Below are 288,358 nucleotides of genomic sequence, written 5' to 3'. Positions count from 1 at the left end.
AACTGTTACGATTCAGGCAGCGAATTCTAGCGGCGGGTAGAGAAAGTACGTGTATGTGATTCGCGTCCAGAAATGTTGTTATGTACTTGAAAAGCGAAAATTTTATCGATAAGTATCCTATATTTATCACGCTCACCATTATTTTAAAGAATTCTATTCTACTTTATATTTCGTGTTATAAGTAGAGACCGGAAAAATTCGCGAATTCTTTTCGTGATGCGCTGGAATTCACATAATTATACCTGTAAGCTTCTTTTGCTATTAGCTCAGTGTTCGCCTCCACGGCTTTAGGCCAATGAGAAACCCTCAACCAAAGAAGTATCGAATCACAGGCAAACCAGTAGAGATGACTCGCAGGTCAGCAGCCAATGAACTGGCGTTATTTTCCTTGGTATATACAGGACTGTAAGGTCTATCCTAAAGGTCATGGAAACCGGGAATTTTTCCGGTCCCTATCATAAGTTTATTTAAAACATGAGAACGCATTAATTTGCTAGTTACCGAAGTCACGTGTTTACACATAGCTGGCGAGTACTGAAAGATCCGCTCACAATTTTATCTTCTAATATTCCGTGTTTCTGCACATGATTTTAAATAAATGTATAATACAACTATAACTGATTTATTATAAAAGTTTTTTTTCTATTAAACAAACAATTCCTTATTTAAATTTATTACTCATGATTCAAAGTCTAATATGTACGTCAGTATTAGCATGAACTGAAAGTATGAAATCATATGGCACACAGTTTTCCATTAACCGTTCGTATGTAGCCAACGCCTTAAAAATCTATAATTTTAGTATGTAGATCATTCGTAAATCAATAAACATTACGAGTTCACAAAGCCCTGAAAATCTCTGGTTCCTATATTTTTTGGGAAAACTTGATTTTTATTGATTTAACGCATGATGTACTAAAAATAAAAAGAATTTAAATGCGAAGGCTACGTATACGAAAGGTTAATCCAAAAATGTGTACCGCATGATTTCATGCTTTCAGCACATGTTAGGACTGACATTAAAAAAAATTGCCTTTACTTTCATTTAAAAAAAACATTAAAAAAAGGAATTGTTTATTAGGAAAAAAACTTTTATAAACAATATAAATACGGCTGTATTATGAATTTATTTTAAACCATGTGCAAAAACTCGAAACAATTAAGGATACTACGCCCTTAAACTACGTTCACAATAAACAAAAAAAATAATAGATTGCATAACAGGCTATGCACACAACTGTACATACATTACCCGTTATCTGTTATCTGTTACATGTTATCTGTTGGTATTTTTAGTAAAAAAAAAAAAAGGTATTTTAAGAATGTGTCTCCCGTGACAGTGACATTTCAACACTGTGTTTCAGATATTATTACAAACTCGGAAATTTTGTGGATTATTTTGATCACCAGTTAAAATGAAAACATCTATACCTTATCATTAGGGGCAGGAAATTTTCGCGAAAAAATCTGAACGCCTACTAGACTGCAACAAGGTATACCCACACCAGCGGTTTCTTCCTTGTGATTGGCGGCCGTCTGCGAGAGAAGTCGTTGCCTTGTTTGCACGAACCACTAAGGACGAGTTTGCTTCCACACTGAATTAGTGTGATTGGTTGTTGTAACAATCGACGTGCACCTCAAAGTAACTCACCCAATCACGAAACACAGACGATGCTACAGTGTTTTAACTTCCAGCTACTCTCGGGATCTTTTCGCGAAATTTTCATGGCCCTACTTATCATTGCTCCGATGCTTAGATCATAATTAATTGTTTGTACACTCCCTCCACGACTGTGGACCAGTCAGCTACCAGCTGGCAGTAGAGAGACCGAATCACATTGAACACCCCGGATAAAGGTTGAGGTTCTACATAATAAATCATCCAACACAGAAGCACATGGCAGTACATAGTACTGTGAATTTCAACCTGACACCAAATAAATCCGCTAAAATTCCGGGCCTGTATACTTATATTCTACAGGCAATGATTTTTCGCGAAACAATCTGTTCGTTAGACTACATTGCGGTATTTTTGTGACAGTAATTTCTGCTCTGTGATTGGCAGCCGTCTGCAAGAGAAACCATTGCATTATTTGGCCAGACTTCCGCGCTAATTCGCCGTGGTTCGTGCACCTGAAAGAAACTCAACCCATCACTAGAGACCTGTAAATTTCGCGAATTCATTTCGCGATAGGATAGAGTCCAAATACTTTTGACATTATTTTGCTTCAGTGATTGGGCCACAGTTTATCTGAAGGACTCTAGGCCAATGAATAATCTTTAACAGAAGAATTAGCGAATCACGATCATTCCAGTCAACAGGTGTTACCAGTCGGTAACAAATCAGCAGATGTAATTTGCACGAGTGCGTAGAGGATCACGGAGTCTATCCTTTAGGGATTTGAAATCGCGAATTTTACAGGTCTCTACCCATCACGAAACGCAGGCGATTATACAGTGTTGTAACACATAGCTTGTCTCGAAATCTTTTCGCAAAAAACCACTGGCCGTATTTATATTATACTAGCTGCAGTACCCGGCGTTGCCCGGGCTGAACACAGAGTCAAACATTGTCCGCGAGTCAAAGCAAAATGGATAGCGCTGTATGGCAGTGCGGCGGACATAGAGAAATGACACACAATTGCTGTTTGTATGTCTATGACCTATGATTTTCAGTTTACCCACGGCGATCGGTTGAACGGTTTAGAATCGGTTGAACGATTTAGAAGTAGATGCGTTGCAGCGACATCTAGCGGCGAGTTACAAAAAAAATTGATAGCATAAAAACATTCTCCATGAAAAAAAAAACACTAAGTTGTGCCAACCTCCATGGCGATCGTTCAAACGGTGTCGGAGTTTATCAACGTCATACATACCAACATCCTACTTTATATATACGTAGAGGGGGGGGGGGGTGAAATTCAGTACGGATAAACGAAAATCACGGATAATCGAATTCAAATGTATTTAAGTTATACAATGCAGCAAAATTTCGTAAGTAATTTATAGGTACCAAGCGCGGCTCCAGAAGGGGGGCGGTGGGGGCAAGCCCCTCCCGAGACCAATTTTATTGATTAGTGTATATTTATGTTTACTTAAATATTTAATTTCATATGTTAAACTTTTATCTCATCAAAAGTTGCATGGAGCTACCAAGGTTCTGTATTTGAAACCTGTATTTTGTAAATATAATTCAAAGGCCAATATCTGACCACTTTAATTTTTTTTTGCAACTACGACCTTTCTTTGTGCGATAGCCTCTCCCGGAAATTCATCCTGAAGCCGCCATTGATAGGTTACAAAACAAAATGTACAAGTATTACTGATACTAATTATTTATAAATAATGAAATTAAGAAGCATATAAGTGGGTTGTCGGTGCCTCGTCGCGCATGCGCGGTGGCCACGGGTCGGTCGCCGCGGCTGACAGCGGCGGGTCGTTACCACAACGCCGAAATACCACAACGCCGAATGTCAAAATTGACCACAACGCCGACAGCTAGAAAACTGCTGTGTACCACCACAACGCCGAAATAACAACTGAATGGATTTTTGTGTGTGTTTCTTAAATGTACCTTAACGCCGGAAATACCACAATCAAACCTAACCTAACCTAACCTAGCGTAATATAACCTAACCTAACTTAACCTAGCCTATCCTAGCCTAGTCTAACCTAACCTAACCTAACCTAGTCTAACCTAACCTAACCTTTGTGGAAGTCCTGCAATGACATTTTTCGGCGTTTATGTATTTTGGCGTTGTGGTAATTCGGCGTTGTGGTACACAGCAGTTTTCTAGCTGTCGGCGTTGTGGTCAATTCGGCATTTCGGCGTCGTGGTGCGTCCCCGACGGTCGGCAGGTGCCACGACGGGGCTGCCCCCTCCTCCTGGCTTCTCGGGAACAGCTCCGGCGGCTCGGCTGACCCACTTGCTGACCGGCTCCCATCTGGGTTACGGCGCCACGCGCAGGGGTCGTTGCGTCACGGCCGTCGGTTACCCCCCCCCCCCTCACCCCTACTCACCACCTCCCCGTCAACGCACATTCCGGGAAGCCTGAGTCCCCTTCGCACACACCCGAAGGGGAAATCACCGGGTCGCTCGTGCAACTTTGCGGTCGGAACATTAAAAAAAAAAAAAAAATTGCCCTTGTAACTCAGAACACACATGAAAGAAATGAAACTTCTTTGGCAATCCAAACCTCAGATTTGTAATCGTATCGAAAAAACGATAGAGAAATACGTAGATTAAAAGGTAATTTTTCTAATCATGATTAATTAACAATAACTTACATATATACATAGGGGCATGCATATTTCGCGAAAAGATTTCGAGACCAGATGAGAGTTAAAAAAAAAACTATAGCATCGTCTGTGTTTCGTGATTGGGGCGAGTTCCTCCCCAGGTACATATCGATTGTAACAACACCAATCACAGTGATTCAGTGCGGAAGTAAACGCGTCCTGAGTGGCTCTGCCAAATAAGGCAACGACTTCTCGCGCAGACGGCCCGCCAATCACAAGGAAGAAACCACAGGTGCGGGTATACCTTGTTGCAGTCTAATAAGTGTTATATATTTTTTCGCGAAAAATGCCTGCCCCTACATTTACACCATAAAGAAAAAACTGTGCTTGTTACTGTTTCTTCAAACAGTTCTGCCATTTGGAAAAAACGCCGGATATCACTGAACGAAATATGAAATTCCCGACAGGTAGCGCTATCTATACGCGGGAGATGCAGGGACTGTCTCTACGGCGCTCTCTACGCTGCTGGTTGAACAAGGAGGAACGGGAGCGCGCTGGTAGCAAATTATAAAGTTCAAGGCATTCAAAGCTGACTGTAAAGGATACTTACATATATTTTCTGAAACAAGCGCATGCACACACTCTCTTTCTTCTTCTTACGTTCATCTATCTCTCTGGGTTCTTTTTTTTTTTTTTGGGAGACGAATTATCGCCCAAAGAGGAGAACGAAAACGGGCCCAGCAACGTATATACGCGTAGCATAGTTCTCTCTTTATATATATTTGGCATAGTATTTTTTTCCCTGTCTTTTTCGCGACAGAAACGTTTCACAACAATGTTTCACGAAAAGGTTGCATTAAAATTTGGCCTTGAACTTTCACTCTCATCTCGCCCAAAGCAGTTTCACTTCAAAAAAAAAAAAGCAAGTCTTTCAGTACCTACTCGCCATTTATGTGTAAACATCTAACATCGGTAACGAGCAAATTCATTTTGTCTCATGTTGCAAATGTACTTATAACAATAAACTCGGACAGCAAATTTAACGCAGAATTCTTTAAAATAATGCCGAGCGTGATAAATTATAGTCAAATTGTGTTTTTAATTACATTTCTCGACGCGAATCATACGTAGTTTCCACACCCGCCTCTAGAATTCGCTGCCGGAGCATCTACGTCGACTATCGAATCATTTTAAACTATGTAACGAAACGGCGCCGATAAAAGCGAAAAAGGCTTGAAAAAATACTAAAACCTAACTTTGTACCTAATTTTATATAAGGAATTTGATTAAAATTCATTTGAAAAGTTAGTATTAAAATGTTTACCGTTGGCTTTGTGAACTTAGGTTCGCGCCACACGCCACAGATGGCAATGCCATGGGCACATATTTCCGTTCCATGGGACTTCCGTTTTTATTCACGCAATTACTCCTAACAAATGCCGCATACCTAAAGTTAAGATATTAGCTAGGGACCGGAAAAATTCGCGGGTTCAATGACCTCTAGGATGAACTTTATAGTTCTACGTACACTCGGTCAACTGTCACCCTCTCATTGGCTGCTGTCTTGTGAAGGTGTCCCAACGTAGCGGCCTGTGATTCGACACAGCTTTCGGTTGAGTGTTTCTTACCGGCCCAGAGTCGTCCAGGTGCGTTGCGAGCCAATAGCAGAGGCAGCACTGAGGTATAACCATATGAATTTCAGGCTGTCGTGAAATGAATCCGCGAATTTTTCCGGTCTCTAGATATTGCACATGAAAAAATTAAGAGCACAGACTTGCACAGTAGACTGATAACGACGAGGCAGTTGCTACAAGAGCAGTAAATACAGAAGGCACAACCCTGTACGACACAGCGACGCACTGACGAACCAGTGACGAAACTGAAACAGATAAACTGGACACCGCGACAACGGCAGCACGGACGATAGTACGCACGCTTCCTAAGACAAAACATGTTGCGTCGTTTCGGGAACTGACATCTGCTCGTGTTACCAAGCACGAACAGACTGATTGCGGACACCGTAAAATGACAAGCAGCATAAACCGGAATTGGTGTATATGTCCCAAATGTATTCTTATATAAATTCTTCCCTATTGCAAGAATCATTCAAAAGGTCATTCAAAATATATATTGTTATATGGACACACGGCATTGCTGATTTTTTTACTGTATGTCACAGAGAAACCACAAGAATGGACAAGATAGATGAATACACAATCGCTCAGAAAAAACAAGCCAATATCAGTCAGTGTCAAGTTTTGAATGGATGGACAGCAGAAAGAGTTCCGTTGAAGGAATTAGAAAATAAATAAACATCACGACACATAAGAACACAGTGGGCTGAAAACGACGAGAGAGTTGAAACAATAATAGAAAAAAAACTAACCACCTTAGACAACACTGTGACAGACGAACCGAACGATGGTAGAAAACAGGTAATCTGGACAAAACAACGACAATGGCACAGACGAACAAGACAGGCTTCCTAAGACGAAACCGTTGCGACGTTTTAAGAACTGACATGGGGTTGTTACCACAATGCCGAAATACCACAACGCCGAATGTCAAAATTGACCACAACGCCGACAGCTAGAAAACTGCTGTGTACCACAACGCCGAAATAACAACTGAATGAATTTTTGTGTGTTTCTTAAATGTACCTTAACGCCGAAATACCACAATCAAACCTAACCTTACCTAACCAAACCTAACCTAGCGTAATATAACCTAACCTAACTTAACCTAGCTTATCCTAGCCTAACCTAACCTAACCTAGTCTAACCTAACCTAACCTTTGTGGCAGTCGTGCAATGACATTTTTCGGCGTTGTGGTAATTCGGCGTTGTGGTACACAGCAGTTTTCTAGCTGTCGGCGTTGTGGTCAATTTGGCATTTCGGCGTTGTGGTGCGTTCCCACTGACATGTGTTGCCTTCCTCAGGCACAAACAGACAGTAGGCCTACATTCTTGTGGTTTCTCTATTACAAAACACTGTAAACTAGCACTGGCGCGTGTCCATAAAAAATGTTCTAATCAATTCTTCCCCGTTCTAAGAATCATTCAAAGGACATCTGGAATCTTCGGACATTCGGGGACTGATCGGGGCTCAGTGAATCGCAGGCTTCACTTCGCCCGCGAGCGCCTGTCGCGGTTTCGTAGTCGAGCGGGTGTTAACTACGAGAACTCGATTTAAAAAAAAAAAAAACAATCGATACGGTTGGTAGGTCTTGAGGCATTTTTGTAAGGTGATTCAAGGGTCTCGCCTTCGATTTCTGGCTTGTTCAAGATGTGTTTTGTCTCTTTGCCTGAAATGTTTCAGAAGGCAGTGGCCGATTTTTGCAGAAAACCTTTTTGCCAAATTAAGGCAGTCTCGAATGTCACGCGGTTTCCCACAACTAACCAATAAAACGCACTCGGTGACACTTTACACGAAGTGTCTTTACAATAATAGAAGGTATCCGTGCCGTGTGCTTTCAATCACAGTGAACTCTTAATGACAGGATTTATAGTAAGAGAATATGTATTATTATAATTTTAATATCAGATTTCGTAGGTACTTTAAAACTTGAGATTACGTTGTACTATGACCACTTTATTTCATCAAATATTTTCCTGGGTAGTTTCACTATCAAAATATTTCATTTGGCACACCAATAATCCCCTAATGTTTACGAAAGTGACTATTTACGGTTTTTATGTTACTACACGTTTGTCCGCCGTTTTTGTGACTCATTGACTTTCATTCCATTTTTTTTTCACGAAATTAGTCCCACCAAAGGCCATAAGCAGAAGGCTAAGATGTTTACACATCAAAAATACAGAGCTGAGATTAGGATGTTTTTCTTGAAGACGAAAGCTTGCCAAAGGGGAAGATAACGTTGTGTCCGTGTGGGTCGCACACTAAAAGCACCCAGCGACCCGGATCACTCAAGAAAAACACCCCTCGGATAAGATAGCCGCGAGTGGAGGGTTTTGAAATGGGCTGCTAGCTGGGAAGATGTATCGCCTAAGTTTATAGACGTGTGTCGCAATCGACTCACAATACCACGAAATTTCGAACCACAAGACGCAGAACTCATTGGGGGCCCTAAACTTTCACACGTGTAAAGAAAATCGCGAGTTTCTTTTATTTATCTATCCTTGAAGTCACCACGATTACCTGAAATACCTACGTAGAAAAAATAGCTGTATAAAAGTAAAGTCAGAGGTTGGAGTAAACCACGAATGTTACAGACATTATTGATGTATGACAACTTAGCTCTCGGTAAACGGCATTTCGTACAAGTAATTTCGTGAATGAAACGGAAGTCCAGGAACGGAAATGTGTAACAACCACGGTGCTGACATCTGTGGTGGATGGCGCGAACCAAAAGTTCACAAAGACAAAAATAAACATTATAGTATCAACTGTTTAGTGAAGTTTAACATAGATGGGCAGTTTTTCAATACAATTGTTCTTTGACGAAAATCAAGTCCAAAGTATTTTGTCAAGTCTTTTTTTTTGCTTTTATTGGAGACGTTTCATTATATAGTTTAAAATTCCTGTCTGTAGAGCGAATGATTCTTCAGTCGACGTAGCTGCTTCGGCAGCGAATTCTAGCGGCGGGTGCAGAAACAACTTGTGTGATTCGCGTCCAGAAATGTAATTTAAAACACAGTCTACGTTTATTATGTTTAAGGATTCTACTTAAAATTTCGTCTCTGAGTTTTGTATTATAAGTTTTATTTTAAACATGAACAACATGAGAACACATTAATTTGCTCGTTACCGTGGTGAGATGTTACAAACATATCACTGGCGAGTACTGAAAGGCTCAATCGCTTTTTTTTTTAAATTTATTAATATGAAAATGTTTCCAGAAATTACTTTTTAATTTATTTCAAAAAATGTTATTGGACTTAATTTATACCGTACAAATATATTGTAACTAACAGTGTCCTAGCTGATTTTCTGGTGGTCATTCCGAATTATTCGTAACAAGAAACTTCAGGTGAACAAAAAAACTAATAAATACGAACCAATATGAAACAACCTGTTACGAAACACAGAATTACAGAGCGTCCAACATAAGGGAAAAACCTTAAATTTTTAGGGAATATTTAAATGCTCCAAAAAAAAATCAGTTAAAAGCCAGGGAAACGTATGTAGCTATGAACACTGTATTTGGCTTCAGTGTTTGTTATGTTGCAACGCTGTTGCAACAAGAGGCTGGCTTACGTCCATAGTGCTTGCATACGTTCAAGGCCTTGTGTTGCTGCGTAGACAGTTTTGTCACGGCATTGAAGAATCCGTAAGTACGCCATAAATATATGTCAGTTTTTTTTAAGTATTGTAAAAAAAAAATAAGGTTGGATGTTTTCTGTGGTCAGTTAAATATTATAACAGACCTACATAAGTCAGGAAATTCTGTCAGTGATTATTTCTAGACGCCCAGAATTAAATGACCACAATTTTTTTTGACGTGATAACGTCTTATAAATCGATGAACGCCGGCTGCACGCACGAAAAACCAGAACTCATTGTCACGTTCCGCCCGAGCCGAGCGTGCAAGGAACCTGCCAACCACCGTGCGAGAAAATCTTCTATAATATCAAACAGGTTAAGGCGGGCTTTTTAACTAATTGTTCGTGATTATATTTAAACAAATTATTTAAATTAAAATTTGCAAAAAAAACTGTAAATAATATTTGAAAATTAAAAAATGTATGCAATTATTCATCAATGTTTTTTTTATGACGTTATCACGTAAAATTATCGTCCGTAAACCGACTTTACAGACAAACCCCCCCCCCCTTCCCCCCCCCCCCCCCCGGTGATTCCAATGGAATTATGACGTTGGGTATTTCAGGAAACCTCTAATTTAAGTAACACTGTTGTTGTGTTTTTTCGAACGGTAGGTACCAATGGAAAGCAGCGCAGTTCGATGGAAAATCCGCAGAAGCGAGGGCTTTTTCTCCCCCCGAGGCGACGTCCGCCGTTACGGGTCACGTGATCACAAGAAACTTTCGTCGCGGGTCGCGGACGTACAATCCTCGCGGCGACCTGCTTTCCTCCCTCGAGTGTGGGGAGGGGGGGGGGGGCTCCCAATCCACGCACCCATACACCCTCTTATTAGAGCCAACAAAAGCTGCAGGGATAACTAAATATCATCATAAACCCAAATACGCACACGGACCTTCAAAGTCGGTTCATCGTTTTTGATGTGCAACATCTTACTTAGCACTCGATATGAGGCATCTGGCGGGAGTATGTAATTTCGTGAACGCGGCGGAAGTCAGGGAACGGAAATGTGTAACAATCACGGTTTAAAAGAGAAACACGGAAAACAGAACTACCTGTCCGCCCTTTTTCTGAACAGTGCCCGCTCGGATATCTCGGGCAGTTTTCAAAAGGCGTGATTTATTCTGAAGCTCTGCACACAGAAAAAAAAAAAATCTTGTACTTGTACAAAAGAAACAAGTTGCCAAGAAATAGTTTGTAATAAAAACTACATGAAAGATATCGTAATTTGTACAACACAGGGCTATGGTTATTTTTGCATGTACGAAAAACGTTTTCCAAATTATACTGAGTATTTCTTACGAAAATTAACCCGTAATTTTATATTTTAATCGATTTTTGATTCAAGCATATTGTTTTTTTAAAACCATGGAAAAGATAATAGAATATCCAATAAGTTTATTTTATATTTGTTTTATTATGCTTATTAATGTGCGTAGTTAATACTGGTAAGCAATTGAAGGGACGGTTTACCAATAACTTTGACTATTGGAGGTACTGGGACGGCACAAAGCATAAAATGCCCGAATCCATAATTATTGCGCAAGCTTATTTTTTCTAGTGATACAGCTGTCTTCACGTAAATGAAAAAAAAAATATTACAAATATCTGTAATTTAGCATGGATACTTATGTTTCATTTAAAAATATTGGTTGTCTGTAAAGTCGGTTTACGGACGATAGTTTAACGTGACAACGTCATAACAAAACATTAATGAAATGATTGCATACTTTTATGAATAAAATTGAATCATTTTTATTTTAATAATAAAAGAATAAATACTTGAAATTATACTAGTAATCAGATTTTTAAAATGCAAGAATAATTAACCTTTATTGCCGAAATTGTTGTTGTAATAAGCAATCAAAACCACATTAACTTTTCACTTCACTTTATAAACAGTCGACGAAACAGTTCACGTGTAGATGACTTGTAATTAATTTTAAAAACTGGCGTTTAGCTATAAAGTTTAAATATAATTATGAACAAGTTTTCATATAAATAAACTGTAATCAAATATCTATCATCAATTACATGAATCACCATAATTTTTTAGTCAATTGTAACATAACCTATTATTACTGCACTCGCCGACAGCGTAACGGAACACAGCGTAACGGAACAATGAGCGTAACGGGACACAGCGTAACGGGACAATGTGCGTTACGGGACACTTTTTTTGTGCGTGCAGCCGGCGTTCATCGATTTATTAGACGTTGTCACGTCAAAAAGTTACACCGTGTAGTGTGCCCGAGGCATGTTACGACTGCCCGCCAAGCTGTGAGGCGGAGCGTCGAGTCAACAATGGCTGCGCGGGCGACCCAGACCTTGTGTAGTCTTGAGGATGCGGGGTGGCTGAGAGCGTTTAGAGCTGGAGAGGGGGGGGGGGGGCATAGCGTGCTCTCACTGGGTCAAGGCCCCAGTTCCCACGATCTGTAGAGAGCTTCGCCCCCCTTTCCTTCCGCCCACGTCTCCCCCTTCCCCCCCTTTCTTGTCCCACCCTTCCCCTCTTCTCGCGTGGCCCGGACGCAAATTATTTAAGGGGCGGTATTCCAAGACGATCGGATGAGGTAGCGAATAAGCAGGGGCGCAACAACTAAATTTCCAAAGGGGGGGGCAATATACCTTTTTATAAAGAATCATCGATCCCCCCCCCCCTATTGAAGCGGGGGGTCCGGGGGTACTCCCCCGGGAAAATTTGTATTTCAAGGTGGAAAATGGTGCTATTTAAGCAGTTTTATTATCTAAAAATTGATTACACAGAACTTTCTTTGCCCCCGTTTGCCCCCACTTCAAGGTTTTAGAGGGGGGGGGGGGCAAAATACCCTTGTCCTCCCCCTGTTGTTGCGCCCCTGCGAATAAGCACCGCATTGTTGGGATACAATGGTAACACAACTCACAAGGCAGCGCTCCATTACGTGTACAAACTGAATCCCGTTAAGGAAACAAATCGGCAAACAGTTTTAATAAACCGTGCCCTGCGCGAGGCTGGAAACCTGTTTCAGCGCATTCTAGCGGACGTTTGTGCAACCATCTATACGATTTTTTTTTTCACGGCAAACAATCTCAGAGATAGCAGCACAGTCGCACCGGTTAAATGATGTCATTCTAATCTTCTCAAGTGCTGTTTTAAGTTGCGATTATTTCTTTCAATGACCATTAAAGTGTACAAAATGAGTTTCAGGGTAGTTATGCTACTGTAAAGATTCATTTGGCACACAAACGCACTTGGTACGTCTGCCCGATGATCATAAAAATGACTACATACGAGTTAATGGCGCCAAACGTGAGTCCTCCATCTGGACGAAATCAACGAAAAAGTGAGCTCTGCGCATGCGAGGAATTTGGGCAACAGATAAGTCCATTTCCTTGGAAAAAAAACTGGTCGAGTCCTATTGTGCATTAGGAATACAGTTAGGGCACAGGTGTATTCTATTCAACACTTGAACCTTTTTTTTGTGTGTGTATCTTGGAATACCGGCCTTTATTTTTAAAGGGCTCGGATTCACACGCGAGTTCATTAATTCGTGTTTTTGTCATTATTATTTTCTATAAGGGTTACTTCCGAAAATTAATTTCGATACCTTCCTTGCATTGGCTGTTGTCACAGATATTTCCCACATGCGTTAAAAAAGGTCCGCAATCTCAGTAATTATCATCACTTGTGCAACGTTTTACACCTATCCCATTACATCAAGTGAACATTTGTTGAAAATAGTTGTGGCATAACAAAAAATTAAAGGGAGGTATTGATTATAATTTAAGAAATGGCCCTTAAAATAATGAAGGAAAAAAAAAACGAAAAATCAACATAGCGTGATGGACCGAGCCTTAACGCCTGCTTACGTCACGAATTATCTCACCAGATATTTACTAAAAGATATTTTTGAGTTGTAAAGTATCATAGAAGAAAGAATAATCTTCAACATTTGCGTCATTTATTTTACCGCTATAGAGAAAATTTGGGATGAAACTTATAAATCAAGAGCGTTGTCCGGACATATTTACAGGAAGGGCCCTTAATGACAAGGAAATAAAAAAAAAACTGCCACGGCGTGTGAAAACGGACCATAAATAAATTAAATAAAAAGTACAAATATTTGCATTCTGGACTGTTGACAAATGACAATGCGAATTTTTCCATTATCTATGGATAATCTAAAACATACTTTATCGTAACGTGACTCTTTTTGGTAATTCTCGCACCTGTTAGCGCCTTCTACCTAACATTAATAATTAGAAAAAAAAATTTCAAAGGATTCTGCTTTCACTCTTTTGCTCATTCGTTATTTTCACCGAAAGGGCGATGCCTTTACAGAAACACATAGCAAATGACGTGTTACCACCATGAAATTATCCTTGTCTTTAATACTAATTACCGAGGATGTAATTTGCTGTGTTACGACATGGCTGACTACTACTACGTAGCAAGACGTAAGTATACGGTGGACGTTGCAGCATGGTTTCGGACGCAATCACTAGGTTGGGGGGGGGGGATTAAATCCCGGGGAATAACTGTATCAAGGACCACAACATATTCGATCAACCTGTGCTCATTACGAAAGGCGCGGCATCGCACAAGGAAAACTACTGCCGTATGTCGGGCGGATTGTAACAGCCGTTCCATGCTGCAAGGAAAAATTTTATTTCTGTGCTTTTACGAAAAGACTAGCTTCAGTACCCGGCGTTGCCCGGGCTGAACACAGGGTGATGTATGTCCGCGAGTTAAAGCAAATTGGAAACCGTTATATAACAGTGTGGCGGACATAGAGAAATGACACACAATTGCTGTTTGTACGTCTTATGACCTATGATTTTCAATTTACCCATGGCGATCGGTTGGACGGTTTAGAAGTTAATGGGAAGGAGTGAAAGCCTACAAAATAAAATAATAGATCGGTATTGAAAGCTGTGGGTACTGCTATCTAACTCCATGCTGGGTTTTCAGTTTTAATGCCATCATTGTATATACCTACAAAAATTTCTACTATATAAGGATTATATTTTTTATATAGCAAATTTCGTCGCCAGATTTATAATGTTTGTAAAAATGCAATACAAATAATCATTTTTTTTGCATTACTTATTGCGACGTGGCCGCTAACTACAAGTCATTGTCCGGTATTCCATAGCTGGCGAAATGCCTACAAGTTTGCTTATAAGTACGTAGTGATTTTCTGTTAAAAAAAAAATTATGATAGCTTAACTAGACTGCAATAACGATAAGACTTGCACCAGAAATTTCTGTTCTGTCATCGGCGGCCGTCTGCGAGAAAAGACACAGCCTTTTTTTTTTTTCCCCACGCAGAATTTATATGATTCGTATGCTGACAGTGAGCATGTACCTTAAAGGAATTCAACCAATCACAAAACTCAGACGTTGCTACAGTGTTTTAATGCACAGCTAATTTCAAAACTTTTTTTTTTACCAAAAATCATTGGCCCTACTTATAGCGCCGAATTTAAAAAAAGAAAGTTTTTTTCATGTAATTTCTAAATCGGAAAAATACAACATGGCGCGAGAAGGCGAGTGTTAAGGCGGTGTTGGTTTCATTATTACCTCGTCATTACTATTGTTTAAAGCTATTTCTGTAAATTTAACACACACACACTCACACTTGCATTTGTTGCTTTGTCGCAAATATTTTAAATAGCGTTCATCGATTTATTAGACGTTGTCACGTCAAAAAAAAAAACAACGCGATTTGAAAAATACTCATGGAAATCCGAATCCGGGGGGGGGGGGGGGGGGTTGTGGTCTGTTCACGAAAATCATTTACGAATTCGCTGAGGGCCGATACGTGGATTGGTTTCCGGATACAGTTTTAAAATTGTATTTTTATAAAGATTTACAGTGGCTGAAAGGCGTGTTTTCAGAGTAATTTTTTAGACATGAAACAACCGGGTACAGACACTTGAAAGAACACCTTATTATTTATATAATGTTACAGCACCGCTCAGATTCCATAGTTGTCCTACGCAGGACGAGAAGACTTGCGCGCCAGTTCAGAGCCTTGCGCTTAGAGGCGACACCGCGCTGGAAGCACCAGCGAGCGTCGCGCTTATCGTCCCGCCTCACCAAGTGGCACGAGGTGTATACACACGGGCGGGCAGGCGGTGACCCAGAATGTCCCGACGTAGCGGGGAGTCGCCGACCTTGGCGGGTGGACGAGTAGAGGAGGAGGGGGTGGGTGGGGGGTGGTCGCGGAGGTGACTGGACTCGCACCTGCTGCTGGTTGGCTGGAGGGAGTGGTGAGGGGAAGGGGGGGGGGGCACAGACGTCACAGATCTCTGGTCCAGTTCTGCGAACCCTTCGACGGACATCAACTCGAGGCCGCCTCGTCCACCGCGGGACCTCTCGGTCTAGGCGAGACCACAGCTCGCTCGTCTGCGCGCTGCGAACGCAAACTGGGAACCACACATAACTTAGAAACAACACAACTTAGAACAGTCATAACTTAGAAATACGTAACTTAGAAACGTCGTAACGTAGAAAGTCATAACTTATAACTGTCAGAACTTAGAAACTCACAACTTTAGAAACACGCGACGCAGAACCATACAACTTAGAAACGTCGTAACTTAGAAAGTCACAACTTAGAAACACACAACTGACAACAGGCATAACTTAGAAGATTCTATCTATCTTGCGTGTTTCTAAGTTATGTGTTTCTAAGCTGTGACAGCACCCCGAACTGGAAACTCATCCTGCCCGTGTTGCACGCTAGCCTCTTCTACTTCCTTTCTTTTTCATGATGTGCCACCTGTTTCTTTCTCCATAACCACCTTATATTTATAAAATGAGTCCCTAATTATATATTACAAAAGTTATGAGTGATGGGGCCAATTCCTAATTTCCTCGAATCCGTAACTCGAATTCTAATCCCAAAGAGCATCTCAAGTGTACCCTTCGAATCCGAATCTAGGTATCAAGGATCAAAAATATCTAAAATAATCTACAAGAAATAAACATTTTAAACTATGGTGTTGAAACATTCAATTCATACCATTTTTTGTTTTACTAACAATTTTTTTAAAAACCAATACACATTGTAATCTTAATCGCATAATTACACGTTAAATTTCAATATCTTGAGGAATGGTAACATAGTAGGTAGGAAGAAAAAAAAAGACATAGTAAACTTCAGAGGTTATCGGTGTTGAATTTTTTTTATTTTACTTTATTTCCTCTAATATTTTTCTTAGAATATTTTTTCTCGATTATTGAATCCTTCGAATACTAATGTTTTTATTTTATTTGAGGATTTGATAATCCCATCCCTAAAAATTATGTTTTTATTATATATATTACGGAGTACTGAGGCTCGAATTCCGGTCTGTCCTTCCAGATTTTGTTTTTTCATATGGTTTTCCGAAAACATTCCTGAGTCCTGGAAAACGGTGAGATGGTTTCTTACCGTAGGCCATAAACAAATACGTACTTCACCATCATGATGTTTGATTTGTGTCGTGACTGATTTGTCTTTAATTACCTCGATGTTGAGAGCAATCAAATAAAATCTGTATTCTCCATTTATGTTTAATGTATGTATTATAAAAAAATATTTGAATATTTTTGATTTGGTTTGGTTAACTTACCCTTAGTTTGGACACCTCGACCTTTGTTTTGACACTTCGATCTTTGTTTGAACACTTCAACATTTTTTATGAACACTTTGACGTTTGATTTGGCACTTATACCTTTGATTCGGCAATCAGACCTTTTTTTGAACACTTTTGAACTTTTTTTGAATACTTAGAATGTAGATACTTATAAATAAGTTTTGACATTTCGATTTCATTTTGAACACTTCGATCTTGACTTGGAAACTTGGATGTTAGTTTTAACATTTCGATCTTTGTTTGGACAGTTCGGCGTTGTATTGAACACCTTGGTCTAAGTTTGCACCCTCGGATTATATTTTAGACACATTGTTTATAGTTTCAACACAATGCCTGAAATGAATACTGTACATTGGCTAATGTACATGTGACATGTGGATTACAGACTGACACTTCCTCCAGCACATATGTACGAGTGCATGACGAGAAGGGTGCGTTTGCGTGCCCACAATAGGGGAGGGAAGGTGTTGTTGTCCAAAAGAAACCAAATACAAAACTTAGAAACGCGTAAATTATAAGCACACAAGATATAATTTTCAAATTTATGTTGTTTTTTTTATGTGGTGATAGTTCTAAGTTGTGTGTTTCTATGTTTTGAAGGTTATGACTTACGATCGTCTAAGTTATTACAGTTGTAAGGTTTGTCGTTCAGCATTGTATTTGTTATTATAGTTCTTAGTTGTGTTTAAAAGATTATAGTTCTAAATTCAAATTTTCAAAGGTGTGTGTTTTTGTTTAGTGTATCTAAGTAACTTGTTTCTAAGTTAATAGTCTTTGAATTACTTGCTTCTAAATTAATAATATTTCAATTACTCGTTTCTAAGATATAAAAATTAATTTATAGACTATTAAGTTCCTAATCTATAAATTACTTCTTTCTAAATTGCTGGTTTCTGAGTTACTTGTTTCTAGTAACCTAGTTCTTGGTTCCTGGTTTGTGAGTTACGTGTGTCCAAGCTACTGGTTTCTAAGTAACTTGTTTCTAAGTTAATAGTCTTTGAATTACTTGCTTCTAAGTTAATAATATCTAGATTACTCGTTTCTAAGATATAAAAAGTAATTTAGAGACTATTAAGTTCCTAATCTAGAAATTACTTCTTTATTTGTTTCTAGTAACCTAGTTCTAGGTTTCTGAGTTACTTGTGGCCAAAGTTACTGGTTCCTAAGTGACTGGTTGTTGCTAAGTGACTGGTTGTTGCTAAGTGGGTAAGCGAGGGTTGTCGACGTGCCGCAGGTCGCAGCGGCGCGATGGGCGGCTGCAGCGGCCTCACGTGGGTGGACAGCCGCCTGAACCGCGCCTTCTACCAGCTGGGGCTGGTGGTGGGCCGCCACCCGGGCTACTTCCTCGTGGTGCCCGTGCTCGTGTCCTTGCTGTGCGTGACGGGCTACCAGCGCGTGCGCTACGAGATCGACCCCGAGTACCTGTTCAGCCCCGTGTGGGGCGAGGGCAAGTCGGAGCGCGCCGTGGTCGAGCAGTTCTTCAAGCCCAACTACACGAGCCGCTTCAACGTGGGCCGCATCACGCGCCCAGGTCAGCAGCCCCCCCGTCCTCCCTCTTCTCTTCCCCGCTTCCGATGAAGGCCGGTCCACACGCAGGGGCGCAACAACAGCCCCCCCCCCCTTCTGAAACCTTGAAGTGGGGGCAAACGGGGGGCAAAGAAAGTGCTGTGTAATCAATTTCTTAGATAATAAAACTGCTTAAATAGCACCATTTTCCACCTTGAAATACAAATTTTCCCGGGGGGGGGGGACCCCCGGACCACCCCCAGCTTCAATAGGGGGGATCGATGATTCTTTATAAAAAGGTATATTGCCTCCCCCCCCTTTTGGAAATTTAGTTGTTGCGCCCCTGTCCACACGCAACGTTGTCAGCCAACGATTTACCTGCGCAGGTCACGTCGTCGTAGAACAAGACGTAGCGCGTAGACAGGAAAAGTTGCGCAGTTTTTTGTGAACGGAACACGGAGAAGAAAAAAACTGTGGCCAAGAGCATTTATTTATGTCCGCGCAGTTTCAGTCGACCTGCACGGACTTGTCGTAGCGTGTGGACACTTCCTCCGTCTCCTCCGTACACGGGGCTCAGTTCTCCCTCGGTATTTGTGCCGGAACAGTGTGTAAGGTGTTCAGCGATGACCGATTTGCGACGGTGTTCACGTGAATTTCTAACAGAGTTCCTTTGGTCTGAACAAGTCCTTTCCGTGTTTTGTGGTGGATCAAATCAAAATAATATAGCGATAGGGACAAAAAAAAATTCAAGTGTATGAAAGCGCTTGTGCAAAAATACAAAAAGGTTGACATCGCGGCTAACAGAGATGAAATATTAAAAAAAAAGAAAAAAAAACTTTAATTCTTTGAGGTCGGTATACCGGAAAGAATTGGCCAAAGTAAGGAATTCTCGCAACTGATAGGATAAATCTTGGCTGCAGACTGTGTTGTGTTAACACGGCTAAACTGCAACCTTTTGTTTGCACAGTTTTGCCTCCGCAGTCAAAACTGTGTACAAAACGTTGCGTGTGGACCGGCATTAACCAATCATGCATCTGGTTATGCGGCACACATAAGAAAACTTGAATGTTTAACAAAATTACGATGATGAGGTAAAAATATCGATGTTAAGCGCCTCAAAGCCAGAAGTTTTACGTTCTTCCTTCACGTGTTACACATTTGTGGAATAACCGTTCGTTTGAAGTCTTCGTTTTAAAACATTTTTTTCAAAATTTTATTAAATTATTCATAAATCAGTAATAAACAGGTTTTACCAAAACCACAGACACCTAAGGTTTTTTTTTTCCTTCAGGATTTTGCGATAACCTTATTTTTATTGTTTCGATGAATGACGTACTAAAAATATGTCTTCAATCGAACGGTTAAACCATAACTGTATACAACATGATTTCATGATTTCAATACATGCAACGATTGACGTATAAAATTTGGCTTTGAAAATCATTTTTAAAAAAACTATCAATGTGGTTATATTCTGAATTTATTCAAGATAATGTGTAAAAACACGAAATATTATAAGCTAAATAAGAGGGACACTATACCCCCTTAACCTTGAGACCTTGGGAGGAAAATCTGTAGGAATCCCAAGTTTAATATTTACGAATTTTCAATCGTAAGCGGATAGGGGCTTTTTAATTTTGAAAAAAAAAAAAAAGGGGGGGGAGGTTGCTGAATACTACGCCCATGTCTCGAGGTATATGTGTATATGTCTGCACAACCAAGGCAAGTATAACGTTTTTTAGAACAATTTCCCACATAGTTCACGTGGCAGTGTTTATTTGTAACTGAAGAATAATCTAATGGGTACACGAATGTTAAACTTTTCGCAGGGCTTCCTATAATTGTGAAGGTATGTACACACACCAGGATATCTGAAAGCCTAGTTGTGGCTGAATTTATATTTTGAACAAGGACAACGAACATTGTTTCAGGTTTAGTATTTTCTGCATAACGGCCATGGAACTTCTAGGTGGTTTCATAGTTCGCCAAGATTTCCGATATACTGCACTGTAAGAATGGTAAAGACCTCTACCATGTTCGTACGGTCTCTTTTCCTAGTTCAAGATGTAACCTATAATATTTATAAATGTTTGTATAAATTTAATAAGTGATTATTTTATGTTTTTTTTCCAAACTAATATGGAAACACAGTTATTTAAACTCTAGAATGATCTAAGATAATGCAAACATGAGATAAACCGTTTTAAAATAAACTTGTTTAAGTTTTTTTAGTTTAAGTTTTTTTGTCATAAAACTTTATCGTTTACAAACGAATATAAATATTTGCTTCTCCCAATATCATGGACACCTGAGCTTTTCAGGGTTTTGTAAAAATATTTTTTTATTGATTAATGAATGATGAACTAAATATAAGGAAATTTATAGCTTCCGCACACCTTGAAACCAATATATTTTTTTTTGTACCAGAAACACGAGGTTGTATTTTCCAAGGTCACGCACGCACTCTCGGAGTGCAGCAAGGATACTAAACTACTGGAGGGGCCTTGGACGGAAAATGCGGTGAAGCGGACGCGACTAGAGCACGGAGGAAAGATCCGAATCACCGCGAATCATTTATCATTCAGGGTTGCCAATCCGCGAGAGATCGAGGTAACTCAATGCTTCGCTTCGAAGGATAATGTGTCCGGAAGTACCCATGTAGCGTTGTTACTTCCCCTGAAACAGGGTATCCCACATCAGGAGGGGGCAAAAAACAGTGTGTTTTTGTCTCGTTTCAACTGTTGTGCTGAATTTTTTTGGGTTCAAAATTTTTGTGCTGTCATTATTTGTGGGGATTTTTTCGTTCTATTAGTCCATTTTCTTTGTTTTTCGTTGTTTGTTGGCCATATTCCTGTTATGGAATATTATGTGGTGTTTATATCCTGTTGACAACAGCAATTTTTTGCTTAATTTGTGTTTTTGTCTTTTTTTTTTTTGTAGTTTTCTTCTACAGACATACATGTGCTTTAGCAATGGCGTATGTCCAAAAGCTTACATCAAGTCATGCACTCCCATTGCACAAATCTTTCAAAGATAATAGTGTAAAAACTGGTTTCACAATTTAAAAAAAAAAGAGTTCATAGTACAAGACTGCACACGATCTATGCGACATCGGTTCATAATTGAAATCTTACTTTCAATTTCAAACATTGAAATTTCGCGATGTATCCTACATATGTTGGTAGCGTTAGTAAATAACTGCATTAAGAGCCCTGTGCAGACTTGGAAGCAACTCCGAAAGCTGTTTCAACGCGTATACTTTCGCGGGGAGAGTTGGTGATTTGGAGACGTGGATTGGTTATCCGACCGTCTTTCGATGGGCATCCACTCACCGAAAGGCTTTTTTTTTAATAGAAACTGCTTGGCAGAGAGACGTCTTTCTATGGCTGGTTGACTGATGCACGAGGAAGGCCAACCAATTGAGAAAGTGAATGTGGTCATGCTTGTTCGGTGGAAAGTCGTCGAGAAAATTCCCGTTTTCAGTACATAAGGTTTCACTAAAAAAGTTTCCGTATGTGCAGATGAACTGTACAAAAAATAACACTTCAAGCATGGAAGGATCGTAATGTGAATTTCTGTAAATTTTGTTGTTTTGAAATCAAATTGGCAGGGATAAAAATCATTTCACCCCTAAGATTCGCATGGGCAACTTGTGTTGTGTAGCGATGGAAGTAGAATTTGTAAATTCACGATTTATATTTTTGGTACGTTGGCGACCACTGTTCGAAAAACGCACTGACTAGCTATTCCAGATATGAAAAAAAAAAAAAAAAGTCCTTTGAAAGTTTTAGCAAAATTTTTGTACTATTTTTAAGTTTCACTCTAGCCTATGGCGCAGTGTCCTAGATGGTATTGTACTTGCTTGCTGTCCATACACTCGGGTTTCGTTCTCGCTGATGGTCACGGTTTAACAATTTTTTTTTATTTTTAAATATATTAGTAAAGAGAAGTTTTATTGAAAAAAAGTGGCCGTCAGCAAGAACCGAAACCCGACCGTCTGGGTGGCAACTCGATTCAATTCAAGAGATTTATTTACGTATAAAGTACACTTGGTACTTTACATAATTGACACTCCAGAACACCGTGCTCTTTTGCCAAAAATTTACATTTGTTAATTTATAGTTTAATGAAATGGAGGGAAAACAGTAACAATTTTAATTCATAAAACTAAAATTTAAAAAAAAAATTGCAATGTTCTGGGAGCATGTTAGCTCATTGTCTTTTTCAGCGCTGTATTATATACAACATTAACACATTCACACTTACACGGTTTCATTTAATAGTGTCACACTTGCACTCGACTTTAAATTATTGACACTACAGACAAACTATTTATATTATGTTATTATTTTTGGTACAACAATGAACTATTTACAATATTAAATATTATTCAGTAGTAACATTAACGGCACTTATGGTCGGCATTGGCGTCGGTAACTGCCCGGGACAGCCCTCTACCTGAAGATTAAGGGCGCCATGGGACTGATCCCTTACTGGAAGAAATGTATTCCCTGCTGAGCAGGGGCGCAACAACTAAATTTCCAAGGAGGGGGGGGAGGGGCAATATACCTTTTTATAAAGAATCATCGATCCCCCCTATTGAAGCGGGGGGGGGGGTCTCCCCCGGGAAAATTTGTATTTCAAGGTGGAAAATGGGGCTATTTAAGCAGTTTTATTATCTAAAAATTGATTACACAACACTTTCTTTGCCCCCGTTTGCCCCCACTTCAAGATTTCAGAAGGGGGGGGCAACATAGCCTTGCCCCCCCCCCTGTTGCGCCCCTGCTGCTGAGGTCTCCTCTTACGGCCCTGGATGGGTGTTGGAGATGGACTCGTGGTGGCAGTGGTAGCTCCCAAGCTAGCACACTCTGAGGAGTCCCTGCTCTGATGACGAGTGAAGTGTTGAGCTACTAGCCTGCTGAGCCAGTAGAGGTGGATGTCCTCGGCTGGATCACGAGCAACTGGGTGACCGAGGGGGTACCAGGGATGTGATAGGCATGGGTCCGTGTCGGTACTGCCTGGTACCCCCGGTGGGGGCAAGACCGTCGATGACCTGGCGTTACACGACGGGCCAGCAGTTGGGATGGATCTCCTCGATCTCTCGACGTAGCTCTTCAGTTGTCAGAACCTCGTGCCGCGTTTGGAAACGGCGTGTCTATTTCCCGGTCATCGGATACCCATGCCCATTCTAAAATTTTCACCCTCGACGAGCATAAAGAAAATATACTTTGGAAAAAAAAAATGTGTGCGCTTGGGTGAAGTTCTTGTTTATTTAGGTACAAATAGAGATAAATTACGTAAATTTTCAATCAAACTATTCACATAAATGTATGTTACTTATAAGTTGGTTGTATAGATCAATAACTGTTTTCCCTAACGAATAAATAAATTGTAGATACTTCAAATAAAATTAAAAAAAAAAACTCGGTAGCCGTTACGAAAACTGAGGAGTAGACAAACAAAAGTAGCGTTACGATAATACCGTAGCATAACTTCTGCGTCATTTATACTTCTACCCTGCCGTCTCCCATATTCCGGCCGTTACAACTAGCATACAGCATGCTACGCTACGTTCCTCCCCTACCCCCTCCTTTTATTCCATCCCGTCTTCCCATTTGATAGTGGCGTCGCCGCTGGCGCATTCTCCTCTGCCGATTCCCCCACCATGTGCCTAACTATTCCCCACTTTCGAAACGCTCGAAAATTGTAGCCCCCTCAGCAAAGAAATCTCACTTAAAAAAAATTGGTTGTCTGTAAATTCGGTTTACGGACGATAGTTTAACGTGAAAACGTCATAGCAAAACATTGATGAAATGATTGCATACTTTAATGAATAACATTGAATCATCACTATTTCGTATGGATACAAAGAAGGAGTGAAATAAAATCTACAATTTAATTGATAAATTTACTTTTATTTGCACTCATTAATTCAAATATGTTTATTACTTTAACGAAGAGATTATTTTAACTATAAATTTTATACATGTTTGCTATTTAACTTCTTCCAATCTGTGTTATTCTGATAAGGATAGGACGATCATAGGAAAAGTAGGAAACGAATGGGAGTGTTTCAAGTTTAATGTGCCTCGAGAAAGTCAAATCGATGGTTGTTCCAATCGAGTGGAAGAGAGATAGATACGGCGCAAGCGTAAAATGAGCGTAACGGGACTATGTGCGTAACGGGACTATGTGCATTACGGGACACTTTTTCGTGCGTGTAGCCGGCGTTCATCGCTTTATTAGACGTTGTCATGTCAATAAATCCAAAGATTCACAGACGTGGATGATCGGAGGGCGTGACCCGGGGTCGGTGAATGCAAAGTGGGTTTCACTTCCTGGGAGGCGGGCCGCCGCGCCGCGGAGACGACTCACCGGGTGAGGAAGTGGAGTCGACTTTCGAGCTGTTCCGAACTTGCGTAACATCCTGTCGCTCAGCGGGCGCGAGCACACCGCAGACCATGGAGGTATTAGTCCAGGGGTGGGTGTCTGTACTACAGTTGAAGCCACCTGGTTAGCAACTGAACAGCGAAACAAATCGTAGCTGTATAAACAGTAGTGTGCTATATATATAATTTAAAAAAAAAAACCTGTTAAATAGCATGAAAAGAACTCTCTAGGGAAAAATCGTAAATATGCCATCATAAAGTTGAGGTTAATAAACAAACAAAATACCAAAAAAATCTACAAGAAATCAGCGTTTAACTTCATTTTAAGCAAACATTTCAGTTTTATGTTCTTATTTTGATTTCAAGAATTAACATGGCAAAGAATGTTGTACACACAAACCCTCTTTCTTCTTAGGTCCATGCTAAAAAAAAATAACTTTGTGGCACTAGTTGTGACTACAGTAATATATATTTTTTATATAAATTGTTAATTTACATATTTTTGACAACTATGATTATCTTCTTTTAGAAATTCTGGATCACTAAAGTTTTATTTCCCCCATATATTGGTATAATGATTTTAAAAAAATGTGAGCGAGTCGTGCAGCACTCGCCAGTGATGTGTAACATCTAACCTCGGTAACGAGCAAATTTATGTGTTCTCATGTAGCAAATACTCTTTAACACGAAATTTAACGTGGAATTATGTAAAATAATGCCGAGCGTGATAAATATGTACGCAAATTGCGTTTTCAACTATAATTTCTGGACGCGAAACACATGTAGTTTCCGCACCCGCCGCTAGGATTTGCTACTAGAGAAGCTACGTCGACTATTAAATAATTTGGTTAGCAGATAGAAATTTTAAACTTTATAATGAAACGGTTCCCATAAAAACTAAAAAAACCAAACCCCGGCTTTTGACCTGATTTATAAAAGGAAATTTTATTACTAACTTCCCATCTTGTTAAAAGTTACCAAACAGTTATTAATATATTTCTTTGACTTTGTAAGCTTTGGTGCTATATGACTGAAACATTTTTTTCAGCGGCGCTGTGTTTTGTTAACATGCTGTCAGCGGCTCTGTGTGTCAGGTAGTTAGTGTCAGCGGCGCTGTATTTCATTAACATGCTGTCAGTGGCGCTGTGTGTCTGAAACATGCTGTCAGCGGTGCAGTGTGTCTGGAACATGCCGTCAGCGGCGCTGTGTGTCTGGAACAAGCTGTCAACGGCGCTGTGTTTCGTTAACATGCTGTCAGCGGCGCTGCGTGTCTGGAACATGCCGTCAGCGGCTCTGTGTGTCTGGAACAAGCTGTCAACGACGCTGTGTTTCGTTACCATGCTGTCAGCGGCGCTGTGTGTCTGGAACAAGCTGTCAGCGGCGCTGCGTGTCTGTAACATGCTGTCAGCGGCGCTGTGTGTCTGGAACAAGCTGTCAGCGGCGCTGCGTGTCTGGAACAAGCTGTCAGCGGCGCTGTGTGTCTGAAACATGCCGTCAGCGGCGCTGCGTGTCTGGAACATGCCGTCAGCGGGCGCTGTGTGTGCTGCGCAGGTCGGTTCGGGCGGGTGATCGTGATCCCGAAGCACGGCAGCGACATGCTGCGCAAGGAGATCTGGGCCGAGCTGCGGATGCTGGACCAGCTGATACAGAACGCGACGGCGACCTGGGACGGCGGTCCCGGGGGAGACCCGGAGACCTTCACCTACCGGGACGTGTGCGCGCGCTGGGTGGACCAGTGCTTCCAGAACGACATCCTGAACCTGCACCACGTCATCGAGGAGGTGGGTCGATCACGTGCCGGCACGTGGTTGAAGTCACTTCCCACCCAGTCGTCGCCTTATCGCGACACCCGGCCACACGTTGTAATTACATTTTCTATAACCGCTAATTCAATGAAATACATTTCAATTGCAAACATACGCCGTGTGGAATTTTTTTTCCTAACAAATTCACGAAGTACGCTGATTACAATTTATCAATTTTTTCGTTGGCTTACTGAATTTATTTACTTCGTACGTGAATCCACATTAATGTATAAGAAAAACATTCTAAAACGTTAAGACTAATGTGGGGAAAAAACACGATTATTTTTTTCCAAGTGTGTTTACATACCTTGTTTATACCGAAAAAAAATACTTGGATGTAAAAATATTGTGTTATTTCTACGAGGACCCAGTCGTTTGAAGAACTCTCTGTTTATTTGCCGTGTATTCTTCTTTGAAACGTCCGAATATTTCGTTCAGAGATTAGGCGTGTTCTAATTGGCACGAATTTTTTGAATAAAAGTAACACGCACCTTTTTCTTTATGGTGTATTTCAACAGTAATATTTTTTTATTAATGATTATTGACTGATCAATAATTATTGATATCCTGAGCAGTTATTTTGAAGTGAGTATTAATTTTGTTAATTCATATTTATTGAGAAATTTGTCTTCTCTCTCTCTCTCTCTCTCTCGTGTCACATTTTCCTGTACTTTTACTAAAAGATTCCTCGAAAAAACCACTTGCCAAGAAATAGTTTCAACACTACAACAAAAAATATTGTAACTTCAAACAACACATGGTTATGGTTATTTTAAAATATATGAAATACTTTTTTTTCGAGATAATGAGTACTTTTTTTTAACAAAAATTGGCGCATAATTTTTGTATCATAATTTATGTTTCATTCAAGCATAATTTTTTTTAAATCATGGGGAAAACATTTTGTTTTATTATGCTCATTAATGTGCGCAGTTCATAATGGAAAGCTATTCAGAAAAACGGTTCACAAAAAATATATAAGTGGAGGTACCAGGATAACATTTCAGAATCCAGAATTAATGGAAATACTATTTTTTAGTGATACAGTTGTGTTCATTAAATGGAAAATTTAAAGATATTTTTAATTTCGCATGAATATTTCTAGTCCATTAAAAAAATTGTACAGCGTAGGGCAGTCCGGTGTTAACGTGCGGAGTGTTCCCTGACACCCTGTGCTTGGTCGGTGGGGCAGGTGGAGAGCAAGGAGCTGAACCTCACGTTCCCCATCATGTTCAACCCGGTGACGTGGGACGCGCACACCTTCCCCGTCTTCTTCGGCGGCACCGTCGTCAGCGACGACTTCATCATCCTGGAGGTGCCGTCCGTGCAGCTCGTCTACTTCGTCACCGCCGACACCAAGCGCCAGGACGCCAGGTGCGTCCCTGCGACGAGACACACCCCTGCTTCTCCCCCTGTCGACCCCGGCACTCATAGCCGCGAGACCCTCCCCTTCCCTCCGGCTCATGGGTAGAGGGGACACGCCCTTGGAGAGGTCACGACGAGACCCATCCCTGCTTCTCCCCCTGTCGACCCCGGCGCTCCTAGCCACGAGACCCTCCCCTTCCCTCCGGCTCATGGGTAGAGGGGACACGCCCTTGGAGAGGTCACGACGAGACCCATCCCTGCTTCTCCCCCTGTCGACCCCGGCGCTCCTAGCCACGAGACCCTCCCCTTCCCTCCGGCTCATGGGTAGAGGGGACACGCCCTTGGAGAGGTCACGACGAGACCCATCCCTGCTTCTCCCCCTGTCGACCCCGGCGCTCCTAGCCACGAGACCCTCCCCTTCCCTCCGGCTCATGGGTAGAGGGGACACGCCCTTGGAGAGGTCACGACGAGACCCATCCCTGCTTCTCCCCCTGTCGACCCCGGCGCTCCTAGCCACGAGACCCTCCCCTTCCCTCCGGCTCATGGGTAGAGGGGACACGCCCTTGGAGAGGTCACGACGAGACCCATCCCTGCTTCTCCCCCTGTCGACCCCGGCGCTCCTAGCCACGAGACCCTCCCCTTCCCTCCGGCTCATGGGTAGAGGGGACACGCCCTTGGAGAGGTCACGACGTGACCCATCCCTGCTTCTCCCCCTGTCGACCCCGGCGCTCCTAGCCACGAGACCCTCCCCTTCCCTCCGGCTCATGGGTAGAGGGGACACGCCCTTGGAGAGGTCACGACGAGACCCATCCCTGCTTCTCCCCCTGTCGACCCCGGCGCTCCTAGCCACGAGACCCTCCCCTTCCCTCCGGCTCATGGGTAGAGGGGACACGCCCTTGGAGAGGTCACGACGTGACCCATCCCTGCTTCTCCCCCTGTCGACCCCGGCGCTCCTAGCCACGAGACCCTCCCCTTCCCTCCGGCTCATGGGTAGAGGGGACACGCCCTTGGAGAGGTCACGACGTGACCCATCCCTGCTTCTCCCCCTGTCGACCCCGGCGCTCCTAGCCACGAGACCCTCCCCTTCCCTCCGGCTCATGGGTAGAGGGGACACGCCCTTGGAGAGGTCACGACGTGACCCATCCCTGCTTCTCCCCCTGTCGACCCCGGCGCTCCTAGCCACGAGACCCTCCCCTTCCCTCCGGCTCATGGGTAGAGGGGACACGCCCTTGGAGAGGTCACGACGTGACCCATCCCTGCTTCTCCCCCTGTCGACCCCGGCGCTCCTAGCCACGAGACCCTCCCCTTCCCTCCGGCTCATGGGTAGAGGGGACACGCCCTTGGAGAGGTCACGACGTGACCCATCCCTGCTTCTCCCCCTGTCGACCCCGGCGCTCCTAGCCACGAGACCCTCCCCTTCCCTCCGGCTCATGGGTAGAGGGGACACGCCCTTGGAGAGGTCACGACGAGACCCACCCCTGCTTCTCCCCCTGTCGACCCCGGCGCTCCTAGCCACGAGACCCTCCCCTTCCCTCCGGCTCATGGGTAGAGGGGACACGCCCTTGGAGAGGTCACGACGAGACCCATCCCTGCTTCTCCCCCTGTCGACCCCGGCGCTCCTAGCCACGAGACCCTCCCCTTCCCTCCGGCTCATGGGTAGAGGGGACACGCCCTTGGAGAGGTCACGACGAGACCCATCCCTGCTTCTCCCCCTGTCGACCCCGGCGCTCAGGTCGTTACCACAACGCCGAAATACCACAACGCCGAACATACAATAACACCGAAATGCCAAATTGACCGCAACGCCGACAGCTAGAATACTGCTGTGTACCACAACGCCGAAATACAGTAACGCCGAAAAAATGTTGCTGCGGGGAGAGGGTGCCACAGGAGCAAAATGAAAAACAACTGAATGAATTTGTGTGCTGACCTTACCTAACCTAACCTTTGTGGCAGTCCTGCAATGACATTTTTCGGGGTTAATGTATTTCGCCGTCGTGGTACACAGCAGTTTTCTAGCTGTCGGCGTTGTGTTCAATTTGGCATTTCGGCGTTATTGTACGTTCGGCGTTGTGGTGCGTCCCCCCGGCGCTCCTGGGCGTGAGACCCTCCCCTGCACCCCTCCGCCCCCACCCCTAGGACCTTATCAGTGCCGCTGGCGCCTACCTCACCCTGTGGCTCGTCAGCGGGTCAGGTGGAGGACTGGCCGGGCCAGCACTGGAGCCGTCGGACAGTCCGCATCGCGAAGAAGTCGCCCGATGCCGTCGCGACAGTTCTGTGACTCACGTGCCGTGTCTGATTCTTTAAGCGTTGCTAAAAAAAAAATAATAATAATAATAGTTTTTCCTGTGAAAAAGTAATTTGGCGTTTAGCATTGAATCATTAATTTTTTTGGACAGACACCATTATCTCAGAATGGTCAACAAAACAGTAAAATTAAAAAAAAACTTATCACGCAACAGTGGTCGCCACTTACCCTGCACTTCAGTCTAGGCGTGATACCGACTATGGTGCGCTCCGCGGTATGCAGAAGGTGTCGTCGCAGCAATATGGTCAGGGGGACGTGATGGGTTGGGGGAGTGGTTGTGTTGGTAAGGGGAGGGGGGGAAGCAGCCACGTCGCGTCGTTGGCCAATGCTCCAGAGATGTTGGCCGCCGAACAAACGCAGAAGTGGGTCGAGAGTTCATCGTCTCCTCGCAGGTATGTCGGCTGCCCGGCGCGCCGACCATCGCAAACAGGTTCGCCAACCGTCATGTTCTTGCACGTTTATTTTTATTAAATTCGTAATACAAACCACACTTTTTTTTCTACTAAAAATAATTTGGTGTTCATGAACATAATGGTAAATATTTTTTTTGTGTCGCTCGTAGCTTGTACTGAAAGCATGAAATCATGTGGTGTACAGTTATTGATTAAACGTTCGTATGTGACCTTCGTCTTCAAACACTTTATTTTTAATTTATCATTCATCAAATCAGTAAAGATTAATTTTTTTTCCAACATCCTGTGACACCTCTTTTTTAAATTGATTTGTGGATGATATTGCTTGAAATAAAGAGTATCGCAAAACATGTAAGATTTCCAATGAATTCTATTAGCAATAGACGTGTAACTTTCATCCTATTAGGGTAAACTCTGTGACCGTATGTAAGGTCACGAGATGTTTCACATGCTTTTGTTTTCACCACACCGATACTAATTATACTATTTATCATATCCTTAACTGTTGTGGTGTAGAACGTAAAAAACAAAAGTTGTCCCGTTACCTCCTTACACACAATCGCGTGAGCAGCGTTGAGCAGGACAGGACCCCGGTAATTCGGCCCCCTCCCCCCCCCCCCCTCCACCAGACGTCTTAGTTAGTGGCTTAGAAGTGATGAATGGGCTGAGCATGAGTGGGTCAAAACTGTATGCTTCTGGGCCAGGTTCGTCCTGACAGTTTTAAGAGAAACTATAAGCTAGGTTTATCCGACTACCAGGATGGACTTCAAGTCCCTAACCAGCAGATTTTGAATTGCATTTAATTTTTTTTATTAGTTTAATTCCTATTTGCTCCGCATTCACCTCATTAATTATCTCTCAATGTTGCTGTCTCAAAGGGGAGACAATTGTCCCGGAAGACACTAAAATGTGTCCAACAGGTTTTTCAGGGTGTGAAAAAAAATTTAAAAATTAAAAATTATAATTTTACCTTCGTTGGGCAGAATTTCACACATTAGCAGATTTTCAGAGACCGAAAAACAGTAACTGTTAAAGTTATAGTAATTCCGGGGAAAAAAAAAAATTCAATGACTTCAGAATTAACTTAAGGCACTCCGGTAAATTAAATGCTATGATTCAGTGAAGCTAGAGATTGAACTTTAATAGAAATAAAATTATTGTATTGCTCTGTAAAATTGTTGAAACCAAGATGGCGTCTTTTCGGTTTCCAAGAAGATCTTCAGGGGAAAAAAAGCTGCCATGAATCCTGCTGTCGACAGTGGTTATGAAGGCGGATGTTATGGGCTGCACGAGGCGGGCGATGCTAATTTCTCTTCGGATACGTAAACAAGAACGGAAGACCCCAAGAGGGGTCGGCGGGCGCGGACTTCCTAGAAGAGCTGGTTGACTTTCACACTCCCCGGGTACAGGCGCGGCGCGAAGGCGCTTTCTCCTCCACCGCGCCTGGGTCCTTGTTGCGAGGGGGGGGGGGGGGGTGTCGTGGAGGATTATGGAACGAGTCACATAACGCCCTCGACAGCACGGCTCGACACCACCAAGGGATGACTTCTCCTTGTTCCGAACTCCCGCGACAAACACGCCACGACATCGGGTCGGCCTACACATCAGGGTGTCCACAAGGAAAAAAATATTTCGTACCAAATTAGGAGAGAAAAAAGTACTAGATTTGAAAAAAAAGTACTATATTTAAAAAAAAGTACTAAATTATTATTTGTTATGTTTTTAACAATTTAGGAAGTTATTATGACATTGCAATGTTCGAACTAAAATATCACACACATACATCCCATAGTTTTTAAAAATAATTACGCTTAAAAATAAAACATATTGGAGTTACTGTAATATTATTATATTAAAGAAAAAAGTACTATATCTGAGCGTAAATGTACTAGACCACTAAAAAAATTATAAAAAGTATTAGATCTAGTACGAAAGTATGTACTAACTGTGTACACCCTGCCTACACTCTTAAAAACGTCCACCTTAAATTTACGAAGTACCCCGGTTCCGCGGTATTTTAATATTATCATTGTTTTTTTGAACATGGGCAATTTACAACTTGCCGAAAGAAAACAATGCAATTTGTCCATGAAAATACTATGAGCGTTGCAGCGCCTAGTGGAACTATAGAAACAAACGTACGCCACGTCAAGTTCTAGTACATCTAAATTTATCTCTCTATCCAGGGATCTTCATAAATTTATCGATATCACTTAATTTGAACATGAACCCACTAAATTTCTCAAAAAAAACCATTCAAATACTGGTTACTGTATGCGATTTATAAATATATATATATTTTTTTCATTTTGTGAAAGTTCAAAAAGTCGGTAAGTTTTAACCGCGTGGGGTGTAAACATAAAATAATGATCTTGAACCGGACGTACACCCATTATGCCTTTTTTTTTTTTTTTCGAATCCACTTCGTCCTTCTCGTTGCCCCAGCCTTGAAGGCGTCACCCGGGGCAGTTGCCGTTCCGCAGTGACAGTTGCTTGTGGGTACTTTTTGCCGCTTGTCGACGAGGCCGAGTATCGCGTGTGGCGGCAACCCCCCCCCCCTTTCCCCCACACACACACAGACAGAGGACAGAGCGCGGATGTGCGAGGTGTCGCAAGGCCCGCAGCCGTCGCCGCTACACAGAGAAAAATATCTTCTGTACTTTTACACGTGAATAATTAAATTGTGGATACTTTTAAGTAAAATATAAAAGAGATGTGGTAGTGTCAATCGTTAGCCGTTGATAAAAACTGAGGGGTAGGCAAAAAAAACAAGCAGCGTTACGATAATTCCGTAACGTTTCCACCTCTCCCCTGCCGTCCTTCCCAATTCGACCGCTGGCGCATGCGTTGGAGTGGCGTCGCCTCTGACGCACTCTCCTGCTCTACCGGTTCCTCCACCACGTGCCTAAACTATTTCTCTCATGCAATCGGTATTTTCGTAACGCTCGAAAAATTGTAGCCCCCCCCCCCTCCCCCCCTCCACCCCCCAAATCAACAAAGAAGTTTCACTTAAAAAAATAACCACAACCATGTGTTTTACAAATTTACAACACTTTTCTTGTAGTATCACAAACAGTCAGGGAAACCTGTAAAAGTACAAAAATATTGTTTTCTTTGAAAACAAAAACCCACTATGATCCAGGTTCTACCCGGACCCAACGACTCTCTGACGTTGCTCGCAATATTCTGGATTGTATGTTACGTCCGGCTCGCTGCCTGCCAAACGGGTTGGAACTCCACGCTTATTTGAAGTCCCTTGGTGGCTCTGGGACGTACCACCACATAGTTGTTCCCCAGCTTGCTACCGCAGGGCGTGCTCCGAAAGCGCTCTGCCTGAGGACACACCCTGACAGGGACGTAGGAACGTTTTCATGAGTTTAGGGGGGGGGGGGGGGGGCGAAAATATGTATCACACTCACCTCAGTCCTAGAGAGTGGAGGGTCCGGGGGCCCTCCCCCAGAAAAATTTGGAATTTTATATGCAAAATTGTGCTATTTAATGAGTTTCCGAACCAAAATATTAAATATACCATTCCAAGAATTTGATGGACGTAGTTATGTATTAAATACTACTCTGACAGTAGTAGATGTAGCTAGTACCAATTTATAATAAAATGCCATCTAGGAATTTGCAATCATTTTACAGTATATTGACAATCATAAATATGAATTTTCTAATCTAAGTGATCACCAATGCAACGTTTGTAACTACTGGTTGAGAAATATACTACTACTAGGACCAAACATTTATTCTGGGGAAAGGAAGGGGGCGAAATGCTACTCTCGCCCCCCCCCCCTCCCCCCAATGCACAACAGCACGGGGGCGACTCGCCCCTGCTGCCCCCCCCCCCCCTGTTCCGACGTTCCTGCACCCTGTAAAGGTGGGTTTACGATTGAAAATTAAGAATTAAGACTTAAGACTTAGTCGTGTACTTACCATACGACTCTATGTAAACTAGTGGAATGGTTTATGATTGTCGTGTGTGAATTTTGACGGGTCGTGTGCGAACCATATGATGACTTAAGACTTAACAGAAATGGTTATATTTTATATTTTTCGTTAAGACTTAACGGAAGCGACCAATCACAACAAACCGGAACCTTTCGACCGGAAGTGTATGTCTTATTATCGGACCGAGCGAGGCAGTATTTTGGGTTAGAATTCGTATATTTGTCATTTGTAATCATCATCCATTTCGAAAAATAGATAGGTATCCCATTTGTCAGTAACCTATTTCAAACCTGCTTCTCCGTTTCGAACAATGGCCGACCATGTGTTTTTTTTTTGCTGTGATTGGTTGGAATTAACGACTTCTATGTCAATCATAAACTGGAAAGTGTAGTTTCGACTTAATCGTGTGCTCGATGTTAAGTTATAATTCTTAAGGAAATCAATCGTAAACCCAGCTTTAAGTCTTAAGTCATCATATGGTTCGCACACGACCCGTCAAATTTCACACACGACAATCATAAACCATTCCACTAGTTTACATAGAGTCGTATGGTAAGTACACGACTAAGTCTTAATTGTTAATTCTTAATTTTCAATCGTGAACCCACCTATATCCCATTTGTCAATAACCTATTTCAAACCTGCTTCTCCGTTTCGAACAATGGCCGACCATGTGTTTTTGTGCTGTGATTGGTTGGAATTAACGACTTCTATGTCAATCATAAACTGGAAAGTGTAGTTTCGACTTAATCGTGTGCTCGATGTTAAGTTATGATTCTTAAGGAAATCAATGGTAAACCCAGCTCGAGACGTGTCAGCGGCACCTGAAGACGTGTCTTGTTCTGGTCCCCAGGGGCGCCGCGTGGGAGGAGACCTTCCTGCGCGTGGTCGGCGAAGCGGAGGACTCAGGGGTCTTCCAGCACATCTCGACGGCGCGCTTCGCGTCGCGCACCCTCGACATCGAGCTGGAGCGCAACACGCGCACCGTGGTGCCCTTCTTCAGCACCACGTTCCTCGTCATGGCCGCCTTCTCCGTCACGTCGTGCATGATGGCCGACTGGGTGCGCTCCAAGCCGTGGCTCGGCTTCCTGGGCAACGTGTCGGCGTGCATGGGCACCGCGGCGGCCTTCGGCGTCGCCATGTACCTGGGCATCGAGTTCATCGGCATCAACCTGGCGGCGCCCTTCCTCATGCTGGGTGAGTGGTCGCGCGCTCTTGCTCATGCTGGGTGAGTGGTCGCACTCGAAGCCCACGATTCACTCGTCCTTCCGGACATGCCCGAATACTCACGTTGGCAAGCCTTCTTTTCACAGGCGAGAGAGCCAAACCCGAAGTTCCCCGAAGTTCGTGCTCGCTTTTTTTCCCCCCGTACCACAACAGGTGTATTTATTTGGGGGATATTGTTTACATATGATTTCACAGTATCTTTAATGTAGCTATCCTACTAACCAAATCAACCGTCCACAATGTTTTAAAGTATTTATAATGCAGCTAACCTAACCTAATTGACCATTAGTTATCATTAGTTGTATATTTATTTACAACTAGCTGCCCGACCCGGCTTCGCACGGCTATACTAATGGAAAAAAATTAAGCCACATCTCCCATTTACAGTAATGGTACATAAAAAAAAATTCAGTGAAAATTTATTACAATGCTGTATATTGTACCGGAGAGAAAATGAATAGCACCGATGGTTTCCCGACTCGTGCACGCAACGTACAACTGATGTACCCGTGCTTCGCTACGGCAGTCTACAGGCAGATCACTCTTGCGCCGCTCATTATACATGCCCCTCCTTGTGGGTACGCCACTGCCGCGCGATGTCCGTTGCCATGGAGACGCAGAAGGCATGATCAATGCAAAATCCTGTTCTCATGCAGACGAATGAAGCATCAACAAAGCAACAGCCGTTGCCATGGTGATTTCCTACCAAAAACTGGACATTTTGATATATTACGCCCCCGAAACTCCCCTTGGGATCGGATTTCCGCAGAATCCGTTCTTAGTGAGCGTCCACATCACAAAATGAGTAACTATGCTAAATTTCAAGTCAATCGGGTGTACAGTTTTAGAGATCTCGTGATGAGTGAGTCAGTGAGTGGTATTATATCCCCTTGGGGGTAGAACTAATCACAATTCTTTCTTAGCGGATGCCTACGTCATAACATCTACCTGCATGCCAAATTTCATCCCGATCCGTCCAGTGGTTTGGGCTGTGCGTTGATAGATCACTATGTCAGTCAGTCACCTTTGAGTTATATATATATTTAGATGAACCAAAAAAAAAAAAAAAAACGAAGATGCACGATCGGTCGTATGGCTCTCTCGTCTGTTGAAAGAAGGCTTGCCAACGTGAGTATTCGGGTATGTCCAGAATGACGAGTGAATCGTAGGCTTCCCCCCCTGGCCGAGCGCTCTTCTTCCTCACCTCGTCCCATTCTACACGTTCACAACCTATGAGCTGTGTCAGTGGTCACCAACTGGTGGCCCGCGCGACGTGTATCGTCAGTTACACTGCCATACGTAAGGGGAACACACCATCAGCAGAAAGCGTTCCGAAACCACAGTATTCTCACAGAAATACTCAAAACATATAAATGTATTATTTGTTTCACTTGAGTTGTTTTTTTTTTGTAAAAACTACTTACAATTTTTTTTTTCTGATTTCTCATCAGCTGCTATATATTGTAAAAAAAAAAGTAATATTAATTCTTGTTTCAAACATTAGGCCTACGCTGGACCCACGCCATTTGCTATAGACCGTCTCACTCTCGGATTCCAGTACACGGCTTATTTCTCACGCTGTCGCCAAATCTCTTTTAACGTATTGCTCTAACTTGTAAAGTGTACTTGATAAAGAAATTAATAACGGTACATGCCTTTTAATCACTATCGGTACCGATGACCAAAGTTGATCAATGTTTCCTTTATTGCATTGTACACTCATGTTTTTTTTTTAATACATTCAACACAATCTTACGCTCACTTAGGCGTACTAGCTTAAAAATGTAGTTTCTTTTCGGTGTTCCATCTTCCATAGTTTACGTTTATGAAATCCACACAAAGGCAGAAAATAAAATCATATATCTGGCAGAATGGTTTTCAGAAATGCGTGTCGAAGGAAATAGCTGAGCTAAGGAAGCTTTTATGGGGACGCACCACAACGCCGAACGTACAATAACGCCGAACGTACAATAACGCCGAAAACCATAACGCCGAATGCCAAATTGACTACAACGCCGAATTACAACGCCGAAATACATTAACGCCGAAAAATGTCATTGCAGGACTGCCACAAAGGTTAGGTTAGGTTAGGTTAGCACACAAATTCATTCAGTTGTTTTTCATTTTGCTCCTGTGCCCCCCCCCCCCTCCCCGCAACAACATTTTTCGGTGTTACTGTATTTCGGCTTTGTGGTACACAGCAGTATTCTAGCTGTCGGCGTTGCGGTCAATTTGGCATGAGGCGTTATGGTATTCTGCGTTATTGTACGTTCGGCGTTGTGGTATTTCGGCGTTGTGCAAGACAAGACAAGACCCGTGCAAGATAAGTTGTCTGTGCCAGCTTGCCGTCTGTCTCAGTCTGTCGTTGACAAGGGGGGAGTGGTGGTTGCAGAAGGTAGACTTACATTTCGAAACTATTTGTTTTTTTACGACCAGGGGCTTGATTGATGCAACACTTCCTGCCGCGGAGGGGAAAGTTAGGGTTGCTAGGTTTACTGCGCTGGCGCAAGGCCGGCGCCGAAAGAAAAATGTGACGTTATGTTGGTACGTGATAAAAATAAAATTATCCCAGCATGCTATATGTATGCAACACATGACATAGTGGCTGGAAGTGATGCACAGTAAAATGTTTACAAATTAACAATTAAATAACGGATTGTATTTTCTGATGACAAACAAATTTTATTACTGTTATGAAATTAGAAGTACTGGAGGTTTATTTTCACAATAAATCTGTATAAAGGATTAAAAATATGTTTTGCTAAGAGATAATTTTTTTTGAAGTCATACTCCTTTAGGCACGTTATGAAAAAAATATGAGAGTGAATTTTTACGATGTGTGCGCACCATGCAGAGAAATTTTCATAGGATGAAAATAAGTCCTTTTAAATCATGTACTTTAGAGATTGATATTGACTACTTGTCCATATAATTAAAAACATTTATTTATTGTGAGGTTTTGATCCCGTATATATAATTTATTTTCATTGTTTAAGAAATAATTCGAATTAATAAAATAGAATAACTTTTGCATAGTTTTAATTTCATTATTAATTAAAATTAATCTTGATTATTTTACTAAATTTAATAAATAATTTTATATGTGTGTTTACATTAATATTGAATGCTTAGTAGGCTATTTTTTTTTTTAAATTTGATTGAATTTTTAATTTACCAAACATATTGATATCACTCCAGTCATTTTTTTTAAATTTTATTTCTATTAATTCTATTAATTATGTTGTTATCGTAAATTATAAATAAAAATGCGATGGATTGATATTTTTACAACTTAACTAATACCTTTGAATATATATACTGTATAGAAGTCGCGAGTGGATAGGATTTACTCTACGTTTTTCAGAAGCGTATAATGAGCAGCTTGGGAACTTCACCGCTGCAGTGCGCTGCCGTAACGCCCTGTATCGTCTTAGTTGTTATTTACACGTTAGAGCGCAGCACTATCGCCCGCTGTCATTCCCCGCACCCCCCCATCCATCATTCACTGCAGCTCAACGTCGTTCAACGGGAGGGGGAAGGGGTGTCTGAAGAGTTCGACACTTGCCCGCTAGGGACCACCACAAGTCGATGCCCTAGAGATGGTGGCGATTGCGGCGGTGAATTAACCAACTACCTCAAAACCGTATTAGAATTTTTAACCTGGGCTGGCGACTTCTATACAGTAAATATATTCAAAGCTAAAACTAAGGGCGGTATTCCAAGACATTCGGGTAAGGTGGCGAATAAGCAGTAGCTTGTTGGGATACAACTGTAACCAACTTGCAGGCCGTATTCCCGAACGTGTCCAGATCCAATCCCTGTTACATAACGAAAAAAGCAACGGTTTTAATAAAATCTGTGCACGAGGTTAAAAACTGATTTCAACGCATTCTAGCGGACGTTTGTGCAACCGTCGATGCATTTGCTAAGTCATATATCCTACAGAGAGCAGCACTATCGCGCGAATTAAAAAGTTTTATTATAATTTTCTAAAGTACTTTCAAGTTGCGAATATTATTCCAAAATATTTTCGCTATCGTAAAGTTTCATTTGGCACACGAACACGCTTTGTACGTCCCCCGATGTTCACAAAAATGACTATATACGAGTTTATGGCGCCAGATGCGATTCTACCATCTGGACGAAATCAACGAAAAAGTGAGCTCTGCGCAAGCGCGTAATTTTGGCAACGTAACGGCCAGGGGCGCAACAACATGGGGGACAAGGGTATTTTGCCCCCCACCCCTCCTGAAACCTTGAAGTGGGGGCAAACGGGGGCAAAGAAAGTGATGTGTAATCAATTTTTAGATAATAAAACTGCTTAAATAGCACCATTTTCCACCTTGAAATACACATTTTCCCGGTGGGAGGACCCCCGGACCCCCCGCTTCAATAGGGGGGGGGGGGGGATCCATGATTCTTTATAATAAGGTATATTGCCCCCCCCCCCCCCCTTTTGGAAATTTAGTTGTTGCGCCCCTGGTAACGGCAACCGGAAGCCTTCCTTTCACACACGAGAGAGCCAAAACCCGAAGTTCCCCGAAGCTCATGCTTTTTTTTCCGTATCTTTAATGTATAAGAAGGCTTCCCTAACCGCAACGGATAGGACACCAAAAGCTGTTGCCCTAAAATGCAGAAATGCATTAGGGCACTACATGCTCCTCGCAAGGTCGGCTCTATGTTGGTTATTCAAGAGCATCGGGTGCCCAGAACTTATAAATACTGACGGAAAATAATAAATCATTATAATGGTGTCTACAGAATAATATCTTGCATTAAATTAAGTGTGAGAAAAAATATAAATTAACGCGACTCTACCGTGTCAGTGAAGCGAAAAATTGCAGTACAAAACATACTGCTCTATATTTTTTTTTAAAATCCATTTCCCTCTTTATTCATTCCCTTTTGGATCCAATCCTGAAGTTCACGCAGGCGTAGTCTCAAGCAAAATCATGGTAATAAATCTACATTAAAAAAAAAGCTTACTCATTACATCCTTAGTAAATATCATTCTTAAACGGTTTTCTTATAAATTGAATCTTTTATGCGCTGACACTAAATTATGTTATTTAAAATTATGTGCCTTAAATAAGTCCTGTTTTCAATATTAAAAGATAAAAAAAATATTTGTGGTATAATTTAACTAAACCAATAAAATCGTCTAGTTCAGTTGATTTCTTCTGATGAAACCCATATTTTGTTTTCAAATTGCTTGTCCTACGTTTTCGTACGTATTTCTGCGACATAACAAATACCCCGGAACAGGGAATTAGTGGATGTCCGTCAGTGCTTCCAGGTCAACGTTGTTTTCAGTCTTCAGTGTCGCTCTACCTTCTTGGCTCTGGGGTAGAGCGTCTGACTTGTGACTTGTAGGACCCGGGTTCGCGCCCCGGCTCCTCCAAGGCGGATTGCCCAGACAAAATGGTGGAATTTTCTCTGGTAAGAATACAATCCCTTGTAACAAGTAAGGCTTACCTAAGATGCGGTTTGGGCGGAAACAAAAAAATCTTGTCATTTGGCTTCCATATGGGAGCACGTTTCTTTATGTGCTCCCATATGGAAGCCAACCGGGGAGGTTTCTCCGGGGTCGTGGAGTTTTGCAAAAAAAAACAATTACGTAAATATTCTATAAAATAATAATACATTGCACTTTAATTTTAATATTTTTCTAAAAAAAAAAAAAAAAAAAAACAACTTACGCTCTGAGTGGGTCCCCCCCCCCCCCCCCCCCCCCATCAGGCACTCGGAATATTTGCGCCAAACATTTTGTGAAAATGGTTTTGAAACCAGAAGTTTGAATTCAGGAATCAACAAAAATATTATAAAATGTTTTTCGTTGAAATTTATTTTTATCAATTCTAAATGAAGAAATGCTCCAGCTTTGAAGGTTTGAAAATTGTTTGATATATGTATCATTTCTTAAAAAAAAACATAGACTTACTAATAATTTAAAAAATACATGTTTTATAAAACTAACTGTGGTGCCCGTCGTTGACGGGAAAAATTACGTTCCGTCACACTGCGTTCTGATGCACTCAGCTCTATAAATAGCTTTATCGCAATTAAAATACTGGCACAAACTGTATAATTACCTTATGGTAGCACGGAAAAAATAATTTTTCATATTTTGCTTAAAATTTTAAATAAAAATTTTTGTCGTGTCCAATACAATGAAAACCTGAAAGGTTGGAAAACTATGTAAAATTATGTGCAAAATTTACAATTTTTTCGAAAGTATAGAAAAATATGTTAAAGTAAGTGAAAAAAAATGAAAAAAATAAATAATTGTTTAAAAAGACTAAAAAACACGCTGTTATAGAAAATCCAACTAAAAATATAGAAAATAAATTTTAATAAATTTTAATTAAGAATAGTGTAAATAAGAAAAATGTATTTTATTGTAAAAAAAAGCATGGGGTGCTTTTTAAGATGATATCAAAATGATAATCCTTCTACTCATATCTGTCAATAAAATATTTATAACTATTGATACCATGCACCCCACGCTTTTTTTTTACAATAAAATACATTTTTTTTCTTATTTACACTATTCTTAATTCAATTTTATTAAAAAAAAATTCTTATTTTTTAGTTGGTTTTTCTATAAAAGCGTGTTTTTTTTAGTCTTTTTAAACTATTATTTATTTTTATATTAATTTTCTATAAAAGCGTGTTTTTAGTTTTTTAAACTATTATTTATTTTTCATCTTTTAGTTGGGTTTTCTTTATTACATCAATTTACTTATCCGAGAAATGAGCAATTTGGGTGCCTAAAGCTAATTTATGGATTTTTCTGTGAATTCTTCGTGGTGTCAATTAAAATTTTTAGAAACTTAGAAACTTCAGAGATGAGAGTTGAAAGTTAAGAGCTTTGAATTGGGTGTTGAAAATGTAAAAGTATGTATATATATAAATAAGTGAGCAAAAAGTGCAAGAGAAAGCGAAAGGTGGCTAAATCAACAGCTAAACATGTTAAAGTATGCAAAATTTGCAACATTATGAAAATGTGAGAAATTGTAAATGTCTGCAGAAATGTAAAAATATGCCGAAGGTAAGCAAACGTAGGCAAATACATGCGAAATAAGTGTAAAGTATGAGCAATTATGAGAATGTATGGAAATGATGCTTAAGTAAGGGAATGTAAGCTTTGGAACACTAAAGAAAGCGGAAATGTGCGTAAAGAAAGAAAGTATATGCAAAATATGTGAAAGTAAATTTATGTATGCAAAAGTATGGGAGAGTATGCGAAAGTGAGCATTGGTGTGTAAAAGTATGAAAATTGTGTGAAAGTATTCTATAAAAAAAAACTATTGTATGGGGAAAAAAAATTAGTTTGATAGAGTATGTAAAAGCTCGTTAGAGTATGCAAAAGTTAAAGGAATTAAAAAAAAAAAAGGTGCAACTGTGCACAAGTATGAATGCGTATGGTAAATTATTGTGTAAAATAAGGAAAAGGGGTAATAATGCATGACAAAATTATGGAAATACACTTATTTTTAATTTAGGTTAGGAAAAAAATATTACTAAGGTAGTTATTAAATTTTTTGTCTTTTTTTACATTACGCTATATATCGTAAATAATAGTATAAAAAATTTTTGGGCCAAGGTTTAAGATAATATTTAGAAGGTTTGCAAAATTTTGAACTAATTGAATAGCGAAAATAAAAAGGAAGTTTTTACCATTTTTCATTTATAACCCTATTTTTAATCTCTTGACGTAATAATTTGTCCCATAAAAATGTTTTATAAATGTTTTTGGATTATTAAAATATATTGTAATTGGTTTGATAATATACCTACTAAAGGAGTTATGATTTTTTTTGTCCTTCAACTCTTGTTATTTCCACTCCTTGAAGTAATGGTTCATTTTGAACAGATTTGATGACGTGCCTACTAAGGGAGTTATTTTTTGTCCTCTAACCCCGTTTATTTATCCCGTGCATTTATGATTGGTTGTGTCAAAAATGTATTTTGACAAAATTCTTGGTTTTACTTTAATGAGACGTAATAACTTCACACGGATGCGGGGGTATAGCGATTGTTTATTTTTAAAAAAAAACCTTACCCATTTGCATCCTTTGGTCGGATTTTTGCCATTATGGAACTCACCCGAGATTTCTCAACACTGTATTTTATGTATCAGTTTGTAAATGATATACACAAAATTATGGGAGTTATTGTGTCCATAAAAAGTTTATATATATACACTTTTTTGAGATGGTGATGGTTTTGGGATCAATGAACCATGGAACGAAAAACACATAAAACTTTTCCGGAAGTCGCGCCATGGTAACGGCTGAATTGTTAGTCTTTATTCGAAATATACCTAACGCAGGGTGGCTACAGACGGAGAAAAGTCACGGAATTTTTTGAGAAAGCTTTTTTCTGCATCCTAATGGTTTATTCAGTGGCGATTTCTGTTATGTAACCACGCATTCAACTGTAGCATTTTCAAAATTACTTACTGCAAATTAACCGTATTCACCCGAATAAACTGCGCATAATGTTCGTAAAATGCGTTTTGAAAAAGCACGGTGCGCAGGAATTCAAAATATTTTGACAACGCTGCATAGCACAAGTTCTTTCATGTTCTAATGTTGGTTAACCTGTGGTTTCAAAATGAACAACTGACATCTTGTACTTTGGTTTGAACGTTTATTTTTTTGAGAGATGTAATTATTACCGAAGGTTTGCAGATGCTAAAATAAAAAAAAATAAAAAAACTGTATTGATTAATAATTATAAGGAAATGGGAAATCGTACCCATTTTACATTAATGCGTTTTTTTTCCTCGCGTCATGGTATGTAAACGTGTTATAATTTACAGTTACGCCATAAAATTTATAAAGACATGTATCTGCATAAAAAGTTTTAACGAAAATGTTAATTCATGCGAGGATTATTAGGGTAAATACGGACCTGATAAAGTGTTGAAATAAATAAAAGTCAAAATAAATTACGGGCACTTTTATGTCACGAGCAACAAATAAGTGAACGAGATATTTAAAAACGGTGTGTGAATACGACGTATCAACCATATGGCAAAGTGGCACTGTACTTGCTGTTTGGACTCTATAGTATTTTTAGGTGTTATAAAAAAAAATTACGTATTTGATGGCTGCAGGGGGATTCGATCTTGTGATCTGTCAATTTATCAGTGCGGTGATTTAGTGGAATTTCTTTTTGTTCACTGCTCCACTGAAGCTTGACGTGAAGAAGAGAATAATATTTGTACATTTACTATTTAATCCGTCTTTAATTTTTTTAAAATAAATCTAATGTGTATTATCTTTGTTATGTCGTAATATAAATGAGTTCATACGTTGCTTGAAAAAACTTTGATAAACGGTGACCTATTAAGTCGTAGGTTTCAATGGAAACAATGTTGCGCTTTTTACAGGACGTTTGTAGTGTATTGTTGAGTCGTTAGACAATTATGTAAACGTTTCTTCGATTTTTTTATGTCTTAGTCCTAAACGTATCGAAATATTTGTGTTGTGCATGCATGTTACCGTGTTTTAAGGTTGATTTCTTTCTTGTTTGTGTTTTAACTAGTCTATCTAAAACCCGTTCTACAATAGCATGCAGACGGAGACGTGCGGATTAGTTCGGCAATGCTGAGCTCTTACGTTTACGTTGCTCCGTGTGACAAATGGAAGCCGAGTATTTAACTGCGGTGGTAGCCATGTTTGATTGGGTTTAAAATACTTGAAAAACTGTTTCAAGGACAAGAATATATTGTTTTCTATCACTACATTTTGGTTTATTTTTTTATGAAATACGTAAGTCTTGGCCGTATTTTGCTCTCGGATCGATCTCAAAATTTTTTTATTAGCTTCAGTTTTCTTAACCGTAAGAGTCCATCGGTTTCCGCAGTTTGATATGCATGGTTCCGTGCATTATTACGTATAGTGGAACGTAAATATCTTGCGGGTCTGGATCCGTTTTCGCGTCTTTGTAATGCGGGCCTAATCGGCTTTCTTTCAGGACGTTTCCTTGCTCTCATTGTGTGTTTTTTTTAATATTAAAATTAACGTCTACACTATTATAAAACTGCAACATAAGTGTGTCTATGTGATAAAGCTTATGATTAGATTAAAAAACTTTCATATATTTTATCTCGCTACGATGACGGGAGCCGGAGATTCGCTACATGCACCAACGGACCCAAGACGCATTTGTCTACGTTTGAAAATCTGTAATAAGATGGCAATATTTAATTATTCAGAGCTCAGCTATAACCAAAATTAACGTATAATTTAAACGAAGTCATACCTTAATTAAAAATAAACAGGCGTGTGTTTCACAATGTTTTGGATTGTCTACCTCATGAAATGGAAAGGACGTGTGATTTCAGTAAGGTAAAATAAGTATCCTCGAACACACTAAAACGGGAGTTATCTATAATAAAAATAAATCAAACTTACGCATAACCACTATATAAAATATCATTCTTAAACGGATTTTGTTATAAATTGAATCTTATATGCACGTGACATTTTATATTGTGTCTTATTCTGTAGTATTTTTTTTAGAATCAATCACATACTTTATTTACAATGGTAAAATGTCAGCAATACCCTGAAACTGCACGAGAGTGGAGCCACCTCTACTTACTCTATGAAGATATGTCTAGACCTGTTGTGCTCTATGACGTATACCTGGCAACGGAGCACGCCGAAACAAGGAGAAGCCTAAGATGTACATCAAGTTCTGTCCCTGCCCGAACACGCCCGAATATTCACCTTCGGCCAACCTCGGGATTTGTTTTATTTTTGCGCAGGAAAAATGAATTCAAATATTAATAGTGGTCGGTTAGGTTAGCTACATTAAAACACTTTAGAACACTATGGACGGTTAGTTAGGTTAGTATAGCTACATTAAAATAAACAGAGAAATATAAATATACCTATATAAATAAACCCGAGGTTGGCCGAAGGTGAATATTCGGGCGTGTTCGGGCAGGGACAGAACTTGATGTAGCTACATCTTAGGCTTCCTCGAAACAAGGACTTAGCTAATGGCAGAATCATTGCGTGAGAGAGAGAGAGAGAGAGAGAGAGAGAGAGTATATATGTTATCACTGCAAACTAAAGACGAGACACGCTATAGAGGTCGGCTCGCTCGGGCGGGTCCGGGTTCGATTCCCGGCGAGGTCACGCCCTGATTCTTCGCAAGTGTGAAAACGTGGCGGTCTCGTCTCCGTGAGCCGTTCTCGTAGAGTCGCAACATTGTCGCGACCCGTAGCTACTGTTTCTGCTACCACCAGTCCTAGGATTGGATATGAAATTTTCACGTACTGGTAAAGTACGCATGAATTAAATTAACACTAACAAAAAAAAACTTGTTTTTTTTTCTGCTGCATATTAAATTTTTATTTCTGTCCCAAATAAATTTTTACTAGATTTTTTTTTGAAGTTACTAAACTATACATAGTCCAACACAGGATCAAATACGAGACCAATAACAATGACCTAAATACAGTGCAGATCCCTGACTTCGACTTGAAGGATACAGTCTAGACGATTTTTCTGTAGAACTCCCAAAATGCTAAGTTTTAAAGCCAGAGTGATACCCTCCAAGACTTTCTTCAACTTTTATTTATTTATTTATTTTTTTTAAATCTCTGCACATATTGTGTTAGTAATGTAGCTAACGAATATTCGCATTCGCAAAATTCATGCTAATATTTTACAAATATGAATATCATAAAAATTATATTTTTTAAATGTGAAAATAATATTAAAGAAGACAAAAATTTGAATTTCTTATCATTTTTGTTATCCTTTAAAAAAATAACTTAAAATTTTCAATATCTGTTATTAGCCGTTACTGTAGCTAATAAAGCTTTACACTTTGGTATCGGTATCATGAGTAATCAATTCCCGGAATAATATGAAAACTGGGATAAATGTGTGGTGGAATCCTCGGTAGTACCAGCGGGTGACGCTAGGGCAAGCTCAGTCGCGCCAACCCATGAATTGAAAACTGAACATTCGCACTCGCGAATTCCTGAAAAAATTGGTTGTCTGTAAAGTCGGTTTACGGACGATAGTTTAACGTGACGTCATAACAAAACATTGATGAAATGATTGCACACTTTTATGAATAAAATGGAATCATTAATATTTTAATAATAAAATAATAAATACTTCAAATTATACTAGTAAACAGATTTTTAAAATGCAAGAATAATTAACCTTTATTGCCGAAATTGTTGTTGCAATAAGCAATGAAAACCACATTAATTTTTCACTTCACTTTATAAATATAATTGTGAACAAGTTTTCATATAAATAGACTGTAATCAAATATCTATCATCAATTATATGAATAACCATAATTTTTTAGTCAATATTGTAACATAACCTATTATTACTGCACTCGCCGACAGCGTAACGGGACACAGCGTAACGGAACAATGTGCGTAACGGGACACTTTTTCGTGCGTGCAGCCGGCGTTCAACGATTTATTAGACGTCACGTCAAAAAATTGACATTTTGTTACATGACTACCGTGCGTGTGTGTCTGGGTGGAAGAGTTCCCCAACGTGCTGGGGGGAGACCTAAGATGCACATAAAGTTTGGACCCTGTCCGAACTTACCCGAACAATTCACCTTCGGCCAACCTCGGGTTTATTTTCATTGTAGCTATACTAGCCTAACTAACCGTCCATAATGTTTTAAAGTGTTTTAATGTAGCTAACCTAACCTACCACTCTTAATATTTGAATTCATTTTTCCCGCTATTTTTCTTTTCTTCATTTTTTTTCCTAACCTAACTAAAACTAAGTGTATTTTGGAGGGGTCCGCATAGGGAGGGACCTAGGTGCGTCTCAGGCCGAAGCCTATACGCCTAGTCATGCTGGGATTAGCCATGCAGGGAGAGGGTCGCATGCATCATGTGCTAGGAGGGAATCGGCTAGCCATGGCAGCGATTGGCGCCATGACTAACTCCCCTCACTATAACTAGAGATTGGTTGGGCCCAGGTAAAAGCTGCATAGACACAGGGAAAACCCTGGGCACATTCATAATATTAAATATTTCCCGCGCAAAAATAAAACAAATCCCGAAGTTGGTCGAAGGTGAATTGTTCGGGCGTGTTCGGACAGGGTCCAAACTTTATGTGCATCTTAGGTCTCCCCGTGCTGGGTGTGAACCCCGTGACGACGACACCCTGGGGAACGAGAGTGTTGAGTGTTGAGTGTTGAGTGTTGAGTGTTGAGTGTTGAGTGTTGAGTGTTGAGTGTTGAGTGTTGAGAGTTGAGGTTATGGTGCGTCGTCTGCCCGCAGGCATCGGCATCGACGACACGTTCGTGATGCTGGCGGCGTGGCGGCGCTCCTCCGTGAAGCTGGACGTGCCGGAGAGGATGGCGCAGATGCTGTCCGAGGCCGCCGTGTCCATCACCATCACCTCCTTCACGGACATGATCAGCTTCTTCATCGGCATCATCAGCCCCTTCCCGTCCGTCCGGATATTCTGCGCCTACTCGGGTACTGAGCGGTGTGTCGCGGATGCATGGGCCCAGGGGCGCAACAACTAAATTTCCAAAGGGGGGGGGGGGCAAAATACCTTTTTATAAAGAATGATCGATCCCCCCTATTGAAGGGGGGTCTGGGGGTCCTCCCCCGGGAAAATTTGTATTTCAAGGTGGAAAATGGTGCTATTTAAGCAGTTTTATCATCTAAAAAATTGATTACACAGCACTTTCTTTGCCCCCCGTTTGCCCCCACTTCAAGGTTTCAGAGGGGGGGCAAAATACCTTTGCCACCCCCCACCCTTCCCTCCTGTTCTTGTGCCCCTGAATGTTTCTATAGTTAAGATTTGTTAATGATGATTAAATTTTAGTATAGATAATAATGAGAATTTGACTATATGACTATATTAAAAATCTTGGAGCGATCAAATATAAGGTTTTATGTCTCATTCCAGGTCATTATTTAAATTATTTATTCCAGGTCATTAACCAGTCCACGGTTAAACTTTTGGACTTTCTGAGTGGCTGAACTTCAAAAAAGTATACACACCACACACACACACACAGAGAGAGAGAGAGCGAGCTATATATATATATATATATATATATATATATATATATATATATATATTTGTAATTGGGTATAGTGCATTAGTTGACAAAGTAGTTTTTTTATTAATTATAAATAATTGAAAATTTTTTGTTTAAAGCCAATGTTGGTGTCTACTGCATGGTATGGTTTAAAATATTCCTTCAGAAATTATTTTTAATTTTATTTAACCTTTTAAAATAGTAACCTTTATGATAATTTTAGGCCAGGTAAGGTTAAATCATTTTTTTCCTGAAAAAATTTTAAACCATATCACGTAGAAGCCAATAAAATTGACTATGGAACTAAAAACTTCCAGTTTTTTATTCCATTTCATTCTTCTTGTTCGTACTTCACAAAAACTTTAAAAATGCAGCTATGCCAGCTAATTATGCAAAAAAAAAATGTGACTTGTGTGTGTCTCTCTCTCTCTCTCTCTCTCTCTCTATATATATATATATATATATATATATATATATATATATATATATATATTAAATATATAAATTCTATTTGTGAAAATCCAGGCCCTCAAGAAGAAGTCTGCAAGTTTAACCATGTGGAATAAAATAGAGTAAAGTAAAATAGAGACACCTGTAAAGGGACATCCCACCATAAGACTCCAGAGCATTTGGTAATGACGGTTGGGGGAAACAGGCGGTGCTATATCTGTCGGCAGGATTTGCGGTTTTCTTCACCTTCCTGTGGCACATCACGTTCTTCGCGGCGTGCGTGGCGGTGGCCGGCCGCGCGGAGCAGAAGAACCTGCACTCGGTGGTGTGCGTGAAGGTGCAGCCAGTGTCGTGCTCCGGTGAGTAGCCGAGCCTTGCCGCCAGCCGTGCAGTAGGTACAGCACTGGTCGAAAACTAACCAAGAGATAAAGAGACGCGACTAAATGCTGTAACTAACGTTTTTTATTTCCTTTGGAAATCAGCAAAAATGTGTGGTATCCATCAACCTTAAAGTCATTAACTTTTTAAAAGAAAATGTCGGCTGCCTTGATTATTTTTTTTGTCGTTCGTTTCTGGAAATTTTCACAACAAATGTTCCAGATCGTCTATTTTCCAATACTGTGTTAAAATGCTTTATCTTTTGTTTCAAAACTTAAAAAACAGCACAGCCGCAAAGTACGAGTGTTGAAAACCATAACTTCAGTTTCAATATAAAAAAAAATACACGCTTGCACATGTGCTAATGGCAGCCAAGCTTATTTCATTGCTACCAACATAAATCAACATAGTCCAAAAAAATTCCAAGGTATAATAGTTTGCAATTATACTCAGTACGCCACTCTGTTCATACACCATTTCATAAATTCTGAACTATGAATATTTGTAAAATGTTTACAGAAATTTCTGTTTTTTACTTTATATCACCCCCCCCCCCCCCCCTGCCTCCTTCTAGTAGGTACTGAGTGATACAACATTGCTAACTTTACAAACATAAACGCTGTTTTGTAACACCTTTAATTTACAAAACAACTGGCTGCAAATGTATAAATGAAACGTGTTATCAATAATGCTATCCTTCAATGTAGCTATACAATAATTAGTCAAAATCTGTACGAGGAAATTAGGGATTGTTTCGTTAGCATGTGAAGTAGTAGCCCTGCAATTTTTTCTAACAATTTATTGCATTTTATTTAGCTGTTATAATGATTGTAAATTAAATAAAAGCATATCAATGTTGTTTAGTCTTCAGTCCTTGTAGCACAATACATATTAAATTCACGCGATTTCACAAAAATTCCTATCACTGAATGAGAATCATTGCAGCTAGCATGCCAGTCACTTTCACCACACCATGTTGTCTACTACGTTTTGCCAAATTACAACATGTGATAAATATTAATAGAAATTCTGTTTCTCGTATTAAAAAAATAGTAACTATTTGAAGGTTTTATAAATATAAATAGAATAAAATACTTGATGTCTTAAATATAAGTAAAATACAATATCTTGAAAACTTTTATATATTTTTCCAAGGTTCGATTCAGTGTTAAGGCATCACAAAAACTGGCTCACTGTATCCTATAGCGTGTCCACCCCTGTTGCCAGCGGTTGACAACTCAAATGACCCGTTATGTTTCCAGGTAGTGTTTAAAATCAGATTGATAGAAGGTACTACTATAGTGAACTAGCTTTTTTTTTGTAAATTTATAATAACCGTTTGTATGTATATCAACTAAAATATTTATTAGAACTAAATGTACATAGTTATGTTAACAAATAACAATTTTGTGATGATATTTTTACTGTTAAATAAGCTCTATAAGGTTAAGGTTTGTTTGTAGGAAATATTTACTAACTGATTTCTGTCGTTTACGCATAATACATAGTGTTATAATGTGTGTTTTAAAATGTTTCAGGTTAATTTTGTTTTTATGCATCTATCGGACTGCAACTTTTAGTTTGAAATATAGCGCCACATTTGTAATACTTTAGAGAAACAACAAAAGGTTAAATATCTTTGATACCATGTTTGTTCCAATACAATTTTCCTGGCTAATAAGTTATAGGAATTATTTTAAGAAATTTTACGTTAAATTTTGTCAGATTTTCTCATTATAAGTTTATTGGTAAATGAGAACACATGAATTTGCTTGTTCCTGAGGTGAGATGTTTACAAATCACTAGCGAGTACTGAAAGACTCACTCAAATTTTTATTTCTCTTGACACATTTGGTTTGTTCAGCATTCAAGTTTATGAGCTTTAAAGTTACCTCTGCAGTTGTTTTAGTTTTATTATAAGTTAAATAATTTCAAAGAAATGCCTTAACAATACCCTTAATTTTAGGTAGTTGTTTCAAACTATGTGTTGTGAGCGTTGCATACGTGCTAGGCGTCAATGTTTTTCGTTCTAAATTTTATACTAGATTTTCTCGAAAATTGTGGGTTAAAGGGTAGCAAAAGTCACATTTTTTGTTATTTTTGACATGTAGATTATTAGGCAGCCTCTAAAAACTACACAATTCTTCCAAGTCACACAAATGTATGGGAAGTAAGGGTGTCATCCTAAATTATTTCAGTTAAATTATTTTTTCTTCAGCGACAAGTTTGTTTGTTTAATTAGACATTACTTAGACACTTGGTATTACACCATAAATACTTTTTTATTGAAAATAATAAACTGGTTCATCTGCGACTTCAAAGGCAGGTATACCAACCAGTCTTTGGAAGCACTTTGTTTAGACCCTCAGTTGTATTATGTTATAAACATATTTTTATGTGATGAACCTGTAGCTGCAATTTGTCAGTCGAATTCAGGCTCACACTGTTTATATAAATCGTGACCGCATCATGTTCTCGTATTTCAGAATTAATCAATTTTCTGTAACAGTGAAATTCAATCTCATTGGTTGCCATTTGTTAATGTTTCTTAAAACACACATTTTAGCCATTTTTACTCATTACAGTCTGTCAACTAAAATCTGAATCAGAACTACTCATTAGCCTTTGGCATATACTTACATTATTTTCTATTGCATATGCAGTTACGTAATATCAAAGTTTTATAATTAATATTTTCAAAATTAAATATAATTTGGTTATGGAACAATTTTGTATCACAATACATTTAACTGCTTACTTTATTTTACGTTAAAATGGAACAATTACTCCTGAGGCAAATGTTTCTTATCACGTATCCGGTTTACATCAAAGCTTTAAAATACATATCTTCAAAATAAAATTTTAAATCACAAGCACATCCACGTGCTTACTTTATTTTTGTAATATTTTATGTTAAAATACGATTGTTCCCGGGGACAATGTTCCTCTAAGTTTTATGCATATTTTGAATATATAGAGCTTTGCTTTACAAACACAACCAATTCCTTTCTTTAGTTTAATGTTTTTATTTTAAAATACAACTGGATATGCAATAAGGAACAATCTCCTTTTCAAAAACATACTCCACTCGGATATGTTGAGTTCATCAAATTGCGTGATTTGTTCTGAATATGTGTGCCCTGTACGAATGGCTGTGAAGTGGTTGTGTCTGCTCCCCCCAGACAAGCGGTCGTGGCTGTACCGCATGTTCTGCAGCGGCGGCATCAACCCCGACGACCCCGACAACCCCCTGGACAACACGGAGCACGGCGTGATGGCCTTCTTCCGGGACACCATGGCCGCGCTCATCAACAGGTGGCCCGTCAAGGTGCTCGTCATCGCGGTGTTCGCTCTCTACCTGGCCGGCGCCGGCTACGGCGTCACCAGGTAAGGGCTGTAGCTACAGGCACCCGCAGTAGAGTGTCTGTTACCCGCGGCAACCTGCCGTGAGCAGGGCCGCAACTAGAGTCTCTGGCACCCGGGGCATGAATGCATTCATGCGCCGCCCCCCCCCCCCTTATTTTTTTACACATACCACACCGGCCCGGGGGGCCTCCCACGGTAAAATGGTGCTATTTAAGCATTTTCCATACCTACATGTAACAGTTTCTGTGCTACTGTACCTTCCATGCATGAACCCACTATGTCCATAAAGTAGTCCGTATGATCACCAGACGTGTTCATCTAATATGTTGGGATGTTATATTGTAAATCAGATTAGACATTCCTGGCATGCAAGTTAAAAAAAACTTTTTACCAGTTACCAGTTTTGTAGTAGGAATTACAATGCAAGCGATTTCGGCCCGGGGCGTATGCCCCGTTTGCCCCCTCCTCTAGTTGCGGCCCTGGCCATGAGCAATAACCTCGGACAGCACGCATAGAATTTTTGATGTGTAACATTTCGGCATACGGCATTTGTCAGGAGTGATTTCGTGAATGGAACGGAAATTTGTTAACCACAACGCTGCCGTCTGGCGGATGGCGCGAACTAAAGTTCACAAAGCCAAAGAAAAACTTTATAGTAATAAACTGTTTAATGGATTTTTAACAAGATGGGCAGTATTTTAATATAATACCTTAAGTTTTTTTTTTGTTCCCCCCCCCCCCCCCCCCCCCCCTATTGTTATAGGAGCCGTTTCATTTCATAGTTTAACCTTTTGCTCTGCAAATTGAATGATTCGATGGTGGAAGTAGCTGCTCCGGCAGCAAATTTTAGCAACGTGTGCGGAAACCACGTGTGATTTGCGTCTAGAAGTGTAGTTGAAAACGCAATTTGTGTACATTTATCATGCTTGGCGTTATTATTTTAAGAGTTCTACGTTAAATTTTGTGTCTTAGTTTTGTTTTATAATTTATTGTATTTTCAACATGAGAACACATCAAGGCCCAGCCTCGAACTGTTGGGAAGGGGGGAGGGGGGGAGGGGGGAGGGGGGATTTGGGTGGTATTGAATTGGAGTTAAAATGAAAGTCCAAAATAACAAAACAATTGCCACTTAAAATACTATTTTATTTCATTCAACACCTTGACAATTGGAACAAAAAAAATTGTTACTTATTAGTTATTACAGTACCATTAATAATGTAAACAACACACAAAAAAAAAATTCTAACTTACTTAAAAATCAAGTATGGACTGAAGTAGATTGTGTTAATTATCGCTTCAGTTTTTTTTTTTTTAGTAATAGGATTTCTTTGGGAAGGGGAGGAGGAATTATATCATGAAATGTTTTAACGTACCGTATGTGAGTAGATCTTGTTCAAGTGGCAATAAACCCAAGAAACATGTTCACTGTACAACTGGGATAAACTTCACATTCGAATCCATCACCATTTTCCAGTTACCTGGTGATACACCAACCATCAGTGCCATTGAGAGGGAGGGGTAGAGAAAGCAAAAATCCCAGAGCCCGGGCATCGGGGGGGCCTAGATGAACTTCAATTTTTTTTTAATATATATTAAGGAGTTGACCCTGAGAATATGATAAAATTACAAGTCTTTTGCAAATATAATTAATTGGAAACCTGCACGTTATGCAATATGCTCAGGTCACTGTTACGTGTACAATCATTAGTTTAATATTTTTTTATAAACTATTCAAAAAATTTTACACTAAATAAATAAGGAAGAAGCTTGATAAAATTTTTTGCCCCAGGGCCCTTGGTTTATCTCGATGAACTGTCTAAAGTCACCAATTTCGATGACCTTTCACATTATAATAATTTTAAATTTAAAAAAAAATACTAGTTTTGTGTTTACTTGCTGTTAACAATAAAATTTTATATGTCTGCATAAAAACTATTTCAACAACCTTTTCATACAAATTAAGAACTTAAAAAAAAATCATAGAACCTTCAAAATGTGATTGTATTTTTGAGACTAAGCAAAATGTGTGAAAATTTTACAATGGTCAACAGTATCATTTACTTGAATCTCTCTGTCTCTTTATGTGTATGCGTGTTTTTTTTTGTTTTTTTTTTTGCTTACACCTCATGAATGAACACTTATATTATAAAAAAACTACTACCTAAATTATAAATGTTTGTGATATTTTAAGTTTATTACAAATTTCAGCAAGGTCAACTTACATTTATTTGTTAAAATTATCCAATACTTATTTGTGTTTTTTTTTTTTTTTTCCCTCCAGAATCAAAGAGGGATTGGAAAGAAGAAAATTATCCAGAGCTGACTCGTACTCTGTGGAGTTCTACGACAGAGAGGACTTCTACTTCAGAGAGTTCCCATACAGAATACAGGTCAGATAAAATTGCCATGTATAAAGTCTGCGCTACATACAAGATTATATGGTTTTATTTTTAGTAAAATTTGTTTTTAAAACAATAAGATTTTGGTTTTTTTTTAATTTTAAAAATTCAATTTTGTAATAATTATTCTACCAAAATAGTATAGAGTTTTTTTGATTAAGTAATAATTACATTTTCATAAACAAATACAATTAGAGTAAAAATATTAATCAGCAAGCATTCATAGTTTTATAAGAGATGCACAATCAGTGTAAATTAATTTTTTATTATCCTTGTACTTTGGTACAAACTTCGTACAGAAATAATGGCATTCTTTGAATTTCAAACATTAATTTTTTTTCTGATTTGAATTAAGTTATCTTTAAAGGCTGCTTAATTTAATGATTAAACTTGTATTTTGATGTTATGTGTTGTATTGATGTATTTTTCGGTGTTACTTTAGTTTCACTACAATTCACCTTATCATCTTGTTCCTAGTCGACGCTCTTTAATCTACCATTTTTCGTTTCGTCACAGTCTGCAATCCGGGTAGGCTTGTCACAAAAAGAAGCATTGTTGTTTTTAGAATTCCCGTTAAAACTGTAATAATGGAGAAGTCGCTAATCCAGTATGACCATGTGCCGGGTTTAAGTCATTTTACTGTATTTTGCAATTTTTTTTTTTTGCTTTTTTTACCTTAAGATAAAAAACTAAATTCTTGCACAACAGTTACAGTCTTCAATTTCAGTATTTGTAATCCATGTTTGTCCAAAACGTCTCATTGGTGCTTACACATGCACCAACAACGATAACCAAATTTACATAACTTGGGGTTATATAAAAATATAAAAAAAGAATAATTACAACATTAAGGGTTTGGAAAAGGGGGGGGGGGGGGAGGTAGGGACGTTTGGCTCACTGGTGGTTGTCTGACTTTGCCAGTGTGCCACTCATCCTTACTAATCTTTATATATATATATTTCTTGTGTGCATGTGTATGTCACTGAGCTCCTCCTAGACGGCTGGACCGATTTTGATGAAATTTTTTGTGTGAGTTCACGGGGATTCGAGGATGGTTTAGATTCACAATTTGGTCCACTGGAAAATGTTTATTTAATTAATTTTTTATTTATAAATTGTTGTTGATCTTTGAATGGTTTAGGTTTACAGTATATATATGTGTGTGTTGTGTATTTATTTATGTGTTGTTAATCTTTGGATGGATTTTATGAATTGTTGTTATTACATTAAAATTAAAATAGAATTGGTTATTGAGATTATTATACTATTATTTATTGAAATAACATTTTAAAGTGTAAGGTGCAGTATTGAAGTGAGTATTTTACATGATTTTTCGTGATTTTAATTATGTATACACGTGAATTCAATACCAATCAACTTAACCTCCAAATTTAAATTGTCAGTTCTCATTTTATTCTACATATTAAAATTGTGCAAAATATGTAAGGTGCAGTATCAAAGTGAGTATTTAACACAATTTTTCATTACTTTTAATTATGTATAGACGTGCATTCAATAACAATCAACTTAACCTACAATGTTCTCATTTTATTCTATGCAACTTATGACGTATTGATGTCTCTTTGAAAATAAAAATATAAGCTTGTAAAATAAATTATAACATTTATATAATTTAAATTACTTATAGTAATTATAGTAATTTCAGTTCGACCCGGCAGATGACGCTGCGATTAGATTCAGGGAAATTTCCTGTAAATTTTTGAATTTAAAACGTTTGAACAGAACAACGTCGGTTGGGTCCGCTAGTAATATTATAAAGCTGAAGTGTGTTTATTGGTTTGTCCTTTCACGCAGCAATGGATTCACATGATTTTATGTATATCGTCAGTTCATGGGCCGTGGAGTGACATAGGCTACTTTTTATCTGGGAAAAATGCAACACAGTATTTGTGGAAGCTTTATTTCTATCCATGGCAATGGGCTTTTGCATTGTTGATACCTTCTGTCTCACCACTGCAACGGTCATTGCATCAGTTGCTTGGAGATCGAGTTGGATTTTTCGATTACCTAATAAATATTTCTGATCAATTTTTGTTACTGTTTTTGAATGCCTTGCAAACGTACATCAAGTCTTTTGAGTGTGTCATCCTAAGCATATATGCTTTTCTAACGGGAAACTGTATTTAGATCAGGGAGTGCAGAGAAGCAGTGGCTTACTTATGATGAGGGGCAAGCGTAATGAGTTGGGTGTGGACTGCTGTAGCAAAGCACAGGTACTTTAGCTAGTTGGCTAGCCTAAGAACGTGAGTTTAAATCCTGATATGGTCATCCTATTTTTAGTTTGCCATGTTTTCTTGATATCACTCCATGCAAATGTTTGGATGGTTCCATAGTGTGTAGTCCTTCCCCAGGTTCCTTGAACTGTGTCGTAGAGTTTATACATTTCTTATTTCCCGATTGTCGAGAAATTTAGCCCAAGTAAAAACAAAGTCATGAAAGGAAACTTATAAATACAACACCCACTTGATACTGCATAAAATTATTTACATAAATATAATTAGATCACTGCTTTTCTTTTAAAGGCTGTAACAACCAAGATTACAGCCTTCCTCGTGCAATCCAGCAATAATCATTTGTCATAATTTCTGGTCATATTTCAGGTTAGATTTAAAATTGTTTCCTTTCAATGTTATTGTGAATGTAATTCTCCGGGTTTATTGTTTTTATTTTTAAAATTCATAAGTTTATTTTTTTGAAGTAATTTTATTTTTTGCTGGCTTCTTTGTGTGGGAAGGCGTGCTGACGTGATTCTCCTTCGTTTTTTCCACGACCGAGGCTTTGTTTCACACGCTAGTCGAGTGAGTGAGAGAGAGAGAGAGAGAGAGAGAGAGAGAGAGAGAAAATCGCTGCGTTGTGGGAACAGAAGTAAGCATTTGCGTGGAAAGTTCTGTTGCCATGCGCCGTGATTGGCTGAAAATTACGTCAGCGAGCCCAGGACACTGCCCGCACAAAGGAAAGGAAGGCTGTAAAAATTCAGTCATTGTCCGAGCACCGCGCCGAATAGTCATTATCCGAAGAGCAGGCCGTGGCCAGACGATGGCTCAGTGTCATATATATTTTTGAGGTAAAGTTTAACTTTTTTTGTGCGCTCTGTTGTACGGCATATGGTGTGATTTTTACATAAATAAATACAACAGGTAATACGTCAAACTTTGTGTATAAATTTCTTCTTTCTTCATAACCTGTATGTTCCACTCATCACCAAATTTGAGCTAGCCGGAGGTGGTGGGTGGTGACAAGGCAAGTAGTGTATCCAATAAACATGAAATCTGTAAGTAGACAAAATAAAGGTTTATTCTGACCCATTTTCTTGCAATCACACTAACATCATACATTTAAATTAATAAAAAGTTATTTTATTTTTTGTTTCAGGTGGTGATCAGTGGGCAATATGACTACTCAGACCCGGAAATCCAACAACAGGTCGAGAATTTAACTCAGAGTTTCGAGAACACCTCTTTCATTTCTTCCCCTCTGTACACAGAGTCGTGGCTTCGTTCCTTCGTAGGCTACATACGAAGAAATCAAGATTACCTGAATGTCACGATAGACACCGAGAAAGACTTCATCAAGACCTTGAAAGAGGTACGCAAACACTGGAGTAACACGTTTGTCATTCCATTTACGAATTAACACTTACCTTAGGAATATTCACTAATTTTAATTTTTATCAACTATTTTTTTTTTTACCTTGAGAGAAAGAAGGTCCTTGGATTGTGGGTTTTAACTGCACCAAAAAGGGAAGAGTTCGCCCAAAGTTTTGATCAATATTGCAGTTGCTATCAGAGTAAAAGACTCCTGTCTCAGTCCTGAATGATGGCGACTGAAACTTTGGTGCATATATTTACTAAGAATAGTGATTTTTTTTGCTAGCACCACTTTTAACTTGAATAGAATATCCTTAAATATAATCATACTTAATTTTAAGTTAAAGCAACATGTAATCTCTAAAAAAAATTTCACTTTTCATCATATTTCACCCAAAAATCAGAAGCCTGTGATAGTGACAAAAAAATATTTTGCTAGCTCTAGGGTAGCAACACTAGGGTGGCAACACTCTACACAATATTTTATGCTGAACAATCCCTCGCCTTACCTTAAAACGATGCAGACAACCTTCGCAGCACGTAAACAAAAAATTTAGTTTGTAAATGATTCAAGATATGGAACTAATAAATATAACTACAGTAGAACCCTGTTATAATGTTCCTGCTTATAATGTTTTCCTGCTTATAATGTCATATTTTTAAAGTCCCAATATTTCCCCCATAAGGACAATGTATTTATTTCCTGCATATAACGTTCATAAATATTGTAATTTCCTGCTTATAATGTTTGCTTTCTAACATTCAATAAGTGGGGAAAAAATGTTTTAAAACCAAATTATTCCAACACTTACGATAAAAAGTTTCCTTTATGTATGTTTATGTTTACAATCACTGCCATACAATACATGAAGTTTGTTAAAATACAATTTTATGCAATATACTGAAGGTACACAATGTTCATAGTTACGTGTCAGTTGGCACCCTTAGTCAACTCTTCTCTTCCTTGCCATTCCAGTGGCTATTCAGATGCACGTACATAGTCCTACGATATTTAAGTTGCCAACCATTGAGCGAGGGCATAACTAAAAGTATTGCTTACAAATAATTTTTTTTTTCCATTCATATGTAGGAATCCCAAAATTGAACATTTTCAGGTGGCGAAGGAGTAGACGTTCTCACTCTTAATGTTGTCATCATGAATCGTGAGACAATTTTACAAAAAAATGTGGCAGTGTATCTTTAAAGACAAACAAAATTTAACCAGGGAACAAGACGAAGTTGAAAAATTGTTGGCTTGTTTCAGAAAATTCATGTATCAAGTATACTATCTTTGGTTTTAACATTAAAGTTGTTTACGAAGCTTGGTGAGTCCATTGGTACAAAGCTCGAACATTGTTAAGAGTTAAATTGAGATTTCCTGATTATAACGTTTTCCTGCTTATAATGTTTTTTTCTTGTGCTCCCTTGAAAAACATTATAACAGGGTTCTACTGTATTATTTTTCACTGTGCAATGTCTTTAAATTTGTGTTCCAGCTGTGGCTTTTCAAGCCGAATCCATTCTCCCTGGATGTGAAGTTCAACGAGAACGAAACAGAGATCATAGCCTCGAGGTTTCTGATCCAGGCAGTCAACATTAGTGACTCTAATGGCGAGAAGGAAATGGTTAGAGAGCTGAGGAAAATATGTCGAGAGTCACCACTGAACGCAACCGTGTTTCATCCTTATTTTGTTTTCTTCGATCAGGTAAACATAGTTTATAGGGAGCCAAGTATTCAAAAATTATAATAGAATAAATTTTTACATTACTCATCCATAAATACAGCAAGTGGATACGATTATTCAAAATTATTATTTGTATTCCGCAAAATAGTACTTTTTATATACTATTTGCATATTCCACTTTTATTTTTCTTTAATTTTACTGTATTTTCCACCATTTTTCCGGGACCCCTTAAATAGTGGAAACCATAGTTTCATTCTATGTATAAATAGACTTAAAAAAAAATTTTGTTTGTGAATAATTTCCAATTTCAATTCAAAATTTGATGAACTAGGTATTAGATGATAAATACACAAGTATGCTGCATATTCTTATAATATCAATATTTTATGGCTAATATTAAGATACCTGAAGGAAAAAAAAATTTGAATATCCTTTAGATACTTTTCATGAATTCCAAAAAAGTATCTATTCTTTCAAATGCTTCCTGACCATATGTGAATTGAATACATTTTTAAATCAAACATTTTCACCAAAGCTCTACAAACCCTCGCAAGTTTTACTGCTAAATAATATTACTACACAATTTATATATATATCATGCTGGTCCATTCATTTACACACTGATTCAGCGTATTCTACCAGTACCTGCCTTTGATTACAGTTTGAGCTGGTGCGGCCCACTGCCATCCAGAGCATGATCATCGGAGCGCTCATCATGATGCTGGTGTGCTTCGTGTTCATCCCGAACATCTCCTGCTGCCTGTGGGTGGCGTTCTCCATCATCTCCATCGAGACGGGCGTGGCCGGCTACATGGCCCTCTGGGACGTCAACCTGGACTCCATCTCCATGATCAACCTCATCATGTGCATCGGCTTCTCCGTGGACTTCACCGCGCACATCTGCTACGCCTACATGTCCTCCAAGGCCACCACGCCCGAGCAGAGGGTCAGGGAGAGCCTGTACGCCCTGGGGCTGCCCATCGTGCAGGGTGCCTTCAGCACGATCCTCGCCGTCGTGACGCTCATCTTCGCCGGCAGCTACATCTTCCTCGTCTTCTTCAAGATGGTGTTCCTGGTCGTGTTCTTCGGCGCCATGCACGGCCTGTTCCTCCTGCCCGTGCTGCTCTCGCTGTTCGGCCCCGGGTCCTGCACCCGGCGCCCCAAGGCCGAGGAAGAAGAAGACGAAAAGGAGCCTTCCGCCGTGGAGAAAACGTTCCCCCACCCTTTCTACATCCCTCACCCGTCCTTGCATCCCTCCGCCGCCTTCATGTACCCCGGGCCCAACGGCGAGTCCAAGTCCTCGCCGCCGTTCTTCGAAGCTCCCCGGGGATACCACGTGGCCACCCCGCCACGGTTCGGCATCCCCCTGCCGGGGCTGCCCTCCCAGGCCGCCTTCAACAAGGGGCTGAAGTACGCGGAAGGCAACGGCTGCTCCACCAGCCTGGAGAAGGACCTGGGCCTCGGCACGTCGGGCGAGGACTCGAGCGAGTCGAGCTCCAACAAGTCCCAGCGGCGGCTGCAGCGGGAGGCGGAGGAGGAGGAGGAGCAGAGGAAGAAGTACGAGGAGGGCTGGAGGAAGACCTCGGCGGCGGGGCCCGCCAAGCCGCGGGGCGACTTCCAGCCCCTGCACATCATGGAGGTGTACAACTCGGGGTACGTGAGCGAAGACGAGGGCAGAGGCCCCCGCCACGCCGGCAAGGTGTGGTACCGCGGCGACAAGAGGGCCAACTACCACGACGACCCCCCGAAGAGGCACTCGCCGCAGCGGAGACCGCACCCCAAGTCCCAGCACAGGCCCCACTCGAGGAGCGCGCCGGGCTACGTGGTGGAGATGAAGTTCCCCTGACGTCGCCCGGTGCACGAGCGCTCTTGACTGACGTGCGCCCCCCAGAGTCGAGGACTACAATCCATCCACGGAACACTTCCATGAAGTGAGTGCAGCGCGAGAAGAGACTACACGTCGTAACTCTACCTTCCCAACTTGATCATGAACAATTAATGATCATATTTATTTTTTACAAAGGCCAAACATATATTATGTATTAAAAGACTGCGCTGCATAATTGTGAAATTGTGTTACTGGCAAACTGTGACTTCAGGATATCCTACTAATGGTCTTCACTTCCACAGCAGCCTTGTCAATGCATTTTTCAATCAAAAATATATATTTTTGTATTTCACATTTACACTGTTTGATTAATGAGTTTAGGATATTTAGAGCAACTAATATTTAACAACATACACTTTTTAAAATTTTTTATTTACATTAAGTTTGTTTAGTTTCCTTTGCATTAATGTTATCATCAGTGTTGTTAAAAGTACTCGGAAAAAGTAATTGGGCTCAAGTACAATTACTGTGGTGATAATGTAACTAATTACAAGTAATAATTACTTTACATAGAAGTAATCAGTAAAATTACAATTACAATTACAATTACTTTCCGCTAGCGTTTTAAAAACCTACGATTAAATTGTTTTACACTTTGTTAAATTAATAAACATGCATATATGTTTTGTTAAAAAAATGATTTCATGTAATTATTAAATTTATTATCTTTAATTAAATTAATAATATTTGAGGACAAACTTGCTTGAATAACATCAAAAGACTTCATACAAGTAGTGGAATTGACCTTTCAAAACAATTGCATTTTATAGTTCTCATCAGAGAGATTCCCTCTCTTGATGGCAAAAACATCTTTACTAGAGGTGGGTCGAAAAGTATCAGCATGATACTTTGGTACTGATACGCGCCTGTATCAGGAACGACAAACGAGTACACTTGAAAAGTATGAAGTACTTTAGTATTAGTTCAGAATTCGACTGGAACAACACCACGGCCAATGTGCGCAGAACCCGATCGCAGATGACGGTCACTTGGGCGGAGCTTGTGAAAGGGGAGAGAGCAGGAACGACGAATAAGGGATAAAGAAGGGAAATAATGTAGGGGAGGAAGCGCAGGGGAAGGCGTAGAAGGAGAGACGCAAAGCGAAATTGTTACGAGTTGTTTGGTTATTGTCCCACATCCAATTACGCTCAGTGCGCAGTGCGTGCACAGTCTCGTTCAATAATAAAACTAATGAAATTTTAATATTAAAAAGTACATTAATACAAGATATAATATTTATATTTGTGCACCTAACAGCTATGAAAATGCAAATAAATTCTCAGTTGACACTAATAACAGATGTAATCAACATTAGGACTTTTTTTTTTCGAAAACAATTAGTAACTAGTGTTTTCATACATTAAAAGATTACGATTTTATCACAAATTAAAAATAATAAAAAAACAGATACTAACATTAGTGAGCATACTATATCAATGTTTACGTTTCAAATGTTTCTTCAGATTAGTCGATGATGATTTATAACTCAGTTTTTGTTTACACAAATTACAATTAGCAAACTCATTATTTCCGTAAAAAAATTCCACACAAATGAAGTCTTTTTCCTGCACTTATCCATTCCTTATTTCACTATAAAGATACTAACTACAAAGCATGACAGCCCGCAACAATGTACACGGTGGTAATTAATACACGGCCAGGAGGAACTGCAGTGAAAGTTGAACTGATTGATACTGGCTGTATCAGGAGGGCATGAGAGTAACAGAGGTAGAGAATTACCGGGCGTCAGTGGCGGATCCAGAGGTTCACCTCGGAGGGGGGAACTCTAGGATTTCAGAATAGCCAGAGAAAAAATGTCTTAAAATTACTACATTTGTATTTAATTTACTCACACTACACATAACATACAACCACCAGATGTTATGATTCTACAATAAATTCATTAATTATATTAAATTTTTAATTGGTTTCAGTAACAATAATTTTTGTCGACAATATTAATGTAGCAGACAACTGGTTTTTCGGGAGGGGGGGGGCACTTGCCCTTGGTGCCCCCCCTTGGATCCGCCACTGCCGGGCATGATAAATAATGTATCAGAGACACCGATACCTTTTTACGCTGGTGATGACCGCACGGAGGATGTGTACCCTGTAACGAGAATGCTGATACCTTGTCGCTTCCTGGGACCGCTAATTCTCTGATACAAAAGTATCAGATACTTGTAACTAGGTACATTACTGTATCAGTATCAGGTTGGAACAGATACCGAAAATTGCTGTAACAACCCACCTCTAATCTTTACCAACACTAAAAAGACGCTCAACGGCAGCGATGTGTTATATTTTTAAAATGCAGATTGTAGGATAGGGTAATGTTGGAGACACTGCAAGTCACTATGGCTCTTCATTTTTGATCATAGATGTTGTGCATACGATCTTAGCACTACAAGCGTAAAATTATAAACTTTACTAATACAAACGTGTATGATCTTCTTGTTCTTAATTGTATTCATTATACGTTCCGAGAATAAAAGTAACGGCAAGTAAATATAAAGTATTGATTACCTTAATGTATCGATTACAATTAATGTTATGTATTCCGATTACAAGTACGAATTACATTTTTAAATGTAATTCGTTACAAGTATAAATTACTTGAAAAGTAATCGTTACAAGTAATCCGATTACTTGTAATTCGTTACTTAACAACACTGGTTATCATATTTAAAGTATCATTGGAACTCATCCTGTTATTGTGCGTCAGCACTTCCATAAAATGGCAGAGAACTCGCATGGTTCGTCCTCATTGATTCTGCCTAAAACATTCCATTCTTTTATTATGACAGTTAATGTGTCTAATTGTAGCACTAATTTATTAAGAGTCAAACTGTTAAAAATAAAATAGATATATAGTAAAATTCTAATGCACTTGTTATCAAATCGTGAAAACGACTTTGTCTAGAGAACTTTTGTTTTTCATTGCCAGTTATGTGAGATATTGTAAATAAGTTTTAATACCAATTACAATAAAATTTAATGAATAATTTTGTGTCGATCATGCTGAATCCAATGTGTATAATAAAACATTAAGTAAGAACCTAATACCCAATCAAAATTAGTGTCCATCTCAATAAATATCACAGACGACATACAATATTGTGTTGTGTGAGCATTTTAAGCCAAACCTACATTTAGCAATAAAATTGTATTATATTCATGAAAACCAATTAGTAGTATTTTTAATGCATTTTCTTTTAACTACATTAATGAAGGAGAGTATTTGTCTGTCTGTAGTTTGCATAGTGCTGAGATGGTGAGGCATGTGTATATTCCAGGGAGGGATCCATTTGCAACTAAGTGTTTTTTTTAAGTAATTTTGGAGAGTTTTTTTTCCCAGATCTCCATGGCAACAGCTATTGAATTGTTGATGCTTCCTTCATCTCCATTACAACTGCTATTGATGCCTCATTCACTTTTGAATCATAATCCAGTCTTTCTGTAAACATCTTTCCCATCATAGTGACACGGAATTGTTCAATTAAAAGCAAATTTAAAGGCTTTTAAATTAGTTTTTTCTTCCTTTATGGTATGGCAGTACCAAACCTACAGGGGCATTTATAATGAGCAAAGCGAGTGTGTTCTGCCGTTAGACTACTGTAGCAAAACATCGGAGGAACAACTAGCATAAAGGAAACTTAAAAATTGATAAATCATCTAAATCAATATATACATTCTGGGGTGTGACGAATAAAACAGCCACTGAACTTCTAATTGAAGAGAAAAATGGATGGAAACAAATATGTGGTTTTGCAGGCATTACTGGGAGGACCACTTGAAGAGTAAAACAGTGACTCTCAGTGTGTATTATCGGTCACAATAGGTGAATGTAGAAACCAAGGCTGAAATTTTAGGATAGCAACTACAACTAATACTAGGGCGCAAGTGAAAGGAATTACAACAGCCCATATTTTCCTCTCTGGGATTTATATCGATGATGTTTGCTATTTATATCCTGTTCCTTTACGTATTGTATTAGCATATCCTCAACACACTGAATGTTTTTGGTATTGATTGCATAACTGAATATCCATAAGTACTATAGACAGGGATATATCTCTCCCCCCCCCCCCCACCACCACCCACCCAAGTCCCATTATGAAATTCTGCATACGCTCTTGCCTTTAGACCAACCAAAATTAAACAAAAAAATGATTAAGGGATAAATATAGTAGTCAGTAGTGTCCTGCTAATCCAAACAAATTGCGGCAGAGTTTCGTTCATATTAGCCAAATAACTGCAGTAATACAAGAGTGTAGTAAAAAGCACTTTTAAAAGCCAGAAATCACTAAAATGTGACAACTAAAATAATTTTTAAAATACAAAACAGTATTTTATTTTTCCACCCTAAACTCATCTGGTTTAGTGGGACACTAATGTATATAAAAGTATTTTAAATTTAAGAGTAGAGCCGGTAGAAGTTACAAGTTTGGACATGTAACAACTAATTGTAGAGTAAAAAAAAAACCATAATTCTTGTAAAAAAGTTAACAAACACAAAACATACCCACTCATTTATTATTTTACTATTACATACACTGTGACATAAGACTGTACAGTTCCATACAAAATCAAATAATAACTAAGTGGTCTAGGGAATAGTAGTACAACAATTTCCAATTTCAATATTAACACCAGTGATGGTAAACTGTGTTTAGAATGTGCATGCTAACAGCCCATAAATAGTAAAAACATGTACCAACATGTTGCACATTAACACTATTTTTACACTCTTCTGTTTTCTGGATTTTTTTTCTGGTACCCTGAAGGGTGTAAAATATAGGTGATTCTTAGACAGCATTTTCCTTTGGTCTGATAAATGAGATTCTAAATAAAAAATTTATCTATCCATGATGAAAAAGAAATAGCATGTGACCTCTAATATAAAAGATGTAATATATACACACACATATATAAAAGTACAAGTGTTACCTTTGTCTCAACTAGTCAAATACTTAAAAAAAAATGTATATTTCTTACACAGCCTAAAAGTACTAATAATAACATTTACGAATCGTTTCCAAAATGTTTCATAGCTTGTTAAAAACAAAATTGTAAACTAAAACTTCAAAACATGAAAATATTACAGTTGTATTTAAATGGCAGATAGATTTACTGTTCAAAATCACATCTTCCTGCATCTTCATAGTCAACTGAGATTAAAAACTGCATTCGACTATGCAACTGCAAAAACTTTCCAAACATCAACATCATTATTTACATGCTATGAACATTTATAAAAGCACTGGCTGTTCATCCTTTTGATATTAAAGCATGATATTTTGCTTACACAGTTTAAATTTATCATGGGGAAGCCATTCTAGGTTTTATTTTATTTATAATACAATATTATTTTAGCAAAGTACAATATGTACATATTGTACTTATGTATATTAAAGTGCAAAACTTCAAAATCTTAATTGGCAAGTATCCACTCAAGTTAAAAAAAAAAAAAAAACTGCAGTAACAGGGATAAGACCCCCAACTTTAGAATTTTTTTTTTTCATTATTTGTGCTAAGTTTAAATTTCTAATTTTATATCCACATTTTTGGCATTACAGCAGGGCATAAATGATATATCCCCAGACCAAGTTAGAGCCTGGGGAAAAATACAGATTATTTTACATTAACAAACAACAACTGTCCACATTATTACATTGGTACTTGCATGGCGACGTAAATCATTGTTCAAAACTACGGTCCTAACACTTGTCGAGTCGTTAAAAATGAAACGAAAGCTGTACTTAAAGCTGCTGAAATTGCACTTGGAAGAAGGGGAAAAAAATGTGGTTGGGAGGGGAGGGGGGGGGGGAACTCATTAACACAGAACCATGGTCTTTTAAACTGTTTGTGAGCCAGAATCATACGTGCACACACGCAAGAACTCGCACACACTAGAGTTGGATATTTCATTTTCTTGCCATTACTATTGATTGTGGGGATTTATTGCATTTGTTGTTAGGTTTAACAAAATCTCATTGTTTACCGTACGTTATTTTTGAGCTGTAAAAGGTTCGACAAGTGATCACAATTATGAACATTTGAGCGACTTTTCACAGCTGTTAGTATGTATATATTGAGGAACAGGACGTAAAATTCAAGAAATCTATCAAGATCAACTTACAGAATGGCCGTCAAATGACAGAGGTAACAAGAAGGTGAAACAACCGACATGGCTCGTGGGGGGGGGGGGGGAAGTCAGCGGAGATTCAGCTCCCGGCCCAGCGAGCTCAGCACCTCGCCCACTGCGACCAACACGTCCCCCGCCCGCCGACGTAGCAGCTCCCTGGGGACACTCCTCAGGGCCTCCAGAGCTCTCTCCAGCGGGCCCGGGGACTCCGGCCTCGCCCCTGAAACCATCGCACACCGACTTAAGCATTCAAACAAACAAACACAAAATTAGAGGTGGGCTGTTAAGTTCCGACTAGTGGCGATATGGATAAAAACCCGACACAGATACATTTCTTTAACATATTCAATACTTTTTGTAAATAGGTAATCACAGTAAAAATCTCCAGATGTTCAATATTTTTAAGAAATAAGTCAGTACCCTAAAAGAAAAATTTATTATAAGGATTTTGGCTAATATGGGGTCTATATGTTAATCCAGGTTATAAGCTAGCTGTAGGCCAAATTTCATTCAAATCCATTCAGTAGTTTTTACGCGAAAGAGTAACAAACATCCATACTTACAAACTTTCGCGTTTATAATATTAGTAGGATGTATTTTTTTTTATCATTACTTACATCTGCTTTTAGTTGATGCAGGTGATGTCTCTGGAGTGAGTGACAGGACAATTTCATTGTCACATGAAGAGTTAAGCTCAGCAGTTTCTGAAAAGGCGTCACTACTGTTCTTCTTTTCGTCAGTCGCCGATGGATTGAGATCATCGCAGGGTGACAAAACAGGGCTGGCACTTTCTGGCAACGCTGAAGCACTACGTGAGCACGCTGGCGAAACTTCGCCACCGCCTGGAGCAACGTCGAGGCTGTTCGATGCAGCGCAGTCGCGACTGTCTGGCGAAATGGCTCCATCGTGGTCAGACGAGGCCAGTCCAACAGTAACCAACGGGTCAGTATTGTCACTAACCGGCATGGCAGTTCCTACATCTGACGAGGTAGGGCCATCACGGTCCGACACGGCAGGTCCACCGTTGTTTGGCAAGGCAGTACCAACTATGGTGGATCCACCCGCATCTGAAACCGGATCACACAGGGACCCGCCAGCATCGGACGCTACCGTACCAGACGTCGTGTCCGGACGAGACACCACGGATGCACCACAATCTGGCAAGCCCAGATCACAAACCGAGGATCCGTCAGCATTCGACGTGGCTGAATCACACGAGAATCCACCAGTAGCTGACGAGGTCATATCACATTCCATGGCTCCCCCACCCGACTCGGCAGGATTACACGCAGATCCATCGGCACCTGTATCCATTGGCTCACAAACTTGCCCACCGGCTTCCGACAAGGCAGAGCGTCCACGAGAGTCAGAGGAGACGGGTCCACAATCGTCTGAAGTTTTAATCACACTGGCATCTTCGGAACTGTCCGGTAAGGCGGGAAGGCCACCGTCCACTGAAGAGCTGACACTGCCCGACAATGCCGCATCACTGCCGGATAATCTGGTTGCATCCAACACTTGTTTGGCTGATTCCATGCCTTCTGTCTGAGGTGAACAGTCTGCTAAGGGATGAGCAATCTTCTCCAAGCTGGTTGTACTTTTCCCCAGCTTCAGCTCATAGTCCTGAAAAAAAAAAAATAATCACAGTGAAAGGTCTTCACTCCAGCACGTCTAAACCACAGCCATGCTGGATTATTGAAGGTCAATGTATGGAATACAAGCAACACAAAACATTACTTTAAAATGAAAACAACATAAACAATAAACTCTGAGTAAACTAAAACTGCAGGCAACATAGTAATGCAGCCTGGCACCAAAAAAATGTGAGTGAGTCTGTGAGTACTTGCCAGAGATATATAACATCTAGCCTCGGTAACAAGCAAATTCACGTGATCTCATGTTGCAAGTACACTTATAACACGAAACTCTGACACAATAACTAACATGAAATTCTTTAAAATAATGCTGCACGTGATAAATATACTTGTGTTTTCAACTAAATTTCTGGATGCGAAACACACATAGTTTCCGCTCCCGTCGCTAGAATTCGCTGCCGGAGAAGCTATGTCGACTGTCGAATCATTCGATTTGCAGACAGAAATTTAAAACAATATAATAAAGCAAACCGATAAAAGCGAAGGGAAAATTAAAAAAAAAAAAAATTCTAAACCTGAATTTGGCCCTGATTTACTCGTAAAATTGCGTCATATTTTGTGCAAAAATTTGTGTTTCCAAAGAAATGTCGAAATTGCACAAAAAAAAATAGTTTCTAAAAGTTGCTTAATTTTTGTGCTTCTTTTCTGGAGTCCTTCGTAACCATTAATAAATTACTACTTAGTATAAAAAAACAATCTACAAGCTTTGAATTAATCTTTTAATTTTAACTGATGTACAACACCAGAACAGAGAACTCACAATTTCCCAAAGACTGCAACATTTAAAGCCGATGTTAGGGCGGTTTAGAAAACTACCCAAATAAGATCAAACAAGTTATTTTGGGGAAAAAAAATTAATTTTTTAAAAAAGCTTTAAAGAATTTAAGTGACCCTCAGATGTGGGTGTAACTCATAAACCACAATTTTTTTTCTTTTTTTTGCTGCACAAATCTGTATGCATGGTGAATATTAAATAATAGTGATCGGCTATTCAAATAAAAAATAGTACTGTTCAAATTTCCGAATCATTTATTTAACAGAGCTTCCAACCTATACAAAACCGATTTAATACTTTGTGTAAAGAATCACAGTGCAAGTATACAGAAATTCAATATTTGTTAGTAAGAAGTCAATCTTCAGTAAAATTTGGCCCTGTTACTCTCAATCACTCCCAAAGTAGTTCCACTTTAAAAATGTTTGGCAGATGAAAAATAGAACATTGAGTTACACCTGAATGGATGACAATACATATTTCACGTATATTGGTTGGAAACGATTACATCGGAAATCCAGAAAATAGGGAATATCAGCCGATGCCAAGAACAAAATACATGGGTACAACACTATTAAATACACTCGTCTCTTACCCTCAATGCCTTCCTCACAAACCCAGCATCCATGAAGCTACCATGCCCTTCCTCCACGACCCATGTGGGCAAAGATGCTAGGTCCCCCACCGTCTTGATGTTGCCGGTCTCAAAAAACTCATACAGTTTCCAAGCCCTAAGAAAAAAAATAATAAAACACTTTTCTTCATTTCTGTGGTTTAACTTTTATTCACACGGTAGGAGCATTAAACTCAATATTTGAAATAAATAAGATCCGCACACAAAAACAGGGGGAAAACACTAGAAGACTCACTCGCACATGAAGAAAAAAAAAAGTGATTTATACTTGACTACCCTTAATACAACGTTAATTTAAATTCTCACATCAACAAACAGGAAAAAACAAATATAAACACAATATGTGGTTGCAGGATTACCGATATATAGGGATGGTGATTTTTCATTTTCGCGAAATAGATGCGAAAATATGCTAAATTATATTTTTTCCGCTATAAAATGCGAAATCTAGACTATTCCGAGATAAATGCGAAATCAAGGTAAAAAAACGTAGATTCGTCTTCACTCTACACAATTTATTTACCGATTGTTTTCGTTTCAGTTCAGTATCAAAAGAAACCATCATTTTATGACATATTCAGCACAATTATCTTATTGTCACGTCATTCACAACACTATTGTTCGTAAATATTGAATGAAAAATGGCCATCCGTGCCTCGCAATTGTAAACAAAGCAAAGAACAACTAGCTGGAAGAGTGTCCGTCATCTTGCAGAGTACAAGTTTTTAGGCCACCATATTGCGACATCTCTGCTTCGCCGCGCTAACAATTGTAAGTCCCATTTTCTGGCTGTGTTTCACGTGAAAGCCACGTTCTTGTGTAGTCTGTGGAAGGTGGTGTGTTTACAAATGGGAAGCCTACAATTCACGTAGTTTTGGTTCCCTGCAAGAATTTCCGAAGATTTCTGAAGTTTTGCGTTTTGGTATTAACGCCACTTCAGCCGATAAATCAGAAATTTCCAATGAAAACAAGCATGTTGTGACTAACCTAACCTAACATAACCCTTCAATTTTTTTAGTTTAAATTTTTGAGAGAAATCCGAAGTTGCACGAACGTGGTAGGGAACCGAAACTACGTGAGTTGTAGGCTACCGGTTTACAAATACGTTATGCGCATACTCGTGAATGTGTTGTATACTGTTATTTCTCGTGGTAAAAATGGGACGAAACGTAATTTCCATTCGCGATCGCATAAATGAATACAAAAGTAAACAGTTCTACGAAAGTGATACAAATATTTTAATGTGCAATTTATGTAATCGCCGTCTGGAGTGAAAAAAAAAAGATGTACTTGAAAAGCACATTAAATCTGAGGGACATCAGGCTGCAAAAAAAAGATTCACCGAGAAATCGGATGAAGAAAAAAAGTTGGTAAAACGGCAAGCAACGGTTTCTCGCATGATCGAAAACCAAAAGAAGGCGAAAATTGGAAAAAAAACGAAGAAAAAAAATTGAAAAAACGAGTTTCAATAACATTATTTGTGCACTCTACATCAACTATGGCCATGAACACAGCTAAAAAAATATTTCTCGTAACTTTAAGTATTCAATTTATTGCACTCATAAGTGCTAAAAAGTTGTTTGGAAACCTGCCAATATAGGCTATCTTTGTAGTTGTGCTAGATCTTTATTTATGTGGCTGTTAATAATTGATATGTGTATTATTTAATGCTTTTTAAAAATATACTTTTCTTCAGTAATGTAAAATGAGAGAATTGGCTAAATCTTGTTTTTAAAAATGCTACAAAATGCTAAATTTCAAATTCAAAATGCTAAATGTTATAATTTTAAATGCTATAAATCACCATCTCTACCGATATACATAGAAAATTAATATGGAGAATGAATTAGGGTGTATTCCATTACTTCCAACAGACTACAATTCTGAAAGAAAATCAAGTTGATGCTAGATTTTTCATGATTCGACTACTAAATAGAAAGGATCCTATACATAGTTATTTCTAAAATCTGAATGCTTATCTGCACTTCAAAGTATTTTCCTTAATAAATGTAACGCTAAACTAAATTGAGTGGTAGATACCACGTTGAGCTAATGGGAATTTGACGTTGAAGCACATAAACATCTCATGTTCCAAAAACAAGAAAGAAACTCTTTTGACAGAAATTACAACCTTAAAGTAATAGACTATAATGAACAGAACACCTGTGTAGCAGGATGAAAATACAGTCAGCATGCGGTGAAGGATGTGGCAAAAAATGAGCTTCAAAAGTGTGGGAAATTAATTCTGATGTGGAGAAATAAGAATATGTATATGTTTTCAGTGGTGGGCTCGCTGTCTAGGCTCTATTCAGGTAAATACGGTATACGTTGGCGCAATTTTTTTTTTATATATATCTGCTTGAAATCCAACAACCAAGCAACTACTGACAAGTTCAAATTCAATCAGTACCGCTCCTGCTCAATTTGGTGATTCATCCAAAGGTATCATGCTGCTGGTGATAATTGGAGAAGGTCTGCTAAGTGGTCGCACATCTACAGAAAAAGTGTTGGGCACATGAGAGAGGGAGTTGGAAAGATAATGAGTAAAATTAAAATGACATTTTCCACACATGTACACCACAGGATAACAGGCCTGTGCAAAGCTTCCGTAAAAGCGAGAATCAATCAAAGCTCATCTTAATATTCAATTTTCCTTTGCCAGGAAATTTGCTATTTGTTTTATTTGAAGCTTCGGATGTGAAGCAAAGTTTCACGTCTGATGTGAAGTTTTTAAAACATTGGAAGCTTAAGATTCGCTTGTGAAACTATTTAATTTTTTTTTTTGTTGTATACATTTTGCTTAAATAAAGCTGGTTACTTAAAAAAAAAAAAGAAGAAAGAATGCAAATTCCTATTTATGAATGCTAAATTTTAATATAATGCATGGATATTTTATAATGTTGATCGAATGATGTTATATGTAGGGCCCAATTGGGTAAACACATAATCAATTAAATTATTACAAAAGTTAATTATATTTTTACTTCAATCCTGTATTTTGTAAAATAAGTCAATAGTTTGCCTAAAACAATTTTTGCAATTTGATTTGATTTTGTGAATATTTTAAACATTCCATTTGATTTTCGCTTCGAATCAAAAAATGAGTATTTGCACAGGCCTACATAATAACTTTCAAAGTTTTTGGTTTTCACGGACGATGAACAACTCATGCACGTACAGCGAAATACCACAAGGAACTCACCACAGTTTTGGCACCAAATGCACAGCAATTTGCTCAATCGGTTCGTTACAGTTCTTGAGAGGATCATAAAATGGGCTTTTGTTCGGTTCTGCTATCAATCTGTCCATTTCAATTTTAAGAGAACCCTGCGTATCCAGGGAACTGCTCTCTTCCGAATACTGTTGAGTTGGCAAGACTTCTCCATTTCCTAGACATGGTAGCATATCATCTAGAAGAAAAAAAAACCATTTCAAAGCTTCTACCTTCAAATATGGCGTAGATATTAAAAAAAAATACGAAAAAAAAAATTCAATTATAAAATACAAGAGATACAATAATCTGCATTACCAAGTGCAAAAATCTAAATTTCAATTATACCTTAATTAAAAAATACTGCTCTATAACTTTTTGTACCAAACATATTCTGATTTCTAATATTGAGCTACTGTTTGACTTGGAACAGTTCAGCTGTTGTACATTCCTTAGTCCAAATATAACGAACAAATCAGAGGGCAAATTCTCAACATCGGGGACGTAACAGACGATGAGGCGTAATGCTATGAGAATGAAGCTGCGAAGGAATAAACACGGGGGAGGAAATGGGAGTGCCCAGAGAAAATCTACCGGCTCGTGGTAATATCTGCCAAGTTTCCCAATCACGAAAACTTAGGGTTTGATCCTGCTAGAAATCAAACCATAACTGCCTCGATGGAAGACAGGCTACCTACCATACGGTGCCCTCTTAAAAAAATTAAAGAAAGTTACGACGTCAGGCCCAAACGTACTTTGCTATAAACACAAAGGACTCTAGAACTGGAAATTATATTAAAGGGTTTGTCTAATCTGGGGCATAATTATGTTAGTGAGGCAAGATAGTTAAGTGTGCCACACTCAGGAAACACACCTGTAACAGCCAACCCTCCCAGGCCACTGTACATAGACACTCGGTTTCTTGTTCGAAGGTTCTTTAACTCTTCCATTTCCACCTCTTCTTTCACTCTGCTGAACACCAGCGTCAAGGAGCGTGGCGGATCGCTGAAGCTGACAGACTTCTTCTGCAAAAAAAAAAAAAAAATGTGACACTTGTATACTTGAGCAGGAGAAGATATTTAGAAGTATGTATCAGTTTTATGAGACAACTTTGAATGACTGAACCAACAAATAAATTATATCTCATGGACATCAGAGACACAAGAAGGAGATGAGATTTAAGCAGTTATGTGGAGTAAACCCATCCATAATAAGAACAGTAAATAACGAAGAAGAAGAAAAAACTTCAGTTGTATGTGCTTTTTTTAATTAACTACATATTCTATGATATTTTTTTCCCCTATAATACCAGAGATTCATCAGTATTCGAGACTTCAAAGATTCAAACAAGCCATCCCTAGTTTAGTATGAAACCCTTCTGGATTTTAAAAAAAAATGTATTAGCTTGGATTAGAGCGGCAACATGAAGATTTCAAACAACACTTCCCACACCTTTGGAGGAGGCGAAGTACCGTCCGAGCCCTCTCTCATCCGCTTCAAACTGGAGCTCGCAGGGACTGCGACCGGGGAGTACGTGTGCCTCTTCCAGGTCCGCACACAGAGCTTGCCGTCAGGACTGTGCGCTATCACGCTGGAACCACCACAGCAACGTCTCACACTTCACACACGACCAACCACACTTGCTTCTAGTTGACATCCCAATGTACTACAGCCGTCTACCCCCAAGTTTTCCCTGTCCAATTTAACTTTTTTTTTTCCCCCTGCCTCATCGGCATAGTTTGCAAAATAACAGCTAGTATAATACAACACAAACAACTATCATAACAAATTTCGACGAACATGCAACATTATCTCTCTAATGTTTTCCTGCACAGTGCCGGTCTCAAAAAAAAAATTATCTTATCAAACTTTGAAATAATACATTTTACCTATTATCTATTGCGCATCAGGCTAAATAACTATAGGCAGGTTATTTTATTCCACTTCAAATTTACGTGACGTTGCTTGTTATCGGGAGTTGTACCCTATGTTTAATTAATGTCAGTAAAAAATCAGATGCTAGTTAATCTTGACAATCTCTATGCAAAGACGCCCCAATTATTGCAATCCCAAATCTGTGTCATTAGTTACACTTAAATAGGAGCACCAAATGTGACAGTTTTCAAAAGTAGTAAGTGTAGTACCAATTTCACAACTGTCACTTGTAAAGCATTGCCATGCTACTTTACACACCGCCAGTAACAGTTACTATTTACAAACACTGTTGACACAACAGTGACAGTTGGAAAATGGATACCAGTGGTACTACTGAGAACTGCCAAACATGACACACGTTACGTGACACAGACTAGCGTGCCATGAAGCAACCACAAGATTTTGGTGGACAAAAAAAATTATTATAAAAAAAAAATGTAATTTACTTATTTCACATTAATTTCTAGCCAAAAATTATTGAATACTATTGCAAATAAGAAATGGTTTGTTTTTACTAAAAAGGTTGTAAAAATTAAAAATTCAGAAGAAAAAATATATCAAAAAATAATGACATGTGGCATGCCCTAAATTTAAGCAATTAATGGTTAGGCTAGCACGATACAAAAAAAAAAGGTTGGGAAACACTGATCTAAATGATCTAATACCAATTTTAAATTCACATACAGTACACTGCTGCCAATCACCATTAACACCCATCAGTAACTACGTAATGTAATAAAGTTTAAGCAAAAACCTAAACTCAATCAAATAATACACAGTAATAAGCTAATCCATCCACTAAATAATTTAGAAGTTACAAAGGTTTTAAAACCACTTAATATGTCAAAAGTTAAATTAAGTTTTAAGATTTATCTGTGACTGGACATCCAAATCAGTAATAATCATGGCATCACTGATGTAGCTGTAAGGTGATCGGTGGCCAAATTCAGGTGATTATTGAGTATTTGTAAATAACGCTGTAGTGGGCGGGTTTGAATCTGCAATTCCCCTGGTCAGGATGAAGTGGAAACTGACCACTACTCACCCTTCCTCCAAATGGGCATGCGAAGCCGACGAGGAGCCATCGTCCGGAGACAGCGGCTTGCTCTGGTGGGCGGGCTCCTCTCCCGCGCTCCGCTCCGCCCTCGACATGTTGAGGATGTGCGCGGTGCGGCTCTTCAACAGGGGCAGCTGGGAGGGCAGTCGGCCGGACGGGGACCCCCTCGTCGGGAACGGAGTGCTCTTCGCGGGCGACCCCGACGACGCCTGCTCGCCGCCGGCGTCGTCCGTCGCGGCCACGTTCCTGGTCACGAAGATGCTGACGGAGTCGTTGAGCTTCCCGATCGGCAGCTTGACCTTGAGGTCGGGACCCGCGGGCGGCAGGCCCTCGCGACGCGCGGCGCCGCCTTGCGAGCCCAGGCTGACGCACGACCCGCGAAGCAGCGACTGGACGGAGTTGAGCATCCTGGTGCTCCGGCTCGCCGGCTTCGTCGGCGTGACAGTGCCCTCGTCGAGAATTCCACGTGCACCGTCCTTCGCACTGCCTTCCGGCGATTCATTTCCACCTTTCGATTCACTGCCGACACACTTCAAATCTTTCGTCTTGGACTTCATCACGGAATAAGATGTATTTTTAAGGGAAATTTTCTTTTTTTTTGAGTCTTTTAAAATCTTTTGTAATGGGCAACCATTTTGGAATTTAGTACTCAAGCTATTATCAGTTGCTTGAAATTTTGGAGAACAATTAACACCCTTAAAAGAAAAGAGATTGGAATTATTGACTGTCTTGTCAGGTGAGAGGTTCACTTCAACAGATGAGCAATTCACTTTCTCAGAAGATGAGCCCTTCTCTTCGTCAGACAGGCCATTCACTTCTTTGGCAGCTACGCTATTCACTTCGTCAGATAGACCATTCTCTTCTTTGTCAGATACACCATTCACTTCTTTGTCAGATATGCCATTCACTTCTTCGGCAGATATGCCATTCACTTCTTTGGCAGATGGGTCATTAAATTCTGCAGATAAGTCATTTTCTTCTTCACAAGGTGAGTGATTCACACCTTCAACTTCATCACATGAGCGATTCACTTTGTCGACAGATGAGCAAGTATCTATATCAAAATTTATTTTTTTGCACACAGGGGAAACTTTACCAATTTCTAATGTAACTGGAGATACATTTTGATTGTATGTAGGAGAGAGCTTGAAAGATGTGTTGGATGCTAGGGCTATCACAGCTTTGTTTTCCTGATCAATAATCTTGTTGTTTACAACAGCTAGGCCATTCAGTGATACAGAACACCTTTTCAAATTCAGGTACTTGGTGATATCCTGCAACCCAACATCCTGTGAACTCTCAACCAGATCCTGTGAAAAATTTTCATCTCTGGTCAAACCATTTTTATGGTTCAAATCCTTATCAATTTCACTTTGTCCCGTTTTGTTTGGTGTCCTTTCATGCAAACATTCAGTTGTAAATAACGTTTGAGATTTCACTGGTGAATTTGGCTTATTTTTATTTCCAAACAAATGAACCATTGTTTTACTTATATTAGTATGATTATCAATTCCTTTTTTTGTAGGAGACTGTATCTGAAGGATCTCAACCAGAGAACTTTTGTTATTCTTTAAGGATGACTTGCGTTGGATAGCCTCCATACCTGTTTCACCAATATTCTTTTTTAGTTTGCTACCTTCAATCACTTCAGCACTGCTGTCAACTCTCACTGGTAGTTCACTAGAGGCTTCTTTACGCCCCAAAATTAGATTTGATTTACCTTGACCATGAAGGGTAACTTTCAAAGAAGCTATGCTTTCGTCATCTGAACAAGAGTTACATTCCTTCTTTTCCTTGCGATTCGTAGATTGCTCTGTTCCTGAAGAAATTTCATTAGCTTCTTGCATAATAGCTACTCTCTCACTTTCTGTTTTTTTTGTAATCTTTCTACTCTTAGCCACAGTTGGTAACGACTTTGTTTTCTTTTTTGCAGAACCACACTTGGAGACAGCATCATCACTTGTAGAAGAAGCTACTTTACCTTTTTTACTGGCCAAACACTCACCTGTGTTGGTAGGTGTTTCATCACAATTCTTATTACCATAAAAATTATCCCCTTCCCTCAGAGAACAACTCTCAGGCAACGCAGCATTGGTTTTTCCACTGTATCTGCAAGATGACAACTTTTTCCGTTTTTTATCTTGGCTGCCAACAGGTAACTCGGGCGATACTGGCTTATCAGTACTTGCTCTCACCTGTGGCTCAATACCTGATAATGAAATACTTATTTTAAAAGTGGCAATATCCTCCACAGACTCATCACAGGGTAATTTTGAGGAGCAAAGCTTCACCAAATTTTCAGGAATTTCCTGTGATGCATCCAACAAAGTACTCAGTTTTCTTTTTCTACCAACTCTTTTGCCTTTTAAACTATTTCCAGAAATTACAGCAGGGTTCTTATTTGTGTTGACTGGTTCAGTGCAAAACTGATTATTGGTCCTTCCTTTATCAGATTTTGTTTCGTTTTTCGGTAAATCATCCTGTATGCCCTCAATGCTGACTGTATGGTGAGGTTTTTCTCCAACAACCTCATGACTGGGGTTTACTGCTTCTGAGAACGACACTCCAATGACATCTTCTTGCAATGGACGCGTACTACAAGTTTCCTTGCTATTACTGCTCTGTTTCTTTGAAGTTACTTTATATGTTGGCCCGGGCAATGCATCAGTGGGATTCAACTGAGTTTCACGACCTTCTGAACTGCTTTTAATTTCACTGTTATCAGTGACTCCAAGTTGTGATTCACTTAACTTGGTTAACTTGTTTTCAGAATTTGCTTTAGCTTTGGGTGATGATGGCAATTTACCCAACAGGAACAATTGACGACCTGAATGCTTTCCTTTAGAAATTCTGTTACTGCGTCTACTACCAACAGCATTCAGATCTACCTTCTTGCTGTCTTCACAGGACAAGGTGGACTGTACCGTCAATTCTTCATGGCTACCAGCACTAACCTTTGCAACAGAAGAATCAGTTTTAGGGTCGCCACTTCCCATCTCTGGGTCTGCCTTACTTTTATTTTTTTCGGCAGACATACTTAGCTCCAACACAAAAGCATTAGTCAATGCTGAGAAATCTTCCCCCAGATCTTTATCACATTCGTCATCGCATGTTTCACGTGCCTCATTTGAGATAGTATCATCCATCACCTTTTTACGGATATCACTTTTACAGAGGGCATCACGTTTGTGTGAATCATCTCCGCTGATGGTTTCAGCGCTTGTGGCACCTACAGAAACCGGCACCGGTACATGGGAGATACCATTAATAATTCCGTTGCATACACTTCTCTGATCAATGATTTCATTGCCAGAGCCAATACTTTCGACAAATTTCACGAACAGCTGGTTGGCGTTACGTTCATTTTCATTCTTTTTTGATGGTTTTTTTTCTTTCAGACCTTTAGGAGAAGTGACAGATATCTTCCTAGAACGAAGCTTCTTTCCCGGACTTAGAGGTTTAGAAACGTACATGCAGTTTTTGAAGTTAATCCCGTAAGGGTTGTTTCTCTTTGGGAGTGACGATTTACGCCGACCACGTGATTTGCCAGCGCAACGAACAGTTGAATTCAACACGGCATCAGGTACTTGCTCTGTAGGGAGGTGAGGACTCAAAGATAATAGACCATCAGGTAACTGTGATGGCTCCTTTTCCACAAACACATTTTCTTCTGAAACCACGATGGATGGTGCTGTGCTTTGACTGGAAGTCAGTAAGTCACCTGGTATCTGTTCAGTTGGCACTTTTTCCACAACCACTTTCTTTGTTGACACCTCTGCAGTGGGGGAACTGCTATGGCGAGAAATAACACTCAATAACTTGGTCAACTCTGTGGCTACAGCTTCATGGAGCTTCGTGTCATTATTGCCACCACGCACGCTATTGCTCAAGATACTCTTGATGTTTTCGGTGCTACTGCGACAAGAATGCAGCAAACTACCGTGTGTTGTAGAATCATCGCCCAATGGTTTCACATTGGTTGGTGTGGTCACATTTAAAGCGGCTGCATCATCTGCCGTACTTGGTTGCATAACTCTGGTCTCCAATGAAGATTTTGCTATCGCACATTCAGTTTCCATGGCAGGAGTCACAACAGGTTGCACTACTTCTGATTTTGTGCTATCTGGGGCAGTTTTTCCTTCATCAATTGATCCTTTCTTTACTTTACCTTTGCCTTTTTTCTTACTCTTTTCCTCTGCAATTACACTGTAGCCCTGGGTTACTTTCGATTCTGCACCAACTGATTCCATTATCGGCTCGGTATCGATGCCGTTGCATTCTGCCAAGTCTTTGTTCATCGGATCCTTGCACAAATTTGTGTCCGGTTTGAAGAAATGTAGAATATTCTCACGTGATTTACTGCTCTTTCTTTCTGCAATTCCCGAGTCTTGGCGTGTTCCCAACAGACTTGGGCTGGAAGTTTTCACGTTCCTGCCTTCATCACAACCGACTTTGACCGGAGACGTGTTTGGAGCACTTTTGTTTGGTGACACAACAGTTGCAAGGCTTTCATGTGATGGGGCATGGTTCGCTACTTGCGCAGGTACTGTGTCCAGTGACATAGAGCTGCAAAACAAAAAAAAAATACTGGTCAAGCCTAAATTACAAGAAAAAATTAAGTTACATAATAATATAAAAACACATAATTACCATTAAAACCCAGAATGTTTGTAGAAGATACAATGACAAAAATTATTCAGTAGATCATTGCAACTGACAATGGCACCACTTGCCCCCTTTCCCCCCCTCCTGCCAACGTCCCTGGCTCCTTCATCTATAGGCGAATTCTTATTTTTATGTTATCTAGGGCTTTTGAGTTGCTGCTCCTAAACTAATTTTTTTTCTAACTTCCATTTCTCGCCTTAGTATCACCACACTGAATCAAGTGGCACCAGAAAAGCAGTCGTAATTACTTTATATTAGTGCTGATTCTACAGACAAACTGAAGGTGCATTTCAAAACATTCATAACATTCATCCTTCGTAACAAAATGTACTTGTACCAGCAAGGTTCCACTGTATTATGTACTTGGATTCTTTAGATTAAAGCAAGGGTAGTAAGAAGAACCATTTAATTTGCAGCCATAAGAACTGAAGGAAACAAAAAGGGAAACAAGCCTGTCTACACTCTAAACAGTGAAAGGTCTTAAATCCAGTACGTTTGGGACCAAGGGCATAACCGATTACCGATTTTTCCGGACTACTGAACGTCAACACAGTTTTAACGAAATACAAAAGAAAGATTAATATATAGTACAATTGTATTTACAACAAGTTAAGATAATCTAAAGAAAGAATATAAATGAGACTTTTTAAAAAAAAATTACTAATATAACCAGGGGTCCGAGAGTATTCAAAACATATTTGATATTCGTGAATAATTTGCTATCCAATTCAACATATCAAACTGAATTTTTTTATTAAATTATTTGTAACTGATAGGTATCCATACACCATGTGACTCATTCACAACAAAAAATTTAATGGAAAAAAAAAAGTAACATGCATGAAGCTAAGATGATTTATTGAGAAATTTAAGATTTTTTTCTGTAGCATTATTAACACAATATTTATTATGTTTATCAAATCTGTGATTATGATTTGAAATTATTAATAATACTATATGTTACATATATTTTGTATAAACAGAACAATTTTCAAACTTAAAAAATTTACTGATTCAAGAAAAAGCATTGCAATTATAATTATAATATAAAAAAATTACTTCTGAAGTTAAAGAAATTAATTGTTTAATGTTCTAATTTATTGAAATATTATTTCTCTTTGCAAAAAATTAAAAAATTATATTGTGTGCATGTTCAAATGTATATACAGAGTTTTGACAACTATCATCAGGAATATCAGTCTATTCACAAACTTATAACAATTACATAAAGCATTTTCTTCTGACAAAATTAGTAGTCCTGTGTCCTTATTTGTGGTATTTTTGTACTAATAATTACTATTATTTTAAGAACACCATACAAATAAGCATTCATTGTTGATTCTCCTGGACATTTAAATATTTGTAGAAAACAAGTTTCGTAAAAACACCCGTCAATTAATGTTGGTATAGCCAACAATCTTAATAATTCAAATACTCTAAAAATGAAATTAACAATATGGCAAATTAAATACACAACTTGATAGTTAACAATAAGAAGGAAAAGAAAAAGCATGTTTACAATGAGGAAAATAATATCCATACATTATACCACTACAAAATAGTATGAGTCTACGTACTCTTGTGAGTCAAGAAACTGTCCCTCCTGAGTGTCTTGGGTCAGATCTTCATAGAGGGCAGGAATGTCGTCTCTGCGCTTCTTCATCATCTCTCTCTGGCGTGCCGTCAACGGTCGCTTCTTCAGCGACAGCGGATTTGACGGGCTACCCTGAGCAAGTGGAAAAACAAAATACAAAAGAAATAAGGACCTGCAGTTTATCAAAAAGTCAACTATGCCAAAAGTATGTGACCATAAATGTAAACTATCCAATGGGAAAATGTTGGCGAACTTACATAAAATGAATTACGAATTTATTACATTATTGAGTTCAAGCTACTATAAACTTTTATTATTTTAGCAATTGATATATTGTACAGTTAATGTTTAGTTGTCACATGTTTAAAGTTTTTTAGGTCCGACATTAGTTGTTCTAGCTCTGGAATTTACTTGTTAAGAAGGCCAACTGGAGCAGACTTGCATCCCTTTTTGACTTATCTGCTGTGCACCCGTTGTGAAGATGGATTTGCTAGGGGATGCCGAAACAACATGCTTCGCAGGCCATAAGTGAAGCATGTGAGCTCCTGGGAGCAGAAACATCTACGGAAAGATTGGAGCGGAATGGCAGCGCCGGAAGAAGCCACCTGGACCCCCAAACTGAGACCCACTGCAGAAAAATTGAGGAGTTTTTAAAAATTTATGGTGAGGTCAAATTCAGGTTGTAGTCTCGCACTTACCGCTTGATGGCGGGGAGCCCTGCCTCCAAACTACATCCTCGCAGAAATTACGAAAGTAAGATCCAAAAACAAAATAATAAGCATGGCAGGAGCAGTGGTCACTACGTTCTGTCATTACGAGAAAAAAAAAAGGGGGGGGGGGGGGCGGATGGCAACAAAATACATAGCGGGCAAGACTAGAGAGTGGGGAGAGGAGAGGGAAATCATGTTGACTTTGTGGCGAGAATAAATTAGGCAGGCGTAGGATGAGAACCATGCTTACGCAGGCAAGATACAAGGCGCCGTGCGTGTCTGGCGTGATGGGAACGGGAGCCCGGATGCAACGAAAGATGCAGCGCTCTAAGTCATACATGATGGCAGGCGGGAAAAATTCCAAAACGCTGCTAACGTGGCTTCACTGGCAGTGTAGCGCGGTAGCACTAGCAGCAGGCAGACCGACTGCCCAGTTCTTAAACATCAAAAGTATGAATGAATAAAAACATGAGATGGTGTCGAGAAAATCACTAATTTACGGCACAATACCTTCACAGCGAACAGCTGAATGGCGTAAGGGGCCCTCCTGGTCAGGGGTGTATTTGTGTAAGAGAGGCGGAATTATAAGTGTGATGCTCACTGGTGTTTCTAACATGGTTATCACCTCTAAGCGCATGGATCTGAACTGGTATCTGATATCTGCAGCAGTTTTCATATTGTATAGTTTTTTTCTGAAACTCTGCATACTGCATGGGTGCAGCCCTTAAGAAATGACAGCAGAAAAATCTGTTATCTAGAAAAATTTTTAAGTCTAAAAAACGTGATCAGTAAAAAGTTTGAGACCACAAAAAAAAAAGCATCTCCAGTAATTCTAAACCATACTATGTTATTACCATTGCACTAATCCACGCATTAAATTTTTTTTTTAATTTAAAATGTTACAAAAAATATTGAAAGAAATTTTTTTCCATAATCTTACTATTCAAATTCAATATCCTTTTCAAGAATATGGTTGTTTTTGTACTCAAAATCAATCTGAACTCTAAAACTGATATTCGCACAGGCCAGAAGTAAAGTTTGGTTTTTTTTTTTTGCAGCCTTTAGAATTTGCAATCCTTCATTAAGTATGCATGTGTAAGAACCATGAGGTTACAGGAATTCTCTTACCACCTGTATGTTTGACATTTAACACTCTTAAGCAACCAACTTTAGTCCTAAATAACCCATAACTGGCTCAAGAAGCTGCTCAAAACCTAACATTACATCACTTTTCCCATACTTTAAAAAATACATAAATACATTCCTCTTTGTACAGTGTTGTAAACAAAACAAAGAATGTTTCTACCAACCTTCAAAACAGTGACCTCTGCTACTTTCTTCACAGGTGTCTTATCTTTGTGAGTTTTCACAGGAGATTTCGGCAACTCTTGCACGTTCTGAGGTAGGTGGCCGTCACCGCCACCCATTCTCGCAAGGAAGCTACCCGCCAGCTTCACCGGCTTCACGTTTGTCTGGCTGTCTTCACCGACGTCTTCCGGGAGGAGGTCGTCGTCGTTGCTGCAGATCTCGATGGCCTTCACCAGCGGCACCGGGACGGCGGTCGACCGGGACCTGAAGATGTCCTGGACCGTCTGGAAGGAGAAACTCAGGGCGTCCTTCTTGATGTGGCGGTCATGGTTCTTGAGCGCCGCCGACATGAGCGCCACGAGGCTGTCCGAGACCCGGGGCAGCGCCAGGAACGTCTGGTTGGCGAGCACGAACTCCGCGCACGCGGCCCAGAGCCCGCGCGACTGCCGGGTCAGGTCCGGCGTGCCGGGGGGAAGCTCCAAAAGCGCAAACGCCAGGGGCGCCAACTGGAGGAACAGGGGCTCCGCGTTGCCGGGGCAGCCCAGCTTGAAGAGGGTTGCCACCGAGTGGGCGGCCAGCGCCGCCGCACGGCTGCACGGCTCCGCGCTCCTCAAGCACGACACCAGTTTCGAAACGGCCTGCAGCATCCCGCTGATGTTCGCCAGGGGCTTCTCTGCCTTGGTCTTCGCCAGCGGGGTCGACCGAACTGCAACAACCACAGTTCCAGACAAACTCAATCACTTACAACTGAATAAATCCAGTACTTACATAGTTTCTTACTAATAACCAGTGATGGACCAGATTCCACTTTTCTCTAACCCCAATTATGAACTTACAAAAATTTCCACCCCCTCCCCCCCTTTTTTTTCCCCCAAAACCCAATGTTCCCTGCAGCACTAAACATTCTGAGGGCACTGTAGTTGGTTGCAAACAACTACAGTTTCTTCAATAGTTTCTGCTATGTAAAATAATCTAGGCCTAGTAAACTACAGCAGTGTGAAGTGTTAGAATTTCTGTATTTTATCTTCTCCTTGAATACTTTATTTGACCGAATGTGACGATTTTTAGCCAAAACACATTGAAACTAAAAAAAGGAGGTTGCATCATAATCGTAAACTTGTCTCTTGCCACTGATATAATTTTAGTTAAAAAATAAATTATAAACTCTGTGCCGTAACTGCATCACTTATGCCACTTTAGAACCCTCCCCGGTTAATTACTGCCTACTTAACATCTGCTTAGTTGAAAAACAACACGCTCTACCTGTGAACTGCGTCACTTATGCGGAAACTCTCCACAGGCAGGACGGATGATAGAGGATAACACTTGGAATGAGGGGATCAAGGAGAGGGTGCAAATGGAGTTTGTCACAGGATTCCTTCCACTTCCTTCTATCTCTTCACTATGGCTACTGGCAAAGGCACCCTCATCCCCTGCTCTTTCACCCTTTCAGGCCACCACTGAATATCACAGCATTCTTTCCTTTCGTAACAACTTAAATTTATTTATCTAACTGCAGCTTGGTTTTACAAAACAGACCGTGTAAATTGATATGGAATAAATTAACTCACTTGAGTTGCGAAGTCCCCTCCATACAGTCTGTTTCATAAAAAAATAATAAAAAAATAACCAAAAATAATCAGTCACATTAATTTCAGGCGAATACATCTTCAAATTTTCTTCCTTAAATATCAAATCATTTTAATGTTCTGAGGACATCTGACAGACCCATCCCAACCGAGATCATTAGTTTCAAAGGGACTGTTTTGCACAAAATTCTGACCGGCACTAAGGTCTGGTTTGTAAACGATGCAGGAAAGCAAGATGCAAAAAATTTTCAGCGATCACAATTTACAGTACCGGTTTGTAAACTACACAAGGCGCAAATAGCACACAGCAAGTACAGTACAAATAAAAAATTTTATTGTGTTTTGGCCTGAGTTTTCGTTTTAAAGCTACAAGATGTTACAGGCATAGAAGTGCAAGATGTTAATTTTAATATATATACATATCATGTTAGCACTTGTTAAAATTCTACACAGTGAAAAAAAAATTTTTATATCAAATTATGACTATTTCTTTTGTTGCAAATGTAAACATGAATTATTATCAAAAAAAACCTGGGATAAGAATTTTTTTTTTTTTAACATTTTACAATTTTAAGTTCTTGAGTTGGTAACACCTTGCGACTGTGATTCTCTTGCGTGTTCGGTTGCACGTTGCGTGGTTCACGAACCCCAGCCCTGCAGCAGGCGGGGCAAACTCACCTCTGGAGAGCGCCTGCCCCAGGATGGAGTGCGGGAAGCCGTCCACCACGTCCCGGAGGGAGCAGGCCAGCACGACCAGCTGCAGCGCGGTCGGCGACGCCTTCCGGAGGATCCCGCAGATCCTGCCGCTCACGAACTCCCCCAGCTGGGCCCCCTCCGCGCTCGAGCGCTGGTACACCTGCCTCGCCAGCGCGCCGTACAGCCGGCCCCACACGTCCGTCAGCTCGTCCACCTGTGCCGAGGACCGAACACACGTTCGTTCCGCCGCGCCTGACGGGCATTCAGCCAAGTTCTACCGTAGGTAGGGGGCCAGGATTCTTGTTGGGTAGGACTCGTACTTGGGAGTGGTGCCCCAAGTGCTTTAGGGGCAGGTATCAGGGTTCCCCAGCCCTCTGACGTGCTGACGTCGTGAGCGACGAGGACAGCTCCGGTTCACCGGCCTGGACAGCTGGAAGAGGATGGGTAGGCCTCCACCGGACCGCGGGTTCGCTGGGTGAGACGGGAGACTGGGGCAGGCGCCAGAAGCGATGACAACTCCAGAGGGCTAAGGGAGCATCCAACTTGCTGGTGAGCTGAGTGGAGTAGGGGGCCGGAGTTGGTGCATAAGCTGAGATGGGTAGCCTTTCCATGATTAGTTTTTGTTCTTATGCATAACTTTACCGAACAAAAAATGCTTTTTTTCATATAAAAATCGCACCCCTACTTTTCATACTTGATTTTAGTATAAAATGTGCGACAATTATGCGATAAAACACGGTATTCAGTCCAGTGGCATAGCCAGGATTTGTGTATGGGGATTTTAAGGTGTAAAATAGTGCTATTTTAGCAGTTTTCATTACTTAAATTTAAATATTGTAATGGTAAAAATTTTATTAATTTTAATTATGAAATTTGTTTGAGTAATGAATAAAAAATTAACTAAAGATTTGGTGCTGGGGGGGGGGGGGGGTTGAACCCCTAAACCCCCCCCCCCCCCCTTGGCTACACCCCTGATTCAGTCAAGGTTCTACTGTGCCTGAAAGTACAGTCAAACCTCTCTGAAATTACCCCTCACGGTTCCCAGGAATAGGGTCGTAATAGAGGGGGGGTCGTAATAGATGTTTTCCAAAATTTTCAGTTCATTTCAAACACCCCCCCCCCCCCCCCCCCCCGCACTTTCCCAAACCGCTACTCGCTAAGAAACCAGCCGTACAATGGCAGGATGCTGTCACTCACAATGCTAAACGGCTTTGCTTTAAACCCACTTAAACCTTCATGACAAGTCCGTCGCCCTACAGGCCACCTCTAAAGAAAATATGTCAATAGACAGTTTATTTTTACTGGTTAGTTTACATGTACGTTTTCTGCTTGCCGTAGTTAAATACACTAGAACCCCGATGTCACGAACCGCGGATTTAACAAAGCAGTAATTTTACGAATACATTCTCGGGAACCATCAAAAAATTGGACATTTTGACCAAAATGTAAAAAAAAAAAAAAAAAAAAAAACGAAATGAAAGATCATTAAAATCTGTTAATTTTAACACACAGTGTATTTTTGTGTCGGCTTTAATACTTCCAATAATGTTCATGTAAGAATACAAAAAAATAATGGGACATTTCCATTAAAAATATGGCAGCTGTAGGTTCTGCAACGCGAGTGGGCGCACACGAAGCTCGCCCGGCTGGCTGGCGGCAGCGGCTTCATGACGCATAAGCAAACCCCTCCCTCCCTCCCTCCCTCCCTCCCCTCGTTAAAAAAATTCTTCAAGGCTAGCTCATCCGTCCCAGCCACACAAACCATCTAGTGTCCTCCCAACTTCGCATCCTTTGAAAAACCTTCAGTGATAAAATGCTCATTTCACTCTCCCTTCTCCCGTAAAATTGGGCTATTATGAATGGTGTACTAAAGCGGTGAGGAAGGGGTCAAAATATGTCACTTTTCACACCAAGTTCGAGTTCAGTCATCTCTGGCAAGGAATTTACAAGCTTTCGAACTTAAATAAAAATGTATTTTAATAGCAAGGGTCCTATGAAAAGGAACATACCAAATAAAATCAAGCTGCTGTCACCAAACAAAGCATAAAACGGCCCAACGCGTGGTCGCTTCGTTGTTGCTCGCGCAAGAGGCGAGACGTGGAATGTTAGAAGAAAGATAAATGCGGGGGAGACAGACGGCATGGGGAATAAGTGGCCGTAGCATTTTTTTTTATGCTGGGTGAAGCGACCTTTTTCTGTCAACCCACGGGAAAAGATAATTGCTTGAGCTGTCAAAATAAACATCGCTGCGGCAGTTAACACAAGTCGAGGCGGGCGCCCATCCAGTCGGTCGCTGTGTAAACACGTTGCCACAAAAACCTTTATCTGCACCCTGCCGGCAAAGGGACGTGGAATGGGGGTGTCAAGCGCTGACAGAGGTCGACAGGAAGTGGTATCTATTTTTAGATATGCGCTGCCTACGGCAGTACAGCACTTGGCAAGAGAAACGCAGTAACACGCTACTCACCACAAGAAACTTATTTTCTGTCCGATTTTTTTGCAATTTTTTCACGGTTCCTCTAAAACTGGTTGTAATAGAGAGGTGGTCGCAATAAATGGGGTCGCAACAAAAAGGTTTTACTGTGTTCAGTCAAAGTTATACTGTGCCTGAAAGCAGTAATGACGAAGGTTCCACAGCTCACCTGGTCCGCCGAAGTGACGTGGTGGTGATGGCTGAGCGGGAACAGCAGCACGGCGTGGAGGCAGGCCGGGTCGTCGCCGGCGTCTCCGCCCGCCGCCGCGAAGCCCGTGAGCCGCTCGGCCAGCGCCCGCCACAGCGCCAGGGCGTGCGTCCCGGCCAGGCCCCCGCCCAGCACGGCCGCGTCCAGCCGGCGCGCCACCGCCTGCGCGAACTGCGCGCTGCCCGGCAGGCCTTCGCCCACGCTCGTCCGCAGCACGCTCGTCATCAGCGCGCCGTGCCTGCACCTGCGGGGGGTGCCGACAATTGCCCACGTCCTTTAACACTTCGCCTCTCAGCTTTCACTCCACCTGATTCCCCAACGCACTACACAAAGATTCACTCTCTCAACACTATAAAACTAGGAAACTTTACGTAATTTGTTCAAACCAAACCACATTATGTCTTACGTCTTCAAATGTGAGAATACAATAATCATGCGTGAATGATGAAATTTACAGAACTAAATATTCTTTAATCCAGCTCTTTTGGAACCGCGGTCTTGCCGTGTAAGTGATTTTGTTGAATCATCAAATACCAAGATGGATATAATAACAACAAAAACAAAAATTAACATACAGTACAAGTTGTATATTAAAATTTATACGGATGTAGCCTATGCGTTCAATTAACGTACAAGTGTAACATGTAACCCGCTGGAAAAAACAATCCGCCCAAAAAAAAACCAGATGCAAGCAGCTCAATCGGTGCCGGATTACAGAATGTATAAAAAAATGCAAGATTAAAGAGTGTGGACCAGGGTGTCCACAAGGAAAAAAATATTTTGTACCAACTTAGGCGAGAAAAAAAGTACTATATTTGAAGAAAAAAAAAAGTACTAAATTATATATTTTTTTTATGGTTTTGAACAATTTAGGAAGTTTATTATGACATTGCAATGCTCGAACTTAAACATATCACACCACACACACAAATAAATTCCATAGTTTTTTAAAAATAATAACGCTTAATAATAAAAACATATTGGAGTTACTGTAATATTATTATATTAAAGCAAAATGTACTAGATCTGTACTAGTCCACTAAAAAAAAAGTTATAAAAGTACTAGATCTAGTACGAAAGTACCGACTGTGGACACCCTGGTGCGGACTGCACGTCAAGCTGACTCCGTGGACTTGCTTCAGTAATGATAGGAACACAGTAATGCGAAGAGGACCACTCACAGCAGGTCCGTGCCGAGCGCGGCGAGGAGGGACGGCGAGAGCAGCAGCTCGACCAGGAAGAGCGCGGGCGTGCCGCCCATGAGGTCGCTGGAGCCGGCGTCGAAGGCGTGGCCCGCCAGCACGCTTGCGGGCAGAGCCAGCGCACCCTCCAGCAGGGGTCCCAGGAGCAGCGCGGCCAGGCCGGGCACCGTGCCCGCCTGGTCCGCCAGCCCGCGCAGCACGCGCTGCACGTCTTTCACGGCCTCTGCCGCGGCGTCCTGCCCGTCGGGGGCCGTGGGGCAGGCGAGCGCCGCGCCCATGTGCCGCAGCAAGCCGTGCCACAGGGGCCCCACCGTCCGCCCCGGCTCCCGGGCCCTTGCCACCAGCAGCACGCACTCTCCCACAGAGAAAACCAGCAGCCGGGAGATCCGCAGGAAGTCCCTCGGGTCGTCCAAGACCGGCACCGACAAACGTGACAGATTATTCGGAGTATCCTCACAGTCGACCCGCGTCGAGGACGGATCCACCGCCAGGAGTTCCGAGAGTACGAAAACCAAAGTCGGGTGGTTAGCCTCGTCGAGCTTCCAGTGTGAGAGGTAGCCGTCTTTCTTCCCGGGGGTCTTCTCCGGGGTGAGCGCGGGGGCGCTCGAGTCGAGGAAGGGCCGGCCGCCGACGATCCCGAAGCAGAACTTGAGGAGCGGGGCGACGACCGTGTCCAGGCAGGACGGGACGTCTTTCCCCAATGACTGGATCACGCACCACCAGACCTCTATCTTCTTGCGGTAGATCGCCGAGGTCTTGTCGTTCCTCACCGCCAGCGGCTGGTTCAGGAGCTTCAGCTTCCTCTTCACGAAGTCGCTGCCCTTGGACGAGAACTTCCGCACCAGCCACTTCCAGGAGTCGAACGCCAGCAGGCGGTTCGCCGGGTCGGCGGACTTGAACGCCCTCTCGGGCACCGCGAGCAGGCTGTTGAACAGCTTGACTGAAGCCACGTCCTGGGTGCCGCGGCTGTCGAGCAGGTCGTTCCCGACCACGTCGATCACGAGGCACCACAGGTCGTACCACTCTCGAGGGCCTACCAGGTCCAACATCACAGGGACGTACCTGAAAAATACACATTTCCTAAGCGGTTGCACAACGTTACGTCGGCACACTTGAAAGGCAAGCAGCTTTGTAACATCAATTATTTTTTTTAAAGAACCATAGAAACATGCGTGGAGTAAGTCTTGTAAAAAATTCTTCACGCTTTGTATAAAGTTCTTTTCTTTCAGATACGATCATCTGAAAAGCAATATTAGTCTAATAGAAAATTATATTTACGGATAATTTCAGCGTAGAAATAAATTACTCTATGGGCTAAGCAAAACCTTCAAATTTATCACGCAAAAAGATACAAGGTTTACACCAAGTCTTACTGCTCTATAGTATTTGAAGAATTTCCATGCCTGTTCGAAGCCTAACAGAAATTTATTTCAATGGCACTACTTCATTATTTTTTTTTTTCAAAACCTATAAAAAGTCTTAATCAGACTATTAAAGATATTAACTTAATCTAGTTGTTCTCTTGAAACACCCTCATGTCAGCTCTTGTGACCAACCAATATCAAAACTGATGCTTCAGCAAGTGAACCGACAGTCACAGTATTCCCAAAAATGAGTGACCTTAAAAATTAAAAAGTAATACGTAATATGGTGAAATTATTTTCCACCCATACGACTGTTCCTTGAATTAATTTGGGTGCTATCACTCCACATCCTTGCACAAACTGCGCTCAGCAAGGGTAGGTGGTGTTAAACGCAACAAAAATTGTGGCTAAGGATATAATAGAGATTAACAACATTAAATATTTGGTAGTACGATAGAGCAAGTGAGAGATGCTACTAAACGTTTTCCAGGAAAGCAGTAAGATGCCTTCTACATGCACATACACCTCTTTTTTTCATATACAGTAAATTCTCTCTAGTACGTTCCTCTTGTTAACGTACAATCCAGTATAACGTATAAAGCCGCCGGTCCCTTGAAACGCCATGCAAATTAATAGGCATAATAAATATATAACGTATGTATTTCAAAGCCCTGGACTGTAATTTCTCGTTAATACGTATCGTTTAGCCGATATTAATACACTAAATATTAAACATTTTCTCATTTCATTCACAATTCTATAGCTTTGTGTAACGACAGGTCTTGTGGAAATTGTTTACAGACGTTTTCTTTATTTTGTTGAGTAAAATAGCAGTTGCAGTGCTGGTAACAGTGGGGATAGAAATTTCATTCGTATAAAAAAAATGTCAGTTTTTTGTGTGATTGGTGATTCATGCGGAATAATCAAGAGTTATAAATAAAAAACGCTTAACTTTTTCAATTAAGAAAAAAAAACGATTCAGTTATAATATTTATTAGTGTTGGGCCGATTCCTAAAATATACCGATTCCGATTCCATTTTCGATTCCTAAACTAGAGGTTCGATTCTTCGAATCGATTCCGATTCCTTACAATTTTTTAATGATGAAGTTCAACAGAATAATGTACTCAGAAAAAAGGATATTTGTGTTTTCCAAAATGTAATTGCCTTAATTTTTTTTCCTGTGCACAGATTAACATTATTTACAACTTACATAATTTTAAAAAGCATGTTCATTACTCTAAGTTACTGTACCCTAAATTTCTAGCACATATTTGGTAGATTCTAACACATCATTACTATTAAATAATAATGTAAAAGTTAAAAAGGAAACAATTTCAATTCTTTAATGTACTTTTGACATAGAAAAAAGACATGCATTTCTATGGATTTACATGTAGGCTAATTTCAAATAGTTTAATTATCAAACCGTTTGCAATTCACTCATCTCAATTGTTACAATGAAACACTTCTGAAAATGTATCACAATTGAGACTATATGTTTATAAAGTTCCATTGTTTGAATCCCAAGTACATTAAAACATTACCAACAGTTCTGATTGAAAAAAATTTATTCAAAGAGAAAACTGACTATTCAATAGTCAAAATTCACAGTCTTAAGATTTTTGTTAAGAAAAACTAGTTTCTGAACTTTCTCAGGATTCAACCTATTGCGTTTCTTGTCGCATATTAACCCTGCTGTACTGAATAAGCGTTCAGAATGAACAGTTGCAGGTGGAATGGCTAGATAGCATTTTGCCAACTTTTTTAGCCTAGGAAAACTTGCTTTTTCCCAATAAGCTGGCACATCACACACACTTGACAGAAGAGGTTCATTCAGATAAGTATTCAGTTCATCTTCTGCACTTAAACATTCTTGGCGAACACTGGTTGCATTTGCTAATAGTTTAGAATACATGTTCCACATTGCATGCTTCTGGCGGGTGTTGGTGGTGGTGCTGGTGGTGGTGGTGCTGGTGGTGGTGGTGCTGCTGGTGGTGCTGGTGCTGGTGCTGCTGGTGCTGGTTGAAACTGCTGTGTTTGAGTTTTTATTTTCTACTTGGAATGAAGTAAATTCTGTGGTTTCAATAGTTTCCATCTGTGATATCATGTATTCCTTCGCAGATGTGATAGCATCATTCGAAACAAAAACTTTAGTCTTGAAACGTGGGTCCAAAATTGTTGCAGTTGCATAGCAATGTTCAAATTCACTTTTACCTAACCTCCGTTCAAGAGATGTAAGTAAGTCAGCTTTCAGACTTTTAAAAGCATCATTATCTTTCAGTGCAGCCACAATACTGTTAATAATTGGAATGGTCTCTCCAATATTAACATTTTGGTAGCTGACTGCTAGTGTTGCATTCTCAAATAGGGAGAGCACTTCAGTGACTGCTTCAATGAGGGTCCACTGACTAGGGTTGAGATAAATTCCATTGGTTCGGTCCAAGCAAGGAGTGACGAGGGCCAGTGGTTTACGCTGCTCCAGCACTCTGTTTAACATGTGGAGGGTGCTATTCCACCTTGTCGGTTCATCTTGAATCATACGCTTTTGTGCCATGTTGAGTGTATCTTGAGCTGCTTTTAGTTGTTTGGTGGCTTTTACTGAGTGCTTAAAATGACCCACAAGTCTCCGGCAAATGGCTTCACATTATTCACTTCCTTCTGGTTAAACAGACTATCCTTTATAACCAGCTGCAATGTATGGGCAATGCATGGCACATCTTTGTAACCTGCCTTTATCATAGCTGCACAAAAATTGCGAGCATTGTCACGAACCACAAAACTCAACTTTTCTGAAAGACCCCATTTACTCAGTGTGTCTGTAAAAAATGCTGCTAAGTTTTCGGCTGTGTGGACCTCATATGAAAATGGGATTACTTCCAAACAAACATGCTGCATTTTGTAAGTGTCATCCAGAAAATGTGCAGTAATGCTCAGGTAGTCATCATTTGCAGTAGATGACCACATATCTGTAGTAATACTGACAGATTCTACAGGCTGCAAAATGTCCATTACTTTCAACTTTACCTTCTCATACATCTCAGGAATAACATCTTTAGAGAGACACTTTCTTGTGGGTAACTTATACCTAGGTTCGGCTACAGCCATCAAACGAACAAAACCTTGGTTTTCAACCACAGAAAATGGTTGGTTATCCAAACAAATCATCTCAGCAAGTGCTTTGTTTAATACTTCAGCTCTGGGATGATTTGGAGTAAATGGTCTTTTGTTTTCAATGAACTGGCGCAAAGTTACCTGACTTTTATCAGGTGCACTAACAAACTTACGTTTGAGCGATTCAGTTGACCCACCTGTAGACACTGATGATGATAGAGGATTAGGCTTTTCTTCAACAGTTTTGGTTTTGAAATCTTGCAATTCCTTACTGTGAAATGTTCTGGCATGTTTGTGCAAATTTGAAGTAGATTTGCTTGACCCTCCTCTCGAAATCAATTTCCCACAAAAATTACACCTAGCTTTAACATCATCACTATCATTTACACTAAAAAAGTTCCAAACATAACTTGTTTTTTCCATTATAGTCACACAAAATTAGTTGTGTATTATTTTGCAAGTCTAAACTAAGTTATATAGAAACTAAAAATTCTGGACCAATAACGTTACAAATACTGTTTGGTTTTTTCCATCGTCACTTTTAAGTTAGTCAAAACCTTGTACAGTTAGGTTAAGAACTGTATTTTAAAACTTAACTAAATAGTGATCCCAAATTACGTATGTTTAAAATTATGAATATACATCCACTCATTACAAACTCATATTACACATTTCCAGATACCGGGAAAAAAAAGTGCAAAACGCGGGAAAACGTAAAAACAAAGTAGTGTAAATATTTTTTCTATTATCTCAGTAAACAATACGAAGCACATATCCACCAGACTAAATAACATTTCAGAAATACGCTTTTATATATTAATTAGAATTTATTCATCTCACAAAGTGAAAACAATAAATATATCAAATAGTCACAAGTTGAAAATCAAACTCCCGGTTTTTGCGTAAGAGACGTGCACGTTTAGATCTCAAAATGTCCACTTTTTACGTAGGAATTTCTTACACAAATATTTTTTTAATCTGTGTATATTCGCGTGTTAATGTTTAATTAACTTCAAATTTGTACCGTAAATAATTCTATAAAACAACTCCACTGCTTTCAAAACGATTGTTTACGTTCAACAAGGTAAAAAGTTACATTTCTGTTGCAAGTTGCAATGTTTGAAAACTCAGTGCTACCAACGGACGAACCAAATTTTTCTAATGTGGTGAAACGAACGTCGCAAACATGGATACGTCATATTTACAAGAATTTGTAACGTTGCTTTACAACGTACTTCGTGCATAATACATCAAATATTAAAGGCGAAATATATAAAACTAAACTGAATTTCCGCATTCATAATCAAAGATTTTCTTCATGGCCGTATTGTTAAGGTGGCACGTAGCACAAAAATAAAGATTTTTTTTTTTTTTTACAATCTACAAAGGTAAACAAAGCTGCCGCGACGAATGAAAACTCAATAACTTTTTAATTGGTAAATATGTTTAAATTAACTTCATGAAAACTTACCTGATTAAATCATCAATAGATTTTACTATGTTGGGTTGAAAAAGTATTTTTAAAGCTTACAGAATCAATGAAAGAATCGGCCATGGTTGATTCCAAAACCATTGTATTCTGAATCCTTCGATCCTAGTGGAATCGATGGAACCAACCGATTCCGGAATCGGAATCGACCCATCACTAATATTTATCCTACATAATGCGTATTTTTGCGTTTGAATTTGTAGCAATAGATATTGGCAGATGGCGGCCATATCTGGCTAGGTACATAAAACGTGGATTATACGATGGCCAACAACTACTAATGCGTTTTTTGTTACCGTTTGTTTTCTGTTACGATGACCTAACCTATAATTTGTTTGTAAACATCATTTCAGATTGACATCTTTCGCAATCGTACAAAAATGTAATATGTATACAACATTTATTTAACAGATCTAGTGGCACACAGTTTCTGACGCTAGTGAACATTTTGTGACGTTTCGTGAAGTTTGTTTAATGGCGACGTGACGACGTGGACAACTAGTTTATATTTTTATATTTAGTGTATTACGGCAGCATATGTAGGTAGGCCTACCCGTATAAGTTAGTACCCAAAAGAGTGTGGGTATCAGCATTGCAAAAAGTTATGAAAGACATTTCTCAAAGTTCAAACAAACATGCTTGACTATATGAAAAAACTGTAGGTACTGTAGGTACTGTAGGTACTGTAGGTACTGTATGTTGTATACATAGTTCAACATTATTTTATAATTGGGTTTGAATATGTCCAGCTATTTGGGAAAAAGTACACACAAAATGCAAATTCTGCCAATTATTTCTCATGGACTGGTACTGTTCCATTGCATGTCAGTGCATTTGGCATGTCTAATTCAACTGTAACAAAAGGTCGTGCAGGATTTCAATTTTTTTTTTTTAATTGTGCTGTTTAGTTTTAAAATTTAACTTTTTTTTATTTTATGTCATTAGTTCACTACTAGAAATAATATTAATAATGTAGTAATTAGGCCTACAATAAAAAAGCCATCAGGTTGTTGAAATTGGCGCGAAGTAACAAATTGTTACATTTCTTCTGGATGAACCCAATATAAAGTACACCTCCATTAAGTAGTGAGTAATATTCTGGTCCCCTCAAGTACTTAATAAAGGGAATTTACTGTATTCTCTATTCAACCCATGGCCCCACACAAAGACAATACTACACTATAGAATCTCAGATGTACCTTTCTTTTAATCATAATTTTATTTTAAAATGCTTACTTATAAGCCTGCATTTCAATGCCAAAAGTGAATGTTAATATTGATGATTTAGTTTAATAACTCTGCAGCACTTCCAAGTACTTGAACCCACTTTTACTGATCAACCACGCATTTATTTGATAACTGAAAATAACAGAAGCTTAGCTTATACAAATATGCACCTTTGATTATCAGCATTTTATATTTAAGTAGCAGCTGACTTGCCATCAATCAATATCTCTTGTGATAAATCCTGAATTACCACCTGGCTAGACAACAAACTCCATTTACACTATTTCTGCAGATGATGATGACGAGCTTGCCTACAAACGTAGGACATCAAGATTTTACGTAATCCATACCCCCAATTTTTTCAGCTCATTTCACAACAAAGATACGTCTTAATATAAATTAATTTTGTCCAACTCAAGATGTCATCGAGTGTAAGACACACCATATATTTTCAGAGGTCAAATCCTTTCAAAAAAATGTAATATCTGTGTGTAACACTTTGTAAAGCTAAGGTCTATAGTTATAACACTTAAAATTATGTCCTAAAGATTTTAGTACATAGCAACAAAAAAAAAAATGCTTTCTTCTGATTCACTGCATATTTTAATTCTGCACTAAATAATTTTGTTTAAATTTAATTATTTTTCATACCTTGTAAAAATTTTAAAACGAAGTGCTGTTTTAAAGCAGCTAAGTCAACGGAGTCCACAAAAAAAAAAATAAAGACATTTTTCACTAAATTAAAGTAAACTTTCAATAACACAAATACTATGAAAACTCATCATCACGATCAATTTGGAAATATATATGAAAAAAAAAATATATTCTTAACTTCCTCACTTGTTTTTGATATCCTCCTTGAGGTTTTCCCAGCCGGCGGTCAGTTCGAAACGCACGTCGTGAGAGACCAGCACCCTGAAGATCTCGACGGCGACGGAGCGCACGCGCCAGCTCTTCAGGGAGAACAGCGAGGGGAACAGCAGCTGGGTCCAGAAGTCCGCGTCCCGCCGCAGCCGGTCGGCGAAGGCGGGGCCGCCCCTCAGCGCCGCGAGCACCAGCCGCAGGGCGGCCGCCTTCAGGGACGCCACCACGTCGTCGTCCCCGGCGAGACCCGCGCAGCCGGCCGCGAGGGCCCTGAGCCTGGGGTGGCCCTCGGCCGAGGCGAAGTACCCCGAGACCTGGCCCCCCTCCAGCCCCGCCAGGCCCTGCAGCAGGTCGTGGGCGGCATGGAGCCGGCCGGGCTCGCCGCGCCACGCCTCGACGATGCCCGCGACCCGCTCCGCGCAAGAGCCCAGGACCTCCGCCCGGGCGGGGGCCCCCCAGCCGGGGCAGGACGCCCGCAGCGCCTCCCCCAGCAGGAGCACCGCCTGTCCCGCCAGCCCCGGCGAGCTGTGGCCGTCGGAGCAGTCCAGCAGCGAGCGGCACAGGTACCGCGCCGTCGTGTCGTCCATCAGGGCGTCGCCGCGGCCCGACAGCAAGCTGCGGCACGCCACGGCACGGCGCGGTTCAAATTACGTCCCAAAGATTTTAGTACATGGCAAAAAAAAAAAAAAAAGCTTCGTTCCTGATTCACTGCATATTTTGATCCTCCGCTAAATTTTTGTTTAAAATTTAACTATATTTTCATACCTCGTTCAAATTTTTAGCACATAGTGCTGTTTTTTTAAAGCAGCTAAGTCAACAGAGTCCGCAAAAAAAAAAAGAAGACATTTTTCACTAAATTAAAGTAAATTTTCAATAACACAATATTACTATGAAAACTCGTTGTCACGATCGATTTCGAAATATATATGAAAAAAAAATTATTAGGGTTGATAGCGGTAATCAAGCAAAGTGGTTCATGTCGCATATATGCCATTTGAAGTTATTTTTTACCAGTTTTGTGTATTCGTGCGGTTCGTTTTTATATGCTGTCAGGTATTTTTAAAGTAGTATGTTGGTTGAATTTGTTTGATTCATAAATGCATTGGGTACAAGGAAGATCCTCGAACGAGGCTGATGCAATAGTTTTTTATCGGTCATAAGAAAGCTAGACAGACAGATGATGCTTGTACATGGGGGGGGGGGGGGGGGAAGAGAGAGAGAGAGAGAGAGAGAGAGAGAGAGTAAATGCACACTGCAATCTATGGCTGAGACATGCTACAGTTTGTGCACAACAGAATGATTTTCAACAACTTTCTTAGGAAAGATTTTTTTTTCTTCCAATTATTTAATATAGGTTACCCTCACACATATCGTAGATGAGTGTAGAATATGTTGAATAAAATTATATTTTTTTGATGTTTTCACGTGTAATAAGTACTAAGACTTAATGATTTTGATATTAGTGCATGTCTTTTAATTGTGAATTTTACGAATACTTGTTGACAGGTATTAAGTGAGGTAACAAAGATCTCTACTGCAATTTTCAAATATTGTTCTCGTTTTTAGGTTGTTTATCTGGCAAACTTGACACTTATGTCACGTTTTTAACCCGCACTTTATTGAACATGAAAAATTTCTGAAGTTACACAAAAGAAAGTATTTTGGCATGTTGAAAAGGCTTTGTAAATTGTAGGCTTCCCGAAACAATATCAGGGCTCTTTCAACAATAAGCTATTCACATTTTCTACAAAAGCTCCATTTTCTATTAGTTTTTTTTTTAATTCATAAAATAACATCTATATACATAAAAAGGAATTTCTGTTTGTTTGTAGATTTGTTTATTTTTATATTTGTTTCTTACACAAATAAAGTTTTAAACGAATCTTGATTCAATTTTGCACACTAGACATTCGAAATAAGAGGAAGGTCACTCACTATTTACATATATCTCAGGAAAACCTCCCCATCTTCCATTCCAGTACCCCTTAAATCATAATATTGGTAAATCTTATTATGGACTTTTGATAGTGGTTTGTTTATGTTTTCCTTATCTCCATGGCAACTGCTATTGCATCGCTGATGCTGCATCTCCGGGCAACAGCTATTGCACTGTTGATGTTTGCTTTATCTCCATGGCAACAGCTATTGCACTGTTGATGTTTACTTTATCTCTATGGCAACAGCTATTGCACTTTTTAAATCTTCTGCATCTCCTGGCAACAACTATTGCACTGTTGATATTTGCTTTATCTCCATGGCAACAGCTATTGCACTGTTGATGTTTGCTTTATCTCCATGGCAACAGCTATTACACTGTTGATGTTTGCTTTATCTCCATGGCAACAACTATTGCACTGTTGATGTTTACTTTATCTCTATGGCAACAGCTATTGCACTTTTTAAATCTTCTGCATCTCCTGGCAACAACTATTGCACTGTTGATATTTGCTTTATCTCCATGGCAACAGCTATTGCACTGTTGATGTTTGCTTTATCTCCATGGCAACAGCTATTACACTGTTGATGTTTGCTTTATCTCCATGGCAACAGCTATTGCACTGTTGATGTTTGCTTTATCTCTATGGCAACAGCTATTGCATTTTAAAAATTCTGCATCTCCATGGCAACTGCTATTGCACTGTTGATGTTTGCTTTATCTCCATGGCAACAGCTATTGCACTGCTGATGTTTGCTTTATCTCCATGGCAACAGCTATTGCATTTTTAATATGTTCTGCATCTCCTGGCAATAGATATTGCACTGTTTAAGTTTGCTTTATCTTAATGGCAACAGCTATTGCATTATTAATGTCTTCAACATCTCCTGGGAATGGCTATTGCATTGCTACCCTTCAATTTCAAGCGAGCACAGTTCCCCATCCAACATGCATTCGCTGAGAGTGTCAACAAGGCACAGGGACAATCACTTTGTGTGGTAGATACCAACTTGAAAACGGCAAGTTTTTCAAAGGTGACAACTTTACATGGTTTGCTCAATATTCTGCATGTCGGATAGTTTGTTTACGCTCTGGATGGACAAACAAACAAAAAGTTGTAAACCCTCAAACTTTGCAATAAATAGTTGGGAATATATAAAAAAAGAATGTTTGTTTGTTTTCTATTTGCATAATATATATTGGTTAAATGAGATTATGAATAAACTATCCCCATCCCACTAAAAGAAGCCTCTTCAAAATGCTATAAGCCCCAGCAAGGCCGGGTTTTTAGCTTGTGTACATAAAAAAAATAAATAATATATATATACATATATATGTACAATACATACATACATACATACACACACAAAGCAATTCACATACCACAACATGAATAATACATACACACACACATGCATGCATGCACAAAGTTATTTTAGGGTTCAGTGATTTAGGGCTTTGAACTTGTATTTTGTGGTGACTTTGGTTTAAAATACAGCCCAGTTTATGATAAATCTAATACGATACTAGTGAGTGCTACTGATTGGATATTTCGGGTGCATTGAAGAGTCGCAATTGGGAGCTGTCATTCTCTGACTAGAATGAACGAGGAAGAGAGCATATCAGAAGAACCTAATAAATAAATTTAATATTGTTTTAAAAAGAAATATTTATTATATTTTTATTAAAGTAGATGTCTCCAAAATTACACATATAGGTATTATTTCCAACAATGAGAACTCCCTTTCGAACGACGCAGATGCGGCAGAATAATATCCATTTAATCCCTGGCAGTAGATCTCTAATGATATTTATATGCCGATATGTACTAACATCACGTTACGACTAACCTTTTCAGCTCTTTCAACTGGGAAAATTTATCTTCCTCTGTCGCCTCACCATCTTGCAGAATGGACGCTATGCGTCCAATATCGAGGGACGTCATCTTAATTTTGTGGTGTCATCATTGCTTGGTTATACCTACAGGAAAACAAAACATGCCACAACACATACATGGAAAAAAAATTAATGTTTCACTAAGTCTTGATGTTTATTCACAAGTATTAAGTACCTACTCCAAATGTTAATGATACATCTCCACTTGACTGTAGCATTTGATTCTTTGTTCTGCCTCTTTTTAACTGATTTAATAGTAGAATGGGTTGTAATAAGAGAGATTATTAACATTTTTTTATACATAGTATTCAAATTTTTTTTTTCACCCCATGATTACAGTTTTTCGTAGCCCTCCCAACTACTGAGTTTCTTAGAATACAGATATGATAAACACCTTACATTAGAAGCACCTAATTTTTTTTTACACCAATATTAGTAAGGGTTATTCCATGTCAAAAATTAACCATCCTATTTCAAGATATAACCTGGCCATTTCAAATTTCATTTTACTTTCCAGTGGCTAGACTCCGCAATAATACAAACTAGTTTTTCGCCTCAAACTGTCAGCTCGCAATGTTCTATTTTTAATGTAGGTCAATACTGGTTAAGTGTAGTAGTACATACCTTAGTATATAATTGTGCAAAAATTTTCAATGTTAAAGTCATTTTGGTGTGCATTTCATCGCACAATTCAGCATTTCACATATTTATCAAGTGAATTCTATATATTTTGTACTATGATTATTATTTATTTTTATTATAATTTTTAAAATAAATTTATAAAAAAAATTTATACCACATAACCTACACATTTTTTAATGATACCCCATAACATGAATGTTAATTGACTTAGTAGATTTTAACCCCACTAATATATACATACAATGTAAGTAAAAAAACAACTCTGTATAATACAAGATGTAGATAGCTATGCAAATTTTTTTAAAATTTAATGTAATATATAAATTCTTAAAAAAGTAGCAGATATAATTCACTTATGTTTAATTGCTTGTTATTTTCATTAGTCCACTTTGAGGCATGCAGTATCATGATCTTCATGGGCATTTCCTCTAACCACTCAAGCATTTTTTCTCGAACACAATCTTAAAAATTTCCATTGGCCTCGCCTACCCACCTATCAAATTTTATGAACATCCAATCAAAGGTTAGAAAGTTATCATCAAAGACACACACAAACACACATTCAAACGCTGATCACTCTAGTTGTTACGGAGACCTCGCTTCTCTTGATCAATTAGAATATATTCACACTTACAATTTTATTATTTTATTCTGTTTTCATATAAATAATTGTATTAAGACTTGCATAAACTTTTTCAGTCTTGAATTTCTCAAGTTTTAAAAGGCCCCTCATTTTAAAAAGACTTTCATAAATTTTAATTTGATAATTAATTATGTTTGGTAAACGTGAACTTCTTTCTATACATTTTATAAATGATAGACGATACTCAATCGCATCTTGTGTTAGAGAGAGAGAGAGAGGTTTTAGGGGACTGTGGTAAAGCTCTCAGACCGGAAAATCACCGAATAGTAGCTTGTAAGACAAATTGTAGCATAGAGAAAAGCAACTTTTCTTGGGGATTCCCTAGTTTGTACATTTTTTTTTTACTGTGCTTTATTTAGTTAGTCGTTGCTTGAGGGCTGGGCAGAGAGGTTACGCCATTTCGGTGGCTCAGCAACGTATTTCACTTCAGGAAGAGAATAAATGTTACAGTTGAATTCTGACTCTCTTATTTCAATGCAAATAGTAACTGTTTTTGAGGAATATCATAATCACTAACAAAGTTTTACACCCAACTGCCTGCAATTTCGGTGGACAAATTTTCAAGTGTTTATGTATGTGCAAGGAACAAATTGTCATTTTAGCTGAGCAAAATTGTGATTAGTTACAAAGTTTATTACATACCTTGAAACAATTTTATATTATGCCATATTAAAGTTCATACATAACTTTTACAAGCATAATGTTATAACTATTGTCAAATATAGGTACTCTGATTAAAAATAAATTATAATGATATTAATAAAATATTATTTGTTATTCTTTTAATGTGTATATTAAACCTATTTTTTAAAGTGTAAAAATAATTTTTAAATAATTAAAATATACATAAAGTTGAACCATTGGAGCAAAGAAATGTCAAATGGATAAGATTGTAGAAATATAATTTTGTCTGTTGATGCTAGTAAGAATGGTAGTGATAATGTGGTGTACTTTATAGTGCTTTTTTTTGTAACTAGGTATTGTGAGTAGGAAAGATACAGAATGATTTAATATTTAAACAAATTTAACAATGAATGTTTATATCTGAGTGAGTCATGCTAAGAATTCATATTGACTATAACCACAATGTTTGATGTGTTTTTGTGATTTGTATGTTATTTTACATTGCAGTTGGTTGTGTGTATTTACCACAACTGTGTCTTATTATAGGATACTAAGTTTTTGCATGAATCAGTGATGATATTTAAAATGGAATGTTGGTTTGGTTAGGTACATTTATGATACAATACAATCTTTCAATGTTTAAATTCTTGTAATACAAAGTATGCTTTTAACTGAATCAACAAGCATGGGGTCAAGTTCACTATACAATACTGTACTTACTATTGGTTGGAAATAAAGTACTACGGGAAATGTATGACGTCACGAAAGTTGGCCAATGATAACAAATTGAATGATGTAATGAAGTAAAATTTAGCATGTAATATTGGCAACAACAATGAAAAAAAAATTCTCCTTTGTCCATTGTTCCAGTCTATCCAAGTCACCTTGCAGATGAACCCCTTACCCCACCACCTTGAAACACTACGCAATCATTCGCAATTACTCTCATCCTGGCCTCCATCCCCTCTCCGATATCGTTCATCATTATTGTGAACAACAGGGGCCCCAACACACTCCCCTGCGGAACTCCTGAAGTCACTTGTCCCTTTTCAGACCTTTCCTCACCCTCTGCCATCTATCCCTCTGGAAGTCTCCTACTGAGCTAACCATCCCCTCATACTCCACAAGCATCTCTACCTTCTCCATTAGCCTCTTGTGTGGTACTATATCAAATGTCTTTTCAAAGTCTATTAAAATTACATCAGTTTCTCCCCCGTCTTCCACTTCCACCAGATCTTCCAGCAACATCACCATCTATGTTTCACACGAGACCCCTCTCCTGAATACGTGCTGTCTATCGTTCACCCAAACTTGATCATTCATTACCCCAACCACATAACTGTCCACCAGCCTCTCCATTACTTTCCCTACACAGGACGTCAGCTGACTGTACTGTAGATAGCCGGGTTTGTCTTATCCCTAACTTCCTTTGCAAATTGGTACCACCACCGCTTATTTCCATTGAATTGGCAACCTCCCATCCTACAGGAATTTTTGGAACATCACCGTTAAGTATTTACATACCTCTTCACCCCCCAACTTAATGTGACTTGTTCCCTATCCAATCTGGCCCAGATGCCTTCCTCCCTTTCAAACTCCTGACCCCTTTCGCACCTCTTCCATTCTTATCTCTAAACCGCTCCATTCTACCGTGTTTGCCACTTCCCGACACTCACATACCTCGTCCCTTACAACTACAGATAACTGCTCCTGTAGCAAAATTTGCATTTTCCTTATACTCAGTACATTCCTGCCCTTCTCCACCCCTGAGCACAGCTATTCCTTTCTCTTCCTTCAACCTTCGCACATACCTGTAAAGATCCGCCCCATTTCCTCCTCCCCCCCCCCCCCCTTTTCAAAAAACAGCCTTTCCATATACTTGAACTCTGATAACAACTTCATTAAAGTTACAAATACTAAACAGAACATGCACCAACAGGATCTCTGCCACGACGACCAAACACAAAATTTCATAGGTATGCAGCAACAAAAGATCTGCCCGCCGTCTGTTTAGATTTAAGAATGTAATCAATACACTAACCAAAAACTTACTGTGTAACATTCGTCGTCACAATAAACATTAAAAAAATGAATGTAGACTCAGGAGAAATATTTCCAAGCTCAACACCTCACAGCTCACAAGAATTGACTTCACTTGCCGAACAACAAAAAACAAACAATTACATCATGTATGTTGAAAAAGGAGGGAAATTAACCCCATAGAATACGTCAAACCTCCTGTGGTAGAATAACCCGGTCCCCCACCCACCGCCATTAACAAAAAAAACATATTGTAAAAAAAATTTATATCTGGCGGAATGCACCCCTCGCCCAGACGACATATTCAATGACACAGCTAAAACAAGGGACGAACAGTCTACAACTTGGACCCTAATTTTAAAAGAAGTATATACGTTTAAAACAACCCAGGCATGTTAAGTCCTCAACAATAAAGTGCATTGTTCAATTCCTTATTCAAGAATAGTGTTATATGTCTAGTTCTTACATTTTCACATAAAAGGATAAATGTTTTGTTTTTTTGGTTTGGCACAGAGCGAAATCCAACACCCTTCATCATCGCACGGATGGTATCAAAATCCGGCAGTCTCTCGCAGGCCACGGCCCAGAGCGGACACATCCCACAGATAAGCTATAACTTTTCATTTAACTGAGTAAATATAGTAATTTGTATATTGCTGGTAAATAAAGTCACTAACCGGAAACATTTGCTTATGTCACCCTGCGTCGCTGAGTCGTCTTTGCAGAACCAGGCTAACCACGACCGCCTTCAACATAGACCCTCCAAGCAACATGTGTTAATATGTGTATGGAATGTGTCACTGGCCGACTCAAGCCACATAAATTGTAATGCAGCCTCGTACATGCCTGCCAGCAACAATGGGTCAAAGTTATAATAAACTTAAGGTCGATCCATGGCCAGCGCAAAGCCCATTGGATCACATGTTAATAAGAAAACTATGGTAACAATCGCCAAGCATTTGTCCCGAGACTACCAATAGCCAATAGAACAAACACTAGTTAGTAAAGAGCCACGTGTTTTGGTTTTATTATTGCCTTAGTGCGAGTTAAGTGTAATGTATTTTTTTAGTATATTCTGTCCTAATAACAAAATATGCAAGGCCACTTATTTGCGTAAAAAATTCCACATTGTATGTAAGTGCCGTGTTTAATGTGTAATGTAGTAGCATAAAGCAAAATACAGTGTGTTACTGTGACGCCGACCGCCAATGCTCCTCTACGTCGCATAGACCGCTATGCCTCATCAACGTTTCACGAGGGCGTGTGCACCGAACGCGCTCGTGCGCGCACCGGAGTGTAGAAAGTGCAACGGGGCGAATGCCAGGTAACAAGTGCTACGTCGGCGGAAGGATCCGGCCGGGTGTGGCATATCCCTCCGCCGACTTACAACAAATGTTTATGTATTTTTCCACAGGATATTATTAGACATTATTTTCATTATTCAACACTTCATTTTCTCCAAAATTATGATTCACCGTGCGCCTTGTCCCGAACCTGGCCGGTTCAGTTTCCCGCGAAATTCACACGTTTCCGTGGGAGGGCTGGCGGGGGAGGGGGGTCGCGCGTGGTGATAGCGGCAGTATCCTTCCAGAGCTCACCGAGGCCGGCAGCCTCCGCGCAACACGGGACCAGCAATTCTTATTTTCACTGATATGTAGTTTCAATAGTTGTAAATTTTAGCTAACCTTTTCTTTCAGTTCTGTGGTCGGCCTCGACTTACCGAGTGGTATTTAACTTAATTATTCAGTGCTCCAGGACGAGCGTTCGATGTGATACGTGTGTAATTTTGATCAGGATTCTAGTGTGTCATGTTAGGGTTTGTTTTTGTAATCACCGCATCGTGTCCAAATATATGACCTTACCGGGTAATAAAATCGTGAGCCGCCACTGAGTGAGTGGTCGCGCATTCAATTCGGGACAACCGTTATGGCCAGGACGGGCAGCACTATGCATAGGGCTGTGCCAGAATAAATTAATCAGACATCAGCTGGTATTTTCTTGTTCTTTTCCAGGCGTCCTGAGTGGCCTAAATAGCTCGGGAGGCCCTACTGTGTCGAACCACTATAGCCCGGCAAGATACTTGTGAACCTGCGCAGACCCCAATTCGTGGCCTGACGCACACTACCGTCACATGATAATCGCCAGGGGAAGTGGAGGGGGTCAGTTCCGCGCTTGACTCGGCTGCGTGAGGATTGCGTCAGCGCGTCATGCCGGGACCTGGGTTACACGGTACAACAAGCGAGCCTATCCCATCAACCTCGCCAGGACGACCCTTGCGAGGACAGGCGCGTGAAATTGTATACAACGTTGCGACGCATCTGAAAGAAAAGAAGTTGCTGTACGGTTTAAAATACAATGTTACTGAAGCGACAAGTGCTGCGACGGGTGTGTCTGAATCAACGGTTAACAGGATTTTTGCTGAGGGGAAAGTAAAAAGTAAAATTGGTCTGAACTTTTCAACACCTACTGGCAAAAAAAAAGGACGATTTTACGCAGGGCCGCAACTAGAGTCTCTGGCACCCGGGGCATGAATGGATTTATGCGCCCCCCCCCCCCCCTCTTTTTTTGCACATACCGAGCTAGTGTGGGGATATATTAAAGGAAAAGTGTGCGAAGAAATATCATCCTCACTCGAAGACAAGAAAACATTATGTGAACAGCTGTTTAGTAGTTACTCTAAAGAGCAATGGAAAGAATGCTGCCGGCATGTGGAAAAAATTGAGAATGAATACTGGAATAGTGATAGGTTATTAGATACTGAAATAGATAAGATTATTGTTAATCTTGAAGAATCTACAGACGAAGATTCTTCTAGTGAAACGGAAAATGCCAGCTTCACATCAGACTCAGATTAGGTAAATAACATGCTATAATAACTATCTAACTATTAAAATATTAGGTTGGCATCTTAAAATTATGTATCTATAATCAACACGCGGTTTTGCGTCGAACATTAGTGACGCAAAAAGTAGTGACTAAACGCAAATGTTCTGTATTTTACCTTTAAGAAAATGCTATTTTTACAGAACCCTTAACCAAATGATAATTTGATAACCAAGCCTTCAAAGAAAGAGTAATTTAACACATGCAGCATTTTTGTTTATGATAATATAGTTTTTTCACAGAGAGGTTTTTTATGACTGCAAACAAATAGCGTAACTGTTAGCATACTGATGTTCTGTTAACTTGATTTATTTTTGTAAATATGTATGTGTTTGAATGATTTGGACATGGGTTAACGATGTAGTGTATTTTCCAGTTGTGATTACATCATGCAGTTCATGTGTTATAACCCTTGTGTCGCGTTCGTGTAAGACGGGCTGAAACGCCATCGCCTTCATTTGGAGGGGTCGCCACGCCTTCCCCTCCAGACACTGTCGTTGCGCTAAGGGGCGGTAAAGGGAGAGGCATCCCATGCGCGAAGCGATAAGAGAGACGGTTCAGATTTAACTTTTCCCCCTATACCTCTAGCCTTAAGGCCGAACCTACCCTGAGATTCCGAACAATACTAAAATCACGTAAATTTTCATACAGGTAGTGGGGTTCGTGTGAACTGTCTCATGTCTTAAACAGAACCTTGTAAGTGTGAATCAGGGAACGAGCAGATGCCAAGTGTGATTTAAACCTACACTACCAAACACCGAGTTTTATTTCAGAGTTACGACCTAACCCAATCAAAATTTTCCAATGGTCTATAAACTGGTGAAGTATCCTGAGATTGACGACTCATATCAATGGTGCCGTCGTCCGGGGTCTCGGGCTTGAGTCCCGGTGTGGTTCCTAGCGGGAGTGGCTGCTGTGAATGTAATGTGTCCGGATGGGCGCCAGACTAGCTCTGGTTCTAGTCGATAGGTGGGTCGTGGGGTTGATTGCCCTGCGTGGCCCACTAGGACCGTTGGCGATGTTGCGTGGGTTTAAGGAATTCCCTACTCGGTGGTGGTTGGGAGTCGTAGGGTTAAGTAATCATACGCTGAAGTGAGGCAATAAATGACGTGCGTCATTTATTCAGGCGACTGTGGTTTAGGTGTAACGCCGTTGGTTACACGCCACGTCGTACAACAAGTGACGTCACAAAATACAAAAAAACTACACAATTACACAAAAATGAGTCTGAAAGTTACTTAATAAAACGTGGCACAAGTTTACAAAAAAAAATGTTACACGAGGGTGCGTGACACAAGTTTATAAATGTTGCGTGGAGATGCGTTGCACAAGTTTACAAAAGAAAAACGCTCAGTTCCAAGGCGTCGTACAAAGTCACTAAATATTCCGTATTAGCGTGGCACTAGGCGTTTCTGAGCCTGGTTACTCAAACGAGGGGTGAGGGTGATTGGAGGCGACCAATCCCATAAATCTACGTATCGAGGCAGTGCTCGCGTCCACGGTCGTGGAGTGCGGACCGCAGCTAAATTCGCTCAAAGTTCCCTCACGGGGTGGTGTCAGTGCCGGAGCGACCGATTTTAACTAAAGTTCTGTTCCTCGGAAGGCGGCCCGTTGCGGATGCTGAACCTACCCCGCAGACCAAGTGTGGTGCAGGGGGTTTTAAAGTTATGCGGCCAGATTAGTCCTGGACCGAAAATTGGACTGGGTACGCACGGAGAGATAATAAAAAAAAGGTTTCGAAGAAGTGACTATAATTACCAGAAGTGAGTTCGATGCAGACAAAGGATGATGTCTCTCCGTGGGACGTGCGTCCGCCCCGGTCCACGAGTCGCGCTGTACTGGCGTCATGTCATGGCGCCCGGCCGAGGCTCGGTGGCCCTCGCGCCAGGGTTGACCTCATTACGTTAGTTTCTGATGTGACGTAATAATAAGAGAATTTAAGGGCGTTAAATTCTTGCATTAATTATTAAGGCTGGATTAAGGTCACTCGTCCCTTCTACAATTTGAAGTTCGTATGTTTAAGAATTATTTCATTTAAATTTTACGTCACACCAGCGACTGTTCGTCTCTTGCCGGACTGCTCTGGTGGGGGTAATAACGCAACACAAGAGTTTAATAATTATGTCACATGGGTTAATTGACTAATTCAGGCAGAAGGCCGCCAGGGGGACACTCACACACGTATCGACGTAGTTACACACGTGAGTGCCCAGGCACTCCTACGTCGCACTTTCGTTAATCAACTTTGAATGTATGCATAATATTGTTTAATATTCTGTGTTTGTTTTTACACTGTGGTCGGCTGTAATGTCGGTCTGTTTTTTAGGGGGGCCGGGTTCTACCTTGGTTTCTGGTGGCTCGCTTGACTCGGGTGGGCCATGGCTAGGGGCGCGTTCCGTTAGCGGGGTTTAATACTGGCGGTTGCAGGTCGGGCTTTAGGATGGCCTTCGGTCGGACGACGTCAATGGTAAGTGACAAACTAGCCTGTTGCCCTCCTGGAGAAATACAGTCTTGAGCCCTAGAGTGCAGGCCACGTCAGAATAAAGAGAGATAAACCATTTCATGCCTTTTTGTTTGGTTCGTATGCAATAAATATACAAAGGCAAAGTTCAAAATTGTTTAATTTTTTTAATTTTTAATAAAATTTTAATATGTAATTTAAAAACATTTTATATTAAATTTGTAGTGGGAAAATGTTAAAGTTGTTGATGTAAAGAAAATTAGTAGTTATTTAATAAAATATTTTACAGAACTTATTGAAACATATTTTAATAGTACCTACATTTTTTAGTTTCCACAAAAAGGAATGCCGGGATGCCACTCCAGAGCGCACAGAGTGTACATGACATCACAAACACTGCTGCGAATGCTGCAGACTGGGCTGATACCTGGGCTTTAATTAAGAGGCAAGGATATACGTCAATGCCAACCCAAGAGACATGTTAATTGTACAACGATTTCTTATGTCAATGAGAAAATCGTGACTAAACCAGCACACACGACTTTAATAATACTTAAAATCAAAAAAGTCAGATAGCTTGACGCCGACCGCCAATGCTCCTCTGTCGCATAGACCGCTATGCCTCATCAACGTCTCGCAAAAGCGTGTGCACCGAACGCGCCCGTGCGCGCAGCAAAGTGCAGTTCGTGCGACGAGGCGAACGCCATACAACGAGTGCTACACCGGCGCAAGGATCCGGCCGGGTGTGGCATATCCTTCCGCCGCACTACAACAAATTGTTATAATTATGTTTTTCCACAGGATTTTATTAAACATTATTTTTTATTAATTAATAATTAAGTCTTTGCAAAATCATGTTTCAATGTGCGATTTGTCCCGAACCTGGCCGGTTCAGTTTCCCGCGAAATTCACACGTTTCCGCGGGAGGGCTGGCGGGGGAGGGGGGTCGCGCGCGGCGACACCGCTAGTGTCCTTCGAGAGCTCAACCAGGCCGGCAGCCTGCGCGCAACGCGGAACCTTCAACCTTTGCATTCACCGACATGTAGTTTTCCATAGTGTAATTTCTTTTCAACCTTTTGTACAGTTCCGCGGTCGGCCTAAATTTACCATGAGGTACTTAACTTAATTCAATCAGTGCTCCGAGATGAGTGTTTACGTCATACGTAAGTACTGTGGGGAGAGTATGTGTTTTTACGTCGGCGCTTCACGCCCAACCTAGCCTACAGGCTACTTAGTTTTGGCCCGCACGGGGCAGCCAGCAGGCGACACGTGCCATCCAACTTAATAACGATTCAGTCCCTGGGACACACCTAGACACCACGTAGAGTCGCCGGAGACACGGGCCTACGTGTTGCTAGCCCAGTTTATCAAGTGTAATGTGTTAGCGGAATAGTTGTTCGCCTAAGTGTAATTCGTCATGTCAGGGCTTATGTATCACCGTCGTACTGCAGTGCGCCACCAAACTTAATAACGATTCAGTCCCTGGGACACACCTAGTCACCACGTAGAGTCGCCGGAGACACGGGCCTACGTGTTGCTAGCCCAGTTTATCCAGAGCTAGGTATTAGTGTAGTGTATTGTGCTTCAAAATATCGTGTGCCATGTCAGAGTGTCTTTTGTAACTTTCGCGTCACGTATACGAGTCTGCCCCTCACGCGCATAAGAATCGTGAGCCGCCACTGAGGAAGTGAGCTGCGCGTGTGACTAGTCGCGTCGGGCAAACCGTTACGGCCAGAACGGGCAGCACCATGTATTGGGCTGTGCTGTATTAAATTCACCAACTATCTGAAGAGGTTTTGTGTTATTATTCAGGCGTCCCGAGTGGCCTCAACAGCTCGGGGGGCCCTACTGCGTTGACCCCTACCTCTAGCCACAAGGCCGAACCTTCCCTGAGATCACGAACTGAACAAAATCACGTCTAAATACTCAGAGGTAGCGGGGACGGCGTCAAGCTTATGTCATCAGATTTGACATTTTTATATCTTAGGTATCTTTCGAATGCATTTAGTTCTATTTAAGCATCACATCTTACTTTTTTATGGTGTTAAAAAAAATTTAAATTGCTCTCAGGTCACTCAAGTAAGGTGCATACTGCTCAACACAAGTGGAATACTTATGCTAGGAATCATTAATTTATGTGCTATGGCATTAATAATTATTTCTCATTTTTCACTTTCTTGTACAATGAACTGCAGTACCACATAACCTATGCACAAAACAAAGACATTTTGGAATTAATTAAGAAATATAAAAACGCTGTTTTATCGTGTTTGTCCCATAAGAATGCTGGAGTAGAAATGATGTTAACAACGCCATGTTGATGTCAATATCATTATGGCAATTTGATACTAACATCATCCCGAAAGTGCAATTTTGCATAAAATGTAACTAGTGATTTTTTTTTATTATTTCCACTTACCTGAATAATCAAGCTCTGTTGTGTTTGAATAAAAAATGTTTTGAATTGCTTAAAGAAAATTGCTACTACACATACAAAACGTTTCTAACGATCCTCTAAGCTGTAGTAACGTGCCCTTATATGAACTTTGTAACCTGGGTAAAACAAATTATGAACTTGAAATTAACAAACCTTATACAAGCCAGTACTGCTGAAACAACAGGCTTCCCGTGTTTAGTAGTATAATACTTATTTGAGCGATCTGAGTCATTTTCATTTTTTTAAACGAAAACTCATTATTTTTGTACATCGAACGCCAAAGAGGGAAAAATTAGACATGTTAGAATGAGCAGTCTACTGGAATACTGGAATGCAGCTGTTTATATTTTCTAATTCAAAACTGGGTTTTTTGTTTTGTGCGTACTGCGTAGGTTATATGAGATAATGTTGTGTGTGCTGGTTTAATCACGTCAAGGAATCATTATTATTATTTTTTCAGAAACAATGCTAGTGTATGAATTGTGTAGTGTAGAGATATAATTCTAAGATTGAAAAATATTTAATTAAACATGTTAGATATCAAAGTTACGCCGTTAGGAGCCGGTCAAGATGTGGGCCGAAGTTGTATTTTACTTTCCATGGGAGGTAAAAACATAATGTTGGATTGTGGAATGCATATGGGTTTTAATGATGAAAGAAGATTTCCCGACTTTTCGTACATTGCACCGGACGGTCCAGCTAATAGTTACATTGATTGTGTCATTATTTCACATTTTCATCTTGATCACTGTGGAGCACTCCCATATTTTACTGAAGTATTTGGTTATACCGGGCCAGTTTACATGACATATCCAACTAAGGCAATTGCACCAATTTTGCTTGAAGATATGCGTAAGGTGGCTGTGGAGAAAAAAGGCGACAGCAATTTTTTCACTTCGCAGAATATTAAAGACTGCATGAAAAAAGTAATTACTGTTACACTGCACCAATCTGTTATGGTTGACAGTAAATTGGAGATTAAAGCGTACTATGCGGGGCACGTTTTGGGTGCTGCGATGTTCTGGATCAGGGTTGGCTCGCAATCTGTAGTGTATACAGGCGACTACAATATGACACCGGACCGTCACTTAGGTGCAGCTTGGATTGACAAATGCCGTCCAGATATCCTGATAAGTGAATCTACTTACGCTACAACAATCCGTGACTCCAAGCGATGCAGAGAGCGTGATTTTCTGAAGAAAATTCACGAGTGTATTGACAGGGGTGGGAAAGTGTTGATTCCTGTTTTCGCACTTGGGAGAGCTCAAGAACTGTGCATATTGCTGGAGACTTACTGGGAGAGAATGAACCTCAAAGTGCCAGTGTACTTTGGAACAGGTCTAACAGAGAAAGCGAATAACTACTATAAAATGTTCATTACGTGGACAAACCAAAAAATAAGGAAAACCTTTGTCCAGAGGAACATGTTCGACTTCAAACACATAAAACCGTTTGATAAGTCGTACATAGATAATCCTGGTGCAATGGTCGTGTTTGCATCACCAGGTATGCTGCATGCCGGTTTGTCGCTTCACATCTTCAAAAAATGGGCACCAAACGAGAACAACATGGTTATAATGCCAGGATTTTGCGTAGTGGGCACCGTGGGACACAAAATACTGAACGGCGTCAAACGGATAGAGTTCGAGGGCCGCCAGATCGTGGAGGTGAAGATGTCGGTGCAGTACATGTCTTTCTCTGCGCATGCAGACGCAAAGGGAATCATGCAGCTCATCCAGTACTGCGAGCCAAAGAACGTGTTGTTGGTCCACGGGGAGGCGGCGAAGATGGAGTTCCTTAAGACGAAGATAGAGAAGGAGTTCGACCTGAAGTGCTACATGCCGGCCAACGGGGAGACGTGCGTCGTGAAGTCAGACGTGAAGGTGCCGGTGTCCGTGTCTCTGAGGCTGCTCAAGGAGGAGGCCAAGAAGAGCAGCGCGCTGCCCCCGGACCCCAAGCGGCAGCGCATCATCCACGGGGTCCTGGTGTCCAGGGACATGTCGACGTGCCTCATGGACGTCGACGAGGCGTGCGAGGAGGCGGGAATCAGCCGCCACGCGATCCGCTTCACGTCCACGCTGCGGCTGGACGACTCTGGGCCGGCGTCGCGCACGGCGGAGAGGCTGGCGCAGCTTGTGGGCGCGCGGCTGAAGGGCCTGCCTGTCGCCTTCACCGACTTCACCATCTCCGTCGAGTCGGTCATCGTCAAGGTGGAGGCGAGCGACGAGGACCAGAAAACTGTGTATGTGTCGTGGGACAATCAGGACGAGGAACTGGGCAGCCACATTTTGGAGCTCCTGAAGAGCATGGGGAACTGACTAGCATCCTTTGCATTGAGGAGTTACTGCGGAACTCATGATGTCAAGTGCATCTCTTGGGTACTTTTGACTGAGTCTGCTGTGCAGCAGTACCTAATGAAGCTGAGCTGTTTCTCCCACTTTCTAACAGAAGACCTGAGGGCTGTTGTGGGAGAGGAAAGTGGTGGTGTTTATGAACATTAAAAAAAATGGTTAATATGTAGTTTAGCGGTATTTGCGAGAGAAAAAAATGTTAAAAATCCGAAATTACTTTTATTATATGCTCTTTAACATCCTCTTTTCATTAAACCCGGCAGAGATAAGAAATTCCAAATACTTTAGGAGATATCGCCGTTCTTATTTTGCAATACAAGACCTGTGCAATTATTTGACCGCTACAATTTTTTTATTTTGCAGTGTGTTTGTGAATGCCTAATTAATTAAAATGATCGATTAGGCCAGGTTAGTTACATTATTAATACTTTCAAACTAAGTGGACATTAAAAATAATGTGAATTAATTTTAATGGTTGTTTAGTTTTAAAGTACTTATAATGTAACTGACCTGACCAAACAAACCGGGACAAATGATGAACAGTAGGAACTCTCGTAATTTTTTTTTTTTTTACTTATTATTTGCGCAACAATATTCAAATAACAAATAAAACATTAAAATTTGAAACGTTAAAAACCCACCTAAGTTAGAGGTGGGTACCATGCCATTAGTAGAAAATGATGTAATCGTTCACCTACGTCGCAAAAAAAAAAAATTCATACTCGTAAACAAGAAACCAGGGAGCATCTATGCAAGAAACTGGTGAAAACCACATGAATGCACAGGTATTGTTATGAAAATTAAAAAAATTTGATATCTCCTAAAGTATTTGGAATTTCTTATCTCTGCCAGGTTTAATGAAAAGAGGAAGTTAAAAAGCATAGAATAAAAGTATTTTCAAAATTTTTAATTTTTTTTAACAAATATCACCCAACTATGAAAATTAAAAAATTCGACATCTAAAGTATTTGGAATTTCTTATCTCCACCGGGTTTAATGAAAAGAGGGAGTTAAAGAGCATATATTTTTTGGATTTTTAACATTTTTTTTTTCTTCGCAAATACTGCTAAACTACATATTTACCAAAAAAAATATGTATACATCAGTGATTAACTTGCATGGGATTCATGAAGGTTCAAATCGACTTACAACCATCATACAAGTGGTTGTAAATAAACAAAATTGTACAAAATGTTTTTTGATTAAATGCCATATTTTTGTAGCCTAAACAATTTTGGTCCATGTTTTTCACCACAGGCTTTCGTGGCCTTGTTCTATTGACATTGTGTTCTTTTAGGTCCTGAGCACCTAGACATTCAACAGTATTGCTCTTAAAGAAAAACCACACTGTGCATTGCAAAGATAAAAACATTGCTATTTAACTAAAAGTACAAAAAAGTTATATAACATTTGTATTTCTAAGCTTTATGCACTTGTACTTCTGCTGTAGTACTGTGCCGCACAGTTTTTTGTTGCAAAGGAATATGAAAAGTGGCTGAACCCTACAGTAAAATATTTAACTTTTAAATAATTTTATCTTGGCACAAAACTGGGTCTTCAGATAGGCAGTACTGTTATAAGTAGTTACCTACTTTACATTGTAAACCATTCTGTAAAAAATTATGTACATATTTTTGTGTAGTTTGTGTCAACTTATGTTTGTCTCAGATTGTTATTCTATACTTGATTGTAATAGTGACTTGACATGTCATTTCTTTTCATAAACTTGTTAATTGCACCCTCAGTAGTTTTCTTCTTGTGTAGATTAGCAGAACATATTCAATGGTGGTCGAATAGGACAAGGGAATAAAGCCACTTCCCGATTCATATATATATATATATATATATATATATATATATATATATATATATATATATATATATATATATATATTTTTTTTTCAAAGACCAATCTGACATGCTAGTGTTGGTCACACTTCTTTCGTCATCTTTGTTTACTTGCATGCAAACCAATACATATCCACATTTTGGAAAAATCATAGAATGTGGTAGTTAGTTGGGGAAAGTAAGGGAATTTATTTGAAATCTTGGAAATTCCCGAGTGGTAGTAATTTGAAAGGAGTATGCAATCCCGTGGATTATGAAAGAAATTTTTTTTTCTTCATATGATGGTGTTATAAGTCATACTCTATAAAATGGCATAGGTAAGGTTCTGTTTGAAGGTGCGAGAAGGTATGGCATTAATATTGAGTTCCTTAAATGTTTGTTTTGAAAGGCTAACGAAAACATTGACATTAATACAGTTTATATTCTGTATTTTTTATCATTTTTGCATTTAGTGTTGATACGTTAAAAGTTAATTACAAAAACTTTCTCAGAAAGCCAATAGAGAATTAGTCTATCTATGAGGATTTTATTTTTTTTCTCAGAAAAATTGCTGGATAGGAAATATATATACAAAAAAAAGGTGTGTATACTTACTTACGTGCATTATAAGTTAATACTTTTGATTTAATACACTAAACCATTTTTTAAATTAATAGTTACAAAAAATGTCAAATTTAGTAATTTTACCTTTGGCACAGAAAAATAGTTTTGCAGTGCAATAATACATTTTTAAGTATCACCATGTGCACAAAGATTTACACTTTTGGACAAGATGGCTACCACAAATTTACACAGCAACGTTGAGCGGTTACTAGAGGAGAGAGTGTAACCTGATCAACCAGTCCCTCGATGTTTCTGCGCATGTGCAAAAGACAATGTTAAACATACATCCTTGAATCACGTGTACTTCATTGTTTGTTTCTGATGCTTACTAAAAACTCTCAATGCACCTAAAAGGAGTACAAGGGAAATTTTATTACAGATAAGTGTGGACAGCCTGAAACACATACTTAAGTGAATTTGAGCATGGCCTTAAAGGCAGATACATGCTTATTAATTACACGTTATAACCTAATACAGTCTGATTACATACTTTGTCATCTTGATGACTGAAAAAAATATTACTGTAAGTTCTCAATTAGGTAGGAGCCCGCTATATACAGCTGTCAAAGTCTGGAGTGTTTTAGCCAATCCCAGAGGTGTTCGCAAGGGGAAGATGAGGGGGATGTACATCCCATCTCCCCCTGACATCCTAAATTAATCTACCATTCCCACCAACAAAAAGAAAAAAAATTTGAAAGCAAACAGCAGACAAAGAGGTTCCATCCCCCAAACGGAAAAGCGCATACGCTCCTGAATCCCTCGTTCCGCATGTCTGGCCAGGCAAGGTTCTGGAATTAAGGAAGACTTGGTACATATTTTGTTTCAAAAAATAGTTGGCCAACACAAACATACTTTGTAATTTGCCTTTTCTTGAACATTTAGTGTTATTCAAGGGGAAAAAGGAGGGGGGGGGGGGGTTCACATAATAGATAATATGGGTTAGTCGCTACCTGCTTAAAATTTTCATTGCAGCATAGTCTTGTTGACTCTTTCAGTCACTTTTTGCCGATTCCTAAGATATGCTTAATTTTCATTTTTGAAGCGAAACTATTTTGGGTGCAATGGGAGTAAAATTTTAAGGCCAAACTTTAATTCATGGTTTTCGCATTGCGGAGCAGTAGACGTCATTGTTCATTCATTCGAAAGTAGAACATCAATGCCTACGAATGTATTGCAGTATGAGAATGTAGCCTATTGGCAGAATCTGTTGTACTATAAATCTATGATAAAAGGTGATGTTTGCAGAACAAGTGAACGACTAGACACAGCCAGACACAGCCTGACACAGCCTAACACAGCCAAGTTCCTTAGTGTTTCCGCACGAGTTTCAAATTCATACGACAGCAATAGGTGTCCAATTATGTGACTGAAATTTACATCACACTTTTGCAAATTAAAAAGAATAAAATATTTAAAAAAATTAAACTTATATTTTAACATCGAATACCAATAATGTTGTGTCTGTGTTCATGTAAAAATGGATTTATAAATAAAAACACCAACTGCAATTATAAAAAAGTGGATGAACTAGCCCCTAAATACCATGTAGATTAAGCATTTACATGTGATCAAATCCCAAGTTTTCTAAATTTCTTGTCAATATATGTGTGACATCTAACAATTACATACATGCTGAACAGTCCAGAGTTATTTTAAACAACATTAAATGCTTGGTAGCACCTATTTATATAGTGGTTTGTAACATGCCTGTCAACAGAATAAATACCTTTTAGGGTAGGCACTGTGTACAGGATACCCTCTACATCCCAGAAAGCACCACATACACAAATAATAGTAATTCGATAGTTTCATTCAGCATTCCTAGTTGTATGCAAAATTACAGGTAAAATTATGAAAGTTTTGTAATTCAATAGTAACATTAATATGTATTGTTGTATTCATTTGCATTCTTGTCAGCATTTAAAAAAAAAAATTATTAACGGTAAAAATATCTAGCCTGCAAAACTATGGATTGAGGACAATTTCCCAGTATTTGTGCGCACAGCATAAATTAAAACACAACAATGCCTAATGATTTTACAAACAAAATGCAGGGTCAACATTACTAATATTCACAGTATTGTAAGGGGAAATAAACATTGAATTTACTACAAGGTGGTCTGGACACACGTGTGCATTTGCATCGGCTGTGAGTTTTTCGCCCTTCTGGCAGAGTTCCTTTATATTGCTGGAAGAATCGCGTCGACTTGCAGTGGGTGTGGGCACCGAGTGGAGGTGACGAGAGGTCACTCATGCAGAAGTAGGACGACGGAAGAGAGCAGAGCTAGGTTTTCAGAAAGGGGGAAGGTAGAATAGCGACAGTTGCATCGGCACGCGTTCGAGACATCCTGTAATAGTAGCGTGTAAGATAGTAATGAGCACAGTAGGTTGCATTGCCGATAGGGAGCATGTACTGCACGTTGGGGAGAGAGAGAGAGAGAGGTAGAGAGAGAGCGAGAGAGGTAGGTAGAGAGAGCGAGAGAGGTAGGTAGAGAGAGAGAGAGGTAGGTAGGTAGAGAGAGAGAGAGAGAGAGAGAGGTAGGTAGAGAGAGAGAGAGGTAGGTAGAGAGAGAGAGGTAGGTAGGTAGAGAGAGAGAGGTAGGTAGGTAGAGAGAGAGAGAGAGAGAGGTAGGTAGAGAGAGCGAGAGAGGTAGGTAGGTAGGTAGAGAGAGGTAGGTAGGTAGAGAGAGCGAGAGAGGTAGGTAGGTAGGTAGAGAGAGGTAGGTAGGTAGAGAGAGAGAGGTAGGTAGAGAGAGAGAGAGGTAGGTAGAGAGAGAGAGAGGTAGGTAGAGAGAGAGAGAGGTAGGTAGAGAGAGAGAGAGGTAGGTAGAGAGAGAGATAGGTAGAGAGAGAGATAGAGGTAGGTAGAGAGAGAGAGAGAGAGAGAGAGGTAGGTAGAGAGAGAGAGAGGTAGGTAGGTAGAGAGAGAGAGGTAGGTAGAGAGAGAGAGAGGTAGGTAGAGAGAGAGGTAGGTAGAGAGAGAGGTAGGTAGAGAGAGAGAGAGGTAGGTAGGTAGAGAGAGAGAGAGAGGTAGGTAGGTAGAGAGAGAGAGGTAGGTAGAGAGAGAGAGAGGTAGGTAGAGAGAGAGGTAGGTAGAGAGAGAGGTAGGTAGAGAGAGAGAGAGGTAGGTAGAGAGAGAGAGAGGTAGGTAGAGAGAGAGAGAGGTAGGTAGAGAGAGAGAGAGGTAGGTAGAGAGAGAGAGAGGCAGAGAGAGAGAGGTAGGTAGAGAGAGAGAGAGGTAGGTAGAGAGAGAGATAGAGGTAGATAGGTAGAGAGAGAGATAGAGGTAGGTAGGTAGAGAGAGAGAGAGAGAGAGAGGTAGGTAGATAGAGAGGGAGAGGTAGAGGTAGATTGAGAGGGAGAGGGAGAGGGAGAGGGAGAGGTAGATTGAGAGGGAGAGGTAGAGGTAGAGGGAGAGAGAGAGGTACAGAGAGAGAGAGAGAGAGAGAGAGAGAGAGAGTGTGTGTGTGTGTGTGTGTGTAGGAGCACAACAATGAAGTAGTAATACTTCCATACACCTTATGATTTCTCTGACCAAGACAAATATACTAAATAAGTGCGAAGTTACTGAATACCACCTTACCTACCCTCTACCTAATCCCCTACCCTTATTCCTCCCAGAGTTTACTGTGAGGGATTCAGAACCTCTACCATTACAACCATTAAATTATTTTTTTTAGTGATCTCTTAATTAAAAGTAAAACAATACGCAGGCTAGATATACATTAAATATTGTTTAAAAATTTACTGGTGATGTTATGTTATAGGCATAGGAATATCATGAATGCAGATGTTTCAATTATCAGCACAGGGCTCCAATTTGCAATTAGTGCAATGTTTATGAATGCTTAACACAGTTTTCACCAAACTCATGAAGATGCTAACTTTTTGCTTAAAATTTGAGATTACTCATTTAGCAATAATTCACTTTGGTAAAGTAAAGTATCATGTCTGTACACGGTAGAAATAAAGTACTTAGTAAAACAAAGAATATTTTTTATAATCTTTAATTTTCTTACATTATACACTTAAAATTAATTGCAACAACATTATCTAACTTTAATACACCAGCTTTCAAACACTGAAATGAGAAAAAAAGCATTACAATTTACTAGCAAAATAATTACATGTAATTTTATCCCCCCTCCCCCCCCATCAAAATAAAAAAGTTTTCATGTTAAATAATGCTAAAGAATACCGCAAGTCAATCATCCCAAGATGACTGACTCGTATAATCTAAACCATACATTTCATATACTGGTATACCAGGATAATTAGCATCAAGCAAACTGAAAATAGAGCACTATCACATTTCTTTTATTGAAAATCGTTAGTGTATATGTAAACATTACGTACATTGCAGTTACATCACACTGGCTAACCATATAACAAACTGCACTGCATACCATAAAACATACTTAACAAAACCAATGTATTTATGTCTCACACAAACTAACACAAACCGATGCTTTAAGTTTCACAAAAACCCACATTGTTTTCAAATTTTGATATTCTCATACAAATGAATCCAAGAAGCTATGGTTGTGATAAACCTTTGAAATCATAAAATTTCAGACATTAAAAAAAAATGACATATGCACACTGCATTCATTTTCCTTTCACAAATGCTATATACAAAATTAAATGACTCAAAACTGTAAAATAACACACACACACTTAAAAAATATTCATCCTCTGTCTAAGTTCATCAAAGCTTGTATAACAAGCAATAGTCAAAATGAAAACGTTTGCTGCTAGCCACAGAGGCAATCACCCTCAGTTGCAAACTAATACATACTCGCCTAGATGTTTATGGTACACGCCCACCAACACAAGCCATAAACCTAACAATAATGAAAATACCCATCATTTTTTCATTATACATAGTGTGCATGAAAAAAAACAAAAAAGGGCTAAGATGTTTCACAGTCTTCTTGTAAAATAAAAATTAATAATTTTAGCTATCAACTTGGCCACACACTCCCGCATATAAATTTACTGTCAATTAAGTTACACTGAAATGTTTGTTAACTTCAAATTGCTGGCAGTTAAAGACCACTTCCAAAATCAATGGAAAAGATATTTATTTACTTTGATTTCCTGTCGACATCATAATTTAAGTAGCAGCGTGGAGGGAAAACCACAGTACAACATTAAATAGAAGTACAGAAAATGTAATGGTGACCTCCAAACATTGACAAATTTGCTTCCACCAACAGATTGTACGGTACTATAACATGTCTCATTCTTGGCAGTCTGCATTCTTATGGGTATTCCCTCTCTTTCCAATGCACAATTTATGAAATTAGCACTGTCCTTGTCTTGCTGAGCTCTGATGCCAGATGTAGCGCCACAGTATTTAGACGCACCTTTCTAATTTATGAAAAAAATTGGAATGACAGTTATGAAGTAAATTTTCTTGTTGAATTTTATCAAGTGTTTTGTCCGATAACGGCGATAACGTTCAATTATTACTTATAAGGAGACTTTTTTTACTATGTTATGTTTGAGCATAAAACATAATTTAAAGGAATGTCTTGTTATTTACAGTGAACAACTGCTACAAATAGTTTCTCCTGTAAAATAATAATTGGTGTTTAGCATTGAATTATTTTATGGCCTTTGAAAAACCAACAAATATGATTATTAATGTTAACAAGCGACAGTGGTATTTACTCTGTACTGCAATCCACGCATGAGACACACTATAAATATCACTATAAATATTTGCATTTTAATGCAAAATGCAGGGAACACTTGGCCAACTGCTGCGATAGAGATCGGAGTTACCCTGGAGATGTGCTTAAAGATTGGGGAAAATGTATTATGTAAATAACGAATTTTTGTGGAACTTACTTGAAGCACATAACAGTTATCTTCGCACAATGATAAAAGTAACAGCAAGATAAAATTCTCTACCACAAACTTTACAATAAATGTAATTACAGCAAGTGAGAGAAACTCCAAATGCAGCACTCACTACATCAAAAATATTTTTTCAGCACAATAATACAACTGACTGGTTCTGCAAAATAAAATAGTGACCAATATACAATTTTATGTCAGATCTTACAAGTACAAAAAAAAAATAGATTTATGCAAATTTGTTTTTGTCATCTTTTTTAAATATGGTATGACAGGCTTGTATAAATTTAAGATCATAGCAGTACTACTACTTGTAACTTCACACATAGAAACTTGTAGTAGACAACAAGTATATAGTGGTATCAGTGGACTATCATGCACGTAAAAGATACATGCTTGTGTTTCATGCATAAATTTATATTGATAGAACGTATAAAAACTAGGTCTTATTACTATGAGAACATTAGAGACTGTTTCTTATAAGTGTACACCCACCTTCAATTTCAAGTTTTAATTAATGTGAGTTCATCAAGTAATAATCTGCATAAGTTACACAGTTAAGCTGTTAAAATGCCAACAGTTCACACCAGGCCAAAAAAACTAACACTTTTTGACCTTTTGACTGACAACTGTCAGTTGCCTATTATGTTTACATTAAGTTACATTTGTTAAGATTCGGCACACTACAGTATTTTTCTTAAAAAAAAAAAAAAAGTAGTACTTCATTCTTTAGGATAGTTACATTATAATTTTATCACAAGTTTCAATTTCCCTGTGTTCTATTTCATTCATTTATTTCACCTTGATGTACATATTCTATATCCAAATTGATTTTGTCTTTACAAACTGTGCTTCATGTTGCCCTTGAAACTTTTCCCTATAGTATTTTTGTGTTAAAACAAATTATCATTTCTATTTTGTAGTACTATAATGTAGTTAACATACACAGCACATTAATCACTTATGGCTGTAAGCCATGATAAAATTTCTAATTGGTAATTTGCTCTACACAATGGTTTGGTACATTTACAAAATATAAATAGTCAGAACATGTTTCTACTAGAGAGATACTATTGCAAAATATTTAGAAAAGAAATATAGGGAAATAAGAATAAGTTCCATCTAAACTTTACATACATTCACTAATAATTTAGAAACTTAAATGTTAGCTTCCTAATATATAATAAATTGAAATAATAAATTAATGGCCACTAACACTTCATTTCATGTGCATACCACTTACTGGAAAGAATTAGCTATCAAACTAGCATGAGTTCAGTTCAAATATTAAAAGTTCATTTTTTGTAAGAATAATAATTAATCTACCCCTAGGAATTTTTTTCTCAACACAAACCTTCATTACAAATAACTTAAAATTTGATAAACGTTTTTAACGTTTATTACTTTACATTCTTTTCCATACAAATCTGTTACATACACACTTAATAGTACTATAGTCAAAAATAAGATTATTCTAATATAAAACAAAATGTTAAGTTTTCTAAGTGGGAAAATGCTAAAACATTTATTCATCATCATACTGATCACCATTTACAGAGAACATTCCTCTTCTTTCATTCTTGCTTCGCCCAACTAATCTAAGTGCAAAAAAAAAAGAAAGAAAGAAATTTCAATATTTAATTAATGGTCCACAAGGCAACGTTTTCTTGTCCGTTATTTCAGTATCTTGCATCCAGTGCAAAAAAATTAACAAAAATTTGTTATTTTTTTCACTAAAGAGTCACGACGCAACTGTGCGTCCAATATGTCGGAGCTCCGCCATGTTTAGCTGTACGCGATTGGCTGCGGAACTCCATTAACAGTCTTCGAGGTTAGGACATCGTTCTCATAGGTCATGGTTGTTTCTTTACCATTCTCTTGTACCCTGGAAGAAGAAGAAAAAAATGCAACCTAAATTTTTCCTATCACCACTGCATTATTTGATATGTATTATTCACGTTTAGAATGTTATAAAATGTATAATCACAAGGCAAACACATGTACACCCAAATTTGTTCAAACACTAATGTTTCTTGAAAGTTGTTAAATGCAATGATCTAAGCAAAAAAAATTAAACATTTAGCACTGGGACTTGCGAAAAGATATCACAAACTTTCGCTGAACACATGGGTCATATCATGCTCTTTAATACAGTGGCAATCAATCCACAGGCCATTTTTTGGTTGCACCAGTCTCTGGCGACAAGGTGACAAGATGGATACACGCTTCACATGTGGCAACAGGGGAAAGGATCTGCTATGGTTTAGTAAGCAACCATAGCAGCATTTGCATGGAGTGAAAAAATAATACTGCAATCAGGACAGTCACACCCTGGGATTCGAACCAGTCCACCTGAAGGTGAGGCTAACATTTTACCATCTTTCTAACAAATTTGAAATCATTAAAGATAACACAGTCTTGAAAAATTTCTCAACTGCTGTGGTTAAATTGTGATTTTTCGAATGTAATATTCAGTTGCTTCTTGTACACTACTGCAAACTAAAAAAGCAAAAATTATGATTGAAAAGAATAAATATTGGATGTCTGTACAAAAATAAAAATACAAGTCCAAAAAACAAATTAGCCAGCTAGATTTTAAATTCTCTGCAAATGGCCCTCAGGAAATTTAATTGTATTTAAAGTTCCTAATATTTATAAATGAAATATAAGAAATACACTAACAATTTAAAAACTTAATGAACCTTTCCCTCTCTTCTTTTCAATCTGAATTTTTTTTGTAATAGTGTATGAGAAGCAACTGAGAATTTATTATTAAGATCAAAATTTTCACCACAGCAATTTAAAAAGTAGAAGGTAAACATTCTAATTTTTCAAGAATGAGCATTTTAATCACGATCAAAATGTTTCGCTAACCAGCTCTGGATATTAAGCCACAAGCCTGGGTTACAGCTGGACTAGCTCATCTTTTCCCATCTCTATGCCTACTCAATTCCCCAGTCAACACGTGATCTACTGTGGGTCTATTCAACCTCTCCCAGCCCTGCAGGCTAGTAACGTGCCTTAAGGCCCCCCACCTACTTGCCACACACACAAGAGTACACAGCGAGATTTTGACAATTGCTAGTTTCCTTATACACAACGAGGATACTCATGCCAGTTCAGAGTAATAATATACCAGAAGTTACCATGGGTCAACAACTAAATTTCCAAAGGAGGGGGGCAATATACCTTTTCATAAAGAAACATCAATCCCCCCTATTGAAGCGCGGGGGGGGGGGGGGGTCCGGTGGTCCTCCCCCGGGAAATATTTGTATTTCAAGGTGGAAAATGGTGCTATTTAAGCAGTTTTATTATCTAAAAATTGATTACGCATCACTTTCTTTGCCCCCGTTTGCCCCCACTTCAAGGTTTGCCCCCCCCCCCCCCCTCTGTTGTTACGCCCCTGAGAAGTAACAGCGAGCACTAACACAAACACACCCCTCACTGCCAACCCTCCCGACGGAACCAAAGATCGGCAGGCGACACCCACCTCTTGGTGGTTATCTTCTTGCCATTGATGAAGCGCGTGGAGGTGGAGGTCCGCCGGACGCCCGGGGCCCCGCCCCCCCCGCCGCCCCCTCCCGACACGCTGCTGTTGAACGTCTGGAACGATGTGAAGCCCAGGGCGCCGGTGTTCGCGAACAGGTCGTCGAAGCACGACGTGCCCAGGCTCATGCCGAACGGGCCAAACAGCTGCGACGAGATGGTGTTCTGCGGGTGGGAGTGGCGGTTGCCGTGCCTCCGGTGAGCGTCTGCACAGACATCACGGCACGTCGTCACACACACGCACATACATCATGAAACATCAAATTAACGATTAGCATCAAAATTTACCCTACCAAGATTGAAAATTACAGTTCCGATAGTTCCCCAACATCCCTTAAGCTTATTTGTCCGTTTTAAAACTGTGAATGCACACTGCTGATATACGGTCTGTGCTCACTGTTCAGCTATGCCGCAATCCAAACAAAATACAGAAGCTTCCAAGGAGAGAGAGCTTTCTGTCACATAAAATTTGCCATTTAAAATTATTGATCTAAGCAATTTCCATGCTAAGCACAAATAAAATATTTATAATTTGTTTTAAGTTATAAAATTATAATATAAACAAACACGTTCTAGAAACCTGACTTCCGGGAGGAAATAGTTTTTGTATAGGTACTAAAAGAAATATATATGAATTGACAGTTACAAATTTTTCATGGGAAAGAATGAAAGAGGAGAGAGGCAAAGTTTATTTACAAGATCCCTGAGATTGTAATAGTTTCATTTGGATGGAAAAAAAATATGAAAACTGTATTTTGCAAATAACTAACACGCTGAACCTCTGAACTACCATGCACAACAATCCTACGAGCAGAATTGGACGTAGTTATGCAAAAAAGGAACCAACCCACATGAAACCTATTCTGAGTATTTTGAAGTTAGAGTTAATTATAAATTGTAATTCTCGTATTGATAACATAATGTGGGTATAATTTTAATGGTCTAGTATAAATACTGATATAATAATAGCAACGACGGTACGATCAACCTTGTACTATTTAAATTTATTTTCAAATAAAATATAACAAAAATTGTGGGTTGGGTTCGTTTTTGCACAACTACGTCCAATTGTTGGTCCCCGGCGGGCCACTCACCACCGAAGAGATCCTGGAACGGCGAGCCGCCGAAGAACTCGCGGAACACCTCCTCCGGGTCGCGGAACGTGAACGGGAAGCCGAAGCCCATGTCGAAGTCCTCGTCGTGGCGGGCGCGGCTGCGCGGGGTCTGCCCCAGGCCCTCCTTGCCGTACTGGTCGTAGATGCGGCGCTTCTTCTCTGCAACAAGGCCGCAAGCACGCCTCGCCCTCAGAACCGGCGAGACCTCGACAACACTGCTCACGCGCGCTCCAAAACAACTGCCACGCCGCGCTCCCAGCTTACTTTTACGTTTCAGGTCACAACTGCCAACACTTCACGGCTTAAGTGTCGCATGCAAAGTTAGTTTTGTATTTTATTTTTATTACTATTATTTAAGAGGAATTTCCTGTAATGGTTTCAGATGGCTTTCTTTCTATTGTTGGCCCTCAAATTCTCTAACCAGAAATTTTTCAAGCTGTAAAATGGTCATGCAAGTGATAATACGAGACTTTTTAACACACATTGTCTTGAACAAATATCTCTTACAAAAATACGAGACAGAACAAAATCGGCACACGAGTACTATTACGACATATTTATGGCAATGATGCCAACCTCCAGTAATCATATTTACGCAAGCAATAAAACATAGATTAATAACACATTTATAGTAATGAGTTAATCCATCTATGAAAAAATTTTGAAAGTACACAGAAACCAATATATTATATATTTAGAATTTAAATTTTTCTTAAGTTATTTTCAAAAATGCCTTATTTAAATTTTTTAATCTTTTTAACAATATTTATAGCACACATAGTAAGCTGAACCTGATATTACAAAATCATATTTTATTAAAATTGTGTCTTTCGTGCAGCCAACACACATCCAACTATATGCTAGAGATTTGTTGTACTAAACATTGATACACGCAATATTCTGACATATATTCAAGTTTCCCAGTTTCCGTAAGTAATGAACACCGCTTCCTAATCCGCAATCGGAGATATAACTCGGTAACAAAGACGGAAATTCCGCAATACTTGGCAGCATTGTTACAGGCCAAGAAAGTAATATTAGAAATAATACTAACGATAAGAAAATGAAATTACAAAAAAAAAAAAAAAAATGATGCACGTGACAGAACCTTAACACAGCCTGTTTTACACGTGTTCCACATCTTAGCACATTCTTTATGCAAAATTAAAACACTCAGCAAGAATTTGTAAGTGTTCAGGTCAGCTGCAATGCAACAAGCATTCACAATGACCTTGCTTCAAGCCGTGAGCCATCAACCAATTGGAGAACAATGTGCATCTACAAATAATGTAAACAGGCATGAAAATCACACGATCAAGGGTTAAGCTAGTCAGAAAATACTTAACATTTGAAGCTTTATCAATGCAAAAAAATATGTACAGAAATTTTTCCACACCACATTACAACACAAATTATAATTTAAATTCTTTTTTCTACTAAGCACATTCTTCACACTAACACTACAAAGCAGCAGTTGTTAAGGTTGGAATTGGCGAACCTGAAAGATTAAGAAATTAGTGATTATCACACCCTGTAAAGCTCAAATTCACACAACACCTGCAACAGCAAGAAACTCCCCAAAACCACTGCTACAACTATAACAAAACATGCATCTAGATTAATTGCTACCTGTACCATCTGTAGAATCCACTAACACACAACAATCTATAAACTGAAAACGAAAATTTCACTCAAAATCCTACTAAAACCTTCAACTTATCATAATTTTATATTTAAAAGTGTTACACTACAACTCTTACCTACACAAAACTTAAACTACTCGCAGTTAAGTGTAAACACGCACTGCAAAAGACGAAAACGGGGCCAACATTCGGCAGGAGAGTGGATTTGCAGCCACAGCAATTCAGGTAGTTATATTTCTGTGTTTGGATTTGTATCAACAATTATAGAAATAAGCTTTACATGAGTGTGGATACATTTTGACTTTAATATAAGCTGAAATTCATTTAACTCTTGTCTCGACAGAAAAAAAGAGTGAATAAGACTCAGATTGACGTTCAAATTGGATGTGTAAGTAATAGTGGTAATAAGGCACAGCAAAATGTAATTACTTATTACGAGACAGGAAAGGTCTCATCGTGCATGAATGACGAGAATATAAAAACAATAATATAATCTGAAATACCTGAAATAATTCTATAGGGTTGGTTTTTGTGGCTAAATATTTTCACTACGGACACACAAATGTGCAGAATTGTTGATATAGTGTATACTTACAAAACAAATTATGAAGAAAATTTTTTTATTGTAAATCTATTAGAATCACGTAAGAAAACCTTTTATAATAACTAAATCAAGTATGTAGTCACGCAGAAACCAAATCAGACACAAAGGGGTGTTCCACCGGTAAAGGTACACAGTCCCAAGGCAATGGGACTTGGGCTCTTAGATTTGAGTAATGTTTGTTGTTGAGATCGTACCTATACCCCTTGTTGTAATGAGTGCAACAACGTCATGGATCACAGCCACCAAATAACTGAACATTAAGTTTTTTTTTATATAAAGAATAAATTTACAATTTATGTTCATACAAAAGCACCAAGCCACAAGGGCACTTCAATATGAAAATGTTATGAAGAATATGATCATTGAACTGAACCTAATTGACAAGGAAGAGAAACAAAATATGATTCAAAAGCTGCAAATTTACTTAAAAATTCAAATAACATTACAAATTATGGCAATTCGTAGAATGTATTAAATTTAAAAAAAATTCAGCAATGACTAATTGAACACAAAGGACCAAGAGAATTTCAATTACTATGAGAGTTTTATTACTTTTAATGGATCAGAGATACTGATATTTCGTTACAAAGATATGTATATCAAACAATTGTAAAACAATGAATAGAATTTTGAAGATCATACATAATGAAGAAAAGCAATGTTTGTCACATCAAAGCCAAACATATTAAATTTTTAAGATCACTTAAGGAATAACAGGCAAGGAAGTAGGGAAAAAAACACAAGAACCAAGATTTTAAGAGAGAACTTTCATTTTTGAGAAAAAAGAGATTAAGGTTGACCACTGAAGAGATTGACTCAAGCTCAAGAGGCATACCTAAGCTTTGTTACAAGAAAGATTAAAAATATACACCAGCCTAAGTTCATTATAATTATTACTTAGCATCAACATGACAAATACAAAGAAGTGATACCCACCCACATTGTTCAATTACAAGGTTCTAGAGAGTATATATATATCCAATGGCATATCATAACGTGTTTACATTTTTCAATAACCTGGATTTTATTACAAGCCAACAAGGAAAAGGTTTGCTTAAACAGGTAGTATAAAAATCCTGAACCTTAATCACACACAGTGAACAACTGTGACCAAACTTCAGATGATATTTTCAGTAAACATCTATATGAGATAATGGATAAGTTAGATTTCAATTAAGCATCAACACAACATTCAATGTAACTGATTATAATAAGAATGCTGTAATTTCTAGCGTAATTTCCAGTACTAAAAATATTCACAAAAAAAAAACCAAGCCTCTCTCCAAAATAAATTTCTTTTTAAAAATATTTTCAAGCCACATCAAAGTGATCACCCATCAAATTTTACTATAGCTCAGTTGTGGATCTATTACTATTGCACAGGTACATTATTGGGTAAACCCAGACATTATAAAATAAATAATCTAGTACCAACATGGCTGTTGCGAGGGCAGGTCGACCAGAGCAATCCTCCTGAAGGAAAAAAAAATTCCTAACTTTAAATTAGGATTTTATAAAACTATATACAATGTTTGGTATTTATGTTCATATTTTTGATACCTTTTTACCCTGTTTTGAATGACATAAGTGACAATAAGCTGCATTATTAAAAATATTGTGATGCAAAATTTACTTAAGCTTTGACGTTTGACTGCAAGGGGAGACCAGCCTTTAATGATGGGGATAGGGATGGGAATGGGAATGTGGATATTGCTGCTACCCTGTATCAGCTTGCATACTATTTTTATACCAGTGACGAACAACTTGGTGGAAATACACAGCACACCTACCCCTTCCCCTCTCCCTCATGTCCTCCCCACACTAAAACACACAACAATCCAACACATCTACCTGTTTTGCCTTCAGTCACAGCCACCTTCCTCTCCGTCCACGCTATTATGTTCTTACTTGAAGATGTATAATCTTCAGCTTTGTTTACAATAAGCAAATAGTATATAGTGTGGTTTTAACAGTTTTATTGTTTGGTCATGAGCGAGTAGCTGTAACATAATAATTTTAATTTATTCTAAAAAAATGTCCAAAAATCTCTCAGGTGCACAAAGACGAAAACTGTTGAAAGGAGGCGATACTACACATGAAGTTTTACTGTAAAAAAAGCCTCAAGTTAAGTGAGTTTTTTTTTTTAAATGATCTACTTCATCTCAGGAGCCTGAAAACAACCGCTCAGTTGAAGAACAAAACACAAGTAAGCTTACACCTACTAATATTGCAGAACTCGCTCCTTTGTACATTACAACTTTCAATCCAACATAGAAACATAATTCATCACAGCAGATGAACAAAATGTAAAATTTTAACTATACAGTATTTGAACTGACATGCGATCCTCACACTATGTCTGAACATATTAGAAAAGAACAGCGGGATGAACTGGTACAGGATGCAACTGCCCCACTCTAAATCACGGGTACCCCAATCAACTCTCAAAAAATACATTTTCATAACTATTACCAATTCCGATGTACAGAAAATGGATAAAGGATTAAACGAAAATGGTTTTATTCAGTTAAAGGTGACTTGGCCTTTGTTTTTGTTGCCGCCTTTATGACCCGACTTCAAAATCAAATGGACTAAAAACTGGCTATAACGATTGGAAGCACATTGGTGACTGGCTGACAAAACGTGAAATCAGTCCTGAAAATTTATGTATATGGTAATGTGGGTTGAGGCCGAACTGAGTCTAAAGAGAAACGAATCTGTAAATTAAAATCTGATAGCTCAGATTCGTTCAGAAGCAGAACGCTCGCAAGCTGTTTACCAACATATTGTGGAAATAACTTTGTTTCTTGCAGAAAATAATATCACTTTTCGTGGTAGTGAAGCTAAGCTAAGCTTTTCACTAAAAATAATGGTAATTTCCTGTGGATAGTACAACATTTAGGGAGAAAAATATCGGAGGATGAAGGCTGTGTTCAAATGTTAAGTGTCTAAATACAAAATGAAATTATTTCCCGATTAGTAAAGGAGGTTAAACAATCCATCACTGTCAAAGTTAAGAATGCAAAGTATTTATCCGTAAGTATGGAATGCACACCTGACCTGGGCCATAAGGAACGTGTATCCTTGACAGTTTGTTATGTATATGAGAACATACAACTAATGAAGCATCAGTAGAAGAAAGTTTTATTGGCTACAGCATTGCTATTGACACCAGTGGCAAAGCTATCACCGATTTACTAATGAAGGAATTGAAATGGATAACTACAGAAACCTAGGGTACGATAATGGAGCAAGTATGGCAGAAGTAAACAAAGGTGTACAGAAATGAGTTTTAAAAGAATTTCCAAGAGCTATACTCACTCATTGTGCCTGCTATAGCCTAAACTTGGTCTTTAAAGATGGCACCTAGTCTTCAGTGAAATCACCATCACTTTACTAAACGATGGTGTATGATAAGATCACAGCATTTGCTCTACCGCATCTGACCAGCTTAAACAAATTTGTACTTCATAGTATGTATTTAACTAATAAATTCTAAGTAATTTATTATAATATATGTGATTTAAGTGAGACAATATAAAAAATATTGCAAAACATCCACAAATTTGGAATGCTAATGTTGTCAACTGTGTTTAATGTAATATCATATTTGGTGATTTTGGAGTATTGTAATTTTGTAAAGGGAATTTTCTATCCTCTTCAGTATCAAATCCATTTGTAAATTGTTGGATCAGTGTCAAAATTACACACATCATTTTTTAAAAGTTGATAACAGTTTTATTTAAATTTGTATGGTCACTTTAAAGATTGTCAGTAACGATTGTTTGGATTACAACTAGGCGCCCAATTAATGCATTATTTACCTGATTTTTTTTCTAATATTATGGTTGAAAGTAGCTGAGACTTTTCAGTTAAACTAAATCTGGCAGCTCAGGTGCATTCTATAGGTTCTCTTGATGATAAAGATTTAAATAGTTTGCATAAATAGTTCAATTTTACATAAAATTGGCATGCCAACGTGTGACAAGAAATTGTAAAATTACCACAATGGGCATATTCCATATTCTCAACAGAGTAACTATTAATAACAACCACCTCATTCACCTTATTTATTAGTCGGTCATTCACCTTTCTTTTCACCTCTCATTATTTGCACGGCTTTATCTCTGAAACGTAAACTCTAATAGCTTCATAAACCAGAAAAAATTTTTTTTACTAAGTTTCCTAGTTGTTACACACTTGCCTTTCTATCAGAGAGAATAGGGTTACAGTTTATAATAAATAACATAAAAATTTAAAAAATAATTGGTGGATAATTGCTTAATATTATGTATTTAAAATAAGTAGTAATATATTTATTTTTATTCACGTTGCAATGGGACCATCCCTTCACAAACCGATGCAAAGTCAATAGAGTAGCTGCAAAAGAATCAAGCTGTACCAACCTACAGTCGGGTTAAAAGTTCGGTGTTCAACTGTTCATACTGTCAAAGCACATCCAACAAGCCAAACTCTCGAGACTCGTAGCATGAAGTCAAGCAGACAAAATATATTTTGCTGTGCAATCTATTCTGAACAACGAAAGTGGGGACTGCTTGATCCAGCCAACAAAGACAGTTGAAAGTTCTTCTGTCGATGGAACAGGACCCCCAAGGAATCCTGGAAAACACGCTGAGCTAGTGAAGGTTAAAGCAAAGACTCAAGACTGCACAGAGTAAGCTGAAGTAGATTCCCGCACACACACACACCAATGGCAGCGCTACACATCGTCTATGCACCGGAAGTGTTTCTAAACTGCAAACACTCGTGGAAGAATCCCTTAATGTTAGACATCAGTTAGTAATTTCCAGCCTTTGGGTCATTTAGTATGCAGGATGAAACTTCCTAGTGATGACTTGTCAGTAAATAAAAAAAACTGCTATGAAAAAAAAACATGTTCAAATGTTAAATTGGTTAAAGGTTCCAGCAATTTTCAAATGTGTTATCTTACAGCTCCAATCCAAAATAAAAATTAAAACTGCTTTCAGGTAAGCGTGGGGAGAATTAGTCCATGGGAGAGGTACGCAGGCTGTTAAGGGGAGTTGGTGGATAATAAAAAAAATTGTTTTGTTCTTGAAAATACCGAAGAAACGATGGAACGGAGAGTCGAAAAAGTTGCGGAAATTGTAGCTTCGTGGCGGCCTAGACGCTGCCTTCTGCCTCTGGTCGTAGATGCGCCGCTTGCTTTCTGTGGGATCGCATTGGAACAGACATGAAAACTTTGACCGATGAAATGTCAAGACAACACACTGCCTCCCTCCCACAACCCCCCCCCCCCCCCCCCAAATCACGCCAACCCACCCTAAATACTGGTACTGATTGGCTCCGGAAGCAAACACTGAACGAATGTGTGCCATTTCTGAACAAAGCCAAATACTAACAATTTTATATTATACAAAAATAAGCTGGCAGATGCACCATTATTCAAAGGGGAGACATTACCAGGAATTAAATTCTAAAAATGTATTATTTATTATTTTATAAAAAGTATCTATTTAAATTCTGTGTTTGAAGTTTTAAACAGTACATGAATAATGGAATACTAGGATCATGGAAACTTGTTATATTTTTAGTAAAAATTAAACAAAAATAAGGAAAAAAATTCCACTGAGTAAGAATGGCATTGGTTATCTAATGCAACCTGTATCCAGAATATAGAAGCTTATTTAGAAGAACCAGGCACAAGGACAAAAGAAATTATCTGTAGCTAATTATCATAAAACATCAAATTAATGACTAGCATCAATATTTACTCTACCAAGATTGAAATTACAGTTCCAATAATTCCCCAACATCTCTTAAGCTTATTTGTTCGTTTTAAACAGTGAATGTACACTGCTAATATAACAGTCTGTGCTCACTGTTTAGCTATGCCGCAATTCAAACAAAATACAGAAGCTTCCAAGGGGAGAGAGAGCTTTTTGTCACATAAAAGCCAACTATTTAGTACTTTACAAAATATTAATGCTTTGGAAACTCAGAAAATAATTAAACACCAAGAGTGTTAACAATAAGATATTTGTTAAAACAAAGTACCATCCAAAATAATTATCAAGAAAAATAATTACACAGATTTTCATAAAGTGATATAATTTATTATCTTACAATATATCAGTAGCAATGTTAAGTAAAACTCACCATCAGAAAGCACTTCATAAGCCTCTGAAATCTCTTTGAATTTTTTGTTTGCCTCATCTGAATTATCTGGGTTTTTGTCTGGGTGCCATTTTAATGCCAGTTTTCGATACCTGTAAACGAAAACCACATAATACAGTAATGCACAATACACACATAGCTAATATTTGAATTACAGATTGAAAAAATTAATTCACTATAAAAGAACAAATATAACAAAAGCACAGGCATTTCCCCCCCACTTAAATAAACAAAATGACAAGTTGTAGGTATAAGACACAAACAAATATTTTTTTTAGTAAGTAATTAAGATTGTATTTAAGGTTGTTGCAGCAACTAACAAATGAAAAAACAAATACTAATGATTTTAGTGTAGGGTACATAATGTCAAAAACTGAACATAAATCAATTTTTTTTAAAAGACAGCAAATACATATTAAGCCTATTAGAATAATTTACAAAATAAGATAAAATGATGCATTTAAGTAAAATGCACGGGAAAACAAAGAGGTGTAGAAGGAAAAAGCAACTAGCATAGCTATAGATATATATGCATGCTTGCAAGATATTCTGGCTTACACACTCATTGGAAGAAGCAGAGATTAAACAGCTAATATGCAGAGCCAAGCTCTTGTACATGGGCGTATATGTCACTGTCTGTAGCAGGAAGATTATGTTGGCTGTCAGTCATGGGTGTCATGAAACAGGCAGTCTACACATAGATGGTGAATGACATTTTCAGCAACTATTAATAAAATTTCATAAATAACACTATTATTTTTATATACAAGCAAAATTAAAAATACTATTTGCAAGAATGTTAGCAATTCAAAACACTTGCACATAATTTCCACATGATTTAGATGGTCAGTCTTTTAAATTTTTTTTAAAATCTGAAACAATAATTGACTTGAAGTATCAAATAAAAATACACAAGTTGGCAAAATACTTTGGAAATTGAAGTTTTCTGACTTACAGAAACATTTAATACAATTTTTTTGGATGTAAGCCATTGCAGTTTGGCTCTGTTCACCATGGAAAAAATTCAATAATGCAAATATAAAAATAAAAATTGCAAACATAAACCCACAGAGAACAAAACTAAATCAGCTGATGTCGAACATATGGACCCGAAGATGAAACCAAACAGGTATTAGGACAACACAATGATGACAGCACAGACAAACACATTCAAACTTTAAATATCAGGCAGCACATAAAATTTTGTGGAAGGAATGTAGCCATGAAAGGTTTCCTATGACAAAACAGTTTGACATCAGCTGATTTAGGCTTGTATGTTTTAATTTTTTTTTATATTTTGCATTCTTAAATTTTTTTTCCATGACAAAACGGTGCAAAACTGCAATGGCGTATGTCCAAAACTTATTAAATCAAAATTACCTATTTCATGAATCATTTAAAGAACATTTCATTGTTTATTTCTGAACTTTAGTAACCGGCCGACACCTTGGGAGAGAAGGAAGATTATGTCAGTGAGCATCTGGGTCTTGTAAATTATATGTGAGAAAATGTGGCTCAATAGTGTGTGATGGAAACAGTGAAAGAATGATGAAAAGAAATGGACAAAACGCAGGACAATTCATGTTACTGTACTTACGCCTTTTTGATTTCTGTGTTGGAGGATGCACGGGAAATTTCCAGTACTTTGTAGTAGTCCACCATGTTGTTATTTACGGCCCTCTGAAGGGGCTACCCAATCTGCAACAAAGAATTTTTTAACTACTCACTAAATCTCTAATACAACCCAATTCCAAGAATTTGATGGGAAACAAAGCCTTTAATAATTCTTTTTACAGGTAAAAATACATTGCAAAAGTAAATCCTGTAACAAAGTCAGGTTATGATGCATTCCCTAAAACTGCATAATATTAAATTATTTTAAAAATATGGGAAATAAATAAAAGAAGATATAATAGATGGACCTAGACTTGCAAACACAACGTTGAATTCATAGAAAAAAGCTATTTGCACCACAAAAATTAATTTTTCTGGGAAAATAACACTGGTTCAATTTAAGCAATCACTTTTACTGTTAACTGCTACACAAATATTTACATGAAATGCTCAGCACAAGCCCAAGTCATTTAAGGCGACCTCTATGGCGGATGTTGTCAAGACGACGGAATAAAGGGCCTGCCACATTTGCGCATTCGCATCTGACTGGTGTGTAGGAGCTGATGGCACAGATGAGGATACTGCTTTGAAATTGAAATAAAAGATCCTCGTAAATGTAAATAAAAATTATGAAAGTAGGTGGCATGAAAGTAACAGGCTTGATCCAAATATATATTAAACTTTTAGATAAACTTTCAGAAGTGCTCCAAAATTCATTAATACACATTTACATTACATTAATCTTTATTGTGTTCAAATTTTGCAAGTTTTGATTTCAAACTTTGCAAGTACCTACACCATTACCCTAGTCTGCTCTATGAAGTGTCTTGTGAACAATAATTGCATGAATGTAAAGCTCAATTGTGTCTGTATAGATAGTTCATAGTATATAACATAATACAAGTGAGTGAATTTTAACTATGATGTGAACTACGGTGACTAATGTGAATAGCACTAGAAATAGACAGATTGATTTAATTGATCTAATGTTCAACAAACCCTGCTAATACTTATTTTAATTGTTTAATATAATATCCATTATTAGATATTTGTAATATAACTTTTATGCTAGCTAATGTATATATTGTACATATATTAGAAATAGTGAATGTAATAATATGCATGTATTTCATAAATTTAGTAACCATGTTGACAAGCCCTATATTCAGAGAGCCACTGCTCATCAACTGAGTCTATTGGGTGCTAAGAAAATAAATAAATAAAAAATATATATATACATAGCAATGTACCGCCCTGCCATCTATATATTATCATGTGAACAAGATCGGATTAGTGAATGTGGCACGCTGCAACAGAAAATGTATCGGACACTCGACAGAACATGGCGGGGCCCTAAATACGGGAACCAGATGACAGAGAACTCTGTAGCTGACAAGTCATCATGGCGGTGGCCAGTTCGCTGTCCAGTATACTGCGTCTGTTTGGTTTAGGTTTATTCCACTCGATTCCAAATATGCGCAAAACAAAATTTCCGGAACACAAGTCACCGCTATTGCAAACCGGGCCCCACATAAAACTTGCCACCTCGAACACAAGTGAGAGCACATGGCTGTTTACACGCCGTTGCAAAAACACTGATCGAAGATGCTTCCCCCCCCCCTCCCCAAACAGCTCGGGAGCAGTCTTCTTTTCACAGACGAGAGAGCCAAACGTACCGATAGTGCATCTTCGGTTTTTTTTTGGTTCATTGTAAATAAATATGGCGGTGTTGATAGAAGGATACTAGTGGTCAATTAGATTAGATTAGCTACATTATAAATACTTTAAAACATTGTGGACGGTTGATTTGGTTAGGATAGCTACATTAGATATACGGAAAAAAAACATGAACTTCGGGTTTTGGCTCTCTCGTATGTGAAAAGAAGGCTGCCCCCAGCGCGGACGGTAGCCTACAACTCACGTAGTTTCGGTTCCCTACCACGTTCGTGCAACTTCGGATTTCTCTCAAAAATTGAAATTAAAAAACAATGCGAATAGGTCTTGACTTAATTCACCTGTAACTTTATACACCGACAGTTCCTCTATATTTAACTAGTAGTATAGTAGTAGATATTAGAGATTTGTAAATTAGCAATAAGACCTAGATACTTAGTAATAGTCATCAAAAATATATATTACTAAAATAATAATAAAAATCTAAAAAAAAAATTTAAAAAAAAATATTTTTAGTTCTTATTTTAGTTTTATCTTAAGCACTGCACGTCCATCCCTGAGTTGGGTGTTTGCATATTTCGTAACGAAATGCCTAGTTTGTAAGTCATTTATCTTTTTTCTGTTTTAGTTTCTTAGTTTTTTAGGTGCTGACTGGCGGCGGAGTGAGTGGTCAGTGCAACCACTCACCACCAGGGGCGCTTGCGTCCCTGGTCACTAAATCCAGTACTGGACAACTGGAAAGGCGGACCACGAGTCCAAGTGCCCAACCCCCGCATGGTAGACTCTTTTCTACTCTGTCCAACACTTCATCCAGACCATCCTCTGTCTCCTGTAAATTCCTACACGTAATGCATGCCAATTTGCATCCCGCATGAATGTGCCCAGGGTTTTCCCTGTGTCTTTGCAGGTTTTACCTGGGGCCAACCTATCTCTAGTTATAGTCTAGATTTAAGAGTGAGGGGAGTTAGTCATGGCGCCAATCGCTGCCATGGCTGGCCAATCCCCTCCTAGCACATGATGCATGCGACCCTCTCCTTGCATGGCTAATCCCAGCATGACTAGGCGTATAGGCTTCGGCCTGAGACGCACCTAGGTCCCTCTCTAACCCGGACCCCTCCAAAATACACTTAGTTTTAGTTAGGTTAGGAAAAAAAAATCGAAATTAAAAAAAATCGAAGGGTTAGGTTGGGTTAGGTCAGTCACAACATGCTTGTTTTCATTGGAAACTTCTGATTTAGCGTCTGAAGCGGCGTTAATACCAAAACGCAAAACTTCGGAAATCTTCGGAAATTCTTGCAGGGAAGCGAAACTACGCGAGTTGTAGGCTTCCCCAGCGCGGAGGCGTGCTAGCCGCGCGCACTCCGCCATGCCTGCCCGCGGCCGTGACGTCAGCAGTGTAACCGCCAACAGCGAGCGGTCGCGCGCGAAGCAGCAGTCCGTGGCCCACGCAAGAGCGCAAGGACGCAGCAAGCAAAAAGCGGCGACAAGAAAACTACGGTGGTCTATCAAAACACGCCACGTCACAAGACGTCACCAATCCTTCAGCTTGAAACTGTAACACGGTAGTTAATCTGATGAAAATGCGTGAAAAGACTTGATTTGATATGAAAGCGTCATTCGCTTTCACCGCGCTACATTTTAATAAATGACATCGTGACGAGTGTCATTAAAATAAGTCTTAGGTATATACGGTCAGCAACTTTATAACTTTTAGAAACACCAATTCAAACATGGTAGGCAAAAGTGCAAGTTGAAACGCGACAGATGCTTACGTTGCGTTTTACGTTAGTTAAGTTCCATTTCCGTTCCGTGGCAGCAAAAAATCGAAAACGCGCGCCTTCCCTATGAGTATGGATGGATCACGTTATGCATTCACCCACAATATTAAATTATTCAAAAACCTTGTGAATTAATTTACTATATCCTAATTGTTTAAGGCCTTAACGTTTTAGCGACCATGAGGCCATCGGACGGGTAACTCACGACTTCATAGGCAAGGGATAATGCGACAGTAGTACTCGGCAATACACTGTGCTATGAGTATGTAAGAAGTCGGAGCGTGTTATTTGCCTGGGATAATTCCGTAAAATTGCGGAAAACAGAAATTTAGACCAGGCAGTGCGAGTTTCGAACCCGGTTCCTCTGGAATACGGTTGCCGTTTGATACCACTCAGCCACCTGAACTGAGTCTAAAAGTCTGATGCAAGGACCGAAATTGCCTGTGGTTGCAAACATCGAGTCTCTGACGCAGAAGCAAAGTATCAACATTGTCTCGAGAGTCGCCCTATAGGAACTCTCGTGTTTGCACAAAGCTACTTTTGACTGCGTAGAGCACGCCTTGCCTTCCACATCCGCGATCCGGGTTCGAATCCCGGCGGACGCCACATACAAGTAATAAATCGTTAAGGCGTATTAACTGGAACGCATATCCGCGAGAGCGCTGCACTGTACAGCCTGTGAATCTTAAACGTGTTTGCAAAATGCAAGCTTTTATCTTGGCCTTCTTCAGCACGTAATCTACGCATCAAAACTTCAAAACTGTTGACGATACACGTAATTAAGACGTTTAAAAATGCTGCGTGTTCAAGTTCTTATACAATTTTGATACGTAAATAATTTGAATTGAGTGTTGAAAGTTGTTAAAAGATCAACTTGAAAAAAAAAAAGTATTTGCATTGGAATATAACACTTAATATTTTTGCATTTTTAAAGCACTATTTAAAAAAAATTACCTCATAGCATTTCACATACTTTATTATTAATTAAAAACAAGGTTCTTGAAAAAATGCTGTACATGAGCCATGCTGGAGTTTCTGCATATCATGATTCAATTTAAATTTAAAAAGTAAAAAAAAAAATTACAGTATAATTTTATTTTTGGTAAATATGTATTGTAGCGGTATTTGCGGAAAAAAAAATGTTAAAAATCCGAAAATACTTTTATTATATGCTCTTCCACTTCCTCTTTTCATTAAACCCGGCGGAGATAAGAAATTCCAAATACTTTAGGAGATATCGCCGTTCTTATTTTGCAATACAAGACCTGTGCTATCAATCGAGCGCGCAATTTTTTTTTATTTTGCCGTGTGTTCGTGAATGCATAATTAATTAAAATGGTCGATTAGGTCAGGTAAGTTACATTATAAATACTTTCAAACTAAGCGGACATTAAAAATAATGTTAATTAATTTTAAGAGTTGTTTAGTTTTAAAGTATTTATAATGTAACTGACCTGACCAAACAAACCGGGACAAAGGATGAACAGTAGGAACTCACATAATTATATTTTTTTACTTATTACTTGCGCAACAATATCGAAATAACAAATAAAACAATAAAATTTGAAACGTTAAAAACTCACCTAAGTTAGAGGCGGGTACAATTCCTTTGCCATTAGTAGAAAATGATGTCGTTCACCTACGTCGCGGAAAAAAAATATCATACTCGTAAACAAGAAACAATTTTAAACGCCACATGAATGCACAGTTATTGTGATGAAAATTAAAAAAATTCGATATCTCCTAAAGTATTTGGAATTTCTTATCTCCGCCGGGTTTAATGAAAAGAGGAAGTGAAAGAGCATATAATAAAAGTATTTTCGGATTTTTAACATTTTTTTTTTTGCAAATACCGTTACTCTACATATTTACCTTATTTTTTCTTTGTTACGGGAACAATTTTATGAAACAAGAGCTTAATCTGAGAACTTTTAAGTTAGGTCTCAATACCCCTTAACGGACGTCGCCAATGGCGGTTACTCTATCTTTTTCCACGTCACTCTTTCAAGGACGGCCGACAGGCACAGCGAGTGTTGATTACACAAGCGCTAATACATCCTGCCTACTCACTACAGGTCCGATGGTAACTCTCCCATGCTTGAATCGCACTGTTCCCCATACAACTGGCATCTATTATTCATTTAAGTTAAACACATTTTACGTGTCTTAAAATTGAAATTTAAAAAAATTTAATGTAAACAAAAGTTTCTCGATTTTTTAAATGTAGTAATCATCATCCTCTGTGCAACAATGGTGCAACATACATGGAGGTATTAGTCTGGTTTATAGTCGTTCCCTAATATCAACCCAAATCCAGTACTTTTTTTACAACAATTAACATTTCTTTTTTTTATTTGTAACGTCTTAGCTCTCGGTATACGGCATTAGGTACGAGTAATTTCGTGAAAACGGAACGTCCATCGACGAACGGAAATGTGACGAAGATGGCGGGCGAACCCACGTGTAGCAACATAAACCCGTATATAGCCACTTTTGTAAATACTGGTGTACATACCAAACGTTTGAATGTACCGAATGAAACTTTATGATAGTGAAACTACCCTGGAATGCATTAGGTAAACTAAAATAATCACTCTTTGCAATCGGAACAGCGAATGACAAAACAGAAATTCATGCCCAATAACTGACAACATTAAAAATAAACCACAAAGTAATGATAAAACACTAGATGTTCTTCTACTTGATGCAATTTTTTCACGTATTTAAAACTTGAACAAACATGGCTGCCACCGAGACCATCTGTTGGTAGCACGGAGTAATACTCGCGGGCTAATTGGTAGAACGCCGTTTCGTGAGATCGGTCCGGGTGATTGTAAAAAAAAAAAAAGGGGGGGGGGGGGCGGCAAATTCCCCAGTTTCAGGGAGTCAGGTTTGATCCTGCGAGCGAACCACGCTTCCAGTAGCCGCGCGTCACAGGGGAACCGGTAAGGGGGGGGGGGGGGGGGGGAACATAGCGCAATCCAATCAAATCACCGGCAACTCGCAATCTCCGGCTATACCGATAACGCACGCATTTGCGGACAAGGGGGGGAGAGAGAGAGAGAGAGAGAGAGAGAGAGAGAGAGAGACACAGAGACGCACACACACACACACACAGAGAAACACACAGAGAGGGAAGGGGGGGGGGGGGGGGGTAAACGTATTCGAGGGAGCTTGAGCCAGCCAACCTCACTAACTCCTCACACCCGTCACAATATTTTTTCCACTTGGATGCTGCCACTGACTAGAGGGCTTTTAAGTTTTGGATCAAATTTTATCTCTTGTAAAAGGTAGATTAGTTTGACAATCATATAAGCTAAGCACTTTTAAATTATCAAGCTCTATGTTTTTTTTTTTCACTAATAAATTTATTCATGTACTTTCGAGGGAACCATACATTATTGATAACATTTCTGTCGATTTTTGTTTCAAATAACAAACTTCAAACGCAAGTAAAAAAAAATTGGTTGTCTGTAAAGTCGGTTTACGGACGATAGTTTAGCGTGACAACATCATAACAAAACATTGATGAAATGATTGCATACTTTTATGAATAAAACTGAATCATTTTTATTGAATTATCACTATTTTGTATGGATACAAATAAGGAATGAAATGAAATCTACAATTTAATTGATAAATTTACTTTTATTTGCACCCATTAATTCAAATATGTTTATTACTTTAACGAAGAGATTATTTTAACTATAACTTTTATACATGTTTGCTACTTAACTTATTACAATCTGTGTTATTCTGTTAAGGATAGGACGATGATAGGAAAAGCAGGAAACGAATGGGAGTGTTTCAAGTTTAATGTGCCTCGAGAAAAGTTAAATCGATGGTTGTTCCAATCGAGTGGAAGAGAGATAGATGCGGCGCAAGCGTACAATGAGCGTAACGGGACAATGAGTCATCCTTTTTCGTGCGTGCAGCCGGCGTTCATCGATTTATTAGACGTTGTCACGTCAAAAACATATTACGGAAGCAGCTAAACAAATGGTTGTATTTTCCATCCCGTCCGTCAGTCCGTCGGCACGTGTTTGACGGACGTGCCTCACTGGTGGGTCCAGCTTCGACCACTCACGGACGTGGAAAGTGTGAGGTGGGTTCCGCTCCGCCAGAGCGGGCGACCAAGCCGTTCGCCAACGCTTAACGTGAAGTAAGATACGGGCAAAAACTCTGCAGGTTAATCGAACGGAGTAAGCTCGTTTTCTTTTTTCCTTCCTCTTTGCTTGAGTCACGATTGCTCAAGCCAGCCTTGGGCATCGATTACATCAGGCGATTTTACTTTGTTCAAAAAAAGTCTTGTGGGGCTTAAAGTAACTAGCCAGCTGGTCCCTATTACAAGGGCGAGTGAATATCTAGCTCACTGACAAGAGGTTTGACCCCGAGGTTATTATTTTTAATGTTGAACACCTTTGCTTCTAGCCGTTATATTCCGGTTCCTCTATTTTATTTCAAACTAAACGAAACAAATAATACTAACATTGATTAATTATTAAAAAAAAAAAACTTAAACTTATTTCAGCAGCTTACAGAGAATTGAATGAGATGGTATAGGCATGTTCAGAGAATGAGAAAAAGCGACTGCCTAGGAAACTTATGGAGTTTAGGTACACAAGGAGAATGCCACAAGTAAGACCAAGGAGGAAATTGAAAAACAGAAGTGCAGGAGAGAGGAGAAGAATGGAATAGCGTGGAAGGAGAAGGAATTGTGGAAGCACAGAGGAATATCAATATGGACCCGGTGGCATGACCGAAGACTTCAACAGCCAATCAAAAAACAGCACTGCGAAAACTAGCGGCGAGTCAGTGTAATTACTCCCAGCGAATTCGCGGACGAATTGTTGGTAAATCTGCTCAATGTGCCATGGCGCTTTTCAACACGACCAACTAAAAAAGACAAAAGGAATGAGGTCAACTAGAAGTCACTTGAGACAAAGAATTCTTGCAGTCAAAACCAGGCACGAGGCGGGATTTTTTAATAACTATAACTGTGAGCTTTTTGCAAACATTTTATACTTTCGGATGACAAATTTTTTTTAAAAAATAACAATTTTTTTGTGTGAAATACACAAACATCTCTTAGGCCCTCCACTGACAATTTATTACTTCGAAGTATAAAAAAAACAAAAGAAAAAAGGGGGATTATTAGGCCTGGTAATACTTTTTTTTTCTACATCTGCTAGGCGCTAACCAGCAGAAAACAAGAGTTAACACAGCAATTCCTTCACATTTTACGTCAGAATTAATCAATGTTTCAGGCAAAACAGCTAGCATGAGTAAACGTCACTAGAAAGGTAAGGTACAGGAAAATGAAATTTCGGGAATACCTGGGCCTGTGACGTGCACGGGGAGTTCCGCTTTTCCTCTCGCCGTTGAAACCAGGATAACTGGCATCATCGCTACAGTTTTTACCCGTTCAAAGTATTACGTTCGAGTTCAAGCGCGATCTGCTCTATGGAATATGTTCTGTAGGAGACGTCAAACCGTGAAACAGTACTCAGGAACGGTTATAGACATTTGTAAAGAAAGGAGGGTAGAGGGGCACGTAGTTTTGGTATAAAATGGGCATAAACGCGCAGTCCCAATACATACATTGGTTAAATTTTTTATTAATTTAACAATATTAAGTACAGCAAAATTAACTCACTAAACATAAATTACTTCTCCGTCGAAGATTGGAAATGAGATCCACTACTGATAGTAAAATTTTCAGGCCAGGTAAAAAAAAAAAAAAACTTGTCTTCATGGGTAATAGGTTCGCCTAAAATTACTTATCTCTGCCAGCTGGCAAGACTTGAAAGTTGTCACTGCGCGTGACTGCGATAAGTTAACTATAAATCCACTTCTGACACTGCATCAGACAAGCTTATCTCGTGAGCACATTACGATAAGCAAGCAAGCACCAGCAGTCTCGCTTTGGCTCGCTCGCATAGTTCGTCGCAGGCTAGCGCTTCACTGAAAAACCCGTGAAAAAGCCAAAGTTCGTATATTGTTGCAGGTGGGGAAAACAAGTCAAAGTTCGTATATTGTTGCAGATGGGGGAAAAAAAAAAGTCCGAAAAGGGCAGCCCAAATAATTAACTGCAGATTTATTTAGTATTTAATATTTGCACTGTTGGTAAATGCTGTAAATGGCCCCAACATAAATTCCCGTGCCAGAAAATGTAGGAGTGACCTTGATATGCGATAAAAGTGAACGATAACAAGTTGCAAAGTGTGGTAAAGCTCAAAAAGAACGCGACCTGCCAAACGGTCGCGTCACACGTTAAGAAATGCTGCCAACGTTCACGCGATGAAATTTTTCGCCGTAGCTCGTAACGGAACGGCGCGTAAATTAGGGCCGCTGCGAGGTGTGGGGAGGGATCTCTGCCCACGGCGCCGGTAACCACCGCGGCGGGGTACAGACTATGTTTAGCCCCGCGGCGCGCTATTATTACGCCGGCCAATCAAACGGCGCGTTCGGCGCGCTCGACAGCTGGCCCGCGCCGCGCGTGCGCAAAGGGACGCGGGGAAGGTGCGGTCACTTCCGTGACGGACCGCAGGCCGCGCGGCGCCGACAGACGCGCTGACCGACGACGATACACCCTGTTCCGGGCGAGGCGAGACTTATTAAGACCCCCGCCCACCCGGTGCACACACACGGTGCGCGGAGCTTCAGTAAAAACAACGCGATTTCATAACTACTCAAAAGATATCCGACTGGGGTCTGCTTACGAAAAGCATTTAAGAGTTCTCGGAGGGCCGAAAAGTACTTTTGATTTCGGATTAAGTTTTGAAACAGTATTTTTGTAAGAGTTAAAATGGCTAAAACGCATGTTTTCAGATTAATTTTTAGGCGTAAAACAACCAGTACAGAATCTTGAAAGCACTTAAGGGACTTGCATCACACCTTTACCTTCATTTCTCGGCCATATAATGTTACGGTCACCGCTAAAATTTCACTGTTATCCTGTGACGACGAGAAGACTGCGCGCCAGTTCAGAGTCTTGCGCTTAGAGGCGACACCGCGCTAGAAGCACCAGCGAGTGTCACGCTTATCATCCCGCCTCACTAATAACATGCACCCTTAACGGGCGCTGCAAACACGTCATCCCACAAAAAAAAAAAAAAACACAGATCGGAGTGTCCGTTAATAAACACAAATATCTAATAAAATTTCCCTGCTTTTCCCTGGACATTTCAAAATCAACCTTATTTTTGATAATTCACTATTTTTCAGTCGTTAAAAAAAGTTTTCTAAGCGCATAACCTTAGAACACAAATGTAGTTTGTTGTATCATTATTTTTAACCAACTTTGCAGATTTTTTTCATACATACAGTTGCAGTCTCTTGAAAGTGATATAATCTTAATACAAGGAACATTAATAAACGGTAATAGTTATATTTGTAGTTACAAAGCACTTCCCGAGCCTTCGAACCAAACGAAACGTTGTATTCAAATATAACTTGTATCTATCTCAGGTCGAGTGTTGATCTCAAATCCGCACAACACAGTTGTGTTCGTCGATTCCAGCTCGCAAAACTAATTCCACCTCGGCTCGAGGATGGAACACCGATGGTGCAACTGGCCACAGCCAGCCCCCTCCCCCCCTTTTTTCCAAACTCCGATTCCGAAGTCGTGGGACGTCACCCGTGACGCAAACCTCAGCTCTCGTGCTGAGTGAGTCAGCCACTTCATTACTACCGTTTATAAATGTCGCCGGTTTTCCTCACGCTCAGATCTTGAGAATGAGTTTTCACCGTATAAAAAAACAGTCATGTGAAGTGACCTTCGAAATGTTTTGAGAAAAGGGTTACGTTCGCCCCTTTCACCGTGAGCACAAAACTAAAAAAAAAATAAACTATCTACGAATATAAACGTTTAAAAGAGAAGTATCTTAAAGCTAACACTTCGATAATTAGTTACGTATTTTTGAAATTCGAAATATATGATGTAGGTCAGCCAAGAAAGAACCTCATCACTGCATGATCGAAATGACAAATCGTGCTAACTATTATTGTTCGAACAGTTTGAAAAAAAAAATCAGTCATCCTTAGATCAGGAGTCTCCAAACTACGGCCCGCGAGCACCCCCGATCCGGTATCAGCCCCGCCATAGTTTTACAGTGTTGGATACCCCTGCTTTAGATCAATAATATCCAGCTATGGTGCCTGACGTTGACGGGTTCGCTTTGCATTTATTCAACGCTTTCTGAATGCAATATGCTCCGCATTTATGCACATAGAAATTAAAACAAGTGTTAGTATCATTACCATATAGCAAAAAGTAAAATTTGAATATTTTTTTTATTATTATTATTTAAACTTTTAAACACATTCGGTGTTTTCCACTGTTAAAGTAATTGCTTCCCGTGTCGCCACTATTGCCTTTGTAAACTGATTTTATTGGCCATTTCCCAAGATTTTTTTTTTTTTTTTTTTTTTTTTTACAGAATTAAGAATTCCCTACGTTTTAACTTATTACATAGACTAACTATTCCAAAAGTCATCAAAAACTGTTCAATAATTAAAACTTCGTTGAGTAACAAACATCCAGATATTCAAACCTATACCCAATATCGTTGCTTCATACAAAGTGGGCTGACGGTTGTATTCCACTAGCCTGGACGTCTGCCTATAACATTTGATCACAAGTTATACTGCATTTTATATGGGCATCAAACAAACACGACTTACCTACTGCAACCTGTTAGTTTCGTTACCGAAGTTATCCAGGACTGTAACAAACTGTGAAAACTGACACATATTTCTGTTGCAACGTTGCATTGATGCCTGTGACGCCCAGCCACCAAGAAGTTAACAACACGACTGCTAAAGACTGCTAGTCTCGATCGCTTCTGGAAAATATCGATAAATGTCGTCATTTTGGTAGAGATGGCTTACTTGCGTTACTCTCGCTTCCCACCTTCACAAGGACAGCCTCTATATATATATATATATATATATATATATATATATATATATATATATATATATAGTTTTAACTGTAGTTTGTGGTGTGCCAGGAATTTATATTTTAACCATATAAACATATTTTAGATTAGTGAATTAACAGTGACAGTTGAAAAAAAAATTATAACTATAATTAAAAAGAGGGATAAAGCATGTCAAAAAGCCCAGCAACGCCCATGAGGTAAAAAAAAGTTTTTACACTGTACTTGTACTTTTAATAGAAAAACTCTTGCATTGGAAACTCAAGAGCTTAGTACCCTTTGCAATTTTACAAAGCTCTGCCTTTAAGTTTTACAATGGATATCGTGTAACACCCCGCCTTTTTTCTTCTTCTCAAGACTAGACTACACACAGGGCCCTTTTGTTTCATAAATAAAACTGCCCAACATAATAACCACTCAGAAGAATAAAAATGGATATAAAAAAAATCCCTGGCAACGAAGTATGACGAAGCTTTCCTTTGCTACCTTAACGCCACAAACTTGACTCGAGCTTGATCATTAAAAAAAAGTGATTTACTGTTTCCCTTCATTGAATCCGCGGCGGCCGGCCGCCCCTCCTCGCTGTCGGCTGCCGGCAAACGCCACTGGAGGGAAGGTTGCAGGCCAGGGGAGGTGCACAGAAAGAAAATGCCCCTATAAAACCTGAGCGCGGCTAGTGTTTTTTTTTTAAACACTGCGCATCGCGCGCTCGCACGGCGGGACTGGATATTGTTACGATTTACTGCGGGTTCGTAAAGGATAACCCAATTAAAGATTTTACTACACACAGTTTTATTTATTGCCACTATTTACATTACTAGCTAATAATCTAAAAATGTCAATTAATCAATTGTACTTAAAAAAAATGTTGCTTCCTCTGTCACTTGTTTTTACAATCCACACACCTCGCTGGGCCGTACCTCTGGCGCAACTCTCGCCGCAGCACCCCTCGTGAAAATCTGCCGCGGGACTCCGCCGCCGCCGACGCACTTGCCTTCGCCGAGGTTTCGCTTGACGGGAGAGCCAGGGCGGTATGCCGTTCGCTCGTGATTCTATGGAGATCGACGCGCGAGTTTTTGTTTTCGAATCGAGGAGACGACTGCCTCGTGAAACTTGTCTCAAATTTGACACTTCCCAAAAGTAGCATGGAAAAAAAAAAAAGAAGCAAAATGACTATTTAAATGTTTTCCTGCACAATATGCAGTTTTGGAATGTTTCATAATTTTATTCGACACTACGTAACCGACACTGCCAGTCTGAAAATAAAACTAATATATTTGTTTCGTCAAACTTTCAAACGATAAATTATTCACTGTGATCGGGGAAAGAATATAAATATTTTTATTGTGCTTAAAATTGACTGCCCGTTCGGTTTTAAAAGAAATTAACATGTTAGATAGTGCGAAAAATCACAGATACGGTTTGTACTTAAGATATTCGTGTTTTACAAGGTTTTGAAGACATCTTTTTAATTTCCCAGTGTTTTTCCTGTTTTACAGATTTTCCCGCCCCCTCGTTTTAAAATATGTAATTATTTGTTCCAGTACTATTTTATCAAATAATTAAAACATGCTTTACGATTTTTATTCAAATAAAAATGAAGTACAGTTGTGGGCTACGGGTGATTGACGGAAGCAGGCTGGGATCACCGAACTGCGCCACACGTAGCCTTAGGTACGAGGGTCATGTTGGTGTTATTCGTCACGGTCTCCAGTCCTGACCTCAATGGTCCAGAGATAACATTCGAGTGACGGAGATGATTAACAGCTTGTAGAGGAACTTGGCAACAAATAAGGATTAAGAAGAGGGGAGGGAGGGAGGGATGGAGGGATGGAGGGAGGGAAAGAGAGAACGAGGAAGAGAGAGAACGAGGAAGAGAGAGAACGAGGAAGAAAGAAAGAGGAAGAGAGAAAGAGAGATAGGGGGTGACAAAACACGAAGACATATTACCACTGAAAGGAAGGTTTCATTATCATATCTTTATCTAAAGATATACAGACTCAATCGCTTTCCACAGACTGCGTTTCAAGGAAATTATCAGATAAGAACTGTCAGACTAAATAGCCGCTATCAGTCAGTATGTACACCAGTGCTGGTTTGTTAAAATCTAACACTTATCTTTTTGAACTTAGGAATAGGGTGGAACTGTTGAGGTTTATAAGTTTTTTTTTTAAATACAATTATGTAAAACATCCCTTTTAAATCTTAGAAGTAATTAAATTAAACGAAGTGAAAAAAACTTAACGCTCAGAATTGAAGCAACAAAGGCTTGCTCTGAAACATTTAGTATATCAATTTAGTAACTAACAACATTCCTTGAAATAGGTTCTACTAGTCTACCTTTATGAGGGGGGGGGGGGAAGCCTAATGATAAAGTCACTCGCCCCTACGACGATGAGATCGTAATTCTGCGATTAGATCGTATAGTACCGAGTTGAATTTTCGTCCAAAACTGCGTCCTTTTCGTTAAATGTGCTTCCAAATGTACTTCCTTTTTGACGAATGAGTATAGACTAGTCTGTACACAGGACAAGATTAGCCTCGTGATTCGGAGGTGCTTGGTCTATACGCCTGACATTGAACATAACCTGTTTAAAATGTTCGCCGAGTATCGACGGGGGGGGGGGGGGGGGGGGAAACACTTCTTGGCTACTGACTGGATGTTTCTGACCACCAACCTGACGCGGCGTCTGGCTACCAACTGTATGTGGTCTGGCCACCTTCTGGACACGCATTCCTGGCGACGTGCCTGGTTAATCAACTGTCATGTAGGTCCCCTGATCAAAATCTCACATTTCCCCGAATAATCTTAATATATATAAATCCAGTGTCCTGATGTTTGTTTCCCGTGACCTCTTCACCAAGTGAACCGATTTAGATGAAAATTGGCATTTATGTGTAATTTTTTCCAACTTGAGAGATAGGATAGTTTTTATTTCGATTAATGGTCTTAATAATTTATAATTAATAATAAACTGATTATCAATGTTGATTGGTGTTTAAGCCCGGGAAACAGTGGGTACTTCGTCTCCATGACAACGTTGCGTGCTCGAGAGTCGGGAAACCATCGGTGCTATTCGTTTTTTCTTCGGTACATTGCAAAGCATTGTATTAGGTTTTTGTCAAAATTAATTAATTTTCATTTTATTTCATTTATTATAACTGTAAATAAGAGATTTGATCTCACTTCCCCCCCCCCCCCCCAATTAATACAACCGTGCGAAGCCGGGTCGGGCAGCTAGTTTTTCATTAAATAATTGACCAATATCGCACTTTTCTGTAACAAGGAAAATCCAGCCTCAACCATCCCCATAGCTGACTTGGTTCTCTCACAGTTTTCTTTAAATATGGAAAATACAAACACCAGGTATAGTGTAAGTGACTAAACACCATCGGGAAAGAAAATTTTTTTTCACAGTCTGGATACTGGCATTACCTCATAAAATTTTTATTATAACTAGGGAATTTCTATGACTTTTCCTCTGATATCAGGTAGAATCCCTACCTTTCTTGACTCACCAGCATGTTATGTACCAAAACCACTGATAGCGCTACTCCTGACGGATGATCGCACGTGAAGTCCTCCAAAATAGCCGCGCGCTCTTTTCTCCCCCGGGCAGGAAGGCGTTGGTCCGTCCCACGGCGGGGGGCTAACTATACCCGCGCCGGCGTCGCGTCGCCCTGCAATACCCCGTCACGAGACCCGGCACGGGCTGCCGTTCCGTTTCCCTACACCAAACGCATCAGGCTGGGAATCAAAAAACAGCGCGACGGACGGCGATGCGAACAGAAGCTCCTTAGCCGATCATCAAGTTCGACACATCCGTGACGTCAGTGCGTCAACATTCCGCAGGCAGGACGTTTATGTAACGCGTATCATCAATTTTTTTTTCCCTGATGAAGTTAAGACGGGTGCATTGACAAAGGTTTTGTTTACTAAAGTTTATATGTGAAATACTTTTAAAAAAAATTTTCCTAGCACAGCGATTTCTCCGAAATGTTAAATTTGGATTAAACGTCTCTCTAAAATATCAAGAATATTAACCATAATGGCTGCCGAACGTGTGGTGTGTGTGTGTAATGGCCAGTGACATTTTATATGCAATGGTTTATTTTTGTTTGTCTCGATGACGCGATGTTTTGCTGTTGCATCACTTCCTTGGCGCGCTACTGTCTGCACGTGAACTCAGACTTTGTGGTGGTCGCTCGAGTTGGCGATATATTTTGCACGTGGCGTGTTCAAGGCAACGTGACCTGCCTTGTTACAGCAAAACTCGTCACAGGTACGATGCACTGGAGGGTGTCACCAAAAAAACTGTAGTAAAATTTCCATGACCAAAGTTACCAATTTTCCCAACAGATTTTTTAAATACAGTTTCCCTTTCTGAAACACAGAGAAAATCCAGCCTCCATCATCACTATGGATGGTTTAGTTCAAACAAACTTCCCATACGCAGTTTCATCTTGTGCAAGACTATGCAATAAAACACAATCTCGAAAAAAATTCTGAGTAGGCTCTGTTTTGCAGCCAGGGGTTTGTTTAATGAATTTCCATCGCGCTTAACGGGAATGTTGTGTGTGAAATAAATAAAACAATTTAACAAAAATTATGTTTATTTCTTTGACGTTCATTCGCTGAACGTCTTGCTTGACGATCGGGCGGCCACACCAGAAAAATTGCGACAGCAAACCGCTAAAAACTCGGCCCATCGTTCACAACCACTGGCTCAACCGACTCCAACATCAGAATCAGAGCATATCCACATCCATTCACCGTCGCTTCTCGCGAGGTAGACGGCCGAGGCTCGCACAGGTGCAAATTTCGCCCCTCGTTCGGGGGGCTCATTCTTGCCCCACTGGCTCATTTCTCTCTGCTACGTTTTGCCTCATTCGATACTTATCACATTTCTCGCATTTTTTAAAATCTCTTCTGCTCGTGCGATTTCGCTCGTTTCTTTCTTTTCTCCAACATGGACCGTTTTCGCTTAATCATTTTGTAATTATTAATGGCTCCAAATCCAAAGTTAGCAACTTTATAGTTATTCCACTCAACTAGCACCACTCACGAGCAACTTAAAAGTTGAAATCACGGAAATCGGTCTATTAATCTCGGAGTTCCAGCTCTCGCCGACTTCAATTCGACGCTCCCCACCGACGCTCATTACGTCATCACTGCAAATGTTAACCGGGTTGAGTCATACGTTAACGACCACGATCAAAGTCTGCTCTACAAAGATATTTACTTCCACTGTGTAGCTTTCATAGTTTACAGAGTTTTAAGCGGTGTCGAATCCTCAGCCAATGTGACGCCCAACCCGAGATTAAAGACATTCATATTCCCGTAGTAAATTCATGTCAAAAAAAAATTTTCACTGTCTGGGTGATGGCAGACTGGAGCATTACTATCACTGGGTAATCCATGACTACTTTTATCGGGTTTTAAAATCAATTCCCGGACTTTCCCTGACAAATTCCAACCTCCCCGACTTGTCGTCCCCGACCTTCCCGAATGTGGTCAACCCGCGCTTGCCAACAGCCTGAACCTCGCCGCATTAACCCCTTGAACTCCTATTTTGAACCAGGTTTTGCCATATTTTAAAATTCCTGTTACAATACTTTTTTCAAGTGTAGCTCTCCCATTTCTTGAATCACGTGACATTGTTCTACACGATATGGTTCAGAACGACAGGAAGGCCAAATTCACAGGGGATTGGAACAGGAAATTAAGGATGGTGAACCTGGCTCAACACAGGAGTTCAAATGGTTAAGGAACGAGCCGGCGCTTCGGCGATACTAAACTTCCATCCCACAAGGGAAACGGATTCGTAATCCCGTGGTCCGACCATCATTACTAACGTTTTCTAACTCGCTGAAATCACTGAGAAATCACTGAGACCAAAGACAATGCTTGGTGGCTACGATTCAACTTGCGGCGGACACACTTGAAACTCAAAAAGGAAAGAAAAAAAATCCTCGAAAACTTTCAATAGCAACTCACGACCATCGACGATCGAGCTAAGAGTTATGGGACCTTTATTTCTTTCTTTCTTTTGCGAGCTCGGTCAGCGGGTGGAGAGTAGGCGAAGGACGCGAGGCGACCGTCCAAAAAAGGAGATGAAGGAAGTAACGCTTAGTCCTTCTTCCTTTCTAATTACAGCACCCATTCACGCTGTCCGTGACTGCCCAGCCAATAATGCTTTTTGCGGGAAAATGAATACGCAAACAAGAGAACTATAATAACATGGCAATGTACGTTCATAAAAAAAAATACTGCTTCGTATTTTCGCAGAGTGTCTTTCTTCTACACTACCTAAAAATCACACAACTTTGGACGCTAACACGTGAAACTACGATACGAAAAAAAATTAACTGAGGATTTAATAAATCTGCGTGCTTTGCCTCATTGCGTTACTAAAAATTAAATAGAAGTGATTATATGCACTGGATAGGACAACTCTAACCCTTGTAAAGAAAAAAAATGGATGCATGTATTTATGGGGTACACATCGTTTGCCCTACAGGCGTTTGCCCTAAACGTAGGGCAAATGCCTGTAGGGCAAACGACTTTAGGGCAAATGCCGTTTAGTGCAAACGACTGTAGGAAAAACGCCGGCAAGCATTTATGTTTTGGATTAACGAAACCACGCCAACTTTTAGGGCAGACGCCTTTAGGGCAAATGCCTGTAGGGCAAACGACTGTCGAAAAACTTCTTTTAGGGCAAACGCCTTTAGGGCAAATGCCGGAGCTTGGTCCGAATGGGATTATCAAACATTTTGTGCAAACGCCTTTAGGGCAAATGCCTGTAGGGCAAACGCCTGTAGGGCAAATGCCTTTAGGGCAAACGCCTGTAGGGCAAATGCCTTTATGGTAAACGAAGTTTAGGTTATTTTGGGTAATGTAGGTTTTTTCAATTATGTATCGATTCAAACAGTGTTCTTGTAGTTTATATTTCCTCCGCAGGTGGCAGTACCTAAATAAATGTTTTCCTCTAAATGCAAAGTTTACAAAACCGTCGCTAGATGGCACTTATGTAAGCCTATATCGAGGTTTGGTGGGAATTCATGTGGTATGAACTTCCTAGATTCACCAGCAGATGGTTCCCTGCGCTAAGTTCAATGTTATCAAATATTTTTTTCTGTAAAATATTTCGGAACATTAGGTGATGTAAGGTCTTCGACCAAAAAAAAAAGTCGTATAATAAAAAAACAGTATTGGCGATTTAACAAAAATATCGCTGGAAAAAGGTTCAACTTTTTTTCCCGGGGATTTGCTAATTTCAATTTCAGCTGTCAGACGCGCATTACGCTATGATTACTTAAAATATTACGAGCATATAGGTAAATAATGCGAATACTAGCCTTTAAACATTTTCTTAATTAGCATAATAGTACTAATGCGGTTAAACTCCTACATATTGTTCATACTTTTTTTATTCTGGAATGTATACACAACATACAGCTGAAGTACACAATGAAGAAGTATTCCAGTTCGTTTTGTTCTGAGTTTTCCATAATTTGCATTTAGTTTGTAATGTTTGTGTTAGATCATTTTGACTTTCAGTTATAAGAGTTGGCCGATAATAGTCATTAGTTGGCATGATTCTTAAAATAGGCTATATCCGTAATATAATATATATTTAAATATATCCATATTATTACCCATATTTCCATAGTGGATTCCACTTATATTCCCAAAGTAAAATAATGAAGATACGTAATGGTATTTCTCAATAATAATAATGTGATTTTAGCCCACCGCACACAGAACGACTTTCCTTGCGGGATTGTATGCATATTTGTTTGTTCCACAATATTCCTTCCTTTTTCCAAAGTGACTTGTAGTGACGCGATGTAATGTTCAAACTTACTTAATAGTTCATTTTCAGGAAGATCACACCCTTGTACATCAGTAACCTTCCCTGATGAGGATCCATAGTCAACATTTGGTTTAGTCGATTGAAGTTCACGCCGTTTTAGTTTCAACCGACTACCTATCTTCTTGGTAAGCCAGTTTACGCTGAGTTGTGCCATGTCGAATCTTTTTACGAATGACTTTCTTGTTTATTGAACCAGGGCTCCTACCTGACATTTTTTTGAAATGACTCTTCTCACAAGCTAAACCTTTCTTGAATCTTGTCCTGCCATGTAACATTTACGCTGAAAAGAGCCTCGCTGTGTCTGTGTGTAGGTAATTTATTATTTTGCGTCCATTAAATTTGGCAACGAGGCTCGTATAGAATTCTGCAGAATTACTGGTTTTGTTTTCTTTGAGATATCTGTCACAAAAAAAATGTCTTATTAAAAAATTAAAAACCTTTCGTTTGAACAAGATTGTTTTAGATATGGAGCGTCTGTGTGCATAATAGTGTGAAATCATATATCCCATAATTATAAATGAAAAATCCCCGATGGCAGCCAGTCGGAAAGGTAGATTTCGTCGTGCGGCTTAGCCTACCAATATAAAAATAAACTTTCTGAAAAATTCCAGAAGTTTCAATGACTATGTAAAATCTTATGAATATTTCTAGAATATCCAATGTAACAATAAATTGCAAATTAATTGTTGGCTCAACAATATGTATGGGATATAAATCCAATTCAACAATACATTAGACATTCATATTTACCTGAATTAGAAATTCTGAAATTCATAGGACCTAGATCGGAGAAAAAATCGTGTAATTTTATGTAAGTCGCTCTGCGAAATCTACCTAAAAACGATCTCAGGAGAAAAAAAATTATAGTCACGTACAAACTTAATTTGTGGAGATGAACTGCACGTGCACAACTGATACTATTTTTGATACATGATTATTATGCTAACAGTTTTTGTTATGGTTTGCTGTCCTGTAAGCCCGCCCCACACGACGCCCAATTTCTGCTTTATATTCTATTATAACCATGGGTATAAAAGTGGGTATATAAATTTAATTAGCAGAAGTGAAGAAAGAATTCATTACTCCATACACACGATACCCAGAGTTCTAACAAAGAAAACAGCCAACATATTTGCCGACCAAGGCAAGCAAGTCGGGTTGGATAAACCTATTGCGTACATTTAACCAAATACTGAATATATATAGGTATATATGTGTGTATATATATATCGTGCCCACTGTTAAAGTTGTAAGACTGTTTGTGGGCATGTGACAAATATGTAATTAACTAAATAAAATTGCAACGGTTTATTTTGAAAATTATGCAATTCGGTGAATTATTTTTTTAAATATTTATTTTCTAAGCTTCACTTGCAAAAAATATAGAGAAGTTGATTCAGTGTTTAAAAACAAGATCATAGCAATTTTGAAACTAAATTGTTTTGAAAATATATTAACTAAAATTGCACTTTTTTTTTGCTGATTCATTAGCATTTGAAACAGAGTTATATTTAATGATATTTCTTTGTGTATTATACTTTTACGTAATTCATTATTGTACATACCACGACATATCCAAATCGTTCCTAGTTTACACTCATACCTATGACATTCGTTCAAATCTTGTGGCAATATGGATGATATGATTAAATGCATTTTGAAAAGTTGTACATTTCATTGGCTGTCACACATAAAATCAGTCTTTTATTATAGTTCACTTGTTCCCATAAAACTTATTAGGGGTTAAGCTATAGATGGTCTGGGCGAATTAGCAAAATATGCACACTCTCGATGAAAGTATTTTCACCGCATTCTACAAACATATTAATAAATCGACAGATTCAGTTGGGCACATGTTATATAAAAATTGAAAATAGGCATGAAGGTCTCGGAGGCTATTTTAACAGTAACTTTTAAACGCTGAAAATGTGTTTATAAATGCATATGTATAATCTTCTGTCTTAAATTATTTTAGGGTCATCATTTTTAGGACGACTTTAAGTGAAAATTCCAGCAGGCAAGGATAATAAAATTTTGTAAGCTCCTTTTGTTAACGCTTGTTTTTATATATAGCAGCAATATTAAATTAAGTTAATTCGTTCGCTATTTAACCCCCCTCCGCCTTGGAAAATATTACATCATCAACCTCTCTGTTAAAAAATGATTTAAAAAATACAATCCAGTCACTGATATTGGTGCACCATCTGTTGTATGGTTCAATTACCAGTTCCATTCTTAGACTTCAACGTTGGAAAAGCAAACCGTATGTGCTGCCATCTAATTTGTGAATTTTGTACTTTGTACTCATTTGGAGAATGGTTCCAACATTTGTCAACAGGGGCGACACACGTAAAAACATCTATCTTCGAAAAGGTTCGTAGGGCAAACGCCTGTAGGGCAAACGACTTTAGGGCAAATGCCTTTAGGGCAAACGACTGTAGGGCAAACGCCGGCAAGCATTCATTTTCGGATTATTGAAAATTCGTAAACTTTTAGGGCAAACGACTGTCGAAAAACTTCTTTTAGGGCAAACGCCTTTAGGGCAAATGCCGGAGCTTGGTCCGAATGGGATTATCAAACATTTTGTGCAAACGCCTTTAGGGCAAACGCCTGTAGGGCAAACGCCTGTAGGGCAAACGCCTGTAGGGCAAACGACTTTAGGACAAATGCTTTTAGGGCAAACGCTTTTAGGGCAAACGCCTGTTTGGAATGAGGAATGCGAGAATATGCTTCGAAAATGCGTTTAGGGCAAACGCCTGTAGGGCAAACGACGCACTCCCTATTTATGTACGCGTGTTAGACGTTATACTTACTTGGCGTAATAAAGAACTTCAATTTTGCATGCAAATAATTAATATATTTAATATAAAAGGACTGGAGTGATATTAATATGGTTAAAAACTATAATTTCAATCAAATTTTTTTTTAAAAGTACTCAGTATTCAATATTAATATAAACTTGTATATATATAAATATAAACATAAAATATTATGAAAGTTTACTTTAATTTATTAATTTTAAATGTATATTATATAATAATGTAATAATTTATAGTTTAGAATGCAAATACGTTATACACATTGGAACATAACATCACTTATATAAATACGCTTGGAAAAGTTTGTAAACAAGTTTTCTATCACTAGTGTTAACAATAAATGTTTTTTTTTTTAAATTATGAACCAGTATTCTATATCAATCACTAAATTATAAGATTTAAAAGCACGCATATAATTTTTATTTGTGTGTAGCCTTTTTTCATACTGTCAATTTTTGTTGCATACTGCACACGCAACGTAAAAATTCAGTCTCATAATTTTTTTTTTCATAACTCATCTAAAGAAATATAACTTCAAAAATTAAATGCAAAAATCAGTCATGAGTAAATTAATAACATCTACTACATACTTGTTTGAAAACGTAATCGAAACGTCTTTACAGTGTAGTGTTCTGCTAGCGCTGGCCAAATTCGTCTCCAGATCCTAATTGGCTAGTGACCTTGGACAGCCAGTGCAAGCATTTGCATCACATGTTCGCACTGCAGTGTCTTCAACAGCTAATTAAGGTGGACTAACACCAGCTATCGTTGATGAATTACTTTTCAGCAGCTCGCATGGAATAGAGCAAAGCTGACTACATTAATTTAAGTCGGTACTTCGGTACTTTTTTAATTAAGAGATATCTTTAGAGGAGATAAATCATGGGGAAAAAATTTTTGCAGAAAATTTTAATAACAGAGCAGCTAACGTGTTGTTCTGTAAACAAAGTGATTTTACGTTAGTGTTTTAAAATGCTACGCGGTGTTTATATTAAAGTTCACATTCACTACGGTCTTCAGGACGTCAACAAACACTTGGTGAACCAAATATAGAATTACTTTTTGTTATCAGAGAGTGGTTGTTACCTGTTTTCGTATCCCAACTAGACATGAGCCACTATTCGCAGAAATGTTAAGTTAAAACTCTTTTCAGAGATGATTTTCAAATGATTAAGGTAGACGGTATTCAGCTATTAATATTTAATGTGTTACTATAAACTGAAGTGGGGTGTTAAAATAACGAAACGTAAGTTAGCAAAAAAGGCTGCTTGAAACTGCAGTTTTCGTAACTTCACTGTGCCATTATCGTTTATTTCGTGATTTTTGTGACCAGTTCTCCAGTGTCTCAAAAACATAGTCTCCATAAAAATCTGTAGAAAAATTTCCCTGACTTACATGAAAGATTACCAAAATCACATATTTCCATGACGAATTTTTTTAAAACTAATTTACAAATTTTGCAATTTTTTGAACGAAATAAAACAATCCAGCCTCGTCCATCTCTACACCTAGACTGGTCAAAACAGAAACTTGCATAAGCTATTATACAATGTATGACTATGCACTAAACACCATCTGAAAAAAAAGTTCAAAGTCTGGATAATGGCATACCGGAGAATGACAAGTTCCCCTCAAGTTATTCTCACTGAGGAATTCCCGTGGTTTTTTATCAGGTTTCTCTGACTTTCCCCGGCCAATCACAACTTCCCTGCCTTTCCTAAAAAGTGGACGCCTTGGCAGATCTTCGGAAAGAGCAAATTGCCTTCCCGTTGGCAGTGATACGCACCCGTGCTAATTCTCACGATCTGCCAACCTAACAACCGATACCTTCCCGCCGACAGCTCACGCCGCATGTCATACGCCTATGCTGAAGACCGCCGAGTGGTCGACGGGAATGAATTGTGGCAGAGCGGAAGTCTACTGTCCAGGTGACGTCTACTGTCCAGGTGACAGGAGTAAAGCTACTCTTTGCTGACTAATATTCGCTACGCGAGTAAGCTAAAGCCAGTTGCATCTCAGGTGTCACTGGCCACACAAAGCCGTGTTCCTATGTTGTCGACGTCGCCAGGTGTTTGGTTCTCGGCTTTTTTTCTTCTTCTTCTAAAAACGTCGCTCACTTCGCGCAAGCGCAGATAAAACAAAACAAAATATCAGTTTTAGCGCGGAATTGTGCTGTACTTCTGAGTTTTCTTTTTTATGAAGTTTAATTTCTCTCAGTATTGTGCTTTAAACTGTCAAACCGACAGAAAAATTGGATAAAAGATGACGGAAATATCCATGTTTATGGAATAAATCGATGGAAGAATATAGAAGGCAAGATATGCAGGGCAATGCCCGGGATTTGATTCCAAGGATTCATTTGATTCAAACTTGAGTTGAATTTATCCTGAAATGATCCATAAATTTGGTTTCGTCCTCACAAGCAACTACTTCATCAAATGATGAAATTCTTCAAATACTTTTTTTTTTATATTAAATGCATGAACCCATTTCTCGTTACTTATTACGTTTACATAGGCCTACTGTGAAGGCCAGCAGAATATTATCATCGTCGGACATCCCACGGCATGCGACTCTCGGACATCGCGAACTGGGTTATTATACTGTCTGGCCACCTGGCGCAGCGAACATAGCGAACCTCGCGAACACAGCGAACATGGCGAAGCTTCTTGTGTGTCCTCGGCTTACAGCCCGCTTCAACTGACCTTGACGGGCAGCCATCGCCAACTGGCTGTTGACTTGGAAGAGGGGGGGGGGGGGGGGGGGGGTTTGGAGACCTCGGCAGCTTGCTCTTCAACGAATTAACGAAACACCGACTGCTTTCTGTTGCTTGCCGATTTGATATCTAGGCGGCGGGAAATTCGAACTTAATGTTAGATTCGTTATCTTGGTTTTTTTTGTCGTTACTTCTATTCTGAGTTACCTATACAAAAATTGGAACAACAGATCATAAACATATTTCCTAACAATTTTCAAGGCTTCAGCAAGTCCAAAGATAGGTTCTATGCGGTTCTGGCGGGGTGAAATACCCCTCCCCCCACTTTTTTTGTCGAATTACTGCAATTTTATTTTATGCCACTATTTGGTTTTGAGACATTTTGTACGGATATTTCTTTACATACAAGAATTATAAGTTTGTTACAAATTTCATCACCGGATATAAAAGTTTGTGTGCCGACTAATTTAGTTAGTGTTTCCACAGCGATGAAATGCACGTAATCTCGACTTGGCTGCAAGCCATACAACATGGAGCCTCCGGAGACGCGAGGTGACGCACGTTGCGGTCAGCGCGTGACGCACTGTTCTCCTATCGCGTGTTTACAGCACCTCGACACTCTCCGTGAGGCGACGACACAGCGACTGCACCGGCACCGAGAGACAGGGAGAGAATAGAAGAAAAAAGCAAGAGATAAGAGAAGAGAAAAGAGAAGAGAGAGAAAAGAGTACTAGAAATAGAGAGAAAAGATGACAGAGCACTAGAAATAGAGACAAATGAGAAGAGAGACAAATGAGAAGAGAGACAAATGAGAAGAGAGACAAATGAGAAGAGAGACAAATGAGAAGAGAGACAAATGTGAAGAGAGACAAATGTGAAGAGAGACAAATGTGAAGAGAGACAAATGTGAAGAGAGACAAATGTGAAGAGAGACAAATGTGAAGAGAGACAAATGAGAAGAGAGACAAATGAGAGAGAACGAGACAGAGGGAAAACAGAGACGAGATAGCTAGAAATAGAGAGAAAAAAAGAGGCGAGAGAACGAGAAATAGAAAAAAAAAACAGAAAAGAGATTTTAGATAAGAGAACAGAGAAAGAGGGAGAAGGAGAAGAGTGAAAAGGCAGAGAGCTGTTGCGAATTCAATCTGGGCACCGAACCACAAGGCGACCGAATGCCGCCCGTAACCTCAATCGTGGGATACAGAAATAATAATGTGTTGGTGGTCCTAATAAATAAAATAAAAAAAGTTTACGTGACAATAACGTATGACGCAGTTACATTAATTAAGCGGGGTAGTTAGTTACCCACGGTATGTTGGACTAGTATGGACCAGGAAATAATCAGATCCGGGACCGTTAGTGCAGTTTCAACTTAGATGCCTGACCGGTCGGCGGCCTTCAAGACCAGGCTTATAAACTACTAGCGACCCGCCCCGGCTTCGCACGGGTACAACACACTAAAAATAAGGGGGGGGGGGGGAAGTATAATGTTTATTTATATATTTAAATGGTTATAAGTATGTCACAAATGAAAATCATCTCTTTTCTAGTCTTTTTGATACATCTAATTTAAAGCAGAGCAATTTTACAGACAGACATTGTACCTACAAGACAGTACCATCTTGTATTCAAAATAAGAATCGTAATTCATTGCAGAATTCAATTTATTTGTTCGCAAATTAATTGCCCTCTGAGATCTATATCCATCCATGTCACGTCTAAAGAAGAACATCACGTTCAATGGAGGATCCTCTGGCTCTCTGTGATATACGTCTATCTCGGTCAAGACTTAGACGTAACTCACGTTCGACAGAAGTTTCTATATTTCTTCTCTGAATTAATTCCTCTTCTATTAGACAAACTGATTTCCTTTTCTTCTTCGGTTTCATCATTAAGACGTAAACATTTTCTGCTTGCACCTCTGGTACTACGACATATATGTGGACGACTTCTTTGTGGCATAGTTACATCGGAAAAAAAAATTAAAAATTATAATAAATGAAGTTTTTATCATTGAAAATATATATAAAAAAACTTAAATCCACAAATAATCAACATTACCTCTCATATATAAATTAATATGACATTTGAAGAAATTCACTTCGTAAATAAATAAACAAAAGAAAAAACTCAACTCAACTACGTACTAAAAAGAGTCAATAATACTCGTATTATGTACAACAGGGGCAATAAATATCCAGCTATATAAACAAAATAAGAAATCGTGTTATCTTTATAGGGTGAAGCGCAGCTTTATTGACTAAACACCGTCACAATTCAGACTTTTCTACATAAAAAATCTACTAATTATATACATAAACCTTCCTCGTTTAACGCTCTTTCCATGAGTGAAAACCGTATCAAAATCTGTTGCGTTGTTTCGAAGAAGTAAGCGGAGAAACAGATAAATAGACACCGACTTTATTTTACACTATTTAGAGAAGAAAAGATAAGAGTTACGCACGGAGCGGAATAATCGCAAATTCTTGCATTTGAACTTGCTTCTCCACCTTCCATGTTTGAAGTGATGTGTTCCGAAAATTTCTAAAGACGCAGAAGTTACGTACATAGGATGCCACTTTCTCTTTTTGTAGGTATGTGATATGTTTGTGTGTATATATAAAATCACGTTTCCACTTGAAAAACTATCACACGTTGAAAGAAAATAACACTTTTAAATCAAATTATTGGCAATTCCATGTGATTCCATGATGAACACGAATTATCAAAAAAGAACCCAGGGAAAGACTTTTTATCTACCGTTTTACAATTTCAAGTTGCAGAGTTGGTGACGTCTTGCGACTTTTCGTTGTTTTACAAACTACCGCGATAATTTATAGCGTCGGTTGCGCGTTCCATTGTTGCGACTTAGCGTCCCTCGCGCGGCTTATAAAACAACCACCCAGTCTGTCAAGTCCCTCGGGGGCGTCACAGCTTGTTTCCACAGCCAGGTCCGTGAAGACGCGGGCGAGTCACTCACTACACGACCGCTGACGTGTACGTCGAGTGGCTGACGAAATGGTGGTGTGCCGTGAGCACACGCCAGTCATCAGTACAGAGACAGTTAACTCTCGCTAAACAACTTCATTACGTCAGCCTAACGAGTTGGCTGGCGCAAAAAACAAATATATACACACACACGCACACCAAAGCGTGGATCATACATTTGTTTGTTATTTAATCAATCTTACACAAATAACTTCTAAGGTTTCGGAAACAATGACAGTATCTCATTATTAGAGACCTGCAAAATTTCGCGGATTCATTTCGTGATATGCTACAATTCAAATTATTATACCTCAGCGCTGCTTCTACCACTGGTTCACTGTTAATCTGGATTAATGAGGGCCAATTAGAGAACCCTCGCTCAAAGAAGTGCCGAATCACAGACACTCAGTCGAGAACGACTCACAAGTCAGCAGCCGATGAACAGGTGGCATTTGCCCGAGTGTGTGGAGTGTAGTATAGAGTCTATCCTGGAGGTTATTGAACCCGCGAATTTTGCAGGTCTCTACTCATTATTTAAAAAAAAAAATCATCTTCGCACTTACGCATCGAAATAAAAATTGACTCATTTTATCTTTAACTTCGCTATTTTTTTTAAATTAACAAATAACTCCCTTGGCTAAGTTTTCTTCCTAATGGCTAAAGGCTTTGTGCATGCGCAATGAAATAAAATTTTGCTGTTATCCACACATCTATAATTGTTAAGATGTGATCGTAAAGTTCACGAAGAGCATAAAACCGCAGCGTCACAATACGTACTTAAATTTTGTTTACGTACACGTCTTATCCTGTCTTCCGTTTCCTCGCCGTGTTTCTTTCTGAGAAATGAGTGGACAAAACCTTTGGTTGAGAGATCACTAAAGAGAATTAATTATTTAAACCTCGTAGACATTGGCGTAAAAGACTAGGAATAATGAGAATATTGCAGCGACGGAATGAATGAATGGATAAAACATTCTATATATAAATATTGTTACGAACGTGAGCAAGGCCGCGACACGTGCTGGTTCACAGCTGGCTGACATCATGCGGCCCTGCAACATGATACATGCTGCGCGCACCTGGGTCGCCGCTTCCCCCCCCCCCCCCAAAAAAAAAAAAAACCCGCGCGGCGTTGTAAGTTTGACATCCGAACCCTGACAGCTGCGGAGTTACGCGAGTCGCCGAAACGTGTTTCGAGAGATTTCTGCCGTCGGGTCGGCGCGGAATGACGCGACTGGCCCGAGCCGCGCTGGGGAGTTCTGGAAGGCGTCTGGGCCTATATATGTGCCCCGGACGCCGGCCTCGGAGAGAGTTTTAGAGGGAGCTTTCCCGCGGCGGAGTTTCCGGGGCGATAGTGCCGCGGGTGCGGCAGAGCGGCGAAGTCCCTGGACGAAGGTTCCAGGGCAGAGAGTTCAGTTTCGGGCAATAGTGTCACGGGCGCGGCGGAGTCCCGAGTGAAGTTTAGAGCGAGGCGTCGAGCGGATCCTTGGCGAAGGCAAGTGCGTCGACGGCGGCGTAGTGCGGCGACGGAGTCCCGCGGCGGAGATCCACGGGGGGTGCTGCGGCGAGAGTAGCGCCAGAGGTGCTGCCCAGCGAGGTGTGTGGATTGTGAGAAACGAGTGACTGGGGAAGCAACATTATTTTTAAGTGCAATTGATTATTTGCCATTTTAGAAGATTTGTAAGTGACACGTAGTGACCATCAATAAAACCGGGTAGTGTAATAAAATCTTTAATTGGGCTATCCTTAACGAACCCGCAATCGTAACAATATGTGCATGCGCACGGTGACCATTGTTGGTTTAGGATTTGCCGACAAAACTGCTAAAACTCAGATGATGTTACCAACGATTGCACCAACAATACACGTTTCTATAACTTTAAAAAAACCACTGAACAATAATTTCATTACATAACGAATGTATCAGTAAATTAATTTATACAAGTTTAAAACGTTTTAAAAATGCACAAATAGCATAACAAGTTCAAAAATTCCATCCAGATCTGTGAAGCATCATTTAATTTCGAAATTGAGATTACAATAGAAGTGTTTGAGATAGCTCAGGCCAAAAGTATACATTTACAGTGTGAAATTTTTAAAGCATATGAGCCGATTCAACATTATTATTGTATAGTATATTCCAGTGACGATATCTAAACCATGTCCCATTAACAATGTAATGGTCAGTTTTCTTAGGTTTTTTTTTTTTAATTTTGAGATAACACTTTTAATATCATTATTTTAGTTTACCAAATATATTCCGGGGCAGTTTCACTATAATAAAATTTTATTTAGCAGACAAAAAAATTTGGAATGTACTCTTATTGTTTACGGAAAGTGACGATTTACGGGCAATGTTGCTACACGTTGGGTCCGCCATTTGTGTCACATTTCCTTCCAATATTTTCGCGAAATCACTCCCACCAGATGCCGCATAACGAGAGCTAAGACGTACACACGTCAAGTAAAAAAATCTATGCTCACCTAGAATAACGCAGCGAAAGTTTTTTTTTCTTTCGACAAACGTATGTTACGCAATGCAGTCAAGATTAATTGATCACGGTCCAGGTTTCACTGCAGTAGAGCGAGTCCAGGATGTGACCGAGCGGTTCGCTCAAGAGACGATGCCTCGAGGCTTCGGAAGCGCGTGCCAGGCTCTCGGGGAGGGGGGGGGGGGGGACCGCACACGTTATTTATGCGCGAAATAACTTATTTTCGTGGTCGTTCAGCTGGCTCGGTTCTCTCGGCCCGGACCAGTTACCTGGCCGCGGCGCTGTGGCGTCTTCGGGAGGACCGTCTATGAGGAGATGTCGAGCGGAGCCAGCAACGACGGCTCACGTGCCCCTAGCCCAAGGTACTGCTGTGTACCACAACGCGGAATTACCACAACGCCGAAATACACTAAAGTCGAAAAATTCCATTGCAGGACTGCCACAAAGGTTAGGTTAGGTTAGACTAGGTTAGATTAGACTAGGTTAGGTTAGACTAGGCTAGGTTAGGCTAGGTTAGGATAGGCTAGGTTAAGTTAGGTTATATTACACTAGGTTCGGTTAGGTAAGGTAAGGTTAGGTTAGGTTCGATTGTGGTATTTCGGCGTTAAGGTACATGTAAGAAACACACACAAATACATTCAGTTGTTATTTCGACGTTGTGGAACACAGCAGTTTTCTAGCTGTCGGCTTGTGGTCAATTTTGACATTCGGCGTTATGGTAATTCGGCGTTGTGGTACAGTCGGCGTTGTGGTACAGTCGGCGTTGTGGTACAGTCGGCGTTGTGGTACAGTCGGCGTTGTGGTACAGTCGGCGTTGTGGTACAGTCGGCGTTGTGGTCAATTTTGACATTCGGTGTTATGGTATTTCGGCGTTCTGGTAACGACCCCCCCCCCCCCTAGCCCCTTTCCTTCCGTGAAGGTTTCTACTGGATCCTGTAAGCATATCCCATTTGCGCCAGCGAATTTTGTTTCGTTATTACAACACCAGACAGAAAGCTTCCCATCAAGACGTGTATTTATATCTCTCTTTATGGAGCAATGTTTAAAACAATTTTGCAGACAGAAACCATAGCACTAAACGTGTTACTTCCTCCAGAACTCATTTAAAAAAAAAAAAAAAAAACAGGAAAACAAACAATACACACAAAAGGATTTCATCCGATCGTAGCCATAGTTTAAGTTTCATTATTTTTTTCTTCTTCTTAACTGCTATAGCGTGTCTAATCCTTAGTTTGCAGTTGTGCAGTGAAATTGACGATCTATCTTCGCTCTCTTTCCTATACACAATGTCTGCCCACAAGTAATGTCCTTGTTTCAGAGTAAACTGTTGCCAGATAAGCCTGGAGCTCAAAAGTTTTAAGACAACTCAGTAATGTTTCACAAAAAAAAAGTTTCTGTACGATCAAGAAACAGAGCATAAAGTTGCCATCTTGATTTCAAATACTTCACTCATAAACATTCCATCTAATACTAACATTTTGATTTAATGGAATTGTTTAAGATAATAGTGGCAGGCTGCTACAAATAGTTTATCGTGTGAAATAATATTAAAAAATATAGAAAATAATTAAAATTAAAAAATTAAAACTTCATATAATTTGATACTTTACAAAATAAAAAAATGATTAGAGTAAATAAGCCATATGATTAAATAACGGAACACAATCTATGTCTTCGAGTAGCAACAGTGCGCGCTGTTTACTCTGTACTGCAATGTGTGTTTGGAAGTAAATTAGTTTTCTCTCAACTTTTATACTTTCCTTACGTTATGAAAAATGAATAGCTCTGAAGAACTTGATCAAAACAATAGATTCCGCGTACAAGTTACGGCACGGAAAGGTTAACGTAAAGAGTTGATTTAAATCCAGCGAGATTTTGCAGTTAATGTTTTTCCAACACGACACGTTATAAGCATAAAAAAAGTAGGCTACTTTAAATGTCTTTTATAAATTATATTTGTTTAGCATTAATTTAGACATAACAATGCGAGCCTAACAGCACGTCTTTTTTTCCTCTTACCGTATGGAAACTGGGACAGGTTATCTCAAATTGTTATAGTTCCGCGAAATCTCGCTTATGCCTTATCAGCAGAAATTGTGATTGTTCGCGGGAAAATATAACTGCTTGTTAGGTTCGATAAGCTTTTCTCACTTGCAGCTGTGTTCTTTTGTTAACGTTACAATTTCGTTCAATGCAGCCACTAGATCTTAGTGTTCGTAAAAGTTCGCACGTTGCACAAAAATACAATGACCAAATTGATTACATTGAAATAAACATTTGGCAAAGGAAGCTCATTGCACACTGGATCGAACAACTGAGGAAAGCAGATAATAGGCTACTCAATCCAGATTCGCCTGAGGATAACTAGCGTGATAAATATACATTTAATTCGATCACGAAAGTAGTAAAAACTCAATCCAATTAAGTAAATTTTACTAGCGCTAAATATCTTCACAATATATCATCGCTAACTGCTGAGCAGTCCACGAATTTCGGTTTTGTAAACATTCATTATCCTTTTCCCAACTGAACGAGTTATAGCAATGGATGCGGGTTTCGAATCCCGATACATCCTAATTTCGGTCTTCATCGGTTGCCAGAAATCAATCCCAAGCAAATGTTAAAAATGGTTTGATTTCTTTTTTATTGAGCCAACGGACGACTCGTTTACCAGCAAGTCTGATTAGTGATTCCCCTTGTCCCTTCCCTCCACCCTGCAGCACCCCATCTTTATTTTATTCCCTGACCTAACTTATTCCAAGTGTGCTGGGTTGGGAAACCTTTTCACAGACGAGAGAGCCAAACGCCCGATCGTGAATCTTCTGTTTTTTTTTGTTCATTGTAAATAAATATGGCGGTGTTGATAAAATGATACTAATGGTCAATTAGGTTAGGTTAGCTACATTATAAATACTTTAAAACATTGTGGACGGTTGATTTGGTTAGGATAGCTACATTAAAGATACGGAAAAAAAGCATGAACTTCGGGGAACTTCGGGTTTTGGCTCTCTCGTCTGTGAAAAGAAGGCTTCCCGTGCTGGGGTTGGGAGGGGTCCGGGTTAGGGAAGACTTGAGTTCCGTCTCATAGTCTGAAGCCCATAACGCCTTTATCATGCGGAGGTTTCAGCCTTGCAGGGAGGGTAGCTTTAATCAGAGATTGACCAGCCTATCATAAGCATAGACTGTAACTGGTAAAGTTGGGCCCTGGGCTCAGCGGTCAGTCTCTGGAGCGCCCCAAGACGACAACACGCCGCTCTCCTTCGCTTCCTACTGCGGCGCCGGGCCATTGGGCCCAGGGTCGCCGAGTCAAGGCCGCCGCGCGTCCGACACTACACACCTTTGAATATATCTAATATATAAAATTCTCGTGTCACAGTTTTCGTTGCCATACTCCTCCGAAACGGCTTGACCGATTTTGATGAAATTTTTTGTGCTTATCCGGTATCTATGAGAATCGGCCAACATCTATTTTTCATCCCCCTAAATGTTAGGGGTAGTCCACCCCTAAATTTTTTTTTTTTTTAATTTTTGGAGAAAATTTTTTTTTTATAATGTGGCATTAAAAAATACACACAACCCTAAATTTTCACCCTTCTACCCCCAACCCCTAATTTTTAATAGAATTTTATATTTTTCAACCCCGGTCGATAGCTGATCGATTAACACTTGATCAACCTTCCCCGCCTACAGCGAGCTCATTACCTGGATTAACACATAGACCACATATTAATATGAAATTCCATCCCTAAGGGAGTGAAAAAGTGATAATTTCATTTTATAACAGAAAAAAATCATAGGTCATAGACATACAAATAGTGAGGGAGTGTCATTTCTTTATGTCTGCCACACGATCATACACATAGTAAGGTCTGGCAAATTCATATTTTTCTCCTTGGTGAGACCAGCCCGCTTAGTGGAGCTCGCAGCGGCTAGCAAAATAAAGGCGCTAATAACCGTTTTGTTCTTAACTTCGTCAATAGATAGAGTTAGTTGCCTTGAATTTTAAACACACCATCGTTTGATGCGTTTGTCATGTCTTTAATTTTCGTTTGTTTGTGCCGTATGCGTTACTATACCATTCATCCAATTGCGATGCAATTTTGGTGAGTTGTAATGCGCATGCCCGTGAAGGTTTCTGAGACGGTATAACTATTTTGCAATAGTTGGAGCACAAATCGTTTCAAAAATGTGTTTATTTCATATTATATAGCGGTAATTCGTCTGTTTTTGTTCTATAAGTGCACACTAATGACATAATTTATTTAAATATAAAAGAGAGTCAGAGATAGAGTGATATATATAGAGTGAGATAGAGAGAGACAGAGAGATAAGTTGAGATAGAGCGAGGTATAGAGAATGAAATGGGTTAGATAAAGAGATATATAGATGTATATAGCTATATAGAGATTTATATATAGAAGAGATAGAGATAGTGTGAGTTATATATGTAAATATGTAGATATAATGCGATAAATAGCGATAGAGAGATGCATAGATATATAAAGATGTAGATAGAGATAAATATATGTTTAGAGAGATGGATAGATGATTTGTATATGTGTAACTACTTCAAACATATTACAAAACATAGCTGAATGAGGCATTGCAATGCATGTCGAGCATTAGCTAGATAATTGAATTTTTTCTATATTTGTAATCTCTTATTTTTAAGCTTTTTTCTATATTACTTTATAGAGTCTAGATTACATACAGACCAGGTAAATAACTATAAACTGGCAGAGCAACGTCTGTCGGGATCTGAAAGTGATATAAATTATTTTGCACACTTGACATTCAAATTAAGAAGACAATTACTAACTACATCTGATTTCAAAAAAGGTACCCTTCATCATGTATTCAGCCCGGGCAACGCCGGGTACTGCAGCTATAAATTCCCTAGAAATAATTTATATGGCAAAACAACGTTTGCCGGGTCAGCTAGTATACTGTATAGAAGTCGCGAGTGGATAGGATTTACTCTACGTTTTTCAGAAGCGTATGATGAGCAGCTTGGGAACTTCACCGCTGCAGTGCGCTGCCATAACGCCCTGTATCGTCTTAGTTGTTATTTACACGTTAGAGCGCAGTGCTGTCGCCCGCTGTCATTCCCCGCTCCCCTCATCCATCATTCACTGCAGCTCAACGTCGTTCAACGGGAGGGGGAAGGGGTGTTTGAAGAGTTCGAGACTTGTCCGCTAGGGACCACCACAAGTCGATGCCCTAGAGATGGTGGCGATTGCGGCGGTGAATTAACCAACTACCTCAAAACCGTATTAGAAATTTTAACCTGGGCTGGCGACTTCTATACAGTATATATATTCAAAGCTACACACTACGGGAAGCCATCATTTCACAGACGAGAGAGCAGGGGCGTAGGAACCAGGGGGGAACAGGGGGGACGTGTCCCCCTGAACTTTTTGGGTGGAGGGGACTGTCCCCCCAACTTCCTAGACCGTGATATTTTTATTTTATAATATTATTGTGCCCAACTTTATTTGTAATTTCTTCACTCTCAAATTTTATCTTAAGGAAACAATAATAATTTGAACATCGATGTATCCAATGGTTAGATACAAAAACTGCTTAAAAAGCGCTATTTTGCACTTTTAAAATCAAAAATTTTCGGTGGACGACCCCCGGACCCCCCGTCTTAGTAAGAGGGGAATGGGTTTACATTACATCAAAATCATTATTTGTCCCCCCCAACTTTACGAACACAGCTACACCAATGCGAGAGAGCCACACCCGAAGTTACCCGAAGTTCATGCTAGCTCCCCCCCCCCCCCCCCCCGGTTCTATCTCATTGCATAAACCGGTGTGGCATTAAATTTTGCGGTCGGTTGGGATAGGTTAGCTACATTGTAAATACTTTAAAACATTGTGGATGGTTGGTTATATTAGGTTAAGTATAGCTACATTAATAAATACTGTAAAATCGTTTTATGGTTGCTTAGCAAATAACCTTTTAATATGTAGCTATCCAGGTCTAGGAAACCGTTTACATGATTTCACAGTATCTTTAATGTAGCTGTCCTAACCAAATAAACCGTCCACAATGTTTTTAAAGTATTTATAATGCAGCTAACCTAACCTAATTGACCATTAGTAGAGACCTGTAAAATTCGCGGATTCATTTTGCGATAGGACAGAGTCCAAATACTTTTGACATTATTTTGCTTCAGTGATTGGGCCACAGTTTATCTGAAGGACTCTGGGCCAATGAAAAATCTTTAACAGAAGAATTAGCGAATCACGATCATTCCGGTCAACAGGTGTTACTTAGTCGGTAACCAATCAGAAGATGTAATTTGCACGAGTGCATAGAGGATCATGGAGTCTATCCTTTAGAGATTTGAAATCGCGAATTTTACAGGTCTCTAACCATTAGTTATCATGAGTTACAATGAACAAAAAAAAACAGAAGATGCACGATCGGGTGTTTGGCACTCACGTCTGTGAAAAGAAGGCTTCCCACAACACTACACCCTGGGCGAGCGCGCCGAGTGCATCCATCCTCTAGTCGCCACGAGTCGTGAAGGTCACTTTTGCGGGGGACGAGGAACACCATCTTTGGAGGGGTTCGAGGAGGAAAAAACTCTAATCGGCGCACCCCCTTCATTTACTCTATTTGTCCGCTCTAAAAAAAAAGTTTTTCGCTTCGTTCCGCCGAATTTGGTCCTCAAATATACCACATCGCTGGAGAGTAAAGAAACTGCTCTTTCAAGGATACAGCGTTTTACATAAAATCTCCGCGAGAATGTGACCGGGGAAAAAAAAGTAACTTAATCAACTTCTTCCCAAATGAGATACGGTTCGGCTCATCTAGAGCTTTTGGACTTTGGCTCTCGTAACTTTCTCTTAGTGCTTTAGAAAAATTTTAGTTACAATGTTATGGTACGATGGAAAACTAACTTTTAAACCAGTCTGCAATGAAAAGAAAATCGCCAAATTTAAACTAAGACTTTTTTTAAATGAAGTGTTTTTTTATTAATTTGGGCATACTTGTGAGTGTCCAAATTAAATTCAAGGGGAAAGAAAAGTCTACCACTACCTCACCAAACACCCGCAAGTCATGCTTGACAACATAGGATGACGTGCAATTCTAATTAGCGCGGTAAGGCTGCGTTAGATTCATCTCAGGATGTTATTGCAATTCAGCTGGCCGGCATCCTGGTGACTCAAGAAATGAATACATCTACTTGTTGAAAAGCATCACATGTTGAGGGCCGGAAGGTTTTCCGGGAGAAAACAGTTTCCTCTCTTCGCAAGTCTGTGCCAATGCGATATGACACGAGGTGTGGCTAATGACAGGATTGGGCGTGGACACGAGACTCCATATTAATAATTCTCGTATCCTGCCATATGCGCTGTTATGCATGTTTCACTAGCCATGGCAATGGCACGAAATGCAAAAGGTGGGAATCTGCGATGAATTAATAACTGAACCAATTGGGCAAAATAGAAACTAGTTCCTAATGTAAGTCAGCCCTTCGCACCATCGAACACTTCCGAAAGGCAAAAGGCAGGTAACCTCTAGGCAAGAAGTGATGGACCCACCTAAAGATAGCGCGTTACACATTCAAGGCAAAGCCATCTATTGACGTAGTTCTAAACTAAACTGTTATTAGCGCCTTTAGTTCACTAGCAGTCGCGAGCTTCACTAAGCGGATGGGTTTCGCCAAGGAGGAGGAGGAGGAGGAGAAGTTGCCAGACCTTTCTATACGACCGTGTGTCGGACAGAGAGAAATGAAACAATCGTACTGTTTCTAAGACCAACCTCCTATGATTTTCTATCATAAAACTGCACACACCCCGTTTCCACTTCCTTAGGGATGGAATTTCATAATTATATGTACCCTATGTCACTCTCCGGTCCATAAACTAACTATATGCAAAAAATCATGTCGATTCGTTGCTCCGTTAAAGGACAAATCGAAACACACTTTCGCATTTATAATATTGGTAGGGACTTGTCGATAACAATAGTCACATACTTTGGAGGTTTGCACGTTATTGGCTAATCACTTTTATTCTTGTTTATAACCGGCTCAGGATCATCAATGGCCTGTCAAGAGAATGTAGTCCAATCATTAAAGTGGAGGAGACTTGTATGTGCTTACTTTGTTACCCAATGAATCCGAGAATTAATCTTGGTTCTACTTATGAGTTACCACGCAATGTTTTTTTTTTCTCTTATAAAATTGATTTCAGGTCTCTTGGCACCAAGGATTCGAGACAGTAATTAGGGCATGCATATTTTTAGAATCGGCTTTTAAGGCGTCTCCAGCTAAATCTAGTAGCAAAACGCAAGGACATTAAAATACTCTGGAATAAAAAAAAAATATTGAGTTTGAAAAAAAAATCATTATTAAGGAATAGAGATGAGCAAAAAGACACCATCTTAGTTTCAACCATTTTAAAGCCATTATTTTGTATTGTTTTAATTTAAAATTTAGCTTCGTTGAAGCTGTAATATATCTTAGTGGAATGCCTGGCAGCTACAGATATTTTTTACCCGTGAAGTCACTGGCGTTTGGTAGTCAATCCATTATTATTTTTAAATATGTCTAACTGTTATAGTACTGTCGATATCAATAGACACTTTACAATACTAAACGATAAACTGTTATGACATAAAAGCTGTTAAAACAAATATGGTATCTTATTGTTCCTCCATCTCCCCCCCCCCCTAAAGGAAATAAATCACACGCAACGTCTGAAGTCCGCTTTATCAGGATCAGTGGCGTCGGTTGCTGGAGGCGTCGATTTATAATACGTGTACGTGGCGTGCAGGAGCTCATTACAGCTTAATGACGTCAATCTACCCCCCCCCCCCCCCTGGGTCAGGCAGCTGGCTGCCGGAGCGGTGGCAAGCGCTATCTATCACTGCGTCTCTGAAGCTGCGATGCGCGGAGTTCTTAATTAAGCAGCACCTCGGGCTACCAGGGCATCGGGAGTCTGCAAGGAGGGAAGAGGACGGTATTGAACCACACACACACACACATATATATACACACACACACATTATTTATATATATATATAATAGCTGAAACTGAGCTGACGTGTGCTCCAAGCGAAAGGTTCATTGCACGCATTATATGCGCGAATAATGCCTTCGTTTGTGATCGACTCGGCCATGAAAACATTTCAAAGATCATTCGAAGCCGAGAAGATTCATTCGAAAACAAGTGCTCAATACTGATTTTAACGAGTTTTTACTTTTATATATAATTTATCTATAATTTTTATACATGTTGGCTATTTAACTTCTTTCAATCTGTGTTATTCTGTTAAGGATAGGACGACGATAGGAAAAGTAGGAAACGAATGGGAGTGTTTCAAGTTTAATGTGCCTCGAAGAAGTCAAATCGATGGTTGTTCCAATCGAGTGGAAGAGAGATAGATGCGGCGGAAGCGTACAATGAGCGTAACGGGACACAGCGAAACGGGACAATGTGCGTAACGGGACAATGTGCGTAAGGGGACACTTTTTCGTGCGTACAGCCGGTGTTCATCGATTTATTAGACGTTGTCACGTCAAAAATGTTTTGCTATCAAAATGGGAAATAGGACGTAGGTCATCATTTTGGCTTCAATTATTAACATAACAAAGATTGCACATACCACCTTTCTTACTTATTACCTTTAAGGTTCTAAGTACGTTATAATTACATGCAGGATGTACACAAATACGTAATGAACCAATTTCAAGATTTTTTTTTCAAGTCCTTATAACATTTTCTTACAACTGTATTTTGATAGTACAGGATGCTTTTAATCCATAATAAGTAAACATTAAACATGAACAAATCAAATACAAAATATATCTATTTGCAGGAACGTACTGATTAAGTTAAAAGGTTAAAAGCTAAAAATATTTTCAGAAAATTTATATCCAACTAGTAATATTTATGGAGGCCAGCCTAGTACCTGTGTTGGTGATGCGGGATGATAAGTGCTACGCTCGCTGGTATTTCTGGCGCGGTATAGCCTCTAAGCGCAAAGCTCTGAACTGGCGCGCAGTCTTCTCGCCATGAATAGGACAATGTGAAATTTGAGCGGTGACCGTAACATTATATGGCGGTGAAATGAGGTTAAAGGTGTAATTCAAGTCCCTAATTGCTTTCAAGAATCTGTACTGGTTGTTTTACTTTGAAAACACGCCTTTTAGCCATTTTAAACTCTTCTAAAAATAACTTAATCCTGAAAAAAAAAACATACCTATCTGCACTCAGCGAATTCTTAAATGGTTTTTTTTTTGTAAACAGACCCCACTCAGGTATATTGAGCAGTTTTGAAATCGCGTTGTTTTCCCTGAAGCTCCGCACATCGTATTTGTGTCCAGGTATGCGGGCCACATTACATGTTGACTAAACTGAAATTAAGTAGCTTTGGCTTCTGGGTTGTAAGCCGCGTCCTTGGCGAAAAAAAAATTAAATTCAGGTGAATTATTCGCCAAGGATCGCGGCTACAAAAACCAGAAGCCAAGCTACTTCGCACAATATGGCCGTGAAAGCCTGCGAACATTACGAACTGAAATTGAGACGTCCAAAAAATTTACTGTTAACTAGCAAATTTAAAAGCATATGACGTCCAGCACCATGACTTTTTCGTAGCTTTGAGCGTCGTTCACACTGCCCTGTGACGAGACTGGGCAGGCACACGTGGCGAGGGGATGTGCGGTGGACGGGAAACCTTTTCACAGACGAGAGAGCCAAAAACGCCCGATCGTGCAACTTCGGTTGTTTTTTTTTTTTGTTCATTGTAAATGTGTCGATAAAAGGATACTAATGTCCAATTAGGTTAGGTTAGCTGCATTATGAATACTTTAAAACATTGTGGACGGTTGATTTGGTTAGGATAGCTACATTGAAGATACGGAAAAAGAAAAGCGAGCATGAACTTCGGGTTTTGGCTCTCGTCTGTGAAAAGAAGGCTTGCCACGGTGCGACAGTAGGGCGAGCACGGCCCCCGGACCCTTCTGCCGCTATCTCCTTCGACAAACACCGCGCGACACACATCCCACATCCACAGCACACCGGCTCCCGGGAGAGCCACCCAAAGAACAACGCGCGAGACACACGAGCGAGACTTTTTCAGAGTCAGGTTGAGTCAGAGAAAAAAAAAACTTGGCAGGTTAAGGGGGATTAGGCCTCTCCATCTTGTGATTTCAAATATTCAGATACTGGTTCCAATAAAGCTTCCGTGCTATTTTTTTGTGGTTCGACATGGCATAGGACTTAGCTTTGGCTACTTGTTGAAGTCAACACTTGTGAACTGGTGTGGTTATCATGACAGTTGTAGTCGCCCGCATGAAATAAGTTATTTCCTCGCGGCACTTACAGAGTAGAGCCTCTTTGTAAATACGTGTTTGCAACAAGGCATAGAAGGTCTGGGAGCTATGATTTATGCCTTGATGTCCTAAAAATTGGGATAAATAGTTTAAAATTAGAATTATAGCAACAAGATGGAAGATCCACGATGGCAGGGCCTAATACCCCTTAATCAAATGGAAGAATACTCCACTTCGTCTCAAGTCACGACTGTGCAAGCCGGCCTTACAGTGGAAACTGAAACCATGTTCTGCGCGACGTGTTGAAGCCATCTCTGTTGGTTGCGACCGCAACTACTAGCAAAGAAAAAAAAACTCTGAAGGGAGGTTCAAATTGTGATGCTATGTAATAACTTCAGGTTAAATGGGGAGTCCGAAATTTCGAAAATAATAATAGCCCGTAAAAAGGCTGTATAAACATTTAGGACGTCTCGAGCAGTCATTTTACAAACTATTGTTCTAATAGATTTTTAAGATACTAAAGTTTAAAAAAAAATGCCTACAGTATAGAAAAACAAAAAAAAATTGAAATACATTACTGGATAAAAATAATTTGGACAGTCTTCGAAGGCTGGAAGCAGACGCGATAGGTTTATTATCTGATATAGCGGTTTTTTTTTTTTTTGTTCTAGAAAATATGGGGGAGTTTATGAGGCAAGGGCGATCACCCCCACCATCCCTCCCATAGGACCGCCACTGCTCGACTCGAACAAGTCAATAGTTGCTACCGAGTATTTTTGTTTTAAATTAAAGCAAGTATTGACCCAGCACATGTGGGTTGTCCAAATACGGGGCTGCCCACAATAAAAGTCTGCTCGTCGCAAAGTAGATGTGTTACGTAGGCTTGGTTCGCACAAAATAAAAAACAAAAGTTGGAAAATATGCTGTTTTACAGAGAAACGTAAAAATGAGGTTCTCTTAATCACGATGTAAAGCACGCCACTCCTATGGGATGAAACTCCAGGCACGAAAGTAGATAGGTAGCAATGGCTCTCGAATGACAAGCTAGTATGTCGAGAACAAAGAGACGTGTAATCGAACCACGTTAAGAGCAGATAAGATCTGGCGCGAACCATCCACCTTGGCAAGCTTCCTCGCAAAAAAAAAAAAAAAAAAAACCAGCAGGCAGCACATCTTTCACTAGTGAAAAAAAAATTTCCTCCAGCTCTAGAATTTGAGCACTTCCACTCTGCAGAAATAAACAGGACCTTGCGCCCAGCGATGTTCGAACATGGCCCGATGATGTTGGTACAGTTGCCGCTAATAGTTGGTATTTTTAAAAAAAACGGCGCACTCATACAATGCCAAGAATACTATAAAAAGTGTTTATGGATACAGTATGACATGCCGCCTAAATACGATACACACTACAGATTAAGGATTGGCAATGTACAAATAACATCAAATGGTTAGGCTGGTAATATTTGTGTTAATTTAAGTTACATTAGTAAATATTTTACCATATCTGTTTTTTTCCCCACAAATTTAAGCAACATTTTTTTATCAGTTGGTATACAAAAAAGTGTTAAGAGAAAGAATATATATAATATATATGTACATATACACCCACCCACCCACCCACACACACACACACACACACAGGTTCTGTTTGGATGAAAAATTTGTGATGAAATTTATTTGAGTGTTTCTGTGAAAAGTATAGACTCGTCGGATAATTTTCCCGATTTGCAGAAAATTATCCGGTAAATCACTGGAAAACTTTTCCGAATGCTTTTCTTGACAACTGACGCGGCACTTGCCTGCGCCGGACGGGGGAAGGAAGGGCGCTAAGTAGGCCAGGCGGCCGGCGGGCCCGGTCCGAACAACGGCTGCAGACGGGACGCGCGGCGCTATCCGACGGCGCTAAAGGGGCCAAGGTCCCTCCGGTCCCCAGGCGCGGCTCACCGGGTGGCGGGTAACAACTACCGGCCGACCGCGCCGACAAACCCCTCCGTCGCGCGAACACCCAAGCTCGCCGCTCGCCCGCGCGATCAGTGCACAAGTTTCCACGATTTTAAAGAGTGTCCGAGATGTAGCTGACATACCACCTCGCCAACCGTTCACTTTACGATCACCCGGACGAGCGAAAAACCTCTACCTTAAACACACACCCAACCCGTTCACCGAAAAAAAAAAAAAAAATTTATGCTCGCAGGCTTTCAAGACCATTGTCTGAAGTAGCTTGGCTTCTGGGTTGTAGCAGTGTCTTAGGCGAATAATTCACCGACGTTTCGGTAGACATTGCAGTCGCCATCATCAGTAGGTAACCAAATGGACTGACACTGTGCTCATAAATCAAGAGTCACACCATTCCTTGGCAAGAGAGTACAGAATTTTATTTCTAGGAGGGAGAGGGGGGGGGGGGGTAGAAGAACCGCATTGCCTGCTGTTTGATTCAGATTCTTTCCTTTCGTTGGTGGGAATGATAGAATTTTCAGGATTTCTTAGTATTTGGAGGGAGGATATCCCCACCCCACCACACACCACACGATATTGCCGCGTCTAGGTGATCACGACCAGCGAAGAGCTAGTCCGTGTGGTCGGTGAGGGAGCTGACCTTTTAGCCCCCGTCAGCGGGAAGATTTACAGAGGACAGACTGTGTCCGTACCGTTGCTCCGGGCGCGCGGGGAGAAAGGACTTGAGGCGAGCCGGACCGGCTGCCCACGGCAGGGTCCAGAAAAGGCAGCCGAGAAGGTCCGCCCACCGCGCGTGACGTCGCCAAGTGCGACCACGGGGTGGAGGGGGGACGAGGAGGTCGCCTACCTGCCAACCTGCCCCGTGACTCACCCCAGGTGGCACGGAGGAGCCGTCTGCCCGCGCGCTAACGACCACGCCTGCGGGGCGCCCCCGAGACTATCGCAGATACTTCGAGGAACCGTCCGAAGATTGTCTGCCTGAGTGGATTTCTAGCCTCAGACAACTGGGCTCAATGATACGTCGCGTCCGTCGGTGCTGGTGGTGGTCGTGGTCGTGGTCGTGGTCGTGGTCGTGGTCGTCGTGGTCGTGGTTTTCGTCGTGGTTGTGGTTTTCGTGGTTGTGGTTTTCGTCGTGGTGGTTTTCGTCGTGGTGGTTTTCGTCGTGGTGGTCGTGGTTGTCGTGGTGGTTGTGGTTGTGGTGGTGGTGGTTGTCGTCGTGGTGGTCGTGGTTGTCGTCGTGGTGGTCGTGGTTGTCGTCGTCGTGGTGGTCGTGGTTGTCGTCGTAGTGGTGGTCGTGGTTGTCGTCGTAGTGGTGGTCGTGGTTGTCGTGGTGGTTGTGGTTGTCGTCGTGGTGGTCGTGGTTGTCGTCGTAGTGGTGGTCGTGGTTGTCGTGGTGGTTGTGGTTGTCGTCGTGGTGGTCGTGGTTGTCGTGGTGGTTGTGGTTGTCGTCGTGGTGGTCGTGGTTGTCGTCGTAGTGGTGGTCGTGGTTGTCGTGGTGGTTGTGGTTGTCGTCGTGGTGGTCGTGGTTGTCGTCGTAGTGGTGGTCGTGGTTGTCGTCGTAGTGGTGGTCGTGGTTGTCGTGGTGGTTGTGGTTGTCGTCGTGGTGGTCGTGGTTGTCGTCGTGGTTGTCGTGGTTGTCGTGGTGGTTGTGGTTGTCGTCGTGGTGGTCGTGGTTGTCGTCGTAGTGGTGGTCGTGGTGGTTGTGGTTGTCGTCGTGGTGGTCGTGGTTGTCGTCGTAGTGGTGGTCGTGGTTGTCGTGGTGGTTGTGGTTGCGTCGTGGTGGTCGTGGTTGTCGTCGTGGTGGTCGTGGTTGTCGTCGTAGTGGTGGTCGTGGTTGTCGTCGTAGTGGTGGTCGTCGTGGTCGGGAACCACTCTTAAAAACTGCTCCAATCCAAACTCTGTATCCAGACAGATCGCCTAAGATTGACCAGACAGCCCAGCCAACAAGAAGAAAGGAAGTACTTTAAAAGGTATAAGTATTTCCAAAAACCTCAGTAGGTAACTGCCGCCCTTAAGATTACGACTGCGAGGTTTTCCGAAAAGTCTCGTGTAATTTTCGCCTTCGAAGCGGCTATAACCCAGAAGCGAAGCAACTTTCAAAACATTTTACTGTTGCCTTACTTACACTATTGACAACGTGTGCAGGCTCTTCCTGTTAGCCGACTGCTGCCTTAATCTCATTATGGACATTTTGTGAACTACACTTCTTTTACCGAGCAGCCTAGAATTGTCAGGTACAAGTTCGGCACCTTAGCTTGTCACTAAAAAGCTGTATACAATTATAAGCAACAAGCCATTTACCTTTTAAACTTTAAAGTATTCACTTGTAATTTACTCATTCATTTGAAAAACTCAATTAGTTCATTATTTACATACTTTTAAGAATTTACTTGATACGAACAAACTTGCACCTTTGAGAAACAGGGCCCAGGGAATTCAAGAATCAGAGTCAAAAATTTTATTCTTCAATCCACCACGCTCGGTTTACTCACGTGTCAAATTAGTTATTTAATTTTCTTGTCGTTATCAATGACTCTTCGTGTTATTTACCAACGATAGCGCTCTCTACTAACCACCATCTAATAGCGGTAAAAAGTCACGCAAGTATTCGAACATTCCAAAAAAAATTGGTTGTCTGTAAAGTCGGTTTACAGACGATAGTTTAAAGTGACAACATCATAACAAAACATTGATGAAATGATTGCATACTTTTATGAATAAAATTGAATCACTTTTATTGAATTATCACTATTTTGTATGGATACAAAGGAGGAGTGAAATGAAATCTACAATTTAATTGATAATTTTACTTTTATTTGCACTCAGTAATTCAAATATGTTTATTACTTTAACGAACAAATTATTTTAACTATAACTTTTATACATGTTTGCTATTTAACTTCTTCCAATCTGTGTTATTCTGTTAAGGATAGGACGATGATAGGAAAAGTAGGACACGAATGGGAGTGTTTCAAGTTTAATGTGCCTCTAAAAAGTCAAATCGACGGTTGTTCCAATCGAGTGGAAGAGAGATAGATGCGGCCGGCGCAAGCGTGCAATGAGCGTAACGGGACAAAGCGTAACGGGACAATGAGTCATCCTTTTTCGTGCGTGCAGCCGGCGTTCATCGATTTATTAGACGTTGTCACGTCAAAAAATAACGCTTATTAACGATCCGGTGAGACAATTTGTGATGGAACGGCAAATGCAAGCTGCAAGAGCAGAGAATGGTTCGCGGAGGAGGGAGGTGGACGAATCTCTTGCCAGAAGGAAGCGGGGGGCCCCCGCCCACGCGCGCGCAGGGCCGCTCTGACGGGCTGCCAGCGGCCGAAGCTCCTGCGAGTCTCGTGAAATACCTGCGGCCAACCCCGATCACCGCCCCGGCGCTATACTTGGACCAGGCCCCGTCGGCATCGCTACACCTGCCCTCCAGCCCGTCCGCACTCGCGCGCCGCGTCGACAATAAAGGCCCGTCTAGTCCAGGGGCGTAACCAGGGGGGGGGGGTGGTTTAGGGGTTCAAACACCCCCCCCCCCCTAGTACCAAATCTTTAATTAATTTCTTATTCATCACTCAAACAAATTTCATATTAAAATTAATAAAATTTTTACCATTACAATATTTAAATTTAAGAACCGAAAACTGCTAAAATAGCACTATTTTACACCTTAAAAACCAAATTTTCGCGGGGGAGGACCCCCGGACCACCCGCTTTAATACGGGGAGGGGGGCATGCTTCTTAACACCCCCCATACACAAATCCTGGCTACGCCATTGCCGTCTACAATAGTCCGAACCAGTGCGTGGTCCGTGTCCTTATCCGAATGTGAGTGACGTCACATTGTCTCACCGAAAACTGCCCTGTTCACAATTGCGATGTCCGAATGTATTGATTTCTAAAGTTGTCACCAGAGCGCAGTAAATGTGCCAAACCAAATGTTTTTGTTTATTGTTTTGATGCTTTGTAGTTTGAGATTGAACTTATGAAAGTTATGCAAGTTATAAGTGACTTACAACACCTTCCATTTCCTTCAATAACAAAAACAAACACCACGTTTCCAAACTGGAACCGGAAATACAAATATCGTGAGTGTTCAGTTCTTTTTCTGTGTCCGAAGTACACAGGTTGGGACAAAAAGTTCAAATTGACGAATGTCTTCGGACCAGGTAGGTTCGGACCTTCGCCCACTTGACGCATGACGTCAGAGGGTCACGTGGACCAATCAGCGACGAGTGTCCTTCGGACACAGTTTAGGACATTGCTATTGTAGACGGGCCTTAACACTCGCAAGAATCCGAATACAAGGTTTCACGTCGCAAGGTTAACGAACGCAGAGGCTTAGCCCAAGATCGCGGCTGACCCCGAACCACCTTGTTACTAGAGACCTGCAAAATTCGCGGATTCATTCGGTGACAGGCTAGAATTCAAACACATATACCTCTTAGATAATTTTGCTATTGGCTTACTGTTCATCTGGACGAATCTCAACCAGTTATAAACCCTCAACCAATTGAAGGATCGAATCACAGACAAACCAGCTGAGACGACTTACAAGTCGGCAGCCAATGAACTAGCGTTGTTATTTGCCCGAGTGTACAGGGGTATGTGCAGTCTATCCTGAAGGCCATCGAAACCGCGAATTTTGCAGGTCTCTACTTAATACAGACTCGGTGCTCTTGTGCAATGCCAGGGTGCTGGGATCGAACCCACCGACCTCTCATAACGTACGAGTGGCGGATCAGCGATCACGACCGACATAAACCAAATGAAGGGCTTCGGAAGATATTGGAGCAAGTTAAGAATCTTGCAAATGAGCTTCCTGCACCAAATAGTTTCAACGTCACAGAGGTTAAATATTCGGCTAACTTCGAAACTATAATTTCATGACTTACACAACTATGATTCAAGATATTTTTTTGGACTTTGGCCACTGCTGGTTACATTGTTTATAATAGAAAACTCTAATAACGGACAAAATTATGAAAATTACAAACAAAAAAATTATCAAACACAAAGAAAACAGCTAAAATCACCCGATGTCAATTTTTTTTTATATATATGCCGCGTCGTTTTAGCCCAATGTGTCAGTACTGTACTAATCGTTTTACTAATTTCTTCCGTTGAATTTTTTGTTGCTTTTTTTCCCCATCGGTTTTGTCCGTTATTGAGGTTTCTCATGACATACAGTGTATCAGCAATGGCGTATTTCCAAAATCACAATCTTGAGCCAATCTTTGTCATTGCAAGAACCATTCAAAGAAATAGTTACAGAACTATGTTCGGCGCCCCTCAAATAAAATCACACTTTGGAAAGACCTACTAGCTTATCCACGGGTTAAAAAAGGTAACTTAAATATTTGTTACGACACAGGCACGGGGAAGTCTAAAGACTGCGATGCATATAACATTAGTGTTTTCCGAGCCATAACCTAAGAATGAACCACTGACCTTAGCTCGCCATATGATCCTTCCACGCATTTGATCAACCACAAGAAACTATTTCACAGTTCAAAAATGCCTTTGAGAGGGTAGAAACTTAAACTTGGGTACGAAAAAATACGCAGTGCACATACACCTTGTTTGTGAGTAGTGTGTGAGCATTGTTTTCAAGTGAATCTTGGTTAATTTTTTTTTTAGAGTTTTATATGGATTTTAAAGTCTTTTACGAAACCAGAATCTGAAATACATCAACAAAATAGCATCAGAACATATTTTTATTAAGTTGAAAAAAAATGTGAATGAAAACTAATGTTAATTTTAAAAAGTTAAATTAATGTCCAGAGTATTGATTCACTTTGTAAGTCACGTAAGTGTCACCTCCCCTATCACCTCCCCACGCAACAGGCAACAAAAACATACTTCATTTCCACTCTCAGCGTATGGTGCCAGCTCCGATCACACTTCAGTGCCACTAATGAATTATTTTGTAGTGTCTTCAAAATCAATTGGTTATCACAGAACATACAATTTGTCAAATTTCTTTGTAGCTGCCACGTAACTTTTTTTTATATATCGAATTTCAAGTCCGAACTTTCCGATTCCGTTTTTTCCATGGTTTACCCAAAATAACTGTTAATGATCAGAGTGAGAGCAAAAAAAAAAAGCCCAGATAGGCACTCCCATGTTGGCTGGCGAAAGTTCCTTACTGGACAGTCTCTTTTTTGATGGGGGGGGGGGGGGGGTAGTAGCTCTCTGTACACGTACCAACCTCAAACAATAAAAACGGTAAGCAAAAACATCAAATAACGTGTAAGAAAAGAAGAATTTTTAAACCTTCATACTAATACCATTTACTAATGCCAATAATTATTTCGTGCTTAATTGTTTATCATCTTCCTTTTGTCGATATACACGCTCAAAACATTAATTTTCAGTCATGCACGGCAGCATTTTCGTTGATTTTTCCTCTTATAAGATTTTGTTTAATAACTTGCACCCGAAACATCTTTTACATCCCATTTTTTTTCGATTTTCGAAACGAATTCTATTAGAACTTCTTAAACTGAAGTATCTCCTCTCCTAGACAAATGTCCGGATGCGCCCCGGCTCAATCCAACGGCTCGCGAACCAAGCACTGGCCCATGACTGCGTCGTGGCTGACCCGCCGCTCGTGCAAGGTTCGGCGACCTACGGCGACGTCACGGCGGCGACCTCCCCCGCGCCACGGGGTCGCCGGCGTCCCGTGGGAGAGTCGGGGGCGCGCGCGCCCGGCCCAGGTGCTCGTTTATTCACGTCCCTTACGGACGCATCACGTGCAGGGTGGTTGGAAAAGTCGCCGGACCATCCGAGACAGTGGCCACGAAAAACTTATCACTTATCTGAAGACAGTCCCTCTGTTATTACCAACCTCGAAATAAAAACCAATGATTTGTATTTTAGCTGTATCATTTCGTTTTCGATAACCTAACAAAGGGGGAGAAAAAGGGAAGGAAGAATAAAGGGGAGATATAAAAAAGGGGGGAGATATAAAAAGGGGGAAGTATAAAAAAGGGGGGAGGTATAAAAAAAGGGGGGAGGTATAAAAAAAGGGGGGAGGTATAAAAAAGGGGGGAGGTATAAAAAAGGGGGGAGGTATAAAAAAGGGGGAGGTATAAAAAAGGGGGGGAGATATAAAAAAGAGGGGGAGATATAAAAAAGGGGGGAGATATAAAAAAAGGGGGGCGATAGTAAAAAAAGGGGGGCGATAGTAAAAAAAGGGGGGCCGATAGTAAAAAAAGGGGGGCCGATAGTAAAAAAGGGGGGGCGATAGTAAATAAAGGGGGGCGATAGTAAATAAAGGGGGGCGATAGTAAATAAAGGGGGCGATAGTAAATAAAGGGGGCGATAGTAAATAAAGGGGGGCGATATAAAAAAAGGGGGGCGATATAAAAAAAGGGGGGGCGATAGTAAATAAAGGGGGCGATAGTAAATAAAGGGGGCGATAGTAAATAAAGGGGGAGATAGTAAAAAAGGGGGGGCGATAGAAAAAAGGGGGGCGATAGAAAAAAAGGGGGGCGATAGAAAAAAAGGGGGCGATAGAAAAAAAGGGGGGCGATAGAAACAAAGGGGGGCGATAGAAACAAAGGGGGGCGATAGAAACAAAGGGGGGCGATAGAAACAAAGGGGGGCGATAGAAACAAAGGGGGGCGATAGAAACAAAGGGGGGCGATAGAAACAAAGGGGGGCGATAGAAAAAAAGGGGGGAGATAGAAAGAGGGGAGAAATAAAAGAGAAGAGAAAGAGAGAAGGTGCGTGGCGGCGCGAGGAACGGCCCGGCCGAGGGCGCAACGAGGTCAGACCCGGAGCCGCGATCAATACGAGGCCCGTGACGACACGGGGCGAGGCTTCGAGAACCGGGCGAGCCGGGCTTGTTTACCGACCGCCAGGCATTACCACCGGCAATACAAGCCTCCGAGATTACTCGTGTGACGCAATAACCTTCATCCCTCCCTTCTTTAACTAGCACAACACCCACCACGACGTGTTTTACAATGCCGTTCTACAATCCACTATTAAGGCTGCTAGGATTTTGGGCCTTTAGGCTCGGTCTTACACGCAATTTGTTTTAACTACATCGATATTACTATTATTTAAGTGCTCTTTCTGTAATACTAACTCGACACCACCCTTACATATTAGTTGTTTTGTCAAATATTTTCAACAGATTATCAGTTATTGTAATATCATGGGTGTAAAAATTCGTGCAAGTGATGGTAGTTACAATAAGTGAACATCTGTAGAAAATATTTGTGGTAGAACGACAAATGCAAGAGATGTATCGAAATAAAACATTGGAAACAGTCCTCAAAAATGTAATGAAGAAAAACGAGCAAAACAACATGGCGTGTGAGATGAAGCTTTTTAATTTACGTATTCGACAGAACACGCGAACTGCTAAAACAAGTTCCGTAAAAGTCAGGGGCCGTTTACTTATTTTATCCTGCCTAGCCTCGATCCCAATACAAAGTGTGCATGCGGTCAAGTGGCCAAGAGTACTCGGGCACGGCAAGATTGCAAGGTTATGGCAGTCAACTCAATATTCTCGTCGGGCCGGTGTCAGGGCCCAACTACGGGTATCGCTCACTATGCGACGTGTCATTAGCGCCTGCACAATCGCCCCGGCGGCCATTTCGACACGAGCGACCCACTGACGAGGCGTCGCGCCCTCTGGGGACGGAACTTTCCACTCGTTCCCGGCTCCAGTCGCAAGTGCACAAGAGTGCATTCCGCGGTGCATCGAACACTCCTGGAACACCTGCTGAAAACCACGCAGCACGCACAAACGCAACGCAAGCATCTGCCAAACTTTCAAACCTTTTTCCTTGCGATTCTGCATCCCATTTTTGAATAGAAGTGTTCCGAAAACTTTTAAGACGGAGACAGTGATTTGGACGATATTGATTTAAAATCATTATTTTGGACATACGCCAATTACAGTTTGCTCTGTATGTCAGAAGAAAAAAAACAACTAATAACTGACAAAGAAAGATGAATACACACACAAAAAAACAAGCCATCCGTTCTTCGGGTTTTTCTCTATATAACACAGTGTACACTATCTGTGGCGTATGTCCAAAACAATGATTTTTAAATGGCTCTAGGGAGTCCTGCGCTTAAAGTGCATGATGCATTTGTAGGTCAGGAATAATGACCCGTCGGGGCAACGGTTAGCACGCTTGAAACACGAGCTGTGTTGGCCCCATATTTCGCTCGGTCGGTGGTACTTATTTTCCAGTGCCTGTTTCGAAAAACTGCTCCCGGACGTCGCCTTTGTCACTTCAGCTACACGCTGCGGACCACGAATGAATTTGTGTGTGTTTCTTAAATGTACCTTAACGCCGAAATACCACAATCAAACCTAACCTTACCTAACCTAACGTAATATAACTCAGCCTAACCTAACCTTTGTGGCAGTCCTGCAATGACATTTTTCGGCTTTAGTGTATTTCGGCGTTGTGGTAATTCGGCGTTGTGGTACACGGCATTTTTCTAGCTGTCGGCGTTGCGGTCAATTTGGCATTTCGGCGTTGTGATGCGTCCCCCTTCTCTTCACGGCGGATGAGTGATTCAACCCGTCGTCCGGCAGCTAACGCTCGTTAAAATATCCACCAGTTGCACGGCCGTGAAACGAGGAAATATCGTCCGCGTGGTACGGCGACAGTACTTGGATCGGCACTCGATCCGTGTTCCGCCCTGGAGGGTCCATCACCAACCACAGCAAAGCAGCAGCAACAGCAGGTGTTGCCGCCTCCTGGGCTCGTTCAGCCGCGACACACACGGCAACCTGGGGGGTCTCCTCAGTCACCTGCCGGACCGTCGTCCGAAAAACTCACGATCAACGATCAATATACATGCTTTTCAATTAACTGGCAACAGCTTGCTGTACACTTGTAATGTTTTAATTTCAGGTGTCGATGATCGCTATACATATTATATATATATATATATATATATATATATATATATATATATATATATATATATGTATGTCAAATTCAACAATCATGGCCTCGTGTTGCTTTTTGATTAGACGGGGACCCGGGCTCCCCATAATCCCCCCCCCCCTTAAAACAGAATCTACGTCCACGACACGACGGATCGACCAGATTCGAACCAGTGTTCTCCAATTTAATTATCACGTGAGCAACACATTTTTAACAATTTCAATTCCCAGAATCCACACACGTCAATCAAATTTAAATATAGCGATTCTTTCAAAGCGTTTCGCTTCGGTCAGATTCCGTAATTTTTCTTTGAGTGGAATTTTTTCGTAACTTTGAATAATAGCCTGTTTGTATTCCAAAAAGATGAGCATGAGGCATATATATTGTTTCACAACGCTGAACTTCCATTACCTGGAAAGGCTTCTCATGATTTCGCGGCGCTAAAAAATTGTTATGCTGAATTTGGTAGGGTATTATGCAATGGAATTTAAACATTAGTGATTATAAGGAAATTATCTTAATATATATAAATCTCGTGTCACAATGTTTGTCCTCAATGGACTCCTAAACCACTTAACCGATTTCGATGAAAATTGGCATTTAGTTGTAATATTTTCCAACTTGAGAGATAGGATAGTTTTTATTTCGATTAATGGTCTTAATCTTATAATTTTAGAGTTTTCTAATGTGATGTATGTATGAGTTGGCAGAAAATCACCACGGCAACGGCTGTAGCATTGTTGATGCTTCATTCGTCTCCATGGCAACGACTATTTCATTGTTAGTGTAGTCCTCATCACTCATTAAATACAGACCACCAATTTTTAGATATATACAGGTAAATAACTATACACTGGTAGAACAAAGTCGGTCGGGATTTGAAAGTGATATAAATTATTCAAATTAAGAAGACAATTACTAACTACATCTGATTTCTAAAAAGGTCCCCTTCACCAAGTCAACTGATTTCGATGAAAATGGGCATTTATGTGTAATTTTTTCCAACTTGAGAGATAGGGTAGTTTTTATTTCGATCAACAAATAAGAGATTTGGTCTCATTTCCCCCCCCCCCCCCCAATTAATACAACCGTGCGAAGCCGGATCGGGCAGCTAGTAAATTAATATATTTCTGACAGGGAATATTTCTCTATTATGTATACAGTACCCTACATTTCAAGGGCGAAAATCTGAATGATTCTCAAGATAAGGGGGAGGGGGTACCCACAAAATTACGTTAGTTATTCCCGTTCCACTGTTGCGATTCTGTAAGAGCAAACGAGCCCTCTCAGAGAAGGGCTTTCTGATTCCAGGGAGACCAGGGCCACTGCCCCCCCCCCCTGGATCTACGCCCATGCCTACATTAACCTAAATGTTCAAGTTTCTTTAAGAGTGTTAAATACTTAATAACATTTGCCATTTTCATTGATCCAAATATCTGAAGTGTTCAGACTGACGACGCACCAGCTGACCAGTTTCCACGCGGCCTGACAATACCCCAACACCGTTCTCGTGGTAACCTCTGACCCCAAGCAGCCGGGCCAGGGCCGAGGCGGTCACAGCCACTCAGATAGGCGCGCTCTAATTCGCCCACTAGTCAGCTAACCCCGCCCCGGAATAGCTGCGAGTATTCTGCCATGCGTGGAAGATAACTGGAAACATTTGACCTTCGGAAACTGGTCTTACAAACCATGTTGGTTATTTATCCCTTCATTACTAGGGACCGGAAGAATTCGCGGGTTTAATGACCTCTAGGATGAACTTCATAGTTCTACGTACACTCGGTCAAATGTCACCCTCTCATTGGCTGCTGTCTTGTGGAGGTGTCCCAACGTAGCCGTCTGTGATTCGATACAGCTTCGGTTGAGTGTTTCTCACTGGCCCAGAGTCATCCAGGTGAGTTGTGAGCCAATAGCAGAGGCAGCATTGAGGTATAACTACTTGAATTTCAGGCTGTCGTGAAATGAATCCGCGAATTTTTCCGGTCTATTCATTACTATCTATGTTGTCGCTAGGTATTATAAATCGTTACGCATGGAGTGTAATAGAGTCAGAGACCAGCAAGTGTCCCTAATTATAATCACTTGCGAGACATTTCACAACTCGCTAACAACATATGGCGACAAAATTCCTTAACGAAACACGAAGGCACTGTGCTTAATAAACAACATAGCGTACTATGCAGAACCTCATCAAGGGCAAAGTTTTTGCTATAAATTTTCCGGCAGGGAATTTACCGTAACGTTCTTCCCCCCATTTAACTAGGACGAACGAGATCGCGTCAGCATATTTTGTCTTACGTGCGAAGCTGTGTGCTTCTGAAACCACCAAGCGATCACGGTAAAAGCAAACGTCGCGGTATTCCAGCGGGCATTTCAAAAACATGAACAGTAAACGTGATGACAATAAATACGGACAATTCTACTTAAGCTGAGCGTATTCTTGATTTCAGACACTGCAAAAAGTTGTTTTTTGTTGAAAAGTTAATGGTGTTTGTGGTAGGATTTAGTTTTCAAAGCTGCCTTTCACATTACTTGAATTGTTTCTTTATACAGATTCGTGGTTCTACATTATTTTATCATATTTATTACTGTTTTCCCCACATATTAATGCCGATACCAAAACAGGTAATTGCAAGAGTAAAACCTGCTTCAATTGCAGGGGGGAAACAAAATCTGAACGAATAGCATTATACTTAATCTGTGATGGTTCTGAGTCCAAACATGTTATGAAATATATTTTACAAGGACTCGGCAAGTTTTTCACTGCTAATACAATGCATTTCAGTGGCCAGGGGCGGACCCAGGATTGACATCTGGGTGGACACCGGTAGTCTGGACATAGTAAAATACCTTTTATTACTTCAGAAGTCGTATTATCCCGTGCATTTTTTACCCTTCTTGGGGAGGGGGGGACACGTGACCCTGTGGCGCCCCCCCCCCTTCTCCAAATCCGCCACGGCCTGTGGCTACAGTGCAAGTTCCGGAACACAGGCCGAGCGGGCAAAGGCAGACCCAACACTTGACTTACTTTTAATAGTAATAAATTGTAATTATTTACATACTAGTCCAGAGAAATTACGAAATTACCTGCAAATAAAATACTTACAACAATTTAATTCAATTTTTTAGCAATATAACACTTGCTATATTTATTTCATGAATTAAATATGTTATATATATATATATATATATATATATGCTATAAAACGTTTGACCTATAAAATGATTTAACAAGAACAGTGCAATCTCAAAAATTTGTGTTTGTCAATTTGAATTTAAACAGTAGTCTTAATTCAATAGTTTTTTTTTAAGATAATTTTTGTATGTTATTTGTTGACTTATCAGGTTCCTAAAAAAAAGGGGGGGATGAACAAAATCAAGCCAACATTTATAAGATTTCAAAAAAATATATATGAAATTTATTTCTTAAAACAGAGTAACGTAATGCAAATGAGGTGATGTTGGCTTACACACAGGACCGCAACTGCGTGGGAGCCGGCCCTTGACCACCCAAAGCGACGCGACGTCGGCGATTATCGCCGGGGCGTAGCGCTCGCGTTGGCGCACGCCCAGTGTCCGTCGTCGCCCGTCATCGCCTGCTCTGCGCCCCATCTTGGACACTATCGCGTCTTATCCGCGACCACGAGTTCAACTCGTGACTTTTTCGGTGACTTCCGTGACCCTGTTGTATTGTAGGGAGGTCACCAAAATGTCCAAAAAAGTTAACGCAGAGAAACGTGCTACGTGCATCAGGGGCGCAACAACAGGGGGGGGGGGGGGGAAGGGTATTTGCCCCCCCCCCCATCCCCTCTGAAACCTTGAAGTGGGGGCAAACGGGGGCAAAGAAAGTGCTGTGTTATCAATTTTTAGATAATAAAACTGCTTAAATAGCACCATTTTCCACCTAGAAATACAAATTTTCCCGGGGGAGGAACCCCGGACCCCCCGCTTCAATAGGGGTGGATCGATGATTCTTTATAAAAAAAACATATTCCCCCCCCCCCCTTTTTTTTTTTTAAATTTAGTTGTTGCGACCCTGACGTGTATGTATCAGTTTCGTGGAAAAAGTACGGCAACTTGAAGACGGGAGTTTCAAGTGGACTATGAACGCCGACTTGGGTGTGGCGGCGGCGGCAGACGAGACGCCCGGCCGCAAAGCACGGAGGGTCACAGGGCGTTCATCAGGTTATTTAGGTCAGGGCGGAGATGGGGGACCTTCCCCCGAGACGTCGCCTCCGCCGATCTCGACCCTGGAAGCGTTCCCGCCCGGCCGACGCCGACGCCAGGAGTCCTACGGGAAGCCTGAGATGTACATCAATTCTCTGTCCCTGCCCGAACACGCCCGAATATTCACCTTCGGCCAACCTCGGGTTTATATATATATATATTTATATTTCTCTGTTTATTTTAATGTAGTTATACTAACCTAACTAACAGTCCATAGTGTCTTAAAAGTGTATTTAATGTAGCTAACCTAACCGACCACTTTTAATATTTGAATTCATTTTTCCTGCGCAAAAAATAAAACAAATCCCGAGGTTGGCCGAAGGTGAATATTCGGGCGTGTTCGGGCAGGGACAGAACTTGATGTACATCTTAGGCTTCTAGGAGTCCCACAGGGTTAGTCAACAATTCCAAATCGGCATTTCAAACCTCGACTCTAAGTATACACCTCTTTGACCAAGTACCTATTCTCTGTCCTTCAGGTTCACTTCAAAAACAATCGTTCCATATTTAAATTAATCGACGAGGAAGTGGCCCTCCAAATATTTAATTCAAGCGACGAAAAAAAATTATCAATAATAATTAGATCGTGTGTTAAAAGGAAAAATATATGAATCGAGACCTTCTTGGTTTCAACAGTTTTTAAACCATTACAATTTAATTACTTTCTTTTTAAATTGACATCGTTAAAAGATCTTATACCATTTAACTGAATGCCTAAAGTAAATAGTGACTAGTTGCTAATACTATTTCCCATGTGAAATAATTTGTGCTTAGTACTGATAACTGTAATAATACTGAATTCTTTGAATGGATCTTGGATGGGTGAGATTGGTAAGATTTTTTTTTTGGACATACGGCCTTGCTTGTTACACTATGTCATTAAACACCTCAATAACTGACAAACAAAAGGATCAATATGCAAACACACGCAGAAAACAAGCCAAAATCAGCAGGTATCAAAATTTAAAAAATTGGATTAGACAGTTCGCGCCTGGGGACAGGAACACAAGACCTCAGTTCCCGAAACGCTGAAACTGTTGTTTCGTTTTAAAAGCCTACTGTGTTCATCTGTCGTGTACACAATATCAGTTTTGTTTCATCGCTGGGTTCGCCTGTTTGTCACGGTTTTGGAGAAAGGTATTTTTTTTTGTCTTCCTTACACAGAATTTTTTTCTGTTCCGTCGATCGTTACTCATAAAAACTGTTGAAACCAATGTAGTGTATTTCGGTTCCTACCTCTCCCCCTTAGACACTTTACTTTCCATCATCTGCTGTCAGCTTGAGTGAATTTTAAAAAAAGTATGATTTTGGATGCAGGGGCGGATCCAGAGGATGACAAGAACACGTGCCTCCCCCCTCCCCCGCCAATACACACACAGATGCGGAAAAGATACAATAAATAAATACTTCTTAAATAAATGTTGGGATATTTTTATATTAAATACTTACGAAAGATGGATGCATAACTAATTCATTACTTGGTCGGGATCTAATATCAAGATTAAGTTATTTGCTATCCAGCATTTTTTTGGTAAAGGAGGGGTGGGTATTTAAACTTTCGTTGATCATCCCAGAATTCTATTTTGTATTAGCCCCTGCGGATGCACTAATACGTGTGGGGGCGATGTTTACGATGCTCTCTCCCCCTCTCGGGATGTTCACAGACACGGCACCTGGGGGCCATTATGACGGGAGATATTTATACACTGTGCGACTGTGGGCTTCGTGTGTGTCTGTCTCTCTCTTTCTCGGCTGAACACATTACGGGACCAGCCCAGTCGACGCGAGAAAATACGTACTCCCTGAACTATCCGCCTTATAAACAACCACCACTTCAGGCGTCGGCCAACAGCTCCGAACATCTCCCTACTTGCGGCCCACACAAACAAACCAACCTCACGCGCAGTGATTAGATGCTGACGTCGTCATGTACTATCAAGCACACTCACAAAGGACGCCATGCGCATCAAGTTAAAATAACAAAGATAGTTTGCTTCTCCCACAATCTTTGGCTGAAATTCGAGATAGCTCGCATAAAAATCAAGTAAATGGCACGATTTTACATGGATAACAAAGCATTCGAAGTTACAGTCGCACGGAACAGAAAATTCGAATTCCCTTCAAATATCGAGTTTTAAACGTTTGTCAGGTTTAATTACATGAATCAGGTGTTTACCTAAATCCAAGCATTTAAATTTTGCCTTTTTTGTTATTTAACGACTAGGAATGATTAAATACAAAGAAAAGAACTGCCTCGCAAATAAATACTATATTAAAATTAGTATCGCATTATACTTTTCAAATGCATGTATCAGAACAATCGTTAGATACTCTATGTCGTGTATGCTGTTAGGCCGGAAGAAGAAGATCGGCGCACGGCAAAGAGATGAAGTTCGACAACTTTCTGTGCGCCGTTGAGTGTACTAATCTCCGATGCAGCTGCTGCTGTCATGTTTGTGTACATTCAACTTCCGAAATCCCGAGCGTATGATCTGTGCGCGAGCTGTTGCGAACGTACAAGCTGGCCTACAAAGAGAAAACGAAGCTAAAGGGAAACGGATCGACTACTCAATGACGACTACCTAAAGTCAACGAGGAAAGAAAAACTTCCTGCGGGCGATTCTAAGAATGAATGCCAAATGAGATTACCTGCCGAGCAGTGAAATCGAAGGCAGGATTACAGGAAATCCATAAAATGGAAGAAGGCGAGGGGCACAACTGATAATCTGAAAAGTGAGGGCAGTGACAGTTAAGGAGAAAAAAAAATTACAGAAGCTGCACACTGGATGGAACAGTATTTGCATGAACGTAATTACGTCCCTGGCACGTTGGCAAATGCTCCGGGGTTCGATAACCAGCCAAGTCGGGAAGCTATCCAGTCGAAAACGTTACTTTCTCAATTGTCAAGACTTAAATCTAAATATTTTTGCTGTGGTACAGTTTCGCATCAAACACATTCACCTGCTTAATTAATTTTAATATGTTTCTTTAAAATACAATTCGATACGCTACATGAAACTGCTCCGGGACAAAGTTTCTTATCGCATATCCAAATTATATCCAAGTTTTAAGTATGCCTAAATCATATATATATATATATATGCATACATACACACAAAATTTTACAGTTTTTAATCATCAACACGTCCAATTCCATTCTTTATTTTATTATTTTATGTTAAAATATTACTGAATACGCAATAACGAAAAATCACCGAGAAAAATAGTTCGACCAGAATGAAAGTGCGAAACACGGAAATATTGCAAGTGAAAAGTCAAACCAGTTCCAGAATGACGCGAAAACGTAACAAAAAGCAACCAATGAGATTGAATCTCATGGATAAGAAAAATCGATTAAAATAATTTCTGGTACGAGAATATATCACGATCAGGATTTACATAAATAATAAAACTAAAACACATAAATGATAGGACACTAGAAATTATTGTGCTTATTACAATTTTTAACGTGTTTAAAACGTAAACAAACATGGCTACCAAAGCAACCAAATACTCTGCTTCAACCAGTCACCTCCAAAACGATTTTAGAGCAGTTACATCTTTGAATTTGATTCAATTATCGTAAATATCGCAAAAATGCCAACTAAAATAAAAATAAGTTTCTCAGATAAACGCCTTATATAAAATAGAATTTAAGCTTTTTTCTTTTATATACGAAAAATAAAATACAAAATTAACTTAAAATCGTACAAAACATACCCGAATTTTAATAACGTACACGATGAAGCACCTTACACTGCTACAATATATACCTTGGCCACTTCCGTAATCGCAATTATAATCGATAGGAAAGTAAAGCGCCGTACTTCCTGGGACAGGCTACAAGGACAATTCTCTAGAACACGCTACAAACCCGGAGTCTTGCTCACACGAGCGTAACAAACTTTTACCTCACCGTTAGTCACGCCACAACACGAATTATACGTAATCTTCCGCCTTTGTTCAACAAAAATTTTCTCCGGTTTGAAAAATAACGTTCATTTTGCGGCTTCCAACTAGCATGAACTTCAGTTCAAAAAAGCAGTCGACAGAGATAAATAGAATAATTTTTAAACTTGTATTTGGCAATGGTTACAATGCAATTCTAACTACGAATCTTCGCAACAACTTTCATAACCACAAAATGCAATCCATCCACCTGTCTATTATGTAGGTTAAACCAATATGGCGGTAACTTGTCCAATTACCATTGTTTGCAGCTCGTATACATGAACATTTTATTATATATCGAATACCAGTATTTAAATTTCTATTTCTAATATGCGAATTAGGATCACGTAAGCATTATTTAACGAAATTAACTTCATTTCAAGAATAACTGTAATTTTAAATATTGCCCACCGCAATATTTTCTCCCGTGCGATTACAAAAATTAAGTATAGCATTCCTAGGAACACATGGTACACACATTAGATACTGGAGACATATTTCGGTGACGGAGAATTTTATAATAAGTTATTGAGAAAGACGAGTAATTTATAATAAATCACTGCCATATGCATTTTTTTTTGTAATGCACCATATGCCAACAATATATATTATTTATTGCACTAATCATTTACTAAAACAAAATAGCAATATCATCCCGCACACAGCTAGAACGCTTCCAATGGCCACATACGTTCAGCAGTAACTCGTCAACAAAGGAGAAGTAATGAATGCAGTACTCACTCGCTGAGAAATGGTCCAAACAGATGCTATTTGAAGGGCGTGATGAATGACGCACAAAACACTCAACTTTAAAAACAATCACACAACGCTGCGAAAAGCAACAGCGCTGCGCTCCATCCTTGGCTGGGCGACAGAGACGAAACACACAACCTGACCGGCCGACCGACAAGTTCTCACTGCGACCGCGCGCTCGACGCGCGAGCCACCAGCGCGCTCTGCACACAGACGCACGCCCACATGCAGGGCTGCCAACAGCACAACCACCGAGTCCCCTAGCCAACCGTTCACTGCTCCCACCCGCTTATCGTTTCAAATGCGAAACTGTTTACAGTTTCCGCACTAATGGTTGTTTTATTTTCCTTCAGCAAAGTGGGAATAGTATATATCCTGAAACCGTAGCAATATTTATGACTTGAACAATCATTCGCGTGGATTATGGGGGTTTTGAGCGGGAAACAACCACGTGATTGTTTTATACGTTATTTTTATACTGTGATTCAAACGTGCCGGGTATTGTTAAGTATAATATTACCAGCAAATTTTAATTTATTTTTTGTTTTACAATCTATTGTAAAGTTGGTACCACAGAAACACAAATTACTTCAAATTTTCACGATTGTCTCATCGACGACTGTGATACGAGTAGCTGGACGGAATTTTCCAATTACGTATGCAACCAGAGATGTAAAAGAGCATTGTTCAACAAAAGTAACTGACGTTAGAATTTATTTAATATCGTTCAGCATTACAAATACGTCACTTTTTAATAACATTTTCATAAAATAAAACAATGAAACAAACAATAGGAGATGAAAAAATTAATCCGCTTGTTAAAATTTAACTGTGGTTATAGTAAAAAAAAATTCACCAATGGCTAGTATTCAACTGGGAGGTGTTTTGGAGCTCGTATATTAAGTGCAGCACCGACAAGTGTTATTCGAGACTGGTCTAGGCTTCGATAGGGAATATTGGTTTTTAGGAGTTATCTTGTAGATCATTGTTCAAATTTGTTTGAATAAAGAGAGTTCTTAAAAATAAGCTATTAGTATCGATAAAGATTATTGCTACTTGTTGCTGAAGAACGGCAAAGACTTTATAACATTATGTAAATTATTGAATATTTTTAACCTTTTTTCAATGTAATTTATGACAATTTTACTAATGTACTTAATGGTTTATCGAAAAGAAAATTATTTCTTCTATCATGTGAATTTACTGCCAGAGGAGTAAAACGGAAAAAGCGTCTAGCATTGCAGCTGTGTGTATGAATAGCGTTTATTTATTAATTAATAATATTATTGTATTTCTTGGCTTATGCCATATGTAATCTACTTCCAATAAATAAAATAATTTATAAAACCAAACCAAAAACGTGGACGCCACGAGTGAAACTCCATATATAGAGGGATAAGAATTGTGTAGAGTACACAAGTATATGCAAGTGTGATTCCATCTATAATACAAACATGGCACTGAGTGCTGCTACCAGGGCCGTTGGGAAGGAGGACAAGGGGAGGGGGCCACCAGGGGCCCCTCGGAAGAGTTTTGCGATTATTTTCAATGCTCGAGTTTTCCTTGTTAGTAGAACGAAAATTACAAGTCGATTGCTAGTATAATTTACAGGAAACCTTACAAGTACTGCGATACGCACAGATAACGTTTACAGTAATGGGCACATTAACGATTACACCTTTTGAGGTTATACTTCTTTCGGTGCGTTATGAAAAATTATGAGAGTGAATTTTTACGTTACGCGCCCACATGCAACGAAATATTCACAGGGATAAAAAAAACTACAATCATACAAATAAAAATGATTTATGTGCTTTTAAATATTAAACTTTAGTGACTGATATTCAATACTGGTCCATATAATTAAAAACATTGATTTATTGTAAATACTAGTGATATAAATTGTGTTCATAAACTTTTACAGGTGTATTTATATAAATTAGTTTATGTTCCCGTATGTAAATTTTATTTGCATTATATATTATTACAAAATATATTAATAAATTAGAATAAACATTCTGCATATTTCTTTATTTTCATTATTTAATTTTAATTTATCTCGATCATTTTAATAAAAAGTTTTATACATGTGTTTATATTAATATTGGATACTGATTATTATTTTTAATTTAATGGCTTCTATACATTACCAACCTTATTTATGATATCACTCCAGTCCTTTTATTATTTTATTTCTATTAATTATTTTCATGCAAAATTAAACTTAGCCAAGTAAGTGTAACTTCTAACACACAAACATAAGCACAAGCACCAATTTTTAAGTGAAACTTTTTTGGGCGCGATGAGAGTAAAATTTTAAGGCCGGATTTTAATGCAATGTTTCGTGAAACCTTGTCGTGAAACGTTTCTGACGAGAAAAGTACAGAGAAAAGGTACTTGGCCAAAGAGATATAAAGAGAGCAAAATGATATACCGAGAAAGATAAAAGAACGAACGACTAAGACAGAGTGTGTGCAATCGCTTGTTTCAGAAAATAGCTATAGATATCCTTTACAGTCAGCTAGCTGTGAGTGCCTTGAATTTTATATTTGCTACCAGCGCGCTCCCGTTCCTCCTTGTTCAACCAGCAGCGTAGAGAGCGCTGTAGAGACAGTCCCTGCATTTCCCGCCCAGACAGCGCTACCTGTTATAAATTTTATATTTTGTTCAGATAATTCGCAAATTTTAAATGGCAGAATTTTTTGAAGAAACAGTAACACACACTGTTTTTCTTTATGGTGTATTTTAAAAGTGAGTTATATTTATTGTTAATTGATCATTATAGGAAAATCGTTTTCTTTCTCTCTGCTGTACCCCTTACGATATACTTACGAGTAGAGGTTTTAATTGCCAAATACATTTCATTTCACGTCTACTAAATTACACGTGCTCTTTTTTGAAGTAAAACTTCTTTGCTGAGGGGCAAACATTTTCGAGCGTTAAAAAAATTCCAACCGCATGAAGGGAAAATATGTATATAGTGCAACCGGTAGAGGAGACAGCAGGAAAAGGTAGAAATGACGCTGCACACTTGCACGCTTGCACGCTTGCGCTCTTGCTATCTCGCTATCTTGCGCAATTGCATATGCATGGTTGTCTCTGGGGGGTGGACGTCGTGCTATCCCCACTCCGGGGCCGTTGGCGCGGTAGGTGATCGCTGGAGCAGCCTTGAGCGGGCTCCACGCGGCGGCGTGCGGCTCAGGTTGAACCCTGCCATGCTGCAGGGATAGGCGGGTCGCGGCGGTAGGGACCCGCCTGCGCCTGACCTTTGAATATATATACTGTATAGAAGTCGCCAGCCCAGGTTAAAATTTCTAATACGGTTTTGAGGTAGTTGGTTAATTCACCGCCGCAATCGCCACCATCTCTAGGGCATCGACATGTGGTGGTCCCTAGCGGACAAGTGTCGAACTCTTCAAACACCCCTTCCCCCTCCCGTTGAACGACGTTGAGCTGCAGTGAATGATGAGTGGCGGGGTGCGGGGATTGACAGCGGGCGACAGTGGTGCGCCCTAACGGGTAAATAACAACTAAGACGATACAGGGCGTTACGGCAGCGCACTGCAGCGTTGAAGTTCCCAAGCTGCTCATCATACGCTTCTGAAAAACGTAGAGTAAATCCTATCCACTCGCGACTTCTATACAGTATACATATTCAAAGGACTGACGCCACCCCGACTTGCTGGCATCTAGTAAGGGAGTATTTGGGCAGAGGGCAACACAACGGGGTTTGAGCTCATTGCTGTGCACCGCGCCACGGGCCATATTCTCAAGAAAATATTGTTCATTCATGTACAAATTAATTTTTTTGATTACGTACTTGTGTAAATCAGTTATTACTATACATTGCTATCTGAGTATTGTTTTAGCTGTGCAACTATTATTTTTGATGGTACAATGCTTTTTCAAGCTTTAGTTTGACATGGGTAATTATTTGTCACGAATTATTACTTCAATGAACTAAATCACGCACCGTATTATAGTAACGAGCCCACGAGCGGAGTGTAGCTGTGGGCGACTGTAGCTCAACAATGTAGCATTGAGCTAGGTCCGGTTCGTATGCCATGCTGCCACTTTCACTTTCCAGATACCTTCCTCAGACTCCACAAGTCCATAAGGCCCCAGCATGGTTCAAGTTAAAGAATTATTTAAAAAAGATTATTTATAGGATCTATAATTTTATTTGTATGGAAAAGAGTTATTTTATTTGATATCATACCTGCATCCTTACTATTCTCAATTATTATCCCATGTTCAATAAAAATACTAATCATTTATAATATCTATACCTAATAAGCAAGAAGTTTCACTTCTGTCATACGTGGACCCACTCACAATTTTTTTAAAAATCGAGATGTTTTAAAAATTTATACACTTACGCTCAGGCCCTTGTTTTTCTCTCGATGTCCCTGGCTATTGGGTCATTTTTTTAGACCATATTATTTGCTCAACGTTATATTCGAGCCGTGAAACTGTCCCGGGCAAATTGTCATGATCGCGGAAACTTGCGGGAATTTTTGCCACTGTTGGAATAACGTTTGACATAACGAGGGGAGAAACATAAAAAAATGCAAGGGGTAGGAAAAGCCCTCTCGAACAGTAGCAAATGTCGAGGAGTGAACGCGAAATAACCGACACACCGTGTGGGACCGCCGCCTTGCGCCCAGCTGGTGACACGGCGGCGAGGTTGGCACCACCCCTACACTACCACCACCCCCCCCCCCCCCCAATTCTTCACGGGCCCGGCCGCAGTCAGCTGATGGAAGGAACCGGGAGGCCTTGGGACGGGGCGCATAACCTCCGCGCGGCGCGGCGGTCTCGAGTGAGAGAGAGAGAGGAAGAGAGAGGAGAGGGAGAGAGAAAAGAAAGGAGAAGGACGGAGCCGTCTTCCTTTCATCCGCCTTCGCCAACGCGTCTACCCCCTACCCCCGAGCTAACACAAAACGATAGCACCAACACGTCTCGAAATAGTAAACATTCGTCGCCTATGCATGCTGTAAGCCTGGTTAACGGAACATGACTTCTGTGGCGAGCGTGGCGGAATGGGTGAGTGTCTGTTCTAAAGTCGAAGTTACTCTGAGGAGTAAAACAATAAAATAACCGTAGCTTTGAACAAAGGCTAATGCTTTCATTTTTTTTCAATATATTAGGCTGTACAATAGTAATATAAATAATATATATACATGATCAAGAGCGTATCCAGACTTAAATTTCGGAAAAAAGGAGGTGGGGGCATATAAACTCTTTGTCCGCTGTTTATTTTCAATTTTTTTTTTTCCTTTTGTTGGTGGGGATAATACGTTTTATTGGATTTCTTAGGTTTCCGAGAGAAGGGAGTGATATACCCTACCCTTTTCAAGGCTTCTTACGTCCTTGATCATGTAGTATTGTTAGAAACAATCATGTTAAAACAACACATCGGCAAAGAATTAGCAATAAACTTCACTATAACAAAAAAAAAAGTATTGGTTTCGAAATGGGAATTTCTGGGTGGGTGGGAGATAGTTAAATAGAGCGAGAGAGAGAGAGAGTTAATTACTAACAGAAACTATAAAAAAATAAACTATAGTATACAGCCTCGTAATAAATGCGGAACATAATGTATGTTGTTTAGCTTCAATTGAATGAAAAAAAAAAAAAAATCCCCTAGTGAGGGGAGCAAGGGAGGGAAGGGAACTTTTCCAGATACATAAAGAGTAATGTTTGGTGTACACTTCTGATAGCTACCTTAGAAAATTAAACTACAGTACGCTTCTTACAATTCATTCAACTCGTTCATCGTAATACCCAGCAACGGTTGCAATTTGGAAAATTTATAATCATGATTTAGTAAGGTTCGGCATATTTTAAGGGGGGGGGGGGAAAGTGTGTGCACTTGTGCACACGCGTTTGTAACTTCTATTGCATTACTCAAACATTAACCTGAAACATTCTAAAACAAATACTATGACACTAAGTGTGCGCCTGTTTATTTGTTTTTGCTTCAAAGGACCTAAACGATATCTAGTTAAGGTCCTAGAGTAAAGAATGAGGGAAGTTACATCACGGCAACTATCGTTACCATGGCTGGCCAATCCTCACACGATGCATGCGATCCTTCCCTGCATGGCTAATCCACAGACATGTACACTCGGTTAGGTTAGGAAAAAATTAAAATCGGGGTCCGCGGTTCGATGCCCGGATCTGGCAGTTCCAAGAACGAGGCCCAAGACAGCTATGAAGACAATACAGTCTGCCGCAGGGTGTATACCATTTGTCCGAGTGTCCACTTCTCCGAATGACCACTTGTCCGAGCTCCTTTTGTTCGAATGACCACTTGTCCGAGTGACCACTTGTCCGAGCGGCCAACTCTCCGAGCTTTGAGGGGCGGATGGTGTCTCCCACCCGCGCGACCTTGCTCCGCCCTGCCTCCTCCTTGACAGCCAATCCCAGCACTGTCGGCCTGTCGGCCGCCAATCAGCAATAACAGTTATCACACTGGGAGGTGGCTACCGAAACTAAAACCGCTCGTACAATTACGTACATAAAGCAGCCCCCCTCTGCCGCACACCATGCTGCAGTGTTGTATGAATAAGCAACCACATGACCTAACGCAGGAGGGGGGGGGGGATGTGTCCTGCCCCATACCCCTCAAATCCTAATGTTTATATCATTTCCACCGACAAATGGAAAGAATTCTGAAGCAAACAGCGGGAAAAGTGGTTCTGTACAAACCCTTGCCCCACCGTCATCACCCTAACATCTGCGTAAGCTCCGTAACAACTGGTCAGAGAGCAATCTAGGATCTAGGGTGACGGCGGGGGGGAAGATGAAGGGGAATGGGTGAGGGTGGTGAATTGGGGGAAGGGAGGGGGATACGCCCCCGCGTCGGCGTCGGAGGCCAAAACGGTGATTGTTCTCGACCTCCCACCCACGGAACGAGATTCTGTATTTGAGAACCGTCAAGGCAGCCAAATGATTCGGAGCCAAATAAATGCAGTCCTGCTTTGATCTTTCGCCATTGCCGGGCCGCACCATCTATACCTTCTAAGCAACTTCAGTTTGTGCGAGTGTTTAACGAGGTATTGCCCTTGATTAATTGTGTAATGTTTATAAAAGGTTTTAACAACGTAACAAGTCCTTGTTTAACGGCTTTCAGGAACTTAAAAGCAGATTTTTTTAAATGCCACCCTAGTATTTATTGAAAGCATGAAATCGTGTGCTATGTAGTTTTGAATTAAATGTTCGCACGTAGTATATGTCGTGAAATTATTCATTTTTAGTATATCGTTATTAGTAAATAAAAATAAGGGATTTCTAAAATCATGGAAACCTGAAAGAAAGAAAAACGAATAATTTGCGACACAGATAAGATACGGGCGATTAATTCAAAACTGCATACTACATGATTTCATTCTTTAAATACATGCCTGGGCTGACATAAAAATTTACCTTCAACTTACTAAAAACAGTTAAGTAAGGAATATATTTTTTAAAATTTTTATAAATTATTTTTTTCTATAAATTTTAAATATTTCCCCATTAAACTCCGATAATAATTACGGATTTTCAAGATGGCGACCATACCGACAATTTCAACGGTGACGTCATAATCCAAAATGGCGGGAAGTTCTAGAAAATAAAATGGGGGGATTCAAAATTGCCACCGGGGTCAAAAGGTCAAGGTCGGTGACATCCGAGATGGGCGCCGTGACGTCACGAACCACAGCTCCAGCTCCATAGCCGGAAGCCAGGCGCAGGACCGGCTATCCTAAACTACTATTATAAAATATACATCATTGTTTTAACTCTTATGACTCGGTCTCAATCGCCATGTTGATTTTTCGATTTTACGTCATTATGTTTTAAGCGCTATTTCTATGTATAATTTTGAACATTTAACTCGATACCTCACTTGCATTTGTTTTCCTGCCACAAATATTTTCAACAGACGTGTATAAAAAGTCGCGCACGTGATAATTACGAAGACTTGCACAACTTTTTTTTCCTAAATGAATATCTGTTGAAAACATTTGTGGCGCAGAACAGCAAATGAAAGAAAGGTACTGAGTTAAAAAATTTTAAATAGCCCTCAGATAAAATAATGACTGAAAACCTTTTTTTCAAAACAAAATTCAACATGGCGGTTGAGACCGATACTTCAATATATATATAATTATGGATGAAAGTCTGTGCCAGTAGCTTATAAGAAAGAGAGAGAAAAAGTCTCTGAAACCAAAATGTACCTCGCTCTTATGATAAAAAAAACTTTCTTTTCCGAAAGCCGAGCGTACGGAACGCTAAAAGCAAAGTCAAATACAGTTACAGTTACCGTGAGCTACTTTCTCTGCTCCGGACACCCACCTCTCGTACTTGACATGCATCGTGATGCGTCAGTTGCGTTCCGTTTCAAGGTCGGTGCGGACCCCCGCGCGCCGTGTTCCGAGTCAAGGGCGCTTCTCTGACGAGACAGAACGACGATCAATTTCAAACAAATGGGGACAGCATAGCATAACGACGTGTTTTAACTAATGCCGTCCAAACAGAAAGCATGTGTACATTTACCTAATGACATTTTATCATTGTGCATATGCTTTTTTTTTCCTTCAAATTTTTGGTCGTTGTAAATTTACTCTCACGAATATTAGGCAAGTTTACAATGACGTGTTTTTAAAAAAATTTAGTGTAGTGTTCGAAAAATATGACATAAACTTAGCTTAGGTATACTTCCGGAAAAAAAAGCAAATTTTTTATAGTAATTTTAACGCATATTCCCATAATTTAACTGCGTCAAGTAATACAAATTTGTTTTTTAGAAACACTAGTGTAGAATTACATAATTTGTAGAACTATTTTATTAAAAAAAAATACACACTCCGTAAAAAAATCCATGATTATTGAATCGGTAGTTTAAAACTTTATTTTGAAGTGAACCTAATGGAGCCTTGGTTACCCAGCGACTGGAATGGCGGTCTAGCAGCCAACACAACATGGATTCGATGCCCGGCGGATCAAATCGGACTTCGCCGATGGGAATTGGCGTCTTTCTTGTTTCTTCTGTAGGTTAATTAATAAATAACTAATCAAAACTGCCCTGGAAGTATTCTTCCTTCCTTGGAAATAGATACATTTATAAAAATAAAATAAAAATACACGTGAGGGAGTCTTTCACTACTCTCCAGATATGTGTTGCAACACCTAACCTCAATAAGGAGCAAATTCATGTGTTTTCATGTTGCAAATACACTTATAATACGAAACTCGGAAACGAAATTTAACGTAGAATTCTTTCAAATAATGCCGGGCGTGATAGTACAAGCAAATTGTGTTTTAAATTCCATTTCTTGAAGCGAATCACACGTAGTTTCCGCAACCGCCGCTAGAATTCGCTGCCGGAGCAGCTACGTCGACTATTGAATCATTCGATTCGAAGACCGAAATTATAAACTATATAATGAAACAGCTCCGATAAAAGAAAGAAAAAAAATTAAAAAGTACTAAACCCGGCTTCGGACCTGATATTCAACGTGGAATTTTATGAAAATACTGCCCAACTTGTAACAATGCATTAAAAAGTTAATATCATAAACTATCAATTTGGTTCGCGCATTCGCCACAGATGGCAGCATCGTGTTTACACATTACCGTTCTATGCTACTTACGTTCAATTCACAATATTACTTCCACCAAATGCCACATACCGAGAGTTACACATCAAAAATACACGTAACTTTGATGTTCGTTGCCAGAATGGGTTATACGCACTAGAGTCTGTGCCATGTAAATTGACTCAAATATGACAGATCTTCAAGAGTAGTATCAATTGTCTGCGTATCCTTCCGCCGCTGTTTTCTGCTCACAAGGTTTGGGAACAGCTTAATGTGGTTGTCGGTGTTCGTAAAAAAAAAAAAAAAAAAAAAAAAAAACACCATGTGATGATATAATCTTAGGACAGTGGTATCCAGTATTTTTTTTAATCAAAGGCCAATTATTTCCCCCGCTGAAGTGTTGGGTGACGCACTGTATCATATTGTCACCTTAAACATTAAGATGATTTTTTGACGTGACAACGTCTAATAAATCGATGAACGCTGGCTGCACGCACGAAAAAGTGTCCCACAACGGAAGTGTCCTGTTTGCTCATTGTACGCATGCGTGGCATCTCTCTTCCACTCGATTGGAACAACCATCGATTTGACTTTTCAATCATATTTTCGTCGTTTGAATTATTAATATTATGTAATTTAACGATCGTCCACCGATTTTCAGCACAATCGGTACGGTTATTTAAAAGTAATGTTGAATATTCAAATACGTTTTGAACCAACAATGGTGTTTTACAGTTACACATAACAATTCAAATTACACCCGGGATCTTTTGCACAATGTTTTAAAAAATATTGTAACACATTATAAATAAGATTGGTGTATTTGGGATGCGTATTTGTTATAAAATCGTGTTATGAAAACGAAATAATATTATTCCCCCACCGTGAACAAAATTTTTATAAATATATAATATCTGAAACTACAATTTTTCAAGAATGGCCTCGTGGCCACGCGGTTAACATTGCTAATTTTCAATTTTAAGGTTGTGGGTTCGAATCCCGGCAACTGCGAATTTTTTTTGTACTTGTAAAAATAAATACGGTGCACGCAACATTTTAAAAGTAATAAATATATTTGAATTAATGAATGCAAATAAAAGTAAATTTATTAATTCAATTGCACATTTCATTTCACTCCTTTGTATCCATAAAAAATAGTGATAATTCAATAAAAAATGATTCAATTTTATTCATAAAAGTATGCAGAGGTAGATTTTATCATGCAAAAGATAGAAAAATTTTAAAAAAATTCTTCCTCAAAGAATATAATATTTTTAATGCCTAAATGGTTTGGTTGTAAAAACCTATTACGGCTCAGTCTCAGGCCGAATATGATATTTCTTTTTCTTCTGGATTAATCATTTCATCAATGTTTTGTTATGTCGTCACGTTAAACTATCGTCCGTAAACCGACTTTACAGACAACCATTTTTTTTTTAAGTTATACTTCTTTAGGCGCATTGAAGATTAAATTTTAGTTAGCAACGGAAAAGCAATGAAATGCGCGCGCACCACGGACGGAAATTTAATATTATGAAGTCTAATGCGCATGCGCGTACACGTTTCCGCCACACCCAATATCACAATTACACTTTAAACGAAACGCACATTGAACTGAAATTAAAGATTTACTCTTGAACACAAAACGGTTTACGTTCAGGAGAGTCGCCATTTGGCGCAGGTGGCGCTAACAAGCGAGAAAACAACAAAGCAGTACTCGCGCATGGGCTTATCTAGAACTCGTTTATTGTGACCTTGAGCCAACACACTACAACGCTCACAGTTGATACTGTTGAGATTTATGATTGGGGCATTATTCTATGGACATGCTGCATGGGCCCCCACAAGGGGGGGGGGGGGGGGGGGGGGCTGGGTGGACCCCTGGGTCCAGGGCCCAGTCACGTTTATTTTTATCTCAGCGTGTGAAATAAATATACATACTCGCTGTGGTTATTTTAAAAGTGAAAAAATGTTATTAATAAAGCTTAGTTTGGACTTATAAAATAATAACCATAATTTTACCTTGCATTTTCAGGTTAAATAACATTCTAAAAATAGTGTAGGTAATAAATAACCATGCAATTATGATGTAGCACGTGTCTGTAAAATTGTGGGCCGGGGAGGGGGGGGGGGGTGTCCGATCCTGCTTCCAGGGCCCGTAATCGAATGTGGAGGCCACGACATGCCGTATTTGAAACAGCGTCGAAGCGAGTACACAAGCGCGGTGGAAGACGAAGGTTGGTCGGTCATAGAGTACACGCCAGGTGAATGAGAGGACCGCGCGCCAACTTCCGAGTTGGCCGCGCCTTTTCGACCGCGCGGGTTCCGCATTCCCGCGCACCGTGCGCGCGCACGTGTGCGTTCCGTTACTCGCACCGAAGCAAGGACATCATACCCATTCCCGCGGTCATCATCCCGTTACTCCATGCGCTGTTTTTTTTTTTTTTTTTTTTTTTTTTTTTTAAGAAACAAAGTAAATGGCTAGCGTACAACTATTTGGAAGTTGGGTTACCGAAATCCTTTACCTCGAAGCCAAACGAGCCCGAAACCAAATTTAATTAATTTTGTTTTATTGCAGATTATGTCTTGAAAGTTCGTTTTACATCAAACCACAACATCGAGATTCATTAAAAAAAAATTTTTTTTCTCTAAAGCTTTTAGCAAGAGATATATAAGAATCTTATGTTCGAAACTTTTAGTTGAGCCAGACAAACGTAAACCTAGATACAATGTTATGTACCTGTGCCTGTTGAGAAAAGTCTTCCAATCAGAAGAAATTGATCATAAGTTCTGCTTGGCGACTACCTGCATATGGAGGTTGATGGAAAACAGTGTCATTGAAAGAGAACTTTTTTTTCTCTCCTGAAAAACTGACCAATTTTGACTTGGACCCTTTTAGTTCTGAGGTACAGAATGAAGGATGGACTCTTTTAAAAATTCTTCACTATACAGAACGAGTCACGGCTATTGAAAGGAAATACTTGCACATTCATTTAAGACATCGTTATTCCGTTTTCACTATGAATTGATATAAAAATCTCTCTAAACGATGTGAAGTTACCAGTCTTAGCAATGTTAATTATAGAGCTATCGATATAAACTTCGTTCTTTCAGATAGAACTAGCCTAAGGTAACTCCTGCTGCCAGCAATTCTGTTTAGAAAAAAGGAAAATGCAACGTCTTGACAAACTTTGAAATCCAATAGTTTCCATGTAATTAAAGTATTAAAAAAATAAAGAAATGTCATGGCCGATCAGTTGTTTAATAAAGACACGCGAATAAACGTACTACCATTTCAAAGTTTGAAACACCGTTGGATGATCTCTTTTTAACCACCAACGCTAACAACAGAAATTACTATAGTTCTATTTTAAAGAACTAAGTTGATATCGATATCCCTATAATTCATATTGATAAGACAAGAAACTTCAAACTGTTTAATGAGGTCTTAACTACAATTAATCTGGAATTTTTTTCAAGATAACAGCTTATGTGACTCATTGTGTAGGCCTATGTTGTACATACAATACTTACTACATCATCTCAGGAGTCATCTTCCTTATCAGTCAGCTAAACACTGGCACTTATTCACTCACTAAATTAAAAATCACTTCGTTCCCGCCAAACGTCCGCGCCCAATGACGTCAGGGCATGAATCGCTTTCGCTTCAGACCACGTGCGCATGGATGATGCACGAAGTGGCTGGAAGCAGACTGACGCGGACCTTGCTTGGGTTACGGAACTCATGCCGCTGCGCACCGTGTGCGTGAATGCGGTATTTCCTACACCCTTCCCGCCGCCCGCGAACCAACATTTTAAGAGCCAGTAAGTCAATCCGGTCGTGTCCTATCGTGCGCTAGGTTAGCGTACGGTTAATGTACCGGTGTAGCATATTCAATACCGAAACCCTTACTTTTGTGTGCCTAGGTCATGTAGCACTTTAAAATAATATTGAACCATTTACTCTTGGATCTAAGAATAACATTTTTGACGTGACAACGTCTAATAAATCGATGAACGTCGGCTGCACGCACGAATAAGTGTCCCGTAACGCACATTCTCCCGTTACGCTGTGTCCCGTTACGCTCATTGTACGCTTGCGCCGGCCGCATCTATCTCTCTTCCACTCGATTGGAACAGCCATCGATTTGACTTTTTCGAGGCACATTAAACTTGAAACACTCCCATTCGTTTCCTACTTTTCCTATCATCGTCCTATCCTTAACAGAATAACACAGATTGGAAGAAGTTAAATAGCAAACAGGTATAAAAGTTATAGTTAAAATAATCTCTTCGTTAAAGTAATAAATATATTTGAATTAATGAGTGCAAATAAAAGTAAATTTATCAATTAAATTGTAGATTTCATTTCACTCCTTCTTTGTATCCATACAAAACAGTGACAATTCAATAAAAAATGGTTCAATTTTATTCATAAAAGTATGCAATCATTTCATCAATGTTTTGTTATGACGTTATTACGTTAAACTATCGTCCGTAAACCGACTTTACAGACAACCAATTGTTTTATTCGCTACAATGTATACATGAAGGGCGGCTCAGTAGTGGACCTGAGGCAAGTTAAGAATATCTCTATTTGACTGTCCTGAAAAGTTTTCGCTTAGAGTTAACTCTGACTCAAGTTAACGGCCGTTTAAGTTTTATTTCTCTAGATTTTCAGCACGACGGAACTTACAAAATAGCTAGCTTCCCAAGTTATCTGCAACTGTTACAATTTGGAACTGTGGTCGCCTGGAAATCTGCAGCTGCAGTAACGAAAATATTCTCAGTTTACGAAAATATCCAAGAATACGCTGAGGGCGGATAAATAGTTCTGAAAGTAGATTTGAAAATGGTTAAAACTCGTGTTCTCAAAATAATTTATAGGCATGAAACAACTGGTACATATTCTTGAAAGCACTCAAGGGACTAGCATTACACCTTTATCTTAATTTCTCCGCCACATAATGTTATGTATGGTTACCGCTCAGTTCTCACAGTTACCTTATATGCAAGAGTCAGGGCTTTCGAGAGAAATTAAGGGTCCCGGGGCAAATAATTTTGCTGGGCCACCCTCCGTATTTCGTAATACCTACACAACTATTCAAACTCCACACTATTAAAAAAAATCAAATCACTCCAAAAATTTTAAGAGATTATAATGTATAAATAGGACCACACTACAGTGATTTTCATCAGTATTTTAAGAAACTTTTGTTAATGTTTCTCTCAATAAATCATAATTATAATCCCTTTATGTCTTTTTAAAAAAAGGACAAAATATTTCGTTTTAAAACTAAACAATTTACATAATACTGATTATAAATTAAATTATAATATACTTAATGCCGAACAGCTTAAACAAATCAATAACCATTTCAAAATTATATTTCCGCCCTTTCACATCAGCGAACGTTTCAATAATATAATAAAAATTCAATGCCCGCGCAAGTCTTTGTAGCAATGCATAATGTTCTTGGATGAAGCAAGTCTCTGTTGTTCAATAATTGTAGATGTCAGGCAGGTCTTTATTCCGCCGAGCACACTGACAGATGTTTCTGACAAGAGTAACACAAGCAGGAAGTACGCTCCTGGAGGCGACACCGTGCCGTTAAGTCCGCACGCACGCTCTCGAAGGGGATATTGCAGGGGCGCAACAACTAAATTTCCAAAAGGAGGGGGGGGGGGGGGCAATATACCTTATTATAAAGAATCATCGATCCCCCCTATTGAAGCGGGGGGGTCCGGGAAAATTTGTACTTCAAGGAGGAAAATGGTGCTATTTAAGCAGTTTTATTATCTAAAAATTGATTACACAGTACTTTCTTTGCCCCCGTTTGCCCCCACTTCAAGGTTTCAGAGGGGATGGGGGGGGGGGGCAAAATAAACCTTGCCCCCCCCTCCCTGTTGTTGCGCCCCTGGGAGCTTGTACCAAGGCACTCGCCGCTAGTAGGAGAGGGGGGGGGGGGGAGGAGGGGAGTGCGGATCGGAATTAGCGACGCTGGTTGTGGGAGTCCAGTAGGCGCCACTCCTAAAAATACACACGCCGTTGAACGTCTCCCTTTGTGGAGGCCCCGCTATGTCTTCGCCCGTCGGTCAACGGTCCTTCCGCCTTCGTGGTAGATGTGGGAGAGGGGAGGAGGGGGGGAGGCACCCGGCCGGCCGACACGGGTGCAGAGCAAGTACAGGGGGGTGAGGCGGGGGGGGGGGGGGGGCGAGCCATCTTCGCTCCGAGAGTAATTACCCGGGAACGCGCGCTGTTAATTGCAAGCGTCACGCACTCTCCGCCTCGCCCGCTGGCCGCGACCCCCGCTGCCGTCGAACGACCGCCTCTCGCACCGCACTTCCCACAAACCAGGAGTCGGGAGTCGTCCCGGGACGGCGATGCTGGTGACGTAGTTTAGTTCTCGAAGCCGAAGATGCGTGGTCCTGACGAACCCCTGGCAACCAGCAACGCTGTGCGACAAGACCGATAGAGTAAGGCAAATAGAGGCATATGCGACAAGGCAATGGTGTGCAGAGACTGTTAAAAATTTTTTCGAACTTAAATTTACGAAATCTTTGATTGTATAGAACCAAGTGTTGTAGTAAATGCGCAAGTGATATTTTTATTTTACTCACTTTGACGACAGCCTTCGGTGGTCCCTCCACTCGCACAGAATGTTATGCCTCGTAATTCAAATAATTCGTGCAATAGGGAATTTTGATGTATTGCATTTTCTTGGACATACGCCATTTCATTGTCACGGGCAAAAAAAAAATTCAACAGTGCAAAATAAGAAATAAGAAATGAGAAGCCTTAAGCCTGATGACGCGACACCTCGGAGGGCCACGAGACTTTTCCAAGTCGGGACATGGCACAGCGGGAGGGGCTGGTGGCGACCTGCGAGGCGACCCCTTGGTGAGCGATATAGGACGACGAGCGACGGGCTCCGTTGCGCATTGGTGCATCGGGGACCAAAGTAGCCGGGACTGTGTTGTGTGCGCGGCGGACGAGAGAGTACTGCTATTCAGTGTGTCAGGACAGAGGTGCGAGGTAACAGACGAGCAGTAGGGAGAGCCACTTTCGAGCTGTCGAGCTGTGGACTTAATGAAACAGTGTTTCATCTGTGGCCAGACATTTATGTTTTAACTAATGATGTAAATATACTAAGATGATAAATAAAAACTGAAGTTAATTACTCGGGATACCCTTTCCGGACCTGTTTACCCACTCGCGACAATATGCAATGCCAGCTATTTAATCACATTGCAGAAGAAAAAAAGTACTTTTCAATGTGGGGAACATAAAAATACTTAAAGAGTGTGATAAGGAGGCATTACGAGCGAAGGTTTTACGCCGATGGCTTTCGACATTAAAGAGTAGCCGCGCAAAGAGTCGCGTGGGGAGATGCGAACGTGTTGCAAAGATCGGGTTTTAAAGCTTCCTTGCAGTTGCCAACTTGTTGCTTACTTTACGTTCCTGCGTCTGCTGCGCTTTCACCGAACGTGCAACATAAACGACGTGCAACCGCGCTAAAATAAACAAAAATAATCACCCGACCACGCGAAACCTGTCCCGGGTACTAACACACAGCAATGATATACCGATTCAATTACGGGCCACGCCTGCCTACGCACTCGTAAGTATAAGTTGTACAAAGCTTCAGAAGAACTCACACGATTTGGAAACTGCTCAAGATATCTAAATATCTTATGCTTCAGGAAAACATTTAAGATTACGCTGAGGGTGGATGAATAGTTCTGTTTCCGTTATGGTTTTTAGAATGTATTTTTTTTAAACATAAAAATGGCTAAGATCTGTTTTTTTTTTTTCCCAGAATAAATTTTAGCATGAAAAATCCGCTGCAGATTCTTGAAAGCACTCAAAACACTTGCATTATACTTTTATCTTAATTTCTCAACCATCTGATGTTCTGATTATCTACCACTCGAAATTTCATAGTTGTCCAATGCACGACGAGAAGACTGCGTGAAACAGCCTTGCGCTTAGAGGCGACACCGTACTAAAAGCAACAGCGAGCGTCGTCCCTACCATCCCGACTCACAAACACTAATTCACCTAGAGCAGAAGGGCCCCTAGCTGCTGAAAATCAATGTATATGCAGTTATTGGACAGGTCAAACTGGGGACAGAGCAAGGTGGAACTAAGAGAAAAAATAAATAGAAGGGGGGGGGGGCGCTCACCCCCCCCCTCCTTCGAATTTCCACACCAACACGGCCAACAATAATCATAATGAAAATGTCGAGATATGCGCGTGTTTTTCAAGCTATTCGCGATTGCTGATTGTTCAAGTGTGTGCTGTACACTACATCCATGAAGTTTAGAGTCAATTATCGTTCTTCTTTGTTGAAACTTCGTTGTAACTCTCGCAAATGTACACTTGCCGTGGCGGACCTCGGGGACGCGTCCAGCCCAGAGCACTGGAGTCGCGGGCTCGCTCTTGCATAACGCCAGTGGGCGGGGAGGGTATATTTGGAGGCGGCGGCGTGGGGGGTGCCTCAAGGTCGAGGCAGTCGGCGGCGACGCCAGACACCGATCCGCGCCCATGAAGGCCTATATCTATCTGCTCCGGAACAACCGCAGCTCTGTCCGCGGCATGGTGGGTCTGGCGTGTACAGTATTCGCCATGTTCATACTTGGAAAATTTTATTTTCCAGTCTGTAATGCAGTATTATGGAATTCTGTATTGGGGAGGGATGAGCAAAACTTTCAATTAAGCCACTTATAACAATTCAAAAACTTATTTCACGAGTTTTTTTTTTTAAAAAAAGTACCCATCCAGTGAACTTTATAAACTATTAAACGTATCTGATATTAAAAGATTGTTTATTAGAGCTGCAATAATTAATATGTATCAAAGGGAAAATCAGTTAAATTAAGTAGATCGTAACTATCCTACACGGCATTGACAGAACATCAATTTACCAATCCCTCTATTCCATAAAAAAATTTCTCAGAGATCTTTAGAATTTTTGCTTCCAAAAATTGTTGTTATTCTTCCTGGAAAAAAAATTATTTTAAAATAAAAATATATGTGTTAATATTTGGCTAGATAATTTAACTGATGAAGAGATCGCTTTAGTAAAGAAAAGAAAGATAAATACACAAACACACACAAAAAAGAAAAAGTCAAAATCAGTCGATGTCAAATGTTAAATGCAAAAACAGCATACATATTTCCGTGAAACGAATTAGAACAGTATCACAGCACAGACGAACAAAGCGGACTGACAATGACGATACAGTTGCAACAGATAACAGACAAACAACAACCACGGACAAACACGCCGCCAATACAGCGACGCACATGCGAACACATATTCTGACAATGCAACAAAAATGGAACAGATCTCAGTTCCCGAAACGTCGCAACTGTTTTTGTCTTGGGAAGCCTGCTGTGTACTCCTGTGCTGTCTTTGTGTTTTAACATTTGACATCGGCCAATTTTGGCTTGTTTTCCGTGTGTGTTTGTGCAATCGTCTTTCTTTGACCGTCTTTCGGGTTTTCTCCACGACAGAGTGCGATCTAGCAATGACATACGTTCAAACTTCCCCATTGCAAGCATCACTAAAAGGACGTACCAACAACCCCTGATTCAGGATGCAGGTTGGACAATGCTTACATGACGTCACTAACGAACGCCTAACCTGTCCCTGCCATAAGTTCGTCCCGGAACTGCTCGAGCTTAGCAGAAGAAAAGACTCGAGGAATCGTGACGTCACCAACTGGACGACAAATCACCGCCCACCCGGCCGTCGAACCCAGTGGTCGCGAGTTTGCTGGGGCGTCGCCACCCAACAGGTTAAGTTCGCAGAAAAGGAAACCGCGTCGCTGTACCCTGTGATTATGTGACTCTTTAAACGATTCTTGCAATGAGGGCAGGTACCTTTAAACCATTCTTGCTATGAGGGCAAGTACCTTTAAACGATTCTTGCAATGAGGGCAGGTACCTTTAAACGATTCTTGCAATGAGGGCAAGTACCTTTAAACGATTCTTGCAATGAGGGCAGTTACCTTTAAACGATTCTTGCAATGAGGGCAGTTACCTTTAAACGATTCTTGCAACGAGGACAAGTACATCGATCAGAAATTTCGAGCATGTGTTACTACACTGCTTCTCTGTAACTTCAAAACACATACTGTAAGAACCAAGATATTTAAACGGCTGATGGGGCGCGCATCAAGTGACCGTCAAAACGCCACCGTAAAGCTGAACGTATCAAGAACATATGTTTTTTTTTTTGTAATGGCATGAACACTCTCAGGCCATTCCAAGCCAGATGTATTTCAAACATGGGAATTGAAATGATGGTCATATTTTATTTTATGGCTTAAATAACAAGAGAAAAATTGTGAAGCGCGTCTGTACGGAGCGTATATTATTCTGTGCGGAACTCTCTCTACATTTGAGCTAGTCTCGCCGCAAAATAAATATTGCAAAGATGGTAAAATGCAGACATGAAAAGTACATTAGCATACTTTTATACGTAAACTATTCAGAAAAAAAGTAGTCAGTTATTTATTTTTTAAAAAAAATGTTTTCGAACAAAGCAAAGTTCATCCGGTGGCACACCAAAATTTCATTAGACCTGCAAGTATACGCCCGAATACTCTGCGTTTTAAAAAAAAATGTGTTGCTCGTCTTAAGGTGGATTTCCATTCGTTGCAAACGACCGTAACGTAGCCCCGTTGCGTAACCAAAACGCGCATGTGTGGACGGGACTCGGTTGCAGCGTTGCGTGTGAAAACTTGACACGAAGATACGCGACGGGTTCGATCCGTCATTTGTCGGTCTTCCGCTGTCACATCAGAGGAAGTCACGACTCGACGAAAGAACCAGTGTGGACTTGTGGCGTGTCATTCTTCTTCATTTTTCGGCCCAAAATTAAAATGTTATTAGCAAGTAGATTACAGTGATGGCCAATACCAGTTTCCATTCATGATTTCGTATTATGCAGTTTCCATGGTATATGACAACAGTTTCAGATGACTTACAACAAATCATACGTCAAATTGAAGGTAAAATAACCTAGTTTTTCCTTGAAAAGTTTCAATACGTGCACCTTTTGCTATACGGCACACGTCCAACCTAAAGTCCTATTCTTCCCACACTTTCGTTAGTAAACAAGTCCGGAGTAATGGTAGCCTCATCAATTCTTTGTCTCCACTCTTTGGCAAGTGAAGTTCAAGACTTGCTTTATGAACAGATTTCTTAGGACTACGCTGGTAAGATGCTCTGACACGGCCAACATCCTGTACAGAAACTTCTGGTGGTCTCGTGCTTTTCCCTTTACATACACATGCGGTCGTTTCGAATTGCCGAGACCATCGGCGGATGATTAGGCCACATGGGGGATCACAATTAAACATTAAACGAAACGCACGTCGAACTGAAATCACAGATTAATCTTAAACTAAAAACTCTTTACGCTCAGGAGTTGGCATTTTGAGTAGTTCATGTTGCAAGCGAGAAAACAACTAGTACTCGCGCATGAACTTATCTTAAACTGTTTGAGTTACGCTTTCATTGTGACTTTGAACCAACAGTCTACAATGCTACAGTAGAAACTTTGAAAATTTATAACTGGGACATTCTTTTTATGGACATACTGTTTTAATGCCACTTATATTTACGTGATTCAACCAGAATCTGATAGTAAGCATTTATAAAACTGATCCATGGATAGTTTCATCAGGAAAAAAATATTAAAATTCTTTAAGATAAATTAACAAAACCATCGTCGGAACTTAAGTTCAGAGTTGGCTAATAATGTTGTTTGAAACAGTTAATTTTTCAAATTTTCCGCAGGAAGGCCTCCATAAAGTAAAAAATGGGGTGTGGCTATGTCATGGTCACGGCCGTGTGTTGTATGTGAATACGTGTACGTAACAGGTAATATTTTCTATACAAAATATAAAATACGCTATTTTATGTATGTTATAATCATGTTTGAACACTAAGAAATCCTAAGGGTTTCCATGTTTTGTTTATGATAGGAACTATTTTTTTTTATTTTAACAAATATACTCCCTGTAACTATTTTACACTACTGTTTAATATATGCAATCGATAGATTTTGACGATAGCTGACGATTGAAACTCAAACGAACGTCGCAGCTTCTCCGAGTCAAAAGTTATACTAAACGTAAATCTCGAAACGCAGCAAAATGACCTCAAAATGGCTGCTCTTCCCCCCTCCACCGCGCGCGATGCGTCACAGTCCTCACTTAGCGTAATGAATTCTTTGATCCTTTAGCTATCCAGTGGTGTAATTAAATTTTGGATGGTGATGATAGATGTGTAGCTGCAACACCAAACTGTATCTCCCGAATTTGTTATAATTTTTTTTTATTGCCTCCTACTACGGAAACATTTTTAAAGACGTATTCACGTCAATAAAAGAAAAAGGAAATAAGCAGCAACGGAGTCAAGCGCGGCTCCAGAAGGGGGGCGTTGGTGGCGATAGCCCCTCCCGAAACAAATTTTATTGTTTAGTGTATAATTATGTTTACTTAAATATTAAATTTCATACGTTAAACTTTTATCTCATCAAAAGTTGCATGGAGCTACCAAGGTTCTGTATTTGAAACCTGTAATTTGTAAATAATATTCCAAGGCCAATATCTGACCACTTTCATTTTTTGCGACTACGACCTTTCCTTGTGCGATGGCCCCTCCCGAAAAGTCATCCTGAAGCCGCCATTGAACGGAGTCAGGGGGAGAGGGGATGTGTAATCTAAATACTCCCCGTTCGCCTCTCGCACCTCGTAGCAGACAGACGGTTATTTCCAGTTTAGTCATCGACAGAGACGGGGTGCGCGGAGAGGGAATGGGTCGCGAATTATCGATGCCTTTCAGACCTTCAGAAGGCGCTGCCCAGGGGCCCCGGTACTGACACCGGCATGGCGGTTCCCCGCCGAAACAGAGTTCACAGGTGCTGGAGGCTGGCAGCCGGGGGAAGCGAGTGAAGGAGCCGAAGAGCGACTGGAAGCCCTCGGGAACAATGGGCGGGACCGGGAACAAAGGAAGATGCTGCGCCACGTGACAGCAATAGGCAACACGGGAGGAAGAGGAGGTGGGTAAGTGGCCCCAGGGGTCCGCAGATCGATCACGCGGGCCCCACGTCAGACCAGGAGAGGCGCGATCACAAGAGCCATCCATCCAGTGTGCTAGTCTATCCATTCCTCCTGTTTGATTGGTCAATAACGGGTCGCTACCACAACGCCGAATGTCAAAATTGATCACAACGCCGACAGCTAGAAAACTGCTGTGTACCATATATATTCAAAGGTATTAAGTCCAGTAAATATCTGGTGAGATAATCTGTAACCCGACAGCATCGGACCTTTGAATATATATACTGTATAGAAGTCGCCAGCCCAGGTTAAAATTTCTAATACGGTTTTGAGGTAGTTGGTTAATTCACCACCGCAATCGCCACCATCTCTAGGGCATCGACTTGTGGTGGTCCCTAGCGGACAAGTGTCAAACTCTTCAAACACCCCTTCCCCCTCTTGTTGAACGACATTGAGCTGCAGTGAATGAAGGATGAGGGGTGCGGGGAATGACAGCGGGCGACAATGCTGCTCTCTAACGTGTAAATAACAACTAAGACGATACAGGGCGTTACGGCAGCGCACTGCAGCGGTGAAGTTCCCAAGTTGCTCATCATAAGCTTCTGAAAAACGTAGAGTAAATCCTATCCACTCGCGACTTCTATACAGTATATATATTCAAAGATCGGACTGAACTTGCAAGAAACAGATCAGCGACGCCGGGTGCTTGCGGGGAGGGAGACGGGAGGAAGAAAGGAGTGGACACAAGAGCACTCGACAGCGGTCGCACGCTGACGTCAGCTGGCAAGGTACCCCCCCCCCCCCATGAACTGTGACGCGAGCGGACACCCACGGACCACACGGCAGGTCCGTCCGGGGCTTGGACCGGCACCAGGCTCCCGGCGGCTATTTATGCACGTCGGACACGCACACACAAGAAGGTTCACACCGGAGGAAAAAAAAAAGTGCCCCAATTTCAGCGCGAAAACAACCTGAACACGTTCCTACTGCGGGGTCTTAGGTCCCTCACGTTTACTGCACGTTGATTATATATGCATGGCCCTCCCACAAGGGTGGGGCTGGGTGGACCCCTGGGTCCAGCCCTGTTTATTTTTAAATGTTTAGCTATTATAATGTTTTTACAAACTATAAAAAAAAAATATTGAATATTTTATAAATGAAGCTTATTTTGGACTTATAATAAAATAGTAAACATAACTATACCCTGTATTTTCAGGTTAAATAACATTCTAAAAAAGAATGTAGGTGGACGGTGCGACGGCGGTTGAGTGAAGATAGCGCGATGTGTATTTTGTTTAAAAATCTGCACTACCTCTGGCAGGCCCGATGAATGTGCATAAATGGATGGTCGACGGTAACACTGCATTGCTATTTTGTGGTACTGAATGGATGCATGTGTCTGACCGTGGGGTTGCGAATGTGGGATGATGCACTGGGCAGACCGGGCGATTCGTGCCTGAAATCTCCGTGATGACTAGAGACCTGTAAATTTCGCGATTTCAAATCCCTAAAGGATAAGACTCCATGATCCTCTACGCACTCGTGCAAATTACATCTGCTGATTGGTTACCGACTAAGTAACACCTGTTGACTGGAATGATCGTGATTCGCTAATTCTTCTGTTAAAGATTTTTTATTGGCCCAGAGTCCTTCAGATAAACTGTGGCCCAATCACTGAAGCAAAATAATGTCAAAAAGTATTTGGACTCTGTTCTATCGCGAAATGGATCCGTGAATTTTACAGGTCTCTATAGTGACGACAGACGGCAATGGGCGAAGAGCACCCACTGGAAGACGTGACCAGGCGCCGCTCGTTTTCTCGGGCGTCCGTCAGCGCCTCTGTTCTGGTCAGCTGCCAGCACGTCGCTCGTCGCAGGCGACGAAACAAACGAGGCCTGGAAGTGGGTTTCAGTAAAAATGGGGGGGGGGGGGGGGGGGGGGGAGGAGCGCTTCCGCAAAACGCTCCGCGACTGACGCCCGCGTGTGCCGCGATGGAAGGTCCCGCGCAGGCTACGGTAAAAGCTTCCAACCATAACTGCGGCCGCAACCTGCACACAAGTAGCTGAGCTGTCCAAGTTTCTGCGGGATAATCTATTACTAGAGACCGGAAAAATTCGCGAAGTCATTTCGCGATAGGCTAAAATACAAATAGTTATACCTCAATGCTGCCTCTGCTATTGGCTCACAACTCACCTGGATGTTGCTGGGCCAATGAGAAACACTCTTACCAAAGCTTTATCGAATCACAGGCTGCTACGTTGGGACGTCTCACAAGACTGCAGGCAATGAGTGGGTGACATTTGACCGAGTGTACGTAGAACTACAAAGTTCATCCTAGAGGTCATTGAACCTGCGAATTTTTCCGGTCCCTATAAATTACACGTTAAGTTTCTTTGAATGATTCTTGCAACGGGGGAATATTAAATTCAACCATTTATTCGAACATATGACATAATATAGGCGTTTTAGCCGATTTCACTATTCTAAAAAATACAGCTCAAAAACGAAATCCGGAAACGAACTACCCATCATGCCCTCGTCGTATTTTTCGTAAACAGACATCGCTACGATGTATCGAGCAAGGTTTCAAAAAAACGCGTGGTCATTTCTTAAAGTTCCAGAAACGTCCGGAGAGTCTGTCGTTCGGCGAAACTACAAGCCTCAGATGTCGGGAGCGATTAACCGATGTTTCACGGGGAAAAAGGCCCAGGCACTCCGCGTCACCTTAAGGGAGGTGGGGGGGGAGGAGGGTAAACGACGTTTAGGCTTCCACGACGCGAATTATGACAAATTTACGGACCGGGGCGCCAGGCAAAACCGCGAGCCGTGTGGGAACAAGCATAAAGACGAAAGCTGTATCGAAAGAGAGAGAGGAAAAAATATAGCGTTGCGCCCATAAACAGAAGGAAGCTAACAGTTTCAGACTCGCTTGCGCAAAACGCCTTCTGCGAAGGCGTCGCGGCAAGAACACGCCAAGGGGTTGACCGCATCGCGTAACGCGAACCACAAGGGGAGGCTCTGTGCGCCGAGCGGGCACCGAGCAAACACGCCGGTCTCACGTCAGCGGGGGGAAGGGAGGGATGGCAAGGGTCGAGGAGGAGAAGCAGAATAAGGGAAAAAACGCCTTAAGGTGGGTTTACGATTGAAAATTAAGAATTAAAACTTAAGACTTAGTCTGATACTTACCATATGACTCTATGTAAACTAGTGGAATGGTTTATGATTGTCGTGTGTGAATTTTGACGGGTCGTGTGCGAACCATATGATGACTTAAGACTTAACAGAAATGGTTATATTTTATATTTTTCGTTAAGACTTAAGGGAAGCGACCAATCACAACAAACCGGAACCTTTCAACCGGAAGTTTATGTCTTATTATTGGACCGAGAGAGGCAGTATTTTGGGTTAGAATTCGTATATTTGTCATTTGTAATCATCATCCATTTCGAAAAATAGATAGGTATCCCATTTGTCAATAACCTATTTCAAACCTGCTTCTCCGTTTCGAACAATGGCCGACCATGTGTTTTTGTGCTGTGATTGGTTAGAATTAACGACTTCCATGTCAATCATAAACTGGAAAGTGTAGTTTCGACTTAATCGTGTGCTCGATGTTAAGTTATGATTCTTAAGGAAATCAATCGTAAACCCAGCTTTACCCGCCCCAGGGTCCACGGAATAACCAACTCCGCAGTCCACGCGCCAGCCCCGCTGCCGTCATCACCAGCGGGAGCGGCTACATGGCCGCGGCCATCTTCATCACCGACGCACTTGTCACGTGTGATGTTAGTCGTCAAACTGTATACCCCCCTTTTCAAAACATTAATAAAACATCATTTATCCGAATTTCAATATGAATATAAAAAAATAATAAAACCTGTCTCAAAATTATAAGTTCCACGTGGGCTTAAAAAAAATTGGTTGTCTGTAAATTCGGTTTACGGACGATAGTTTAACGTGACAACGTCATAACAAAACATTGATGAAATGATTTCATACTTTTATGAATAAAATTGAATCATTTTTATTGAATTATCACTATTATGTATGGATACAAAGAAGGAGTGAAATGAAATCTACAATTTAATTGATAAATTTACTTTTATTTGCACTCATTAATTCAAATATGTTTATTACTTTAACGAACATATTATTTTAACCATAACTTTTATACATGTTTGCTATTTAACTTCTTCCAATCTGTGTTATTCTGTTAAGGATAGGACGATGATAGGAAAAGTAGGAAACGAATGGGAGTGTTTCAAGTTTAATGTGCCTCGGAAAAGTCAAATCGATTGTTGTTCCAATCGAGTGGAAGAGAGATAGATGCGGCGCAAGCGTAAAATGAGCGTAACGGGGCACAGCGTAACGGAAAAAAGTGCGTTACGGGACACTTTTTAATGACTTCATTTTTTTTTTTTTTACAAATTTGTCGGAGAAACACTCCCACAGCCCGTGAGCGAACGAAGCCTGCGAACGCGTCGGCCACGCGGAGTCTCATACCTCGCGTGCGCCGACGCCTCATTAGCGCTCTGCAGCACGACGCCAGCAGTGAAGGCGGCGGAGCGGTGCAAGAGTTCACGCAACACGCTCTTGCAGTCGGCAGCCGTGGAGGACGAACGCCCAAGAGTGGGTTCCGGGAACGAATTCTCCCGCCACCTATAGGGGCCCGTCCGTCTTCCGTCGCTCATACCGATGTACAACATCACCAGTCAAGGCTGGTTTACGACGGAGTACTTCTGTGCCCCGACTACTTCGGCATCTATTCGACGTGCAGAGCTTCAGGAGAAAAAATAAAACAATGCAATTTAAAAACTCCTCAAGATATACGAGTGGTTTTTAAGGATCTGCTGCGTAAATATGTGTAGTTATTTATTTATTTCCATTACCAAATTCGCCGTTCACTCGTTAAAACGTAGCGGCCGAAAATTTTATTTAAAAAAAAAAAAAAAAACTCAATATTGCGAGTGAGACTTCAAAAATTTCAGAGAATTTTAAATGGTACTCACCTAACCCAACCAACCTTCAATTTTCAGTTAAAATTGCCTACACGTGCGAAAACCTACCCAACAGAAAAAAATACAAAGAACAAATTATTTGCTAAGATTTTATTTATGTGACACACCTCAACTAACCTACCTTTTACTTTTAGAATAGAAAAAAAATGTGAGCATTTCAATAGTCTCCAGAGATGCGTAACATCTACCCTCGGTAACGAGCTAAATCACGTGTTTTCCCGACTTGCAATACGAAACTCGTACACGAAATTTAACGTAGAATTTAAAAAAAAAAAAAAAATGCCGAGCATGATAAACATACGCAAATCGTGTTTTTTTCAACTACATTTTTTTTTGGTCCGAATCACACGTAGTTTCCGCACCCGCTGCTATAATTCGCTGCCGCGGAGCAGCTTCGTTCGACCATTGGATCATTTGATTAGCAGACCGAAATTTTAAACTATGTAATGAAACGGCTCCGATAAAAGCGAAAAAAGACTTGAAAAAAAAAAAACTAAAACCCCGGCGTTGGACCTGATTTTCGACAAGGAATTTTACTAAAAAAATACTACCTGACTTGTAAAAAATTCATTAAAAAGTTAATACTATATAATTTTCTTTCGGTTTTGTGAAATTCGGTTCGCGAAAGAGATGGCAACACCGTGGTTACACATTTCCCGTTCCATCCACAATATTCCTCCTCCCGAATGCCGCACTCTAAAAAAAATCTGTACTTTTACAAGGGAAATTCTTGGAAACCCTGTTGCCAAGGATATTTCTTGCAAAACTACAAGGCAGAGCCTTGTAAAATCGCATATGGTACAAAGCTCTGCCTTGGCAACAGGGTTTCCAAGGATTTTCCTTGTAAAATAATATACAAAAATTTCTTTCAGTGCGCGCACCGAGAGCTTGAGATGTCGCACGAACGCGGGGATCTTCCGGGCGTGTGAACAGCAGGCTTCCACCACCCCCCTCGTCAGAACCGCGCAAGAGAGCGTGGACGAGCCGTATCGATCTAGGCGAGGCCCTGGGACGGCGCGGAGGTCGTAAAAGCTAGCGCGCGGACACTAACTTTGCTGCGAGAAAGCCTTCTTTTCACAGACGAGAGAGCCAAACGCCCGATCGTGCATCTTCGGTTTTTTTTTTTTTTGGTTCATTGTAAAAGGTTAGGTTAGCTACATTATAAATACTTTAAAACGTTGTGGACGGTTGATCTGGTTAGGATAGCTACATTAAAGATACTGTGAAATCATGTAAACGGTTTCCTAGCCCTGGATAGCTAGCTACATATTAAAAAAGTTATTTGCTAAGCAACCATGATACTGATTTTACAGTATTTTTTAATGTAGCTATGCTTACCTAATATAACCAACCTTCCACAATGTTTTAAAGTATTACATAATGTAGCTAACCTATCCTAATCGACCGCAAAATTTAATGCTTACACACCGGTTTATACAATGAGATAGAACGGGGAAGGAAAAAAAAGGCGAGCATGAACTTCGGGGAACTTCGGGTGTGGCTCTCTCGTCTGTGAAATGAAGGCTTCCCTTTGCTGCGCGGCTCCAGCGACCGAGGCGCTCCAGGTGAGAGACGACCGACCTTCACATCACATTGCCGCGCGCTCGATCTAACTTCAATACATTATAATCTTATGCCCACTTATTATTATATAATTTATCATCATTATTATTAATACGTTCTCAGCTGAATTAAATGTGCGTTTGTGTTGATGTACTTAAGTCACCGAGTATTATCCCGTGTGTACCAGATTTTATAAGCAAATTTCTTTAAAAAAAAATTTTTTCTCGTACCGTAATTTGTCAATTGTTCCAATTTCCAATTTATTACAATAAACTTTTTAGAGTTTCGCTCATCAGACGAAAATAACCTGTAGTTGCTAATGACGTAGTTTTGGTCTGATTTAGACTGATCTGGTTTCATCTCACCCAGCTACTCACAGGGGCTTAAGGCGACGTGACTTCCAGTAATAAAACGGGCTCCGAACCACTTGGTTAAAACTAACATAGGGCTTGAATGTGAACGTCATGCAACCAATGCCATACTCCTGTTAAGACAAAAATTGAAAATATAATATTCTGAAACAATAGACCCTAAAATAGTTTTTAAACGAATTTTTGTGCATGATAAACAAGTCTGCCGGGAGAGAGCGAAAACTCATCCAGTAATAACTGTCGACCTGCGGGTTCACTAAACTCATGGTAAAAAAAAAAACCTTCCCGGTCCATTCAAGGCGACGACATTTAGCGACCAACGTGAAATACGTTCCGCAAGCAAAGCAGGTACTTCCACCAGAGAGTTGGCACTAACTGCCGACAAACACCTCCATTCACTGTTGCTGACAGTTTGTAAAGTCTAGAGTCGACAACCTCACCTGGCAAGATCGTCTCCAGGAAGGTATAAGAAGGACGGGGGAAGGGAGAGAAAGAAAGAGGCAGAAGGGAACCCGCCCTCCCCCCACAAAAAAGATTTTCCAAAAATGTAAAAACAAGGAAGAAGGATCTACACTTAGATAATGCGTACCTAATCCTTATAAACCATAGTTTTTTTTAACGATGTTCTTACTTTCGCTTTTTTTTGTTATTGTATGGCACGATAGGCCCTCCGGGGGACGCACCACAACGCCGAAATGCCACAACGCCGAAATGCCACAACGCCGAAATGCCAAATTGACCACAACGCCGACAGCTAGAAAACTGTTGTGTATCACAACGCCGAAATACACTAACGCCGAAAAATGTCATTGCAGGACTGCCACAAAGGTTAGGTTAGTCTAGGTTAGTTTAGACTATGTTAAGTTAGGTTAGGCTAGGCTAGGATAGGTTAGGCTAGGTTAGGTTAAGCTAGGTTAGGCTAGGCTAGGTTAAGTTAGGATAGGCTAGATTAAGTTAGGTTAGGTTATATTACGCTAGGTTAGGTTAGGTTAGGTAAGGTTAGGTTTGATTGCGGTATTTCGGCGTTAAGGTACATTTAAGAAACACACACAAATTCATTCAGTTGTTATTTCGTCGTTGTGGTACACAGCAGTTTTCTAGCTGTCGGAGTTGTGGTAACGACCCCTCACAGTTGCCGTATGCACGACGAGAAGACTGCGGGCCAGTCAGTACACAGTCTTGAAGCTACGAGGCGACACCGCGCTTGAAGCACCAGCTGGTGTCGACTCCAAGCGCAACTGGCGCGCAGTCTTCTCGTCGTTCCAACGGCAACTGTGATATATCTGAACAGTGACCGTTACGTTACATAGGCAGAGAAATGAAGATAAAAGGTGTAATGCAAAGTCCTTTGATTGCTTTCAAAAGTACCTGTACCGGGTTTCTCATGCCTAAACGTTATTCTGAAAAAAACCTTTATAACCATTTTCACTCTTATAAAAATACAATTTGAAAAAGAAATACGGTAACGTAACTTCTCATACGTCCTCAGCGTATCGTTAAATGCTTTTCGTAAAAAGAGCCCACTCTGATATCTTACACGAGTTCTTCAAAAAGAGTGGTTTCTTCTGAAGCTCTTCACACCATAATTGTACCCTTAATACGATACAAATGTTAACATATCCAACACGAGTCTTTATTTAGGATGTTCAGAAAAACCCACAAAAAGAATAACCTGACTTCCCTTGACTTCTCCAGGTATGTAATTTTATTTTTCTGACCAAAACATGCGATATTTTCATTTAAAACAACCAATATAAATTTCTGCGGTACTTCCTAAAACATTCGTAATCACAACAGACTAATTCATTATTGTCATGAAGAAACATTTTACAGTTAAAAAAAAAATCTTGGAAACTAAGGAAAAAAAAAATATATTTCCTACATCGCATATGGAACTCATTCCAAACTTTTTTAAAAAATACTACTCTGCTCAAAAATACTTGTCACATCAAACACTGCAACATTACAAAGCCTGAACCCAAACACAATGAGCATGACACAGTTAGCATTAGTTTAAAATTCTAGACCTAGCATAATATTTTTTTTTTCTGGTTGTTCCTTGATTTTTTCCTAGGGTTGTAGGGTAGTGACCTGAAGCTGTTAGGGTTAAGTCGAGGGTCTTAGGGCGCACACGTGGTAAGGAAAAGTGCAAGGATCTACGGCAGAGTGGGGAGAAGGTTCACAAGCGGGGCGCCTCGACTGTATGTATGTCGGCACAAAGCCCAATTGCATACTTGCACGCACTCTTACACCTGCACCTGATGTTGGCTCGCAACCCATCTGGAGGACTCTGGACCAGTGAGAAAACACTGAACCGAATCACATGCTACTTGCGTTGGGGGGGGGGGGGGGTGATCCTTATTTTCACAGACGAGAGAGCCAAACGCCCGATCGTGCATTTTCGTTGTTTTTTTTTTTTTGTTCATTGTAAATAAATATGGCGGTGTTGATAAAATGATACTAATGGTCAATTAGGTCAGGTTAGCTACATTATGAATACTTTGAAACATTGTGGACGGTTGATTTGGTTAGGGTAGCTACATTAAAGATACGGGGAAAAAAAAGCATGAACTTCGGGGAACTTCGGGTTTTGGCTCTCTCCGTCTGCGAAAAGAAGGCTTCCCTTGCGTTGGGAGGACGTCTCGCTAAGACAGCAGCCAGTGTACATGTATGACCGTGGGGTGGGTCCAGAAAAAATGTTACGGTCCCTACTTACGCCTCTGTGAAGTTTTCACTCCTGTAAAACGCATTTCGCGGCCACGCGCTCAAGTTTTCCCCACCCCTCCCCCACCTTTCTCCACAGAGATCAGAACCACCTTTTCATTCCTTCCGCGGCTGCCCCACTTGAGGGTCACCCAAGGGCGCGCATTGGCTGTGGGAACCGCCGTGCTCGGCCCGGGGTCGACGACCAGCCAATCGCGAAGGAACAACTCTCCCCCCTTTCCCCCCCTCCGCCACACGTCAACCCTCCAGGGGGCATTAACGCACTCCGGGTTTGTGGGTCGCGCCGCCCGTCTGCCCATTTGAGGTCCATTATTTTCTTTTTCTCTATCATCTTCCCCCCCCCCCCCACCCCTCCCAACACTTCATACAAAAAACCAGTCGGCGTGCGGGACAACAGCTGGCGTCGAGGATTGCTGCAGTCGACGGTTGTGTTGTTGGTTCGAAGCTTTCCAGACGTCTGGGGCTCCGGGCCAAGTTCCTCGTCTATTCAGTTACAAGGTTTCGTTATCGATCCAGACAAACTGCTGACGATTTTTTTTCCTAACCTTAATTAAAGCTATGCTATTTGGGAGGGGTCTGGGTTAGGGATAGACTCTAAGTGCGTCTCAGACCGAAGCCTATACGTTCTAATCATGCAGGGTTTAAGCCATGCGGGAGAGGGAGCATGCACCATGTGCTAGGAGGGGGATTGGCCAGCCATGGCAGCGATTGGCGCCATGACTAACTCCCTTCACTGACTATTCTAAACTATAACTAGATAAGTTGGGCCCAGGTAAAACCTGCATAGACACAGGGATAACCCTGGGCACTTACATGCGGGATGCAAAAATTTCATGCATTAATTACATGCGGGTTGGCTACAGGAATAGAAGGATGGCTCAGGAAGAAGAGTTGTAAGAGTAAAAAATATCTACTAAGAAGGGCGGGCACTTGGACATTTTTGTCCGCATTGGGGTTTTGGGCATAACTGGTTGTTAGGGGGCGACTATCGTCGTTTCCCGCGAGGCTGCCAGCCAGCCAAATTTGTTGAAAGAACATAATTATATGACCGCAGCTCCCAGGTTGCCCCAGCCGCCGCGGCCATGTATGTTCGACACATTGTGCTGCCAGCCTGGGCATGTCAATCATTGGCTAATCCAATGTTGCTTACTTTCACCGCAAACTGCTCACTCGACGATCGTTCCGACCGACAACCACAGTCGGGCTACCTCTGATCGGCGGCCAGCGAGAAGATTCGGGACACCACGAGTAACTTAAAATACCAAGACTTGACGTAAGCTTTCGGACATACGCCATTGCTAAGCACATGTATGTCTGTAGAAGAAAACTACAAAAAAACCAAAAGACAAAAAAACACAAATTAAGCAAAAATTGCTGTTGTCAACAGGATATATATATATATATATATATATATATATATATATATATATAAATAATATATATATAATATATATATAGGGTTCAATTCATCATTTGTGTTGTTTTTTTTCGTTCTCTTAGTCCATTTTTCTTTGTTTTTCTTTGTTTGTTGACCATATTCCTGTTATGGAATATTATGTGGTGTATATATCCTGTTGACAACAGCAATTTTTGCTTAATTTGTGTTTTATTTTGTCTTTTGGTTTTTTTTGTAGTTTTCTTCTACAGACATGCATGTGCTTAGCAATGGCGTATGTCCAAAAGCTTACATCAAGTCATGCACTCCCAATGCGCAAATCTTTCAAAGATAATTAAAAAACCAAACACAATAAATTAATTGGTCTAAAATCGGGAACTCCTTTCCCAGCTAATCTTCCCACCATTTTTTTTAATATCAACTTTGTTTCGGGGCAAAGGCTCGTACTGTCAGATTCTACCGTGCTCGCTGAGACAGGTCACTCTGAACCAAAAGTCACCGCAAGCACCACTCTATTCACCACGTTTCAACACCCACAAGGTAAACTTGCTTTCCCAGGTGGGGCTTTACCCGCATATTAACATCAAAACAGCATGAAATTAACCCCAAGTCCAAAATCTTTAACGTGTGGCAAAACATCAGCAACAAGATAAATACATTCAACAGTGTAGAAGAATGACTTCTTTCTCTTTATATATATATATATATATATATATATATATATATATCTGCCTTTTATCCCCTACGATATTTTAAATACGCAATGTTAATGTAGAGTATTTTTTATAGTTGTTAAGTGTAAAATGTGACGTATCGCGTTAACTTCGCCACCGATATAGACAACAAATAAAACAAATAAACAGTTTCATCACTCGCAGGCCTTCACGGCCATTTGACTGAAGTAGCTTGGCTTCTGGGATGTAGCCGCGTCCTCGGCGAATAATAATTCACCGACGATTCGGTCGAACATTGCAGTCGCCATCATCAGACAGCAGTTTTACCTGATGCTGGCGACTGCAGTGTTCGACCGAAACGGTCATATGAATTATATTCGTCAAGAACGCGACTACAACCCAGAAGCCAAGTTACTTCAGTTTCATGACTCGCTTCCGCGACGCGCTAGTACTTCGTTGTCCGACGACTTCCCCGCGGGGTCACGTGTGGCCCAGTCGCCTGTCTACCCGGAGCGCTGTGGTGGCGACCTTCGCCCAGCGGAGGAGAGCGTGTAGCTCCGGATGCAGGGGCAGGCCGGGATGGGGTGCTGTCACAACTTAGAAACACACAACTTAGAAACACACAAGATAGAATCTTCTAAGTTATGCTTGTTCTAAGTTGTGTTTTTAAGTTACGTGTTTCTAAGTTATAACAGTTCTAAGTTATGTATTTCTAAGTTGTGATAGTTCTAAGTTATGCCTTTATAAGTTAAGACGTTTCTAAGTTGCGTGGTCACATTCAAAGATGACGGTTAGCTCCTCCGGCTCAAAGTCTTGAAGCCTGGCGCAGGAGGAACTATTACATACCACTCTCGAGTTAATGTGTATTAGAGTATGCCGCATTACAACTTCACTCGTGTCGCACATGATGCGGTCAGATGGCCTTAAAAGGACTGTCACCAAATAATAATGCCAGTTTTCCAGGTCTCCAGATTCGTGCAGAATCCTCTAAAACAATTTTTTTTGACGTGACAACGTCTAATAAATCGATGAACGCCGACTGCACGCACGAAAAAGTGTCCCGTTACGCTCATTGTACGCTTGCGCCGCATCTATCTCTCTTCCATTCGATTGGAACAACCATCGATTTGACTTTTTCGAGGCACATTAAACTTGAAACACTCCCATTCGTTTCCTACTTTTCCTATCGTCCTATCCTCAACTGAATAACACAGATTGGAAGAAGTTAAACAGCAAACAAGTATAAAGGTTATACTTAAAATAATCTCTTCGTGAAAGTAATAAACATATTTGAATTAATGAGTGCAAATAAAAGAAAATTTATTAATTAAATTGTAGATTTCATTTCACTCCTTCATTGGATCCATACAAAATAGTGATAATTCAATAAAAATGATTCAATTTTATTCATAATAGTATGCAATCATTTCATCAATGTTTTGTAATGACGTCACGTTATACTATCGTCCGTAAACCGACTTTACAGACAACCAATTTTTTTTTTTTTTTGTGGTTCTGTTGCTACACGAGCAACTGGCGTAAATTTAATGTTGCGCCATTGGACAGCTTGTATATTTGATCGGTTCCCATGTAACGGAATGGATGGTCGTAGCGCCTTCTGAAGGTATGAAAGGCATCAATAATTCGCGTCCCATTCCCTCCCCGCGCACCCCGTCTCTGTCGATGACTAAACTGAAAATACCCGTCTGTCTGCTACGAGGTGCGAGCGGCGAACGGGGAGAAGAGTAGTTAGATTACACATCCCTTCCCCCCCTGATTCCGTTGCTGCTTATTTCCTTTTTCCATTATTGACGTTAATACGTCTTTAAAATTGCTTCCATAGCGGGAGGCAATTCAAAAAAACGAATGATAAAATCGGGGGATACAGTTTGGTGTTGCAGCTACCATCTATCATCTCCATCCAAAATTTAATTACACCACTGGATAGCTAAATGATCAAAGAATTCGTTACGCCAAGTGATGACCGTGAAGTATCGCGCGCGGTGGAGAGGGGAATCGCCGCCATTTTGAGGTCATTTTTCTGCGTTTCGAGATTTCCATTTAGTATAACTTTTGACTCGGAGAAGCTCGTTCGTTTAAGTTTCAATCGTCAGCTTGACGCCCCCGTAAGCCCCGAGGGAGCGTCGCAAACCGCGAGCAACTGCCGGGAATTATCTGGTATGGTGTATCGCCATCCGACATATCCAACACGGGTATAAAAAAATCAGGGCTTAAATTAAACAGCGAAAGAAAGGAATTTGCTTGAGAAAGCACAACTTTTGCGGCAAGTACGACAAAAAATTATTTATTAATCTGAATATCTGAAATCAAACTATTACAAGCATTAAAAGAATATAAGCATTCGCCGGTACATATTAACTAAATCGGGCCCGATGCTATAAACTATATATATATATATATATATATATATATATATATATATATATATATATTCATACCCAGCACATGATAAGGAAATATAAAAGTACCCTAAACTTAACATAAGTTACAATAGACACCTTATAGTGATTTAAAATCTCTGATAAACCAAGTTCAAGCTAGTTAACACCTTCCTGGTTACGCGACGTGCTCAAGTGTTCGGGGGGGGGCGGGTACCCTTAAAACGTTCAACGCGAGTCTCTACCATTTGAATTTCATCATAAGTTTCAATTATTTACTTCACGTGTCCATATCATAAAGTTGTTAAATGTAGCTGGGGAAAAACAGACCTCCGACGTAAAATAACACTCTCAGGCTTGACGTAATTATTTCTGCCACCAATCTCTTGCAGCATAACCCCGTTGCACAAGGGGAATCACAAGGGAAGTCACTCACGTATCGGCTCGTCGTCTCCGTTGGATTAGCGAATCCTCGCTAAACCCCACTGGTCCTCAGGCCAGTCGGTGCTGACGGCTATACTAGCCGGAAGGAGCCTCGTTCCGCCGCGATAGTACCGCGACCCTCTTCTTGACGAGCTTTACAGTTCCTCTTTCACACAGATACCAACGAGTTATTTTGCTGCCCAAGCCGACCCCACACTCGCAAAAGTCTTTTTTTTTTTTGCGAGGCCCCATGCGCGGACCACCTCACACACCGGCCCGTCGTCCAGAACAGCTGATCGCCTGCCTCCCCTCCCCTCCTTCAAAAAAAGGGAGGGGAAAAAGTCTGTCTCCCTCGCGCGCATGCGCGCTGTGCTCGTGATTTGTTTCATTTTACCCCGATCACCACTTGTCCAACTTTGCTATGTCGCATTAATAATTAAAATAGTTTTATACAAATGCAAATATATAACTACATTATAAATATAACTAATAAACACAATTATTTAATGATATTCTCACTAACTGTTACCAGGTGCTCTCGGGCGACACTAGCGCTGAAAAACGTTACCAATATTTCAAAAATACCGCCGTACGGATAACACCAATACTCAAATAAACTATACTAAAGGAAAACTATAATATAAACTTCCTTTTAAAACGGTACCCCGAGAAAAGGGGTACAAGCTCTCGTCAAAATCTATCGATTGCTTGTATAAAACTTTGGTGTAAAATAGTTACAGTGAATATGTATGGTGTTAAAATAAAAATACATAAAATAGCGTATTTTATTTTTGTGTAGAAAATATTACCTGTTACATACACGGATTCACGTACAACACACGGCCGTGTCCATGACACCGTCACACCTCCTCCCCCCCCCCCCTTTTTTTTGTGTTGCCAGACGTGAAAGTGCCCAGTGTGGTTTTTTCCTTATTTTTATTTCGGTTGAAGTAAGCTAGTAATAGTAAATAAAATTTCTTATTTACAAAAAAAATAAGTTTGTGCATCAAGTAATCGTGCAGAGATCGATTTTTCAGAAAAAGGCCGAAGCAATATCAGCAGAAGTCTCGACAGGAATAATCAGGAGCACACGAAGAATACCATCAAACTATTTTCAGGAATAATAAGGAGCACGCGGAGAAAACTAACACACGTGTTCCTTAATATTAGCAAATAACAGAACAAAATTAAAATAAATTTAAAAAAATATATATAACAGAAACAAAAAATGAAAAGAATTACAAAAAATTCTGGCTTGTGCTAGAACTTCAGTCCTTGATCAACAAAGCAGAAGTTCACAAGCTGGCAGAACGTGAAAGGATACACGGCGTGTGTTCAATTATCAGCCCGCAGGGCCAGGGAATGTCAAATTCAACAAGGTTCCCAAAGCTGTGTCCCGTGGTTCGTGGGCAGCCTTCTTTTCACAGACGAGAGAGCCAAAACAATAAGTTCCCCGAAGTTCATGTTTTTTTTCCGTATCTTTAATGTAGCTATCCTAACCAAATCAACCGTCCACAATGTTTTAAAGTATTTATAATGTAGATAACCTAACCTAATTGACCATTAGTATCCTTTTATCAAAACCACCATATTTATTTACAATGAACAAAAAAAAAAAAATCCGAAGATGCACGATCGTGCGTTTGGCTCTCTCGTCTGTGAAAAAAAGACTGCCCGTGGTTCGTCGAGCCATAAAACAGAGTGGGCCTAGTGCTATCATCTTGCAAGCCGTGCACAATATTCTGAAAAGGGGCCACCAGATGCCGAGGGGTGGGAAGCCTTCTTTTCACAGACGAGAGAGCCAAACGCCTATGATCGTGCATCTTCGGTTTTTTTTTTTGTTCATTGTAAAAGGTTAAAGGACGGTTGATTTGGTTAGGATAGCTACATTAAAGGTACTGTGAAAACATGTAAACGGTTTCCTAGACCTGGATAGCTACATATTAAAAAGTTTTTTGCTAAGCAACCATAAAATGATTTTACAGTATTTTTAATGTAGCTATACTTACCTAATATAACCAACCATCCACAATGTTTTAAAGTATTTATAATGTAGCCAACCTATCCTAATCGACCGCAAAATTTAATGCCACACCGGTTTATACCTTGAGATAGAACGGGGAAAAAAAAGCGAGCATGAACTTCGGGGAACTTCGGGTGTGGCTCTCTCGTCTGTGAAATGAAGGCTTCCCTAGTGCTGTCACCTTGCAAGCCGTGGACAATCTTCTGAAAAGGGCCACCAGATGGCGAGGTGTGTGAACGCCCTCTTCGACTTCCTGGGTCGATAGACGCGCGCCCCGAGGCCGCGACAGGAAGGCGGGTCACCGCGATTAAGCTCGGGGCGCTACGACCCGGCACGTGCCGCTGAGTGCCACTGCGGAAACGTAACACGGTCAGTCATACGTGGCGCGCGCGCGATGCGCCAGTCCGGAAGGAAGGCCTCATTGTTATCTTTGAAAGATTTGTGCAATGGGAATGAGGGTCATTTTCCCAGCCCCTTATCAGTCGCACCTGTGTTTCCGTACCATGCGCGTCTCTGCCTGAGGACGGGAGCAGATAGCAGTTCCCGAAACGTCGCTTGTTTCTGTTTTAGAAAACTGTTGTGTTTGTTTCGTCTTTTCGTTTGGTCGTGTTTTGTCTCGTTTTGACTGTTGTGCTGAATTTTTTGGGTTCAATATTTTTTGTGCTGTCATTATTTGTGGGTTTTTTTTCGTTCTGTTAGTCCATTTATCTTTGTTTTTTCCTTGTTTGTTGACCATATTCCTGTTGTGGAATATTGTGTGGCGTTAAATCCTGACAACAGCAATTTTTGCTTAATTTGTGTTTTTTGTCATTTGTGTTTTTTTGTAGTTTTCTTCTGCAGACATACATGTGCTAAGCAATGGCGTATGTCCAAAAGCCTACACCAAGTCAAGGCCTGATTGGCTGAGCGGTACCCGCCGCCCACTCTTCCCCGTCGGATGAGTGGCGCGTTTAGCACCGCGACCGCGTGAGTCACTCCAGAGGACACGGGGAAATAGTTTATTAAAGTTGGGATATAGGGGCATGTATTTTTCACGAAAAAAACCTGAACGTCTACTAGACTGCAACAAGGTATACCCGCAACAGCGGTTTCTTCCTTGTGATTGGCGACCGTCTGCGCGAGAAGTCGTCGCCTTGTTTGACCGAGCCAATCTGGACGCGTTTGATTTCGCACTGACTTGATGTGATTGGTGTTGTAACAATCGACATGTACCTGAAAGAAACTCACCCAATCACGGAACACAGACGGTGCTTACATTGTTTTGACTTTCAGCTAGTCTCGGAATCTTTTCGCGAAATATGCATGCCCCTAGGGATAACTTAACTGGCTCGACTCCTCAAAGACATCCGAGGGCATTAGGCAGTGTTCAAAATTTAAATGTGAGCGAGTCTTTCAGTACTCGTCAGTTATGCGGTTAACATCCAAAACTCGGTCTAACAACAAATTCACGTGTTATCGTGGTTTAACGTGACAACGTCATAACAAAACATTGATGAAATGATTGCATACTTCTATAAATAAAATTGAATCATATTTATTGAATTATCAGTATTTTGTATGGATACAAAGAAGGAGTGAAATGAAATCTACAATTTAATTGATAAATTTACTTTTATTTCCACTCATTAATTCAAATTTGTTTGTTACATTAACGAAGAGATTATTTTAACTATAACTTTTATACATGTTTGCTATTTAACTTCTTCCAATCTGTGTTATTATGTTAAGGATAGGACGACGGCAAAAGTCAAATCGATGGTTGTTCCAATCGAGTGGAAGAGAGATAGATGAGGCGCAAGCGTACAATGAGCGTAACGGGACACAGCGTAACGGGACAATGTGCGTAACGGGACACTTTTTCGTGCGTGCAGCTGGCGTTCATCGATTTATTAGACGTTGTCACGTCAACAATCCTAAACCCCCGCTTTGGACCTGATTTTCGACAAGGAATTTTATTAAAATAACTATCTTGGTAATAAATTCATTAAACAGTTAATACGTTAAAGTTCACGCACTCGTTATAATTTATACTTCTATGGCCGCGTCCGACCAGGGCGACAGAGACCGCCTACCGGGCAGACTCGACCCCAGGTCTCGAGGCTACGCGGACCCGAGCTTCCGCCGCTCGCCGCTAGACGTGCTGCTGTCGCGCTGCTCGGTGCGCGGGAAGCCTTCATTTCACAGACGAGAGAGCCACCGCCTTAAGTTCCCCGAAGGTTGCTCAGCAAATAACCTTTTTAATATGTAGCTATCCAGGGCTAGGAAACCGTTTACTTGATTTCACAGTATATTTTAATGTAGCTATCCTAACCAAATCAACCGTACACGATGTTTTAAAGTATTTATAATGTAGCTAACCTAACCGAATTGACCATTAGTTATCATGTGTTGTCCAAAAAAAAAAAAACGAAGATGCACGATCGTGCGTTTGGCTCTCTCGTCTGTTGAAAGAAGGCTTCCCTCGGTATGCGATGGGAGGACCCATCCACACGGAAAAACACCCTACACTCAAGCCTATGCGTAATTACAACTTTTGACATGAATGCGTCTTTAAAATTGCTTCCACAGCGGGAAGCATTTAAAAAAAACGAATGATATCGGGGGATACAGTTTGGTGTTGCAGCTACCATCTATCATCTCCATCCAAAATTTAATTACATACTGGATAGCTAAAGGATCAAATAATTCGTTACGCTAAATGAGGACTGTGACGCACCTCGCGCGGTGGAGGGGGAAGCGCCGCCATTTTGAGGTAATTTTTCTGAGTTTCGAGATTTCCATTTAGTATAAATTTTGACTCGGAGAAGCTACGACGTTCGTTTAGGTTTCAATCGTCAGCTCTTGTCAATATCTATCGATTGCATAGGCCTATATTAAATATTAGTGTAAAATAGTTAAAGTGACTATATATGGTGCTAAAATAAAATAAATATAATAAAATTATATATATTGTCGGCCTATACGCGTCAAAAAGTCAAAATCCAAAAACACATATGCACGTACAACACACGGCCGTGTCCATGACACAGCCACACCCCAATTTTTTTACTTGCTGTCTGGATGATTTCTGGGTAAACTGAATTACTTCAGAACATTTACAATTCACTCGGTGAAATTCATTTACAATGCATACCAACATACTAAATTTATATTTTGAAGTTATACTTATTTAGGCGCGTTGTGTGGAAAAATAAAAATACGAGAGTGAATCTTTACGACGCGCGCGCACCTTTGTCGGTCGGATTCATACTTATTCCACACAACGTGAGCACCAACAGACGCTGCACGACGTAAATATTTCTCTGGAAATAATCTTTACTTTGCTACGAAAATATTTGTGCTGAAGGCGTTCGGCGGAAATTTTTATAAGAGTGCGACCCAACTTAATATTCCGCTTGGTGAACATGGTGTTCTATGCTCCACGGCAGTTTTTTTTTCTTCCCCAAAGCTGACCGTCTTCGACGAGAAGAATTCAGAACCATTATATCCCGTCTTTGAATATCCCCGATACTAAGTAATATGAAACTTAATAATAGCGTTTTGAGTCATTATTGCACGCTGGACGCACGTTAAACTGAAATTACAGATTTTGCTCTTCAGCAAACTGCAGAACACAAAACGATTTACGCCCATAGGGGTCGCCATTTTGGAAAGGTGGCACTGCAAGCGAGAAAAAAAAAAGTATTCGCGAATGCGCTTGTCTGAGAGTGTTTTTCAGTTGCGCATTAATTGTGACCTTGAACCAACAAAAAAAAATTGGTTGTCTGTAAAATCGGTTTACGGACGATAGTTTAACGTGACAAAGTCATAACAAAACATTGATGAAATGATTGCATACTTTTATGAATATAATTGAATCATTTTTATTGAATTATCACTATTTTGTATGGATACAAAGAAGGGGTGAAACGAAATCTACAATTTAATTGATAAATTTACTTTTATTTGCACTCATTAATTCAAATATGTTTATTACTTTAACGAAGAGATTATTTTAACTATAACTTTTATACATGTTTACTATTTAACTTCTTCCAATCTGTGTTATTCTGTTAAGGATAGGACGATGATAGGAAAAGTAGGAAACGAATGGGAGTGTTTTCAAGTTTAATGTGCCTCGAAAAAGTCAAATCGATGGTTGTTCCAATCGAGTGGAAGAGAGATAGATGCGGCGCAAGCGTACAATGATCGTAACGGGACACAGCGTAACGGGACCATGTGCGTAACGGGACACTTTTTCGTGCGTTCAGCCGGCGTTCATCGAATTATTAGACGTTGTCATGTTAAAAACGCCGCTTACAGTTGATACTATTAAGGTGCATATTGGACATGGGACACTATGGACATGTTGTACTAGTCGCTGCTTCGGCCCGCTCCCAACGCGCCGTCGACGTGACGGGGGAAGTAAGTGTGTTAGCGGGTCCACGTGTCCGCGAGACCTCGGGGCCCTGAAAGCAGGGGCTGCCCCGACGCCCCCCTGGGGCTATGCCGAGCCTCCAGGGCCAGACAACTTCTTAGTGCGGTCTCGAACCGTCGCGGGAGAAATCCCCCACCGCAGTGTAAGCAGTTTCTCCAGGACGCAGACCTACTGACCAGCAGCTTTAATAGCGCTGAATGGGGCGCAGGCACTTATTGCTGCAGGCTATAAGACTGGTGGTCCTTGAATCAGCTGCTGTTGGTTTTGTTGTTGGTTTGGACTACCTTCAAACTCGGTCTCACGCTAACACCTTTGAATATATATACTGTATAGAAGTCGCCAGCCCAGGTTATAATTTCTAATACGGTTTTGAGGTAGTTGGTTAATTCACCGCCGCAATCGCCACCATCTCTAGGGCATCGACTTGTGGTGGTCCCTAGCGGACAAGTGTCTAACTCTTCAAACACCCCTTCCCCCTCCTGTTGAACGACGTTGAGCTGCAGTGAATGATGGATGAGGGGTGCGGGGAATGACAGCGGGCGACAGCGCTGCGCTCTAACGTGTAAATAACTACTAAGACGATACAGGGCGTTACGGCAGCGCACTGCAGCGGTGAAGTTCCCAAGCTGCTCATCAAACGCTTTTGAAAAACGTAGAGTAAATCCTATCCACTCGCGACTTCTATACAGTATATATATTCAAAGCTAACACGTTGATTTTTTTTTTTTTTTTTTCGTATATTCGTCACGCTCCATGCTGCTCTGTCCTCCTCCGGACTACTTCTTCCTCTTCTGTCCTCCTCTGTCCACCTTTTTTCCTCCTCTGTCCTCAATCCTCCTCCATCATCCTCTGTCCTCCTTTGTCCTCCATTTTTTCGATTATCCTTTCTCTGTCATCTTGTCCTTCTCTGTTCTCTGCAATGATCCTCCATCCCATGTTCTCTTCTGTCATCCTCTGTCCTCTGGCGTCCCCCTCCATCCATTGTCCACCTCCGTCCTCCTCCTACTAGATCCTCCTACATCCTTTCGCGGTAAAAAAAAAAAAAAAGATCGCTCTTTAGACTGCAATAAGGAATGCCTGCGCTGGCGATTGTTCCTTTGTGATTGGCGGCCGTCCGCAGGAGAATCCACTGCCCCGTTTGGCCGGGGCCATTAATAGGACGCGTTTGCTTTCGCAATGGATTGTCTACGATTGTTTTGCTGACAGTAGTCATGAGCCTGAAATAAACCCAGCCCAAAAGACAACATGAAACACGTGCAATGCTACGAAGTTTCACGGTTCGACACCGTACCTTCTAGACCTCGGAGGTGAAAAAAAGAGCGGGCGTGGGACGAAAGTATAAATCCAAACCCCCCAGGCGTCCTCCTGAAACAAAGTTTTTGGCAAGCGGTTTGGTTTACGCAATAAATAATATTCGTGTGTACACAAGGTTATTTCGGACGGCGTTTTCTTCTTGCCCGCAAAGGGGAGAAAAAAAAGTGGTTGAAAATGGTGTTTGCGGATTGGGTGAGGAAGAAGGGGGTTATCATCGCGATATCGTGGTGTTCACGGCTTTCCCGCCCGTCAGATGACGGCCCTTTGTGGTAACTCGGTCTAAAACAGCCATGTTGGCTAACTCAATTTCCGGTCATTACCACTAACTGTGAGCTTCTCTTGTCAAAGGCATCGCGATACCGTCCTTTACAATATGTGTTTCGCCACCAAAATTTCTTAACAGGTTCTCACCAAATGTTACATTATTATAACGATAAAAATCACGCAAGTGTTCATAATCACTGATTATCATTTGCGTGACCTTTCACAGCTCGAAAATAATTTTTTAGTAAATATCTGATGAGAAAATTTACCACCGAAGAAAAAATGCAAGAGAGATAACGGAATAGATTTACAGAAAAAACGCCTTGACCAATAGTAACGACACGAAAATGAATTAACCAATCATCTGTGAGACAGAGAAATTGAAACACCAGTTTCACCGGGCGAGTTACCCCGGCTCTCGTGCGCGTGCGCACACAAGCTGACACTAGCTCGGCGAGTGTTGATCAGCACAGACCGAGTGGAACTCGCTTACTCGCTCGCAAGGGGTTTAGCATCATTTCTTCTTCAATCGCGTCATTTACATTCTTTTTTAAGGTTTGGTTTTATTGAAAATTAAACGGAATATTAACAATATTGAGGTTTCTTGGCTTCTAGGTTTTAACCGCGTCAAAAGTGAAGATTTTCACCCATGTTTCGGCCGACATTGCAGTTGCCATCATCAGGGAAACAGTCTCTCTAATTGATTCTGTCAGCTACAGTGAAATAATAAATTATTTTCCTCCCGCTAGTAACAAACTGTCAGTTTTATTTTATTTTATTGGCGTTTAACGTCTCGCAGAAAACGAGGTGATTACAGACAGTAATTCACGACAAGATAAAATGATATTAGGAAACGAACGGGCCTTTGGCCTATACTAAGGAAACATCCCAGCATTTGCGTGCAGTGATTTCAGGAAAACATGGAAAACCGAAATCAGGATGGATGGACCAGGATTCGAATCAAGGTTCTTTGGAACGCACGCCCAGTTTAATACCACTGCGCCATCTTGCTTCATCTTACTGAAGCCTGTTAGTAAATATCAAGATTGTAACACGGCTAAACATCTAGGTAAGATATTATTTATTCCTCGTCACGCCAAACATCTGGATAAAATAGCTCTATGTCGAAATTGGAGCTAATTAGAAGTGCAAATTTACACCCCTATCATCGATTTGAAAGATTAAGGGATAACACTAAACAATAAAGTACACACTAACATACTAAATACCATCACGTCTACGAAACTGCCTGAGTATGTATGTCGCGGTTTTTTTTTTTCAGCAGGCCGAGAGTGTGTAGCAGTGTGTCGGCAGCATAACGAAAAAACGCAGCTGCTATGTAGGGCATCACTTCACCAACGCTTATCCGAGAGTTAGGAGTGGGGCTTTCAATATTTTCCCTCCCCTACCTTTCCGACAACGCGCGCCCCACAAACCTGAGCGTTGGACTTTTCGTCACGTTCTGTTGCGTCACTGCCTCAACTTAAACTTGGGAAGCCTAAGATGTACATCAAGTTCTGTCCCTGCCCGAACACGCCCGAATATTCACCTTCAGCCAACCTCGGGTTTATTTATATATATTTATATTTCTCTGTTTATTTTAATGTAGCTATACTAACCTAACTAACCGTCCATAGTGTTTTAAAGTGTTTTAATGTAGCTAACCTAACCGACCACTTTTAATAATTTGAATTCATTTTTCCTGCGCAAAAATAAAACAAATCCCGAAGTTGGCCGAAGGTGAATATTCGGGCGTGTTCGGGCAGGGACAGAACTTGATGGACATCTTAGAGGTGTAAAGTTGTTCCCCGCGTGGAAACAGCGCGGCAGTCTGCAATGCTCTCTTGGACAGAGCACTGGCTGCGAGACAGCTGGTCAGACAACTTCGTTATCGCGACTCGCGCGTATTGACTCCAATCCCCGGCGAGTCAACATCTGCGGGCAGCAGATGACGCAACTCAGGCGGACTGCTGCGCTACGCAACCAAGCCCTCGTCGAGGGTTGGTTGAATTTCGCACGCACCTCGTTCCACGCCATCTCGCCGATCATTCGACGAAAGATAAGCAACTGCAAGTCGTCGCCGTCCGAGGCGGGGTCGACACGGATAAAAAAATAAAGGGCCAACAACAATGTTCGCAGGCTTTCGCGGCCGTTGTCTGAAGTAGCTCGGCCTCTGGGTTGCAGCCGCGTCCTTGGCGAATGATTCATCCGACGTTTTCGGTCGACATTGCAGTCGCCATCATCAGGGAGCAGTTGCCTGCTGATGATGGCGACTGCAATGTCGACCGAAACGTCGGTGAATTATTCGCCAAGGACGCGGCTGCAACCCAGAAGCCAAGCTACTTCAAAGGCCAACAACATTTGAGAAGTCAACAATTTTGTAGCTTTGAGTTAGCTGAATTCTTCATATTGATCCAGCTTTTAATCAGTAAAACTCTAATATTTTTAGTATTTTTCGCGAAAAAAAAAAAACTAAAGCTCAATAGACTGCAAAAAAAAATTAGCTCAACCATTTTTTATCCTTCGGCCATCAGCAAACAAATTACGCTTTTGCTTCCGCAAAAAAAAAAAAATGGCTGCGCCTACAGTACACATTGTGTCTGAAAGGAACATAACACAGATGATGCTACAATTTTCAAGCACACAGCTAGTCCCTAAATCTTTTTACGAAAAATAATGCCCATACGAAAGTATTTACGTACACGCTAAGACTTCAACTCATCACAAACGCACTGCACGCACAACTTGCAGCTTCACGTAGTTTTGATTTAGATATTTTTTTTTTAGCAAATTAAAAAAGCGAAAGCCGTTGCCGTGAATGGGTTTTCTAGGGGTGCTCCATTTCCCCTACAGCATATTCCAAAATCACTCCGTCTCACCGCCCAAACCTATGTAATTTATTTGTGACTTCCCTGTCGATTATAAGTTAGGGTCACACAGTGCAGATCTTCAGAAAAGCATTTAGGGATACGCTGAGGGCATATGAGTAGTTCTGTAACTGTATTTCTTTTTTTAACTTTATTTTTATGAGAGTGGAAATGGCTGAAACATAATTGAAACATCGGTACAGATCCTTGTAAGCATTCCAGGGAACTTGCATTGCACCTTTTATCTTCATTCCTCCGCCGTACAATGTTACGGTCACCGCCAAAATCTCACACGCTGGCAGACCCCCCACATAATTCTGTGGGCCCCGTTGCTAGAAGTCATGATGCCCCCCCCCCCCCCTCCTTTTTTTCCTAACAGAGATAAAAAAATGTTTTTTTCCTTTATGCATATTGTTTTAGTTATATATTTTTTTTAACCTTTTCACAATTATTTTTAAAACACATTAAAACTAGCTTTAAGTCAGTGTTTCGATTGTAAACGTAAATTGATTTTGAATAATGGCAAATAAATGCTGTGTAAGTGTTGTGCACTGTCAACATGGTGTCACGTCAATTGGTGGTGGTTTCGTTACGGTTGTACATTCAGACACGTTCTGTACGCACAGCATATTCCGAATAATATTTCTCTGGTGTAGTATTTCATCGGTAACTAAATTTAGGCCTTACTGTTTAATTGTTATTTTAAACTGTCTACTTTTTTTTTGTTTTAAGTTTATTTTTCTTTCCTTCGCAGGCCCCCCTAGACCCATGGGCCCCGTTGCCATAGCAACGGTAGCACCGGCCATGTGGGGGCCCTGCACGCAGGCCCCTTTAAAGCTCTGTTCTTCATTGAACAGCAGACGCGGTGCTGGTTGTACAACGGACTGCCAGCCCGTGCAGCCAGGGTGACGGAAACGTCCGCCAGGTTTCCGCCACGCGGCCGGTAGACTGGGATGGGGGTCGGTCGGCGCGCAGGGCAGGTTAGCGACCCGCCGACCGCGACCCCATCGACGACGACCTTCGCCGTCGTGAGTCAAGACCGCGGAATCTGCGTCGCCGACGCGTCGGGCGGAAGAGGACGGCGCACCAAGGGGGTCATGAAGGGGGGGAGGAAAGTCTCGCCCCCTCACGACCGCTAAGACGTGAGGTTCAGCGCAACTACGATTACACACCACTACACACCACCACCACACACCGCCAAGACGCACTCAACACCGCGAGAGCAAGCTGCGCAGCTTAAGGTGGGCTTACGATCAAAAAAAAAAAATTGGTTGTCTGTAAAGTCGGTTTACGGGCGATAGTTTAACGTGACAAAGTCATAACAAAACATTGATGAAATGATTGCATATATGCGCAAGCGTACAATGATCGTAACGGGACAATGTGCGTTACGGGACACTTTTTCATGCGTGCAGCCGGCGTTCATCGAATTGACGTTGTCACGTCAAAAAATCACGTGATTTGAAAACAGCAAGATATTCAAGTGGTGTCTGTTTACGAAAAACACTTGAGAATACGCTGGGAAGTCAGCTGATAATTTATGTTACCGTAATTAGGTTTTAAACTGTATTTTTAGAAAAGATAAAACACCTGTTCAAAGAATAATGTTTAGGTATGAGACACACAGCAGAGATTCTTGAAAGCGCTCAAGGGACTTTATTTCCATCTCTCCGACCTGTAACCGTAGATAATGGGTACCGCACAAATCTCATAATTATCCTATGCACGCCAGTTCAAAGCCTTGCGCTTAGAGACGATACCGCGCCAGAAGCACCAGCGAGTGTCGCACTTATCATCCCACCTCACCAACACAAATACGTCCATTAACAAGGCGGTCCCCAATAATGCACTTCTTCTAATTAATACCTAACAGTTTATAATTTTTACAAAAAAAAAGCGTGTCTGTTGGAAGTAGTATTTGTAAACACGTACAATTCCTTGATTACATAGATTGCGGCGACAAGATAAATATTGCTGCAAATTTTAATAATCTGCTTCTGATAGTTATAACGCTCAAATTCAACTAATCAAAAAGGAACGATGCTACCTGCTACGTAAAAAAAAAAACTATGTTGCTTGGCCTATTATATATTTAAGTTTGATTTTCTAAGACTCACGCGACAGTTTTATTTTTAAATTTGTTATTCTGCTAAAATTAAAACGAGCTATAGAAAATAAACGTAACAAATTCCCCACCAAAGTTTTCTTTCTTTCGCATGCCGATCCTTCAATCCTTATACACAAAATATATTTGGTTCAGACACCCCCATTTGTTCCACGACACAAGGTTCGTAAATAAAACGCTTAAAAATAACTACCGATGAAGACGGGAAGATTCCGTACAAGATGCATTCTTCCGCGCTGCTGCCAAGTCGCATTGGCTATCAGACAGGCATATTTCCATCGGACCAACGAGAGCAGCGCGAGTGAGACGAAACGCGAACCAAACCTCCACCAACAACCGCCCAGAGTTTCAATCTGCCGATCAATTAGCACTAGCATTCCAATGGGTTTGTGGGACGGGCGAATGCGAACACGAGGAAATAACTGCATTTCCATTATTTTTCTTTTTTTTTTTCAATTTTCATAGCTTGATGCTGAAATACCCTACTGCTTGCTAAATTATAAAATTACCATCGCGTGAAACCAAGGGCCCAGTGTCCTGATGTTTGTTTCCAGTGAACTCTTCACCAAGTCAACCGATTTCGAATGTAAATTGGCATTTATGTGTAATTTTTTCCAACTTGAGAGATAGGATAGTTTTTATTTCGATTAATGGTCTTAATAATTTATAATTAATAATAAACTGATTATCAATGTTGATTGGTGTTTAAGCCCGGGAAACAGTGGGTACTTCGTCTCCATGACAACGTTGCGTGCTCGAGAGTCGGGAAACCATCGGTGCTATTCGTTTTTTCTTCGGTACATTACAAAGCATTGTATTAAGTTTTTGTCAAAATTAATTAATTTTCATTTTATTTCATTTATTATAACTGTAAAAAAGAGATTTGGTCTCATTTTCCCCCCCATTAATACAACCGTGCGAAGCCGGGTCGGGCAGCTAGTGTAATAAATGTACAACTTTTCAAACCCTACTGTTAAAAAAAATCTAAAGACTGTACACGTTACTGGAGCCACAAATGATGTAAACGTGATCTGGGCATATCGCACAAATGCATCACTTGTAAGGTTTCGTGTGAATTATAATAACAAAAGACTTGTAATTTTCAAACCCGAGCATAAAAAAAATTCGAAACTCAAACATCCTTCCCCCCTTTTTTTTCTTCGTGGTGACTTCCCCCCCCCCCCCCCCGGCCCCATCTACCTCGTGAGGCAGTAGTTTAATTGGAAATACCGACTTCATTCTGAAGTCATTCAGTTTCAGTTCTGCGCATGAAGAAAAAAAAGCAATTCATTCTTCAAGACGTTTTCCTGGCCTAAAAGCTGGCACGTCATTTGACATAGTAATCTTTGGGTTTAAATTTCTTGAGAATAAAATTAACTACTTGATGTTTTCGGATATTTTTTTTTAAGTTCATCACAGCTTTGAGTATCTTCGATCGAGGGTTAAGTTGGACGGAGCGGGGTCACTTTGGACAGGACACACACACGACAAAGAATCAGAATGCTGAAGGAAGGAATCGACCCTGTTCTACGGAAAGAATCCGCCCGAAGAGATTTTCGGAGAGACTGCGAACAAAGGACGCAGCCAGAGATGCGGTCCCTCCCTTCCAGGATTTAAAAGAGAGAGAGAAAAAAAAAGCAACCAAGCTAAGACAGAATAAGAAAATTATAGCTACATAAGATTACACGGAGATTATTTTGGAATGATTATTGTAATTCTCGGTGGGTGATACACCTGTGTAAGCCTCGTATTTTCCAGTAGTCTATATTTAATGCAGGTTTATACACGTGTTACTGTAAGCATGTCTTTCATACAAACTTCACATGTGTGTGTTTCATGTATTTAATAACATTACTATGTATGTATATATGACTTGTTTTAATGAAATCATAAAACACTTGACTTGAACACAAAGTACTAAAACAATTAAATAAAAACTTTTTTTTTTTTTTTTTTTTTAGTTTCTCTCAAGCAAAATCATTACGTACTTAAATTTCTATGTGTAAACGTTGACGCTCTAAAAGTCTATAATTACCTAATATTTTAGATGTGAAAATCAATTTTCTTTTAAAATTCTATAATAAAGAAAATTTAAACATTAAAAAAATTATGTAATGGTTTTTATTAGACCCCCTCCTTCACAAAATTCTGGCTACGGCACTGATATGGGAACCCGAGGTCTGGAAGGCTGTGCCGCCTCTGGAACACAGGTCCTGCGATTCCAGCGTCTTCTAACCTTATGGAAAAAAACTTTGATAAAAAAAAACACGTTGCTAAACCTGCTACAAAAAGACATTAAGTCCAAAGCCGTTAAAAAAAAAAAACATACGTTGGCAGCAACGACGAAGATCGAAAATGGCGAGAGAAAGCCGCCGCAGTCACAACAAACGAAACGGGGCGCTCGGTGAAGCATCGAACGACTCAACTTGGGAAGTCGTAAAGAAAAACCACTTTGGGACTGGGAGAGACGTCTTGTTCTGGGCACGGTTGTTTGCTTCCGAGCTTACAAGCTCCATCAGCATCGCGGACCAGTTGTATTCGGGAGAGGGGGGGGGGGGAGGAACCTTCAAGGGGGCCGAAAAGGCAAAGACGGTCGTCAAGACGTCAAGGACACTTTCGCACGAGCTGTGGCCAACTTTCCAAAAGTCCGTCTTGCCAAAGCAGCGAAGCATTGGCGGGCATGCTGCAGACACTGCAGTCAGACATTACGCACTGATGAAGCAACATACAATGCGTTACAGCTGTTCTGAGAACCTCATATTAGTTCTTTCTTCTCTTATGTGCAGAACTAAGAGAAGAAGATAACTGGTGCAAGGAGGGATAGCCGAATAACAATGGAACTTGGAAAAGAAGCTGACTGAAATAAGATCACTGAAGTAGGAGGATAAGAAGATAAGATAATGCTGAAAAAAGTTAAGAGGAGAAGAGGATGCTTGCAAACTAAACACAGAAGATGCAAGGAAAGAAGATAACCGAAGAAAGAAGAGGTTAGAAAAGAGAAGATGTAAGATCGGTTAAGCAAGAAATCAGTCGGAGAACAGGATGGTACGAGATTTGGAAATGCTGAATGAAAAATTTAGACAGAACAAAGAAAGAAAAGATATCTAGAAGAAAAAATTACATTTAAGATAAAAATATTCAAGTCAAAGGATCAAGCTAATATCATAGAACTGAAAAATAAAATGCGCCACTCTCAGCCACCCAAATGAAAATTAAGTAGATTAAAGATAAATGATACCCATTAATTAAAGAAATTAAATGAACTAGAAATTAAATAATCCCTAGTATACATTCAACAGGGATCAGATCCAGGCCACCATTCCTGTCCAAAAATGCTCAAAATTTAAACTAGATATAGTCTGGCTTTATACCTGGTCCGACAGTGCCAACTGTATAATAATTTAATGTCATATGTACTGAAATTAAACACTTAGCGAGGATTTTCAAATGTTACTGTAGAATTATTTATTATAAAACAAATTTGAGGACATACACCATTGCTGGTTTACACTGTATGTACAAGAAAAACCTCAAGAATGGCCACAACAAAGATGAATACGTAAAAAAAACAAAGAACAAGCAAAAATCAGCTGATGTTAAATGTTAAATTCTAGCCAACACAGAGAATTCTGTGGAAATGACATTTTTGGCTAGTACTCGGTGTATTTTAAGTATTACTGGCTGAAGTATCCGGCGCTGCATGGGCTTCACACATCAGTTCAAGTAGGGTGTATTCTGGATAGACGGGAAATATGGATTTTTAACGCCCCATAGCACGCCTTGTTAGCTGATTTTAAGAAAACCCTGTTCTCAGTTAATGTGTACGTAATATAAAAAACCTCCCTGCCGAGTTTCAAGTCTGCAGGGAATATACTTAAAAGACGGGAAATTTGGATTTTTAACGCTTCCACAACCCCCCCCCCCCCCTTCCGAGCTGATTAAGATCTGAAAGTAAATAAAGCATTAAAATGTAATAGCTGTCGCCATGAGATGCAAAAGGCATCAACAATGCAAAAGCTGTTGCCATGTATACAAAGAAATCACCACCAAACGGGGAAGAAAAAAAATTGATCTTTAACCTCCCCCCCCCCCCCACAAATATCCCCTAGGGTTCTGATTTTCGTGAAATCCTTTCTTAGCGGATGTTTACGTAGCAAAGGAATATATGTGCCAAATATCAAGTCTTTAGCTCTTATGGTTCCTGAGAATTATTAATGAGTTAGTGATTAGTATTTTACAAACTCGAGCACACTTTTTAACCCCTTTAGGATTGAAATTTCTAAAATCTCTCCTTAGTGCATCCCTAGAGTACTCGAGGAATTATTTCTCTATATTTAATGCTTATAGACCCACTGGTTTAAGCTGTGCGTTGTCAGTCAGTCAGTCAATGTTAGAGTTTTACTAAGTAGACATTGATGTTTTTCTATGACACACAGTGTAAACAAGCAATGGCGTACGTCCACAAAATTTTTTTTTGCTCAATCTTTCCCATCCCAAGTCAATCAAAGGGACAACCTTTTTCTTGCAAACGATTTAATGTTAAGGTGGCAAGTAATTTAAAAAAAAAAAAACACCTATTTTTACGCTATAGTGGTGTTAAAATGAATAGTTACAAGGCCCGATATCAAACTTGGGCGTCGCGGAAGAAAATTTTTTCAAGCACCGAAACTCGATGTTGCCGGTAGTGAAAACTAGCCGTCTTCCGTGACTCATTAAATCTTTCCCGACTTCACATGGTCCATGAGAAATGAAAGGAGTTCAGTGAAAAGATAGAGAGAGAGAAGAAAAAAAATTAATTGGGAACATCCAACGACACCAGTCCTTTGAGATGCTTTGTTTCAAGACAGCATGCGACGATTTCCCTGCTTTCTCGGGCTCTTAGAAGAAAAAGAGAAGAATAGTTTATTTTAAGTTGGTACTCGACTTCCGTAAACACCGCGTGTGTTTTCCAGGCGCAAGCTTCACTGTGGCGCACAAGCGACGCTACGGTCTCGACGGCGTGCTTGGCTCTTCATCAAGCACAACAGGTCGACTCATCCCGCGGACAGAACTACCGCACACCTTAGAGGCGTGCATGCAATACAATTCTTTGGATGTACGCCATTGCAGTTTGCAGTTTTGCACTTTTTGTCATGGAAAAAAAAAATTGGTTGTCTGTAAAGTCGATTTACGGACGATAGTTTAACGTGACAAAGTCATAACAAAACATTGATGAAATGATTGCATACTTTTATGAATAAAATTGAATCATTTTTATTGAATTATCACTATTTTTTGTATGGATACAAAGGAGTGAAATGAAATCTAGAATTTTATTGATAAATTTACTTTTATTTGCACTCATTAATTCAAATATGTTTATTACTTTAACGAAGAGATTACTTTAACTATAACTTTATACATGTTTGCTATTTAACTTCTTCCAATCTGTGTTATTTTGTTAAGGATAGGACGATGATAGGAAAAGTAGGAAACGGAATGGGAGTGTTTCAAGTTTAATGTGCCTCGAAAAAGTCAAATCGATGGTTGTTCCAATCGAGTGGAAGATAGATAGATGCGGTGCAAGCGTACAATGATCGTAACGGGACATAGCGTAACGGGACAATGTGCGTAACGGGACATTTTTTCGTGCGTGCAGCCGGTGTTCATCGATTTATTAGAAGTTGTCACGTCAAAAATTCAAGAATGCAAAATAAGGAATAAAAATGAAATCATAGCATAAATCAGTTAATGTCCAACTATAGATATTAGACAGCACAGAAAATTCCGTGGAAGGAATTAAGTTATTAAAAAATAACAGCACAGACAAACACATTGGGCTAACATTGATGAGACAGCGTCAACATGAACAGTAAATGAAGACAGACAACCTTGGACAACACAGCGAACAGATGGCCCCAACGATGAAACACAGCTGTCTACTATTTCAAGTTTTAGATCAGTTGATTTAAGCTTGTTCTCTGTGGGTTTAAGTTTTTCGTTTCTTATTTTGCATTCATTTCCACGACAAAAAGTGCTGAGTTGCATTGGCATATGTATAAAGAATTGTATTAGATCAAAATTACCCACTGATTTAATAATTTTAAGAGCGTTTTAAAGGGGTAGTTTCCTAAATTAGTTTTTCATTTATAATTTCGTATTTTTATCGATTATTTCACTTCAATTAAAAATATGATATAGTTGGTGCTTTATAAATGGTTCTTATCAATTAACTAGATGTTTAAAAATGGTCAATTTATATTTCAATCCCAGCATTAACAATATGCATGAAAATGTTAACAGTTTGTATGAAGTCTTTGTCGTGAAATTCATTTTTAATGATAAATATATCATTAACATAAAAATAATTTTAATTCGGGAGGCGTGGAGGGTAGTTTATTGACCCTACCACCCTTCCCCCTTGGAGCAGCGCTTATTTAAATAACGTAATGAGGTTTTCCGTAAAACTTTATTTCATTGAGATAAGGAAAGCAATATCTGGACCTGTATACAACCCCTCAAACTTTGACGTCAAACATACCTAGTTGGTGGGGAAATTAGGACAGTGTGACGACCAGTGTGATCCCAACAGAGCAAAGACGTTTGTATGATGTCACGTCAGTCTGATGGATGGCAAACTTAGTATGAAAAAATGTATTTGTTTAATATGCATTGTACCAACATTATAACAACGAAAATAACTTTATTTTCCATTAGAAAAACTTTTTTTTATCACTATACAAATAGGGGAAATATATTTCCTGTGCTTAAAACTACTTAAAAAGAAGTAAATAAATTTTTAAAACCAGATATGTGTAATTTAACAGTTTATTCATATAATATTTATGTAGTTACATATCTTGCTGCTGGGTTATTTTTCAACTCTCTCCTGTGTTAGCATATAGCTGTCGGGTATAATAATAGCACGTCTTATCCTTAGTTTTCTAGTGTTCATTTTGATAGGCATTTACTCTCTCTCTCTTGCCAATGCACGATTTCTGCCATTAGCGTTATTCTTGTCTTGGTGTGCTCTGTTGCCATATATACGCCAAAGAGAAACACAGTTTTTGCCACAAATTCATAATATAATGAAAATTTACACAAGAAATTTCTGAAACATTGTATTTTGCGAAAGAAGTCTTGGAATGGGAACTTTGGAAATAAACTTTCCTGTTGTATGTCATCAAGAGCACCATCTTAAAATATTCGATTTTTTACTTCTACGAGACGTAACTGAAAGACGCCATCTTGGTTTCAACCGTTTTTTTAACAATAATTTTATTTATTGAAAAAATAATAATTCTGGCTGTGTTTGAACATAGTACCTATTTTAATGGAATGACTTGTTATTAACATGTGACCGAATGCTACAAATAGTTTCTCCTGTTAAATAACAATTAATGTTTAACACTGATTTATTTTTTTCCATTTATAATGACTTAAAAATGCAATGATACTGTCAACACACAATATTGTTATGGTCTTATGGAAAAATAAAACAGTAAAATTTAAAAAAAAAAAAATTAAAAACTTATTTGAAACTAACGATGGCTTTTAAAAAAAAGATTTTTAATTTCATAAAAGGCCTGGTAACAGTGGACGCCAATGACTGTGTACACTTGAGACTGAGAACGAGAGCCTCTAGGCAGTAGCGGATCCAGAGAGGGGGGGGGGGGGCGCTAAGGGGCTCAAGCCCCCTCCAAAAGCATCTGGGTCCACTATTGTTTTAGTGTTTGCCTTGATAAAGCCTAGCCTCAGCTGGGTCAAGCCCCTCCCAAACCAAAATCCTGGATCCGCCACTGCCTCTGGGAACAGTCTTCAGTGTGCCGCCGGCAGGAGGGGCCAAGGGTGGCTGTCCCTTACCTAGGAGCGCAGCCGGAGGCGTCGTGCACAAACCGCACAGACCGGACCCCGCGGGTGACCCTGGAACAGAAACATAAAAATAAATAAAAGTTCGACGCTGGTCTCTCGACGTGGCGTGGGGTCGCCGTGTCCATATGGGGCGTCGTGTGGGATACGCTTAACGCTTTACGCCCCTCCCCCCCCCCCCACTTCCCCTTCTTTTCGAACCCTCCCCCCACCGACGTTCATGCCGGACTAGATCACCGCTGGAAACGGCGTCCCTGGCGCTGCAGCAGACGAACAGTTAGTTAGTTCCCCCCACGGACAAGATCGCTGCGTAGGAGAGAGTGCGTCGATCACCCGCCGGCCAACTCTTTGACTTGGGTTACTGAACACACTGGACACGAACAGAGCGCGGTTACTACACACACTTTCCGTCGGTAGCTCAGGCAGAAGGCAGAACCCCGATCTGTAGAGTATTCTTCAAGGCTACTTAAGGACAAGGAAATCATAGTGGCATTTAACATTGTGGAAGTACGTACTAAAAATTGACCATGACAATGATTCAAAAATTATAATTTCTGGAACACTTTACAGACGTTTTGACAACGTTGTTCTCTGCGATAAACACTATATAACAAAGAGAATTGCTCAAAAATAATAAGACTGTACACCGAAGAAAACTTTTCTATTCCATTTAAAGCCTATGGATCAGTGCAGCCTTATTGATTGTTTCAGAGACAGAATTCAACTGACTTCACTGGGGTTCACCTGAACAGTGATTCGTAGCGTATTTCACTACTTTGTCGTTCATTAGCAGTTTGAAGCAATGAAATTTCGGTAACATTTAACTGTGTTAAACAACTCATCCATATCTATTACGTTCTCTTTCCAAATTTTAAAACTGATACACGAGTTGTTTTTTCCCCCAAAATTTTGTTGCATACGTCAAGAAGTGATAAAACATACCTACACAGAAGAAAAAATACTCTATTTCCTTTTTAAACCAGTTGCCATGAAATAGTTTTTAATAGGTACTACAAAAACGATATTGTAACTTTGTACAAAACAAAGATATGGTTATTTTTGCTTACATGAAATACGTTTTTCGAGATAATCCTGAGTATTTCCTGCGAAAATTGGCGCATTTTAAAAATTAATTTATGTTTCATTCGAGCTTTTTTTTTTTTTTTTTTTAACCATGGAAAATATAGAAACTCAAGTCAGCCAACTTGGCAAACAAATATGGTTGCGCTAGTAACGTTTTCGTTGACGTCATAATTCTCCAACTTTACTTACAAAACATATTGGAAACATATTGGAAGGTGTTGGAAGCGAAAGTTTGACAGCGTGATACAATATTTTGTGCTTCTCTAGCATTGCCGTCCGCAAGCTCGTATGTGTGATTCCTTCTCGCGGATCCACATCCGCATCCATCTTGTTGGAGATCCCCAGCGCCATCACAAGATGGCAGTTGCTGTGAAATGCGCGTTTGCATCGTTTGCTGGAAAGCGCCCTCTGGCGCTTCACGGCTGAGCTACGAGCATACACTGTGTGGTGATGTCTGCTTCTCTAGTTGCGTTCTGCCACCCCATTAATTTTGAAACATGATGTATATTTTTATTTTTACTTCATTGTTATATTGGTCGATTGATTTGCTTATTTTATACTTTAAAATCGCCTACAATCTAAAGTGAAATGAGATATACGGGGACTGCCGACAGAAGTGAAAATTTTTTCGCAATTTTTACGAAAAAAATATTGTCACACAACATATTGGTTTTTATCACGTTAGTAAAATAACTCCTAAATTACTATAAAATATGTATTGTATAGTAATTGTAGGTATTAAAAAAATAATGATGTTCTTAATTTTTAGGTTATATTGCTACAAAGACTCCGTTTTCTTCGTTATTAAACTGTATATCTATATGAGAATATTAATATATTTTCTACTCATTTTTTTACTGCACAGTAATCGTATACTTAAGATTTAAAAGCGCAATATGTTATACTAAGAGGAACATAGATATAGTGTTATCGTTAACACTTCACGTGACCATGTCGATGACGACTCACATGAATCTACTCCCTATCATAACCTCAACATATTTCGTAAATGCATTGGCCGTGTATTACACATTCTCTTCTGATATCTTTGCTAAAGACCGCAATCAATGTAAACCAAATAATTGTTAAAATAATTATTATTACGTACCAATAATAACTATTAAATTAATAATGACAACTATTACGTATTAATTGAATATACTAAACACAGCGACGCAACAGCGAAGAGCAGTTGACTGTATCTTTCTCGCTCGGGTACACTCGGCGGTCCCGAGTTCACCCGAGCGAGCCTTTCCCCTCAGAGCGTGACGGATCAGCCTAACTTACTACCTACGAAAAAATGGGGAAGCCTTCATTTCACAGACGAGAGAGCCACACCCGAAGTTCCCCGGAGTTCATGCTCGGTTTTTTTTCCGTACCACAACAGGTGTATTTATTTGGGATGTAGCTTACTCATACGTCATACGCCGCTCTATCTCATTGTATAAACCGGTGTGGCATTAAATTTTGCGGTCGATTAGGATAGGTTAGCTACATTAAAAATACTGTAAAATCATTTTATGGTTGCTTAGCAAATAACTTTTTAATATGTAGCTATCCAGCGCTAGGAAACCGTTTACATGCTTTCACAGTATCTTTAATGTAGCTATCCTAACCAAATCAACCGTCCACAATGTTTTGTCTTTCCTTTTATCAACACCGCCATATTTATTTACAATGAACAAAAAAAAAAACGAAGATGCACGATCGGGCGTTTGGCTCTCTCGTCTGTGAAGATAAGGCTTCCCGAAAAAATGTGTGTGCGGTGCGCCAAAAGAAGTTTTCACTTCAAAAAGAAGCTTAAAATGAATAACAACAGTACGAAAACAAGAGTTCCTGTTCTGTTGCAAAACATCGAATATGAAAACTCACGGAGAGTAAAACATTTCACAAAGTATTTTACCACAATCTTTCTTCTCCCCCCCCCCCCCCCCCCCCCCACACACACACACACACTTTACTACGGCGCGTGTGTTTCTGGAGCTTGTGCAAGTATAAACGTTTTGGAAAAGAGCGTGTTTATAAAACACCCCGCGGGCAGTAAATGGGTTTAAGTACGACAATTTTCCGGCCAGAACGTCTCAACGGAGCTGAGTCACGGAGTCTGCGATGCACCAGCCGCGCAGACAACCCACAGAACGGTTGCAGGCAACGACCGTGTATATCTGAATTGACTTTAAACTGCAACGTTTCTTCATGTGCCCGCATACAGTCACAGACTACACTGCCATCTACGAATCTACAAATGAAGCAACGTGATAGAAAGTGCGTGACATGCAATAAATGTATGTATTGAAAAATAGATTGTCAAAGGTTGTTTGAAGCTCGGAACGGAGGCACTAGATATCATATCAGTGTCGCATAGTAGAGCATTAAAAATAATAAAAGCCTCAAGACTTGTTTGTTGTCAAGATGCTCGATATAATTTCAGAACGCTGGAAGGTTTTAAAACAGCCTTCTTTACATTATGGACTATATTTATACCTGCTAACTTCATTTTCTTCAGTTATTATAGAAGCGCTCCCCCGGGAAAATTTGTATTTCAAGGTGGAAAATGGTGCTATTTAAGCAGTTTTATCATCTAAAAATTGATTACATAGCACTTTCTTTGCCCCCGATTGCCCCCACTTCAAGGTTTCAGAGGGTGGGGGGCAAAATACCCTTCCCCCCCCCTGTTGTTGCGCCCCAGCATATTAGCAATCTCTCTGAATTTACGAAAGAACTGGCTAGCTACAACAGCGCTATCTATTGTGTGGATTTTAACCACTACTTGGCACTTGGGTACATATCGGGCTGTTCGAGTTGCCACCTGCTGGTTGCACCGTTAGACACCAAGCGTGATCTCGTTTCATAAACTGGTTTGATCATGGTTAGATCGCATTTCATGTTGCACCATTTGTTTTTAACCCCGCTGAACAAGGATTATTGGGAACTTGGAGATAAACCCGATAGCCCTGGCAGTTCATGACAATGATCTCGAATCGACACAGCGCGGGCACAAATGCCCAGGCTATTTTCGGTTTTCATGCAAGTTATTACTTTTATCAGGTTAAAAAATATAAGAGAATGGTTTACGAAATTTTAAATGGTATGTAATACATTCATGAAAAATGCTATTATTTCTAGTGTTACAACCACTTACCAATGACATACTCATATTTTACGTTTTTCAAAGCTCATTGTTTTAGTTTGATTTTTTAATACGGCTCTTTATTCATCAAAGTTGTTTTACATATTAAATAGAGACAAGGGCGTCGCCAGGGGGGGATAGAGGGGGGGCGGTTGCCCCCCCCCCCCCTAGAGCCCTAGAGATTCAAAAAAATGTAGCCAAATGCAAAGAAATACATACTTTTCCCACAACTTGCCCCCCCCCCCCCTGGCCAACGACTGGCCATCGGCAGGCGACGCCCTTGAATAGGGTTTTTTTTTTTAAAGTGTTCCTATTTCAGGCAGCTTAGTTTTGTAATAACTTTTAAATACCAATATATGTTTTCAGAAGTTTTTAGAAATAAACGGAGACGAGGCGGCGGCCGCATGTGCTGCTATCTTGTGGTAACAACCACTTCAAACATTTGCTTGCCGAGTCACTATCGATTGTAGCGACACAATATCGTTCCAGGCCGCCAATAGAAATGCACCTAACATTTACTTGTCGCTGCCGCCGCCTGTTACCGCAAACTGACATGTACGAACTTCAGTTCACGCGAGCGAAGTTCGTCTAGTCCTAACGTTTAGAGGAATTGTCCTTGGATCATTCTTGGGCTAAGATTATTGGATCACGTATCGAATAGTTCATGAAACCCACCCGGTAAGCGGAATATTTAATCACCAGGCTGATTTTGAAACACCTGTACGTTCCTTCGTCTTGATCGATTGGATCGGCAGTTCTAACACGCCCTAAAAGACCACGAGTCAGTTATTAAAACAAAAATGGTTGTCTGTAAAGTCGGTTTACGGACGATAGTTTAACGTGACGTCATAACAAAACATTGATGAAATGATTGCATACTTTTATGAATAAAATTGAATCATTTTTATTGAATTATCACTATTTTGTTAGGATACAAAAAAGGAGTGAAATGAAATCTACAATTTAATTGATAAATTTACTTTTATTTGCACTCATTAATTCAAATATGTTTATTACTTTAACGAAAAGATATTTTAACTATAACTTTTAAACTTGTTTGCTATTTAACTTCTTCCAATCTGTGTTATTCTGTTAAGGATAGGACGATAATAGGAAAAGTAGGAAACGAATGGGAGTGATTCAACTTTAATGTGCCTCGAAAAAGTCAAAACGATGGTTGTTCCAATCGAGTGGAAGAGAGATAGATGCGGCGCAAGCTTACAATAAGCGTAACGGGACACTTTTTCGTGCGTGCAGCCGGCGTTCATAGATTTATTAGTTGTCACGTCAAAAAATAGCTACCGGTTGAGCGGATTATGACTTGTTCCGGTCAAAGTAAGACACCGCGCGACGTCTACGATTGTCATACCCAGGGGCGTAGCCAGGGGGGGGGGGGGTTTAGGGGTTCGAACCCCCCCCCCCCCTTAGCACCAAATCTTTAATTAATTTCTTATTCATCACTCAAACAAATTTCATATTAAAATTAATAAAAATTTTACCATTACAATATTTAAATTTAAGTACCGAAAACTGCTAAAATAGCACTATTTTACACCTTAAAATCCAAATTTTCCCGGGGGAGGACCCCCGGACCCCTCGCTTTAATACGGTGGGAAGGGGGGGGGGGGCATGCTTCTTAACACCCCCCATACACAAATCCTGGCTACGCCACTGGTCATACCTCGGGTATGCGGAGTTTATAGCCTGGTGGAAAAATACGCCGCCAAAAAGCAGGGTCCTTGCGCATTATTTGTATACATTGCGGGTGGGCCAACGCAAAAGTTTGAAAATTCCAAAAAAGCATAAAATGGAAATGTCGCTGGTCTTTGTATACTCATGGAAAGAAACGTCGACCGTCTGGAATATTTTGGCACAAAATCTAAGTACATTAAGCGAGGTTTATCCGACATTAATTTCTTATGCGCGAAATAATACTTCCTTGCAAATGTTTGTAAGTTTGATGCAGCTTTAATAACAACAATAATGGTATATTAATGGTTCTAGAATCATCTGTGCGCTCACACGACTTCATACGTACGGCATACAACTTTAAATTATTAATACAGCCAACTAATTGAATAAGACAATTATTTATAAATCACGTATTAACTTTTTAAAAAAATATATGCAAAAATGTAATCTGCGAGCTGCAAAAAATATTCTTCACGGCTGGAATATAGCAAACAAATATTATCCAGAAAGCCCCGACACTGGGGCATAAGGAAAATAGAGGAACGTGTTACGTAAATGGATTGTTGTTTCCAATAAAAAAAATTTGAACGGACATTTGGTACCAGCATATTAAGAGAAGCCAATCTTTGGATGTGAAGTATAATAAAACCTTTTTAAAAATAAATTTGACATGTCATTGAAAGCTGTAAAGTACGTTTTAGTAATTGTCAGAAGCTTTTCGGCGAAGCCAGTTTTTGAAGGCAATCAAGTTTATTGATAAGAAAATATTTTATTTTCTTAAAGTTGAAAACAAGACGTAAATATATAAAAAAAAATTAACGAACGGATCTCTTTTTTTTTTCTCTAAAAAAATACCGACGAATAGCTCGTCTAGTTGACGATGTAAATGGACGAATCAACTCGATATATTCAACTCTTGGAACCAAAATACGGCTGGCTGTCACGAGGAAATGGAAATCATATACATTTAAATTTTTACGCGATCAACTGAAATCGCCAACAAGGAAATGCAACTTTCCGTTCGCGGGAATCGGGTCGGGTATACAGCTACGTAACAGAACAAAGATATATTATCTGGCACACACGTGGTTGTTAACGTCGTTAACTGCTACAGGAATATATTGCTACACAAAAATCCAGATGAGGACGGAAAGCTGTCTTACATCATCACCACAGCACTACATCCGCCAATGCTATGTTTTTTTGTTGAAAAATAAAGCTAAATTAGAAATTAACATGTGAGGTGATGAGGACTTGTGGTTTATTTCACAACTGCTTTAGAATATTTCACTCCAGGTTTAAATAGCACCGTGTCAAGTACATAATTTGTAAACATATTTTTAAAAATCGTGTTTTCGTCCTTTAACAGTCTATGACTTCGTTAAAATGAAATGGTAGCTGTAGTGCTCACAGTTGCTATCATTATTACTATCCGTAAAACAGACTACCAGTTTTTTTGTGACGACCTAAGACATTTCTCTGATCTTCACCGTGAAATCATATCGTAAAAATCATTCAATGTATAACATAAAACGCATGCAGAAACCTAATATTTTCCCATGAAGCAAAGACAAATATGTTTTCCTACACAATACATAGTCTCAATGTTATCATTTCCATCAACGTTGCGTAACCAACGCTACCAGTCTGAAAAAGAGAACGAATACATTTGGTTGATCAAACTTTGAAACGTTAAGATACTACAAAGCACGACAAATTACTGATACATTTTTTTAAACTAAGATATCGTTAACTTATTTGAGTTTCCCTGTTTTCAAAATTTCCCTGTCTGAGGGACCGTGACTTGGATTGATTTTGATTGAAGAACTTTGTAAATAAATATTCTTTGATCGGACTTTATTTTTTCTTTTCGCCCCGTTTTACGAAAGGTATTTCCAGTGTTGGCTCTGGCCGAAGTAATTTAATTAACTCCACGTTCTAAAACGAAAGTGACATGACAAGCGAGGTCAGCCCTACCCATAGTTCATCTCTTAACAAAACAACACGAAAATAAACACCCTAAAATTATGGGGTGGTAATAAATCACGTAAGAGACAAAAACTTCGCAGAAATCCGCCTGCAGATTTAACAATTAAGCTCCAGGCACCGCCATTCACGCTTTGTCTGAACACACGATAGAAGTCTTTGAACAAAAAAAAACAGTCATAAGCATTCCATAACTGAAGACACGGTTACAAAAAGGCTTACGTACGCTGATTTGGACTATGTAATCATCCTACGTATTATCTAGGTACCACTTTTATCTTTCTGACACTAATGAACTGACAGAACCTTAGCAAGCGCATCAAGGCTATGACTATGCGCTACCACTACCATTTATTTGGGACGTGATTGCACATTATGTTTTGATCAGATGCGTCAGGCAAACGAGCCCATCATTAACAAACGGCGGTATTACATTTTTGATGGATGGATGGATGGATGAATTGGGGTTAAATGTCTCGTCGACATCGCCATCATTTGAGACAGATGAGGTGCAAAACGATACGGCGAAGAAATGCACTAGCAAAATATAAGCTACAGGTTAGTTCCTAGACATAATCCATACCGCCTTGGTGGAAATAGAGTATAGTTTAACCATGCACTTTTATTTTTAACCATTTATTTAGCCTAATAATGACAATTTCCCACCCCACGCTGCCGAACGCTGCGGGTTGATTATACAGAGTGTGTCTGAATGTGACCACAATCTTCAGCTGCGTGTTCATCACGATTTAAGGCCTAAAGTGCGTCTTTGAAGATGAACAACATTTTTACTGTGAATAATAGCGAAAGTATTCAAGATAGAACACTGTGTGTCTGGATTACCAACGTTTAATTGAACAAACTTTTACAACCACTGCGAATTTTGCTACCGTTGTAGAAACTATTTTATAAAATGATTGGGGGGGTAGTAAAACGTCACAAAATATACGTGGAAAATAAAGGTGTTACCTACAATTATTTTAGTTAAATAATTTAACGACAGCGACAAACAAAAGAAATGGTCAATATTTGATTTAAAAGGATTTGCGGATTTAGAGGACGGAAGTCACCTAAGATGTTCCAAGAGCTCCCGATTTACTAATTTTTTTTTTCCTAACCTAACTAAAACTAAGTGTATTTTGGAGGGGTCCGGGTTAGGGAGGGACCTAGGTGCGTCTCAGGCCGAAGCCTATACGCCTAGTCATGCTGGGATTAGCCATGCAAGGAGAGGGTCGCATGCATCATGTGCTAGGAGGGGATTGGCCAGCCATGGCAGCGATTGGCGCCATGACTAACTCCCCTCACTCTTAAATCTAGACTATAACTAGAGATAGGTTGGGCCCAGGTAAAACCTGCATAGACACAGGGAAAACCCTGAGCACATTCATGCGGGATGCAAATTGGCATACATTACGTGTAGGAATTTACAGGAGACAGAGTATGGTCTGGATGAAGTGTTTGGACAGAGTAGAAAAGAGTCTACCATGCGGGGGGTTGGGCACTTGGACTCGTGGTCCGCTCTGCTAATTGTCCAGTACTGGATTTAGTGACCAGGGACGCAAGCGCCCCTGGTGGTGAGTGGTTGCACTGACCACTCACTCCGCCGCCAGTCAGCAAGAGCTCCTGATCATAAGTATCGAACGACGGAGACGCCCAGACATGACCGAAACCTCGCGAATGTCAAGCCTCAAGCCTCACAGTCATTGCGCCGATCCCCAACTATTACACACTGCTGTGGGCTTCTGTGCGCATAACGTTTGCGTCTCTCATATAAAAGCGTTCGGCCTACCTCTCTCCAAACATGGCCGTCGAAAACGCAAAGAAAGTTGTAAAAACCAACAATACTTGCGACGCGTGATTGCACCCGGTGGCGTAGCCCCTGACCAGAATTGAAAATGGCGGCCCCTCTTGGATGAAAAGAGGGGGGTGGGGGGTTCAGTATCGTGGAAACCGGCCATCCCTGTCACCCGCTTGCTACGCCACTGATTGCACCTCCGCATAGTTTGCAAACCGGGACTCTGTAGAATGTGGTTTGGGTGGCTTATTTATAAGTCAGGCCTGAGGGTGGTTTCCGACAGCGGCGTTGCGCGCCATCGAAACCGAGAGCTGTATCTCTCGCACGCCCACGGCCGCGTAACGGTTTCGCGCGCCTTTACCCGGCTCCCAGCCCGCCGCGGAAAGTGAGAACAAGGAAGCGACGCGCTCCGGCTAGTTCCACGTCCTGCCGCGCTCCGTGCTGCCGCGCCACCGGCTGGCGACGGCTTCTGCTGGAACCACGGCAGCGCAGTGATGCCAACCTCCCGGCAGCCACGCCGGTAACCACATTTCAAACACGTAAACAAAACGTAATTCTAGTATATTTAAAAAAAAATAACCCCCAACAATTTTGTTAAGTGGCAACTAAGAATGAAAGATAAACATTAAGCAGCCAATTCTTTTTTTAAACTTTGACGTATGTTAAAACATTAATTGTGTATTTTATCTAAACCCCAAGCAATTTCATAGGCCCATGAGAGAAAAACTTCATAACATTTTGATCTTTTTGACGTGACGTCTAATAAATCGATGAACGCCGGCTGCACGCACGAAAAAGTGTCCCGTTACGCACATTGTTCCGTTACGCTGTGTCCCGTTATGCTCATTGTTCCGTTACGCTGTCGGCGAGTGCAGTAGGTTATGTTACAATTGACCAAAAAAATTATGGTGATTCAAATAATTGATAACAGTTTTTTATATGAAAACTTGTTCATAATTATATTCAAACTTTATAGCTAAACGCCAGTTTTTAAAATTAATTACAAGTCATCTACACGTGAACTGTTTCGTCGACTGTTTATAAAGTGAAGTGAAAAGTTAATGTGGTTTTCATTGCTTATTACAACAAAAATTTCAGCAATAAAGGTTAATTATTCTTGCATTTTAAAAATCTGATTACTAGTATAATTTCAAGTATTTATTCTTTTATCATTAAAATAAAAATGATTCAATTTTATTCATAAAAGTATGCAATAATTTCAACAATGTTTTATGATGCCACGTTAAACTATCGTCCGTAAACCGACTTTACAGACAACCATTTTTTTTTCCCGCCAGGGAACACTAATATCGGAACCCCCAACTCCTTCAAAGGAAGTTATTTGGCAATAATTGTGCCTGCTCCATGTGAAATTCGTCCGGACTCACGGAACCCCATGTTTCCGCGGAACACCTGGTCTAGACGATCCCTCTGGGAACTGGGATCAAATGTGGAAGGCCTCTGTGATTCACGCTCAGTCAATGGCTTATTTATTTATTTATTTTGCATTTTTGTTCCGTTGGTCCCACGTGGAGCCAAGGCTCCGGGATATAGAACATGTCACGTTACACATGTAGTTACCTTTACATACATATATGTATGTGCAGACATTAATATTTTACATTATGCAAGTTAAAAAAAAAAGTACAGAACATGTTACTCAATTTAACTGTATAGTGATACTTGATGCTTTATGCAAAACATGAAAAAGCTGTTATCACAAGTCCGTTCAACCAAAATTAACAGTTCAATTTCTCTATTATCAATCAAATTAAAGAATTCTTTCAGAGAGTAGGTAGGATATTCTATAAGTATTTATTTACTGTTTTTTTGAATACAAACTGTTTATGTTAGTTATTTTCTGTGATATTAAGTTGTAAAGTTTTACTCCCATGCAGGGACTTAGCCGGGGGGGGGGGGGGGGGTTAGGGGTTCAAACACCCCCCCCCCCTTAGCACCAAATCTTTAATTAAATTTCTAATTCATCACTCAAACAAATTTCATATTAAAAATTAATAAAAATTTTACCATTACAATATTTAAATATAAGTACCGAAAACTGCTAAAATAGCACTATTTTACACCTTAAAATCCTAATTTTTCCGGGGGAGGACCCCCCGGACCACCCGCTTTAATATGAGGGGGGGGGGGGGCATGCTTCTTAACATGCTTCCCATACACAAATCCTGGCTACGCCACTGCTCCCATTTAATTTAGTCCATTTTCAAATCGCCTAGTGTTCTTCCAGCTGCGATTCCTTCAGGAAGCAAGCAGCTCCCCGCGGCCGCACATCGCCGACACTTGCAGCGCTCCTCGCTCGGGGGCACGGGACCGCCTGGCATCTCCCACATGGCCAGGTCGCCGCCGATCGCGGATGACTACACTAAGCAACCAACACTGCCGGCAGGGACTAGGGAACAAAACAAATTCATTCTCAAACTTTGAAACGACGAATTATTCATATCGATCCTGAAAATAACTAAATATGTGTATTTTTTTTTGTGCTTAAAATTAACGCACGGTAGGTTTGTAGTCGTATACCGTATGTTTAACTGAAGTTAGTGACATGAATGATTGTTAACGGCATGAGAAATGATTATTGAAATGTTTATCTGTTTTAAGACAATTACGATACAACATACTGTGACAAATTACTAAAACTGTCTGTAGTAACTAAATTATTGAAAATTTTCGTGGTTTTCAAGCTTGTTTCCTGTTTTCCAGACTTCCCTGCAGGCCCAGCTGGTTTATCGGGTGGGGGGGGGGGGGGGGTGAGAATAGAAGAAGAGCTCCCCATCTTATCGTAAGTAAACCTGAGAGAGTAAAGTATGTATATTCCTTCTACTCCCCCCCCCCCCCCTAAAAAAAAATTTAATTCTTCACTTTTACAAATTTGTGTGAGACTGTTTTTGATAACAAATCCTGTTTTTGATCGTGGTTATCTGGTAATTTTTTTACACCATTAAAAGTCTCACCCCGCTATACGCTATAAACATTATTGAAATATGTATATCCAAATCTGTTCCCCCCTTCTCCTCATACTCACAGAAGAGTCGTTACCACAACGCCGAAATACCACAAAGCCGAACGTACAATAACGCCGAATACCATAACGCCGAATGCAAATTGACCGCAACGCCGACAGCTAGAATACTGCTGTGTACCACAACGCCGAAATACAGTAACGTCGAAAAATGTTGATGAGGGAGGGGGGGGGGGGCAAAGGAGCAAAATGAAAAACAACTGATTTAATTTGTGTGCTAACCTTACCTAACCTAACCTTTGTGGCAGTCCTGCAATGACATTTTTCGGCATTAATGTATTTCGGCGTTGTGGTAATTCGGCGTTGTGGTACACAGAAGTTTTCTAGCTGTCGGCGTTGTAGTCAATTTGGCATTCAGCGTTATGGTTTTCGGCGTTATTGTACGTTCGGCGTTGTGGTATTTCGGCGTTGTGGTGCATCCCCCTCACAGAATACACGGCATGTCTCAGGAACCCTGTATCTACTCCCTACTAAACTAAAAATTGTACCCTTCCCGCAAAAAAAAAAATAATAATCATTGCGCTTTGTGAAGCAAGCGCATGGAGCGCTGGTGCAGCAACGCCACGTGGCACGTGGGGACGATGCAAGATGTCTCGTCGATCATCTTGGTCACAGTTACCACGGGGGAGAAACTCTTCATTGCTGAGACTGAGACCTAGTTTTTTGAAGTAGTTTCGGGCCCGCCCGCTAGATACCAGCTTTCATAATATATTGCTAACATAGCTACATTTATTGTAAGAAGTAATGCACCGGCTATTATCAGGCAAACAAACAATTGAAAATTAATCCACTCTATTTTGGTAGCCACATATTTTGTGGTGGGGCATACCAGAAATTTTTACATCTCCTACTCATTTATATATAACATGACTTTTTTGTTACAAAACAGCATTAAGTGTTTTTCGCTCAGTTAAAATAACTTATACCAAGCAATTAGTCATCAAATAGATAAATTAACATAACTAACCTAAAAATTTGTATCAGAAATTCTATTCCGAGTATTTTCTTTACTAGTAGTTATGGGTCCACCCAGCAGATAGCGTCACATGTCGCGCGAAACATGGTGTCAGTTTCCACTTCTATATCCTTCCTTGTTCTGTGACAGCTACGGAACTCCTGCATGAGGGAAGCCTTCATTTCACAGACGAGAGAGCCACACCCGAAGTTCCCCGAAGTTCATGCTCGCTTTTTTTTTCTCTTTTTTTTTACGTACCACAACAGGTGTATTTATTTTGGGGGGGGGGGGGGGGGGGAAATCCGCGGGCATTTATTCTCCAAATGCACGGGTTTAACTTATAAGATGTCATTCTTAAAATTATCAAGAAGTAATTATAAATACTTTAAAACATTGTGGATGGTTGGTTATATTAGGTAAGTAAAGCTACATTAAAAATACTGTAAAATCATTTTATGGTTGCTTAGCAAATTTTTTTTAACATGTGGCTATCCAGGTCTAGGAAACCGTTTACATGATTTCACAGTATCTTTAATGTAGCTATCCTAACCAAATCAACCGTCCACAATATTTTAAAGTATTTATAATGTAGCTAACCTAACCTAATTGACCATTAGTTATCATGAGTTGTCCATCCTCTAAAAACAATTACAAATGTATACCGTTGCCTTAATTATGGTCTTTCCTTTTATCAACACCGCCATATTTAATGAACAAAAAAAAACAAAACGAAGATGCACGATCGGGCGTTTGGCTCTCTCGTCTGTGAAAAGAAGGCTTCCCCCTGCATGATCGCACGGTGTGCACGGCATGGGTCGCGGTTCGCGCGCAGGTGGTACGACAGTCCCCGAGTCCCGGCCTTCTGAGGAGAGGTTCCCGCCTAATATGGCGACCCGTCCCGCCGCAACAAGGAGAGAGAGAGATTAAAAAAAAAAAATAAGAAAAAAAGCAGCCGACAACAGCACGGCACATAAACCAACAGGCACGAAGCGATCGTGTGGGGCACCTCGGGGTGGACAACCACAGAGTCCCTCGCACACGCAAAGGAATATCAACCCCGCCAAATTGGATTATTTAAGTGCTAACCGCAGCTTGCGTTACATATTTATATATTTTTTCGCAATCTGGCTCCACAGACCTCAGAACTTTGCTTTGGGCTTTCGACAGAATTCGAAATTAGTGTAAACATTACGTCACCTTACAGTGGCGGATTCAAGGGGGGGCACCAGGGGCAAGTGCCCCCCCCCCCCGAAAAATAAATTGTCTGCTACATTAATATTGCCGACAAAAATGATTTTTTCTGAAACCAATAAAATATTTTAACATAATTAATTAATTTCTTGTAGAATCATAAAATCTGGTGGTTGGATGTTATGTGTAGTGTGGGTAGATTAAATACAAATGTAGTAATTTTAAGACATTTTTTCTCTGGCTTCTCTGAAATCCTAGAGTGCCCCCTCCGAGGTGAACCTCTGGATCCGCCACTGTCACCTTTAGTGTAGTACATTGCATCCACTACATATTTTTTGTGTGTGAACAAATTTGGACAAAAATGTTGGTCAAGTCATGCTATAAAGCAATACAAAGAAAACAAATTAAATAGGTATGGAAAAAATATATATATAAAATAATCTTCCAATTTCATAAACTGCCACTGGTTCTGCAGTGTGTGTAGCCGGTCAGCAATCTTCCGGCGGTCACATGCAACAACAACCTGTTATTTAATGCGAAACCACAAAAACGTTGTATGTATGCTTTGTCACACCAATAGTTTTCACAGATAATAGTAGATAAAAATTATAGAAAAATAAATTGTCGACACCCAAGTCATTTGAGACGATTTGTGGAGAATCGACGGAATGAATTTGCGGTGGGTTGGGGGGGGGGGGGGGGTGAGCACCCGGTAATATCCTCCTGCTTACGGCAACGACCGCCACGTTTGCACTTAAGAAATATTCGATGGGGATGGAACCCTGATAACCTTGGTGGGAAGCAAAAATAATATGACCGCTCAAAAGCCGTGATTTCACAACACAGGCGAGGGCATACTAAAAAATACAAACTAATAAGAAAAGAAAAAAAAGCGGCTCCTTGAACTAACGAATATTAATGAAGAAACCTTCAGACAAAGTATGCAAGCTCAGGTGGCAGATTTGGTGCAAAATTACCATCGTGGCACAATGGATTTTAATTACAAGCGAAATATTCCACAGAATTATCCTTTGTCACGAATAAGGGCAACGTTACATTCTGATATTGTGGCTTTTAACTAAATATAATAATGAAAGTCATTATACAAATAATTAAGTTAAGACCAGGTGGCCTTGTCTGCTTCTTTGAAGACAATTCATTTTAAGCGATCAAAGAGTCAAAGATAAAAAAAAAATACAATTCTTAGTTTAGTTTAGCAGTATAAAGATGCGGTTAGGTTAGTTTACGCCAGTAAACAGTAACGTCATTCGACTACTGAAAGCTATTCAAAACCTGCTGTCATTCAACAATCAGTGGTGTCTCGTCAGGGCAAGCAAGGCAAGCAGTGCTTGCCCAGGCAGTTTCCAGACATTGTATTTTTTAAATAAATATTTTATTCAGAATAGTATTTTACTTTGGCTCGTGCCGTTAGGTGTATGTATTTTTTACACTATCTTCTTGGGACCCAGTACTGTGCGCTGTGCGCTATAAGAAAAGAACTCGTTGACACACAAAACATGCTGTTTTAGAAGCGTTGATAGGTTTAGAAGCGCTGGTAGGACCGCTTTCAGCAGGAAGGCTGCCGCAGTAGTTTCCTTTCGGAAGGGGGGTGGCATGGTACAAAGGTTCAGGGAGGGGATTGGCTGTAAAAACACGTGGTAGAAGCTACGAAGGTAGCGCTTTCTTGCCGAACTGAAGCGAACATGGCCGAAGCAGACGGTGGTATTCTTCCGCCGACTGCTTCGGCTATGTCCGCTAGAGTTCGGCAGGGCAGGTGACGAGGTCGCGTTTCAGTCGGCGGTCGTCTCTCGGGGCGCGCGCATCTCTCTTGCGGGCTGTTGGCTGGCAGTGCGTGGGGGATTTGTGGGCGTACGGGAGGCGGCCTAGCAGTGCCAACTGCTACCGACCGCGTCCCGCGGGTGGCGGATACGGGATCCCAGCTCGAGAGTTGCAATCTCTCTGGGGTGACTGTGAATAACCAATAGCAGTCCGCGGACCAATGGCCTGCCTGTGGAGTCGTTATTACGGCTATCGGGGTGAAAGGTAGCCTGAATGCAGCTCGGCGCGTGGCAGAAAGCAGTTCCGTCGGCGAAGGCACTGCAGGGGAGCTCGATGTGCCCTGGATGCGAAGTGTAGACGAACTGCGGGCTTGAAATTGCAGAGCTGTGAACTGCCGCGCGCGCAACGGAACTGAACAGCATCGTAACTCTGAAGGAAGAGATGGCGGCGCCTTCAATTTTGGGCCCTGTTGGAGCCAGTGGTAGCCTGGGCGGCGCGACCTTCAACCGTCCCGGGATTTTGGAGGACAAGAGGGTCCGACTCGCAAGATACTTAATTCGCCTGAACGACTTACCCCCACCCTGGCTTGAAAGGTTGTTGGCTGTTGACTGGAAGAAGGAAGATGAAGATGGCGCAATGTCAGGCTGCCTTTCGCTCCGTGCGTCCGCATTTCGAGCCGGTTTACTGGCTCGTCTGCCCACATCTGGTTTAACTGTGGCTGCCTGGGCAGCTGGGCTGGGCTGACGAGTGAAGTCGCCCGCCCCTGGGGGCGAATGCGCCCCTGGTTAATAATAACCCAGGAGTACCCAACATTTAAATGCGGGTCGCAAGGCCCAAGCACCCAACTCCAGCATGGTTGATTTTTCAGCCCCTCCAACTCTTCTTACCTGGACCCTTCTTCCCTCTTGTCCAGTAGTTATCTGCTTGCTTAATGCATGTTAATTGATCCCCGCATGGTTAAAAACCCGCATGGTAGAGTGTATAGGCTTCGGCCTGAGACACTCTTAGGTCCTCCCTGGACCCTCCCCTTACACACTTAGAATAATTTAGGCTAGGAAAAAAAATCGTGGCGTTTCAGGAATGATTGACGTGCCAGTTTCTTGGTACACGTACCAGTTAACAGAGTTTCTGATCAACGTATGAAGATAATTTCTTTTGTGTTGGTACGAAAAATACCAAGATTTAATTTTTACTATTCTAGTACATTTTTATGAGGTTCTTCTCTTTATTTTAAGTACTTACTTTGCCATGTGTTGTCTGTTTATATATTTTGTACCAGATATCGATGATACTACACTCCCACTTAGTATATAAGTAATGTAGAGTAGGTATTTTACTATCAGAATAATGTAAGTCAAACATTATTTTTTTTAAAAATAATTTATTTTTAATAAAATATGTCAATTTTTCTACCTGTCGAATAGTCAATGTTCAGTTAAGAAAACTACTTAAATAGCACCATTTTTAACCTTGAAATCCATATTTTCCCGGCGGAGGGCCGGACCCCCCCCCCCCCCCCCCCCCCCCCCAATCAAGTTTTGATGTGAACGGAGTTGTTGCTTCCCCTCATGTAAACCTCACGCCTCGCCACTGTCAACAATGTAGAAGGCGCTACAACTTCCTTCAATGATCTATTTAAGGTTGAAACTTCACCAAATGAAACATTAATGTCAGGTTCACCACACAATGCCCCTCCTGACCACCACTTATGCTGGATAGAAGAATATTTCCGTTGGTTGGAAGGAGCCGGGGGGGGGGGGGGGGGGGGGGAGTATCAAGGGATAAATTTTTATTTTATTTTATAAACACAAATAGTGTATCACTTTAATTGTAACAGTTTGATGTCGCTCAAAATTGTCGAAAGAGTAAGATTTTGTGTTGTTTGAAGAGTATCAATTCGGACATTTAAGTGTACCAAGTCACTTACTTCATGATATAGAACACTAGTTTAACACAAATATTCATAATACTAGTTGAATTAAGTTAAATAACAGACAACTTTATGGAGTTGTGAGTTAGCGTGCTTTACTACTTAAATTAATACCTCTAATCAATACGAATTTACGGTTTAACTTGGGCACTTGGTCAATTTAGGGCCAGAAATCATGCTTTCGAACATTGCTAATATTATATGGAAGCATCGACAAAACCAGCCTGTAATTCCTGTAGAGTAAGTACACCGCAACAAATTTATGGTTCAAGTACTGAAAACCTTGTAGCCAACACAACTGAGAAACTGAAAACGTGTAATGTTTTTAATGTCCGAAATTCAATGTAAAAGAGTGTATTTTATAATTCATTATTAATATATATTTTTTAAAAAAAATGCACTACGTCAATCTAAAACTTTGCATTTAATAATATCCACAAAATCATCAAATATCAACATTGTTTACACATCTGATTTTGACAGTTACAGCTGACATAGCATAACCCATAAAACGAAAATCAGTACTTCGTAAGTCACGGGCAGTCTCTAGAACGAATTGGACCAGGCGACAAAAGCAAACTAATAACCTGGCTACCTCCAAGCACAGGCTGAAAAAGTATCTCTGGAACACCTACTTGGCATAATCACTACGCGGCATACCTACTGTAAGAATGTGTGTGTGAATGGTATTAAAGTAATACTATTTCATATCATCTTATATTGGCCACTAATGGCTTTTAACTTTAATTACATTCTTGCAGGGGTATGCCGATTTCGAGTTATATATTTTCGGTTTATCTTTTATTGTTGTATTTAGTCAACATTCAAGTTTATTTTTATCATAGGTAATATTTTATCAAGAATATTATCTTTTGCTATGCTTTATTTTTTAATATGCAATTTTAATTTAAATAAATGTTTAATGTGACGATAGACGATAAATAAATAAATATAATAAACACGAAACATAAATTCCTACCTAAATATTCAATTTGGGCAACCCGAATATTTGCTGTAGCAGGATACCGATGCGATTTTTAAAAATGCTAAATCAGGCCACGCCGGTAAACTATTTTTGCGGCAATCTTCCGACAATTTTGTAGCTTCAACCTTCATCAAATCCCGCGCCACATGCGTATCATTCAAAGTAGATTTGGGGTGCCGAGATTTGCTTGCTGTAAAGGCTTTGTCATTAAGTTGGGGGTGAACTAGACACAAATGTGGCTAAGACATTTCATTGCCATGAACACGAGACAGGTATGGTGGTGCTGGTAGCAATTTACATCATCCCTGGCACCAATCTCGTAAATATTAGCGTGGGCAGACAAGTTGCCGCATCTGGGCACCTTGAAGACAGAGAAGAAAGTGTAGAGCAACTGTAATACCAGCAACTAGGTTACGCAATGATACACGTGACTGACCTACACAATGTTTCGAAAGAATTTCCACGGGCCCACGATATTACATGAGTATTTAAAACTAATGTCTCGTTGGAAGTTGTAATATCATCCACTACTGATAAAATCCACAATCATTATAGACCTCGCACAGGCTTACGATATTTACATAATCTTTATTTCCTTGCGATTACGTCTTTGAGATCAAATTATTCACACAGAATGAGAAAAAACTCAAATGCTAAACATTATTGTCCCTGTAATGCGGTCAACCAATGCAAGGGTGCAAGAATTTTATCAACAATTCAAAACAAATAACATGCACGATACAATATTCTCAGCACTCCAAGCGAAATTAGTAAGTAATAATTATATATAATGTGTGTGAAATAAGTGAAATAGTTTCATTATAAAATGGTTATGGTTTATTTTAAGTTTATTTTGAAATAAAGTTATATTATGTTTTAATTGCATGAAGTTGAATATATAAAAATATTTAAAAAAAACTTAATATAAATCATAACAATTAGATAATTAAATTTTTTCACTTCTGTCAATCGTTGCCTACATTATTATTATTGTTTATAAATAACCTAAGCGACGCTAAAACAAATCCATAATATTATTAACAACAAAGTCAAATAATATTATTAAAAAATATATTATTTAATGTTGTTAATTCTGACGATGTAACCTAATCACATACCTTTTTGATTATGCAATAACCGATTCACGTTAATTACTTGACTTTAATAGATCACATACAGCACAACTATGTAACCTGGCAAATTAAAAAAACAGAAAATTTTAAAACACGGAAGAAGATAAATCACACGCTAAAAAAACACACACAATAATAGTTTCTTTGCAACATATATTAGTTCATGATCACTTGATAGATGGCACCATTGGTGAAATGCTAAGAAGAACCATAGGGTAAAAATGAAATAGCATTCACATAGATATAGAACGATTCTTGCCGTTTACAGCCATGGAGTTAGGAATTTTCAGGGGACGGCATGCTGTGACGGTGAAGCCACTTTTCTTCCTCGTCATCGCCATATTGTATACGCCCAAAACATTGCGGAAATTGTGCTTGACCACATCTGATGATGGTTGGTATTACATCGTTGTGCTGTATGTGATCTATTATAGTCAAGTAAATAACGTGAATAAGTTTTTGCATAATCAAAAAGTTATGTGATTAGTTACATCGTCAGAATTAAAAACATTAAATAATATGATTTAGAATATACTTCGTTACAGACACTTTTATGAAAATAAAGTCATTTAAATCTTTTTTCCATTTTCAAACACTAGGTACACTTCAGCCGATGTTTTGGGTGTAAAACCTGTATGGTCAAACAATGAACTGAAAGGGGAAAAAAAGGCTTCACACACTTAGCATGTAATCATATGCGGACATGGTTACCGCCTGTTTACAGCCATGGATTTAGGAATTCCCAGGAGACGGCCATAGAAAAGAGACGGCATGTTGTCACTTAAGTGAAGTATGTTTTAATCTCGCCATGTTGTATTCGCCCAAAACATTGCAGAAATAGTGCTTGAACACATTAGACGATGGTTAATAAGTTTGAATTAGGTAGGCATTCCAAGACACAAAAAATAAGGGTTTAGGTGTTGAATTTACTACACATATACCCTAACGATTATCCTAGTACACTGTAACATGGCCAGTCATTTATTTTTAGGCAGAACGATTTTTGCCAAAATTACACGCATGCACAGAGCTCATTTATTCGTTATTTCGTCCAGATGAGTGAATCGCATCTGGTGCCATTAACTCATATTTATCCATTTTTATGATCATTGGGAGACGTAACAAGGATGTGGGTGTACCAAATGAAACTTTAAGACAGCGAAACTTGCTGTCACCCGCGGTCTCATGATCGAGACCCGGGGCGGTCCTAGTGGTTTTCAGTGGCACTATAGGAAATCTCCGGCGGGCGCCAGGTTAATTCGAGGATTAACCGAAGTGGTCGTGGGTTTTTGCCCCTGCGTGTTCCACTAGGATCGGCGGCTGTTGATGGTGGAAGGGAGTCCCTGCTTTTAATACACACTGGCCCTAAACAGTGTAGAGGACTGTTTTCTAATTGTTCAGGAGGCGTCTACGAAATAAAGAAAACAGTATTTAGGTGCTGGTTTTTAATTCCGCATCTCACAAAGTGTGGATGGGCACAAGTTACACAATAACACTTGACAAATACGTTGACACTACACACACTTGCACTGAATAATTAATTACGTGTTACCTACGTTGCGGCACTTGCAAATAAGATCCCTACATGGGTTTGAGGGTCGTCGAAGAGTTTGAGTGGGTTAACGGCCACTCCCGTGATGAACCGGAACTAGCTTCGTGCCTGGGCTCACCTGTGAGCGGGCCCACGAAGGTAATATTAAGAGACAAGTCTTTAAGTTTGTAGTCGGCAGGCGTCTGCTCGACGAATTATATAAAGTTCTGTTTGCGGGAGTCGGCCCGGACCGTAAAGTGACTGTGTCGCGAACCGTTGTTGTGCGACGAGCAAAAATTAACGCGGCCGGGTTAAGCCCTGCACCGGAAAAGGGCACAGGGGCACACGGGGAGAGGGGAAAGAGGTTTTAATGAATTATGATATTTACCAGTATGAAGAATCAGGAGCACAAAAGTTGAAGTCTCCCCGCGGGATCACACGTCCGCCCCGGCCCGTGAGAAAAACTCTACTGCCGCTTTGTGCCGGCTTGGGAAGGGGGGAAGCGTCATGACGCGCCGAACTTTCTAATGTGCCGTTATTCCAAATTTATAATTATAATTAGACATTATTATTTCTAGAACCCTCGTAACTTAATGACATCTGTCTGAATTAGTTGGCGGAAGGCCTATAATAATAATACATAATAAAATTGAGATTAATAATATTTGAAAATAGAAAGTCAAGCTGGAGACTGTCTGTCACTTGTTGACTACTCAGGTGGCTATTTGCAGGTGAAAACAGGGAGGTTAATTAGGTTGATTTATGCTGTGGTTAATTATTGGCGGAAGGCTGCAAGAGATGTTCCGAACGTTTATTAATTGCAGTTTCCCACGGGGAAAACCGCTGCACCCCTACGACGCACTTTCACTCTTAAGGGTTGTTTTGTTAATTAAAAATCACTTAATTACTCCCAGTAATTAATGATGTATAAGAACTGTTTGGTGGAGTTGTCATATGGACGTAATATGTGAAAACACTCACCGACGTCGACGGCTCGCTTGACTCACGTGACCTGGGCTAGGGTTGCGTTCCGTTAGCGGGGTTTAATACTGGCGGGTGGAGGCCGGGCTTTATGGCCTTCGGACGGACGACGACAAACTACTCTATTATACATTTTATACACTTTAAAATTTACTTATAATTTTAAACGTAAGTCTTACTCCAATAGGTACTTTATCTCGGTTTTAAGCCATTGCAACTTCGTTTTAATGTTTGTCAAGTTTGCGTTTTTGTATAGCAACTAGGGCATTTCTGAATAAAAAAACGTTGAACTGCAATAGCATTGAGTGTCCTCTCTGTACTAGTACTTTATTTACTCTATGCTCACAATTTTAGGGTGCTTTTTTATGGGTGCGAGGGTTCCTGAATTTTAGTCCTGGGCAAGGCATGGGTGTTAAATTTACATACGAATTTGATTTCAAATGGACCGAGGGCCGTGGGCTTCAGCCGTAGGCAACTTCCCCCCTCCCCCCTTCGTGGTTTTGGCAAAATAATAATAAAAAAAAAAGCTTGTTGCTCGATAATCCGATAATACTAGCTTACTTTGAGGTTATGTTTGTTCGAAGTGGTTAGAAGCCTCTCTGTTTCGTACGTGCTTGCTTTATAATTTATCAGCTTATACTTTGAGCGTGGTGCATGAATACTAATGAATTCATTTTTGGATGAAACAACCCAAGAAAAATTATATGTAATAACAATTTTTATATATTGTTAACCTGATTATTTCTGGAGACAGTGAATAATTATTGAAAGACGTCCATGTATGGTATGTAAATGTGGGTAATACTTATAGAAAATAGGTGTATACGTTCAGAATAAAAAAAAATTGTAGACAAAAAAATACTTTTGTTACAATGCACAGCAGGAAA

The 288,358-nt window shown here is 40.1% G+C and overlaps 4 protein-coding genes across 9 annotated transcripts in view; 2 read left to right on the top strand and 2 right to left on the bottom strand.

Moving 5' to 3' along the window:
• LOC134536938 (patched domain-containing protein 3-like) overlaps positions 1–67,471 on the top strand; it is a 137,912-nt gene extending 70,441 nt beyond the window's left edge. Inside the window, exons 2-12 of the mRNA XM_063377043.1 lie at positions 18,377–18,673; positions 26,589–26,818; positions 28,035–28,216; positions 35,733–36,076; positions 49,401–49,601; positions 50,854–50,985; positions 54,187–54,391; positions 56,652–56,760; positions 60,163–60,375; positions 61,874–62,083; positions 62,725–67,471. Coding sequence (XP_063233113.1) covers positions 18,391–18,673; positions 26,589–26,818; positions 28,035–28,216; positions 35,733–36,076; positions 49,401–49,601; positions 50,854–50,985; positions 54,187–54,391; positions 56,652–56,760; positions 60,163–60,375; positions 61,874–62,083; positions 62,725–63,909 — 3,294 coding nt within the window. The 5' untranslated portion in view covers positions 18,377–18,390 and the 3' untranslated portion in view covers positions 63,910–67,471. The remainder of the gene's footprint in view (positions 1–18,376; positions 18,674–26,588; positions 26,819–28,034; positions 28,217–35,732; positions 36,077–49,400; positions 49,602–50,853; positions 50,986–54,186; positions 54,392–56,651; positions 56,761–60,162; positions 60,376–61,873; positions 62,084–62,724) is intronic.
• Positions 67,472–68,468: 997 nt separating this feature from the next.
• Positions 68,469–109,823, bottom strand: LOC134536937 (telomere-associated protein RIF1). Of its 3 annotated transcripts, none has more exons than XM_063377040.1 (15): positions 109,649–109,823; positions 105,653–105,782; positions 101,843–102,481; positions 93,788–94,870; positions 92,568–92,850; positions 89,908–90,139; positions 87,643–88,346; positions 85,606–85,754; positions 79,352–83,929; positions 77,824–77,962; positions 77,246–77,396; positions 76,363–76,570; positions 73,122–73,257; positions 70,717–71,722; positions 68,469–70,319 (listed from the first exon to the last, which is right to left on the bottom strand). In XM_063377040.1, the coding sequence occupies exons 2-15, from the start codon at positions 105,745–105,747 to the stop codon at positions 70,168–70,170; spliced, it is 9,555 nt and encodes a 3,184-aa protein (XP_063233110.1). In that variant the 5' UTR covers positions 105,748–105,782; positions 109,649–109,823; the 3' UTR covers positions 68,469–70,167. The 3 variants fall into 3 exon arrangements, with proteins under 3 accessions (XP_063233110.1, XP_063233109.1, XP_063233111.1); XM_063377039.1 differs by having other exon boundaries at positions 109,660–109,823; XM_063377041.1 differs by having other exon boundaries at positions 92,568–92,844; positions 109,660–109,823.
• A 7,789-nt stretch (positions 109,824–117,612) lies between these two features.
• LOC134536936 (integrator complex subunit 11) lies at positions 117,613–121,517 on the top strand. Its single transcript, XM_063377038.1, has one exon. It carries the CDS (start codon positions 117,959–117,961, stop codon positions 119,744–119,746), a length of 1,788 nt encoding a protein of 595 aa, XP_063233108.1. The 5' UTR covers positions 117,613–117,958; the 3' UTR covers positions 119,747–121,517.
• Positions 121,518–126,528: 5,011 nt separating this feature from the next.
• On the bottom strand, positions 126,529–285,139 carry LOC134536935 (dnaJ homolog subfamily B member 6). 4 transcript variants are annotated; one of them, XM_063377035.1, is made up of 8 exons: positions 284,945–285,139; positions 264,252–264,311; positions 142,757–142,857; positions 141,142–141,251; positions 140,087–140,191; positions 132,736–132,915; positions 131,586–131,847; positions 126,529–129,980 (listed from the first exon to the last, which is right to left on the bottom strand). In XM_063377035.1, exons 3-8 carry the CDS (start codon positions 142,819–142,821, stop codon positions 129,881–129,883), a joined length of 822 nt encoding a protein of 273 aa, XP_063233105.1. In that variant the 5' UTR covers positions 142,822–142,857; positions 264,252–264,311; positions 284,945–285,139; the 3' UTR covers positions 126,529–129,880. The 4 variants fall into 4 exon arrangements, with proteins under 4 accessions (XP_063233105.1, XP_063233107.1, XP_063233104.1 ...); XM_063377037.1 differs by lacking the exon at positions 140,087–140,191 and having other exon boundaries at positions 284,945–285,131; XM_063377034.1 differs by lacking the exons at positions 264,252–264,311; positions 284,945–285,139 and adding an exon at positions 206,152–206,352.
• Positions 285,140–288,358: the final 3,219 nt, after the last annotated feature.

This window comes from Bacillus rossius, chromosome 11, assembly GCF_032445375.1.
Source record: "Bacillus rossius redtenbacheri isolate Brsri chromosome 11, Brsri_v3, whole genome shotgun sequence".
Lineage (NCBI taxonomy): Eukaryota > Metazoa > Arthropoda > Insecta > Phasmatodea > Bacillidae > Bacillus > Bacillus rossius.
Note: the sequence above shows the minus strand (reverse complement) of the source record. Positions and strands in the feature narration are given on the sequence as shown.

What these genes read in the sequence shown, in the direction of transcription:
- LOC134536937 (XM_063377040.1), bottom strand. Translation starts at nt 105,747, where the DNA reads ATGACGTCCCTCGATATTGGACGCATAGCGTCCATTCTGCAAGATGGT. An exon ending in CAGTTGAAAGAGCTGAAAAG is followed by an intron (nt 102,482 to 105,652) that starts GTTAGTCGTAAC and finishes GGCGTGCCGCAG; the next exon opens with CTTGCTGTCGGGCCGCGGCG. An exon ending in TTGTGAGGAAGGCATTGAGG is followed by an intron (nt 71,723 to 73,121) that starts GTAAGAGACGAG and finishes TTTTTTTTTCAG; the next exon opens with GACTATGAGCTGAAGCTGGG.
- LOC134536936 (XM_063377038.1), top strand. Translation starts at nt 117,959, where the DNA reads ATGTTAGATATCAAAGTTACGCCGTTAGGAGCCGGTCAAGATGTGGGC.
- LOC134536935 (XM_063377035.1), bottom strand. Translation starts at nt 142,821, where the DNA reads ATGGTGGACTACTACAAAGTACTGGAAATTTCCCGTGCATCCTCCAAC. An exon ending in TTATGAAGTGCTTTCTGATG is followed by an intron (nt 140,192 to 141,141) that starts GTGAGTTTTACT and finishes GCGATCCCACAG; the next exon opens with AAAGCAAGCGGCGCATCTAC. An exon ending in AAGAAGATAACCACCAAGAG is followed by an intron (nt 129,981 to 131,585) that starts GTGGGTGTCGCC and finishes TTCTTCTTCCAG; the next exon opens with GGTACAAGAGAATGGTAAAG.